Source organism: Lipophrys pholis, assembly GCF_963383615.2.
Source record: "Lipophrys pholis genome assembly, chromosome: 8".
Lineage (NCBI taxonomy): Eukaryota > Metazoa > Chordata > Actinopteri > Blenniiformes > Blenniidae > Lipophrys > Lipophrys pholis.
Window position 1 is genome coordinate 12,070,092 of NC_137630.1, and position 288,358 is coordinate 12,358,449.

The following is a 288,358-nucleotide window of genomic DNA, read 5'->3' on the forward strand; positions in this document are numbered from 1 at the left end:
CCTGCACCATCAAAGGTTTACAAACAAAGATCAATAATCAAATGCAAAACTAAATGACAGTTCAAGTTAGAAATCACGTTTCGGATATTAAGTAAATATCAAATTCACAATTCGCAGCATAACCTTTAATTATTTGACATCTTAACATCCATAACCTCACTCCCAAAACTGACACACATCGATATTTAACATATGTTCTACAGGTTTCAAACATTATCACCCCCCTTAAATTCTAAATTGCCTTTCTTTGAAAAAATGCTATTATTCATCACACGTAAGATAATTTCTAATGTTTTTATATATATATTTATATATAATATATATTTTTTGTCTCTATGGATGCTCCTTCTTTTTTTTACATGATCTACAGTAAGTCATTAAGAATTGTAATGCAGACTTGGTGAGTTTTTACTCTGAACCCTCTTCCTGCCTCACAGGTATTCAACCTATCAAGTCATGCTCAGCGACACTTCAGCAGAACTGTCCTCACCTGAGTCCTTCCTCCCGTGCTCTCCTGGACCAAACTGCGAGACATTGAGCAGCTGATGGCAAAACACTGGAAAAACCCTCCGACAGAGTTACTCAGACCCAGAGCAATTAATTCCTGGATCACGAAAGACATAAACACACACACACTTATAACCATGTGATATAATCATGTAATACAATCATCAGTCCTCTTCCTACCTGGTTGCTGTCCACCTTGTATCCATATTTCAGGGCAAAGATTCGTCCCAGAGATATGGCGATGCCGTAACCAACCACAGACAGAGCAAAGGCGTCCCCGATCACCTGACCAAACAGAGACAAGTCTGGGACCACCGGCGGCTGCAGACTGGCGAACAATGACAGAAGAATGCACAAGATTCATCACAAACTTTACCCCTCATAAGTGTATAATTGCTTCTGTGTGTTTATTTCTCACCCTGAGGGAATCAATCCCACAACATCCACCTGATATTTCCCCTCTAAATCAACTTGCCAGGAAATGACTGTAGCAATGACCACCTGTAGAAACAGACACAGGGAGATGCATTATACTGCACAGAGAGTTTATAACACAGGGTTTGTTGCTGTGTACCCACAGCGAGCAGCTCCACAGGAATAGGAACCGGCAGCTTTTTACTCAAGCACGTATTGAGCTCCTTTGCCAGAATGAGTCCAACAATGGCGACGATGCTGACCACGAGGGTGCCGATGTTTGTCTGTGGGAGGAGATAGCACAACTCCACCACAGTCTGGGAAGATAAATAGTAGAAAAATATCGAGGTGAAACATCAGGATGCTTTTATGTGCACATATCGGAGGATCAGTTGTATTTTGGAACAAAAAGTGAATAAACACGGAAAAAAATAACTAAACTCTTTTCAAGACAAACTGTTTGATCAAATTGGGTGAGTAACAGTTATTACATGTTGTTTATGGATCTAAAGTTGCTAAATGTTTAACTGAGAAAATATTAACGAGGTATTTTCATTCAGTGTAGAACAGACGTATATTTTCTGAAATATAAAGATGTGACATTTTCTATGTTCATTATGACGTGTATTTTGATGAGGTTAATGACAAAATAAGCAGTTTATTTCCATCACCTTCATTCTAAACGGTTAAACTTAGGGTTAGGTTACCCTAACCCTAAGACTGTGTTTTGTCTTACATATATCAAGGACAGCGGTCCACTGTATCTCTCGGGATTGATGCCGAAGGTGTACTTGAGCTGTGACACAATGACGTGGATGGCTGCTCCTGTGGTGTACCCTCGTACCAGCGGGTCTGACAGGTACGTCACCACGAAACCAAACTGGACCAGACCGAGCAGGATCTGCATCAAATAAACACATTGAAGGAAAGCTGCTGATAACATCATTCAAAAGCGATCAAGGACCAGGTCACAAGCTTCTAAAAAACCTCTAAAAAACCAGGTGCTAAAGTGACTCAATACTGCCACCCAATGTACAACACAGGCACACTTAAATGTATACAATGCCGCTTTAAGTAATGTGACACAATCCCAGGTGAAAATTAAAACCCAGTGAGTTGTTTTCTCCTCAGTGTTTTTGAAATGATTTGACGTCCAGTTTTATTTTTACCTGAATGATTCCCGATACAAAGGTGACAGCCGCAGCCACTCGGACTCTCTCTGCATCACGTAGAGCCGTGTCAACAATACTGGCGTTGGTCACATTGTCCCATGTTATGAAGTTTGAGTCAGGGGCCAGTCGTTCTATCACCCCTCCAATCATCACACTCATCACAGCGTATGTTCCTGAGGACGACCAAGAGACAAAGTTAAAATATATTAAAAGATTCTCATTTAAGTACATTTTCCATCAATGACATAGTCTTACATATGTTTTACCAAGGTTGCATGAAATGATTTTATCAGGGAAAAATAGTCCATGAACGCAGTCCATTGTTTTTGTTTGGACCACAGCCTCGATGCAGCTATTCAGAGAAAAGCTTCTAATATATTGTATGCCTTCAACCTAGTTTTCCACAAAAGAAGACACAATTTTATCCATTATTAATGCTCTATTAGTTTAGTACTTAATTTTTTGGATTGATTTTTTGGGGTGTTTTATAATCAGTTTCATCTGTTTTAATGAGAGTCTTATTTGCATTCCCAATTATATTATTAATTATATTTTTACTAAGTCGAAGTTCTTTAAACATTTTTGGTATAACATTTGAGAGCATTTTTTTTAGGGGTTTTTTCTCCAATTGTATTAACTTTAAGTTAAACGTTTTGGTTGGTTGGTTGAAAAAAGAGCAGTTGTATATTTTCATTTCATTTGAGGACTCATATTATATGCACAAAAATAAATAAAAATAAACAGAATTTCTCAGTGGATCATGGCCTTGGCATGAGGACAAGAGGAGAGTTTATCTACTGGTAGCTATTACAGCACAGTGAGCAGTCACGTGGTCATTAACAACATCAGCTGCTCCAAGTCAAACAGAGGCTATTTTATTATTTCCGCCAAGGAGGTTATAAAATCACCCGGGTTTATTTGTTTATTTGTCTGTTAACAAGATATCTCAAAAACTAATGAAAAGATCATTACAATGGGTACACAGGTGCATTTTGATCAAAGGAAGAACCCATTAAACTTTGGTGGTGATCTGGATCAAAATAATTGCGACAATAGAACATTTTCATTTTGCAATATATTGTCGTATCTTGTGTTCTTTGTTTTTACAAATTATCACCAAACTAAATAAATGAATAAAGGCAGTTGAACTGAATGTGGAATATGTATCCATGTTTACCCTCCGATTGCTCTTGTTCCTAATAATTCTTCTCGGAGATGCCACACTAACGGTTGACTTGATATTGAATCCAGAACACACTTAAGAATAATTAACAGACTCATAACAACCACTTTAACTGATATGCAGCTTTTGTCCACCATTAAAGTAACAAAACTAGAGCATGTTCCCTACATTTTAGATAGTCCACAGTACTGAGTTTTATATCTTGAAATCTTGTGGAAAAAATACAGCAAAATTAAAAAAAAAAAAAAAACTAAACATCCCAACACTTCAACTTAAGATGTGAAATAACCTCCCTTTGTTGCCTCAAACTATTTTGACCACTCAGATCTTACTGTACAAGCCAGATGATGAAAACAAATATCCATCTTTCAAAAGTCTGAGCAGATAGAGCACACCATGAAGTACATACCTACTGAGATGTGCCTGGATGTGCCGAAGATGAAGTAGACCAGGACCGGGTAGAAGGAGGAGTACAGACCAAAGACTGGAGGAACCGCTGCCAGCAAGGCATAGGCCATACCTGCAGAGGTGAAAGAACACCAACTGGATGATGCATTGACGGGAGAGAACAGCAATACAACATTCTGTTCAGACCTAAATCTACCAAAAATACAAAACTATGCAAAGCTTTCCAGCAGGTGTATTATTATGCTTTGTATTTGTCTTATAACACCAGCAGGGAGGTGTTTGATTGGCTCCAAATGTATTCTACAATACAGAAAAACCACGCAAAAAGTAAAGGTTGAGTTCATTAAGAACAACTTTTCGTGTAAAGAAGAACAAGCAGTCCTGAAAGTGATGTGTGCTCCCCAAACAGCTGTCGGGTATACATGAACAGACAGAAGGAACCAGACTTCATAAACAGGAGATCTTTGTCTGGTTCTTGAAGGTGTTTTAAAACAACCCCCTGTGTGCTGAGAAGAGCGGACGCCGTTCTGAACGAGCCAAATACTGATTTCTCCCGTCATTCATGCTGTCATTTGCAATAAGTGATAAATACCTTGAGGCAGCTGCATGATCCCCACACTGATTCCAGACACCAGGTCACCCAAAGCATTTTCTCTGATGGAGTATCGAGGCAGCCACGATACGACAGGAAGTGCACCCAGCAGGCAGCTCTTCAGTCTTGGACCCGAGCACCTGAGGTGGCGCCCCAGTGGCAGGAAAACCAACACGAGTGAGAGTCAATTTTTTATGCTTACTTTCTTCCAGTTACAAAATAGTTTAAAAGTTAAATAGCATTTTCTGTGTCAACTGTAAGAGCTTAAAGTCTGAGGGCTCACTGTGCACATTGCAGGAATCAATAAAATAGTTTCCATCAAACTTCAACTAATTTCTTGGTCAAAAAACAATCATGGAATCGTTAAAAACTCAAAGGAGACTTTAAAGAAATGTGATTTCTTCACTAAACAGCTTGTCTTATGTTCGCTCTGTAACAGGTACAGATAATTTAGTATGCAGGATATATATATTTTTATAACTGTCTAAAAATGAGGGCTTATTCATTACTTTATAGGGCCAAATCCACAGGATGTGACCCCAACACTTTTAGAAATACAGAAAAGGAGTCGAGGTGAGCTGCACAGTCACCTCGATGTGAAGAGGTTTACCTCAGCGACTCTTTGACTTTCGCACGCAGAGACGTTTTTGACTCCGACTTCTCTGCCAGTTCATTGACTGCGTCTTCATCCAGGACGTCCCTGTGGACACTGTAGTCCACCAGTCTCCTCTGCGCCATGGCTCAAACAACCTGCAACTCAAACAATATGTGTACCTCATTATGTCTCTGCAAAAGCCTGAATAATATATTTCTCAAGAAATGTGACAACGTATTCAAACATTCTTGTCAAAATACAGCTTTGTTTTTAATGTACTGTTTTTTGTTAATCCAAATTCAACATGTCTCTCCCCCTGGAGCCTGATGGCATCTTTTTAAAGACATGTGGTCAAATACATTCAACAAGATCTGTTGTTCTCCACCAAGGAATGCTAAAAACAGGCCACAGCGATAGTTTGGGAACAAGACAATTATCAGACAAGGACCAAGAGATCAGTAACTCTGGAAAATGTTGAGGATGATTACCTTGGTCTGGTACTGGTTGATTCAGAAAAATGTTTTTGACTCCAAACTGCAGTTCACCAAAAAGAAAATACAACTTAAATCTTGAGGAAAAACTGCATTAAGCTATTTTTTAGTCTTCTTTTCTCATGTCTCGTGTCCACGTGTTTCTTAATTTTTAACTTCCCAAAAAAATCAAATCCTATCTTCCTTTGGTCGACGTAAAACAAGAAAAAGTTTCTTCACTTAAAAGAGTGCAATTCCCGTTTTTGCTGCAAATAAGTCCTGAATGTGTGCGGCTATGTCCGGGTATCAAATCAAAGCTACTGTAGAGTTAATCCATCAGGGCCGAGCAGCCTCGAGTGTCACCAAAACAACCCTCTCCAGATTGCTTTTGGTCTCAGGCAAGAGATAAAAGTCGGGTTTTATGCGAACAATCCCCGTAGAGAGGATCCTCTGACAAAAAGCCACAGGAAAAATATATTCCTCCAAATGTGTTTTGTCCTCTCCTCTCTCAGCGCCGCTCGTCTGTGTTATGGCACACTGAAGCCTCGGGACCTTGAAGAGAAGTCAAGATATCAAAGTGTCTTTCTGGACAGAGAGGACAAAGTTCCTAATGTGGAGTAGATGAGAAAACCCGCTAGAGATGAAAATGTTTTCCACTTGCGTGATCATTTACAGAGCGAGCTAAAGCACTCGTCTCCTTCCGCTTTACCTCAACAAAAACAAGCACAGAAGCTCAAGATAAAAGTCATCAGTGAGACTAAATGGACGTCCACAATTAGAGAACAAAAGAAAAAATATGTTCTTTTTGCTCTGAACAGTCTAAGACGTGTCTTATCCTTTTGTTTTTATCTGGCTGTGATTAGATTAGTCGAGCGTTTCAGCACAGTCAGGGGTGTTGCTTAATGATAACAACGCAGGAAAGTGAATAAGCACAAGAGGAACTGATACTGGTTAACCAGGAGTACCCGTTTATTTTCCTAAAGATTGTGTGTTTCTTAGATTAATCATCGAGCAGTGATTTCATAAAAACTTGTCTACATTTCTGAGTTTTGTTTGTCTTTCTACCCCGAGTTCTGAAAGCACAAATTGGACCAGGCCCACGTTATTCTGGACCCTGTTAGAGGGCACACTGCCATGTTCATAGATGCATCATTTTAAGATGTTTGCTCTCTTAATTCCATTCCTCCGGCTAAACACTATATTTACACTGTGAGTTCTGTCTTCTATGACACATATCTAATTATGAACCGTATATATCAGGTTTCTAAACAACCTTTCTGAAAGCTTTTCTGACATATAGTCACACTAATAGAATTAAACGTGAATTTGCATCAATGTTGATGATCCCCATCCATGAACTTCTCTATTGTCACCAGAGGCATGGTAATAACACTTCAACGTCAAGTTGACCTTTGCAAGTGCTGTGAAACCTAGATTCGGGCTGTGACTTCAATGTCCACATTTCTGACTTGTGGTAAACAACCTAAAGATACCAGAAAAGTACACCAGTTTGTAAAAATACTGTAAAGTAAAACTACATTTGACAATATATAAGTGTTCATAGTTTATCTTCAGTGAGGAGACTGCAAAGTGAAAAGTGACCCACCAGGCCCACACAAATGCACGACTCAGACAGGTTATAATTGAAAAAGGTTTAATTGCAAGTTCAAGACCACAAGGTCCGGCAGCGAAAAGGCAATCAAATGATACTGACGAGAGATTAAACCAGATAAGACCATATCAAAGCTCAAAATCAAAATTAAGTAAACAAATCGAGGTGAAGCGAGTCTGGGTCCCAAAGCACAGGAAAAACTGCTGAGTGATAAATTCACTTCAGTACATCAGCAAGTGGAGAGAATACATGACACGGATGGAAACAATTAAGGAAGACAGCTGTATTCAGCACACAGGAGTGCGTCTCTACGGGACAATTGAAACAAGAGGAGCGATTCAGTAGCGTACAACTATCAGGACTAATGATCTTGTTGTTCATCAAAGCAGAACGTCACTTAATGAAGATGAAGTCAGTTGAGCCTGATACTTTCAGGAACGTCAAGCACCAGTGGCTGACAAGCATTTGATTTTTATCACAACTACAAACATTTTGTAAATTGTTTTAATTTATATTGTGCATTTTACCATTACATCAGTCTCAGCTTGCGTCCTATGATCAGCACCGGCCACTCATTCACTCAGATAATTATTCACAGGCTCACACAACAATGGTGGGTCACAGGCGCAAAGTACTACCGACTAACGACCTTATGTCATGGTTCACGTTTCATTTCTTGTGTTCTTTTTGAGATTCTGACTCTGTCTCTCGTTTTAGTGTCTTTGCCTTCCCCTCCTCGTATCTGACCGCTGTTCCCTGTCATGTATGGGATCGTCTTCACCTGGTGGTGGGGGTACATGTTGGGCGTCTTCTGGTAGTCGTTTCATCTGCATTCCCAGCTCTCCAGTGTCTCAGTTTGTGCGCTGTGCGTTTGGACTTTCCATCATTATCTCCTGTAATCTTGAGGACTGCTCCAGTAAAATAAGCTTGTACTCCACCGGTTGTAGTGTCTGGCGTCGCAAGTCCTCCTCTAAGCAAATCAACTGTGAGTTGGTAAAACTTACTTTACTCAATTTACTGAGTCAAGGTAAATGTTTATCCAGGACAAACTAGTCAAAATATCAAAAACACGTAAAGTGGAGAAGAAGTCACATATTCTCTGTTCCCGTCACAGTATCCAGAACACACTCACACACGCAAGCACAGTGAAAATGATCAACAGGGATAACGACATGATTGTGAAAATAAACTCATTCACAGTTAGTAGCTTAAGAAGTGTAGATTTTGTCGGTTTATTCTTGCTCCTGTGCAGCTGTAGGAATGCTGTTATTCTGGAGAAGGCATCACAGTAAAACCTGTAGCTGTTTGCCAGTATCACTGACACTGACACAGTAGCACTGATGTGTTCAGAGCCTTAGAAACAGTGGCTTAGGTCTAAAATAACTTCCTGCTGCATGTTGGCAGCTCATCTCAGCAGTTTTAAAGCATGGACTCAGGATATCCACTTTATTAAGGACTTTGAATCCCTTCAATGGTCCTCTTATGCAATTTAATAGCTTTTGTTAATGATCCTGTGACGTGATTCATTTTAAGACCCGTGTCACCTCCAATCTAGTCAAACCTATGACAACTACAATTATTTCGTTAAAAGGGATACACACTAGCATCAACTAGCTACACGGGCAAAAAAATAATGCTTGATGTTTTAAATACGTTTCATTCAAAATGTGTCATTGAGCTCTTGTGGGCTGAAATGTGGCACCATGCTCAGATCTTCCCTCCTCTGACTTGTGTTCCATAACCGCTGTGTTGTTACTCACGTTCTTGTTGTATCTCATTGTTCCACCCTCGCTGTGTCCGCAGCGTCCATCTCCATGCTGGCTTGTGTCCAGTAAACTCCAAACACCCTCTCTGTTAATGAGTGATGTGCTCTGCATTTCCCCCCAGCTTTCTTCTATGTTTCTCAGCTGTTTACTCAAGTATAGTCGCACCTGTTTGTCTGGTTTTTCCAAATTAATATTTTTTTTTTTTCCTTCTCAGCTTTAAGCAAACTTTGTCAACTCAAGTCTGACTGGTGTGTGTGACAAAATAGTTCATTAAACTGTTAACATCTTCCTAACACAAACTGATGTAACTTCAGCTTAATTTGATAAATAAATCAGTACAATAATCTAGCATTGTAAATGTATTAAGACCCCCGCTACATAAATGGATACCACTAGATTTACTTACCCATTTCTTTGCAATAATTACCAAAGAAATTTCACAGCTTTTTTAAAAAATCTGTGAAAAAAACTATCTTTAATCATTCAATAATTTACCATAACTTGCACAAGTACTACCCAGAGACTGCTCTCAGAAATGATGATGTGTCGGTATGGCCACACATGTTGTAGTGTACAAAATGCTTTATCAAAATTATTGTGTTCATCATATCGCAAGAATTGTATGACAGAATAGTCAATTAAAGTCGAAACTAAGAACAATTGGATTTATTGTCTAAAAATGTATGCGAAGAACAGGCATATACAGAGTGTGAGCGGTGTTACAGGATGTCTCTTAAAATATGATGAAGCTGTGATTGTTTTGTATGTGCAACAATTGTGGGGAAAATTACATTCAAAGGAAGTTCAGTTGCAGGGTCAACATTCACTGGCGTCCAAGCTGACCTCCTGGCAAAGAAAGAAAAACACATTTTCATAAATGCTACATCCCTGACTGTAATCAAGGTCTCAAAAACATGCGAGCTAAAGAGCAGGTTAAAAATTAGGCAGCCAAAACATCATCTATGTTCATAAACACTCCAAAAACACATATAGTATATTGTATTCAGAGTCTGAAGTGTGTTGATGTAGCTACAATGAAGGGCAGTAAACATCCTGTGAGGAAACACAGAAGTAGTACCGGACAACACGTCTTACTTTATTTATAGGGGGGAATGCAGTAGTTTGTATCTAACATCTGCAATTTGCAGAATAATAACAATACTAATTTATTGTCTCTAAAACATAGGGCACATGAGGGGAAACAAGTACCTCCAGAGATCTGGGCAGGGTATTTATGCAGTGTTGAACGGCATGATGCACTGAAGGGAAGAGGCGCGAGCTGGGCAGGCTGTCTGGTATACAACCCTGAGTCTGGAGCTGGGATAAAACTCTCGCTGTTGACACAAAGAGGAGAGCGTGAGAAGCAAACTTTACATCTCAAATGTTTAAGCATTTAAGGCAGTGTGCTCCGGAAATAAAACGGTACTGCAGTGGCTCATCGGAAAACAGCTGAATGTGTGTGATGTTTAAACTCCACGTACAGTAAGAAGAAAATAAAAAAAAAGCCTCAAGCAGTGTGAGAGGTGGTGGGAAACTGACCTGTGGAAACATGACCAGCAAAAGACTGGGTGGGTGAATGTGTGTGAGAGAGTAATATAAGAGGAGGCCCTCTATGGGAGGTGAGCGAGTATGAAAGATTAAACTGACCTGGGCACGCTGCCAGAAGCACATGAACACCCTGGACGTCCAAGTCTTCCGCAACCTGGTGAAAACACGAGAAGACAACACACCCCATGTGAAGGTACGTCATAAATATTTCTTTCAAACAGTTTTATGGGGGCACGTGTTCACTCAACGAGGATGATAAATGAACGTTCTTCTCCTCCTCGTATCGGTGAGATCAAAGAGGCGACGGAAGAGGAGATAAAGTCATTTCATAATCACTACTAACCGTTGCACAACAGCAATCAGCCAGCATGGAAAGGTGTTTGTGTTATCTCATGTGTAACTACAGGACGTCCAGCTCTGCCTCGTTATATAATCTTTATATAATCAAGGAGCAAACGTGAAGACCAAATATCGACTTACTTTATCAGATTAACACAAGAATTTTTTGAGTGTGTCTCTTTTCCCTTCGTCCGAATTGTTTGAGTTTTGCCTCCATTTTACCAGAAAGCTCGTGAGATTACAATCTCTCTCGAGGAAGAGATCACAAGGTAAAGTAAAACCTACAAAACACGTCTTCAAGTATTCTTGGAGATCATTTGAGTTTGTTTTTACATCACAAACAGGTGACGGGGACGTTACATGAATGTGTTGAAAATAGAAGAGAAAAAAATCAAGAAACTTTAGAATTTTCCTCCGAAGTGTGGAAATAAATGGGTCGTTAGTCTGTGGTCCATTAGGTGGCAGTGTTGAGTCACTGAGGCACTTTTGCCAGAGTGCCTATTTGTGCTGATAGTTCAGAGGGTAAATAGTAAGCACCTACTTCTCATGTAAACTACACCACTGTAAACAAGAGCTGAAGCCATTTTTATGTTCACCGTTCCACCTGCTGCTTCTTCAAGTGACTCAATACTCTGTCTTGTGGCGCCAACTTGTATTGCAAGATGAAACGGGCTGATTTTGGACAGTAGATTTGTCTCATTCTGCTTATTGTTCAACATTATAAAACACAATTATTACATATTGCTCTTGCAAAAGTCTCATTGTTTAAAAACATTTTTTGTGGGTTTTAAATAGTGTATCAGGAACTTTTTCTAACAGTGACAAAGTATCAAAAAACAAAATTTGATTAGTAAATTAACACAATTTATATCGTATTTAGCTACTAAATTGGTTGAAAAGTCCCTTGAACTTCCTGTCCCACAGCATGAGCAAATATCCAAACTGCTACACAGAGAAAAACAGGAGATCAGCTCAAGCAATCTCAAGCAAGAGAGAAGAATATTCAGGGTATGTTGGACAGAAAAGTAAATGGAATTAAAGGCATGATGATGCTTTTGTTTTGGTTTTTGGTACGTTGAACCACAGAGACATGATCTCCTGAAAGGTGTGTGCAAGTATCTGAATTTACAGGCTACATTTAGCCACTCCTCGATGCTCACCTTGCAAAGTGTCGTCGTAGCTGCAGAGTCCATGAAGGCAACCGAGCCAAGATCCAGAACCAAGCAGTGATGGTGAGTCTGCACCGGGTTTGAGCAGGAGGAACGGTCAGAGGTAACGGTGGAGGAGGCGGCGGGAACTCCAGCTGGATTATTCTTCTGATCACAGCTCACTATCTAACGGGAAAAGTTCAATATGGGCAATTACTTTCAGCCGCCATAAAGAAGTTCATTGTAATCTTAGATCTTTGGGAGACTTTGTCTATTTTGAACAGAGGAATCAAAGTGTACACACACACACACACACACACACACACACACACACACACACACACACACACACACACACACACACACACACACACACACACACACACACACACACACACACACACACACACACACACACGGGCATTAATGGAAGTAGTGGGCTCGAGGTTTGAGAAGTGAACTTGGTATGGGAGGTTTGCAGGTTCGAATCCTACTGCTGACAGGTTACCACAGTTGCGACCTGAGCAAGACCCTTGGCGTCCAGCTACTCCTCGGGCGACCCACTCTGACAGCCAATGGCTCCTAACATGTGGGTTATAGTCAAGGAGACGTCTACACACAGCCCTGGTGTTGTAAATGATTTAATCTGAAGCATTTATACAAGATTAGGTATTAGCAAAACTGAGTCAATCCAACACAGGCATGCAGCGTATATCCTACGGCTTGCTGAGGTTAATTTAATTGATAGATAAAAATGTGTGTGTGTGTGTGTGTGTATTTGTGTTTTCAAGCACCTGTCTTATTGTCGTGAAGACCAGTTCAGTGTTGGCAAAGTAAAGTGGACTGGGACATGAGAGCACAGTTACTCCTGGAACTGGTTTTGCCTGTTAAAGATAAGACACATATACGTTACATGAGTTGAACCTTGTAAAGGGTCAAATGCTTCTTTTCTACAGTCTGACTTGCACAGCAGTCACCCTGTACAGGAGGGAACGAGGTGTTGTATTTTAAACAGCATGTTTGTGCTGCATTTACACATCTTTAAACAGTACGACAGATCCAAATAACACAAGAAGACAACACATCTGAGCTCGTCAAAAAATCATTTCATCTCAATTTTTAAAACCATAAATATTTCTCAAATGCAGAAGTGAATTACTTTTAAAATGATAAAAAAAAAAAACTAAATGTTAAACTATGACACCGAAATTGAACCCAACAGGAAAGAAAATGACTTTTTTTCAAATTATTTCACCTTAATAAATAAAAAGAATAAATAATTAAATAATGACTTTGTTAGAAACTCTCACATGCCAGATCTGCTTCGACCACATTTGTTTTGCCTGAATAAAGTTTGTTGTTTAACTAGTGCTTAACCAAAGAGGGTGAGAACTCTGACAAAACAATGTTTAGCTTTCAGCTCCGATATAAACTATATAATTTATTATATACTTCGAATAATCTGGCCCTAAGGTGCAACAATAATTGGATTGAAAAAGAAAGAATAAATACAAAATCATTCGCTGGAGAAAAAACACTATAAATACAATTTACTGCCTTTCAGGCATCAAAACACTGATGGAATGCACAGTGGGGGAAGTTGTGCTGCAGCTTCCAATGTGACAGATTGTGGAGGGAAGTGAGAGCGAGAAGTTGACAGGAATTTACTGATGCTCTGAGCCCAGGCAGACTGCCTTTGGTGACAGTTTGGTGTTTTGATGTGCGACAGATGGTGGTTTTCAGGGACTTATTTTTAGTGGGTTTTTGGCTTCATGACCGTCACACTGTTCAGAGTCCTTAATTAAGTTAATAAAAGACTGACCGTTGCTTAAGAATTTAAGAGATTGCTCAGTGTCAGCTTTCTGAGTCTTTAGATTTAGTCTTGTGAGGTTAAACATGTCAATGTACTGCATGTAAACTTGGTGACACACGAATATTTTAACATATTTGAACCTTCACTTTGTCTGTCTGACAGTGATGCTGCAGTTTGTTACTCTGATAATACGTTGCTGCTGTGTTGATTTGTGCTGCAGAACATGTCATGCAGTGAACATTCTAAAAGTGTTTCATGCGCCGACACAAGACAAACTGTGGAGAATTCATTATTGCCCGTGTTTCACACTGATGGTATTTTACATATGCTCGTCTGCAGCCCGCAGTCAGCCAAGATCAATCAGTAGTCATGTAATGTCCCTGTGATTCATCTCTGCCAATCAGTGTCAGCTCTTGGCAGGGTAAATTTCCCGCAGCCCGATTATGAGCCATTAAATTATTAAAGTCACACTGTGAAATATCATTTTGTTTAGTTTGCCAAACAGACTTCAGTCTTTGGATGTTTCTCCACATGAATTTCCTTCAGTGGCGCAGTTAACAAGAGTGATGAGACAAATGTTCCACTCCAAACACAAACTGGTACAAAGCTGAGGACAACATGAGGATTAAATCTATTGATCATTATCGGGGAACTGAGAGTCGGTGGAGCAGAGAACAGGGGAGAAAGAGTTGAGGATGGAGCCATAGACAGGAAAGACAAATTAAAGATAGGGCTTGATAAAGTGAGAAGTATATAAGATGAATGAATGTTTTAAAGAAAAGGGGAGAAAACAGAACAAATACTGAAAGAAAACACGAAGAGCAAACTAAAGTGGATTACTTTCAGTCTGATTATAAAACTACAGTAATCTCAGGAATGTGAGAATAGGATTCTGGCCTTTGCAGGTTGTTGGAGGATTACCTTTGTAATTACCTTTGTTAAAAGATACATATATATATATAGTTAAAATCGCTATAAATGGACTGACAGCAGCAACGTGCAGGACTGCACGAGAGTCGGTGGAAGTGTGACAGCAATAACAAATCTCATGTAAGTAGGCAGAACTACAACAAGTCACTTAACACAAGAGAGTGTGCAGCACTTTGGTTCTGCTTTTTGAGCGCAACTTTGTTTATTACAATTACCAGAAGTGACTTCTAGAAGGAGCTAAGCCAAAAGGCGAGGCTCTCGATTTACCAGTCGATCTTCGTTCCTACCCTCACCTATGGTCATGAGCTTTGGGTCATGACCGAAAGAATGAGATCCCGGATACAAGCGGCTGAAATGAGTTTCCTCCGTAGGGTGGCTGGTCGCACCCTTAGAGATAGGGTGAGGAGCTCAGTCACCAGGGAGGAGCTCGGAGTAGAGCCGCTGCTCCTCCGCATCGAGAGGAGCCAGCTGAGGTGGCTCGGGCATCTGTTTCGGATGCCCCCCGGACGCCTCCCTCGGGAGGTGTTCCGGGCATGTCCCTCCGGTAGGAGGCCTCGGGGCAGACCTAGGACACGCTGGAGAGACTATGTCTTTCGGCTGGCCTGGGAACGCCTTGGGGTCCCACCGGAAGAGCTGGAGGAAGTGTCTGTGGCAAGGGAAGTCTGGGCTTCCTTGCTTAGACTGCTGCCCCCGCGACCCGGCCCGGGATAAGGGGAAGAAAATGGATGGATGGATGGACTTCTTTCTAAAAAGTGAACTTAATGTGAAAATGAAAATAGTTTGGTTTTCTGTTGTTGGTTGTTTGAGATTTCAACCAACCAACCAACCAACCAACCAATCAACCAACCGGAGCTTTTATTTAAAGGGCACATTTCATACAGTAAAACGCAGCTCTTTACATGTTAAAAACCGAGGCCCTCCCTTCCCCTACAGACGCATCAACCTCGCCACCACCTGACAATGATCTGACTTATTCAGATGTGTCATTGTGTCAGGTGTTTCTCTCTTCACCCTTTTGAGATGCTAAAATTTTAATCTTATCCTAGTTGAACTAAAAAAACGTTGTTTGCCATCCAGGATTATATATCTAGGACACAGTTAGCTTTAGCAGTGACTTCAAGAGACATTACAATATGCAGCTTAAGTATTTCTGAAATAAATATGATAATTTTACTATATTGTATTCCTGTTTGTTCCTGATATTGCTGGATTAGAATTTCACAATGGAATTCTACAATAAACTAAGGACTAGTTGATTTCCGTATAAAACTACATTGATCAAGTTTGAGAATGCCTTCACAGTAATCTATTAGGAGCGGCATGGCTCGGTTGGTAGAGTGGTTGTCTCCCAATCGGAAAGTTGCATGTTCAATTCCTATTTCTGCCTGTCTATATGCCGAAGTGTCCTTGGCCAAGACACTGAACCCCAGACTTCCTGGGTGAATGCAGTGTGAGAGTGAGTGGTTGGTGATGGTCAGAGGGGCAGATGGTGCAGGTTGGCAGCCTCACTTCCATCAGTCTACCCCAGAGTAGCTGTGGCTACATATGGAGTGAATGAATAATGCAATGCAAAGTGCTTTGAGTGTCCTGAAAAGCACTATATAAAACCCATGCATTATCATTAATCCACCAATCCAAAAATTGTTTGTTTTTTACCTTACAGACACTGTAATGATACCCTGCCTTCAGACTGTAGAAAACATAAATATCTTTGAATCAGTTTGGTTGACAAAATGTAGGTCTCAGCTGCAGACACACTTAAGAGGAGAGTGAAAGAAACTTACAATAAGCAGGCAACTAAAAATAGATCCATCATCCTCCTGTCTGCTCCTGCTTTACTGTTGTTTCTGCATTAATGACCGTATGTCCTAGATGGACTAAATCAGAGCTACAATTTTCAAGAATTGTATTAAAGCTACAGTTGCTCCAACTCACCAGAAAACTTCATATTAAGATAGAAACATCACGAATAATGAAGTGGTGTTTACAGAAATAACCCAAATAAGTCCAGTGAAGCTACAATGTTTCCCAGTTTTATGAATAAACCAGATATGATGTAGAAATTACTGTCCTGCTTCATTTGCAACAGGGGTAAAAGACTTCATCATGTAAATCCTGCAGGTATAAAAGTCTCTCCATGAGTTAAGCTTATTGAAGTCTCTAAAATAGAAATCCAGCTGACGTGGGATTGTGTTAAATTTTGTAAATCTCTACTTCACATGTAAAGACAGTTGAATGCTGGTCTTTTCACATGCGAGGCAGAGTTGCAGGGGCAACTCTCTACTATCTCCCAGTTCTGATAAAAAATCTCATATAGCAGCACTGGGTTGCTTGAACACTCTGGAGTTCAGTTTGAGTCTCAGGATAATGGCCCAGGACTTTCAGCTTTCAGGCAAATGAAGAGAGAGGACGTTGAGGCACTCAGACCTTTTGAGTAATGTCATAATAGTCAGATGAATGACGTTAGGAAACTAATACAATGTCTTGAATCAGATGGATCTGAATGTGCACAAACAGGTTGCACCCTTTCTTAAAGACATTAACAGAAACTGAAGATGATACCTTTCATAAATCAACAAAATAACCAAACAATCATAAAGGCAGCAAGCATTCAGTCTCGTCATAAAACAAAGAGAGGTAAAGTCCAAGATTTACAACACTCTTGTCATGAATTGCATTGATTCATCAAAACTCCCGCATACAAGTCAGTTTAACACGGAAATGTTCAGTGTTTAGCTTCTCTTCTGAAATGCCACAGTCATTCTAGAAAGGAACTGAGAAAATCACAATTGTAATGCTGAGGGAAAAAAAAGAGCCTTGTTTGAATAACCTGACAGCTCGATCAGTCCAGTCAGCTCAGCTTCAAACCACTTTTCCCAAATATGTTAGTCTGAAGCTTCATTTCCTAACAATGACAGACAGGCACCTCTTGCATTTAAAACACTGCCCATATGAAATTGACAAAAAAAAAACTACATGCTTGCAATTCTCCTGAATGGAGGTCCACTGAGCAATCTGAGAAAAGTGATCATCTTAAAATACAGCGGAGAGAGACGAGAAATAAAGTTGTGATGTAATCCAAAGGAAGTTGTGCCCACCTTAAACTTTTGTACTGTCAGCCTCCAAAACTTCAATTCAAAGCGTCCTCTATCACCACAAAAGATTTATATTTCAAATATCATCCCTATTTTCTACATTTTCAATCTAAAGACAGCACACATCAATCTCATTCAAAGCGTATTGTTAGGTTGTATTTTCATTTTAAGGTTTCAGAGGTCTTACTCTGTTTGAAGACTTTTTCCAAAACGTAATTGCTGTGACATGATTTGATTTTACCTCGAGGTAGAACCCCACGTCTCTGTAACAGTCTGTGCCGGGAACATGACCCAAAACGATGGTGGAGGAGCTATGAGATGAAGACAGGATGAGAGACGGGAGAGACAGCGACAGGAATATTAATGAGCATGCCGCGCGGGGAGAAAACTGAAACGTAAAACTTAAAAGATGTGCGGAGAAAATAGGAAAGAATGAGTTGATAAAGGAACATAACATCTTACTGAGTGAAGAACACTTTTCAAGCCTGCAAACAATCATTTAACAACAGAAACAATTTTACTCTTGTCTTGACTCAATAAGAATTCTAGTCAAATACTGATTTCCAAAAGGAAAAGATGCTGCAACATGTCACACTCTTATCAAAACGTATCTGTTTTAAGATGAAACATACATATGATCACAGTTTCACAGCTTTTTGTTCTACTGGGCCTCACAATCAGGACAGGTTTTGATTTTGCTCCTTTCTCCCCCTCTGCGGTGATTATTGCTATTTTTACTGAATAGTCTCACGAAACAACACTTTATTTGGCAACTTATTTTGATTGCAGTAACAAACAAGGGCCAAACAGATGCTGCTTGTTGATTTTAAACTATGATTACATTTCTATGTTATTGGCTCCAGTAATAACAGTATCTGGTTTAGCATGCAATGATTCACAATGATGAGCAAAGAGTCCATGGATATTTTAAATAAATAAAAATATTTTAGTTTGAAGGCTGTTGGAATTTAAGATACGTAGATAAGTAAGTAGTACTTGTTGCATCTTTCACTCATAAATTACACGTAACAAGAGAACTTTATCAGATACAGATACAGATTGTTACACACCAGCAACAGACTTCAATACTGAGCAGTAGCTGTCAGTTTCACTACTGCTTGACATGTCAAGCGTGGCAAAGCATTTGTTTAGTCTTAATGGAAGAAACAAAAGTAATTAAAATGTCTTTGAACCAGATGCTGGCATTGGTCACAGATTATCTGCCAATAAAAAAGCAAAATGGATTTTAATATACTACACACGAAAGCAAGAATCATGAAACCATTCAAATATGGCATCAGAACTTTGAATGGGTTGTTTCTGTAAAGTGGTATTTACTGACTGTTGCGTCCTGTAGATGAGCGTGAGCAGAGAGAAGATGACAGCCACAGCCAGACCAAGGTCCAGGTTAAAGATCATGGTGGAAATCAACGACGCTACCCACACCAGCTAAAAGACAGATGGAAGAGAAAAACTGGAGATCAGAGTCAAACAGAAGGTTTATTACTGGTTCCCTGCCTGAATTAGAGAGATGGAGCTTACCAGGTCCAATCTGTCTGACTTCCAGAGCAAGCACACATCTTTGAACTGAGCCAGCAACCCCTGGAGGTTCACCACGATGATCACTGCCAACACTGCCTGGTACACACACATACAAACCATGACTGAACGCCGGCTGAGACACATGAGTCATCCTGACCAATCTCAATGCACAGGGAGTGACTTGGCATTTCTTCTAACATCTACACTGTGAAGTTCTAACTCATTAATGTGGAGGGAATCTCAAAGGTAAATACTTTCTAATGAACAGTGTGGTGGGATGCTCATAATGTGACCTCTTGCCATGTAACCTATATCCACGAACATACAGCCTGTGATCTGTTCTGGCTCAGACACTTTACCTTTGGCAGCTGCTCAAACAAATGACCAATCTCCAACAAGATGGTCAGTATCATCAGGGCTGAAATCAGGCCTGCCATCTAAAACACAAGATTAAACCAGAATAGAAGGATTATCAGAGGTAAATAGGAGTACAAGATCACAGGAAGAGATGTTTGTCGTCTTTTAAAAAGTGTTACGATACCTGCGATTTGACGCCGATGCTTTCCTGGACCATACTGCGAGAGAAGGAGCAGCTGACGGCAAAACACTGAAACATCCCTCCGATGGTGTTACACAGACCCAGAGCCAGAAGGTCCTGAAGCACAGACACACTTCAAAGTCTAAAAGTGTACGCTGAGCTTCCAGCACATCTCAGTGTCCAATCAGAGCACACGTGACCGACCGACTATCAAATGAATTGATATTTGTAGAACGTGGTACAAGTAGACATGGTTCCTTAAACAATACATTCATGTTCATGTTGGTTTCCATATAAGTGGTGTCATATCATGTTCTGCCTCAAAATAATGTATAATGCTACATTTAATCCTTTGGCAGCCGTTTACTTGATAGTTGAAAAAACCAACACCGGACTTACCTTCATTTTCATTATTACACAGAGACAACATGGAGCTCTTACAGTATAGTTACCGCATCAGAATTAAATTGTTAGATTTAGGATAAAATACTTATAATAAGTCATGTTGAATTTGTTGCAGTTAATCAATCGAACCCCTTCAACATCCTCTCAGTGTACATTCATGTCTTATCCCATTACTCTGCTCAAAATATCAATGACCACTCGAGGGAGGGTGTGATTTGTTGTGGGGGGTATAATCGCCCAGATCTATGTATGTATGTATGTATGTATGTATGTATGTATGTATGTATGTATGTATGTATGTATGTATGTATGTATGTATGTATGTCTTAATTATAGTTACTGCAGGAGTGTCTCCCCTGTATAGTGATCAAAGTTACTTGACCTGCAGATGTATTTTAGAATATAAGCTGTCACATTTCTCGTAATGAGACTGAAACTCGCATAATTACCTCTAAACAGGCACAGCACTCTGTTTGTCCCACACTAAGTAGTAAATTAAATGCCAGAATGTATGTATTTTTCGCCTGTAACAATTATTCTGATCTTACAATTTTAAAATTCTCATTAAACATGAAGTTTTGATAAAGTTTGCAAAGCGTTGTGCTTTAATTATATTTAAATATTTTTATACTCTATTTAAGAATCTTTTTACTGATGTGCCTTATATATTTTTACCACACCCCAAACCTTGATCATAGAAAGCATCCCTTCATCTGGTTTTATCACACATCTCACCCAGAATTGAGGCCACTCTGAATTAAAACATTGGCTGTGTGAAACCCTGAATAAGCAAATCAGTTCATTGTTTCTTCCTTAGTGAATTATTACCAATGTGCTCACATGTGTTCCTCAAAAAAGTGAAACAAAAAAGTGAACAAATGTAGAGTTTCACATTTGTCATTATGTATTTCTAAAATACACATCATATTAATCTATTTACTAGTGTTGTAGTACTCAAGGGTGGTCTTGTTCTCGGGTTCGGTGGTCTTGACTACAACACTACTGTTCAGAAGTAATTATGCTGCATACCTTATTGATCAGTCAGAGAATATTTAATAGGTCCTGCAATACTTTTGCTCCATTGCATGTTGTGTATTCTGTCTCCCTTATTATTTATGACAGAGAAAACTCAGAGTGACTCTGAGGGATTTCAGTAGCAGATTTTACAATGAGGCTTCAGACAGAAAGCTTCAACAGCTGGATCAGAGTCAGAGGACCTATGGAGATGATTTTCAGACTTTTTCACAGCTTTGCATCAGTCAAACTGCCCTGCCATTCCTGAACACAGTTTATTACTGACTCTTTTACAATTGAATGCTATAGCTTGTGCACTTGGTGCACTTAGTTACTCACATGTTTTATTGACGTTCATTTTGTATATCCAACACTTTACGTAAAACACTTCCGAACAAACAAAACTGTCGCTGATGTACCTGACTGGAGTCCACCCGGTAGCCGTGCTTGTTGGCGAACATTGAACCCATCGCTGAGAGGAAACTGAAGCCCACCAGAGCTGTGGACAGAGCTGGGATGAAGAGATCTCTAAACTGAGATAGAGAGGGGAGGACGGGGGGAGACAAGCTGCAGAGAAGGGAGAGGAGGAGAGTGAGGAAGGAATGATGAATTTGAATTAATTGTTAAAGAAAAAAAATGAAATGCAAAGTAATACAGCAATAACAAAATTGTGTTAGCCAGATGAGCCACCACATGAATCACTCATCATGGATGGATGGATGGATGGATGGATGGATGGATGGATGGATGGATGGATGGATGGATGGATGGATGGATGGATGGATGGATGGATGGATGGATGGATGGATGGATGGATGGATGGATGGATGGATGGATGGATGGATGGATGGATAGATAGATAGATAGATAGATAGATAGATAGATAGATAGATAGATAGATAGATAGATAGAATAACCTAGTTCTACTGACCCACTGGGTATGTGTCCCACCACCTGGACTCTGTGCTGTCCAACCAGATCCATCTGCACTGACAGGACTGTGGCCACGACGATCTAGCACAGAAACACAGTAGATGTGACATTTTCCCTGCATAATCTTCTGTTTGGCGAAGAATATCAAGTTGCTCTAAATGTCAGATAAATCAGCGTGTTACTACACAAGCAAAGGGACGCATGACACAAACACACACATCGTCATAATCGCGGCACACGGCGTTCAGATCTGTGGCAAACAGAGGTGATGTGAAGCAATTTCGCAGAAAGTACTGTAATTGTGCATATCTGGACAGGTGACAGCGTGAAGACATGCAGATAAAGGTTAAACGAAAATATGCGTCTGACGGCTGTTGGGGCTTCGGTTATGTGGGTTTTGTTTTTCCGTCTTCATTTTACTGCATGACACCTTTTTATTCTGCATCATTCTTTAGCATAGTTTTATTTGATCTCATTTTTAAATTTTTCAACCAACACATGTTTACTTATGCAGATCACAATTAAAAACCAATTTAATGGCAAAGTAACAGAAGAATTGAAAGGGTTAATACAATCTGATAATGATGCTGTAATGAACATTAATTATTCCAAATTGCAGATTAAATCACTGATAATAAGAATACAAATACTTTCAAACTCAGTTTTCACCGGCACCCTCAGAGGACAGAATGATGATTAATCAGTGGCCAGGTGCAGATATTTGTCGTACGTGGGGATTTGTGGATTTGAAGATAAAAACAGATTATTATATAATTGTGAGTCATTCATCAGTTCATCACTGTGGCATCTGTCCATCTGGGAGCATCTTATTGGCATGGGTCTACTGTGTGTGTGTGTGTGTGTGTGTGTGTGTGTGTGTGTGTGTGTGTGTGTGTGTGTGTGTGTGTGTGTGTGTGTGTGTGTGTGTGTGTGTGTGTGTGTGTGTGTGTGTGTGTGTGTGTGTGAAGACGCGTGGCTGGCAGCTCAGTTTGTTTTCACCGGCCACCACTGGTCAGGTCATAAAAAGAAACCATGTAAGAATTCCATGGTCAGACTTGGAGTTTTTTTTCTTTTCTTTTTTCATCATGAATTTATTGCAATGGTGTTTCATCAGCCAATCACAAGTGTTCCATTGGCTCATGAAGGGAACTCCAGTCACAAATCCAAATCCTCGGCTGTGAACAGGAGTTACTCTCTCAGCTCGGCCTGAGCTGCTAATCCAGCAGAGACGATGGAAGAATGAGCTGCACATAGAAACTCTCACCGTCCTATCACTTCACTCACTTTGACTCCCGACTCACCTCTGAAGCAAATACCTTGTGTTCAATAATAAGAACCTGAAGGTGAGCAATCTCTAGCTCTATTGTCTTTAGATAGGTGTCTCTGTTCTCCGCTTTCAGGTAGACAGAGCACCCCCAGTGGACTGACAGTACAACCCACGCTTCAGATTCACTGGGTTATTCACGTCGTTCATGTATTTCTCCACAATCTACCTAGCTATGTCATGCATGATAAAATCTTCTGAACATGCTCTTGATGGACAATAGAAATAATTTATGATCAACATCAGGCAAAGGGAATAAGACTCAGTACACAATCCGAAGCAAAAGTAATTGTCATTTGTCACAGTTAAAAAATACAATTTAGGCAAAACAAATTAAACAAATAGTTTATCAGAAAGCAGTGTCAGTCATTGTAGGCCGAGTGGACTGAGCGCCACCGTGTATGTTCTTGTTTCACCCCCCACTCGAGGGGTCTGAAACTTGAGAGCTTGTGGGGTCCGACCTACTGTGTGGACACCAAAATGCTGGACCCTATGAAGTCGTACATATTCATAAGGATTAAAGGGGTTTTCAGGGCTAAGGTTACAATGAGGTTCAGGCTAGGTTTGGGCACTAAGTAGTGATGGTGAAGGTTAGGTTAGGATGTTAGAGGGTGCATTATGTCAATGAGTAGACTCCACGAGAGATGCTGTGTGGTCTTAAGCTTCTGCACTCGTGGTAACATCAGCCAGAGTGCAGACTGATCGATAAAGACTCATGTCACCGTGGGGAGACAAATGTATTTATCTACAAGGGAAATCAATACAATTTTGATGAAAACGTCTTTCATGGTTGGAAGATCATTGCGAATACTTTACTTAAATAGAACAAGTTATGGCTTGAGCAATCTGAACATGCATTAAAGGATCTGTCACACTTCATCCATGAGAAATTCTTGGTTCAGTGTTTTGCGAAAAGACACTTGTCCAGAATAAAATGGGGGATCGAACCGCCAACACTGGACTTGGAAGATGACGTATTCCAACAACTGAGGTACAACCACCCTGAAGGGTCGGATCAAGGGTGGTGAATATGGCTGAATTTGGACTAAGTCGGCAAGAAAAGGAATGTATGTGAAATGAAAACGTGTTTGTGTGTATGAGTCACCAGTATAAGTTCCCACGGTATGGCAACAGGAAGCTTGTTCTTGAAGCGCTCGTTCAGTATCTTGCCACTGATGAGTGTCACCATTGAAACCAAAGAGACACACAGGGTTCCCGGCACAGCGCTGGTGACTCCACAAAGAACATCTTTTAAAGTCTGAAAAAAACACACACAACCATCATTTTAGAGATCTCAATGACTTTAGTCCAAACACATTTCTGTGCTCCTGCTTGACTCCGGCATTACTTATTGAACGAAAACTTTATCTTTTCCAGACTGAGACTAATGGCCTCAAACCAGGTGGTGGGATTTTCAGATGAAAGAGCTCAGATGATGGTCCAGTAAACCTGGTGGCAGCCCGCCACCTGCAAACAGCTGATAAGCCACTCTGACTCGTTCTCAACACAATCCAGACAGATTAGAGGCGACAGTCCTCAGACAAGTCTAAGGCGAAAATATACTTTGATTTGTGGAGCATCGAGATAAAGAAAAATCTTACAGGGAAATTAAGCTCAAAAACAAAGTATTTATAATGAATGTTATAGCAGGATGTGATCTGAGCTACTTTCCATTCTAATTTTTGGAAAAACTGTGATGATGTGCTTCCTGTCCTGCACTTGTTGGAGCTCGGCGTTCAGCCGCTCCACAGAGACCAGAATGTCTTCAAAGTCCCGCGCAGACACTCAAGCAGCCTTGAAGCTCACTGATATGAGCGTGATGATATGAGTGTGATAGTGCCGCAGTGCGTGCGCGTGAACTGACCCAAGCAGAAGCCAGCAGTCCAGTGTGTCTCTGCGCAGGAATTCCAGTCATCAGCGGCAGCTGCAGGGCGATCACATGCAGAGCCGCTGCTGTGGTGTAGCCTCTGATTACAGGATCAGACATCCACCGACACACTCCGCCTCCCCGCAGCATGTACAACGCAAGCTGACACACACACACAAACACACACGAGAAATACCAAACTTTAGCTTCTGAACTATCTCAGCATCACACACTACCGTCTGTTTCAATCGGGTGTGCAGTTAATATTGAGGGATGCCTGCCCGCTCACGCTCGGCAGCTGACAAACATTTCATCTCAACTTTATGAAGATACGCTGTTTCAACCCGAAAGCCAATAAAATTGAAGTATCGCTGCAGTTTTTTGTTCAGTCTTTATAAAAATCCGCTCACCACATAACTTGTTTTTCGCAAACCGCCCCTGTAACCTCTCCCAGCTGTGTTTGGCCTTCGGTGTGGGTGTTTTTATTTCCTCCGAGAATTCTGCTTACATTTGACATGTAGAGACTTCTCTTGTATTAATAACCGACAACATATTCAATAAATAAGATGTTTTTGAGGAAAAGACCTCACTGGCGTGAAATAAATGACAAGTGGTTTGTATTTGCATATCAAAAAACAACTGAAAGCACTCAAGAAAAATTCCAGTGGTGCTTCTAGTGAATGTTGTATTGCAGTGGTGCCGGAGAGCTTCAAGGGCATAAATGCAGGAAAAGAAACATGTGGAAACATGATTAATTGTTTTGATTTAGATTTTTTCATAAGGATTCATGAAGATAAGAATAAATGGAGGTTAAATTATTTAGTTAAATGACATATCATATCAAATAAGCTACAGCAAATGTAATTGCAAATGCAATAAATACGTTTTAGAAGAAAGCCACACGCATAGCAGTTGCTGACTATATAAACCCTTGAAGACTCTTATTTCGGATTTGAAACATCCAATCTAGCATTCAATCAAAAAAATTTCATAAACCTCTCAGCCATAAAACAAAGCCGAATAGACAATTGTTGTTTCATCATGAACAATTTAAGAAATAAAATATTAACTTATGAATCCAATATAATTAGATAACCAAATATACATTCTTATTTTGTGCTTTGTCTTTCTGAGTTTGTTTTTTTTTTTTGCTTAATTTTGTGCGTGTTTGTGCGTGTTTATGCGTGTGCATGCCATAATTGTTCATTTATCTTTTATTGCCCAAACACCCAATTTACTGTCTGCTCAAAAATAAAATTTTCATACGGGTCATTTCCATAATCAGAGGTCAGGTTTACCTGCTGTCACTGAGTGTGACCATGCATTTGTATACTGTGTGTGTGTGTGTGTGTGTGTGTGTGTGTGTGTGTGTGTGTGTGTGTGTGTGTGTGTGTGTGTGTGTGTGTGTGTGTGTGTGTGTGTACCTGTATGAGGCCACACAAGAAGGTGAGTTGTATTGCCACGTTCACTTTGGCTGCTTCGACAGCGATCTGACTCTCCTCATCACCGTTGCCTAGCAACTCCACGTTAGCTGTCACAGACCCAATCATGATGGCCAAGACGGCGAAAGTACCTGTCACACATGAACACACACATGCACTCATGAATCAAGGTGCAGGATTCATCACTTGCTGTTGCCATTTTCTTGAACTTATATATATATATATATATATACCAATGGAGAGATGTCTGGAAGTGCCAAAGATGAAGTAGATGATGAGGGGATAGAGAGAGGTGTACAGACCAAAAACTGGAGGAACCCCTACCAACATGGCATTGGCCATTCCTGCAAAAGATAAATAGAAGAGAAAAGAAGCAACATTACTATGAATTGTGTATACTCATGATAAACCAATAACTATGAACCTTTAAACTTCACCCATGCAGATGTTTGCTATTATGACGAAAAAAAGTCTACAACCATCTCACTATCCATCCAACCAATCGACCAACGATCATTTCCCCAAACATTAACCTATGTACCATCCAAAACCATCATCCATCCATCCATCCATCCATCCATCGACAGTTCTAGTTGCAACACTTTAACTTATAAAATACTTTTTCCCCCTCTGGACTGACGGTAAAGTCACAAAATTCACAGTCTGGGTTGGACAGATTTCTGTCCCCATGAGCAATAAAGATATTGAATGGTGAAGGACAGCCCTTTTTGTGTTTTGCTGAAGATCTTTTTATGGATCTCATGCTGAGGCTCAGCTGTTTTTAAAGCAGGCCATCTTCTGATGCCATGTTGGCAGTACAATGTGCTGCAGTATTCTTGAGCAAGACACCAGAGTCCATGTTGCTCCCAATAGTGTGCTAGCACCTTTCACGGTAGCGATCCAAAGTTATGCTTTTATGTGAAATGATCCATTTGTAGCAGCAGCTTGCTGTTTAATAACACTTTCACGTGGATGTTATTTGTTGCTGTGTTCTCACCCTGCGGTAGCTGCATGATCCCAACGCTGATTCCTGAAAAAACATCTCCCACAGCGTTTTGTCTGAAAGAGTAGTGAGGCAACCATGACAGGACGGGAAAAAAGTTGAGGAGGAGGTTCTTCACCCTGGGACCAGAACACCTGGGGGAACACACAGACACGCTCAGTGCTCAACTGCAGCGGGGTCAAAAAACCTATCCTTTGACTCACCAACATTGTGCTTTCACTCTCTCCAGAAGTGACAGGGACTTCTTTTCTACTCTCTGCCCGAGGAAGTCGAGCTGTACTTCGTCCAGCGGGACTGTGAGGTCACGTTGTCTGTAGTGAGGAAACCCATTTTGCTCAACGTCGTCCATCTGAAATCACTGTCAAAGATTACCGACAGTCCAACTGACTTTCACTTTGTTCTCATTTTCTCACTGGGTTTTGGTGTGATGCGTCTCCTTGGCTCTTACTTTATGTGTGTAAAAACATGTCAGTTAAGTTACATGACAATGTGATACATAATAACCGCAAAGATAACCAAAACAAAACACAGCAGCGAGATAGGAGGACTGACCTAATCTGTATCAGCAAGAAGCCACGGCAGCACAAAGAGTTCACATGTGCCGCGGGGGGAGCATACGTGTATGAGAGCAACAAACACAGTGCACAAGCTCGCACACGTGAGTCGAGGAAGTTGGAGAACAGCCTTGAACCGTGCACACTGCAGCCAGTTTACAGCCCCTTTCTCCTCCCCTTCACTATCCCATTCAGGAACTCTGAATGCCTCTATTATCCCGGCTCAGCTTTCAGAGACTGCTGTGTGTTTATGAGAGAGAGGGAGGGAGTGAAAGAGGTGGGCAAAAGGAAAGTGAGAGTTAGAAAAAAAAAAAATAGATAGACATCTATTTTAATCGGTTTCACTTTGTTTTCACTTTTTTTTTTTTCCAGCTTCTTTATTGGGAAAATAAATGACTTGTTATTATATAAATTAAGAATTTAATTTAAAAAAACGACAGAAAATTATCAATAGCTCATTTCCTTTACTGTGTCAAAAATAAAAGCCGAAAAAGCAAGAACTTTTTTTCACGTGACTCATGATTATGATAGTTTTTATTGTCCTTTAAATGTTACAAGATATACAACGAAATCCAAATCATTAACAACGGACAAAAGTTATTTAAAGGGAACTTCTTCAATAGGAAACCAGATTTCAAACAATGTTCAACGTGTATTAAAGTGAGATTATTTCATTGACAAAATACCTTACACACACATCTAAAAAGACTCACTACATCACAAAGAACAAAATATTAGATTTTTAGGAAAAATATAATCTCCCGCAGGATCTGTAGGAGTAAAATTCAGTTGTCCATGAGACAGCTTTAAGTTGTCAATAGTGTATCTGTTTCAGAAGTAGCAGGAGGTTTCTGACGCGCTCAGCCCGGAACCGAGGAGACTGGTGCAGCGGAAGCTCGAAGAAGGAGAAGGTGAAGCTCCGGGAGAAGCTCAGGTCGGTGATTGGACGCAGCGGTGGGAGACGGGGAGGGCGAGGAAGACGACGCTGAGGCAATACTCTCTTCCTTGCCCGCAGACCTTTGCCCATGCCAGCTACAGCAATACAGAGGCCATCAAAGTGAGTCAGTGACAATGAAACACATTATCATTAGTCAGACATAGACTGTGCCAGGATCACTAAAATGAACTGATCAAGTGAACTCATCTTTGTATCCTACAACCTGTCCACACTGAAACCCTGACACAAATTAAGCCCTTAGCATCCATATTGATCCATGTATGGTTTTTAAAAACCCGTTTACTCGACAACATCTCAAGTCCAAACCCAATTTTTTGTGTTTTCGTTTCAGAAAAAATTTGCGTTCACACAGCAACGTTTTGAAAATGATGTCCATTTACACAAAAATGGCAGAATTTATGAAAACAATGTAATTTTCATGTTGGGCCACGAGTGGGTGCTTTTATTTGTTTTTGTAGCGAAACCACACACATGCATGCAGAGAACATTTCGCTCTAAACATTAACAATGGCGAGTACACGGACATTAATACGGACATACCATCAAGTTGGATTGTTATTAGAGTGACTGTCATCTATAAAACGACCAGAGGATCAGAACTGGGAGTCATGACACTCTGGATGCTGCCATTGTTGTTATTGTCATTCTGCTCACGCATGTGCAAAATAACTATTTACTACAGCTGTGGTGTTAATGCTCATTAGTGTCGTTTGAGAAAAGTTGTCTTTCTTACGTTTACACAGAGTTGGAGCATTTTCAAAAAGTTCCACCTTCGGAGCCATTTTCAAAAAGTTGTCTTTTCAGTGGCTCTGACCACCATTGTTTTGTGAACAGACACCCAAAACACAACAAACGTTTTTTTTGTTTGTTTTCACATGAAAACAGGTTCATGTCAATGGGGCCCAAGTGTTTCTTTTTCTTATAGACATTGTATGAATAGAAACATGTCTTGGAGATTAATTGCTATGACATTATATATCTGGAACCAAGCTCGTTACTGAAAATTTCATGTATTACAGTTACTAATTGCATCTTAAAGGGGTCATATTATAAAGCTTTTCAACACTTTCACATGCGTCTCGTTGGTCCAAAAACCATTTATTCAAAGTTTATTCCCCCAAATCCATCTTTTCCTTGATTTTCAACCATTTGAATATTGGATCATAGGAGCTGCATTCAGAATCTGCTGTGTCTGACGCCCACATGCCCATCTTGAGAGGAGGAGGAAGTACTTCCTTTGGTGGTGCCATGTGCCAGAGCAGAGCGGCCTAATTGTGGGAGGTTCAAAGGGAGGGGCTACCTTGATTGGGATCGGCTAAAAAACCCCAATGACAATATATATGGTTTGATTTCTGATTGGCTCGTTGGAGCAACACACTTTTAAAAAATTGATACAAGCCAGGGAGAGAGAGGACAGATTTTCTTCACTGCTGGGGCGTCATTCCCAGGTATGGGGACGAATATTACTGTTGGAAAACCTTTAGAAAGTGAATTTTGCATAATATAACCCCTTTATATTAGAAGTGTAGTTACTTTTTTAATTGCAGCAAATATGCTATTTTAGTGTCTCTGTGACATATTAGGTGAGAGGTCAGCATTGTGTGGGTCAGCTGAATTAGAGTGCGATTCTCTGATAATTTGGATTCATCTGTTTTTGAAATAAATTAAATCATGCATTTGTGAAGTTCACAACTCCACCTAATATTAACCTCAGGAAATGTATCATCAATCAATCAATCAATCAATCAATCAATCAATCAAGCAAGCAAGCAAGCAAGCAAGCAAGCCTTTAAACCCCTGTCACCCCTGTCTGCGATCTAAAAGCTCAAAAGTAAACTTTATCTTTGGTTTGAAGCTGCCTGAGAGTCAGAAGGAAAACTGAACCTGTTACTACCTTCATGAAGTCAGAATTTATGGCAGAGCAGTTTGGGGTTGGCTCATACCTGCAGTGTTCTGAGGGCGCACCGATGGCGGAGAAGGAACTTCGGAGTTGAGACTTGAACTTGAACAGTCTTCGTCCTCCAGCTCCCTCCCGGGATAAGGAGTGGACGGCGTGGGCTGGGGAGCCGGAGGAGGTGGAGGTGGTGGCGGAGGTAGAGGGGGTCTTGGAGGAACTGCTGTGGGAATCATGGTGAAGGAGGAATCGGAGAGAGCTAGGCCTCCCCAAGGAGTCATGGTGCTGTCTGAGAGGAGGATGGAGGAAGGCCCAGGATGAGGATGGGAGGAGGACGATTGCTGCTGCTTGGTAAGTTTCCGGCGGGTGGTTTGGTTGGGATGTTGGAGAGCTTGAGAGGAGTGGGGTACCTTGGCTATAGGAAAGAAGGAAATATATATAAAAACACATGAAAACACATTTGCAACCCATCTAGAGTGTATGGTACCTTTTTCCTCCAATGGTAAGTAAGGGAAGATCTCAAGTTCTGTTTTTTTGACATTGTGTTAACAAAATGAAAGAGATCTCACCCTTTCAATGTGTGTTCTTGTTGACGATGCTATGCTGACACTGACTTTGGAACATGTTGTGGGGCAGTCATCACCATTGTCTGAAGTGACTGATCATGTAAAGTGTATTGAACGTCTTCTGTGATCAAATGCACAATATAGAAAAACCCTCCATTTCACAAGGAGAGCAGCTCTTTTTTCTGGGTGTTATTTATTGACTTAAGCTTTGTTCTGGATATAATCCTCCACTGGCTTGGAGCTGTTTGTAAAAATCTTTTGAGGGTCAACAACACTATTGTTATCTTAATTAAGAAATCTGCACATGCAAACAATGAAGTTAAGTGAGAAAATCTGATGCAACACAGTGTAAAACCATTAGCAACAATAACAAAGATCGTGTTGGAATTTTTTCACAAATAAGTTGCAATTAGAATCAGAAATTTTGCAAACAAAAGTAATCAATGGAATGGCAAGAATCCACAGTCATATTATACATTTTACCTGTTAAGAATTGTAGTGGAGGAATAAAGTTACATTTACGAACAATCTTCTGGGTCTTTGTAATTCTACTTTTTACCACATGATGGGGCAATGAACCACTAAAGGATATTACGTAACTATAGCATTATCATATGTTGAATTCCAACATTCACTCAAGTGCTGCCACCCACTGCACAAAAGTGGTATTGCAAAAATGCTCCAGTCTGTACCTTTAACATGCATATTTGTAGAGTTCCAAAAAGTGTATTCTTTGACTGTTTCTTTTAAAACTGGGTTTTACGTATATTACCGGTTGTTTTTCTTCCAGAGGAACCAATGACAGGCAGCCGCTCACGTGACATCACAATCTGCAAACTTGAGAGCAAGATTGAGATTTATTAGATCACAATAGAAAAAAATAGAGAATTGTTGAAAATATGCTGATATTTTGCAGTATTCGTCATAATTCTGCAGATTTATTTAATGGAGTTAGCAAAAACACATGGTATGCATTTTGACAAAGTCGAATCTTTGCATACAACAATTCTTTTTTAATTCTGTCTTTCTTTAGTTCCTGTTTCCAACAGCATTTTATCACCGTGATATAGTGACTTATGCTGAAATATTTTGTTTACAGAGACAGAATCTGACTGCCAACATGGTTCGCATTTTTAGTAGAGTGCAAAATCAAAAAGTCATGAGCCTCAGACTTTTTATGATGTATTACGTGCAAAATAGATTTGTTTTGTTCTCTACTCTGGTTCATGGCCCTGTGCTTATATAACAAATGTTGTCAAGCTCGGACTGGATATAAAACTTTCTATAAATATGAATTGCAGGAATTGAGTTATAAGCTATCGGGAAAAAAGGTTCACGCCGCCATCTTACTCACCAACTGGAAGTCACCCAAACATTCATTAAATCAACATGTTAACATGGAGCTGCAGTTGAACCACTGCCTCTCAGGGCTGTTACCAAACATCCACACTCTCTGCATCTATAATCCACAATTTCATCAGAAAAACATGCTTGTCCTTTACACCATGTGTTCTTGGATCTATTTCATCCCAGATTAAAAATGTTAGCCCACAGGGGCAAAATCACACAGATTCTTTGGTCAAACCTTTGATTCCCTCCTGAATCATTTGGGAAAGCGACCTTTGAGTCACAGATAGTCACTGAAACATTTGTGGAACTTTGAACTGAGATAATCACAGAACTGGAGTACATCATGTGAAAAAACTAAATGAAAACCCAACTGATTATTTCTAAATAAATATAAAATAAAACAAATACTGTTTTATGCCTGCTTGCCCCAAACTAATCTTTCTTTCTTTTCTGAAGAATTACAGAGTCTTGAAACAATTCGTTAGAAAAAATCTTCTGAGTTTGATTCGCCTTCTTCAATGAAATTGTACGGCATTGTTAGTAAGAACAATAAACACTACATTTAACAAAAGCTGTTGTTTAGGACAATGACATGTTTTGTCCATGTGATTACTTGTTAAATCTTAAACCAACATTTGCATTAATGCTCAAACCACATATAGCCTGGCATAAATTCCTACTTCATGGATTTATTGAAAGTAACTATTTGAAGTGAAGCCAATGCTCTGACATCATGTTAACATCCTGGTTAAAAAAAAAAAAAGAAAAAAGAAAAGGGAGGGCATCTTTTCTGTGCCAGGTTTACACAAATCCAAGACTTCAGAACTGCAGTTCAGGGTCAAGGCTGTTTTTCATTGAGGAAATGTGTGTGTGTGTGTGTGTGGGTGTGTGTGTGTGTATACCTCTGAAGGATGTAAAATGTCACTCCCTTTCCACTCTCACAGCAGTTCTCTTATTTCTTGTTCTCCTGGGTAAAGAAAAACATCCTTCACAGACTCAGATACTTTTGCACGCAGGTTGTCAAGAGGATGCAGGTAAAATTTCCCCTCTGGCATTTCATCACTGCAGACAGTGTTGATTTATCAAGATGGATTGCGCGAGTTATTACCTGTCTTTCAACGGGTTGTCCAAAAACAGAAGACAAAAAAAAGAAAAGAAAAGACAGCTTTCCCTTAAAGTTACAGTTTAGATTGAAGACATCACTCTTCGTGTCATCTAACACTCGTCCGTCACTCAGTCCACGTCTGTCTTTTCGTCCTCTTTCTCTTCTGTGGCCCAGCAAAAATCATCAGCAGCAACACTCAGATCAGCCCTCACTGTTTATGCCCTCACCCTCACCCCCTTTTACCTTGTCAGCATTGGTGTTTTCACTCTCCCTCCTCCCATTTCACTCATCATACCGCCACTCCGTGAGTGACAGAGGTGTTTACAATGAGTACTATGGGAAATAAGACGCCCCCTCTACCCCCTCTACCCCCTCTTCTCAGATCCCAGCTCCTCAACATGCATCTTGCCCCATTGCACTTTTCTTCTTTCCATCGCTCACTTTCTCTTCTGTCATTGTAAGTGGCCAGCAGTGAGATAGGTACTTGACAGAAAGCAATGTGAGACGGGTCTAAAATATTAAAATATTCATGGACACCTGCAAGAGGTACCCTCACGTGCTCTGACCTTCATGCAGCCATACGCGTCTAATTTTACTGACAAGCGTCCCTGCATTTCAATCCATCTATAAAAAGCCAAAAATAATCACAAATGTAAACATATATTATTGGTATAATCAGTTAAGAGAAGTTTTCATCTGCTACCTTTAATTTCCTTTTAAGCTAAACTCATCCCTAACTCTCAAATCTAAACCTGACTTTAAACCCTAAACCTGACTTCAAACCACCTTCTTATTTCATGATTTCACTGGTATTGTCATTTAATCAAAGCCCACACAACCTCCATAACTACAAGTTTACTCAAACAAGCATCAGCACGTATACGTAATTTAGCAAATGTAAATCGGTTTTATTGGTTCAGATAATATATATAGTTATCATCAGGAGATTTAGCCTAAAAGCTAATCCAAAGCTGGACTCAAACCCAATCATTCAATCTTAAATTGATCAATTTACATTATGAATCATATTTATCATTGAAAGGAAACAGGTGAGGGAGTTTAGAGAAACTTGAGAGATGCAAACCAGTTTTGATCAATCTTGCTACTGAGTGTTTAAAGGGAAGGTGTTTTCCGTATCGTCTCACAAAGATTGACTGAGTTTTTCCTCAGCAGCGACTAATCAACTCCTCATTGAAAAGGGGTGGGATTCCTGAAAAACCTGGCAGCTTGGAGCAAACAGATGTAGTATCACAGCTCATCAGAGAGGCCCATGAAAACAGACTCAACCGAGCAGTTTTGTGGCAGACCTGTCCATACGGATCAAACTGGCCAAACCTGCACAACACCTTCACCATGTTCCCTGTAAGATCCTCTGATCTTCGATTACGAGAATAATTTCAGGCAGAGGGTCAGCACTGTGGAGGAAACATCAGACCAACACTGTCCTGGGAAAGGATTACTAACAAGCTGTGACATTTTTTGTTACTGTTTTGCCCTCAACATGAACACTCTGTTCAAATCAGTGGACGTGGAATAAAGGCAAGTCAGGCATGCGACAGCGCCCCCATCAGGGCCTTTATGGGTGGCTTCACGGTAACGTCAGTCTCAGGTTGTAAGGTGGATCTTACAACAGATTGTTCTTCCCTCCATCCCACAGCAACCAGTTAAGACCTTGAGATAACGCTGTAATCCAAACCTGATCCTGAGGAGCTCACATTGAGCTTGGAATGTGTCTCACCAATGTTGACAAGCCTGGCCTGCCTGGTAGGTCTAAAGCCTGGTACAACCAGCACGCCATCCGGCTCAGAGTCTTTGCTGCTCTACACAGTCCCAATAACAACAGTTAAGCCCCTTAAAAAAGGCCAGTGGCTTCCTTCAGAAGTGGTGGGCCTTCCACACATCCTCATCCGTGCAACACTGTAAGAAACATCATACAACTACTTGTCAGTACTGAGAAGTTCACACTGTGAGGTGTCATCAGCTGGCATCAGAGTCACGACTGAGGCAAAAGGAACTGGTTGGCAGCATGCAACTGGCAGAGCGGGCTTGGGTAAGAACCCTAAGACATGGGTAGCAAAGTCCAGAGGGAGGAGAGACACCATCTACTCCTGGAGAGGTCTGTGGAGGTGTGGAGGAAGAGCAAGGCAGCGGGGTGGTTGGAATCCGGAAGCAAAAGGCATTGACAACATGGGAGAACACACTGCAGTGCAGGATCATCTAGTCTAACAACATGCAACCGGACTTCCATTTTGTCTGCTTCCTTGTACAATCTCTCTACGAGCTCAACAAGCCCAATGCTGCTGTTGTGCATTGTGCAAGCCCAATGGTGGCAGTCGTGAGTCACATTAGTACCCAACGTGTCTGCAGTCTGGCTCGTTCAAATTTTCCTCCACCTTTTTTTCTCCATCTCATCCTCTTCCAGACTGCCCCATCCAATACAGGGTTGCAGGGTGCTGAAGTCAATCCCAGCTAACACTGGTTGGCGGCAGAGCACACCCTGAACAGCTCATCGGTACAACACACATTAAATACAGAGTCAGACAGCCAAACATGCTCACATTCACACCTATAGGCGATTTACACTCTTTGCAATTTACTTGCTTTTGAACTGTGGGAATAAACCAGTGTATCCAGAGGAAGAAAATAAAATCACCCACAAGGAGAAGAACAAATTCAACTCTGAGATTTATGTCCTCAGAACATTCATAATACAATTAAAGCCGTACACACATACAAACATGTTTGATACAGCTCCATTTAAATTCAACAGAGTTGAACACACGCACGCACGCACGCACACACACACACACACACACACACACAAATGATTGTGCGAACAGTCAACCTCCCCTTTTAACAGTATTGTTATGACAAAACATCTTTCTGCAAAGCCATGCAATTCTAGTGAGCACGGCTACACAAATCCCAACCTTGATCCAAACATGTAGACATTCTTAAGTTATATGTGTATAAAAGGCAGTTTTAACACTTATAAGCTTGTGATCAATGAGTGCATGGTGGGAAGAGCCTGACTGTACATTTTTATGCAGTGTGGTATTACTCACTGAAAGAGACCACAGATGGTTTGAGCAGTTAGGAGATGGTTTTGATGGTCTCTTTGCCATGAAATACTTTTCCTTGATGAGCACTCTGTGTCATTACAACAAGAATATTTTATCAACTAAACTTTCGGTGGCGATCCGTCCCGGTGTAACTTCATATCACTTACCAAGATAAATTAGTTCCCCCCAGAAAAAAGAAAAAAGCATCAAGCATCAGCAAAAACACACTATACTTCACAATGGAGTATGGCATATAAATACACTTTATTTCAAAAAAGTACAAATGCTTACAATAAATTTTTAAGATTCTCCTTAAAAGCGTGTGTTCTTTGGAGGTGATGAAGACCTCTTCATTCTTTAGATTCAATTTGTCCTGACATTTCCTGGAAGGTAACTTTATCCAGCTGGTTCACCATTTCTTCTTCTCTATCCCCCCTCCACCTCTCAGCATCCTTCTTTAGACTTCTGACTCGAAGCAACTGGAAGCCTTGACCACAGACTAGCACCCATCCTGACTGAGTTCTTTCTGAACACATCTTACTCAAGATTTTTCTCTTCTTGTCGAAGATGTCGTTCTCTGTGAGATTCCTTACCTCACCTCTTTTTTCATCATTGGTACTCCAAACTAGGTCACCTGTCTCCCTTCCCGTTTCCGTGGGTTCTCCACCTTTGACCTCATCAGCAGTTTCTTGGCTGATGGTCTCGCCTGCTGTCTCACCCTCTGTTTCCACCCCTCTCCTTGGCATGTGTTCTCCTTCCTCCCCTTCCCACACTGCAAGTCCAGCAGCATCGGCAACGTGGCTGCACAGCACCCCACTGTGGCTCACACTATTACTGCAGACCTTCCACAGGCAGACCCTCTGATCCGAGGAAGTGGAGACCACGAGTCCAGGGCCCAGGACCTTCAGAGCGGTAAGTGGAGCAGCATGCGCCAGCTCGACGCGAGTCTGAGAGTGGAGACGAAGCTGGAGCTGGCTCGTGTGTTGGAACTGTGCTTGGTGCAAAACCTGGCGCTCAGACGTCTGAGAAAACCCTCTGCTGCCCCCAAACTTCTCATCATCTGGGTACTGCACCCTGACTGTTGATACAGTCAGCTGTCCATCATCCCCTCCGCTAGCAACTGTTACCAGGCAACCGCCCTCTTGCTGTCCTGAATTCTCGGCCCAAACAGCCAATGAGTTGACACCGCTCTGGTGGGCAGGAATGCTCAGGCAGGGGCTCGGCCGAGTCGCAGCATCACTTGAATTATCCATGGATGACAATAAGGCTTCAGTCAAATGCCACAGTGCAATTTTTCCATCTGTTGCAGCACTGAACAGCAGCGTATACCTGCAAGAGAGTCACAGAGTGGATGAGGAAAAATCCCCAACATTCTGAACACAGATTTGTTCATACTTGAAAAATGACATCTGACTTTTTTATGATTTGAAAAACAAAACTGCAATTCAAACTTCAACTCCACTGAAGAGTTTCTGCACACAAAAAAGCTGCAATCTTCCAGCAACAAAAAACACAATTTACCTTTTGCCTTTGTCGTCCTCCAAGCTGCAGGTGGCAACACTGAGCACACAACGCTGGTGGTACAACGTCTCCCACAACAAATCAATCTGTCTTTTACCTTCATTGAGTGAGAACAATCTGGAAAAGATTGTACTGAAAGGTGAATAATGCAGAAATAGGAAGTGAAACAAACATATCATGAATTCATGTCTGTACAAGGCATCATGAGGATTATCTTTAATTCTGCTTTAAATCTTTAAGCTCAACTACTCACCTAACAGCTCCGTCGCTGCAGGACAAAGCTAGAAGCACACAGTCAGTCTTAACATCCAGTACTGTTATGGACATGTACCTAAAAAGACACAAATAATCAGAGGGAACGGGAGACCTAACAGATATTAATCTGAAAACTGAACAACCCAGGATACTTTTTGTCAAAACCTCAAGAGAACTGCAAACAGTAATAACGTTTAACAATGTCCAAGCATTATAAAAGCGAAGGGAAGTGCCAGAGTGAAACAAGAAAGGAAGCACTACTTGAGGCAGCTGCAAGGGTCCGTGGTGGCTGAGAAATTATGGCGGAAAGCAGAAAATATCCAGGGGAGTTTGCTGATTTGGATACCAGAGCTGACGGGTAGCCACTCTGCTTGTTTCAGGAAGACCAAATCAAACATGTAGATCACAATCTACTGCCACCCCAGAACGAAGCGGGCAAAAGGCCGGTAGAGGCCAGGTAAAAGTTAAAATCTCTTTTCTTGCACCCGTGTTGGTATGCTGGTATGCTTTCCAGAGTAAACCATATAGAATATACAAGTCAATGAGCCTTTCAACAAAGTGAGATAATATTTCTCAAACAAAATAAAAAATTAAAAATTAAACAGTTAAGACTTCATCCTCCAACCGTTCTCTTCATTGTGCAATACTTTGGTTTGACCAGACCATGACCGGTCAATGAGAAATTGGAAAACAAATTAACATGAGAATAAATGATGTATGCAACATAACCACTTTGGTTTTATCTGAAGGTAGCAGCTCTATTCTTCCACTGCATGTAGTTCATGTTTGTGGCCACACCTTTTTACTGTTTGAATCACCATCATCAGGAAAGACATGCGAAGAAATACAAGATCACTTATGAAAGCCTTGCAAAAAACAGATCTATAATAAGAGATGTATTCAGATTCAGCATATTGAAGTTGAACATACTGAGGTCTTTGCAGTAGTTCTAGTTTTTCATTAAAGGACCTATATAGAATAATAATTTCTCACCACTTTTCTAGACCAACATGGGTCATTTTAAATTTAATTACCAGCTGAGTTAATATTTTTTCGATACAGACTATTTTCAAAGCACATTGTGCTTCATACACTGATTTACATTCTTTATTGAGATGCTTAGCAGAACATGACATTTTGCTTTTCTCAGTCTACATCAGTTCATGAACTCACCTTGTTTCTGGGTCCAATTTCACCGTCTTGTGTCGGTTCCGCCTCTTCTCCCACTCTGCGTCCAATCTGTGACTGGCGACCTGGATCACCTGACAGGACGGAGCCAGTCGCTGCCTGTCCCAGGCGATCAGCAGGCGGTAACACTGTATTTGAGCCCGACCGCCGGCAGACACCAGCAGGGCCGAGAGACTCTGCAACTGTTCTCCTCGACCTGCCTCTGGACTCGTTATCGCTGTCACAGTGCGGACGCTGGAGATGTGGTCGGTAATAATGGAGAGGATTTTGATGGCGCCAGTGATTGGATTCACTGCGAGGACTGATAAACTCGTGTCCTCTCCTCCCGTCACCACGATCTCCCACTGCCTTTCCTCTCCTTCCATCTTGTCCCCATTGTTTTCAGAGCAAACAATCCTCCCTAACCGGCATACACACCCTATTCCCCTCCCGTGGAGGCCTTCTCTCAGGCCCCACCCTCCACCCATTCCCGCCCCCTCTCTGGGGGGCTCTGACGCCAGAACAGAACCCTGCTTAATGAAGACTAAAGCTCCATATCCAGGCCAAACACTCTTATAGGACGGCCAGAGACTCCAGGAGCGGTGACCTCCTCCACAAGGCACAGCGAGCAGCCTCTCCTGCTTCACAGGGTCCCAGACCACAAAGTGGACTGCATGGAATCCAACAATGACAAACCTTGCTTCTCTTCCTATCTCTGCACTAAATCCCAATTCTTGTTTTTCTCCCTCCAGAAAATCGTGCTGCCCTGTCTCACTTCCCTCTCCAGGCTCGCCTTCTCTGGTTTCTGATTCAAGAATTAAAATTCTCTCCAGCCACTCCATACCTTTGCAGGCCCGCTGCACTCGGAGAACTTCCAGCTGCAGCGTTAATTCATTTTCGACACTCTGTCCAGTACTAATGTTTCCAGTCTCTGTATCTTTCCCCGATTGTACTCTGAAGACTCTCACGCAGCCGTCCCTCCCTGTGCTGTAGAGCAGCCCTTTGTACTCACACACTGAAGTGACACCTTGCTTTCCATGAACCCCAAACAAGCAGCTCATGGGCTCCAGGATTCGCACTGGACTTTCTCTCATGTCCATTGTTCGCTGTTTTTTATCTGCACTGATTTCATTTTGCAGAGTTTCACATTCTTCATGAGCAGGTTGCTCTCTGTCTGTAAGCAGGACCTCACTCATCCCTTCATGTACTTCATTTTGCTTTATTTTTCCTCTCTCCTGGAACATCATCAGAGACCCCCTCCTGTCTCCACACACCCAAAGCACTGGCTGTGATCTGGAGCAAAGGCGCACTGCTGTTGTAAGCCAGCGTTTAGCACAAGGTGGAAGGAGGAAACAAGGAAGAGGATTGACACCAAGGACAACAGAACCTTTATCATTCAAATTAACCTCCACAAGCCAACGATAGACAAGTCCTCCAGCACCTGATGCGAGCAAATACACGTCACCTTCTGCCTTTAGCCAAATGAGACTATGGATCTTCCCTGAACCCGCTGGGAGACAAATGCCAGAGTGAGGATGAGAAGTGGGAAACACCTGTAGGGATCCACTGATGTTTCCCACAGCACACAAACAAAGTTTAACGGCTGACTGTTTCACACTGACTGCTACTGTTTCCATCACACAGTAGGACTGAAACTCTGGAGGTCCTTGCCAGATTACTTCCCAAATGCCATGACTGCACTGGTAAACTAATCCTTTGTCAGTACAAACCACAAACTTAATCTGACTCCAGCCTGTTTGTTCATCCTCTTCTCCTGTTGTACAAACTACTTTAGGCAGGCCGTCACCAGGAAACTTCAGGTCAGTCAGCTTCTCTGTCGCTGCTTCCTCCATGTTCTCATCCTTCTCTTCACCTTTCACTCTCCACAGCCTCACTCCTCCATCTGCTCCTCCTGTAGCCACCCATTTTTCCTCATCTCCTGCCCCTTCACTGACTGCCAGTGCACGAACCCCCCCTGCTCGATGTCCTTTCAATGTGCGAACAACCTTCCCGTCTCTAGCCCAGTCCCAGATGATACAGGCCCCGTCTTCACCAGCACTGAACACCTTCCCTGGGGAGAGATGCACTGAAAACACTCTGGCCTGGTGTCCATATAGGACCCTTAAGCAAGCCGAGTTCAAGTTCCCACATTTCCCTCCAGGACCACCTAAAGCACCGACACCCCACACCCGCACACTACGGTCATCGGAGGCTGATGCCAGATGTCCCTCCTCCGGGATGTAAGAGATGCTGAAGATGACACCACTGTGGCCCATCAGACGTCGCTCAACGGGTGCTTTGTGATTAGATTTGCTACTATTGGCTTCCCCAGGCCTCCACACAACCAGCTGGTTGAAAACTGTCCCTCCTACTAAGACCGTATCTGACCAGCATTCATGTGTCAGGAGGAGGGCAGAGTACAGCAAACATCCCTCCTGACAGGAGTGCTGGATCAGTGCCTGTCCTTTACTGACATCTAGCAGCAGAGCACTATTGTGAGCAACAGCCACACAGAGCAGATTTTGATGGTCTCCAGAGAGCCAGCGGACATCCAGGGCCCAGTCCTGGAGCTCCATAAGGGGACCTAGCAGCTCCAAGTGCAGTTGCTTCCCATTCTGGGGGTCCCTGTGGAGCCTCAACAGCCTCACAGCCTTCGCTCCAAATACTGCCAGATCATAACAGATGGGCTCTGTGGTACAACCGATTGCTGGGAAGAGACAATTGAAAATTTATGAGTGGAAAATTACAGAAATCTGAACAAATTAAAACATTGTGGAAAAGTGTACAATTAAAACATTGTGGAATGGTGTGCTAAACATTTCAACACTACAGTACATGTTAATCCTTCAGAATATGGTCTTTTAATACAGAAACATATTTGCAAATATATTGAGGGCTTGTTTGTAAATACTAATCATCAACACCAAATTGATCTGTAGTTCCCCATTACACCCAGAGATAAAACGTTATCATTTAAGTTAAATTGAAATCACACATCTAAACTCATTTTGTAAAGACAAATCCTGGCAGATATTTTCTCACAGGGTCTTTTTTTAACCTCAATACATTTTTTCAAACTGGCTGAAATACAAAAGCTGTGAAATACAAAACAGTGCAAAGCAGCTCCATCTCACCATGTTTCTCTTCTCCGTGGACTGCAGCACAAGAGCTGTTTGCTGGCACAGCTGCCTGACTTCTCGATCTAATTCCATGGATTCTGTGACGCTGGAGGATATTCTCTGATATGAAAGCTTTAGGACGAGGACGAAGGATGTACACCGATAACACTGGACCTTCACCTGCCAAGGACAGAAATATTACAGTTGTGCTTGATAAGGATGATTAAAAAAAACTGTCACTCTTACATATAGATACCATGCAACTTGGTTTGACCTCTTGTCTACACTTTCAGCTCTTTCACCTAGTTCATCACGTGGAAGGCAGTTTGTTCCACTCTGTGACATTGACAAGAATCATACAATCTAAAGACTGTCAACTCACTGAGAGAAACCATTTGCAGACAATCCATACACATTACCTAAATTCCGCCTATTTCATATGCTTTGGATCTCTTTTCATGAAGATGTTCCCTGACGGTTGACTCCTCAGAATTAGGATAGCAAGTCCTCTGTGTATTACTACTCTTTGAATTTAGTTAAGATATAGATTAACTTCAATATTTACCTGTGAGTAGAAATTCATCTCGGAGGAACTCCAAACTCGTGACAGGAGCTAAAAGAGCGGCTGTCTCCATCTCTTACAGAGTCACAGCTTTCACTGAAGATACATTTCTCAAACAGTGCCTGAAAGATGTAAAGTTCAAAAGTCAGCCTCAGTTAGCAAAACAAGCTAAGAGTAAATATATATCATATAATGTAATAAAGCAACGCCTAACAATGAGGTGAATAACCATGACATAGCGTGTTTACTTACACAAGTGCTTAAGCCGGCGCTGAAATGTCTTTGAATTCAGTAATGAATCGTTATTTTGATATTTTGAGGGGACTACACGACCCATGTGTTTATGCTGTCTTCCGGATTAGTTTTCTTTTTTAACCAATCGTGACACAGACCTGGCTTCCTGAACGCTGATTGGCTAGCAGATGACGGCCTTGCGTGATTTCATTGGTGACAATAGAAGTTGGGTGCGTTTAGGTGTCATCGGTTAAATCGACGTTTTAATTTAAAACATGTCACTGCTGTCCGTTTTAAATTTTGACTCCTATTTATCTTGATATAAATAAGCAAATAAGTGATCTACATTAATCATTTACCAAGATGAGTACATGCAACATTGCTTTTTCTGCATCTTCTACTGTATGTTTTAGGGTTATACGTGAAAACAATGGAGATCTCCAGATAAATTGAACGCCACACGCAGCGGTGGCGGTGGAGGCTGGATGAACACAAGGTAGCGGTCCAGCTAACTTTAATGGCTAACTATGCCCGGAAAATGCAAATTTCAAGAGTCTTGGCTCTCAAAGGAGATCTACAAGGACTGGCTGGTTGAGGACACCCAGGACATTCACTTCGCCCGGTGTCGAGCCTGTGGTAAATCCATAAAACTTCAGACCATGGGCGAGGCTGCGCTCACTAGCCACGCAGGGGGAGCCGGCCACAAAGCGGCCGTCCGCAAGCTGCAGGAAGGTGGGTCGGTCTGCTGGGTAGAAGCGGGGAACATAACCACGAACCAGAGCTCAGAGTGCCCCTGGTGAGCAGGCATCATGGCGGGTCGTTTCAGCTCGTTGTTATTATTTATACCGGTGCAGCTGTTGTGTTGATGTTTGGCCACAACATCATATGTCTGCAGTAGTGTTTTTAATGGACTGGTTTTTAAAAGTGTGAGGGAATCCACCTCTAGTGGGCGCAGCAGAAGGGGAGGACATCAGAGGATCTGGGGGATACCTTTACCCACTACGAATATTCCTTATAAATGAGAACATCTTCAAGTTCATGCCAAACCAGATCGATGGGGTTCAGGTCTGAAGACTGCTGGTCACTCCATGTTTCCAAGTTCCACATCTTGTTGTTTCTGTTTTTCCTTCTTAATGTTGTTATGGCTCTTACATTTATGTTTTGGTTCATCTTCTTGCTGTAGGATGAACCTCTGGTCAACCAGGCTCATGCCAGAAGGTATTAAAGAATGCTGTTTGCCGTGTTGTTTCAGGGTTCCTTTCACTGAAGTCACTGAATCTGAATCCAACAAAACAGCCTCAGACCTTCACACTTTCTCCTCCATATAGTTCACTTGAGTTAATTTTTCCTTTAGTTTGTTTATACATACCATCATGCCTTTGACATGTTTGGACTGGATTCTACCGTCTTCATCAGAAATGTCATCCTGTGGTGGTGGATGATGTGTCTTTTTTTCCGCTGGCATTACTGAGGCATGACCAACCTGCCACTTTTGACAACCGATGACATTTCTGATGAAGACGGTGGAATCCAGTCGAAATACGTCAAAGATGTGATGCAAAACCCTACGAGCCCCAAGAGAAGAAAAGAGAAAATACTTGCTCTTCCAAGCTGGACGGTTGATGACACATACTGTTTACCTGGCCTTTCGCCTACTCGACGGCATACAAAGGTCTTGCATGATGAACAGAATACCTTCCTCCAGTCTTCAGCAGGTCAATGACAGTGTTTCCTTGTCTTATTCTGATGTCTTAACAATGACTTTCTCGATACAACTCGTTCACTGTTTACTTGTTTACTGCGACCACTATTCAGCTGAGCTTAAGGCTGCTGTCCTTCCATTCGCCCATCACACAAGTTGTTAACAGTCAGAAACTGGTCTTCTGATTCTGTTGTGGCTTTGGGTCTGCCAGACCTCTTCCTGTCCGAATTTCAGTCTCTGAGTGTCTTTTTATGGTGAAGAAAAAACTCACCAATATTTCATGCAAACAGAGGAGTTTGTTAGTAATCCTGAAAAGTAGAACACCTGCAGGAATTGATAACTTACCAGGCCTATTCCCCTGAAAAAAGCCTTTTTGTGAAACTCTGAAGTGTTTTTCAGCTTTGGATAACCTTACCTTATTTTAACCTCTGGCGGTCCACCACTTACCTTTGTACCATTTCAAGTTATTTCTGAGACTTGAATGACTTGAATTGCAATAAATAACTGAAAAAGTGTTAAAACTTTTGATTGTTTGTTTATACTTTTATCAGAACACACATTTTTAGAACTTAATTTATTGTAATTCCAACATTTTAAATAATGAAAAAGGCTTCAATGTAAACCCACAAGTTATGACAGTCGCAGAATACATATTTTAAATGAAAAGCGTGTAACTGACATTCTAGACCTATAGATTATTTTCCCTGCCTGTGTATCTCAACGTCTGGCACTAATGATACACGAACATGTGAAAAATATTAGGAAAAAATGACTATATGATGTTTCTGGGTAGGTCACAGTGTGGGTCATACTCTGTATGTCAGGGTATGATCCTCTTACATTTTCAAAACCTCTGGTCTACAGTATTGAAAGCCAATATACAGCCAATATGTTTGGCTTGATATGACATAGACACAAACAGTAGAACTTTAACTGTCACATACATGGTCAATGCAATGTTGATAAAGTGTATCTATTGTAATCCTGAATCAGTTCTGTTATCCTAAACTCTGTTTTTTTTTTTTAGGTCAAATAACACCATTCACTAGTTGCCAGTTATCTATCAGGACATAGTGAGTATGTGATGAAAACAATTTATGCATATTTCTCATTGAAGCAACTCAATGGTTGCTCAAACGTGTGATGCGGTGTGTACATTTTAAGTAGAGTAGAATCTTTCAGTGAGAACATCAACTTCTGGCTCGGGGGCCTTTTTATACAGTTTTCACGTTCTTCTATGTGAGTGTCCTGTTTGTTCAGTACTCATCCACAGTTCATAAATGTGTTTGAGGTTAACTGGTGACTTTAGAATTGCCCATGAATGCGTGCGTCTATCAGTTGGGATCGGGTCCAGCTTCCTGTGACTCTAATGGTACATAAAGAGGTAGAGAAGATAGATTGTTTATGCTTTACTATGATTCACTGTACATTCCAGTCAGTCATTAATTTGACAGTGTGTTTTAAAATATTTGTTATGTTGACAGCATGTGTGGTATAAAGATCCTCAATATAATTGTGTGTTGTGATAAAGGTTACAGGCATTTTATGAGGGATTATGTACCAGCTTCCACCAGAGGGAGGCACTCTTTGTCAACTTTCCAGATACGGTTATATATTTACTCCCCAGTCATTCCCTGAGTGTCTTTTTCTTTCTTACTGGCAGGCAGTGGAGTGATGATAAATGCCCTTGGGCAGGTGAATGGCAGCAAGAACCAGGTAAATGTTTCTAAATGATGATTTTGTTTTGTATTTCATTTCAATACATTGTTTTTTTATTAGCATGGCGCCTTAAAGGCAAACTTAAAACACAGCTGAGATTCAGAAAGCAGCCTGGATGGATGGATGGATGGATAGATAGATCAATGTCCCTCCTTTCTCGTAGGCGGAGGACAGCAAGGAGCAAGTGGCCATCTGCCTGCAGCGTGACGCCTTGGACAGAGACTGGTCGGACCTGCATCACAGTCCCGCTGCAAACTTCACCTCCCACAATGCAGAGCTGCAGGATGTGGGCTTTAATGCATCCTTCTTCACAGCGCCAGGTACACACACATAAACACTATCAAGCTGTTCTGACATTTGAAGCACAGGGAACCTTCTGTTGGCCAGAGCTGGTTTGTTTACCCCGACTGGTATTCTACTATAAAAATGGCACTCGAATGAAGGCGCAATTGATTGCAGTAAATGAGAAGTTCACTATATAGTAGATTACTATTCTTTTGAAGCGAAGCTGTGTCTCTGCAAACAGACCGTCTGATGTGTGCACAGGTTAGGAAAGGAAAGCGAGGTGACTCTGAGGTTGAATATTCATTAACAGGACGATGCTCTTTGAATTTTCAATGAGAAGAAGCAGCCTAATTGATATACTGAGGACAAGTGAAGTACATCTGCGAATTCACGCCTCGCCACCTCACGACAAGTCCCCGGCCCCACTGACCTCTCTGACCTCTGACCTTCCAGGCACCTCCAGTCTCCTCAGCCAGCGCCTCCCTCCACCAGGTGCCGACGTGGAGGACGGCGGCCGGCACTCCGCAGACCTGCTGAGGCTAGCGCAGCATCAGAGGGTGGAGGCTCTGGAGCAGCAGCAGCAGATGAAGATCCTGGAGTGGGAGAACAGGATGAAGGTGCTGGCGTGGGAGCAGGAGCTGGTCCGGGAGAAGCGGAGGGCGGCCCTGCAGAAGAGGAAGGCCTTCAGGATGAAGGCGGCCTATTACAAGGCCAAGCTGAGGAGGATGGGAGAGGCTGTGCCCTCTTCCTCCAGCAGCAGCGACGATGAGGAGAAACCAGCCGACCCTACTGGTTGAACAGCACCACATTGTTTTATCGTTATGCCTCAAACTGTTCCTGTTTTTATACGTTTTTACATTACTTCAAAAATGGAAACGATATATTGAATGATTCAGTACGAGAGCATCTAACTCAGATAATAGTTTTTATTATTTAAATGTGGAAGTAGATTACATGCGGTGCACAGATGTACTGAAGGAGCACTTTTTTAAAACAAATTTTATTAGAAGTTACTATTCTCCAAACGCCCCCAGTTCAGATTGACCCTTCTCACAGATGGCCTTTCCAAAAAATCTGTTTAAATGTACTACTAGCGGATAAAAACGTAGATTTGAATGATATGAAACAGAAATACCTTGTACAAATTGAAAATGCCAGAAATCAAAGTGATCCGTTTATCATATCACAGCTTCACTCAGCTTTAATTGCAATCGTTTCTTTAAAGGTGCACTATGTGAAAAATATAAATTGCCACTGTTGGTCATTGGGGGCAGATTGTTTTCTTTCAATGCAGAGTTTTGGCAGTTTGTTGTTTAGTTATGTATTAATTACCCACAGCTCCAATTGTGGAGTTACTGTTTATTTATTGTCATTTTTTATAATTGGGCTGAGGGTAGGTGCCGTGCTGGATTTACAGGACGGTGACAGGCTGAGGGTAGCGGGTCAGCATCCTAACTTCAGTTCCTGTAACAACAGCAACATAACATGGGCGGACTGTTATCTTAATTGCTGTACTTTTAAAGTTTCGTAGTTAAAAAAAAGAAAAATCATACATACCGTACTGAGGTTCGGAGCGTGTTGCAGGCTACGATGAAGAATGTGGTGAGATGACAGATAAAACCCTACACATGCAGAAAATGACATTCCAAAATGGACAATCTGAAGACTGTTTTTGTAGTGCATGCTGATGTAAGAACACATTTTAAATTTGTGGTTTGTAAATAAATGTGCATTTTGGTACAAAGTTGGATGCTGAAAAATAAAAACGTAAATACGAAGAAAGTGGATGTTCGTAAGCACCGGCACTTTGCCAAAAGAGTTTTCAGCGTGCCTATTAGGTTTTTAGCCCATGTTTGATTTCTGGAACCCGCTCCAAAATGTAGTTCAGGCCCCCAGTAGCGTTTAGTGACTTCATGAAACAACCTAAACAGTTTGGGAAATGGATTGAGTAATTAAAGGGATTATTAGGTGTATTGCTGGTTTCCTGCTGCCAAGAAAGCCAACTACCTCTTGGCTCTAGTTGCATGCACAGCAACATGAGGTACTGATCTTCCCATCTAACTTTTGGCAAGAAAACAACTTTAAAAAAAAAAAAAAAAGGAAGAAGAAAAAATATCCTACTTCCAGAGAACGTGCCAGGAGCCAATCTCTGCTGCAGGGGTCCGTGTATTCACTGCCATCCTCCCTTCTCCAATTTCCTGAAAGTGTGCCAGATATGTTCAGTCTCTGGAAGTGCGATCGTGTGTTTGTTGGCATTAAATCAGGCTTGTTCGGTGGGGATGCTGTATTCTATGAATGTTGCGTCTTCACTTCTACTTCTGACCTTCATGGTGAAGTTAAAAACCTGCAGCTGATGTCATGAGGGGGCAGCATGTGTTGTGCCATGACAAGGGAAGAGGACTTTAATATGACACTTCTAGGTTCTTTTCCAGGTTGAGAAGTTCAAGCATATTAGCGTCTTGTTTCTGACTGATTGGAGAAGGGTTTTTTAGATCGGGGATAAATGGCAGCAGTTATTTTAATGGCTGTATTTGATTGTACTGATAAAGAAACTAATCACAGGCTACTGACTTAGTTGTCCTCGGTCTTTAGTCATGTCCAGATTGACTGAAATAATGAGATTGGAGATGTAAGCAGCTGAAGTTTTATTCCACAGCGGTGCTCTTTAGGACACGGTGAACAGTTTGGCCAATCCAGGGAGAACCATTATGGCCAACTTTCCTCTTTCACTAGCAGCTGACATGGTTCAGAGTGACTCCTGGAAACCCTCTGATGAAGCCATGACAAATTTGAACGGGACCCCAAGCTGGCCTTAGATCTGCCCGGAGATTAAATCTCCCAGTTGGGCCGAGAGTGGTTTGTATCCCCGGGATAAAAAGCCTGAGAATGTTGGCCAGAAGAAAGTCAACTGGGCTCCTCTGCCTTCATCACTGATTTTTACAACCAGATCCACGTTGAGCGGTTTCATATTAGTCAGGATGTTGTATCCTCAGTCGAGATGTAGTTCGACAACTCTGCTCACATCTCAACACATTTGTTCCTGTGCATATGTGAAACATCAAAAATCAGTTCTTGCTCCAACACGCTGAATAAATAGAAACACACACAGCCTTGTAGGAATAGGTCTTTTTTTTTTTTTTTTAATGTCCAACAGTTCTCTTGTTTCTGCAGTAACAGGGGAGAGACGTTTTCCATCCCGACGGCAGGACAGAGGGCGTCCCATAATGAACACACAATCTAACAAAGACAATCTCCCATCACCTTTCCTCTTCCTCCTCTTCCACCTCTTCACATCTGTTTACCCCCGATGTTTGAAAAATACTCCAGAGCCCACCGCAGCATTTTAGGTTGACCTCAGTCTTCTGTGTTCATTTATAAAACTCCCATCAGGCAGATGTTATTACCCTAAATGTTTAAGAAATAATAGTCTGATATGGGATGTAACAGAGATATTGAATCAGGATATGTTTAACTTATGCAGGCTCCAAAGAAGGCTGATGTTCACAAACATCTGAAAAACAAGTCTTAGATTTTGACGTTTTCAGGGTTTTCATCTTTAAGATTTGCAGATTTGAAATGGGAGGAAACTTCAGATTGATCTGTAAACATATTTTTATCTTCTAGTATCCATTTTCATGTCCTTCATTTAGGAACTCATTGCCGTTAAGGATTAAGAGCATTGTAAAGATCGCATGTCAACACAAGAAAAATAAAATGGACAAAAAAATCACACTCAATAGCCTCTCATTCAGCATGGAGAAAAAAGTAATACAAAATTAAAACTGCATTAATCAAATCTCAATAAATAGAATAACTCTCACGTCTGTGGAAGGTGACAACATTTAAATAAAAAGTAACAGGGTTTGTGAAAAAAAACAAATGGAGAGAAAAATAGGGTCTATTTGATGTGGAACTGCTCATTGAACAGCTTGGTGGGTTGCTCTCCCCTGCAGGAGCACTTTTTTGGCAAAAACATTGTCACAGATAGGTTTTCCTGCCACATCCCAAGGACATGGGACAGACAGAGTAGTGGTTAAAGTAGGACGATGTGTCCGTTAGCTGTGTGTGTGTGTGTGTGTGTTTTTCTCTCTGTCATGAGTACCGACCACGCCTTCTTTCATGTGGCTCATTTTTTAAGCCATAGCCAATTAGTCCTCCTTCCAACCTCGCTTGGTTTTGCACCTTCTGTTTTCTACTGAGCTGCATCTTCCTGTGGTTCATGTCTCACGCTGACTGTCAGTTTGCTCGAGGACTTGCATATGACGGTTCCAATCTCTGCCTTCAGTTATCAGAATTCACTGCGTTTGGTTAATTATTAGTAAACAAACAAAGAATGATCACTACCCTCTCGTCCTACAGTAGAATTTATGGGATTTGCTGAGCATGTCCACCTCTTGTAAATGTCCATGTGTTGTTGGGTTCACTCCCACAGCTGTGAGAACGGAGCAGCTTCTGATGTAAAGACCTTCATCTCAAAACCACTTAGAGGCTTTTAGCGCTGACACAGCTGACTTCTCCACTCCTCTCCTCTGCGAGCTGCTGCAGAAGCTCTGCCAGATCTTGAAAGACTCCTCATTATTGTACAAAGCTTGCCAGGTCTCAGTTTTGTTTTGTTTTTGTATTAATGGGTTGTATTGGGAAAATTATAAACCAATCACATCTTCAAAGTGATTTTTTTTTTTTTCCATTTAAAAAATTTATATCTGAAGTCATTTTAAATTATCTGTTCATCCAAGTTGAATTGAAAAAAAATGTTTAATGTTCGTTGTATATGTTGCAGATGTGCTTAAGTCTACTGTCTCATGGCTCAAAACACCAAGATGTGACTCATATCTTTCTAATTCTCCACTCTAATCCCATACACCTCGTCAGAATCCGCTCCATTATACCGTCTGCAGCCAAGTAAAACATCAAACACAGTGGGGTACCTTGCAACGAAAATCTAAGGCCTCATTAATGAAAACATATTTCAACTCCGGGCTTCTCTCCATGGCACCATTATGGAGAAAAAACCCTGCACGAATCATCATCACCACAGAAAAACTGGCGAATGTCTATAGAACGAGGATGTTTCCTGATTTGAGGTCCCTTTGGTTGAACTTCCACGAGACAAACTTGAATGAACAAGTTTCCAGGAAGCTTGTTGGAGAGTTTCAGCTGCTCCTGCGGCATCCCTTGAGGCAGGTTTAGTCGTGATGCATCAAAGTGCAAAATGGGGGGAAAAAAGAAAGACCCCGGAGGAGCGTGAGGCGGCCTCATGCTGAGAGGCTGACAGAGATGTCACCCACTAAGTCTCCAGAACACTTGAGATATGGTCTCCTGACATCAGTGGACTGACAGTAGTCTGGTTCAGACAGCACCAGGCACAAAGATACACAGATAGATGACGAGGTCACATTCATATACAACGGATTACCGAGAAAGCACAACCTCCCTCAAAGGAACTGTCACTGGTGACTGAGCTTCTGACGTCCTGTAAGCAATATTCCTCTGCACAATCCACTCCCTCCACCAAATCTCTTCTTCTATAATAATCCCTTCCTCTATTTACAATCACTTCCTGATAACTTCGATATTTTCCCTTCAACCACATCTCATGGTTATCGATAATCTCATCAGATACTATTGCCGGATCCCTGTTGTCAAACAATATGTTGATGGTTGTGGGGAGGGGGTTGAGTTTCTGAGGGAAAAAGGGGTTTTCCACGGATAAATTCTGGGGTTTCTTCCCTTTCTTTCTTTTTTTTTTGCAAAGGACATTTCTCTCCCCGCCTGCCCAGCAACAGACAAGACTTCACCCACACCAACCTCAATCACAGCCGCACACAGACACAAGCATTAAAAAAAAAAAACATCACATGAGATTTTGTCTTCATCTCCAATGAAAAAGATACAAAATGTATAAAAATGTTATTTACAGCTGCTTCTTTTTTTTTCTTCAGTTTTGACTTATCTGCTTCAGGCTATCATTGTGTTTGAGTTCGTAACAGTTTTTAGGTAGTAGAGGTGGTTGACTCGTCGTCCAAAGAACCATGGTAGTGCATTGTGGGCAGGGAGACTCTTAAAAACTCATTTTATCCTGCTCCACCTGCCCGATATTTGTTTTTTTTATTTTTTAACTGATGGATGTTTCTTTTGTCTATATTTTTGATTTGTTTCCTGCCCCTTAGTGTCCCAGGCATGTATCAGTGGTTCTGGACCATAGAGTCAGTCTCTTGTGTCCCCAGCACTGTTGCATTGCATTAAGGGATATGAAGGCTGTCATCAAGACTGTCCTTCACTTCTGTTGGCTCTAGAGTGAAAAGGGGAAAAAAAGCATTAATTAGTTCATATAACTCCTAATTCAAATTCACCCAAAGATAACATGAAAATACTGAAGTTACAAGGACAGAGAGAGAGATGAGAATAGAAACAGATCACAAAAATAAACTCAACAGACCCGAGATGCGAGGATAGAGAAAAGGGATGAAAAACAAAACGCTGAGATAAAAAGACTAAAACAAGTCAAAAGTGCAGGATAATAATTAAGAGACATGCAAAACAGACCAGGAGGAGTGTGCCTGCTACACAATTGTAACCACAGAAAGACTTACTCTGAGTCAGGGGACACCTCGGATATGCTGTGGGAGGTTGCAGACTGGGGTGGGGAGGGGGAGGGTCCGTGCACGGAGCCGTTAGGACCAGGGTTCGAGGCGGCAGGGGGAGGAGTGAGGACGGAGGAATTAAAAGATGCCAGGATGGAGGACAGAATATCCAGATGTTCACTAGAAGGCTGTCTGCCCAGGGCACTTGGATTGGACCCTGCGACTTGAGGGACAGTCTGCCCGGGGTACCTACACGGAGGTGCGGAGTCCAGCCGTCCTCTGGCGTGAGCTGAAGGAAGAAGCTGCTCCTGCTGGGGCTCCTCGGAGATCGGGGGAGGAGGAGAGGATGACGGGGGCTGGTCGGGGTGTGAGGGCTGGCGGGGAGGCAGCGTGCGCAGCCACTCCCGACACGGCTGAGTGGCCTGGGCCCCCCCTCCGTTGGTCTCCAGCTGCTCCCTCGACCTACTGCTCATCAGCGCCCCTCCCAGGTGCTCCCGGGACGACCCCTGACGTCGAGTCAACGAATTCAAGTGCGACCTCGACCCGCTGAGGTATCCCTCCATCCCAGCCGCCCCGCTTCCTCTCAGATCCTCTCTGGAGGCGTGGAAGCTGGTTGCGTGGTGGTTGTCCAGTCTGTCCCTTGATCCTGTCAAGTTTTCCCTGGAGGATGAGACTCGCTGGTGGTCCAGGCCGCCGAGACCCGCTCCCTGTCCCAGCCCCAACTCTCTCCTCCTGGGTAAGAGATCCAGGTTGTCCCTGGAACCCCGAGAGTCCAGCCGGTCCCTCGACCCTCCCACAGTCTGTCTCCCCAGTGGATCCCTGCTGCCGGACAGCTGCCGCCGGGTGAGCGTATCCAGGTGCTCCCTGGAGGAGTATCTCGAGGCCGGCTGGGAAAGAGAGCCAGATCCTCCCCCGGCGCCAGCGGTTGCAGAGTACATGCGACCATACGAGGCTGCAGGGACGCCCCGGTGGCCGAGAGTGGAGGTTCGGTACCAGTTGAGCTCACTTGGCACCCGACCCACGGTGGAAAGACCCTGGAGCGCTGGTGGACAGCCGAGGCGGTTCTTCAGGATACCTGAGCCGTGAGATAAAAGAACATAGGAAGTCAAGAGAAAGGCAGAAAAGGCTGAAAGAAGAGAAGATTCAGGAAAGCAATGAGAGAAGGAGGCAGGAGAGGACAACATACAGTCCTTCAGAGAACTGATGGTGCAAGGTGAGAACAGGAAGGTTCATGAGAAGAGAAGAGGATGAAAAACTAAAATAGGAAGAAATTCAACAATAGCGTAAAACCTTAGTTAGGAAGGTTTACAGGACACTAAAATGCGTCATAAACTTAGTACCTAATATACTCAGCCAGAAATAGCACTTCCTGCCTTTAACCACTTCAAATGTTTTTGTGTGCGTATTCAAGATCATGACTGCTGTTTGTTAATATAGTGACTAGAATGTTTCACGGTTACAAGATTGACTCACATCTTTTTTTCACCTGCCCTCGGTGACCTGCTCTACCTCCGAGTGAACATTTGGCCACACTGATTTAATATGAATGTATTCTGAGCATGGGAACATGAAAGTGTCGCCTGAGCTTTCAAGGCGAGATTCAAGCCATGAGTCAAACGTGTCGGTAAAGTTATCCTTTATAAATAAGAGACACACGGCTTCTTCTGGGGTTGCTCCAGAATAGACTCATACTCCACTTTGCAGATCAGCCAGAGTAACAATCTCGTAATAAACAGAAACACTCCAAAATCTTTGAGAAAGCCTTTCAAGAAGACTGGAAGCTGTGGTAGCTACAAACGAAAGGCCAGGTTGGTAGGATAGTAGATAATCTCAGTAATGCATTTTACAATGATGCTGTGGCATGCTAATTTCGTATCTTATCGTACAACGACAGTACCGCAAGATAAAGTTTCTGAAGAACAACATCAATGTTTGCGTTGATGCCTCAAATTATATAAGACAGAGTACTTCATATCTCCTTGAGGGGGAACGTGAATAATTAACCTCGGTGTACAAACTGCAAGTTCAGCAGATAAACTTTCAGGAGCTGTCTTTTACACGATTCTGTGCTGACTCAGCCGATGAACCCAACATCTCCTCCTCCATCTTCCTCTTGGCAAAATGTCCACTTTAATACTGTCGATCGAGCTACATCACTCAGACGGGACGGCATTCGACAACACGATGAAGGCGATCATAGATTTATAACAGTCAATACAGCGCAACTGAGTTTTTGAATGAAATGCAACAATTTCAGAGACAAACCACTTAAAATAATACCTCTGCATATTTTATCTATTGTTTTGTGTCAGACTTTCAGACCCACATATGTCTAAACCTACATTTCCTCTATGAGTGTCGGTGTTGGTTAAACCCCATCATGTGTTTGATTTGTCCTCGTGTGTTTCTCACCCTTGCGGTGCCTGTGTGTCTGCCCGAGCCCGTTCTCGTCTCCACTGGTGAGAGCTGCATCTTGTTGGTTGTTGTTGGCAGCGTCTTTGCTATAATCTCCCCCCAGGGGGCGCTCTGACCCCCACTTCTGCAGGGTGTGCGTCTCGCACTCCTCCAACGCTGGCCAGTAGGACAGAAGGTCATTGCCGTCCAGATCTACCACACAGAGAAAACAACAAAAGATTATTAGAGATTGCTCATTACTTCAACATCATTGATCTTTTGAACTTTCCCACCCAACAAGTTCTCTCATAGATCTTTAACTATTGACGAGGAAAATACGGCGGAAAGTTTTTGTTTTAAAGAATGGAAACAATTCTACAATTACTGCAGCTGATAAAGTCAGTGAACACAAGTAATGAAAGATATATAGATGTATAAAAGGCCAATCTGAAGTGTCTGTATAACTATGAACAAACCTACTAACCCATGTTGTAACATCTGCACAAGAAATGTTAAGACATGTGGATGGTTTTCATTATCTGTGAGATCAACCTCTGAGATCAGTACAAGTCCTCCAGAAGGAGCTAAACACTCATTGTGTGTGAGAAATTATGATTTTGGGGATTTTGCTTTAAGTTTGAGTATGAGGAGATGAATGATCCAACACAGAAGAGGTGAATGGTTTTTCTCCTGCTGCTCTGACTTCCATTAAGAATCCAAATACACGGCTCAGCGTTTACACAAGATTCGGTACATCTACTTTAGTGAAGTGTGTGAGTACTATTGGGGATTTTTATAACCGCACAACATCTATAAAGGCCTGATAGCTGGGATAGAATTCACGAAACCACCGATTAATGCTTCCTTTTACAACAGCTTCTTTTTCTAACCAATACAATCTGCTAGAAGCTTTTAAAAACAAAGTGGCAAAAGGTTATAGAAAACAATTAATTTCTCTTTTGTGTGTTTTCCAGCCAGCCCCTGAAGTCGTGTTAGGTTACACCGATCACAGCTCAGTCCTGCAGCCCAGCTCCAGTGATGAGGGGTTTAATGCATTGTCACCGCGAGCAGGAAGCCTTTAGTGTTTGACCTTTCGCTAAGATCCCTGCATCTTGCTGCACTCGTGTATCGATCAAACTGAACCGCCCATCTGGATGCTGCCCTCTTCTGTTGAGCTGAAAGCTCCGCCCTGGTTTTACTCTGCCGAGACCTCATGGGATCCAAATATCTTATTAATGAAAATAATTGATTACTTGTATGGATTAACAGACTGGTATTTTCTCAGTGAAACCTTTCACACAAACTCCATACACATGGCATTTACGTCACATATCTTAAAGTGTAAACTCATAGATTTTTCATAACGTCTGTTTTTCTGAGGGAGGAAAAAATTGATTAGACTAAAGGATCTGATATTAACTGTAGGTTTGTGTGAATTGTGAAATATACGTATATATATATATATATATACACACACGCAGACACGCATGCACACACGCACAGACACAGAATGCAAGGGCAGTGCTCGAGACTGGGTCTATAGTGACGATAAAGATCAATACCAGGATGAGGATTAGGCTGCAGGTGCTGTTAGAAAGATTTCAGGAGATGTTGCCATGTGCTTTATTTTGCCTCGAGTCTGCTTTCACATTGAAACTGAACCCTTGTGATGATGTGAAATCAACATGACTAAAGATCCTAAACATGTGCAGGAGGGTTTTATGGCTGATTAATTCTTTTCTCGCAATCAACAAATGTAAGAACGTCTTCTGTACCTTTGGTGTCGTTGTTGGCGGGCTCGGTGAGCAGACGCTCGCTGTGATTGGAGCGTTTGAACCGGCGCTGGATGCGCCCACGGAGACGCACGTTGTCTTCACTCTCAGACGACGGGATGGAGAGGCTGCGCTCCTCCTCCATAGAGAGGTCTGAGTCCGAGTCCGAGTCCTCACCTGACAGAAGACAAGAGAGAATTTGAAACAGGAATAATGTGCTGGTGATCTCCTTCTTCAAGAAAGAGTTGTAAGCAAAAGAAACATAAAGAATGTATAAAACAACAGCTTGTTACCTCCATCTCTGTGGAACATGGCTACATCCAGATCTGTTGCTCCAGTGTGGACAATATTTTGATCTAAAGTCTGACGAGCCAAAAGGTTTTCTCTGCAAAGAGTGGAGCAAAGTATTCACTTGACAGCCACAACATAAGGACCATTGTTCAACGACACATCGATGAAATTATATAACTATAATTATCAGCTGCACCCGTCTGGGTTCACCACAGCAGATCATGTAATCTTTTCACACAAGACGTAATAAATGACAGAAAACATCTCTGGCTCTTGAAATGTTTCGAGCTGTAGGTTTGCTTGAGATCTTTCTTGGCAGTGTTTTGCTCCCTTGGTGTCACTTCAGAATGGCGTAAGTGCCTCAGCTGACCATATGCATCCCTTTATGACCGCTGCACACTCATCTCATGACAACGACTTCTAACAGCGTATGGTGTGATGCTAAAATCACCTCAAACTGGTTTCTTTACCAGGAAAATGAGCTCAAATGGCCTTAACAGTCATGTGATCATGTTCTGGTACACTCACATGCTCCACATGGTGGGCCAGGAAAGTCATGTCATTGATGAGCAGCAACTACAGATGTGTCCAAAAAGAAACAAAATTTTATATAAAATTTTAATATTAAAGACTTGAAAAATATTTCAAGTCTTTTTTGTTCATTTTTGGAACCAGGCCAATAAAATGCTTTATTTTTGAAAAAAGAAATAATTGACAAACAAAATGGTTTTTTTATTGAAGTTTGTATTTTTCGAGATGGACTCATTTGTGATCATATCACAACAATATGTAGGCACTTCTGGATCAAACTGCACCTAATGCTGTGGTTACTGATCCAAGCACATAAATACAAAATACACCATACACAGATTAAAAATAGAGCATCATGCACTCTATGAACACGGATGATCACTGAGCCATAAAGGCATCCGCAGCCCATCTCAGAGTACATTAGCGTTGCTCTACATATACTCCAGTGCATTGTTCCTTCCATCCTTATCCCACTGACCCACAAAGTACACAACAGGGGTTTTATCTGTGAAGGAATTTCCTGCCCGAGGCAATTTCATCCCGAACCACTGAGCCACAGAATGGACAAAACCTGATGGACTGGGATTGGGAAGGAGATTTTCTCTTTTTTCAATAATCTTTTGGGATCACTCTTATTTAATCATTTATGAATTGTTGGTGTTAAAACATTTGCTTTTAAGACCACAGAGGAATCATGTGTTCTTATAATTACCCCCAACCAGATGGTGTGTAAGATTTCCATCCAAACTGTTTTTTTAGTTTGGCGATAAAAGGTTTGGTTTGTGTGTTTGTGTGTGTGTGTGTGTGTTTGTGCGTGCGTGCGTGTGCGTGTGTGTGTGTGCGTGTGTGTGTGTGTGTGTGTGTGTGTGTGCGTGTGTGTGTGTGTGTGTGTGTGTGTGTGTGTGTGTGTGCATGTGTGCGTGTGTGTGTGCATGTCTTCCATACCTGGCAGAGCTGACGGATGAGATGGTGGAGGTACCGAGCGTGATGCGATGCAGCCCGCTCTGCTCCAGCAGGGATGCGTTGTGATAGGGATTTTGAGCCTGTGGACACACAACAGACAAGGTTTTAAAAAATACATAATGATTAATAGTGAGGAGGGATGAATATCCTTAAAACAACTCTTTTTGAAACAATATTACATCCAGAGTCAAGGTAAGTCAAAATCCCAGCATGTGTCACATATTTTATGGTTTTAGAAAGAAACCATTCATAAACGTTTATGATGACTGCTGCAAAAAAAAAAAAAAAAAAGACAGAAAAAGATCATGAAAGAGCAAAATGACTTTCTTCCTCAGCAGAAAAATCCCTAATGATGTCATTTCACCAAAGACATAGCGAACTGTATTGGCATTCAAACATAGCAGCGCTTCATGAATGTCACTTCCAGAGGCTCATGAGAGCTACTATAATCCGAGGATACTGACCAGGGATGAAAAATCAGACAACTGGAGCAGAAGCCAGTGCCTGTAAATGAGACTTGACTACTGGTCTTTATAGGTTACTGTTCACTGTACTCATAAATAACACATCGCACAGCATGAGTCAGACAGGAGAGGAGGCCCTAATCGGTGGTTATCTATACATACTGTATAGTCCATCATGGGTGAACAAAACAGCAGTGTACAGTGTACGCCTAATAACAGTCTGTTGTGTTGCTCCAAATAACTCAGAGATGGACAGGAAGAACTAACGGTGGTTAAAAGGCTGGAATGATTCTCACGTGGAGTATTATAGCCACTCACCTCCAAACATAAAAACACCTCGTGCTGGATATGGAGTGAGAGAAGATTTAAAGCAAGCAAACACACACACACACACACACACACACACACACACACACACACACACACACACACACACACACACACACACACACACACACACACACACACACACACACACACACACACACACACACACGGAAAATACTTTCTTGAAGAAGACAAGTGGCCAAAGAAAACAGTGGACATGTGCAGTGAGCTGTGAACTAATACACACACTACACAGAGGAGAGAGATGTGAAGTACCACACACACACACACACACACACACACACACACACACACACACACACACACACACACACACACACACACACACACACACACACACACACACACACACACACACACACACACACACACACACACACACACACACACACACACACACACACACACACACACAACAAACAGGGCTTCTGTGAAAGTGGACTGGAGAGCAGGCAGGGCTCCATTGGTTGGTAAATTGTTTTATGTGGGTCAGCAACAAGCCCCGAAGGCAGAAGGAGAGGAGCGAGGGAGTGCAGGAGAGATTGATAGATGGATAGAGGGAAGGAGAAATGGAGGGCAGGGGAGGGTTGTGCTGTCTAGAAATGTAGAAAATAAGCCTCAACATCCACAAAAGTATACAGCGGGACTAAAACTCAGAGAAAAGATCCAATTAAAATTGAAAATATAGTCCGTTCAATTTCTTCAGGGTTATCTGAAGCTGTATAATTACAACCGAAAGTGGTTGTGTGTCTATGTAGGACTTACAGTGTTCTGTGGCGGTCTTGGTGGGTCTTCTCCTGGACTTTTCTTTCCCAAACAGGCAACGCTCCAGGCCTCCTGCACCTCCGAGTTGAACACGGTGAAGACGAGCATCACGGACAGACCCTGAGAAAAAAGGCACAGAGTGAGACAAACTGCGTGAAGCAAGCAAACATGTCCCTTAAAATTTTTAGATTGTTGAATAAATTCTGAACATCTCCTGTTATGCATACCTGCACTAGGCAGAGGACATCAAATATGTAGTAGAAAGCCAGGATGCTGTTATTCACAGCCATCAGGCCACATAACCAAGTGGAGGTGGCCAGCAGCAAGAGCAGGAAGGCATTACGGATAGTAGCACTGAAGAAAGAGACAGAGCAGCAGTGTTACTGCAAGTTATTGAATTCCAGTCATCCAAAATAGTCACAAGTAATCAAAAATATGTGTCTTAAAGTTACTGCAAAAAGAATACCCATGCTAGTACATCACAGGTAGTGTGGGTACAGGAAAATGGTGATATGTAGAATTAGACATCAATTAGTTTACTAAAAGTACCACCCATTATTGTGTTAGAAAGTTGTGGCTTTGCAGTAACACGTTGTTTTGGAGCCAGTTATTCACAATACACGTGGATAAACATTGTGAGCTATAATGGACTTTTGTAGAACTCTGTAGGCACAAAACAGCATGTTTTTTGATACAAGAAGCAAATATGTTGAAAATTGTTTCATTTTTGTCTCACAAGCTTGAACTATAACCATCATCACATAAAAAGTAAATTAAAGACACAAGAGAGAACAAAGTGATGGATATTTATGCAGGCAAGCACACAAGCCACCAGTCTTTGAGAAAAAGACTGAACGGCAAACGTGAGAGACACTTACATGACAGGGAGTTTCTTGGTCTCCTTCTGAGACGGGTTACAGGACATCTTGGCTACAATCATGAAAATCCCTCCATTCATCTGGATGGTAGGAGATCGATACAGTCAGTAAGGCAACATTTTAATGCATTTCAGCTTCTCTGATGCTGCCGATAGCAACATCCAAGATGAGGATAAACAGATGACGCTAAATCAATGCGGATAAAATAGTCATCGACGGGGTAAGAGATAAATGCATTAAAGTCTAAGCTGTCCAAGTCTCTCAGGGCTGATTCTGTTTAGGTTGGTACATGAAAATCACAGGCTATAACGTGGAATAAATAAAATCACAGCGGAAGCAGGAGGCACGTGCAAAGGTTAGAGAGTGAATGGACGAGCAGGACTGCAGTGCAGTGTCATTATTGATTCACTGCACAGGTTCTCTGACGCTTAAGTGAGGAGTCAAAGGTGTTATCGTGATGTCGGGAGCAATTAAAATTATGTTGGAGGTGAGTTCGAGTGGGTCGTCTTTAAGAAAACCATGTTGAGAGCTGTCACTTACGATGGAGCCATTCTGCTCATTTGAGCCACGGATTCAAAGGCACTGAAAGTAAATTTGCACTGTGAAAACTTTACCGTGCGTTGAGACCAAGCCAAAGAAGCGGAAGAGTTATATTATCTGCATGACTGGATTAGAGTATTTCTCAAGTGAAAAGCATCAATGTTTTTTGTCTTTTTTTCTTTTTTTCTGAGACATAATTTCCTCCATCTGCCAAAACACTCACCACCTGTTTCTGTTACATCACTGTTTGTGCTGGACTTCACTCAAGTGCGCGTGCAGAATAACTGACGGTATATGAAAGAGAGAGGAAGACAGCTACCAGGATGACGATGGCGATGGGGCCGGCGAAGCTCCAGATGAGTTTGTCATAGATGGAGATCCAGCAGAAGTCAGGGTTCCCGTATCCTTCAGGGTCCAGGCCGACTGCCAGGCCTGCAGCAAAGAGACAGACGGCCAGATCAGACAGCAACATCTACTCTGATGTCCTCTGGCGTCATTCAGAGAGAGACGGCAGCCACAGAGAGACCAGCTCATGGCTGCATGCAATTATGTCAGTGCCATCATAGGAAGCATGTGTTGCCAGATATGATAAAAAGTATTTGAATATTTTTGATTTCATTCAATAAGATGTTTTTTTGTTTTTTTATTATTGCAAGCACGGTGTGGTGTTTGTATTTGCTGGGAGGGATGTACACCACTCTGGTGTACTTATCCCCTGACTTCACCACCAGACAAGGCAAAAGCTCCAACCGCGATTCCAAAATGAAAGTAAATAGTGTCTTGCTTATTTTAAGATATATAAACGCTGACTACAGGAAACTAAAAGATGCTACTGACGTGACAAACACATGATTTGTTTTTTTTTTTGCACAGCTGGATGCTGTTTCAGGGAGATACCGCCATGTGAAAAGCGGGATGTTTTTCTTGCCAGTGTATACTTGTTTGGACAACACTGTCAAGGTTTTGACAGCTTTGGGTTTTCAGAAATTTTTAAATTGAATCGCAAAGACTGGAGAGAGGAAGGAAAAGCAAGAATGAAGAAACACAGACAGATAAACACATTTCAGCTGAACCTGTGGAGAGAAACAGGTGATGATGTGTGTGTGTGGTGCACGTGCGTGTAGAAGACAGATCCTTACTTGAGGCAAAGGGGAGGCAGCTGTCTGTGTGTGACAGAAACAGCAATATATAGAGCTTAGTTGACAGTGTGTTCTGAAACTGTGTGCGTGTGTGTGTGTGTGTGTGTGTGTGTGTGTGTGTGGAGAGAGAACGGAGAGGGAAGAAAGCAGGCAGATATTACTTTCTTACAGTACAGTGTCGAGGCAGAAATTGCTTGCATGTGTATCTCTGCCCAAATATCTCTATATTAAAATGCCACTGAAACCAGTTTAATGCGAGTGTCAATCGAATGCCTTATCTCCCCAGCCAGATTCACGGCCAGAGTGCGTGTGTGTTATGTATATGATTTAAAAGTGCAGCTGAAGCGATGTCTTGACTGTGTGTGCGTCGGCACACGACCAACCGATGGCACAGAAATCGTTTTAACTCCCGCCAAGTGCCTCACCTGTGATAATTGCCGGCACGCCCCAGCCAATGGCGTAGTAGAACCTCATGGCGCCGTAGTTGATGTTGCGCTGCTCCGTCTGCATCCGGTAGATATGGAGGCCCTCCACGAACATCCACGCGAAGGTGGACATGAAAAAGTAATGCAGCAGGATGGCAACGACAGTACACAGGAACTGCGAAGTGAGAAAAAGAGTTGTTGAGGTGCAAATTATTGGATGAAAAAAATTTAAATAAGGAAGGATGCCGTTGTGAAAAGTTAAGGAATTTAAAAAAGAACGTGGTGAGGTGAGGGAGGATAATAAATATTATAGAGTTTCGATGAGACATCTAGGCGGGCGACCAACAGGTCTTTACTACTAAAGACCACTCAGGTTACAGCAGCTCATGATGTCATGAGTTTAGAGCAGTGTGTCACAAGACGTCTCCCTCAGAAAAGCAAAAATCACCAATATGAATGTAAATGAACGCCGTTCAAGTGCGGAATCGGAGTCGTAACACCCCAAGAGTGCATTTTCGCTGCCATTATGGGTGCAACACTGAGCACCATCTGTGCAGGCGGGTTTGCATCGTAAAACATGATCTCGCAGGTAAAGCGGCTTTCACAGCAAACCTTCCATAGTGCATACAAATCTGAAAGGCTCTCGGGTAAAGTTATGCAGTCACAGTTAAAGGGGGCAGTTGATTCCTTTGTTTATTCACAATCTTGTAATTTAATCAATTCACTGGCCTGTAGGGAAAACAAACTGTATGTTGCTATTTGTAAAACATTCAAAACACATATTTTGGAGGTTTATCTCTTTATCTTCTGAAATATCCATGAAAGTGTGGGTTTTGGCATTTAAATATCACAATCAGGACTTTGTCTCAGTTAATTCCTCACACTTTCCCATTTTTTATACTTAGAAAAACGGACTTGTTTTTGCCTCATATATCCAGGTGCCATGATAAAGAGATAATCTATATTTTTCACTCTGCCTGCCACATACAGTATCATCCAAAATAAATCAGTGATTGTGGAAGCAGGAGACAAATTTGAGATTTGTTTTCCCATTTAAGTGCTGCTGTTTGCTTTGGCACCAAGGCCAGACTTACCCAATGAATAATGCAAGGCACAAGCATTTAGGCTTCTGAGAAATTACCCTCAGGCAGCGCTTGAGAACGTCTGAAGTACTTCACCTGAACTCTGACGCCTTCAGTTCGAGTTGTTTGTTTGACCGGATGAGGCCGGTGCCATTCAAACAGAAGTGGCACAGAATTGCAGCGCCGAGAAAAATTGAAAGAGCATGTACAGACGTTTGAACAAATTGAAAACCAGCTTCAGGAAACAACTGGAGGATTCACATGTTTGATAAGTGGTTTAGATGGTTGGGAAAACCACTTTTGAAAGCTGCTGTTGAACATCAACAAAAGGCTGAAAATTCATTGAATCTGGATTATTTTTTCATTTGGGGTTACGTGTGTCTATTACTGCGCAGACAAGCTGACATAAACACAATTAAATGGAGATGTATTGAATTAGGCGTTGGCACTCCAAGCTAAGTCAAAGAAAATTTTTATCTAGTTTATAGTTGCATTAGTAAGCCACTACAGCTGTAGATGACATAGAACGTACAGACTGCGACTGCTCTGACCTTCATAAACTACAAAAAAAGCACCCTATAGTGGAGTGCTTTACATATCTAAGTAAAGGAGGGTAGATTTTAAGGTCAAATGAGGCTATGTGCATATTGAACACAAAGCCAAAGCCGAGGCCATAATGCGACAATGAATCTCAACACACACATTCCCACACACACACCAAAATATACGCAAAAACTGCCACACAGAACTGCTGCGAGCACTAACATGCTCCTCCGAGCATGATGTACATGAATTAGAGAACATACTGTTCAGCTCGAAGTAACCGGTTGCACTGTAAGAGCCGTACAGTCAGCTGCGTGCGGGATACTGCTTAATTAATTGGATCTCATGCTGAGCGAGCACATATTTGCAGAAATCTCCCTCCAACACTCGCTGCTCTTTAAACACACTCAGGCACACACATGTACAGTATGATGTAACCAAACGGAGTACCACAGCGGTCATCAGATCAGGAAGAAATACAGAAAGAGCTGAGTGAGCAGTGAAAGTCAAGCAGGGTCGGAATACGTGAAAACGACAGAGGAATAAAGTGGACGACAGACGTTTAAGGATATAGTTATGATATTCTATAGTAAGATATAATATAATATTAAACAGAGTAGAAGAAAATGTGGGGACATTTTTTTTTTATAACATGGCACTATTTGGCAGTTGCAGAGTTGATGAAAGTGTCCCATTACTTTTGACTTGAATAGGAGTACATGTACTTTGTTATACTAAAGTTAGAGAAAAAAGAAGTACACGTTATGAATTGTACTTTAGTAAAAATTTTAAAAGGTGAGAATGAAATTCTAAATGTATGAAACTGAAATAAATATTACATTTTTACTTTATTGATACACAATGCCTTTTTTTAAGACTTCATGAAAATTTTGGGGGTGAGTGAAACGGATCATGATTTAAGTTGTATGACAGTATTGGCTATGAAACTAAATAAAAAAAAAGTGGCTGGATTTCTCTAAAACACCATAAATTCCCTTGAAACCTTTTATATTAGAGTTTTAGCATTCAATTTGCTCAGTGTTACACTCATAAACCTTTGTAGCTTCAGGTTGGATAACTATACCCTGTTTTTATAAAGGTTTAAAATAAACATGAATATAAGGAGTCGGCGCTGCAGTTATTGTATTAAAATATAAGGAGTCAACGTAAAATGTAGTCAGAATCTATTTAGATACTCTGCCACATGAATACACCTCCCAGTCTGCTAAATGAGGCTAGAATAAAGACGGCATGCCTTCACCAACTCCAATCTCCCGCTGGTTCCTACCTGCTGTTCGGTGTGATTGACTCCAAGCAGAAACACCAGCTCGGACAGAAACATGGCCGCCGCCGTGTTTGAATGGATGCTCCTGGTGTTGGACTTGAGGCCGCGCAGGCAGGAGAGCACCAGCACGGTGAGGACGAGCGCCAGCATGGAGAGGCACAGAGAGGAGTACGTGACCAGGGCCAACGTCTCCAGATCGCCCTCCAACTGCTACTCATCCAGGGAAGAGCGAGGAAGAGAGGAGATAGAGAGAGGAGGTCTTACTGGATTGATATCATCCAAAGGAAATGAAGAGGGAACACGTTCAGAGAGGAAATGTGAGAAAATAGATCCACAAAGTAAACACTGAATCATTTGATCATGGTGAAATGTTTTTACTTCAGTCTCGGTTGCTGTTTGCTTTCATTGAGAACTGACGGTTTGATATAGACGTCAACATGTTTGCAAAGCAAAATGCAAACAAAGCACCACCAGCCTGCATTTTGTTACATAGAAAAAAACATCAATTCCTGCAAGTCATGAAAGACTATGTTTTTATTATAGGCAAATCTCAGGAGTTTTTGAAAGCATCGGGGGAAAAAAAACACAAAAAAAGAGGATTGATGTCAACTCACAGAGCAGATTGATCTGCCAGTGGAAAGTATCAAGAGCATGAAATTGATTCATCGCTGCCTATTCATATAACATCTCCTGGCAGTAAACATGGAAGAATCTCCTCCGGACAAATTGGGAACATGTACCGATAATGAGTAAACATTTAATGAAGTCAAGAATGATTTCGTGTTAAGGCGCGTTTAGTTTTGGAGGGATGTGAAATTTGCCTGTGAGACGTGACTCTTCCGATTCCACAGGTTTCAAGATCTGAAACATCACCGACTTAGTATGCTGCAGAGATCTGCTCAGGGTTTCCATTGAGCCGCGAAAATCTCCTACAGCTGTAACAAGGAATCCTTCAGCCTTGTGCATGTCAGTCAGGATTTCTTTCTGGAGGATTTTTTTGTTTCTTCCCGCAACCAGATCCACCAATTACAGGCCAAGATGTTCAGAGGAGACCAGACAAGAGGACGAGTGTTTCAGTGGCAGGGACGGGTATGCATGATGTCCTCTGATGGATAATCCATTACACACCTCATCACAAGTGAAAGGGGGGATTAAATCCAAATTAAACCGCTGATTGAATTGGATCAGTTGAGTGATTGATCACTCACCTCTCTGTGTGAGCTGTCCATCAAAACGCCGAAGGTGCCCAGTCTCTGGCACTGACAGCGCACATGGGAGGTGTTCCTGTAGACCACCATGCAGTCCCGGACTGTCCAGCAGCCTCCTATCTCATACCTCCAGAGAGCGAGAGACACAGAGAGAGAGAGAGAGAGAGAGAGAGAGAGAGAGAGGAAGGTTAAAACACATGATACAGACTTCTGCTTTTCTAATTATTCGTGTCACCACACCATATGTGATATCTAAATTTCTGAGTAAGATGTAGATCTGCTCTGATTTTAAAAGAATTTTGCTGTTAAAAAGATGACCGGTATAGATTCCTTCTTTATTTGGTGCACAAGCTCACAAATTAAATCTCGTTGGTGCGGCAGGTCTGCAGAAACCCTACAGTGCAGGGAGCTTCTCTACATCAGAAGCCAGAAAGTGAGAAACTAGAACAATATTTCAGGTTGAGGAATAGACATGACCATTAAATAAACATCAGATTCTGATGCTGAAATGTTTAGGAGCATTGGGTTTAGTGAAGTGGGTCTCCCAGGAAGGGCTGTGAGAAAGCTTTGGGGATAGACGCAGTAGCAGAAGACTATCTTGGGTTCAAGAGGATGCCATGTTCCAACTGTCACTGTCAATACTGTGTGTGTTTTTACTGCTTTCATCACTTTCTGCTCACAATGTCCCATTTTCACTGATGTATGATCGGCAAATGCTGGTAGATATTGGATTTTCTGCAATAAATTTTCCATTGAATACATTTTATTTGTCTTTTAATGTCTTATAGTGTTATTTACTTTGTCTATAGCACTTTGGCTTCTTGTAGGTGTATTGAAGTGCTTTATAAAACAATGAATAGAAGAAACATACAAAAGTTGTCCCTTAAAGGATTGAGAAAATCAAGTCAACTGAATGTGAGATGAAGACGTATAATAAAACAGATTTGTGTAAAAAAAGGTTTTTGAATTCAAAGCGTTTCGATTTAAGTCCAGCTATTTTTATTCATTTATTTTTTAATAACTCTATCGATTGATCATGAATCCAGCAGACCAGTGAGTTCATGAGCCACATCCACACAGTGTGTCTGTGTCAGGCTGTGAAACATGCGTCTACTCACTGATTGCTGTGGTTCCACTGGACACACAGAGGCTTGCTGCGATTGGCCGTCTCCAGCAGCTTGAACTCCAGCAGGATGGGCTGATCCAAATGTCCCCCCACAAATGTCTGGTTGTTATAGACGGACACGGTGACCACCGGGGAGTTCATTACCGGGTGTCGGGGAAGCCTGGGGGGAGGAGAGGGAGCACAGAAGTCAGCGTACATTCACCAGATCAGACAAGCAGTATAGTTTGATGTCCTGGTTAGGATTGAAAAAAAGAAGGTAAAAACATAGTAAATATCGTTAATAGAAATTAAGAAATAAAATCTGTGCACTCGATGAGAATTAAATGGCTTGTTTAAAGACACCAGCCGAAGACGGGACAGTCTGTTAACAGATAATTGAGCCCAGAGGAGAAGTGAGAGACAGCAGAGGGAAGACGAGAAAAAAGTAAGATGTAGGTAAAAGATAAAAATAGGAAGCCAGAAAGAAAAATGAGAGCGCAGATGGTCACTCAAGAGTCCTGAAGCAGTTATTCCATTGCACTGGGACAGTTTAAATCATCCATGTTTTATTTTGGTCATTTAGAAAAGTGTGAAGTGTTCTGTTCTGCCATTTTATCTGCTGTGATTTCAGAATAACTGCATCTGAAGAAATCACTTCAGGAGACATGCAGGTTTGCAGCCTTCATGTTTTACTGGAGTGTGTTTTTGTTCTCAGTGTCTGATGCCAACCTCACTCCCCGTCGGTCTGTGTGGTACTTGGGAGGGAGGGCAGCACCCAGACTTCGATAGATCAGCATGATGACGATGGTGATGGACGGCTCGGGCAGGGACACGGTGCGTCTGGCTGCGGTGTATTCTCCCGTCTGATTGGCTGAGATGCTGACTGGGGCGGAGGCCGCGTCCTGAGGGGCCGAGGCTGGAGGTGAGAGGACAGAGTGAGTATGCGCTCATTGTTTCAGCCCCTAACACAACAAACTACTGCAGTTTATTTGTGAATATATTCTTACCTTCTTTCTCTGCCCGCTCCTTCTCCTTCTCCTTCCAGCTGTGCAGCTGCTGCCGCTGGGGCACCAGGGCAGCTGGGGGCAGGATCACATGGGTGTAAGGATCCCACGACGCCTGACCACGAAACAGAGAGGTGTGGTAACGTGGGAAACGCCGTCGCACATGGGTGTGGTTCTCCACTCTGTCCAGGTTCATAACTAAAAGAAAAAAAAACAACACATGTTATGTAAAGTACTGATAATAAAAACAGTCTGGATAATAACTCAAATATAGTTTTGAAGTGCTGCTGATATATCTACCAGAGATCATTAACCTTAATTTTTCTTTACTCGAAACTTACCGTAACTCCACTCCGACTTGAAGCAAACAACTCAGTTTCCCTGTCATTTCCTTCTCAGTCGTATTATTGTCAATGTTGTTATTTGGTGCAAAATACTAACAATACTTTTCACCAATTTGAGAACTGGGGTTTTGCAAACAATTTTAAGTTTTCCAATTTCCCTGAGACCACTCAGTGGATTTATGTTTTATCATGAAGAGCCCACGAAAAATCTATAAAACACACATGAGCACACACACAAAGTGGAAGCAGGGCCGTCGCTACCATTGAGGACATATTTTTCCTATCCATCCATCCATTCATCCATTTTCTTCCGCTTATCTGGGGCCGGGTCGCGGGGGCAGCAGTCTAAGCAAGGAAGCCCAGACTTCCCTTGCCCCAGACACTTCCTCCAGCTCTTCCGGTGGGACCCCAAGGCGTTCCCAGGCCAGCCGAGAGACATAGTCTCTCCAGCGTGTCCTAAGTCTGCCCAAGGCCTCCTACCGGAGGGACATGCCCGAGCCACCTCAGCTGGCTCCTCTCAATGTGGAGGAGCAGCGGCTCTACTGCAAGCTCCTCCCTGGTGACTAACCTGGTGACTTTCTTTCCTATGTGTATGTTATTAAAAATAGTTAAGACAATGTTATGGAACTAGGTAGTTTTATGAGTGGCACGCACGCACGCACGCACGCACGCACGCACGCACGCACGCACCTGCACATGCACACACACAGACAGAAACGAACCAACACTCAGTACAGAGTAAAGTGTGTGTTGACAACACAAGTGGCTGTCAACATTGAGACAAAGAAAAACAAAGGTTTTATGGACAACAAATAATGCTAATAAAGTGATTTAATGACCAAAACTAACAACACCTTGCAGAGGGAGAAACATACAAAAGGAGAACAGATGGGGATGTGTCAAAGCCATTCATATCTTTTTATATGCTATTCAGGCGATCTCATTGGCTGAGAGAATCAGCTGTCTGTGTCTGTGTGTGTATGAGTATGACAATTTTGTGTGTGTCATATTTTTTTTGTGTTCTGTTTTAACTGCTGCTGTGAATTCTCTGCTGACTGGGGATCAGCACAACGCTTCTGTGTTCTAGTCATTCAATCTGCCATCTCAGGACTTGACACAACATTACATTTTGCCTTAATAGGGACAATTATTGATATGCCAACAAAAAAACCCCCAGCAAAAGATCACTCAGATTAACGAGGACTTTCCACAAAGGAAGTCTGAATTAAAGAAAGGCTGAATATTACCAATAACTAACCTGTTTCAGATCTGATCTCTTTGATCAAATTAAGTTCATGAAAGCCAGCGAAGAAGGTTTAGTAGCTTTGCTGCCTTTTGTGATTTGAGGGTGTTTGACTGTGTGTGTGTGTGTGTGTGTGTGTGTGTGTGTGTGTGTGTGTGTGTGTGTGTGTGTGTGTGTGTGTGTGTGTGTGTGTGTGTGAGTGTGTTTTTTATCGTTAAGAGCATTAGCTCAAGCATGAAATTCACTGTCAATATCTTCATCCCTACCAAAGGTGCTGCTGTTGCTATTTTAACACCTCCTCTCACTGTGTGCGGTGCAGATTATTTAGCAGCATTTTTTTAAAAAACTGTAAAATGATACAAAAGAGTGAAAAAAGGGCAAAAAAAAGAGGGAGGATGAGAGAAACTTCATTACATAATGCTTGTGACCATAACTGCAAATGCACATAAGAAATGATGTGTACGAGTTACTATATATGACCCACTTTAATGAGCTGAGATGTTTGGTAATATCAAGCTCAACCTATCAGTGTGTGTGTGTGTGCGTGCGTGTGTGCGTGCGTGCGTGTGTGTGTGTCATCTGTAAATCTAAATGCTATTCGCTGGCGAGGGCTGCTGTGCTCCAGGGTTTGTGTGCATGTGCTAAGAGCATTAGCTGCCATGTATGTGTGGGAGTGTGAAATCCATCGCTCTGTGTCACTGCCAGCTCTCTGGCAGAGCCGTCATCCTTTGCATTACTGCTGCTCATCTCCTGATTTACAATAAATCATTGTGGAGGATTTCACAGAAGTGATTTACAGTGGTGTGAGGGAAATATTTGCAGAAAATCACCTGTAAAGAAGACATTTTAATCACTCTAGTAACTCTAAACTCACCGATGTTTGGGGAAACCAATGCCACAGGGTTGAGGTAGGTAAGCTTCATGTTCTGAGCAAGATTCTGGGTGTACTGATCGAGCAGCTCAGTCAGCTCGGCTGGACCACCACCCGGGATGTGGTTCTGACTCTGGGCGAGAACCCGCCAAAGCCCAGAGGCACTGGGACCTAAAAGCACGCTGCAGCCTCGCAGGATGTTCTGAAAGCAACAGAAAGACCAAGGATCAGGAATGGAAAGGTTAGGAGAGCGTCACATTATTGGATTGGCCTCTCTTTTTTTCATCTCCAAGCATGAAGACCACAAAAGCTAATTGGATGCAAAGAAATGTTGCGTTGTAGAGCTTCATGATCACTGAAATCAGGCTGCAATGTATTTGAGATGGTGGGAAAAAACCCGAAAAATAATTGTCAACATCAGAAAAAAGAATAGAATGACAATCATGAAATACTCAGTCAAAACTTTTACCTGGAACAATTCTTTTCAAGGTTTTCCACGAAATAGTCTTTTATCTCATGGTTTGGGATTATAGCACCGTCTTGCTTGCATATAGGTCACCTGAATAATAACTGTGTCACACCTGGAATACCAGGCGAACAACGCAGAGAGCTGGTGATAAATAGCATGTTCAAAATTATCTCCACTTTCACATTCTTGTCTTTAAACTGTATCTATCTTATCTGTATACATCTCCTGAATCATATTGTCATTGAAATAGCAGAACAGTTTGTGGAACCAAATACAATTATTGTGTACAACAACACTTACACAGCCTGGATAAGAAACCGCACACAGCCAACAAAACTTATGAGTTTTAGGTTTATATCATGGCAAAGAGACGTCTACGAAGATGTCTACATGAGCAAAAGATCTTTCAGGATTTGTCAAAAACAGTTTCTCCACAGGAGGATTTAAAGTTTGTTTTGCTGAGTCTCGAGTTATTTTTTGCTTTCTTGAAGGTTAAAAATATTCACAAACTCAGAATACAGAAACAGGAACACAAAAGCACATTGCTGTCAACCATAGGGCCTCATTCACACAACGTTTTCAAGTGAAAACAAAACTTTTGTTGTGTTTCGGGCGTCTGTGGAACTTTATGAAAAATGCTCAGTCTCCATGGAAAAGAGGGAAAAATGCAACTTTTCGTAAGCGCTGCTACTGGGCAGGTAGTAAATCATTCTTCTGCACATGTGCGAGTAGATGGACAATAACAACAATGGCGGCCTCATTGGTGTCATGATTCCCAGTCCATATTCTCCTGGGACTTGGTAGTGCGAGTCACCTGTAATAGCAATCAGACTTCTTCATCTGTCCTCATGAATATCTGTGAACTCGCCATTGTTAGTGTTGTGTACGTATGCAATTTCAGCTCTTTAATTCGGGAAAAATGTGAAAAACGGCTGTACGGTGGCATATCGCCCAGTGCTTTCACTTCGTGGTGAAGATAATTGTGATTCAAAAACATGTTTGACCTATAGGTGTAAATCTCTGTCTGTCTCTCTGTGTTTACCCTGTGATGGACTGCAGGTGTAGAAGCAGTATGGAAAATGGATGGAAAAGAGAAAAACTTCCTTCTGTTGTTAGGATGTTGCACGGCTCTATAGTTAAGAGTCAGTGTTGAATTGTTGAGACTTAAGTCACCAAACAAATTGTATTTTTGGCATCAACATAATAGTGCTTCGCTGGCTGTGTTCTGGGCACTGAGCGCCTCCAAAATGCAGATTATCTACACTCAGTGCACCTGAATGCCTCATGCATAAAAAGCTCTGCTAATATGCCACTTTTGTTTGTTTTCATCACTGCTGAAGAAAACTTGATTTCATCCACATTTTACGGTTTATTAAAGTTCACAAGTTAGTTTTGTCCGTCACAAAAAATTGAAAGACTGTGCTAATAGAGGGAGATAATATAAAGTCATGACCCGGTACGTGGCTGGACTGTAAATCAATTGCTGGAGGAGTCTTAATTAGAAAGGAGGGTTTTTAATTTGAAATGCATGCAGGAAGTCATGGACTGAGGATGTATCTTTTTCACACTTGCTTAGTCACACCAATCAGGGTCAGGCCTGAAAAAAAGCTGATCTTAATTATGCGACTGATTTACACACAGGAAAGGAAGAGGAGGTCTCATTATGAAGCATCTTAATATTCGACTGTGATCAGGACCATAATAAAATTAGGGAGGTCAATTGTGACTTGAGCAGGTCTCGACTCCCATTAGAGCTACTCCTCTCACTGTCAGTGCTTCCATATCATCGCGCTTCACGGAGAATTTGTGAGTCAGGACGGATCTGTCGTCTCGAATGCACGCCTTTGCAAAACGGTCTGAACAAAGAGTGATGTCGGGGAGAAATGGAGGAAAGGAGCTCAAAAGGATTCTTTGCAGTCAGATCCGATAAAGCGCTGCAGTTTTGTGTAATGCTCAGGAGAGAGGAGAGGAAAAAAAACCACATCTATAACACATTCTTCAGACAAACATATGGAGCAGTATAGAAAGAATGCAGGGAATTGTTGAGAGGTAGCAACTCAAGAAGAAGGATTATAGAGAAGAAAATACTATAGGATGACAGGAAGAGTCAAAGAGCAGCTGCAGACGAGCAAGACGGAGGAAGAGAGGTGCAAAGTTTAGAGACGGAAATGTCAAAGAGGAAAGTCGAGCTAGGAAACTGAGCAGACACTGATTTAGTGATATTATCCAAGAGGCAATGCACGTTTCCATATTTATATGAAACACAGTTAGATGTTGATTCATGTCGTTATCGTAGGTTTTTTTTTCTTCTCTTTGCTGATCCAATATAAACAACTCGCAGCTCGTATGTTGATCCAATTAATGGCCACTGTAGCCGAAAGTGGTGTATTTATAGAGAAATATCCTCATCAATACGGAAATCACAACACGACTGTAATGCACCTGTACACACTGTGCTTCTAAAATGCCTGGCTCATTTAGTCTCCATTCACTCATCTGGTCTTGTTCAGACAAAACTAGGTACTCCATGAATTTATTTAGATTTTGTTTTTAAAAGGCAAGAAACAACAGACACATAAAAAGAGAATGACATAAATACTTAGAGGCAGATGGCAGCAATTAAGTTAAAGGGAAGGCCAGGTCGTGTTGTTATGTGAACTATCTAGAAGAAAAACACGGTGGCAAGAAAAAGTATGTGTATGTGTTTTTGTTTTTGGATTGATTGCATCTACATCACACTTGCAGCAAAAACACAAAGTGGTCAGCCTGACACCAAACAAACAACTAGAATAGCAACCTAGATTGGAAATAATCATTTACAGTGGTGGTAGGAAAAAGAAAGGAAACCAAAAGAGTAATGACTGAAAAAATTTTGAGGTGTAAAGCTGCTCGAACCTTTAAAAACACTTAACCAAACATATCTGAAGACTGAAGGTCAAGAACTGCTGAGCTGCACCAAGCTCAAAGAGATTACAACTCAACGAATTTAGATATTTGCCACTAAGTTACCATGTAGTACTGTGATTACTCTTAGTCGGGTTGACGTGCAAAGCAGGAATAAAAAGCAAATAAGTGCAAAAGACTTGAGAAAAAGAAATCACTGGAAAAATCCAACATCTCTTTGATTGAGTCGACCCTGTGCAACCATTGGACAGGGATGGTGTATAAAGCAGAACACTCTGGAGGAAGCAAGCGCATTAAAGTTAAAAAAATAAATAAAACATCCCCACAGGACTGAAGCTGATGATCCAACATGGACAATCTACGTCAGCGGTGTCAAACACATTTTAGTCCAGCGGCCCCACACAGCCTCATATCATGTTGAGTGGATTAGCAAGGTCAAGTAGTGCCAAAATAGCTTTTAAATTTCACCTTTTAAGTTTTTCTGGTGTAAATTATAGTGAAATGTCCAAAAAAAATAAAACGTTGAGGCTAATTTGCGACCAACAAGGTAACAATGTCTCAGTTCGGGTCTGAGTGTTGTGTCGGGTCCACTACTATTAAGAAAATTGTTAAAAAACCTGTTTGTTTGGTGGTTCAGTGGGTCAAATTGGAGCCTCTCACGAGCCGGTTTTGGCCCGCGGGCCTTATATTTAAAACTCCAGATCTACAATGTTTGTGTAATATATTTTTGGCCAACTATTACATAAAAATCTTAAGATTTTACATACTTTTCCTTTTAGCTGTGTAAAAATAAACATGTATGATCTACATATTTAGTCACTAGAAACATTTGTAGGATGAATATCTGATGTTTTCATTCTTACTGTGGAGTAAATAAAGGTTTAAAGTTGTCATTTTTATTCTGAAACAACTGGAACATTGGACATTGTGTATTGAACCACACGGGGTCCTCTCTGTCACAAGTTGCACGGCTGCAGTGTTCAGATAGATTTTGATCACAGCTTGAACATCAAGCATTTTCTTTCACCCACTGCTACATTATAGAGGCCAACTTCACTCGCTGCCTTCCTTTGTTTTACCCCTGCTGCCACCGGCTTCAACACCGCCACCGTCATACAATCGCCGCTGCCACACCTGCTGGTCCCACCTAATGGCTGCTCTTTAGAGTGAGCTGTCCGGCAATATCGTATATATTACATATTTTCCACCGTTGTGGGGGGAAATAAAACTAGGCTACCTGCAGCTACACTTCAGTGACGGCAGGGCAAACCTGAGCCACATCATTAACTCCAAATGACGAGATATGGGAGGGCATGGTGGAGGTGGAGGTGGAGGTGGAGGTTACATGTCTGCCGAGTCGAGGCTTTTGTTCCAGAAAGTCCAAGATGAGAGTGAAAGTCATTAGTGAGCCACCACAGCAACACGTATCAGCTTTATGACACGAGAAACAAGAGAAGCGAATGTTTGAGCCTCTGATTTGAATGAAATGTCAGGCAGGACGGACTTTTCATTTCAATCACCGGAGGACATTGTAATTCTGCTGCTGGGTTGCCATAGCAACTGTCATTGTCAGGAAATATATGTATTGATCATATGTGTCGTGTTTTGGTGTGAGGCTCAAACTGTGACACCTGATCTACAATGAAATCCTTTGTGGAGGATCTGCACAGAGGTGGAGATCACAGGAGGCGGACACAGGGGTCCGATGGCATGGGGGAGTCACAAAGGACCAGAAACACAGTCTCATTTTATCGACGAGGATATTCAGAAACACAGTCACAAAACTAAGGTGTTACAATCCACAAAAACCCACCCAAGATGAAAAAATATGTGCAGCATTTACCCAATAACATGTAAAAAATATAGCACTGACGTGACCCACCGACCTCACCTTATGTCATAAACGAGGATGTTTTTAAATGTTGTCAGAACCAATAATGTAATAGTATCCAGTAATGTAATAAAAGCAAAAAATATATATATAAATTTTAGTCTTTTTCAATGAAGCCAAGGCCATGGCATAATAACTTTTATTCTTGCAGGCCAGTTTATCCCACAGCCATTATGTTTGACACCTCTGATTTAAAGAATCCTTTTAAACTGTGATAACCGCAGCCAACAATGTAATAAAAGATAAAGCTGGCCGCATTTCTAGGAAACTTAAGCCATCTTTTATGCAGGTTTTGTCCTGTTTGCTTATGAGGTATACCCTGCAACACTCTCACTCAATCACTGTTGTACTATTTTTACTATTTTATTGGATTAAAAGTTATTATGCTCTTGGCTGTCACACATGTTGTGTTAAGTGTGCTAAATTGTGGTAAAACTATAAGTATGTATTAGGGACATTAAACACCGTAACAGGCTCACTTCACATTTCTTTGCCTGGACTGCGATTTTCTGTCATAACTCAGCACTGCGGGACGTGGCTCCTCATCAGCTGGCTAAAATCTTCTCTGTTAACATGAATAATTAACGCGTGTGCCTCTGGTTGCTGTAGATACTGAAAAGAAAGCTATTGCTTTTTTTAATGATTATAACTCTCTGTGGCTCCTAATTAATATGAATATATCACCCCTGGCTGCATAACTGCACCAGAAGTCATTCATCAGGTCAAGATTAAAGAGTGAAAATGTCAGTCTGCTGTGAGACGACAATTCTTGACCATTAGAATCCCAAACATCTGATGGAGACGCCACATTACAGAGCTTCAAATTACACTAACATGTAGCAAGAGCTATTTCTATTACTGTAGACTACAGCAGGTAACTGCTTGACTGGCAGGAAGGAAAAAGTCCAATTTACGATTAAAATTCACATTTCAATGTAAATATATAATATTATGAGCAGATGGGAAGTCAAATGCGTATCAGTGTTGCTATAACAGCAAGGAGAATGTAAATTACAGCTACATGAGCCCATAAATTGAAATAGCAGGAGGGGGTTTGACTTTATTCCCCCACCGCCTTATGTTGTGATGTATGGCCAGCTCGCGTCTCGTCAGCCAAATTTGACTCAATATTGACAGCAAACTGAAACAAAAATGTCTGTTCGCGCCTTTTGTGTCAAAGCGTCAGCTCTCTGCGCCCCCAGGTAAAACGAGATGCTGTCAGTTAATGGACGGAGACGACACGCCGCAATATTTCACGCGTTACTGTCACCGCATCACCATAGCAACATCACTCCTCATCTGAGGGGGAAGACATCTCGTTGTAATATCAAGTTGACGGGGTCTGTAAACCAAGATGGAACGATAAATCAGTCAAATACTACAGTTCTGAATATGAGCCTTTGTTCCGTTGGCAAAGCCTGCAGATTTACAGCTGGCAGAAGCAGTAAAACAAAAAAACTGAAGGTTTGGATTTCTGGGAAAAAAACAAAAAAGATTCAAACATAAAACTTTTTGCAGCATCCTTTTATTTTTTGTGTGTGTGTGTGTGTGTGTGTGTGTGTGGAACTTAAAGAGCTGAACTCAATAAAGTGTGCCAGTAAAATGAGCTGGCACAGCTGCAGAATCACGTTTTATTCTTCACACATTGAATACAACAGTGCAAAGTGATTTTTGGCGTTCACTGCTCTCTAATCTGACGAGATCTTCCAAAAAGATTTACTCTAGATTTGCTCCTCACCAAAATCGGGAATTGGATTTTACATTTAGAACCCCTCTCATATCCTGGCATGTACAGTAATCACAAACAGGCAACTTCTGACCTCTTGTTCACACTATTATTCAATGCGAAGAGTACATCATATCAACTTACAAATATACATGCACGCGTATCTCAATTTGTTCCACCATCTGTCCACACTCATCGCTCCTTTCATGGAGAAAGACAGAATAAGCTCGCCTCACCTCGTTGAAGTGTGCGTCCTGGGTGGCCGTGAGTCCAAAGCCGCTCTGTTGGTTCTCAAATGTGAGAATGCGCGACAGCAGCCGCTCAGCTATCTGCAGGTCGTTGCCATAGAGGCGTGTGGTCGCCTCAGTTATGTCACGGAGCTGGTGGGCAAGCTTCTTCTCCATGATGGTGTTCAGCTCCGTCTCGTTACGCTCCAGGGAATCCAGCTAAACACAGGGAAAACATTCTGACAGCTCAGTGATAAACACAACAATGATAACAGCTACTGTACACGGAATTCATTCAGGGGTTTGTGTGATTTACAGCTACTGATTCACAAAAACTTAACTAGCTGCATGAATCTAAATTCAGTTCTTTAAATCAACATGTCTTTAATGTTTCATGAAAATTCAGTAGGGGAAAGTGATGGACTAGAGCAGGAGTCAGGAACCTTCTTGAGAGAGTCATGATACCCAATTATTTTAAAATGTATTTCCCGGAGAGCCATATGATATTTTTTTTGAAACTAAATGCACGCATTTATGCATTCGAACGATTTTAGAGTATCATAAGTCTAAATGGATTCTTAACTTTTTTTAATGTGTGTGTATTTAATCTTTGACAGTATTTTACTTAAACAAAGAAAGAAAGAGAAGAAAAAACATACATAATCAACTTTTTTTTTTTTTCGTTGTAATATTGCTTGAGCGGCTGTAACACAAGTAATTTCCCCCTGAGATAAATAAAGGACTTCTGATTCTGATATTGAAGCTGTTATAACAACTCGTCCCGGATGAGATGTCAGAAATTTGGAGAGAAAATAAATTCCGTACAATGTAGTTTTCCATATTATTTCTCATTGATAGTTCATATATGTCCACATATATTCAGTATAGTATCATATAGCTTTGTTTCTTGCAAAGAATGGTCTTCTTTGCGCACATGACCCCCACATGCGGTCATTAAAAGAGCCACAACTGGTTCCTGTAGGTTCTCGACATGGCAGACTAGAGGTTAGGTCAGTGGTTCGAATCCCCCTGCCACCACTGTACATGTTGTGCATCCCAAACTGCGAAACCGTGCTTGGCAACACTGTGAAATGTGCAACATATCCAGGTACTGAGTTTATATGAGTGTGAGAGAGAACAGCTGTGATACGATCAACTGTCATAGCTTAAAACCTGTGGTCTCTTCTAATACAGTGAGAGGGGTTTATCAGCGCTTATCACCGCTGTTGCTCAACAACCAATAGCAATGGAGCAAAAATTATCGAAGCCAAACCGGCGCTGCTTCAAAACAAGTGAAGGTACCAAGGAGGTAAAATTTTAGACCATGAACATATTTTTCTATCTACCAAGGTTTCTCCTTACAGATAAAAGCTTCTACAAACAACGGTTCGCTTCATTTGTTGACCTGATTCAATGGAAAGTCACATTACTTTTGTACCAAACTTTATGAAATCCACATTGCAAAATTTGACATGTATTAAACTGACAACATTGCTAGAATTAGAGCACTTAGAGATCCTCAACAAAGTTTCATCTATTTGTTCCAGCTGGGATCTGACAGAAACTTTTCTCCACTTGGAGTATCTTTATCCTAAATAAATCCCAATATATTGATAAAAATCACAAAACACAACTTGAACTTCATGTTGTAGTTTTGAATTTGCAAGAAAATAACAGTTTTAAATATAACAAATCTTTAACAAAGGAAAGAGGTGGTCGACGCTTTTGGGTCAAGTGCTCAAATTCACTTGACTTTATGATACCGTTTTGAACATTCGCGCAGGAATGAACAATTATTAACTCAAGTGTAAAGTTTGTAGTCAATCAAGACCGATTAACTTGTTTTTGCGCTGACCTGGCGACCCAATACTTTGGCGAGAGCAGGAAGAGTGTGAACAGGTTCAATTCCAGGATTGTGATGGAAATTAAGCAAACATGGTGTTAAACTGGTAACACACATGTTGACGTGGCTTTGTCAGGAAGCTTCACTTGACCTTTGTCCAGTTCTCTGATTTCTTTTTTCCCTCAATGATGATGCAACCAAGGTGATCACTTCAAAACTTGAGCACCATATAGACTCCAACCCATTTCAAAAATCAGCTTAATGTGTCAGTTGCAAAGTTGAACGTTAGCCGCGTCAGTATTCATCAACATACAGCAGCATTAAGCTCCACAAACGGAGGGGAGGTGCAGTTGTAAAGGTCTGGCTCCAGCCATCCTCTCTCCACGTCACAGTGTCGGATGGCTGCACCTGGAAGGAGGAGAAACAACAAGGTTCACAAAACATGAGGTGCGCATGCATCGTCAGGAAAATACATTATATTTACGATGGACTGAGCTCCTGCTGATGTGTGTACTGACCGACGGAGCCTTTGGGGCAGGACACCGCCGCCGGCAGGTTGAACTTGGTCCGGGGCCACCAGATCCCCTGAGTGATCGTCTTGGGACAGCCGTCGTAAATGACTACAGACAGACGGTAATTAGAAATCCCGCTTATCGAGTCTGAGAAGTTTTTTCATTCAACGCAAAACAAAACATTGATAAAGGAAAATGTTTTTCTCTCAATTTGAAAAGATGAAAATGATTGCGAGACAACAAAATACCAGCTTCAAATTTAAGGATGTAATTATGAGCGGGAAACTGGAAGGAGGAGAGAAAAGAAAATCAAATTAACTGGAAGATGTTAAAAAGATGATGAATATAATTAACCATTTCTTTTTGTATTGTGGTTCAGGCACACGTTTGACAAATGTGGCTGTTCTTAAAAAGACAAGAGCAGGAAGGAAACTAAAACTTATCATCTCACGTGACGAGTAAGTGCAGTCAAAACTGAGTTAAATGAATTTTTCTGTATGAATAATTCACTCGAAATAGCAGTTTTAATCTATGTTGAAACTTAACAGCTTCTGCTAAAAAAAATTTGGAGTAGGATATTGCTTTTCAACAGACAATTCTGATAATCTTAAAATGATGTAAAATCAGAATACAAACAAAGCTTTGGAAGAAAATCCAAATGCGGTGAATAATAAAGTATGAGTAGACTTTTTAGGAGTAATTATTTTCTTTTATTTGCAACACTTGAGCACAAATGTCAGTACTTTTTTCCTCCTTACCGGTAGTTTCTCAGAACTGTTCTAACCTTTACAGAAAATGATTCAGAATCAGTCATAACAGCAAATCTGTTGACAAGAGTTATTTTACTGTATCTGGGAGAAACATGTCAATTAGAGCTGAACACCAAGACTTCCTGTTTCGGTAAACTTAATATAGAATTTTTACTTTTGCTCTTGAGTAATTTTCAAAACCAGTGCTTTTTTTTTTTACATTTACTTAAGTCAATGAGTCTCCACTTCATTATATGATATATTGCTTCAAAGGATGATTCTCATAAAAGCACGTCTGGGACTTTTTTCTGAAAACAACATTTAATACATACGTTTTATGATATTTTCTAAAAAGAGAATGAAATGTATTATAATTGAATTTTAATGTGGTCATTATTATTTAACAAACTATATGGTAAATTCTCATGACTGAAACATGCCCAGATCCCTTCATCTGCTTTTCTTTTGAAATCCACTTTTCATGTTCATCCATTATTGTGTAAAAATGTCTATAATTATGAATAATAAATATATTTATGGGGTTTAATGAAATAGATATTATCATCAAAAATGTTTTTGTCTGCACTTAACCTTCCTCATTGCTGTAATCTGATTTCTTTGGCCTGTAATATCTGCAATGTGCCTTTAAAGTGACCAGACACTCCCATGATGCATCATTGTAGCAGAAGATTTGAAAAGTTTGCCTCTCTATGCGAGCACATTTTCATTTCGCATGTCTGATTAAATAAATTTTTCTAAACTACTTTAATAATCAAAGATGTCTCTGTTTTTTAACCGTGTGTCTGTTTTATCCGGTTGTATCATCAAATGATTCAGCTCATTTCTTGTGTACAAATGTGTTGCATTTTCACAAATAAATACTAAAAGCTAAAAATAATATTATCGGCTGCCAGAGCTGTGATGATGAGCAAATCGTTGAATGAATAAAGTAACCATTTGTTGTGTGAGATAAAAGATAAAACCAGCTCACGTATGGATAAAAGATAAAACACATATCTTGTAATTTCCTCTCACCTTCACAGCCAGAGTTCGTGACCTCTGCAAAGGGGTTATCACACGTGTTGCACTGGCGGCCGATGACCCCGGGTCTGCACTGACACTGGCCGCTCTCCGGGTCACATGACCTTGAGAAGGAACCCACCGGGTAGCAGTCGCACGGCAGGCAGGCGTCTGAGCCCCGAGGACGGTAATGAAACTCCTGAACACACACACACACACACACACACACACACACACATACACACACACACACACACACACACACACACACACAGACACACACACACACACACACACACACACACACACACACACACACACACACACACACACACACACACACACACACACACACACACACACACACACACACACACACACACACACACACACACACACACACACACACACACACACACACACACACACACAATTTAAGTACAGGGACAGACCACACTCAATCAGATGAATGCAAAATGTCACGGTGCCAAGAATAGCGACAGCAATTATCTCACCACATGCGGGGCGAGATTTATAATGTGACACACGAGGAGGCCGCAGGTAAAACAGAAACACAAAGAGCAGCAGTGTATGGCTGCTAATCATTTAGCTTGCGAGGCACGAGAAGATACAGAACAGGGATGCACGATCATATCAGCACAACATCGGCATCTGCAGATAAACACTAGAAAATTAAACATCGGCATCAAACAGATGGTCATATGCTGATTTTTCTTTTTTCTTGGCACAACCAGCAGGAGCACACCATGAGCACGGTGGGCCGTCAAGGTAAAAGAGGGATGTTGTTACATTGATCAGCATAAAAGAGGGAAAAATCAAACATGTTCTATTGTGTGGAGATTTTTTTTATTTTTTATTTTGTTGAAACTAATAAAGTCGCCATTTGAAATGCTAAACATCGGTCATGGAAAGAGCTAAAACCTGCTACTTTTGAGTTGTTGAAATGTAACCAGGTTAACTTCCCGGTTCTGGTGCACATAGCAAACAAATACCTCAGTGTGTCTTGCACAAGTGTTGACAGCGAACGGCTGTTAGGCGCCGTCTCCCCAGTCATTATCGAGAAGAGAACTCATATTGACAAGAGGTGCCAACAAACACAAGATCCTTGGGCCAAAACCGGCCTGCAAGAGCCTCCAATCCAGCCCGCCAGACCACCAAGCAAAGTGTAAAAATTTAGAAGAGCAATAGCCATAAAGTCATGTTCTCAGGGGGATTTTTCTTTTTAAAAACATGCATAATGCAACAGCTACAGGATCATTTTTGGAGACATTTCTGGACAGAAGGCATCATTAAAATTGGCTTTCTGCTGATATTGTAGAAATTATGTTGGACTTAATGCTTGTAATTAAGTGACAGTAACACCAATGAATCATGTTGACACAACATATTTACATCTAGGTCATGGTACAAATTAGTTTCTTGTTATTACAACTTATCTTAATTTGGTTGAAACACCCAGCAAGTGATTTCTTCCATGGTAGAAGAAAAGCCAGCTCAGGAAGTACACAAGGCCTGATACACAGGGGAGGATGTTAATGTCCCTCTTCTGATAAATGATCTGAATCGTCATTGTTGGCAAAAACTGCATAATGATTAATGCTACTTCCCAAGCAGACCATAGAAAAAAAAAATAAACATAACATAACAATGTTTGAATATGAACCTAATGAATAACAGTCTATTGTTGACCCAGCAAATGTTCACTCTCTACACTGGAGCTCGTGTGGCCTCAACCATGGGCCAATATGTTACTTCAACTGCATTAGATCCCTTCATAGTTACAAAATGCTTTAATTGCAGTTTAAACTGTAATGTTGCAAAAAGTACACTGAACCACAAGAAAATGTGCCCCCAACACATCTGCCAACACCTGAAATGCATTAGAAACAACATGTAAATGATAAATGGTAAACAGATTTAACTGATATCTTACATTTTCAAGTCTTCAGCAGCTTGGAGCACTTTTGCACCGATTGTCACATTCACCCATGGCTGCCATGCTCATCTGCATCTGGTGCAATTTTGGGGATCGAACTGCCGACCTTGAGATCTATCTATGTTCAACATTGATCTGGCTGTGTTATATATTTATCTCAGTCTGGACAGTTTACTACTTCAAAATCACATTAACACATCGAGTAGCGATAGTAGAGACACAGTGCACATTAATCTGACTTATCTCTCCTCAATATCCTCTGAAAGCTGAGATCCAGTGAAAAAGCTCCATATCAAACCCCTCAAAAGAGTAAAAACACATAAATAAGGTCGTATGGAAATGTATACCATACGTGTGTGTGTGTGTGTGTGTGTGTGTGTGTGTGTGTGTGTGTGTGTGTGTGTGTGTGTGTGTGTGTGTGTGTGTGTGTGTGTGTGTGTGTGTGTGTGTGTGTGTGTGTGCCTGCGTCTTCAGAGATCAAGGATTAAGGTCAAAAGATAAGATTAAAGCCAGGATAAAAACAGTTAAACATGCTGGTAATACACTGGGCTGAAATGTGGGTAGAAGGGGATGATCATTAGATCATGGTTGGTGTAGTTGGTGTGTGTGTGGATTAGCCAGTGAGACTATCGACCTGCGAGGTGATTACTGTCCCTCCGAGTGAAGCCACGACCAAAGAGATCGATGGCATGACATCAATGAAGTTCTTCTAATACTATCAATGGCAGTTATAAAGGTTTGATGCACTTTCAATAGTGGATACAGGACAACATAAATTCAATACAAAAGTATTAGGTTTGATCATTGTTATCAGTATTATTTAGGTACTTGACAGCTTTTTTAGAAAGAGTCCAAGTCCATATGGTTACCCATCTGAGTTTTATAGAAAATTGGGGATACATTGGCTCCTCTGTTACTTGACATGTTCAATGAATATAGTCAATATGGCCACTTCGCCCAAACTCTCTCTTAGGCAACCATTTATGTCCTCAAAAAGGCAAAGATCCTTTGAATTGTACCTCATATCAGCCTATAAGCTTAAGATACTCAAAACTAGGGATACACCGGTACCTCTGTTTTTAAAGGATGAGTACCTGTACAAGTACTTTAAATGCCATAAAGCCTAATTCATACTCCATCCCCAATTGATACGCAAAGACCATGCATGGCAATGCAAACCACCTCCACTCAGACTCTGCGTCATCACGATATGCACCTCCAACACCCTTACAGCTTACAGGTCACATACCTTATGCAAACTGGAGCCTCTATCTGTAGCTTTATGCTTCAACCCTTTTGTTACTGGGGTTCAGAGATATGTTATAGAACTGAGGGTTTCTCTTCATGCCGATGATTTGCTATTGTACATTTCTAATCTGACTGTTTCTGTTCATCTTACAACTCTGAGTTCATTTGGTGAAATATCAGGTTTTAAATGTAAATAAATGTGAAATACTCGCCATAAATGCTGCTACATCGAACTACCCATTGCACAATTGGCTCTTAAAGATTGCCCATCATATACAATACATATGCTTTACATATCCAAAGGTCCATCTCACTTGTAAATTATGCAGAACTGTATAAAGTTATTTTGACCCGTGTCCATGAAGACTTTCAACAATAGTCTATGAACAATTTATCTATGGTTGCAAATTATATTTTTGCTTGATTTGATGTTTAGGATGTTTTCACTTCCTAAACATCAGGTTTTTTTTAAGGTATCTACAGGTCTGCAGTACATTTCCAGAGTTCCCCAACCTGCCCAGTTGTATTCCTTTAGATCGTCGCATGTTTGAAAGGTGCAATATCACTTTTCTCCAACCAAATCCACACAATGTGTCCGCATTCACTTATTTCTATAAAATTGCTTCGGACCGAGGATCTGGGGATGGATGTACCGAACAAACTTTAGACAACTAAATAGAACACCTATATCCTCAATTTGTGCAAAACATAGCCTCATTCAATGTCAAACAGTACACCATACCTATTGTATGAAGGGGGGGTGAGCTAAAGTTTATAGAAACCTAACCCTGTTAGTTCATTGATGTAAACAATCCCACTGCATAACCGATTCAGTCTCTCTGGATCTGTCCCACTCTCTACAAATACTGGACAGATATTTTCGGTGCTCAAAAGAATAGTTTAGCCTTCACAACTCTATTGGCGAGACGGCTAATATTGATTACCTGGAAATCAAGTAGACCTCCCGCTCATACTAGAAATGGGATATTGTATGTTTATCACGCGAGAAAAGATTCAGCTCTCACCTATTGGGTGATCCAATAAATGGAAGTGAATGCTATATGCTTTGGCCACTTTCCAGGAAAATGTTGCTTCATCAGTGAAAGACAAACAAAAAAGAGTCATAAGTCTACATTTTGGACAAAGTTCTGCCTTCAGCCACGTCTGTCTGACCTTTTGTTGTAAACCCTTCAACTTCGGTGTATCAAGACTGTTTTATTGTGCCCCAGGAGGCGAATCTTGTGCAGCGGGAAGTCGCATAACAGAAAAACAAAACGTCCGATCACTGGATACCTTGCAGTGACAGTGTCCGCTGGTCTTGTTGCAGTCCGGGTCAAAGCCTTTGTTGATGTCGCAGTGACACGGTCCGCATGTCGGAGTGCCCCACCAGCCCCTGGGACACTGGTGATCAATCCTACATGCACACACATATACAAAAACATCCCGATTCAGCCTCACGGTATGAGCCAATCAAGTAAGGGCAACTGAAGTTGTGACAATGTTTTCATCTCTCTTCAAAGCACATCAACTCTCTCTCTCATTTCAAATCAATGAGTGGGAACAAAGCGATGAAAAGGAAACAAGGGGAAAGACTTGGTAAAAATGAAGAGAGTGAAAAGGGAATCAAACTGGGAGGAAATATTAGTACTGAAAGGTAAAGGGAAGCATACAGAGGTCAGGACAGACATGAATTTAAAGCACGTAAGCAAATACTTCAGAACATGCTACATAAGAGAAAGCAAACTTTAAAGATTGGTGAAATCAAACACATCATTAGTCCATTTCAGGTTCAGGTTAGAAGTATAATCATCACAAAGTAAACAAGAGCGCCTCTTTTGCTGGTTTGAGTTGACGTGAAGGCACTCATCTTAAAATCTGCTTAGTACTTAAACGCAGCTGAATTCATCCTCCTGGGAATTACCTCGGATCTTAATCGTACTTCTCTTTGCTCACATCTCACTTAATGTGCTCCCCGCCTGTTCTCGGTGTCTAATGGATCACGGAGGAGATAAGTGCTCCTCACAGAAAATTCTTGCGAGGATCTTTTTAGTGCTCCTTACGGGAAGTTTTAGTCATGAAAGTCAGATAGAAGTGATTCTGATGGAACGTCATGGCTGCTGTGTATTCGTGCTTACTTAAAGGAAACATGCTTTGTGTGAAGAGAACAGCTGAAAATAAGAAAACAAAGATCTTAAGACAGAAACACAACAGATTTTCTGTGATAAATATATTTGTGGGAGTTACGACATTAAATATAACTTATGTTGGCTTCCGAAGTGACGAAAATGTGTGATCCACACTTCATAGATAGTCGTGAAAATGCGTGATACAGTGTTGTAGTTTACAGTTAGTTGACAGCATAATAATTCATTTAGTTAGTTTATGTGTTAGTGCCGACTGAAAATTTATGAAATGAATTAATCTGCAAATTACAGCAAGAAAAAGCAGCAACAAAAGAATCGAGACAAACTGCGAGCGTGCAGGCAGCGTGTGTTATAAGCTATAATGTTAGCGCAGCACGGCTACAGCAGCGGAGACTTTGTGTTACTTACAGCTGGACTTCTTCCATGTTGCTGTCAGAAGGAACGAGTAAATTCCAACATTAATGAACTCGCCACGGTCACAGCGCAGCTACGCACAACTGTTTATCTTCATGATAAAAAATTATTAGCTCACTGAAATGTTGTCATTATAGCAAACAGAGTGACAACAAAGTAATACAATATTCCCAAATCCGATGTTCTTACAACCTGTAAGCAAAGACAAACACGACTAGATTTTGTGTATGAAGAGGAGAGAAGATGGATCCCACAGTGGCAGAGACGGAGGAGTGAAAGAACAGATACATCAGGGGAAATTAGCAATGAGGCTGAATGTGGACAGACATTTCAATAGCAGACAGAATGTAAAAAAACATACACGCCAACTAGATCAAAGATGAATATTTCTCACACACACACGCACACATACAATGAGCCGATCATGAGATAAATCTAAAGCTGTGCGGATTTCACAGTCAGGAAGGAAGCGTGAGGTCAGGTCGGGGTCACTCCCCCTGCACACACTTTTACTTATAGCCCGTGTGTGTGTGTGTGTGTGTGTGTGTGTGTGTGTGTGTGGGTCTGTGTGTGTGTAGCATTGTTACCCCATATCTCCACCCTTGCATGAAATCCACTGGGATAAATATTGAGACTATAGTTGTGATGCACCACACACACGCACGCACACTTGAAAAGAGCTTAGCTGTAGAGTCGAAAGACATTTAAACCAGACGGCTACGATTCATGTGTGGATTGTGTGTTTTTGTGCACCTGTGTTGGCAGTACTGTCCATAGTGGTTGTCTCCACAGTCACACGTGTATCCATGAGAAGAGCTGGGCTTCCTGTGGCACCGAGCATCGTTTTCACATGGATTCAGGTGGCAAGCATCGGTGCAGCCTTTCCCATAATAGCCTGAGAAACAGAGGGAAAAACAGATAAAGAAAAGAGGCATCGCCACCAAATCATAATATAATGAAGTAACAGGGAGGCGGATAGATTTACAAGAGCAGTAAAACTCAACTTCCTGCATAAAACATGAATGAATTATGTAAACTTCAATCATGTTTTAATGCTCAATGAGAGATTTGATCAATATGACCATTTGCTTGGTGTGCTGGAAATATCAAAATGGGACAAAGTGGTCTAAAGCTGGAGTAAAGTTGAGCAGATAGAGAAAGTGTGTAGTGATGAATTGATGACTAAAGAAAAATAAAGACAAAAAAAAATTCTTTGTAGATTTTCAATAAGGGGATGGGTGTCAAACATAAGGCCCGTGGGCGAAATCTGGCCTGCAGGAGGCTCGAATCCGACCATGAAAATCAAAACTAGCATTAGCCTCAAAGTCAACATGCTAAACACTGCGAAGTGTGTAAAATACAGTAGATTTTCTTTTGGGGGGGGGGGGGGGGGAGGTAATTTCACTGTATATTTTACCAAGAGGGATCATTCAAATTAGCTTTATGTTGACATTTGACTCATTTTCTGTTTTAATTATTTGGTTTTAGGAATAAAATGTTACTATTTTATCAATCCGTCCAACTTGAGATGTAATTGGGCTATATGTGGCGCCTGCCCTGAAATGAGTTTGACACCAGAAAACCAGTATATTTTTACACATTAACATTGAAATGAAGATGGTCAATGGTGGCCTAGAGATCGATGCAGCAAACACATGTCTAGAAGGTCACTGTTCAAATCTCCAATCCAATTGAGGGTTGCATTAAGGAAGGCATCCAATATAAACATAATCTCCCATACATTTTTTACGGACTTATTAGTCAGTGTGGAAACTTTATTTATTCTGCTACCTGATTACCAATATTTAACATAGTAACCTAATACAATCTCAGGAAAGGTAACCTCGAGTACTCTTTATTTTTGAAGGCAAAGAAAGTATCCATAACAAAAATCCCGACTAAACATAAAAGGGAGTGTTTGTAAAACAGTAGTAGGTAATTTCCCCTGTAGCACAGAAACAACAACTATTGACATCTTAATATTCTGAAAAGCGCTCTCTTTCCCGTCCATGCACCCAACATAATAACTCGCCAGCTCACAAGTAAACATCCCCGACATCAAACAGCGATTATCACAAATGTCACTCTCCTGACACACTCCGGCTGGGCGAGTCGCTGGGAAACAAGCCGCCGCAACTGTGAAGCACAATATCGTCATTCACTGAAACACAACGCCTCCTCGTCTGAGAGGAAATTAGCCCTGCGCTGCAGAAAAAGGCTTGAAAGAAAATCATGCCATCAATTATGGTTTTACACAAACAGGTATGAGATAGGTGTGAGGCAAACATTTCCATTCAGCAAAGTGAAACGCACAAAAAATAAATTTTAAGCGCTGAAAACAGGAGAAATTGAAAGTTGACATGTTTATAGGAACTTTTTTTTTTTCAAATGACTCAATAGTTAAGGTCTGCCAACATCTATTTCAAGAACTGCAAAGACAAACTACAACTGTAACTGAGAAACACTTTTCATATGTTACAGAGCTTCACTTTTTTGCTGCATTTTGCCGTTTGTGTTTTATATCAACAGATGGTTGAACCACAAGAGAAAACTCTTACATCACTATGACACACCCGGCTTGTACAACAGCGCATACGTCAGTGTGATCGACATTTCAGTTGAAATTACACCAGCGCTGTTATCCAGCATTTTCTTGTTGCTGATTAAATAGCAAATGTTCCTGTGAACATCTGTGCACACATTTGGCTTTAAGATGAGATGTAGTCATTTACACCATCAGCTCATTTTCTGTTACTGACATGACTCAAAGTGATTGTGCTCCTGATCGATAGAAAAAAACCCTGATCAATCAGTGTTTTTCTTGTTTTGGCACAGAGATGCACATAATCAGAAGCTGAATTTTAAATATTTAGTCACAATTCTTGACTTCCTGCAGTATGATGTCTAAAGCAGGAAACTGCACCATAACAGGAGTGTAAATAACATTGTGACCCTATGAACTTATATACTGTCAGACCAAGTATATTTAAGTTGAATTCCAGTAGATAGTTGGGATCCAAAGGCAATTGAATTTGTAATATTTTGTCTTTATATGTAGCCTGCAACTGTTTTGCATTAAAGCTTGAATTCTCAGTTTGTCCGTCCGCCCCCCCCTCCATACACCTCCAGTAAATTATTATGAAAAAGGTTTGTTAAAACAATAAACAATTCTACACTTTGTATCATGAAATGGTCTCAAATTTTCAGAAATCCAAGCATGCAATCATTCTGGGCCAAGGCATTTCAAGCAGCATACTAATGGTACAAACATTGCAAATTAAAAAAGGAGGAATTACAAAAAAAAAAAACTGACGTCACTGGATATAAAGTTGAGACTCCTCTGCTATTTATGAAACAGCAACAAAGTTTGTTAAAGACAGCATTTGAGGAACACTTAATAAGCCACTTCAGCAGATCTGTATTTACAACACACACACGCTCCAGTGTGCGTCGGTGCGGTGAGACGAACCGAGCCGTTACACACTTCAACCTGATCCCCAGACACTCCACAGAAACACACCAGCCTCTTGTATAGCAATATACAGCCGCACATAAAGCCTCTTTAATCTAATGACAAAAGCCGAGCACTCCACACACACTTTGAGGTGTATTTAGCACAAATAAAGACAGCCTCTCACCTACACATGCTTTGTAATTAAACCACAACGTCATCCTGGTGGCTAAGCCTCTTTGATTAATAGCTGGAATAAAATATAACAGGGTGAAGCCACAACGTAAAAACACACTTTCATGTATGGATGGAAACAAAAGCAATAAAATCATATCCTGCCCAGAAGAAATGAAAAGATGATTTAACTGTAATGACTCAAATACTCTCAATCTGAATGAAGTGTTTGGTTTTGTTGGCATTTCCTGCATTAAAATTGAATTCGGAATGTTTTTCACATGACAGCATGGATTTTCTATTTTTCCTTTTTTTTAATGTTGCACGCAAAAACATTTTTAATGCTTTATTTATTTACCCACTTAGACAATATGGCGACACTTGTTTGGATAATCGGAACATAATAATTAGTTCAATCTCTATTATCCATCCACATCAATTGTATCAAACTTGAAAAGCTTCATTTTTGTTGTTGGAATAAACAATTACATGAGACTCACACTGTATTCTAACCTGGCTCTGTGCTGTGCTGTGCCTGATAACACGTTCACCACGGTGCTCCTCCATACTATGTTGAATCAGATGACCTCAATGGGTTAACATTTTACCCTGATGAGCAACCAAAGGAGTTACAAGCTATACTGAGAGTAAGTGTTGCGGCATAAGTGTTCAAAATGTTGAATTTTAATAATCAATTTAATCATTTGTTTAAGTGTAAGACATGAAACCTGACGTAATAGATGGAAGATAAATGTTTTTGACGTTACTGATCTAACGAATGTGAACTTGTATATGTTGCAAGGATGTGATTTCATTGTGTGGGACGCACCACCAACCTAGGTTATTCATTCATTCATTGACTGTGTCAGAGGAGCATGTGAATTTCAGGTAATCAAAGTTATTGCGAAACGGATCATCATGAGGACAGAATAGAGTTAAGAACCTCAACCCATAGCAAGTGACCAATAAGCTGTCTTGTTTAGGAGTGTTTAGTGTATATTTCTATTGCTGAGAGAGATCTTGTATCGGTCTGATTCTGCGGGTTTCTGTACATTTACTGATACAATTCTGAACGTTGTTCTAAAAATCCTCACAGTGTAAGACGCAAATTGTTGGTCTAAGTAAGAAAGAAGGAGCCGAGCAATGAGCACTCCTTTCTGCGAATCAACGTGTGTCTGTGTTGATGTGGAGAGAGCTGCACTGAGTGTTTGAATAGTTACAGTATGTCCAATAAGAGGAAATAGAGTGGTGGTCCATAGACTGGCAGGTGCAGGTTTATTTTGAATGACCCAAAATAATGCATAAGCTTTAGATTTGTAACTGTCCATCTTTAGATTGTCAACTCCTCCAAAACAATATTTTGGGAATAATTTTTAGATACATGATGCGATTTGACGTGAGGGGTGGAGGGATATACAGATATACCGCTGACATTCAGGTCTACAAAACCTCCTACATGTGATTAATCGGATTATTTGTCCCACAATGGGGAAATCTGCATTGTTACAATAGTAAGTGGACAGAAATAAAAGAGGAGTAAAGGAATCCAAGCAATAATAATATATTTTTTAAAAAAGACAATTGTGACATTACTTTACATTCTTCTATGGTAATGGTGATATGGACTGGAAATATACCAGAAATTTTTATTCCACAGAATGAATAATTGAATAATGGGTATTGCACTCAAGGGAACAGTGATGAAAAGTGCAGTGTGTCAAACTGCCCAGGTTGGGGGTATGTTGGGGGTGAGTGGGATGTGAGGGATGAGTGTGTGTGTGTGTGTGTGTGTGGGGTTGTTTACAGAGAGCACTTATTTTAAATGTATTGCCCCCCCCACAGTGATAGAAAATGCTTCACCAGGGACCTCACAAAACAAATCAAATGTTCAAAGTTTTAAAATCTCTCACACAATTTGTATTGACTGTATTACATCACTACATTTGTTTATGATATTTTTTGCAGTTTTGTGTTTTGATAAAATGTATATTCCTTTTAACATTCTGTTTACAGCTCGCCACTATTGCATTTTTGTTCGAGGGGGGGGAAAAAAACCAATAACAAAAAAATAATTAAATTCCATTTGCACGGCACAGCACCAGAAATATCTCTGCCTTGACCTCCCATTCCAAGCTTTGCCTTTTTAATTCAGCAGCATTGAACAGAAGGACGTGCCCATGCAGTGACTGACTGATGTGTGTGTGTGTGTGTGTGCAGCTCATTGACGTTTGCATTCCTCCGCTGGAAAATATGTGCATGTTCTGCTGGAGAAAATGCAGAAGATGCTCTGCTTTCAAACCCTTTGGCCTTGTCCGCAGGTTCTGATGCAAACCAGCTTTCCAAATGACTCCTTTTCTTTCCTTCAATATTTCACTCTCTCTTGCCGTTTTCACTCTGTGAAATTACTAACCTGCACAGAAACTGCAATTTGCGAAAGAAAAAAAAACAAGAACAAGAAAAAAAGAAAAGAAAACCCGCAGGCACTGGACTTGCTTTTACCCTCACAAACATTATTATTTTTTTTTTTTATTCCATTTCAATTTCTTTGTCGTCCGTACACTTGAAAATATTTGTAGAATTACACACAAGACAGAGTGAGGATGATTGCAGCTATTCTTCAGTCTCCAATTCACTATTATTTTTTCGAAAAACACACACAGGTAGAACCGTAGCAACGTACGCGACAGATTGTGGTGAAGATTTGTCCGCTATTTGCTCTCTCATGATCCTGCACTCTCAGTTTCTAACTCTATTGTTTTCCACTTCTGCCGCTTCCCTTCATACGCACACACACACATTCAATCATTCTGTATCAGCCCTATACATCTTTACACTTTCACCATGGCAACTGACAGAGCGAGGCGACGACGGCCTTGGCTGTTTTCAGACTCTCATAATGACAGTGGCCTTGTCACAACAATACGAGACGGAGGAGACGCGGGGAGAGCGAGGCCCGAGCCTGGAAGAGGAAGGAGTGGCGCATCGCGGGCAACGCACACACATGTTCCTGCCTTTCAGAGTCGGGCTTTGTTTGAAAAGTTACGGCCATCGAGCTGCAAAACACATCCAGAGTGACTCACAGCTTCTCGTCAGCTGGATTTCTCCGCAGCGCTACAATCAGGAGCATCCGGTGAGTCATCTGTGTACTGAACCGTCCATTCATCCAACCGCCTTTATCTGACAGAGGAAATATTGTGTGGGTCAAAACACCCAGCAAACATGTGTTGGTGGAATAATACAAAATGACAGCGTTGAGAATTGAATCGCTCACAATGAACCTGAAGCGAAATGGGATGTATGTGCGGCCAAACATCTGTGTTCACAGGTGTTTCTGTGGCAACATGCATGTGCACATGAGAGATGTTTCACTGGTATTAACATTAGGTTTCATGAGTGTCTCTGTTTTGTGTAAATAAAAGTCAATCAGCATCACAAAAGCAAGAAAACAGAAAAGAGTTGTGTCCCTTTTTGAGGGATTATACAGTTTGTGGTGGTCTCCTGTGTTGCTGTGTTTGGTCCTGGAGATAAGATGAGGAATGGGGGGGGGGGTGTTGTAATATGTGAGATGGCCAGCTCTTCGATATATGGAGCTGCATGTCTACGGATGAAGGGGTGGGTGATGAAGCAGATTTTATTCTGCATCCCAGCAGGAGGAGGGAGCCAGTGGAGGGAACGCAAGACTGGTGTGATGCGGTGATGCTTCATTGTATTTGTCAGCAGTCTGGCGGCACAGTTTTTGTTGGAAATGCCAAAAAGGAGGGAGTTGCAGGCATCAGACCTAGAGGACATGAAAGGATGGACACGGTTCTCAGCATCGGGCGGGGTGATTGATGGACGGAGGCTTGTTTGCCCCGAGAAGGGCCACACGGTGCTGTAGACATTATCGCTCTTGCCTCACAGCAAGAACGTCCCCAGTTTGTCTTTGGGTACCTTTCTGTGTGGAGTTTGCCTGTTGAGGGTGTACCAGGTCTTCACCCACACTCAGCTGGGGCAATTAAGCAGTATAGATGATGGACGGATGCTTCTGTCATTCATCATGTCAAGTTCGAGAAAGCTGCTTGCCTTCATGTCTCTTGTATTTGACACGTTATTTGAGCGCGTGCTGGTGTTTGATTAAACCCCCTTGTTTTGTGAATTCTGTTCAACTGAGACAGACACAAATGCAACACATTTGTTGCAGCCAGGCTGCTGCCAGCTTGACATATTTTATTAAATCTTTCTTTTTAATACTTTATCTATTTTTTGCTTTTGCAGATGGTAATAGAATCATGTTTTTAGCAGCTTCTTATTCTCCTTGACTGTTATTCTTAAGCGCAATAAACATCGAAGCAAATGCCAAATATATCTTGTTATCACGTTGTATCCTGCTACGAGATACACACCCAGGTTGGAACAATTCAACCAGGCTTGTGTAGATGAAAGGCTGTCAAAGTCATTTTACTTCACGGGCCACATACAGCGCAATTTGATTTCATCTATATCTATAACTACAACTCTAACTCTCCGTATTTGTTTCGGTGCAACAAAGTATTTCTATATTCTTAAGAAGTTCACATTTAATGAAGTATCATTTTACAACACATGACAAATTGAAACTTTGAATAAAAGAACTGCAAATTCAACAATATCATGCCTCACCATGTGCTTTACAACTTACAGATCACCGGGGATTTTTAATTCTACAATTTACATCTTCAGAGGCGTAAAACCTTTCTACGTCTGTGTCGCCATCCTGATCACCTGAACTGAATTAACACAATACAAAGTGGAGTGTAAGTAATGATGGTCCAATATATATACTTCAGTCAATGGCAGATTTCATCATGCAGTCCACCCCTGGTGTAGATGCTCCTTCTTGGCGGCATGCCCGTCCACTGTGCACAAACTGCACACGACTCTAAGGCTCTACCAACATGACCGTCACACCCACTCATCGGTACCGTCTACCTGGGACTCCTTTGTCTTTCCCAAGATGAAGTAGAAGTTGAAAGGTTGTCTTTTGGACGCCGTAGGGAGACGTCACAGATCACAGATGGTGCTAAGCCGGCATAAATAACTGAACTTCCACACCGTGTTTCAATCTTTGCGGGGGCATTGAATTTCATTATGCACCACGAGTTACCAGTGCGAAAAGGGCAGCAGCTGAACTCACTCCAATCTGGGCTTTTGCTTTTTGTTTCAAAGGGAGTGACGGAACCTTTTTCATCACACCGAGCTTTCACTTGGGTGTGTACACCTTTGTTGTGGTTTTGTTGCAGTTTTATAGCAAGCTGGGAGGATATTTCCATCTCACATCTCACTGAAACCTGGGTTCCTGCGTTTTTTATGAAATAGCTCAGTGTGTGATTCCTGCTCAGCATGAAACAACAGACAAAGACAGTGCATTTCTGCAGTGGAAAGAATATTTTAGCTGCTAAAATATTTTCTTCACTGGTGGTAAACACCCAAACGGAGCTGACAAAGACAAATAATAAAAGTTAGATTTTTGAGGCACTAGTATGCTAATTCACAAGATTGTAAGTTTAAAACACTACAGTCATCAATGAATGTGACACTGTTATCATATCCTGTGTGATTTACTACACTACAGAGGGGATTCGTGGCAATTAAAAACAAAAAATGAACTGTGAATGCATATTTAAACAGTTTTTTGGTTATCTTGCAAGTTAGTGACTCTGACGACCGCGGGTTCACAGTCCTGAGGGAAACATAAAGCCGTTAAATGGACTCAGACTTACTTGAGTTGGTAAACTTTCTTGAAAAAAATGTTACAGGTTGAAAATGTGCTCACCATGAATGTAGTGTGCCACCGGCTTTTGTTATGAAAACTGTGGTCTACCTGTACGCTTCTAGAATTGATATCAAATCTGTTCAATAAATGACATTCCTGGGTGAGGAGTCATTTGTCATCGAGGACAACTTTACCCTGATTCAGCAGCTTGACTGCCTCAGTAGAAACACAAGGAAGTACAGCTTGAACATCATAAATCTTTCCTTCTTTCCCCCAGAGGGACAGAGCTTATACTACTGCAGCTCCACCCCTCACACTGGACCGTGCACTTCTCCGACAAACCCCATGTGAAGAAATACGAGTCAAAATCAGCTCCCGGAAAACCAAAAACACTAACAGGTGACTACTTTGTGCATGAAAAGCAGCTCTAATAGTTCCTGTTCTGGAGAACTCCAGCGAGAATAAATCAACGAGGCTATAATTCATCAGATTAAATCCAAACTGCAGTGAAGGCGCCTTTAGCATCTGTGGAGCAGCACACACACACATCCTGAGAGCCTGTGAAGCACGCACGCAGCAGGAGGCTGTGCATTGTCATGCTGAGCTTCATCTCTGCGGAGAGTAGGCGTGTTTTCTCTGAGGTTGTGCTGCACAGATCGCACGCACTGTCAATTATACGAGAGACCCACTGAGCTGGTTTCAGGACCGGGCCAAAACACACAAACACACTCATGAAAGGGAATAATTCAGAGAGCACCTTTCTCTTCTCTCGCCGCTTTTTTATTAAACTTTGATTTGTCTCTAAGCGCCGCTCGTTTTAAAACAGTCTCCATATTTAATGGAAGCTCATTGCGCTGATGAAATTTAATTGTAATGAGGCTGAGACTGTGCGAGCGTGCATGTGTTTACAGTAACGCAGTGTGTGTGTGTGTGTGTGTGTGTGTGCATCAGTTTGTAAGGACATCTGCGTGCGTGCCCACTCTTGAGCGCGTGCTTCACGTTAATAAGTCAAGGTGTTAGGATTAGCTTGCAGGCTGGTGCAGGATGCTACGGGGATGGTGGCGCCTCGCTGCTTCCTCTCCCATGCTGTCAGGCCAGAGGCTTTCTTATTTTAGCACACTAGATACTCCACACTCACGCTCACTCGTTCTCTCTTTCAACCCGCCTGCCATTGCCTCACTTTCTTCACTTTTATTTCTTAGAAAACTTTCCTTTTAACATTTTTCTCTATTATCTGAAAGTCGCTGCGAGGCTCGGCGTCGGAGCAGAAGGTGGATTATTTAGTTGAGGAGTTTAGTCACAGAGGTGCGATGGACTTTTACAAGAAGTGTTTCCTCAAAAGTAGGCATTGTCAGCTGAAATGTGCAACTACTGCTAACAACTCTTTGACTCTGGCTTTCTTCAAGAAAACACCTCTGGGTTGATGCTTTGTTTCACAAAGCAAAGGGTCTTTGATATATGCAGCTGAAAAACCACAACTCATTTACCAGTGCGGCCTGGCCGTCTAATCGCTCCCTGTAGGTGTACATAAATTATTTAAAAGTGATGCATAAACATTTATATTTGGCCGTTTTCACATAAAAATGTTCACTGCCTACAAAGTTACATCTTTCTTCAGAAGCCAACGGTGATGCAGTAAATGTGCACCAACACTTTGCAGGTAATGACAGTGGTTACCTGAGCTGTGAGAGTCTCCCAATGACCCAAAGAAGACAAGAGTAGGTTTGGAGACCATAACTAAAATAATCTTCAGATTCATTTCTTAAATTACACAGATTTATAAGCAAAACTATGGTGACTGAGTATCAATGTGAATCTCCTTCCCATACACAGGAAACTTACTTTGACATATTCAAATCTTTGAGTAAATGAGAATTTAACTATATCTCGAAGCTTCTTACTGCTGATGTTTGATATGTCTGATACAAAGTCAGTCACCTGTTCCCTTGCTTGTTCATTCGTGAAACCAAATGACCTTCTTTAATTGGCTCATCTCAACTGTTTTCTCAACCCTGTGTAATGAGTAGATGCTAATAAATCCATAGATAAGTCTCAGATATCACTCGTCAGCCTGCCCCGGTTTCACACGTCTTGTGTGTTGCCTGTCGTGCTATTTCCTCTCACTTTACAATTATTCCCAAAGTGTTTTCAGGCTGTTTGATTTCACTTAGCCATGCCCTCTTTTTCTTAACCCTTCTTTCCTCTTGCCCCAAAACTTAGTGTTTGTTTTACACTATTTCTGTCTCCCTCTTTTTTCTGTTCATTAATCATTAATATTTTTATTCTCTTTGTTCTTCTTTTGCTCCTTTTTTTAATCTTTCTATTGTTTTCTTTCCCATTTCTCTGTATGTACAGTGTATGTTTCCCTCCTCTCTCATCTCTTCCTTCATACATCCCCTCTTTCCTTTAATCATGTTTCTCATATGCACATTTATTCTGGCTCATTATATTCACCTATTAATGAAGAATTTGTGAATCTCTCTCTCTCTCTCTCTCTCTCTCTCTCTCTCTCGCTCTCTCTCTCTCTCTCTCTCTGGTAGAGGACGACTCATTTGCAAACCCAAATATCAGTTTAACCCAGTTAGAGCACGAGCAGACACCCACGTAGACACGGACACACTATAATTATTTCACTTTTTCCTCTGCTTCTTTCTCGACAAGTCAAGCTGGCTCCTTTCACCTCTGCTGCAGAACTCAATTCTTGTACATCTAATGTCCGGAGGGTTACTAATATCGGGACACATGTCCTGACTCTGAGGTCTGAGGTGAGCATACCTGCTCTCTAACTGCATGACTTCAGTGGAAAATAGTTTTTTGGCTGAGTCACTTGGGAGGCTCATTTGACCCAATACGACCTGGAAAGACCAGAGGTTTTCTCTCTCTAGACCCAAAGAACTCTTCATTGCACATGATTTCTAATCAGAAGTGCCATATTACATGGGGAAATAAGACATTAAAAAGCATGAGCCACATTTATATACACAGAGTAACATCAATGTATATAAATCCAGCAACAGTGTTCATATCGATTGAGTATAGCGTTCTCACTGTATATATCTTCTTCTATGCTACTTTGATCACTTTGCACTTCAGTAAATTATTTTAAGTAGTACTTTTACAGAGTATTTGATCTGCTACTTGAACACAAACGTGTGTTTGACTTCCATGTACTGTCCTATAATCCTTGTCAGTCTGCTTTTCAAGAGTTTTGATAATTTAGTTTTGAGCGGTTTAGGCAGCAGAGTAGTTCTCATCGGGTCTGACCCACCGTCAACTTTTAAAGACAAATCCTTCTCCAGTGGAGAATATCACAGTATAACAAGCTAAAACATAAGTTTCATTATAGACCAAAACGAATAACAAATTGAGATGCGAAACAGATAATATTCCTTTTCAAACACTGTTTTTATATGCATACAAAAGATTTCTACTGAAATGTAGTTTTAAAATGTAGTTTCAAAAGCAGCTTCAGTCTTTACGGCTTCAGGCTTTCATGTGTCAAAACCTTGCTGCACAAAGCAAACTCAGGTTTTAATAATGACAATCTATATCTCATATTATGCGTCGTACCTGCATTTTGCCACACTCTATTAGCACGCCTGAACACACTTCACAGGTTTTACTCTGTAGTGAGAAGCATCAGTTGTCATTTCATATTACAAAGCTTTTTTACTGTTAAGGAGTTTGAATAGATAAAGCTAAATTGAAAATAAGCCTGCCATCCATTTTTGGGTTTGCGTTGAGAGAATTTCCATCTGTTCAGGTAAAAAAAAAATGTTCAGGATGTGAAGCGAATGGAGCGATGGAAGAATATTACTTGAAATTTGACCCATAAAACTTCCTACACTAGAAAAGAGTGTGGTCAGAAATTCTACATTACATGGCAACCTCTTTTAGCTGAATGGGAGCTACCGATATTGTCGTCCTGTGATAGTGACTCCGTATTACTGCTTGCTTATTTCGTAGTTTTTCGACAAATCAAATTTATTTGTATGTATATGTGTAATATTTGTAACTGTTGGATCAACAAATGGTATAATAACACTGTTGCAGGGATGGTGCTCTATTGCAGCAAAAGATAGGGGGGGGGGGGTGTTACATTGTATTTATCCAATATGTTTGTAAGCATTGACTTTATTTGTTTATTTTTCCTCGAAACAAACAAAAAACTTTGAGCAAAAAAAAAACCTTGACCCATGAATGAGACTGTAATTGCTGTAATCCAGCTAATGCAGTGACCCTGGGGACCCGGTAGCCCAAAGGGAACTTCTGAGCAGCAAGCAGGGCTTGTTTTACCATCAACATAGCTTGAAAATAAGTGCTACCGAATCCCTTAAAAATGCGACTCAAAAATAATTTGTACAAAATTGTTACGGATTGTGATTTTAAAGAATATTCTACAAATGCGCTCATTCAATTCACAACAATTAAACAATATGCTTATAAAAGATTTGGCACAAATCTTTACTCGGGATGCCCTCACTGATTGTTGAGGGCCTCGCTCTGGGAGCCGCGGCGTTGACAGGTTGGTGGTGGATTACCATCCTTCTTCCCTGAATGCAATATCGAAAAATATTTAGACTGACAGAAATAAATGATGTTGCTTGTTTAAATCTGTTTCCTACTGTGGGGAATCACTGTTTTTAACGGAAAACTGTACTCAGTCAGGAAGTGTGTCACCCTTCATATTAGCCTGATGATCAGAGTTTAAAAAATCTCACCTGCTTTACTGGTTTAACTTTCTTTCAGCCTGATGGTTTATTTTCAAGAATCTGTTCATCATCTTCATTTTTGAACGTTTCACAATCTCAAAATAACAATCTGCAGTTTCATACACACAGCTTTACGACAACGGTACATTCAGTTGCACAGCTTCAAAATTCGAAGCTCGCTGCATTGCTACCAAGGCACAAGTGCAAATGAGCCTCAGTTAATATTCAGCAGCTTCCAAATCATTAACCTCAATCAGTCCACAGATTCTGTCCTTCTCTGCTACTCACTGTGCCGTTACATAAATGGAAATATAACTAATATTCCCTCTAATATTCTCCAACCAGTCCCTATGCACCTTCTCCTAGGCTGATTGGAAAATAGAAAATAAATAAACTTCATTAAGCATTTATCACTGACATCTTCAGCCTTGTTAACTCAAACAATGAGACTCACTCACCAGGTTCACATATACAGCTGTGTCGCTCCCACTGGTCACTGCAGTGGCTGTGAGAGGGACAGGGAGATGAGACGCAGGGGTTTCCAACATTACATCCAGTCTCCACTTTGACGGATCTGGATGGGCGGGGCAGCGCGGGGGCGTCCGGCCGTACGCCCAATCGGATGCCCTGTACAGACCAAGAAAGATTGTTGTGATCTTTGTTCTCAGAGTTACATGAAGAAGACTCCCTTGGCCTGTGGGGTGAACTCATCTTGTTATCATCATGGAACAGATATAATCTGTTGCTTAAAAGGGCCTTTTAATCCTGGCGTTATCTGTGGTTTATAAAACCATCTTAATTTGCTTGATTTATTTATTTCTTTTGACCAAATTCCTGCCGAGTGATAATAAAGTTATCTTGGATAAAGATGAAAATTTCACCGTGCTCATCCTCACCTGTATGCATCCTTTAATCCCGTTCTGAACCTCTCCGGAGCCCAGCACGCCCCCCACATGCAGATGTTTCACCTTCAAACCATGAATCTCATTTCCCACTATCACCGTTCCCTAATGGGAAGAAAAACGAGGGGGGGGGGGAATGGGGGGGGGTAAAGGCAGGACGGACAGAGATTATTATTAATAGCTTCATGCTTGCTAACTCGTAGGCGGCACAAAAACACAAGAGACACATTTACATAAATGTATTAGACTAAGAAGGGTTTCTGTTGTTTTATTGGTTTATGAACTAAAGGAGATGAACATTATTGATTTCCAAATTCCATTTATGACTACATCACCAAGCAGAGTCCATTCATTACGAAGCTGATGTGAGCCGAACGGAGAGAGGAGTGTGTGTGTGAACAGGAGAGCGGTGAATGATTGACTTCATTAAACTGAAGAAAACAATGATTTGCCATCGCTGTGCAGAAGGTCAGCGCTCGGCCGATAACACCGACGGGTCTGCAAAGCGGCTCGACTCACAAGAGCCACGAAAGCTGAATGAACGAGTCCCATTCATCATGTCAGCAGCACTGTGGAAGACACTGGAGCCGAGGGCGGAAGATGTCTGATAATAGCAGAGCGCACGCCAAAACCTCTTCAAGGGAAGTGACGTTAATTGGCAGCTATGGTTTTATTTTTTAATAATTTCGTATCTGGAAATGGTTTTAGAGCTCCACTGATGCACTTTGAAGAGGAACCTCTTGGACTGTAACTCGGTGTCTGAACATTTAACAATATTAATGAATAGCCAAAACTGATAAGAATACTTGTTAGATTCTCCGTGTTTGTGTCAGTATTGTGGAGAAAACTGATGTGCTAAAGTGAAGACTCTGGTGATCAGATGTTAGATGAAGGAAAATAACATTAAGGCACACTCAACGTATGAAGCAACACTGAATCTGAGGGCGGTAGTTATTCATCTCGACAGATATCTTCAAGAAATAACCTTGAGGTGTATGCTGATTAGTTGTGACTATGCCGTACAGTATTTACACTGTAATAAAGCCACAGTGGCACAAACTGAGGGATGAAATCTGTCTGTCTGACAACAGAGAATAATAATCCAGAAGCTCCATTAAAAAAATCCTGAACAGTCAGCATCTGCACTGTGGAGTCGTGGTTTGAGGCAGAAAATCTAAGGTTTGAGTCCAGGGGTGGGCATGATCTCCCTGTGCTTGTGTGGGATTCATCTGGGTGTTCAGGTTTCCTGACATATTACCAAAAGATGCTTTTTGAGGTGAATTCAGGTCTCTTGAATTTCTCGTTGGGATTAAATGTGACTGACTTTCTGTCTCTCTGGAACAGCGACCTGCCTTCACTAATAGTCATCTGGGACTCGAGCGTCTCTCGTTGGGTGAAACCGTATGGAAGTCACCCGACCGCACTCATCAAACAGACATCATCCAGTACGATATGACCAGTTAATCCAGTGGAGATTAGAGACACTGGGATTAGCAGAGCCTCTGATTCATTACTGGGCTCAAAGAAAACCTGTGCGTTTTTTTGCAAGTGCAGCGTCAAGACAAATGTTGACGGGGCAATGTTGTCCATTTGAGACCGCCGTTGATTTGAAAAAGCCAAATTAAATCAAATGAAAGAACTGCATCTGAATTATTTTTACATTGGAGTTAATTCAAGGTAAACTGAGTAATGCAGATATAATGAAAACCTTTTTAATCATTGAAAACTATGCTCACAGGCAAAAACACAGAATGATAATAGCTGCATTTACTGCCTTTTAATATTATTTAAGGTTTTATATGGGCTGCCCTTGACAATTTCCCAGTATAATATGTTCATCGATTTGTTTCCTCACTACTGGAAAGTGAAGGCATATCTGAAGGATTCTTTCCAGTGTTTTTAGCATGAGCGTTACCTGATAGAGTCCAAAGTCGAGCCGCAGTGTGGCCACGTAGCGCGTCTCTCTGCCACTGCGAACATCTCGCAGCTCCAGCTGGAGGTCGTGCCACCGGCCGTCTGCCACATGGACCTGATCCAGGCGCAAACGCACCGGCCTGGTGGAGCCGCGGGTCACTGAGAACACCAGCTGACCGTTTATCACCTGAGGGAGCGAGAGAGAGGAACAGGGCCAAAAAATAAACAGAAGGAAGACACACGATTCAAACTGCATGTTTACTATTGTAAACGTGTGTGTGTGTGTGTGTGTGTGTGTGTGTGTGTGTGTGTGTGTGTGTGTGTGTGTGTAATCCCATGTCTTGGCAACACTCCTGCCAAGATCCAGCAAATTCAAAGCTCTGCATAGTTGTCGTATTTGAATTTGTAATTATACGCCGTATAATTTGAAAAACAATGCATGTGTTTTGAGAGATTCATATTAAACAGAAGCTGATTATTTAGCATAAACACCATAAATGGCTCCGTGGTAAACACAAGACATCAGTATAATTCCCATAACTGGCCTTACACACTCAGCCGACACAGTGTTTACATCCTTTACCGCGTAAAGTGATTGGAGCTAAAATATGCTTCGCTGAGTTAAACCATGAGATTAAATTGTTTATGGTGCAAAATCTGCCTTTTAGCATAAACATGGCTGAAGCTTTCTGAGCAGATGAAATGCAAAGGGGAAAAAAATGGCTTCCCCTCTTCAGCATTGGAAAAAAGTCACAAATTCTTAGAGTCAAGAGGTTTTGGGAAGTGAGGAAACAATTATCTCGAGCACAGTCTCATTTGTTAGTATCTCCTAATTCACCTGTACTAATATGCCTGCGTTGTTTTCTTCAGGATTTGGGGAGACTTTAACCTTAAACGCTATAATCTGCTGAATGCTGGGTGCAGGATGAGGAGGTAAAAACAATGAAGACCAAATTTCAAATTCAATCATGAACACACTGGTTGTGTTGGAACAAACAGCGATGACACGGCAGAAATGTTTGTACAGACACAACATGGCGTCACAGTTGAGGCAAAAGCATTGCAGGAAAACAAAGGCTTTGGTGAGGGATCAATGGTGTGACTTCTAGACAGATTTGTGGTCTTTCAATATCCTTTTCACATAAATATACAACTGTTTCATATCTTTTTACCGCAAGTCTTCTTTGGTTTGTTGTGTGATGCATATTGAGAGAGCAGTTTTAAAATGTACAGGATCAGACTCGCAGTTATTTGTGATAATGACAACTTCTGTGTTGATGTTTGTTTGTTTGCTGTTCGGACTAGTGGACAGTGTAAACTTAACCTTACAGTGTTTCTCTTGATTAAAATAGTGACAATCAGGATGTTGAAACAGGAGTCTGAAACTCGAGGACTGAACTACAAAGCGGGATTAACATATCCAGGATATCTCTCCATTATCTAGATTGACAAAGCCAGACATTCGCAATCCTTGATAAGAGGAAGATGCATGAGCAAGACGAATTAAAACAAACATCAAATTATGAAAGTGCAAAAATAATCACAGTTTATTCTGGAATGAGTAAAATTACACTATAGTAAGCCACCATGGTGTTAGGAATTAAACTGAATCGTTCACTCACTGTAAATGGCGTAAAAATAAACTAACAGACAGGAAATTAGTAAATGCCCGTGTGTCCCAGGGAACACAGGAACTGTGAAGACAGTTTTGGGTTGGACTGAGTTGGATGAAGGTTCGGGTTCAGCAATCATTTTTACTAAGGTTCTGCATAAAGAGTTCCTAATTGCACGCTCACCTAAGGGGGATTGCACTTTCAGTTTGCGTGCTTTTTGCAAATGACCAACTGAGAATAACACCATTACAAGAGTACTCAAAAAAGGATTTGGAGTGATTTGGATCCCTGTTTACACAAAAACAATCACACTTGCGTGCATTCACTATGGAGTGACTGGATGGAAAGCATAGCCCCCCCCCCCCACAAGTAAATTAGAGCGTTAAAACAAATTAATTAACTTGAACTTTGAGGTACAACACAGAAAATATCTGAGAATAAAGCAAATAAACGTTGTGGGGGGCCAGCTGAGGAAATGCTTTTAACCACAATAATAGCAGGTGCGTCTCCCGGATCACAGAAAATACTGGGACAAGTATATATTTATAGCTAAATGTCTTTTTGAAACGATTTGTATTGTTCATTATTGCATCTGAAAAGGTTTGAAAATGAGGCGCAGATCCTTTTAACCTTGTTATTGTGCTGAGAGACATTTTCTCATCTGGCTCGCCACAATGTCATTCTGAATTGGTCCTCTGTGAACTGAGAACACAGTCGATTTGCATGAGTGTGCAATTTAGCAAGTTTTGTGCAGAATGTTAGTAAATCAGGCCCGGTGTGGTATTTTAGGTGCGTGTGCGTTCACCTGGAAGAGCAGGCTGGTGTACTGTCCAGCCTGGGCCTGCAGCAGCGTGCCCTCGCGAGCCCTGGTCCTGAACACCAGGCCCAGGTACCAGGGTGTGGAAATGGTCACGTCGTTCTTCAGGTCCCACCAGAGGGCGCTGTTTCCCAGGAACTTGTGTGCATGTGGCATCACTGTGGCGGGAAGCAAGAGACACAGAATTAATCAAAACAATTTGAAAATACAGCAATATGAAAAACAGCCTCTGCTACTCGTCAAGGAATGGTGTGATATTTGTGTTTTGTTCATTTTGCGATGCCAGAGTTTTCAGTCATCACAAAAACAAATAAATGAACTGTTTCTGGTTGGAATTTGGCTTAGAGGTATAGGAGGTCCCATTTCTCAATTTTCATTTAATATTTCATTCTTGTTTTGCCTGTCAGTCAAATTAAGGTTTATGTCCCCCAAAAATAAATTGATGTTCAAAATCCTTTGGGATAAAAAAAAAAAAAGTCTAAACATTTGTCACTGGTATTAAAAAAAAAGAAACACACACACACACACACACACACACACACACACACACACACACACACACACACACACACACACACACACACACACACACACACACACACACACACACACACACACACACACACACACACACACACACACACACACACACACACACACCAATTTAACTTCATCCCACGACAGCACTTCACTGTGTGATTTCCCCTTAGGGTTGTACATCCGTGCTTTAAATCAAGACATGGAGGTACCTGTGAAGGAGTAAAAGTTACCTTGACTCCACTGGGGCGACACAGTGTCCTCTCAATGTGAGGAATCTTTCAATGTTTATTGAGTTCAATTACATAAAGGAAAACGCCCAGTAACCCCACGTGTACAAATGTGACTTGGTAGGTTTAAATAGCACGTCTTCCAGTGGACTATAGTGTCTCTCTCTGTGTTGAGCTGCAGTCTTCATCGTCACTTTCCCTTTTTTTTCCTCTCGTCAATGCAAGTCAGTCACCAAGGTCGAGCCAGCCACGCCCTGAAGCCCTCCATGTTTATTGTGCTCACTCTTGGACACACAAGGAACTGTGGATCAGCCGCACTCAAAATGGAAAAGAAAATGTGGCAATGATGAAAGGATGGATGAATGCTTTCCGAGTTAAAGAAATGAACTAATTAAGAATGAAAATATTTTTTTATTTGTAGTTCCCGTTGTAAGTTTGAAAGTGTTACCTGCAGCACAATGATAGAGTTACTAAGTAATTATAATCTCATTAGTGTAATCAGAGGCGACTAAAAATCAGAGCTGCATTTTTAAAACAAAAGAAAAAAAGAACAATCCGATCACTGCAAACAGTTGTGTCACATTACGCCAAAGCAGGATGATGAAAGTGCTGCAGTTAGCGGTTGACGCAACTTCACTGCAGAAAGCCTCGGTTTTCTGTACACTGTAAAAAATACAGTGTGATTTCAGGTAGGATATTGCAAGTCTCTGGTGCAAAACACAAATACATTCTACATGAAATGAATTTGAATTCAAATGTGCCCTTCTGATTGAAACCCATCAGTTTGAAGCAGAAGCATCAGAACAGGGTCGAGGTTCTTCATTAGCAGGATTTTTAAAATAGTGGATTAGCACATTCTATTTTTTTCTAATAACCATTTTAACTGAAAAATATCAACAAGTACCAATTACTGCTTTTAATATCTTACTAATACGCACAGTCTTTTATGTGTTTGCTGTATCATCAAAATGTGTTCATTGACATGAATGTTGTTTCCTTGTAATTATGCCAAAGTATTATATCCATGCCTCATGAAAACATTGTAAGATAATGTAGTTTAGTGTCATTTAATATATTCAGTACGGTGATAATGTTATTTTGTGAACATATGAATGTAAATCACTTTTTTATAATTTCATTGGTGCACGGGCATTCTGAGTGCAGTTTTTTTTTGGTGGATTAATTGCTGACAGGTCAAGCAGCATCCTTATATGCTATGGGAATAATGCTCTCCTTGGAAAATTACTAAACTATTGCATTTTACCAGTGAAAGTGTGTGTATGCAGTGTATTATGACAGTCAAAATAAAAATGTTGTTATTTTTATCAAAATAAAGTGAGTTAAAATGTTGCTGATAATATTTATTTGTACAGTTTCTACTGGTACACATGTTTTAGAGTGCAGAAAATAAATGTAGCATCTCACCATGGCTGCAGTCCTTCCCTCCGTACCCCAGGGGACAGTCACAGGAGAAAGTCTCCCAGCTCACCCTGCAGGTTCCTCCGTTCTGACACGGGTTGGATTTGCAGAACGGCAGTTTGGCACTGCAGCCTGAAACGAAAAAAACAAGATTCACTTTCCATGACGTGCGTCCCTGCGAATGCATAATATTAATGACAATGTTGCAATAAATCACAAGGCTGTCACTTTCAGCTTCATTAAATGGCCTCCAGTTTCCAGTGTGCATATTTAGAGATAATCCTGCTTGAAAGCAAGTCATCGTTTTCACCACAATGCAGCCACTAGGCATGAGCGTGTAACCATTTTTGATTTTGCTTTAAAAATCATAATTACAGGATAACAGATGTGTGTGAGGTTTTGGTTGCGAATAATACTATCAAAAAACGTTTTTTATTTAAGTCCATCTGTACTTCCTTTGTCCATACAACTAACAACACTGACCAGGAATTGTTCCATTGTTGGCGATGAATGCAGCCAGATCCAGAGGTTTGTTGTCAATGTGCAGCTCCTTCATGCAGCCAATAAACTCTCTGGTGCCGAAGGGGAAGTTGTCTGGCACATTAGGAACCCCACCCAGAAATAATGGACCAGTCAGATCTAGAGACCTAAGAAACATAAACATATGAATCAGTCAAAACCTTTCATGTATGTTCAAAGTGCTTTTATATCAGTGACAAGGTGATACAATAAATACAAGACAACAATGAAGTAATGAAATGTAAAGTAAAGCTTATATTTCACCAGACTCTGAATGAGTTGGAGGCACAAAAAATGGAGAACATAAACACATTTGTGACAACTTTTTCTTGGAATCAGTCTGAATTGGTAATAATCATTTGATGCAAGAAGCTCGGAGAAACTCCCGGCAAAATCTGGATCAAACTTTACCTGAGTTTGCATGTTATATTTCACCACGCTCGCTCAAAAATCACACATTACTCAATCGACATTGGCACAACATTCATTAAATATAGAACGAGTGATTATCGAACATCAGACTGGCAAACTGAAGGGGAAGAACTCATTTCTTGCCCTTCCTTTGATGAAAATAATAATTTCTTGTTTGAACATTGAAAACAATCACCATAAGAAATATACAAAAGGGAGTGAGCAATTTTACATTTTTATGACTGTGTATACATTCATACACGTGCCACACAACAGTTTCTTACACTTTTTAATTCAGAAGAACTTCAAGGTGATTCTATTTAAAATATTATATTACATTGTTATATTCTTATTTGTATTATACCCATTTCCTTATCTCCATTCTTTTTCCTTATTGGTATTACACAGTAACTACTGTTGTTACGCGTCAGTCCGTCTTTCCATCCATCCTTTTATGGTGCAATAATGGATGAAATAAATCAAATCTGAATGTTTGAACATAAAGAAGACCAAGAACATAAGGAGTAGAGGAGTAAATGGGACTATGCATAGACGTGTGGTGGGAAGGAGGAGGAATTAATAAATAAGGACAGAAAAATAAAAAAAGAGGTGTGAGTGAAGCAAAGGGATTAACACAACAAAAGGATTCAACATGTCATCAGAAAATGTGCAAAGGAAGATGAATCGCACAATGGCAGTAGATGATGAGGTGTAATCAGATGTTTTTTTAATAAGATTCGAGTGGAAAAAGGGAACTGAAAAGACGTGTGTGTGTGTGTGGGGGGGGGGGGGGGGGGGGGCAGACGGAGAGACAGATGAACAAACAGAAGATTAAATAGGAGTTACAGCAAACGTCTTCTATAGACGAGGTAAAGGTGGATGATGAGTCAGAGGGAGAGAAGAAAGTCGACCACGAAAGGAAGAGGATGATCGGGGACGTCAACAAACAGCAGAGTTACTCGAATAAAGAGGAGACAAGCAGTGACAAACAGGACAAACGGATGCTGCTGGGGAGACAGATGAACAAACAGGAGATTAAGTGTGAGCTGTACAAAATGTCGAGAGAGAGAGAGAGAGAGAGAGAGAGAGAGAGAGAGAGAGAGAGAGAGAGAGAGAGAGAGAGAGAGAGAGAGAGAGAGAGAGAGAGAGAGAGAGAGAGAGAGAGGTGGATGACAAGACAAGTTGAGGAAAAGTGAGAAGGAAGATGGTGGGAACAGGAAATGACAGTTATGGGACCACATGAGCAAGAAAAAACAAAAAGACTGAAAATGTGCCTTCACTGTTAGTTTGATCCTGTTTCATTGTGAGCTGAGGTTTCTCCTTCTCTTTCTGCAGACACACGCTGCTACGTGCCAAATCAACAGACGCCAGTGGAATATTGAAGGGCAGCAAAGCGAGACAAAAAGGTGCCAGAGCCAAACAAACAAGAGATTAAACGTGAGGTAGTGCAAATATCAACAGCAAAAGTCATTAGAGGAGGATGTGGAGACGAGCAGAAGGTGGGTGAGCTGTCAATGGAGAGAGGGAAGACGGAGCGGAGGACGAGGGTGCTGAAGTCTTCGTCTCTGGCCTTCTTCTTTGATCCATCCTCTCTTCTCTCAGCCTCACTTAGCTCCGACTGAACACAGCCGACGTGATTACAGCTTACAGAGGCGAGGCCAGACGTCAACACTGTGACAGCCCGCTCTCTGAGCGAGTGTGCGCGTGCATTAAGCACTTATTGGCGCACATGGAGACATTAGAGAGCGGCAGAGCGCGGGGAGAGTGGACTGCACAACTTTGACAAGGTCGCGTAGAGCAGTGGCTGGACTGCAGTGAAAGTGCGGGAGAGACGGACGGAGTGGTGAAAAGAAATGAGCGACGGCAACGAGCTGATGAGAGAGAGACGAGACGAGACATGAAGGAGCATAGAGATGTCAAAGAGCTGCGCCTCATTAAAGCTTCAGGTCCCCTCCGGCTTCCCGCACAGTCACCCCGTCACCCTGAGCCTTCACCCCACCAAATCCTCCCCGACTGATTTCAAAAGTTTCAGCAGGATTTTCGCAGATTAGACTGCTTAAGTCGACACCAAGTCATGTAACACCTAGTTTTTATGTGAAAGCAGTGATCTGCTTACTGGCCTGGATTGTGACATTTTACTCTGTCAAATCTCTTGAGGCATTAACACCGATGATGATGAAGTGCAACAGCAGTTATATGTCATCTTCAGGAAAATGGAGGTAAATGATTAACAAATAATACATGACAGTGTTTCGACCTTTCAGTGTGGACTTTGCATGGCCTTCCTGTGCCTTCTTGGCTTTTCTCCAGGTACATGAGTTTACTTTCACATTATAAAACTATGCATGTGAGGTGAATTCATCCATCCAAATGTTTTATATATTAGAATAATATAGTAACAGTAATATGTAATAAATAATAAAACATCATTGCAGAATAAGCAAGTAGAGAGGACAGCTGCTATCATGACACCATGTCTAGGAAAGAAATGTAGACTTTTTGTTCGCCCCCTCACCATCATGTGACTCAACCTGCAGCCCGACAGAATTAACAAGTGATTTATGCACATTGACACGAGACCTAATAAAATCTGGCAGGGGTCTATAATGATTGAGCAGTTCTCCTATTTGTAAACTTAACTGAAAGAGGCAGGCAGGAAAGATTCAACAGTTAAAGTTGATCAATAAAAGTTGACATCAATTCGAACAAGAATATAGAGGTTGACCTCTCCAGGGTGTAAAGTGAAGGCTGTCATTGTGTTGTCATAGGTGACCTGTCCGGTGTCTAACCTGCCCTTGCCCTTCATATATATTGTATATTGTGACGACGTATGTCTGTGTTGGTGCGTTTTATCTATTTATAATAAAAGGCCTGGGCTCATGCTGCATCTCATGATAAACATTTCATCTCACTTTTCAACAGTTGCCTATTTTTCTTTTTCAAGCAACCTTTCACAGGCACCAGTGTTTTTGCAGACTGGTTGATAGGTTGAACGTCTTGACTGTGGTGTCATCGGTTAATTTTAACCCATTAGCATCAGCCTAATGTAGCCGATTACACAAAGCTACTTGTGAATAAGTGAACGAAACATTGTACAGTGTATGGACACCTTCAGTGAAATAGCTACCCGCTCATTAGGATAAGTGAATAGCCAAGATTGATCAACCTCATTTTTACCTTGAATGCCTAATATACCTTAAGAAATTTCTGAATGAGACGGTAACGGTAATAGAGCTTGCTGTTTGAAGAGAAGCAGAATTCCTGACTCATGTGCAGTCGTTACTCAGAAATGTACAGAGTTTATATGATACTATATATAAAGTTTGCTTGCAGTCATCTCACCTGTTGGAAGGTAGCTTAATTAGTCTTAATGGCAAATATGTTACTTATCCCCTCTAAATATTCCGTTTATATCACTATTTCTTCTTTTTAAAAAAAAAAAATTCTAGACCCCCTCTGTGTGGAGTACTTGAGCCGCCTGCCTCTGTAATTGTAATATTTCCAGTTAATCATGATCCTATTTTTAGGTCTCCTATACCAGTCTGTGGTGCTTTCATCACATCACTTATCACAAACATAAAAAAAAAAATAAAAAAAAAGAATGGCGAGCTGGCAGAGAGAGAGGGGAACTCACTTCTTGTTGCTGGTCTGTTTGCCCTGTGCAGCACAGCTGTAATTTCCGAGCTGCGTACCGAAGCGGAGCGACAAGGACGTATCACAGTCGTCGACGCTCACCACAGCAATCTTCTCATCCGACGGACCCTGAGCTTCACCGCTCATACTGCGCCTCGGCTGAACACACATACAAGCAAACACGCGAGATTGAATATAGGGTAGAAAGAAAGAGAAAACAAGATACATCACAACACCAGTCGACATGCGGGGAAACCCAAAGCATTGACTAAATCTAGGGTTTGTATCAACGCAGCCACCAGATAGTTTCAACACAGTGATTTACAGTTCTACTGTACAGTATGTTAAAAAGGGGAGAAATTTGAGTTAGTAAGACCAAGAATAACAAATATTAGGGGTGAGATTAAAATAAAAAAAACAAACTAAAGCAGACACACATTCACTCTTCACTCGCTGTCTGCTGGTGGAAAAAAGGACAGAACAAAAGAAAGGAAGGAGGACAAAGAGCCACGAAAAGAAGTGTATGTGCACCCTGACACACACTCATACTCACATAGCGTGTAGCTGGCTGAGGGAAATGAAAGAACATGAAAGAAAATTAAAGAAGATGTGCAGCCAATGTGCATGCATATAAAATGGTGACAAGCAAACGCCCACATAATTGCACACATGCACAAACACTTCGGCTCCATTCAGAGTGCTGTCTGCGTCGAGGCTGGAACAACTATTGTGCCGACGCATCAGAAGCACAAACGGAAGTATGCCAACAAAATTTCAAACGGTTTCTCATCAGGCAGATTTCATTTAGGCTGAATGTGAGATCAAACATGAGATCAAAAAGTGAAAGTGGTTCGGGACAAACAAAGACAAAGTGTGTAAGATGTCATACGTAAACCCACCTTGTTGTAGTAGCGGATGTGAACTGTGTGCCAGTTTCCGTCGCTCACCCCGCCTGGCAGGAAGGGACTCACCTGAGTGGAGGATTCACCTGCAGGCAGATGGATGAAGTTTGTGTCAAAATGTAAGCAAGGAATAATTTCTATCTGCACAGGTGGTTTAAACCTTCATCACTGGGATTATCTAGGAGTTTTACTTATAATTCTCTCTGTCCCAGCTTCAGGCATGCATGAATTAAACATACTTGGTAAATAAGTCACTCAAATTAACTATAAAGTTTCTGTATTTTGTGTTGTGGAGTTTGCATGTTTTCCCTGGATTTACTAAAGATACTCTGGTTTCCTACCACCGTCCAGAAACATGCAATTGAATATAATTGGTGACTGATGCCCAGCCAAAGTTAAACCGTGTCACACATTCATAAGAATGTCACCATGGTGGAAATGACACTAATTGTACCCTTCCAGGAAATCTCATGGGCCTGATCGGAAAGGTCCACGTCACTCTAACCCGACACCCTATCGCAGAGATAGACAGTATGCATGTTTCCAGTATCTTATTGATCTTTCCATTCATCTTCTAGACCAATTTACACAACTCAGCGCTGGAGCCGATCCCAGTTAATTATGGTTAAGGGCAGGGTACATCCTGCACAGGTTTTCAGCCCATCACATGGCGAATGCAGGAACAGACAGTCAGACACCCTTCATATTTACAACCACAGGCACAATTTAGAGAAAACTTTGCACTAAAAGGCCTCCGAGCCAAACTAGGACATGAACCCTGAACGTTCCTGCTCCAACAGACCTGGATCAATTATATTTGTTATCATGAAGCTCTCCTGGTAACAAGCCACTTATTCCATTCAAGTGTGTTGAAGCTGGAACAAATCAAATCCTCCAGGACTATGGAACTCCAGGAGCAGGAGAGCCCAGTATTGAACTATCATGTCATAAAAAAACAAACAAACAAATGCTTCAAAGTTATTTTATTTGCTGCTACTTTCATCGAAAATATCAGTCACAGCATTAAAATGTTGTTCCACCTTTGGAGTCTTATTTGCTTAGTGTTTCCTCAATAATTAAATTTAAAGAAAACCTCTGCCCTGATGATTACTGAATAAACTGTTTAATTAATCATTAAAGTCATATATGATGTGCTTAGTCATTGCTATATGAGTGAAATCCACCAAAAACAAGCTTCACTCCATAAGGCCTCTGACAGACAGATAGGTGAACATACTCTGTTGTCCCAGAAGTGAAATTTGTTTTTCTACTGGTCACATGTTGTTGCTTGAAACATAAACATTCAACAGAATAGGGTCTGTCCTCATCTGTATTCACAGAAACTTTACGTACAAAACTGTAGATGGCATTGTATTGAAAAAACTTGAATAAACATGATCACGTTACCTGTGGAGTATTTGAACACCACTTGTCCTTCTTGAATCTCCAAGGCGATGAAGTCGTGTTTCTCATTGAAGCGTCCGTTATAGAACAGAAGGCCACTGTTCTCCAAGGTGGCAAAGCTACAACAAACACACAATAGCTTCATTATGACTATGCCATATGCAGGTTCATTTGTATTACTATTATAATTATCCAGCTGGAATCTTTTTTTTTTTTGCAAGCAGAAAATATACAACAATACAGCTCCTGAGTTTTCTGATGAGATATTTTACTCTTTAGCCTGGCCAACGCAACATCTGACCCTGATACAAGTGAGCAATACAAAAACTAATTCCGCACAGCAAAACAAAGCCGACTCCAGCACACTTGTGCTTAGCATGGAAGAACAAAAGGTATTCAAACCCTTCCACAGTTAATTAACTTCTCTGCCGGAGACGTGTCTCCTCGCCCCCAGCAGATCAGACTCATACTGCAGTGCTTTTCTACAGGAAAGACGGAAAAAGTCCCTCCTGACAATGGGATTCCTTCTGCTATAACACAGACCACAATCCAAACAGATGCTCCTGCCTTCATTCAAAAAGACCTTTTTTTTTTACTAAATATTTTTCTAGTTAAACATTCAGCCCTCATATGAAGCACCTGACATCTTTTGAGCAATCTAGATTTTTCCTTTGGGGTTCTCAGTGAGGTTCACTGGTGTTAAAAAAAATTGGATGCAACCCAACGCCAACAGTCAAAAATACCTTAGATGTCATGGGTCAGATTCAGCTGTGCAGCCCTGAAGCTGCTGTAAATCCTTTAAAAAGAATATTGCTTCTTATTTTCTGTTTTGTTGAGTTAAAAATATCAGCATGGGCTTTAACAGCAGCCAGAGTGGCTAGACCAACAGATATATTATTGCAGTGCTGCGCTGCGGACAAGAGGACGTTATCACACGTTTCAATCACGATAACGTTAAAACCATGCTATTTGAGGCTGCTGCTGTTGTCTTAAATAAATCCAGCCTTATTCAACAGCATAGGAGTGTTGTTTCTTGTTCGTACAGGTCCAACAGGCAGCCTAACCTAGAGTCTGCACATCGGATCTCGACAAGCCACCAGGAATAGCTGAGAAGCAGTGTAACATAAGCTTTGCAAGAGTAAGTGCAGAATATGAGCTGTGGCAATGAGGCGTGGCCGCAAGGAGACTGAAGGGGTAAATGACTGGAAACACATTTTAATGTCTGTTGGCATTAGAGTGATTGTAGTAGGTAAAATTCATTATATGAAACCAGCAACTGTGTAAAAATAATATGAAGCAATTTTCCCTCATAACACCTACAAAGTAAAAGTTGATGATATTTTAATAGAACATGATGATTTTCAGCTCATAGAAAAAAACTCTAAAAGTCGGTTTCTCAGTCAAAATGAAAAAAGCAAAAAAAAAACAACTATCCACTCTTGTTTGTAGCAGTGATCCTGATGTTGAAATCCAGCTCAGTAAAATAATAAGTGTGCTTTAAGCACACTGACCCACACAGTGCTGAGGATCCCAGACCCCCTTAGATCACTGGGGCCGTTTGAGGATTTGCCTGGTCTCACATTGTCCAGATTGTATAGTTACAAGTCAAAGAAAAGCACCATAATAAGAAACCTATGAGAAACTATAACATTTTAGACGCTGGACTGAGTTGGTGTATTCACCAACGTTTGACATCAATCAAAGTTTTTGGGAAAATGGAGGAGCTCTGAGGAAAAGGGGGAAAACTGAGATAATGTGTCCCTACAGCACGTCAGGAATTAGTCGTCCTCTGTCTGATTTGTTGGTTTATATTCTTCTTTATTGTTATTGTTCTGTTTCTGCAATAAACATTATTGATACAGGTTTTCGTAATTGAGATGGGAGATTTCATTCTCAAGAGAGACCTGTTTCAAACATTCAGACGTGTAACTGACTCGTGTTTCCCCCAGTTATTTTCAGAGGGTCTTGTTAACTTCCTGCTCTTTACAGAGTAGAATAGAATAGAATAGAATAGAATAAACATACTTTATTAATCCCAGGGGTAAATGCTTTAAGTGTATCTTGATATGTCCTTATTTTCCAGTTGGGTGTGAGTGCACTGTTCTGTGTACTGTTCATCCTGCCTTTCACCTCGCTCCAGTTCACGGACCTTGTTATTGAATTCTCCTGTGTGTGCTTCTGCACCGCTGATGGCCTTCATATGTACCAAACTCTGCTTTCCTGTTTAGTCTGTGAATAAACTGTCTAAAGTCAATTTGGTGTTTCATAACAATTTGTTGACTTATGTACATGACTTATGTATATGTACATGTTATTAGGAAAGGCCTAACTGAAAGAGAGATTTAAAAGAAAAATAAGACTTAAGAATATTTTTTGTTTTTGTGCAGTCAAAGTGTGTTCCTAGTTTTGTGTCTCGCTCAATTTTCATTTTTCTTGAAGTTTCTTGTGGTCTGGTCTTTTACTCCCTGCCAACATAGTTGTATGTTGTGTCTTATCAAGCCCTGCCTCCCCCGTTTGTAGTTAACCTCTCATATCTCCTCCTGAGTGTTTGCTCCAGCCTTGTCTTATAGTGTTTCTGGCCCTACTCTTTTGTTTTACTTTAGTTTAATGACCTTGGCTATTTGGACTTGTCAATGGACTCAACCTTTCTGATCCTCGAATAAACAGCAAAACCCGTGTCTGTGAATTTGAGAATGAATATGATAACACCACCATATTCCAAGGAAATGCTAATTTGATGTTGCTTGTACATTATTGATCATTAAAAAGAATGACCAAATAAATGTCAAATCAAACCATTGTCACTCACCACTAGTCTCACCATTGTTCAACATAGGAGTACTTTACAAGCAACGGATGTAAATATGAACCCTTTACAGCGATCATAGCGTTACAAAACATCGCTCGACTTATCATCATTGCCCAGACAGCAGAACGAACGGCACGTAGTCTCTTAATGCACCGACGATGCTCATTTGACCAGAAGACCGTGACCATAAAGTGTCATAGCAACCGTGCCATGGTGGCCACATCAGCCTAGCAACAATCGCATGGACCACATCGCCTTAGCAACTATCATTAGACGACATCACCCCTGGCAACCATCCCTACATCCCTCCCTGACCACTCTTAAGGGCCACTTCAGATCTCCCATAGACCGGCACTCTGCATCACGTCAAGAGGGAGCGGCAGAAAAAGTGGAGGAAGACGAGCAAACACGCAGGATTTAGGTCATAAGACGATCGCTTACTTTCACTATTAAAATGTGACAAGAGCCAAAATGAACCGCATAAAGTTTTGAGACCAAGCAGGGGCAATTTTCCCATAAATACCCTTTAAATTGAAATGTGATGCATGTAAAACCTTCCCCCGCATTAGCTAATTGAACAAATTGATCAAACAGCCTCCTTTTTGACTGGTAAGTGGGGTATTACTTTTCAGGATAATGACAGTTTTGACCCCGCCGTGGTAAGACCATGAGGTCACCTCGCTGTGAAACCATCACTGAAATATGTAAGACTAAAAGGGTGATCAGATGTAAGACGAGAACAAAAGTGAAAGCAGAGATGGTGGGGAAACCAGTAAATTGGCAGATGAAAGAGGAGTGAGAGGAGAGATCGCTCTTCTCACTGGAAAGAGGTGGAGACAGCGGAGAGAGAAACCATGAATAATAGGATCGATCTCCGAGATGGAGATGAAATAAATAGATTAAAGCAAAAAGGAGAGAGGGACTCTGTAAGAGGAAGAGAGAGCGGAGAATCAAAGGAGTGCGGTGATGGCTCCGTGTCTGATGAGCGATGGGAGCCGAAATAAAGGACCAGGGAGGGAAGACATAATGAAAAATCTGAGCACAAAAACAGAATCCTCACAGTGGGCGATAAAAAAATTTGAAAACTAAGGCAATATTATGCAAGAAAAAATTAAAAAATAGACGGAAAGTTGTACATACGTTAACGAGATGGAGAGGTGAAATCTTTGTCTGAGTCCACGGAACATGGCGAAAGACTTTGGTGGGAAGGATCGGGCGGTGACGGTACAGTACGGACGCTCAAAGCCTCCTGCAGGGCACTCGCAGCGAAAACCACCTCCTGAGAGCTCCCGGCACGTCCCGCCGTTCCGGCACACACCTGGAACACATCTGCCCTGTCGTCGGTCAAACTCACAGCGGTCACCTGGGAAGAAAGAAGAAAAACCATCAGCCTGTGTTGACCGGAAAAGAAAATCTGCAGAAACATGCTCACCAAGCCACAAAACCACTCACACACACTTCAAAAAACCTGAAATCGAACCCGGGTCTTCTAGATGTGAGACACAAATACTAACCACTGTTTCATATGCATGTAATTCCCTGTTGTACAGATTTGGATAAAGATAAACACACTGAAGCGATCTCCACCCTCATTGTCTGTATCAATAAATTTTCAGTGTTTGGTTTCAGAGAGACTTTGAGGTCATTAAAATTCACTGACCTCACTGGCAAGTCCACTAAAACAAACAGATGCTGCACAGCCAAACATCGTTCAAACCCACAGAGATTTACTCTTAAATTCTAGCAGGCTTTGTACGTGCTTGACTGGAATTACACTAATAGAATATGATGGCCTACTCATTACCTGATTAGACAACCAGCATGGCATACTTTCAGCTGAATGACATAACAAATATCCGACAGAAATGTTTTGTGTGCGTGTTTGAATTGTCCAACGGTAACACCAGGCATGTGCTTAGGTCGACTCAACAACTATGACTAGTTCTTCATGACTGATTATATGTGTAACAGCATATAAGGAATCCACAAACATTTAGGCATGCGGCCAGTCTGTGACTAATGCAAACGTTCTCAAAAAAAATAAAGAAGAAAAACCCTCCAGACTGCATCGATTGTAATTATGTGGGTTCCACAAATTACAATTAACCAATAAATCATTGAAAATATTCCAAAATTGCTGTTTTAGTGATATTTCTAGAAAGACTTAAAAACTAAATACAGCAGAAGTCATAGGCTGCTGACGGCTGTTACTTGCTCTGATACACTAAAATGTGTTTGAACGTCTGGAGAAATGGTGTTGAAATAAAAACGATAAGTTTCCACTCGCAATACGTGTGAGGTTAGTTGGTGACCTTGAGCAGGTGTTAGCTCAGATTGGCTCCAGAAGCCCTTAGCACGGTAAAACGGTACAGAAGATTGAACCACTACATTTAGTTCAATGAGTGCTGTAAAAAAACAATTAATTGACATGTGGGCCTGATTGGTCATGGCTTTACTCAGGGTGCGACTGGTGAAGAAACCAGAGAATGGGGTGTATTTGATTGGAGTTTGAAAAAAAAAAGAAAGAAATGTAGGCACATTTTTTCATGGGAAATTTCCTGGTAACTCCCATGTCAACCAGAGCTACTGGGTGTAAGTGAGTCACAGCTACCGGAGTTGACAGCTCTGCTTTAATTGACCTTTAAAATCCAAATTGTATAATGATTTTCCAGCCTTATGGTCAACGTATATTCACCACGGAGCGAGGGATATGGACTTTATCCCCTATGTGATAAAAAAGAGGGGATGTGTAGCTCCCTCCACCTCCAAGCAAATCATACTTTAGTTTTCACTCCTCAGTTTATCATTTTCCAACCAAATTACCAAACATAGCAGCAGAGAGGCTGACCATGCCTTTACAATCAGCCACCGAAGTGATCTATTCAGCATTGCAATCAGCTATTTACAGTCCTTGCTGCTAATGTGTGAACCTTCAATCCACTCAGTAAAGGTTGTGCTATGTTACCTGAGAGCGTTCTGCACATTTTGAAGGAGGCTACTTAAAGTGAGGGTCTCAAAATGCCACAATCAATAAGCCTGTGCTTTTTTTTTCTGCATGTCAAATGTTAAAGGAGAGTGCTGCAGGTTTCTCCGAGCTGCATTCACCAGATGCTTTAAAATGTAAATTAGCCCTTGATTGGATAGTGGAAGCAGCAGGGTTTTGATTCCTGAAGAGAAGTTGTACAGGACTGACATTTATTATTCCTCAAATCAATGTGGACCCCCCCACCCCACCCCCCACCAAAAAAAAAAAAAAGGCAGTTTTTACCTGACAGTACAGAGAATGAGGCGTGATATAGGAAGAAATAATATGTTTTCCTGCAGAATATGATTCGGTTGCTGGAGAATTGTGAACAAATAAAAACACCATGAACAAATCTGCAGACAAGAATAAACACAGATTTGGCTGCCAGTCAAACAAGCGCCTGTCTGGACTGTCTCGGGGGGCAACAACACCCACACAACACACACATTAACCAAAAAAAAAACCAAAAACAGGTATGCACAGTCTATTCGGTTTTCACCTCCTTGAGCATATTTGGACACACATTGTCTGGCGTTGAGCTGCTGCACACCCACACCCAGTGGCCTCCACGTAACCAGAGCAGACAGGGCTTCAGTGTAGCCTGAAGACAGATGGCTCCTTAAGGACCCACTTTACAACCTGCTAAGGGCTCCTAGTGCGTGCACATGCACACACACACACACACACACACACACACACACACACAGAGAAATGCAAAAACATAAATTCTAAGGCAATACAGAACATTCACTGTGATACCTCCGTTTCTTGCGAACGCACGCACACAAGCACACACACACACACACACACACACACACACACACACACACACACACACACACACACACACACACACACACACACACACACACACACACACACACACACACACACACACACACACACACACACACACACACACACACACACACACACACAGATCATTACCCCTGCCCTCCAGGCTGTCGAGTTTTATCATGTAACTGTTTCTGCTGGCACTTTTTGTTTGTGCTGCTTTTAGATGCCAAAGAACCCACTGACAGAGTCCTCACATCTTCACACACACGCACGCACGCACGCACGCGCACACACACACACACGTTGTAAGTCACTGTTACTCATGATCGCTTGGACGTGTGTATTTATTTGACACACAGCACATGGAGCTGCACGACCAATTTCTCAGACGCACAGGAAAAGCCCTGGCACGCACACACACACACACACACACACACACACACACACACACACACACACACACACACACACACACACACACACACACACACACACACACACACACACACACACACACACACACACACACACACGGGTGGACAAACACACAGGCGCTGGAGGGCGAGTCAAGACCACATGCTGGCACAGGAGCTGTGAAAGCGCAGGTTTCACACACTGATACTGATCGTTTGTGACATGTGACGAAAACATACACTGACAGTATGAAGTATAAAGCCAAACAGTGTTTAGCTTTTTGTACAAGAATTTAAGGTGTAATCTGTTTGAACTACCCTTTGTTCAGTAGTCCTTTAAACACCAATAATTTCTTTGTTGAAAACACAGATTGTGTTACTAAAATTTGGTTAAGTAAGTTCACTGATCTCTTCAACTAAACAAAACTTTACTGCAAAAACACTTTAGGAGGAATTTCTGCACAAGCTGATATAAGTACAATATTATTGTAGCAAATTCTTCTATGTTATATTATCAAATGTAACATAGTATATTCAAAATCATGCATATCGTATGTCACGTAGCATGTGAAGGAGTGCAACACAAGTAATGTGATAATAGTATAACGTGATGTAGTGTAACGTGATATAGTATAACGTGACATAGTATAACGTGATGTAGCGCAGGATAACAATGTAAGGTAACATAACCTAGAAGAGCATAGTGTATGTCACGTAATATAACTCGTATGAGATACAAAATCAATCATATAAAAAGTATTTTGATATACTATGACAAAAATAAGTAAATAAATAGTTTAAGAGTAAAAGTAATAATATAGAACATGATATATTTCTGACAAATGAGTAAAAATTTAATTTATTAAAGAAAATTCTTACACCACAGTCTTATTGAATCATTAATATGAGATAATTGCATAACAGGCGCTGTTGATTACTGAGATTTTTCAATTTTCAAGAATTCATGTGGATCTAAATTACGTTCTCGTTGTATCAGTTAATTTTCTAGTCAGTCCGACTAGACATCACCACTCCTCCGGCCGCAGGGCAGCTGATATCTGCCACTTCTGGCTGACAAACATACTCTTGCACCATCATATCAGCCCGAGGAAACGCGCACACGCACACGCACACACACACGCACACACACACACACACACACACACAGCCGAGTCAGAAGTCCAGCTCAGCTTACAATGGCCTAAAGACATTCAAATGATCACATCTGTCTGTCCTTGAGCTTTGTCTCATCCTCTTGCCCCTCTCACTTTTAAGCATATACCTCTATGTTAAGCGCACACAACAGGGAACCAATTAGGCCTAAAAACCACACACACTCACTCACTGTTTCCCTGCCTTTGTCTGTTGGAGTTACTCATCTGTACAGATCCTCTCATTAATATTAAAAAAAATAAATACACATTAATACTCATGAATTATGCGTATCTGAGACTTGAACACAGACACCTACACACGCTCGTTCATTATGCACACCCACTTGTGCTCAAGTTTGCGTACTGGGAGAAAATAAATTGACAGACAGAAAAAACCACACACGAAAAAAAAAATATGCATGCACACACATTCAGTATGTAAAACACACATGCACGCACTAATTAGAGGTAGCAAAGCAGCACAGACGTGATCTCACACTGACTCAGCGATGGGCTTTTTATTCCCATCCTTTGCCCAGACGGTGTGAAGGCGTCCACTTCAGTGAAGTACTCGCACTGATCAGCAGGGACAGGAGGCAAACACACACACACACTTACACAAATGGAGAAGGACAAAGTGTGTAATTCCTCATTCGGCTACTCCAACTCACATGAACAGAAAGGTCAAACAACCACTGAACAGCGGGTGTCCGGCACCAGGATAGCACTTAGGATTTCACACGGAAACACTTTGTCTGCGCACACAGATGGTTCCCAAAATCAGAAGGAAAACGTACACACCCACGCAGGCGAGACACAACTTAATGCATATATGCAGTGAAACAAAGAAGCACACGTACCGTTACACACCCGAGCATATAATTATAATAATATAAACTTTATTTGTATAGCACTTTTCTAAACTCAGTTACAAAGTGCTTTTACATTAAAACCACAATATAATCTGCCACATACAGCCCAGTCTGATCTCGAGTGGGCCGGACTGATGAATTAGTACCATGGTAACCTTTAAATTTAAAGTTTTTCTTTATTGTGGCTTAGAGAATATGTAATGAAAGTGTCTATACTTTTGCAAAAAAGAAACAATTACTACGTAAAATGACTACAATCTCAACATGAAGCCAATTTTAACGAGACCTTCTGATGAAAGATAAATGGGATTCACTTATATACTGTAGCGCTTTTCAATTGTGTGAGCAGCCTCAAAGTGCTTTACATTGTTAATCATATTAACCCTTTCACACGTCAATGTAGGCTGTGGATATGCAAGGTGCTCAGTGGCTTGCTTAGGCACGCTTTGGCCTGTGGTGAGGTGGCGATGGAAATCAAACCGACAACTTCTCAATTGTGAGATGGCGGCTCTACCAACCGAGCCATGTCGCCCCTGAAATACAGTAAAATACTGTTTTTCTCTTTTCCAATGAGGACAGAGAATGGGACCTTTATCAAAGTCTAAAACTTTAAGGTAAAACGTTATAAGAAGCTATAACTAGTCACATCTTTTTTATTTATTCATTCATATTTTACGAATATGACACTTATATAAATACAATAATTATAAGAGCTGCAAAATACGAATTAAACATGAGGCATGAATTGCAATATGACTTCTGATAAACAAACTGTAGATGATGTTGATGTCTTTCGTCGGTCCAGATAACAATGTTCTTCCTCTTCTTGGACCCAATTTTAAGCAGACTGCACCATGTTTGTTTTTCTATTTTTTGATGAGACATAAATCTCATCAGCAGCATTGTCGAAGTTTTTTGTGTTTCTGACTTCTGGCCTGATGTCATCAAGTATAATGTAATACTGGAATAATCAAGTCCAATAAAAAGACTGCATGGAAACTAATTTATTGCCGTTCATTCAGTCCTTTGTGATACGTTGATAACGTGACGATGAAAAATGTGCACCACATTGCACAGCCATGGCAATTCTATGTGTATGCAATGGGTTTAAACATATCGACAAGGTGGTTTTAAAAGATGGACTAACTTAATGGGTCTCTTAAAGAAACAGTCTTGTAAAATGTTCCTCAATTTCCGGCAAACACGTTGCTGATGATCGATATTTTGTGAGCAGCAGATGACAGCAGAGTGGTGTAGTTTGCATGTTCATCCATGTTTTTTTGGGCTGTTTTTCTTTCACATGCTGGTTGTATTGAAACTCTAAAGTGTTAGTGAGTGTGTGTTAGCTGGATGTGGGTCCAGCCAGTGTGACTCTAACTTGATAAAGTGTTTCTAGACAGGTGGATGAATGGAAGTTCACATGACCCACCCACTGGTGTTTCCTCCTCACAATTCAAAATGCTCCCTCTGCTATCCACACATTCAATCTCAAAACTTTTGAGTCATTTTGTCTTTGTAGTTTGAAAGCAGAGAACTTCTTTCAATAGCCTTTTGGTATTTTATTCTTCCTCTCTCCCTCTTCCAGCTTCTCGATCCTTCCTTCCTTTTGTCTCTCCCCCTCCACTTTACATCTCTATATATAAAAACGCACTTTGCTTTTCCTCTCTCCTTCCTGCCGTCATCTTTCTTTTTTTTCCCCCCCTTTCTTCCTCCATGCCTGACTTAATGCATTCACGCCACCCCTTCATTCACGGCGATGTTTTATTCATCAAAGCTAGTTATTCTTCAACCTCCCCCGGCATCTTAGCTTGCTCCGCCCAATCTCCCACCCCATCATCCACCCCCAGCTTCCCTACCACCACCACCACCACCACCACCCCTACCCCAACCACATGGTGCATCCCCAGAGGCCACCGAGCTCCCACTTCCTTCCCCCCCTTTTCCCTTCCTCTTGTATTACGCCTGTAAAACTCACTCATTTTTTCTGGGTGTGTGCGCTTTCTTTTTTCCTTCCTTGTACACCCCCGCAAGAACAGATGCCTCAGAGGCCCGTGCAGAGGTTGAGTGATGTGTAATGAGTCAGAAAACTGCACATTCAGTAAAATGTGAAATTATGACGTCTTGATATTAATAAATGAGCACTGCATCTGTCTTCAAATTCATTTCACATATTTCAACTCTTATGCAAGTGGAGTTCTCCTCTTCTCTGTGATGGAGTTCAAGAAAAACCCTCTGGTGTGCGTGACATAAAGCTTTTTTTTTTTTTTTGGTCTAATTTCTGGTTAACTCCTGTGGTTTCAGTGGTTTGCACTGTTTAATTCTGGACTCGAGTGTCTTTGTGTGGAGTTTTTTTATTTTCTGCTTATGCATGTGTGGCTGATATGAGAATACTCCTGCATCCTTTAGAAGCTCAAAGACATGTTTGTTCCGTTAGCTAGTGACTTTAATTTGACTTTAGTCATGCAATTGTGGGTCTTTGTGTTAATCCTGTGATCTGTTCAGGTTGTTTGATGGATCTGTCCCCATTAGCTGGGATTGGCTAATTAAAGCAGACAAGACAAGATTCAGCCACTCATTGAAATTTCAGCTTAGTATTCCACAGAGAGATAGAAAATGTTGATATTACTATTTTGAAATAAAGACTAGAATCATACAAGATAAAAGCATGAAAAGGTGAATCAAAACTAGAACAATTATAAAGATGAGACTCAAAGCTTAGAGTAGAACCAATTACAAAGCAATTTTCTTGCACCACACAGCTTACGTTCAATCACGCTGCTCAAAGTGTCTTGAGAGAAAACACTTGGATATTCCACTGATGGTGAAGTCAGTTTCCTTTTAAACGGACACTTGTGACCTTCACTGGACGTCGGAGGTTAGGCATGAGAGCCGGGATGATGTCATCAGGTGACACTGACTCGCTGATCGCTCAGGGGGTCACGTTTTCCGAGACATGTCCTCTAATGGGAAGGTCCCGTCACGCGGTCTTATTAGCTGTTCCATTATTCACTGCCTCCTGAGCAGCAGAAGGACTTAGAACTCGATGATGTCCCTGCTTCATGTCTCTCTGTGGAGTTCAGTGCCTCACCTAGTTAACAGCACAACATTATGACACTGTCCGGCGCTACGTTTTGATTTTGCACAACGAGTTAATGCTAAAATAAAACTGATACATCTGAAGCTGAGAAACTGTTATTTGAAATGCACACTTTGTGCTTACTAATCCAAAGATCGTGCCGACCCACAAACCCACGGTGCAGCTCTATTAACGGCTGGATTTGCAGCTTCAAGCTGAGAGCCTCGAGCAGACCAGAGGAGCGGGCCACACAAGTCAGTTAAGCTCGTTTCCACTTGTAGCACTGCAGAGAGAGATTTAATTAATGTCCCTGTTTGGAGCACGATGACGCAGTGGTAAGCACTGTTCCCTCACAGCAAGAAGTCAAGAGTTTAAATTTTGGACAGCGCCTATACGCGTGGCGTTTTCATGTTGTCACTCTGCTGCCATGGGCTTCCTGTGGGTGCTTCCCTACACTGTCCAAAAACAGGGAAGTTCAGGTAATTGGTGGCCCTAAACCGAGGGTGTCAAACATAAGGCCCATGGGCCAAAACGGGCCCGGAAGAGACTCCAATCTCACAGCGAGAAGAGCGGATTAATACGTTGCAATAAAAAGAATAAAAAATACAGCAAAAACACAGAAACTTAGGTTGATATCTGTCAATACAAAAATCTTTAAATGATCTAAGTGCAGGAGGAGGCAGTTGAGGTGGGCCAAAATCAGCGTTATGTGCTCCTTTTTACGTGCTGAAGTCTAATTATGAGTAACAGCATTCTGAACAAACTGGAAATGTGTCCAGGTCAGGGAGCCTAAAATAGAACCCTGTGGAACCCCATATGACAGAAAGAGAAAGAAAGAAAATTCAAGATCACCAAGGCTGACACAAGGTTTTCTGAAAAAAACAGACCTCACCAATTCCAAAAGATGTCCCGGAGGTGCTGTAAACCAAGACTCTAAAATATTGAATTCCACTGTATCGAACACATTGATAAAGTCCAGCAAGGAAAGAGTCACAACGTCTCTTGAAAAACAAGCAGTGAGGATGTCATTGAAGACATCCTTCCTTCTGACAGTCAGCAGCTGCCAACACTGACTCGGCTGAGCCCTCGTCTGGGAAAGTATAAGCAAGCTTGTACTGTTCCATGTTTTACCAAACTTTGAGATGCAAATATATTTGTGTTGAATGTATTCTTAGATTTCTACTTTAACCTTATATGTTCTCTCTTCTCTTTTCCTACTAACTTTCTGTTTTGTTTTTCACTGTATTATTTGCTTCTCGTTTGCTTTGGATCCAGAATATATTCCAATATTACCTTTATCATTACTCTCCTGTACACTATCTATACAGCTCATGCCATTGTGTTTGTGTACGTCGATACTTCCACTGCTTCATATTCATGGTATTTCTCTTTCCTACAAGTCTCTTTCTGCCTCAGTGCCTTCTCACCTTTCCTTCCTTATAATCTTTTTTTTCTCTTTCCAGTCACCCCAGTTCCACTTTCATCCTCCCTCCACATTCTACCTCTACCCAATCCTCCCTTGCCTGTTTTTCTTTCCTTTTCGGTTTACCTTTTTTAGAAGATCAGATCCTGGACATTGATAACTGTAACCTTCCACACTGATATTTGATTCCCTTCAGCCTTTCGTCCACACTCTGGAGCCCTTCCTTTTTAGTCCACCTCCTCTTTCATTTCCTGGTCCTTCTTTGAGTTCTACCATAATACTCGCAAACACCCTTTAACCTTCTTCCCCCTAAACTTGGAAAAGTAGAAAGAATGCACAAATGCCAACATTGTTTTGAATTTCATATTGAGTGTTTGAGTTACTTGAAGGATGTTTCCATGAAATATTAACCAACACTAGTACTGTTTATGTCTCCACCTATTCCAAAAGATGTTTGGACACCATGTTGGATGTGAATGAAAATGGAAAAGAATGGTATACAAATCTCATTAACCAATAATACACTCCCACAAAACAATATATATATGTAACTACATATATAATTTACAGTCTGTCTTAGTTTTGTCATTGTCATTAATATTAAAGAATCTCCAAACCACTGACGTCTCTGACGGACGATGTCACGTCATACTAAAAAGGTTGTATTTGGGATTTTTTACGAGTACGAGTACCCCATACAGTATTGGACCAGATACTGATATCTGTATCAGTGCATCCCTATTTGATATCTAATTAGTGTAATTGACCACAGGTCAATAACATGACTGGTAAAGAGGCAGAGCCTTGCAGGCGTAAAGACTGGAAATGAACTATTGGTTTATTATGACATTTGCGAATCACTACACTGATGGGATTTTATTTGGAATAAGTCTTATGTTGGAAGTGGAGAGAGTCGTGGATTTAACATTTTTATAAGAACAAATATGACTTCAATAAAACATCGGATGTGAATTTCGCCTCAAAAGAAGAAAACTAGACGGTACATGAACCACTCGAGTGAGAGACCTGAGGTATGTGAATTATTCCTCACCTCCCTTCCTTTTCCTCCCCACACTCTTCACCTTATCTTGCCAAAACTAATTCAGACGCCTCTTTCCTTCCTCCTACACCGCTTAATGCAGTTATCCAACTCCGCTCAGCAGATACCGTCCCCTGCAGTGCATTTTCTCCATACAACATGCACATTTCCAAATCCATTATGCATTTTGACCTATCTATTTCCTTCATTTTTCTGTACTTGTGCTTGTTCCAGAGCCTGGTGGCTCATGCTGTTTGCACCCCACGATGTTTTAGCTCAGCCTCACACAAGGGAAATTATTACACACACACACACACACACACACACACACACACACACACACACACACACACACACACACACACACACACACACACACACACACACACACACACACACACACACACACACACACACACACACACACACACACACACACACACACACACACACACACACACACACACACTATTTTCTGTAATCTCTTGTCTTCCACATGCAATCATTTACTCTATTAATGACCTCTAAAATTAATGTCATCCTCTGACCTCATCCGGTGCCATTATCTCCTTCCCTCACTGGTTTTTCCTCTTCACCACAGACCTCGGCTCTCTTCTCCCTCGTCCATTGCCAGAGGATCACTTTAACTCTCATTTCGAACTCATCCCATCTGTTCTAACGTCGTCTGTCTTTTAACTCCATCGTTTGCATGATTTATCGCCACATGATTTCCTTCCCTGTGACGTAAAGTGATTCTAATTCCACCTTTAATAACCTCCTGTCAGTTTATTTCTTTAAACATTATCACGGTCTTTCCACTAAAGAGCGTCTCGTTCACTTTTCACATTGGGCGTCATCGTTCTGAAACTAATTGGGTTTTCATTTGTCTCCCAGTGAATGTTTCTCTCCACACAGTAAATTCTCACAGTCTTTTAGCCACATTGTGATTCATTTCACCATAATTAGCTGTGTAATTTTTGGTGAACACTGTAGATGATGAGAATACAAAGTAAAACCCATCCACTGCTCGATTTAAGCTTTAATTATTGTGTTACATTCAAGAGTTTTTCTCAAATGTGTTGACTGAAATAAATGCATTTGAAATATTTCCTATTCGAGAATTATTCACTGGATTCAAATTGGAAAAAACTGTTTTCTTTGGTTTCACATAGAACGGGGACTTGTAAGTCTCCAAGCACGTAATTAGCTTACATTAGGTTAAAAACTAGTTCTGATTTCATGGTTCAATTTTTGCCTTCGGGCATACATTCAGTCGGCTTAATGTAATTCTTCTGCTCCGTCACATATAGTCGAGGTGAGCACTGTAAGTGTGCCACACTGAGAATGAGCCACGCTTATACAGAATGAAGGTCAGATTTCAGTTGTGTGGAAAAAATTGTATTTGTGCATTTTGCCGTTAGATTTATTCTTTATGGGGAAACCATTTCTCTGGACCGTTCAGTGTGAACATGCGCGCAACATTATTGCTGTCCACAGTGCCGTTACAGAATCCGTCAGGGTGAAAAACATCTCGGTCAAGCTTAAATATTTAGAATTCTAAATCATTATTTCTTTTACATTGCTTAGGATTGAATCGATGCTACTGAATTTCTTTGGTCAACCTTTCATTAGCATCACAACGTCCACTTTTATGTGTTAACTAAACTAATCCCATTTTGAATGATGAAACACAATTTTAACTAGCGGTGAGAGGTGATTCCCTCTCCTCTTCAAACATGCATGTTTCTGTGGTTCGACTGTTGTGGTCATGTGTTGTCTGCTGTGACCGATCAGGCTCAGTGTGTCATAAAAATCTCATAAATGTTGCATGTAGCAACAAAATGACTTATTTATTTACAGCAAAATACCAACATTTGGCATGTATTCCATGTATTGCATTACAGTAATAACCATTCATCTCATAGACTGTTTCATTCAACTGAGTGGGTCATGTAGGGCTGGATTTGATCCCTCCGGACTCTGGGTGAAGGCAGCTCCCAGTCTGAACAGGTCAGCAGTCCAGCACAGGGCACACACACGCACACGCACACGCAAATAGGCAATTTACACCCACCAAATGAAATGTATGCTACTGAACTGTAGGACCAAACTCACGCTTGCAGACAAAGAAGATGCAAACTCTTCATAGAGAGGCCTTAATCAAGCCCATAATCAACCAGAGATATTCTCAGAGAGTACTAAACACAACACCACCTTGCAGCCTAATAAAATACTATATAAATATCAAACATTACATATAATAAACGGCCACAAAATGGTGTGGTGATTAGCACCGGTTCAATTCGGGTTGGACTTCGATGGTGCATTTGTCTTCGTAAATATGTGACATTAGGCGTGTGTTCCAGATGGTCGAAAATACTCGGTAAATGTATCTGCCAATAGGATATATCATAATGTGCATTGTGATTCATTATCACTAAAAAAAATATTTTCAATTGAATCTGTATTTAAAGCATTTGAGAACAACAGCACTTGTTGACACCTGATTACCACCTGCAAAATCTATTTTGATCCATTGAGAGGAGATGTGAAAGAAAAGAAACAGAACTAAAAAAAAAGCTCCGCCTTTAGTAGAAACGTGATCAAAGGCGTTTCCTCAGCTCGCTCGCCATTGCTTCTATTTGGAGACTTTATTGTAAGAAATTTCTTGTGTTGCACGTAAATTTTTGATTTTGTGCCTGTTTATCTCCCATTAAGCATTTTTCTTATTTTCTGTAATGATCTCATTTGTGTGATAATTTCCTGCACGAATCCAGCCACTCCCTTGCAGAACACAAGCAAACAGAATCGGAAGCAATATTGTTTCCGGATCTTACTCATGTAAACAGGGCTCAATGCACACCAAACCCTCGTTTCAATGTTCCGGTTTGTGGAGTCACTTACTGTGTTACACATACAAACTGAAAGTGGAATTTCCCACACTTTGTTCAGGACCTCAGTGAATGAGGTCCAAAGTTTCTACAAAGTGCAACGCTTTTCAGTAATTCTTCGAGTTTTTTACTTGCAACCGACGATAAGTGAAGTAATGACGAGATGAAATCTGAATTAAAAACCTCTGATGAACTCATTTTGACCGGGAGCAACAAGAACGCAATTCTCCCCTCTGGAGCTGCACATGAAACATCAAATGCATCTCCATGACTCCATCATTTTAAAGATCTGAGACAAATAAGATGCATAAAAAGCTGCAAAAACAAGGAAAAGAGTAAGATTTTTATGTTTTTGTTTATCAAATGTGAAAGAGATTGAGATTTACTTTTCTCTTCATGCACATTGACTTACATCCCTTCATCCAGATCTACCAATCCACCGACCAGAGAGAAAAACACACCAACACACACATCCACACACCCAGGCAATTTGCAGTCATCAATTTACCTAACATCCATGTCATTAAGTGAAACAAGGACGCTGGTGCACCCAGGGAATTGTGTCTCTCCCGTATCAACTAGTTCTAATAACATATCATTTGCAAATATGTCCTGTAGCTAAAGGAGACACTGGATAAACCTTTTGGGTTTCTGAAAAAAGCAAATTTTCATCATAATTTAATTCCAAAAAGTTAATCATTTCAATATTTTAGACTTGTGACACATAAAGTGAAATATTAAAAAAAAAACATTTTTATATCATTTTAACTTTTACATCAGTAAAATTTGAAATACTCACATTTCATATGATCTTTTTCTTTTTGAGCATGAGAACAAACATATTTTAAAATTAACTTACTAATAATAAACTTATTTTCTTAGATGTCCCTTTATATTTCCTACTGTTTCTTTAATCTCCCCCTCTTCTATTCATCGCTGTGTCTTTTATAATAATGCTCTTCCTTTTCAATGAAACTGTGGCTAAATTCAGCCCAGATGACTATGAATGAAGGCAGAAATCACCAGAAGTACTGACGCTGAATCCAATTTTAGAGTGACCAATTCAGCTAAAATGCATGTTTTTGGACTACGTGAGAAAACAAGAGTACCAGGAGAAAAACGTATGCACAAGGGGAATGTGCAAACTCTGCAAGAGTGAGACTTCTAACCATTAAATCGTCCAACTCCTCTAAAAACCCACCCATCACTCTTGCTCTGTATTCATCCCCCTCCTCTCTCATCTCATTCTCCAAACAAATTCACTCACTTTAATCCCTCATCCTCCTCCTCTTTTCCAAACCAAACAAATCTAATCTTGCCGCCTAAACGTATTTCAGCTTTATAACATTTATGTCCCTCCATCCTTCTCTCTCACTCACGACTCTTCTATTCTTCTTAAAGAAACTCGACTTCAGCCTCCACACACAGCTAATTTGCCCTTTGCGCCTGTTTCTCCTCCCTATCTGCCAGATTAAATTTCTCAGTGTAACATGCATATCTGCTTAATCACAGGCAAAGCTAATCCCACCTCTGCCTACCGCACTCCGTCTCTTTCCTTCCTTCTGTTTCTCAGCCTCTCTCTGTGGGATAGAAGACTCTCTTCGCCACAGCCGAGTCATTTCAGTTCTACCTGCGTCCTCTCTCCTCGCCACTTTATCTCCTCGCAAACTAATTTACTCCGTATCCGTGCCTGTCTCTGTCTCTCATCGCCTCTTTGCATCTCTCAGCTCTCGCGGGCGTATACTCCACATTATATCGCAGGACTATCTGCATAATGTGCATCTTTTTTTTCCCTTCACTTTGCGTGAACAATCCTGTCTTTCAGCCTACTTTTATCTGCGCTTTTAAAGTTCACTGTCCACTGGGAACTTCTCCTAATACCTCTGAGGTCTCCTTCTGGTTTTCGGGGTTAATGAGTGTTGCATATTCTCATCAATGCTGCAGGCTCAGCATGTTTTCTTTTTCCCCTATGATGTAAATGCTCTAGGTTAGAAACTGTTATAAATTCAGCACATAAAGTTCCGTTAACAGAAATAGGTGGAACCCTAATTTTGAAGGTACAGTTTATTCACCTCTGTAGTAAGTCACCCTGACAAAAAAAAGGATCCTAAAGCACAAATTACACACAGTTAGTGTAACCTCTTTTTATTCTCTCTCTATCTCTTTTTTTTTTTTAAAACAAGTTTCCCTGTGATTGCTGCCTTGAGCTGACCTGACACCGATCCCAACTCTTGTTGATGGCAGATTACACCCTAAATATGTCACCAGTCCATCATAAAGTAAACACAGAGACAATCACATTCACACTTAGAGGCACATGAGACAGGCCAATTCACTGAACACACATGTCTTTGGTCAGTATTCAAACACCTGGAAGGAAAAGCCCAGAATCAAACCAACAATATTATCTCAGCAATGAGAGACTGTTGACTACAACGCAACCATTCAGCCCGAGTTTTTGTTAATTTATCAAAATACTATATCAAAGTCTATAGGCTGTGTGGAAGGGGTCAAAAATGGCTTCTCTGTGGGTCGCGGTTGCAGATTTCTGGCCTAAAGGAAACTCAGTGTGATAGATTCATGTACAGAGCACAGAATCTCTGAAAGCAAAGTAAACCGATAGCAGTTGATGTTAACCTACACACAGATGGCAAATATGTGGGTACCACTTGACTGAGTGACAGGTTGAAAACATGAAGTCGCTCTCTTGGTGGATGCAGTTTTCTGGTGTAAAATATCGTGACAGCTGTCAGCATTCCCATTCTGAAATAAGTCCCCTGAAGGACACAGATGTCAGGTCACCAGGAATCAAATGAAGTTCTAATCTTGAATTATTTCGCAATGGCCGCAAAGAAAATGCAATCGATAGGAATGGTGACTACTGGGTTCAAATTTCTAGAAAGAAGATGCAACTACAACAATATAACGCAGAGATCTTGTTATTACTTATTCAAGAAAATTCATAAAGCTCATTATTTAAGATGTGAGACACATTAAGGCTTCACTGTTTATTTAAAGGCTGGACTAGTGACTCACTAAAATTTGATAATATTTATTATTTCACGTGTTTCTGTTCATTTAAATTTAAATAGTGTGATTTGGGAGGAATATTGTCCCAATTTTTATATTATCTTTGGCTCCTCATTGCAATTGCTGCTCCTTCATTCCCCATAGCATAATAATACAGCATCTGAATATAGTTTAAAATCGAATATATATATATATATACATATATATATATATATATATATAATTGTTGTGATTACAAGGATTGTACTTTTGCTAGTGAGTCTTTTTGCGTCACCTGTTGCGGATGTGGTTTAGTATTCAACCATTTTTCATTTGCATTAGCTGCAGTATGTACACTGTAAACACTTACTCCTTTTTAGTATGATATCTTCTCAAAGATTAAAAGGAAGAAGGCATGCTGGGAAAAGGAACCCCTCTGCCCCTCTTCAAAAATCACACACTAGGTCGAGCTTCTGATAAGATATAACACTGGCTGTTTTTAACGCTGGATATCATTCTAGACTGATCTGACAAAATATAGCATGTGAAAAAAATAAAAACCAGCATGAGGGGTAACATCTGCTACTGTTCATAAGATTCAATCACTGAAGTCTAAAGGTTTGGAGAAGATTTGCAACACTACTCTTTCTACACTTACATCTCATCGGACTTTCATTAGTAGCAAATGTCCAACTGAGCCTGTGTGAGCAAACATGTTTCAGCTGCTCGTTTTAGGGTTCTCAAAGTAGATCAAGTTAGCTTTTACACAACTTGTACTCCAGATGCCCTTCCTGAGGGAACCTGAGCAGTTGGGGGGGTATCAACGGTCTGACTCCGCGGTGACCTCCCAGCAGTTGATCTTGAACCACTGAACTTTAGTTTTTTTAACTCACATATCAAACATCCCCGATAGACAACATGAAGCCGCAGAAAACTGTAAAAAGCCTCTCGGTTCACGGGTCAGTCTGAAATCTGGTTTACACTATATTCAGAAAGAGTAAAGTTGACTTTAACCCAGGTCTGCGCTGCAGTGGGGTGAACATCGAGTGCATGCCCACTACATTTAACCTCTGGGCTAACACTCAGGATCCAGTCGTGGTTTGAACAGCACATGACCCCTGCTGATGCAGTTTCACACCATATCCATAGCACTATCTCTGAGGTTGGCACCACAAAGAAAGCTTGAGCTTTTCTACACAGCAGGGTTTAACATCTCATGGGTAATAAAAAAAAAAAAAAAGAGAGCTTTAACCCACGTTCATGATCGCAATCCTCATTTAGCCCTGCAAGGTTTGACTATAGAATTTAGAGTAGGGTCATATCGAGGTTGCAGCTATGAAACCACATGCTTATTGTTGTGTTTTTAATCATTTTGAGAGCGGAGAAGGTGAAGATGTTAAGTCATCCTTTAGGAGAGTTTTGCGTGCTGCTCTACAGAAGGACTGACAATCCTTGTGCGAGGCTTTGTTTTTATGTGCCTCAAGAAACAGCAGCAGTTGTTCTCTGATCACACCTGACTGATCTGTCCGACGCGGCGGTTTTCAACCCAGAAATATTCCTCCCTCAGCGAGAAAAAAGAAAGCTTCCAGTCTCGGTTAAAAACCCCGGGCTTAGTTCCTGCTTGTGGGACCAATCCACAGAGTTTCATGGAAAACCAATTCAAAGCCACAGCGAGTGTATGAGGAGATGGATAAACGAAAACCCGAATGAGGGGATGGAGCTAACTTGGTTGGGAGAATGTCTGGAGATTTCTGTGCGTTGCAGAATCAATCCCTCCCTGTTTATTCGTCCTATCCCTTCTCTTCTCTTTCCCAAGGCCCCCGGGGCAACAACCAGATACCGCAACACCCAACGCCTACACAGGGAAAAGCACAACCAAGAGGACCCAGAACCCATGTGATTCCCCTCGCACCTTCTCCAACCCCCCAGTCTCGCTCTCCCTCTCACCGCTCTTTGGAAGCATCTGGCCCTGTTTTCTCCCTGCAGGTCTTTCTCCACGTTCCTCTCACTGAATTCACCCACCTCGCTCATCTTTCATATTCCTGTCATGTCTCTCTCATCTCCTTTCTTCATTTTTTTTTAATGCCATACCATCTTTTCTCGCCACCTCTCCTGGCTGCTCTTTCACTCTTTTTTTCTCATTTCATTCAGTCTCTCCCTTCACCAGCCTTCATTCTATTACTGGCTTCATATCGTTCTTTGCCCTCAGCATTAAGGACCTGTCTTAGCATGTTTGCTGCATCCCACACTATGTGAGAGGCACTCTGAAGTGTGTTCAAAATGTTAATATTTTGTTATTTTGGTAGCCCTGTACTCAAAAACAGCCCAGTCATTGATGTAATTCAGTAGTGCTGGATTATGGGAGGGGCCACACAGTGGATACTAATGAAAACAGTCACCTGAACGACAAGACATGTCAACGCAGAGTCAGTGTGATGCTATGGACAGGAGATTTGTCCATAGAATTCCACAATTTGGTCTCATGACATTTAAAAACCAGTTGATGTTTGGAGGTACGACAGAGTGTTTTGGGTTCCTCGTTGGGTCGGAGTGAATGTCTGATGATAAGAGGAAAAAGTTATGAAATGTGTCTGGACAGTCTTATTCATGGTTAACAAATGTATACACACATCTGCACGATTGTAGAGTTACTAGATGAAATTGGTGAAAGTTTAAACTTTCTAAACAGAGGTGCAGTTGCCTCTTGACTCATGGAACATCAGATTATTCATAAAAAATCTTTTTTGTGTGAGGAGTATTTGATGAAGTCGACCGTATCACACAAAGTTCACCCTTCTGTAGCCAATAATTTATTTATTATCTGTGGCTCCTTTCCTTATCTTTCTCTTCACTTTACATCTATCTTCATGTCTTAAACTTTCCAGAGTCCCTCCATCTCTTTCACGTCTACTTTCTGTCTCATCCTTATCTCTCTCCTCATCTCTCTCTCTCTCTCTTTTTTTTTTGTGCCTCAGTGGGAGTTTGGAAAACACTCCGTCTCTCTCATGAAAGAAAAGAGTTGCTTCACTCCCCCAGCTCTCTTTTGATTTGAAATAAAAGGCGATGTGAAACATCCCCCAGACACACGCACACACACTGACATCCGAAGCGTCTATCCTCTCCTCCATCAACTCAACAGCTGAAGCAACGCGGCAGTACGAGGGGACGGAGGGAAAAGGAGGGAGGCAGCCTGAAATGAGGCTGGTGTATTGGGGAAAGGAGGAGAGAATGAGGCGTTTGTGCGAGTGTCAGGGTGAGTAAGAAGGGTCCAAATTAAAAAAAAAAAAGAGTGAGAAGGTTTATGTGGCAGCCGTGATGTGTGTGTGTGTGTGTGTGTGTGCGTGTGTGTGTGTGTGTGTGTGTGTGTGTGTGTGTGTGTGTGTGTGTGTGTGTGTGTGTGTGTGTGTGTGTGTGTGTGTGTGTGTGTGTGTGTGTGTGTGTGTGTGTATGCGTGAAAGACTGAGTAACAGGTAGAGAGATGAAGAGATGAGGAGGAGGAGGAGGAAGCTCTCCCAGGAGGCCCAGTGTGTGTTTTCAAGTTGTTCGGCTCAACATGACAAAAGAGTGAAAACACAGCAGATCAAAAGGGAAGTCAGTGTGGCACAAGAAGAAAAGAAGCACAGACAGTCAGCTTCAGTTTCCCAGGGCGGAGATAAAGACTACATTAAGACACAAACAAACAGACAAATACACACACTGCACCCCGGGTTGTTTCCTTTCAAGTGTATCGTCATAAACATCATCTATCTCTTCATATTTCAGGTCAAATCAATCACACATACACCAAACATGAGTCAAATTTCTTAAAGATCTCATTCACATTGGAGGCACTGGCTCCCATGTTTGTATAGAGATAAAAGATATACATTCCTTTATGTGATTTTATGGATTTTTATGTTTTGTTGTTTGACAAATATTTACATACACTCTTGAATGCGTCTTAAAAAAAAGACTAAATATATTGAATACATGTGAACCAACATGCGAGTGTCCCTTGAAAATGATGAACAAATGAATGTGAATCATAGCCATCAACTTTAAAAAGCTGTTTCATTTGAAGGCTTCAAAGTACCTAAACACATTTGAATTTGCATATAAAATCATTAATTATCTCAATATTTATGAGAATACTTTCAAACTGCACATATAGACCTGGTGAGAGAATTTATGATATCTTCATAAAAAATGCAAATGAACCAATCCTGTATGCACATTAATGTCCGAGATCATTGTTACTGATCGCTAACATTTAGCTGCAAACCCTCCGGGAGAGACGACAACCTATAAATATCTCTTATTGCTTGCTGGTCATTTCTGACAATATTCCCTTGTGATTCCTTTCAAGTTCATTTAAGTTTTCAGGAATCTTTTCTTCATCAATAGAATCTAGTGGATTCCAGTAACAGTTTTCTTAAACTCAAATGTCTACCTTTTCTCGGCTAATCTTCATCAATCATCTGATACGTTTACATCTCCAATATCAGAGGCAGCAAAGCAGCCCAGTCGTCTGATGGTACCACCATCATGTTTTATTAAAGGACTAATGTACTTTCTCTTAAAGACTTTTCCTAACCTATAAACGTATGTCCTGGAACTCCAAAGAGCTCAAATCTTCATTTTATCTGTTCATAAAACATTCACCTTTATTAAGGTTTTAGAAAAAGAAAACATAAATCTCATCTGTTTTATACTTTCTGAACAATGTCTAATTTGACATCTGAGCCATACTAGACTTTTTGAAGAGAAAATTGATGAGTATTCAAGTATGTTTAATATACTTTTACACTTGTTTTCAGGTAAATGTAGTTCAAGGAGAAGTTCAGTAAACTTCAACTGAGACAACGTGTACAGCAATCCGAATGAATTTTATTTATTTTTCTAATGATAAACCACATTTTTGGGTCACCTAATTAAACTCCTGTATATAATGCAAAGTTAGGGCATTAACATTTTTTGTAGAACTTGCTATTTGTCACATTTACTTGTGATATTACAAATTATGAGAATAGGTTACGTGGTGCTGAAGTTTATATTTGACCTGCACACTAACTGTCGGGTGTCTGGAAGTATTTCACCTGAAGGATTTAACAACTTGTCAATACAAGCTCGCAAATCATAACTTGACTTTTCAGTCAGTTTTACTGAAGTGGATACCGAGAAAAGGTCAGACACTTACAAAAGAATAGCCCATAAAAAGGAAAGACATACCCGGTTAGAGGCGAGTGAATTTGATTAACTTTAAGCAATTTGGCTCAAATTGGACTTCAACAACTATTCAAAAGTTTGATCACTTAACCCAGTTTTATTCACCATTTTGATAAAAGCTGGTACTGTAATTTAATAAAAACCTTTCCACCACCAGAGGTACCAAAACACTCGCACACCACTTCCCCATACGAACACGACTGCCACTCACCAGTGTAGTCTTCACGGCAGATGCAGGTGTACCCCCCCTCCCTGCGGGCACACACCCCTCCGTTCAGGCAGGGGTTGGAGTAGCACAGGTTGATCTCTGTCTCGCAGTAATCGCCCGTGAAGCCCACCGGACAGCGGCAGCGCAGGCCGGCGATGGGGTGGATGGGCCGGAACAAGATGGAGGGCGAGGAGATGAAGGGGGCAGAGCTGTTGAAGCGTAGCACCGAGATGCACTTCATGTAGTTCTGGCAAGGCTCCCGCAAACACACATTGTCGTCGAATGGTAGGACCTGAAGGGACAGCAGAGGGAAAATGAAGGATAATGTCCAATCTGAACGACACTCAGATTACAGGTGTGCTTCTGTGATGATACACTTTGTTGTCCGCTGTACTTTCTTGTGAAGGACACGGATGTAGCTTCTCACATTTATGGTGGATTTTTTTTTATGTTTCTCCAATGATTTATGAATATGAGTATAGTAGAAAATGAGTACATTGATACTAAATGTATCCCGACCAATCCACATGAATATACCAGTATCTTGTGGTTTGTGAAAATAAGCACCAATGCTTAGAGTGGTGCCCCTTTTATGTTCACCATAACGCCTAAATTTCATCACGCCAGGGTGAGCCAAAAAAGGAAGTTAGATTTACACACACATGCATTAAACAGGTAAAGTTTTGGAAGTTGGAGCATGTCAGCAGGCTTGAAGAGGAAATTAGGCAGACAGACAGATGGTAACACAGCTTCTGTGGACCGAAACTGAACTAATGAGTGGCAGTTGATAAAAGATAATTAGATACTTTTAAGAAAGTTGATTAAAGCAAAGTTTCTCGTGCCTGAATTACAACAATGCTGTGTAATACCGTTAAAACCAAAAGTTGATCTGAAAGTAACTAACCCATTAGATATTACGTGAACGAGTTCGACCACCAAGTCTTTTAACCTGTTAAAACTATCAAGTTAAAACCCAGATTTTTAATTGTATTGTAAATCTTGAGACTCGGTTACTGTTAATACGGACAGAATATGAGGAAAAACACAAAAAGAGAGAGTAATATACAGGAAGTGACTGTTACTCCATAACAGCCTTGCTATTTTACCGAAGGGACCAGAATACTGATGAGGCCCATCAGAGGGACACTTGATTATAAACTGTGAATTCCTGGAGCCTCAAACAACCACTATTAATATTAAGATGTCTGTAGATCTTCAGGCTGCGATATTCAAAATGAGGTTTAGGTAATTTTGTGTGGAAGAAAGAAACCAAATTCTCTCTAACGATGTAGCCGAGATTTCTGTTAAAACTTCAAAAATAGTTGCGTAAGAAATCAATGAAGGTGAAGGACATTACTGTGAAAACCCACAGCCTTTCCCCATCTCCTGCACCAGTCTGATCACATTTAACCATTTAAAATAAAAGATTTTGCTAATCAAATTACAAAGAGGATTCTTGGCAGAATATGTATAAACATATACAGTATATATATATACAAAGAGAGAGAGAAAGAGAGAGAGAGAGTATGAGACACAACTTCAACACCAAACAAATTCATTACTTCCATGTAGCCAATTTCAGACACACAGATTGTGAGATATAATATAGAAGCTTTAAAAATAGTCTAGTTTTAAAGGGTTAGGGGAATGAATGGTTGCTTAAGTCACTTTCCAGAAAAGGCCATTTACTGCTTTTGTTTACGTTTAAGGTCATTGGTTCAGATACACTCTTGCGATGGTGTCTTATTTTGACAGTGTGAGACCAAAGTCTCTGTTTGCATGTGTTAATGTGACAGTCCCTGTTAAGAGAAGGTCACACACACTCAGCATTATCTCTTGCCACCTTTGTGCTCTCTCTATCAGCTCCTCATAAATCTTTGCCCGCTTTGGTTTCTTTTGTTTATCTTCTATATAAGCGTCTTCCAGTGTTTGTGTGAAGAGATGCTTCGGATTGTGTGAACATGTGGCCGTCGCTGACGTGCTGGCTGTTTCCAGGTGTGCATGATTTCATGCTCGAGAAGGCGTAGTGGTCATATCTGTGTAACGTAGCATGAAGACATATGGCTGTGCTTCTGGAGCATCTACACAGACTATTATCAGCTGTAATGCAATAGGCTCAGAAGACTGTGTTCACATGCTCACATGGTTGGAAATAAATGCTTTCTGAAAGTTTTAAGGCACCGACACAGCAGCCGCATGTTACATTTAGAAAATTTGTATTGATCTACCAGCATATACATATGTGACTGTGTATTTCATCTATTTTCCATCTTATGTTCATTTATTCTTGCTTATAACTCAGAGATTGGAATTTGTTGGCTGCAGATGGTCAAAAATGATCATTTTCAGAAATCGGCTCATCAAGCTATTTTAGTATTTGAACAACAAACTTGAGCTGAGACAAAGCCTGCCAGGCTGCCATCCCTGGAAAACAGAAAAAACTCTGGGCCTGATTTACATGTATATATTGCATGCAAACAGATTACACTTTATGTAAGGATTGCCGATAAAATGGTCATTACAGTACCTCACTATTGCCACCTAAGTACTAAAGTGGTAGTACTTAAATTCTACACACTTTAAATTTAAGTATAAAACAGAATGCCCCTGATTTCCTAATATTCCATATAAAGCATGCTAAATCACATGCTGATGTAAACAGATTGCACTTTCAGTTTGCCTGAAATTTGCAGGCGATTTATTGAACGTGACCGACGTCATGTGCCAACAGGTGCTTCAAAATGAGGATTTTGCTTGCTTTCGATCCCGTTTATATGAGAACAATCTGATGGAAACTGTACCGTTTCCATTTTGTTTGCTTGAATTGGCGTTGAAGTGACTGGAGGTTGAGGGAAGTTACCAACATATCGGATCATTAGTGCAAATAGATCCGAAGATAAAAAAAATGGAATAAGAGAGATGATCGATGACAAAGTCTGAGGGACAACATAGAAAACATCTTATAATGAAGTTTACAGATAAAAGTTGTGGTGATCCAGCTGTCAGATGCCAGTCAGACATGATCTTCATTACATCCTGTTAATAGATCCCGTTTATGAATGTTTTTATACGTGAAAATATTTTTTTCCCCTTGACACTATGATGTGAAAACTATGAAACCATGGAATTAGATGAAGAGGCTCATTCGAGGCCTGTCATCTTTGTTTTTGACAGGGTTTCTACTTCATGCTGCAATAATGAAAGAACTTTCTGACAGCAACCTAAGTCTTTAAAGATCGTTCAATTTTTTAATAGTGCGAAAAATATTTCTGGATTTCACCAAAGCTCTACGGCAATATTTGAAGTTTAAAATAGTTTGAGGGAACACCAGAAAACCTGGGGATTGTATCTTTGTTCTAGCATATTGGTTAAACTATAACAAAGCTACAGTCCTTACATAAAGATCGAAATTGTAATTGAAACATCATAAATGCAACATAAGACAGTTTACATTCAAATATTAAAACTCTATATGAAACTTTACGATCCATATTAGCCTCATTTTAAAGGTTCAATGTGTTTTTTTGCAGCTCCAATTAAAACTGACTTGGTGGAAAGTCACAAAAATGGCTCTTTTGGTCATAAAGGTTGCGTCCCGCTGGAATAGAGCTTTGTAGATTAGACTAGACTTTACAGTGTTGCTCCACACTGAGTAGTAACTTGCAGTAAAGGGAATAAAATATTAATAGAATATTAAAATGACAAATAAGTAAATGGAAATAAATTATAAATAAGTAAATATCAGTATATACATGTTAAGGATTGACAGTCAATAAATAGAAGATGTACATTGAAAAAAAGATTATTCACAAAGAAAACATATTTATTCATGTTAAAACCTTGGAAGTAGAACATAAAGAGGACGGCACACTTTGTGTGTACATGCGCTCACCTCCATCTGCGTCAGTGACGTCAGAGTCGGCCTGTTCAGGTACAGCTGCTCCTCCAGGGCCTCCGAGGGAAAGAAGTGTCCGCCCGGCAGCGCCGCGGAGAAGCTCACGTTCAGGATCCCTCCCGGCGCTGCGTCCAGGTCCGGCTGGATGTTGAAGATGAAAACGTCCTCGACGGGCACCGAGAGCACGGCCGACACGCCCTCCATGAAGTTGCTGAGCAGGGGCGACAGGAAGTGCTCCTGGGACATGTTCTGGAGGCGGACGGTGACACTGCTGCCCAGCATGTCCTCGGTGATGATGAGGACACGGAGAACGCAGTCAGCTGAAATTCTGTTCGAACCATCTGAAGCGGAAGGAGAAGAAAACACAGGAAACTCGTGAATTCATCGATTTATTTTGCATATAGTGAAGCAGATGCAGAAGAAAGAAGTTAGGCAGAGAGACAGAGTCGAGCCAGACAGTGGCTTATTGTTGTGTACAAGTGATGAGTGTAGAGCAGGGGTGGCAAACAAAGCCCAACAAGAACAGTCCAGGATCGGTTCCAAAATCACTTCATGTTTAACAAAGACATTTAACACTTAATGGTGCCTTTACGTCTAAAATGAACCACAGCATTTTGTCACTGAAGTGAATAAACTTGTGCTGGAGGCTAGAGTAAGTCAAAACACTGCCAAAAGCCGTCTCCAGAGGATTGCAACAAACACAAAAGCTCTCAGTGCTTGTAGTTGGAGCAGTCAGAGGTAATTCTGCTTATTACATAAATGATGTAAGAACAGAGAGAGGAGCTGGCAGCGGTTTGCTTTTCAAGTAATGTCATAAAATCATATTGCTGTGACTGGAATTGGGCTACTACATCATTTAAGTTGGCACGTATAACCACACAGTAGCATTGGTCCATGAGACACTTTAGCAGCTGTTATTTTTACAATTCATTAAAGGTGATGTCTTAATGGCAGACAGGAGTCAAAGGGAGGTCATTTAAATTGTTTGTTTGGTGTGCAGACATTCCCATCCAATCTTGGTGATGAGTTAACTATTAATTATAAAATCACAAAACTGTAGCTCAATAAACAAGCTAAACTAAATCTGAGGCCAAGAAAATAACGACAAAAACAGTTGGCACATAGCAGCTAATCCAGTTCTTTGATACAGTGAAACAATCAAAGGTCACAAGTAACTAACTAAAGTGCTTCCTCTACCTTTTGTTGCTCTCTATTACAAGTGATTTAAGCCTCGCATGCAATGCTCCTGAGAGGATACATCACCTCCCTGAAGCTCTTTAGTGCCAACCAGCAGAAACCATACCCTCACTTTGGAAACACAAAACTAAAATATTACCACGGAATTATACCTGTCAAATACCTGCGGTTAGCATTGCTACAAACAGCATGCAGACATTCAGCATTAATATGAAGCATTGCTGTAGATAGTGTGTATTTTTGTTAAATGTTAAATGTGTTATGTTTCACAAAAGCTGATCAAAGATATTTTTCCTGGAATCCTGCTGGCAGTGGCAGCATAGACAGTGAAACTCTCTGATCATACTTTTTAGAAACAGAAAGCGGAAACTGACCCTCCTGAACCTCCAATTGTAAGCCTGCAAATGAACATGCCAAAGAAAAGACAGAGGGCTCTGCCTGTATCACTGAAACATCAGTCTTCTCTGCACTGATTCAGAACAGCTCTTCTGTTTTCTCCAGTCCACAAAACACACTGATGTAATTCACGCAAACAGATTCACATCACAAACAGCAACACCGGTGTCACACCCATATGTAAACAGCACTGCTTTGGATTGTGAAGCAATTTGGTGGGGCAATGTTGGCTTATAAACCACAAAGGAATACGAATGCATGCAGCCACGTCGGCATGAGGAGGCAGTTTTCAGCGGCTGCACTAAAACCCATCGTTGAGAAAAAAACAGGTGAAGTGTGATAGAAAGATAATGAGGAAAGAAGCCATACATGCGTTGCCTCGGTGTTCAAAAACGCATCACACATCACATGTTAAGAACAAGAGGAAGAAAGAAATGGGAAGATTGTGACTGAATAAAGGGTGAAGAGAAGATGGTGAGACAGAGAGGCAACAGAGGGTGAAGGAGAGCAAAGGAGGTTGATTGAAACTGGAATAGAAAAGAAGGAGAGCTTTTAACAAGGAAAGGAATTATTCTATTATTCCACGGGTGGGAAATCAAAGAGTATTTTCCTTTGTTAATGCATCAATAAAATGTATTGAAATAGTCACTGCAATTTAAAATAATCAATTAATTCCATTTATAATGCAGCAGTTGCTGTTGTGCAATGTATTGCCCCCCCCCCCCCCAAAAAAAAAAATCTGAGGAAAGAGGGAACATTTTAAAATAGGGATATAACAGAAATATAATATAGAAAAAAGACTTAAAGGTTTGAAAAAAAACGGAGGAAAAGACGGAGGGAGGCTGAGAGGGAGGAGACAGAGAGAGGGAGGGAGGCTGGGGGTTGGGTCTGGTGGCAGCTGGTTTGATTACCGGATTATGAGGAGCCTCACTCCCCACTGACCTCTAATACACACACACGCACATACACACACAGCTACACACTAGCACAGACCAACACACACAGAATCCAGAGCCTGTCGTAATAAACGAACAGCTCGAAGGAGGAGTGGTGCTGTGAAGAGCAGAGAGCAACTGAGGAGGCAGGAGAACCACACATAATCACTATGCTCATATATGTATATACACACACATGCGCATGCATGCATTTGGGGGAAATAAACAACCTTCAATATCATACAACACGGAAAAAAGGTAAGTGTCTAGATTTTTCATTGCAGTGTACATCCATGTAATACACGAGGGTGAAATAATCAAATGTCACCTCATCTTCTGGGGCTAAAAGCCAGCTTTATTATCAACCCGGTGGATCACGATGCAAAGACGCTGCACTAATTGACACTGATCCCCCATTGTCATTGAAATGAGACAGGGATCTGTGAAAAGACCAGGGATAAGCTGCTGGAGTAGACCCAGTTTTTGACACACACACACACACAAACACACACACTGACATTGCAATTGAGAATAATGTATGTTGAGGCACCAGACAGATTTCCAGATTCATCCCAGCTGTAATACCAGGTGAAGGTGTAGCTGATAGAATGATATGTGACCATGGCAGAAGAGAGCTGTGGTCCAACAGGTGAACTATATTTTGAAAATTACACTGAAAGTAGACTTTGAAAGACATACTGTGTGTTACGGAAATGAATAACACCTCGTACTTAACTCCAGCTCCTCTCCAAACAAACCAACATAATACTAAAGTAAGTAAAATAAGTGTAGCATCGATAAGATATTTAATCAGACTCTTCTCAATATTTCCTCCATTGCTGCTTTTCCTTCTATTTGGATAAACTTGCCCAAAATATTCTGTTTTCTTTCAGTTTGCTACATATACAGTGGGAAGTATTGTTTGCTACTCTGTGCTCGAATGGCTGAACATTAAAATAAGCAACAATTGGAACATTTACACCAACACACTTTGAAGATTTGGTTTCAAGCCAAAGGTTACACGAAATTACCAATGGTAATGCCAAGTCTGTGAGACAAATATTAAACCTAAGCAAACATGTACTACATGTAGTAAGAGTACTAACATGGTTCTAGAACCACTTTTTCCAATATGAAAGTTTAATAAACCTGAAAACAGTTGTTTGAAGATGAAGGAGTGACTCAGGCCCTGTTTACACGACAAGGTTTCAAGTGAAATTGCATCGCTTTTGTTTTCAGTGTTTCTACAGAAACACTGAAAACTATGTAGTTAGCATGGCAGGCTGTTTATGTATTTAATTATTTATCATACTATAATATCCCCCCGTTGGGGAAATTTCGTTACTGACCGTCAGTAGATAGTCACACATTAACAATGGCGAGTAGACGAGCGTTCGCATGGACAGACGATGAAGTTGGATTGCTGTTACGAGCGACTGTCAGCTATAAGACTACCAAGTTCCAGAAGAAAATGGACTGGGATTCATGATTATTGTCCATCTACTCACACATGTTCAGAGGAACTATTTACTATTGCCGTGGTGCGCATGCACAGTAGCAGCGTTTTTGAAAAGTCGCGTTTTCCCCATTTCTACAAGACGAAGTTGGAGCATTTTAGAAAAGTTCCACCTTGGAAGCCATTTTTAAAAGTTGCAATTTCTGTTGCTCATAGCACTGTTGTCGTGTATTCTCTGGTCTTCCCCAAAACAGTCCTCGAAGATAAACAATAAACAGACTGAAGTGTATGCATGTAGGACCTACATGTAGGTCTAGTCTCCATAGTATTATGTAACAGAGTATTTGACAGTCAGAGTCACCTTTAAAACAACAAATTTGTGTCATTTTCTGACTGGCATGCAGCTCAAAAATGCTGTTTTAAGTATGTACATGCAGACACCCTGCGGTAACCCAGGGGATTATATTATGTAACATTACATTTTGGGATTAAAATACTATTTATTTTCATGACTGTGGCTGTTTGCTCAGCCCCACATGGCAGTTTCATTGATCGGAGGATCTGGATCCCAAAGACTGTGCTGGAGAGGTTGATTGTTGTCTTGTATTTGTTGATGCTCATTTGTTTTGTGTGCAGTAGGCATGATAACCTCCTGCGGTCTGTGTGCTCGTCTGTTTTCTGACAAGAAAAAATAAATAAATAACACAACAAATTCCTGCGCCAGGCACGCTGAAAGCCTTCCCTCTAAATCACAGCCTTGAAGGAACCCTGTTTCGTGGCTCACATGGGACGAGTGTGACACTCGGAGCAGAGTATTTGACAACTCAACAAATCATGCAACACACCAAAGTTTAAAAAAAAAGAAATGGTACTCAGAAGTGTCACAGCCTGTTTGCCCTGATGGTTTGTAACTTTACTGTGATTTTATCAGCCTTCAGAGGTATGTTTGCACAGAGCAGCTATTAAATTCTGACAGTGAACCTTGAACACTCACAAGAAGGTAAAAATACCTCAAATATATATATTTTTAGCTTCTTTTTTGTGGTTGAAGGACATGTCATTTATTCTTCCACATACAGAGTCGTGTGAACGCCAGAAATACGAAACAAATCATTTTACGTTTTAAAGTAAAACCATTTACCGTCAAGTATCGACCTACCACCTCTGAGAGCAGTAACAGATTTCACTCAGGTACTTTGACCTGCTGATTTCTACTTTTGCTACTCCAGAAAGACAGATCCATCTTCTTTTAATTGTGCAAATAAATTGAATACATTTATGACAATGACATTTGTGACAATCACAAACCCCCACAGATATGGGTGATCTACAACATGTTACCATGAGAATGATCTGCTGGATACTGCATATCAGTTTTCTGTTTTAGCTTCAGAAAAGTTTTACGTTCAGCTGGAAAGATATTGGTAATAATCGCCATTAATGTGGAAATGGCCAGTGGTTGATAGTGTCTTTTTGGTAATAAGACCACAAAAATATTAGTGCAGAGAACAGAACAATGTGAACAGTCAAGAGCCTTTAAGCTGTCTTTCTTCATTATGAAAGCCCACTTAGTATCAGATGTGTGGAAGAAATACCTCTCAGCATATGATGAAGATGATGGTGGAGGAAAGAGACACTTGGTTGGAGAAGCGCAGTTACATTAAAAAGAGTGAGCAGAACTAACAGTACTCTGCCATTGTTATAGCTATCAAAGTAATTGTGCATGTTCAGAAAAGCAATATATGCAGCGGTAGTATGCATGTGTAGTACTTTGTGCTTTTCCGAAAACGGTGCATCTTAAACCAAAAAATGACTGCAGCATTCACACCATTACAAATAAACAGCCAAAGCGCATAAAAAGAAGTTCACCTCAACAGAACTTCACAGTCAACAACTATCCCCATGCATGTTTTCGACTGTGGGAAGGAATTATGAAGGACTTAAAATCCAATCCAGACATCATTTTAAAGGTTTTTTTTCCCCATCTAAGGTCTAAAAAGAAACAGTAAAAAGTCACATTTTTGTTCAGGTGATTCGCATCAGGAATTCAACTTATTTCCCTCAGGTATGAGTTTTAAAAGACAAGCTTACGCTGTACATTGAACAGTCAGAAACTCCTAAAATCCTTATTAAACTGCAAAACTGCGCTGAACATCGTTGGAAATCACAGGGAGGGTCAGGACAAATGTTTCAATGGGAAAACAGAAAAGTGATCCTCTGAGTTTCAGTGGTGAGAGTGGAAATCCTCTGAACCCGATATGGGATTCAAACAGATTTAATTAAAAAAATATATAGTAAAGAAAAAAAAAACTTTCCACATTTAAAGTTCTCTCTTTCTGACTATAAACTCCTATCATCTTATATCTGTCACACTGATGTCTTTGCAGGTACTTTTTCCACAGGTATAAGGTCTGCGTGGATGTAAAGCAAGAGCCAGAGAGGATTTATGAATAACTTGTTGGCGAGCTGTGGTCAAAGGAAATCTTGCCGGCATGCCGGGAAGTTATAATTAATGCATCGCCCTATCTTCATACCACTCCACTTTAGCGTGCATGGAAACAATAAAACATTAATAGCATCCAAATTCAGAATGTCACAAATGGAAGGTTATTCTGCCGTCCTTAGCACAGCGGGAAAACAAAGCTTTTTGTAAAGTAACAACTCGGAGAGGTTCCTGTGAGCTTTCCCGGCTCCGTTGGGCTTCGAGCCAACATTTTGCCCTTGGTGTATTCGTACTTCGAAGAGGGATGGGAGAGCTTTGGACTGGCGTGCACAAAAACTAAGAATAAACACGCTGATCTGGAATCATCCGCGAGGTCCCACGGATGCATGAACATGAAGACACCGTGAAAGAGGGGCTGGCCTCTGATCAGTGCTGCAGCACGAAGGTGCTTTGTGGGTATTCGGCCCCCTGCGTTTCAAAGGGTTGAGGGAGTTCAGCGCTATCTCACTGTACCAGGTAGCCTGACTAATAGCATACTCAAAGCTTCTTGAATGTCAGAGGATCCCGAGCTCGCTTCCTGGAAATCCAAACGGAAACATCTTGCAAAGTAGCGTACAATTAAAGCCCACGGCGGGAGCTGAAAACAGCCCCTGAAACATTTTTAAATGCTGCAGTACAGGGCAGAAGGATGGGTCATGTAGCTCAGACCTGGCATTTTCCTTCAAGGGACAAATCGAGAAAGAGTTTGGAGATACAGTTCATGTAGTGTGGAGTGGGAAGGTCTGTGATTTCAAAAGGTTTCATGATTTTCTCTGAAAACTTGACAGAACAGACTCTTGATAAATAGCTGGGTTTTCTGAACTTCATTCACACTTTATAAGTTTAAGGAGAGATAGAGGTGCCACCTCATTTAAATAGATGAATGGATGGATGGATGGATGTATGGATGAGGTTGATGCAACAGACTGAAGAAGACTTTGAGGTTCACTGAAACATTGAGCTTTCACTCAGTTCCAGCTATGTCTACATGTAACGTACTTTGTTTATACAAACACAAAAGCCATATTTCTTGATGACAAATACAAAAAGCAACACCAAAAATGGTCCACTGTGAAAACTGGCACGTGCAATATACTGCATTACAGCAGTGCATATGTTGCATTGACTGTTTTATCTCATGTAATATGTCTTATCTAATTTTTCTAATTTTAATTGTTGCTCTGTGGCTCACATAAATTGCACCTGACTGTAAAAATGAAAGCCTTGACAGCGTTTAGGTACAGCATGAAAATGTGTCCTGTAGCCATTTTTTTTGACGTACGATGTTAAAAAAAAACAACCCTTTGATAACATTCATGCTCTATTTGATTAAACTGGGAGAAATTCATAGACCACAAACAGGAATGTATTAAAAAATGTGAATATTCAATGTCCTTCACAATCCTTGTTTTCTTTATTTTGTTAATATTATTCATTCTGGCTCAAGCTGTGAAGGCTGAGGCTGCCTGGGTTAGTAGTTCAAAATCCCTACAAGGTTCAGCCCTTCACGCATAGCCCTAATGCTGCCATTGTTAGAGGTCTAGCTGGAACTGTTTGCACCCTTGATGCTAAAGGAGTTGGGATTAAAAGTGGGGCAAAAACCTAAAAGGGGAGATACATTACAACAAGCATGCAAAACCCCCAAAACAGTAAAATTGGATTTACACCGAACAAAAGCCGTATGCCACTAGTCAGAAACACACTAAACATGGTCATGGTGCCCTCAGCCTATTACTTCACAGCCCATGTACTCAGAATCACATGGGTTTAAATCCCATTTCACAGTGTGTTGTCAGATCCCTTTGTTTGGCCTTCTCCTGCCTCTCCTCTGTGTTCGCCGTCCTCGAAAAAGCCCTCGGAAAATGCGAGAGCAGGTTGAATATTACAAACTTGGTGGAACAGAAAGCTGGGCCAGGGCTTTCCAGCTGTGTAAGGTGCCCTCGGGTTGAGACAGTAAACAGGCAGAGCATCCTCTAAAACAAACATTGCCCTTATTTGAACACTCATAAAGTGTTCGAGGCTGAAAATAGAGTGCAGAATGGACAGTTGAGGAAAAACAATGGTCTCAACTACCTAACAGAGCGTTACCATATGAACAGCCAATGTGGCACTTACGTAGAAATAAATAAGTGAATGAATGGATTGTTGGGCAGAGACGCTGGCCATACATTAAGGCTGGCGAAGTAACGCAAGCGTTAAGAACAGCAAGCATGCATCATTACAAATCACACACACCCAGGCGCTGGCTTGTCAGCTGATTTCTGCGCTCTGTTTGTTTGTGAAAGCCTTTCTGCCCCTGAGGTCTGGGCACTCATTATAGTCAGTGTAAAGTAGAGCAGTGTATTAAAAAAAAAGAAAAAGTAACAACCTCAACCACACAGACAAGCATGCACGCATACACGCACAAACACACACACACACTCACGCACACAGCGGCCTTGGCAACATAATGGTTTAAACCAGCCTTTTACAACAGAAGCACTAATCCTGTACATTAAAGCAGATACACTTAACTTCCACACTGAGTACAAAAAGCCCCCCCTCACATGTTACGACTCACTGTTGGCCCTTATCACATTTATACACATCATCGTGTCTATTGTACTTCTAAACCAATGCGCGGTGACCCCTCTAACATGCAGACGTGGCATCGGTTCGCAGCTGTTTGCAGCAGCAGCCATCATCCACCATACTGCATCTGTTTGCTCTTAAATGTGCAGCGACAGGGGGAAAGAAAATGTGTGGATGAGAGGGACAAAAAGAAAGAAACAAGTTTTTCTTAGATTTTTCACATTTTGTTGCCAGGTTCTGTAAGTTAAGGTTTCAACTTGTGTGCAGACTGTTATTTAGTGTCTTGAAATTTCACACAAGTACACCACTGGAGCACATGAGGCGGGCCATTTCCATAGAAGCACCCCAAACGGTGTGAGCGTTTTCTGTCAGCCAAAACATCCTGAATTTACATTTTTCCAACAATTGCTTCAGGGGGTTCGTGTAATAGCACAGCACTAATGGACTACTCAGCCCAGTAGGTGCAGAAAAAAGGAATACTTCCAGGAGTCAATTATTCAAACACATGCAGAGAGACTAAATAGCATTTGAACTACAAATAACTGTGTTCCACTTAGAAAAAATAACAAGATAAATAAGAATGTTATATTAGAATGAAATTGGTCACAAATGGAAAATGTGTCAGTAATGTGGCAACGCAGCTTCAAACTACCAGGGGTAGAAATGTAGTTTGGCATGGTAGTTTTTGACTCATTTCAACCAAACAAAATTGCACTATCCTTTAATTTTACATTTTGTAATGACGCAGAGGGTGATTTCAACCAATGGAAACAGAACTGGACGAGTGAAAAGGTAATACAAGGCTAAGACTGTACCTACGCTTGTGTTTTCATCAAAGATGAAAAGATCAGATAATCTAAACAAGTAAGACTGTTGGAGATGGAATAATTTCCAAGAGTGTAGATATGAACTCTAGCCTTTGCTCAGTGTGAAGATATCCATCACTATCAGCCTATCAGGTGTTAAACATGAGGCCTGTGGACCAAAACCGGCCTGCAAGAGGCTCCAATCCGGCTTCCCCAACCTCCCAAACTACCCTAAATTGTAAAAAATTTCAAATAAAGACATTTATAATATTTTCTAAAACAAATTTCTTGAGAGACCATGAGATCATTACAAGCAAACTAGCATTTGCCTCAAAGCCATGCAGCCAGGGTGAGTTTGTAAAGACATGCAAAATGCAATAAACAGTTTTAAGTTTTGGATACTTCACTGGATTTGACCCAGAAAGTGTCACTACAATTGACTTTATGTAGAGATTATGGTATATCTCTGTAATAATTGTTTGCTTTTGTAAAGATATAGACATTTTCAAGTTTGAATTTAAAGGTTATTACGGTGCTATTTTACCAGTCCGGCCCAACTTGGTGTGAAATTAGGCTTTATGTGTTTGACACTCCTGATCTGCAGCTTCACGATGGGATTTTCACCGGCCATTTCAATATGAGTAAATCCAACGTGAAAAAAACTAAACCTTTATCAAATATATCGACTGACAAACAAGCTAACAGGAATTCACTGAGAACACCATTTTGCAGAAGTGACATTTTTATGACAAAAGGAAAAGAAAAATCCAAAAAGTAATTACAGTGTGTGTCTGCACTGCCAGTATTGGTGTTATTTGAAATCCATCAGATGACAGTCAAATTAATTCCAAAAACACCTCAAGAATAATTACACCCAACTCAGACAACCTGAACAAGCCACTGCAGAGCTTTTAACGACCCACCAATTAACAGCAGCAGCGATAATTGACGTTATTTTCTTCATGGTTCTGGCTATTAGGAAAAAGTAAGAACCTCAATATAAAGACTAATGGTCACAATTTCCAGTGATGAGCTGTCAAACATTGTACATGAATAATAAGTGAGTCATGGCAGAGAAATTTCCATCCGGAAGGATCCACCTTCTGACAGATCAAATGAAGCTCAGTCTTCAACAGACGCATGGACTCCAGTGCTGTGAGTCACAGTTCTTCACTCCAGAGGTTGAGTTACTGTCATGCCTCTCTCCCTGCAGCCATCCTGTTTGTTTACAGTAATCACGTTACCGTCGTAAAGCTAATGCGGTCACGATTAATCAATGCTAAACATAGAGCCCAAAGTATCAGTCTGTTGTTGATCTTTCCTTACTTTCTCTCTAATGTACTTCTTACTCTTCTCTGATGGCAAACATTTGCTCATTTAGTCTCGCCCGAGCACAAACAAGTCATTAAAATGCTGATTATAAACACTTCTGTTTCCATTCATCGTTGAGCCTTTGGCTCTTTAAGGTCTTAGAGGTTGAGAGAGCTGATGTTTCACTAATAAACAGAATGACTCGATCCTTTATTATATTCATTTGTATTTCGAATAGATCTTTTAATCCTTTCCTACAACCTCATATAAAAGTTTACTTTGTTTGCAGAACACGTGAGGCATAAGCTCATTAATTATAGGCTACCTTGGAAAATGTGTTCTTGTCCCCATTGTCATTTTTCTTCGATGTTATTTACTTTTAGTGTTTTTCAGCTTGTTTCTAGTCAATTAAGCACTGCATGTTGAAGCATCCTGGCCAGTGACTGAATGAAATTGATAGATCGATCCATCTTTCAAACTACTTATTTGAACATAGGTCACAGGAGCCTGGAATCAATCCCAGCCCACAACGGACACAAACTCAGATCTCAACAGGTGTGATTACTAACCACTTTACCAGCATGTAGCTTGAGAAAAATACTATTCTGTTAAGTTGTGTTTAACCAACAGCTCAATTGGAGTTAATCTAAATTTCAGATTTTGCTATTTGAACGTGGAAAAATACGAAACTACAGATGGAATCTGAGGGTTACAGTTGCAAATCGGTTTGATTAAAGGTTAGAAAAGATGGATGTGCAGCAGCCTGTTGTGTGAAAAATGGCTGCATTTTAAGCTCTTTTCCAGATGGATACACATTAGAAATGAATTGTCCTCAAATAATAGGGTAATATTATTTGGGGGGGGGGGGTTATGTTATTCTGCTGAGGAGGACTGTGGATGACAGGCAGGGTGACGAGAAGCAGATTTGAGGACCGGAGGCTTACCAGCCATCTGCAAAACTCTCAGCAGGGAACATGGATTTGTTATGCTCGCAGCACTCTTAAAACTCCTGTCAGAAAATTCACTCATAGCCACCATGGCCAAATGTTCCCTGCCAAAGCGATCCACCTGTGCATAATAATGCTTTGTTTATCCTGACTTTGCAGCAGTGACACCAGCTCTCAAAAGCACAGTTACACAGGACACAATTATCAAGTGGACCTATTTTGCACTCGCCAGTTCCAAGATGAAAATATGCACAGCTGCATGACTGTGAAGTAACTTGGCATTTGTAGAAGAGACGTGAGAGCAAATCTAAAAGCGTGCACGGATGGAAGGCTGAGAAACACACATGGCATCGGTACAATTAGCTGTCGCTCATTCAACCATGATTCTGCTCCACAAGGAGGAAAACTTCTTCATCTGTTGAGCCCTTTGCATGAAATAACAGAAGTCATTAAGTTAAGCTCGATGGACAGTTGACTGTCTTTGTAACACATCTCTTCAAGTGTCAAACATGTTATTTAAAAAACAAAAAAAACAACAACAGATATAGCTACAGGCCCATCGTCCCCCACTGACTATCACTGGCCGTCAGTGAGTTGAAGCCTCGGGATAACATCACATAAATGGTCCCGTATGAGCAGCAGTGGACACACAGGAGTTATACATCAGAGTGATCTGCCACATTTTTCAAACCATTACGATCTAATACAAAGCACAGATGTTGGCTTGCTGCGAGCTTAAAGGACTGCCTGGGAATATTTGGTTGAGCTGTGACAACATACTTAGCAACAGTCAGCATGCATGTAGAGTGTGGAAATCAGCTTGTCCTGAATAAAGAAGACTTTAGATTTACAACAGTGTTATAGCTTGGACATAGATAGTCTTTTCCAACATGGAACCAGAACTCTACAGTACAGCTTGGACCATTTGTCACCAAAGATACACGGTAACACAAACTGAAATGTTGAAGCAGCAGTAAACTCAAGACTCCCAAATGGCATAAAATAAAATGACCAAAGCTCTGAATAGTGTTCGGCAGCTTTGTTTAAAAATGATAGTGAAGTTAATGTAGTTGTCTGTTAGAAATAACAATCTAATGCCAAGGTAAAGTCAGCATCCATCATACCATCCATCCATTTTCTGGACCGCTTACCCAATTCAATGTTGATGGGGGCTGGAGCCAATATGAGCTGATTATGGGATTCTGGGTGAAGGTAAACACAAAGAAAGCCATAAAATCCCACACACATGCACAGGCAATTTAAAGTGACCAATTCAAACTTTGAATCCATGTGTTGGGCTGTATTATAAAACCCATGCACCCACTATAAACCCCCAGACCCAGATATTCTGTGTGTCTGCCCTGACACGAGATTGCAAACCAATGTCCCATTTAATTATCACTATAAAACATCAATACACTTGGATTCACAGATATTGTCTTCAAGTGGACTCTGTCACAGTTTGTTTGCTCTCCTGTGCCATAATAGCTGCCTGCCACTTTAAACTGAGGGTATACTGATCTCGTTTTACTGACAGCTTGTATTCCAAAATAAAATAGTTATTCATTAATAAGTTTGTGTTACCAACTTGTCAGACTGTGCCTTTGGGGTTTGACATTCAGTATAGAGAGGAGAGATAATTGGACCTTGTCTACTTGAAACATTGCTGTTCAAAAGAGGGACACTGCCTTTGCAATATTTGCACCTTACTGTTGAAACCAACTGATTGGGGTTGATAATACGAAGATAAGGGGCTGATGGCCGTGTAGTTTAACCTTCAACATAGACAGCGTCTATGGATTTAGCACATAATATGAAGTAGTACCTCCCACAACATCCGCACATTAATTTATCGTCTATACCAGAGGTCATCAACCTTTTCAGACATACTTCAAGGGTACAGATAAATACAATGTACAACACTTAATAATTTTTTTGAATAATAATAGTATTAAATCATATTATTTGTACCGACCAGAGCTTATAGCATTCAAGCAGGCTACCAGATGCCCACAAGAACCTCATTGTGTAACACCTGGAGTGTAAACCAGCAAACATTGGTCAGTGTGCACCCTGGACAGGTCACTAGTCCATCACTGCATCAACAGTGCTGAGTCAGCAATTAAGAGACAGCAACGGACCAAACAAGAAAGTCTCCTTCAACCTGCGAGAAAAGAGGAAACTGTGTCAAACCTCCACAGCTCAACATTAGACTTTAGACTTTGCTTTATTAATCCCTTGGGATGACTCCGTCAGGGAAATTAGCCTGAACTATTCATCCTGTTGGATGTTTCAAGTAGATGCAACCAGATCCAAATAGGAATAGGAAAGTGGAGACTCCGTCTAATGGTTCTTAATGGGTCGGTAAACTTTTCCGTTTGGTATGGCGACTACACTGCCATATATATGTAGGTCATTGTGCGTTCACAATGTGATCGGTTTGAGACGGCATTGTGCACGATCACATTTCTCTTTGAAAAGCTTGTGACTTTGAAATGAATATGCATGATTTAGCAAAACCCATCAGAGTATTTTTGCATAATTTGATACCCATAGCACACATTTGCCTTGTCGTGTGCCAGAAAATAACTGCTTCATATGACATGGCGTCCAATTACATTTGAAGCCAAAGGTGTTAATAGTGGTGCCAGAAAGCTTCTCACTCAGGATGAGTCGAAAGCTACTTTACCCTCAGAGAGGACAGCGTGTGTAGATAACTGCATATTTTCATACCTGGTTGTCATTCAGAGCGTTACGCTTGGCTTTCCATGTGAAATGTGACAAAAATGTGTTGTGTAGGGCATAAAAACAGACAAGTTCCAGGAAGAAGATCCAAACCCTACGCTCGCTACAAACCCAAATGTCAGATTGTCAGTTCCAGAAAGTTTAAAAGAAACATGTTTTATTCCATTGCCAGATACTCATTAATCAAGAAACAGATAGATTTTGTTTGTTTGTCAGTAATAATGATCAGAGTTATCACAGCTGTAGAGTGATAAAATAACATAAAGCTACTTGGACTACAAATGTGAAAAAAGTAAAACAATTTAAAATATATTGGCAGTGGATAGACTATTGACCTGTAAAATGCCACACCCACACGCACACACACAAACTGCAACTTCTTCTGCAACAACTAGTAGTAAAGGGATTAATCTGTTAACACCGGCATTGAGAATATGAGTCAAATGAAGAATTTTTTTTTCTTTCCTTGGCTTACTGCTCTGCTTGTAAGCCTGAGTAAAAGTATATGATCATCCATAATGAGGATGACTCAGAGCGTATATGTGTGCTCCTGGGAGCTGACCTTTTTCAGCTGACCCAAATGTAAACGTATTACACAGCCTTACACAGAAAACCTCAACGTATTCACCCAGAAGTTTCCAGTTGACATCAGTGCTGTGACCTAAATGTACTGGAAGTGAAGTTATGACGCACTGACCTGTGTTCTGACTCTTAACAATATTATAGGATGCATCAAATCATTGTTTGGCTTGTTGATCATTAACACATCACGATCCAACATAAAGTCACTTTGTAAAAGATCCAACTAACCAAGAGAGTTAGTGTCTTTTTGAAATGATTATTTGTAATCATTTGACTTCATTAAAGACACGACATGGGCTACACAGTGCTGCAGTGTTTAGCACTCTTGCCTCATAAAAGAAAGACAATCCATGGTTTGGTCCCTTGCTTGGCGGCCTCCTTGCATTGCCTCCTCGCATCCCTGTGTGAACAGGGGTTTTCTCTATGTACTCTGGTTTCCTCACACAGTCACAAGACATGAAGTGAACTGGAGGCTCTAAATTGATGTTTAAAGTGTGCTGTTGTCTGTCTTTATGTGTTTGTCCAATGATCTGTCTGAAGTGTACCCCGCTGATCATCCTGGTTGGGGGTTAAGTGACTTTAAATTAGTGTGATTGTCTGCATGCTAACTTGTCTAGCTCTGCATTTTTGCTTACTGATGGACTTGTGACTTTTTGAAGGTGTACATTGCCAATAGTCAAAGCTCCACTTTGCAACCCTAACCTGGATTAAACAAGTAGAGAAGATGGACAAATGTATGACAATACATTTTTCCCAGGAACAAAACAACAAGAACTCTCAACTTTTGGCCAACATGTCTCTTTTTAACCTCTTTTAGCCAATTGCCTGATTTTTTTCAGGGCATTTGTGCCCCAGGTAAACCCCAATGCTTTGATTAACTTTGTGTCCAGCAACAGTAGCTTATCTGATCAAATAAACTACCTGCCTTGTGACGCAATGGATTGGAAAAATTGGTATAAATCAAAAAGATTTAAAGATGTGCATTCAGGTGAATGCTACTGTCACTCTAGATCCACCATATGAGGTTGCATCGGGTTGTTTGTCCTTCACTTTGCCAAAACAAAAACCCAGCACACAGTCTACCAGGATCCCAGCTATGAAGACAATATTTGCATAACAAGAAAGATTTGTCAAAAGAAGACTAATAACAATAATTACTGGGTTATGCTAAGTATCCCAGTTTCAATATGACAGTAAGCCAACAATGCACAATAAAAAGATCCTGAAAGTTAAGAACTTATCTCCCAGTTTCTGATATAAAAATGCAGTTTCACTGCGTCATATCAAAGTGTCTGTTGAGGAGGAATTCAAATTAAACCAAGTCCATCTGACACGTCAACAATCAGAGTGTCTTTGTTTCAACCTCCAGTCCAGTAAGGCTCACATCTCTCACTCCCAGCAAAACTCCGCCCCACATTCAGACTGCTACACACATCTACACCTGGGAGTTCCACAGTACAACCACAGTCTGCTTCTGGCTACCGCAGCAGTTGGGGGTCGCTTTGCTCAAGGGCACCTTGAACAAATGTTGTTCAGGGTGCCAAACTGTGCAATTCACAGCCTCAGCCAGATGACCCTAAAGCCTGTTTTCTGTGCATGTGGATGTGTGTGCGCGCTGAAACTGGTGCCAACACAGACATGCATGCTGCATTTAATCTCCACGCACCAAAACTGCTCCAATTATCTTGAGATTGAATAGTTTTAAAGAAAATGTCACAACAGGAATAAAAGGGAAAGATGAGATTAAAAAGTGGGAGAGCGCATGGAAAAGGCGAGACAAAGAGAGACTGTGAGGGAAGAACGTGTGAACGGGTGAGGAAGCGAGGCAGCGAAAGATGGGTAGAAGAAAGAGTGGAGAGGAGTCCCAGCACTCTCTGGCATACACAGATATTATTCATTGAGAAGAAGTGAATACACCCTCAAGTGCAATGCTTTCAGCCACCTGAGACACACACACACACACACACACACACACACACACACACACACACACACACACACACACACACACACACACACACACACACACACACACACACACACACACACACACACACAAACACACACACCCTCAAAGAAACAGTATGTACTAACACAAATAATGCATGAGTGCGCGCATGCACACACACACACACACACACACACACAAATGCAAAGAAAATAAGGAAAAGAGAAAGCAGAAGAGAGGAGAGCGAGATGGAGGAGTGCAGTTACAAAGAGTATGCCGTGGAGGAGAAACAGCCCGTGAGAGTTATGTGAGGATTACAGGGAAGCAGTGAGGGAAATTGGAGGGAGTTTGAGAAAAGGATTGTGGAAATGTGGAAGAGGGGAAACAGACAAAAGAGGCAGATTAACAAATATTTATCGGTTAAAAAAAGGAGCCGATGAAAACAGGAATGAAGAAAGAACGTAGAAATAACTTTAAAAGATGTTTTAAGTGAAGAAATATGACAAAAAGACTAAAGAGAAAGGATAAAACATGAAGAATGCTTCTCACATCCATCCAGGGATGGCAAGACTGAAAAATGAAAGGAGGAAAGTGATGAGTAAAGGAGGGACGGGTAGTCACAGATAACACACAGCACACAATGGAAGTGACAGCTTTGCTCCGAGCCCGACTCCGGCTCACTGTTGTTTCATTATAATCTCATAACTGTCAAATCCTGGAGCAATAGGGAGGAGAGAGCGAGCGAAGGGGAAAGAGAGAGAGAGAGAGAGAGAGAGAGAGAGAGAGAGAGAGAGAGAGAGAGAGAGAGAGAGAGAGGGAGTTTCATAAGTGAGAGAGAGGGAGTGCGAAAATTGCGAAATGAATCTGTGAGTCTGGTTTGAAGTGAGCTGAATGCACACAGGGAGAGGCTGATCGAGACGGTGTCGGCACTCGCAAACATGCACACACGCTGCTAAAGACGCGCACTCACAGCAGCTTTGCCTGACTCACGTCTCTAACTCGCTCGTCAATTTTACTCCGCTCTCATTCATTTAAATACCAAGTCTTTAACGCTCCTGCATATTTGTCTACCCCTAAAAACATACTTTTCCCTCACTCACTTCCTCCCCTGAATCGGTTTCTCTGTCATTAATTGACAATAAGTATTACCAACGCATTTACCAATTACGTCTTCAAAAAGAAGTAGAGTTACTTTGCTGGTTATGTAACTAGAAACTGGTGGTACTTTTAATTAGTTCTTATTTAAGATGTCTTAATTGTGTTCACATTGTTATATTACTGGCACATTAGCTGAGCTGTCAGTCGGATTCCTGATTCACTTATTAAGCTCCGCTGAAGTTAATTGGAAGTCAAACAATGGTGCTTGTGGTAATCAGTCTGGTAAATTTCAACTGCACACGTTCCTCCATCCATCTATCATCTATACTGCTTTATCCTGTGCAGGGTCAAGGTGTGCTGGAGCCAATGGGCACTATGAGTACTATGGGCAAGTACGCGTCACTAGTTCAGTTTACAGACAACCACACACACACTCACATCTAGGCGCAATTTAGAGTCACGTGCATATCTTTGGCCTCTGGGTACCCAGAGGAAACCCCCCCACACACAGGGAGAACACGCAAACTCCACATAGAAGGGTCCGGCCAGTGATTGAACCCTTGGCCTTCTGGCTGTGAGGCAAGAGCACTAACCACTGCTCCACCGTACAGCACACACTTCGAATTTTTAGCAGCTGTGCAGAACTTGGCATAACACCCGTGAGGAGAAGACGAAGACGAAGATGAAGAAAAAGAAGAAGAAGAACTTAGTAATCGATCTTGATCACTTACGCTGTCTCACCAATTCATTAATTGGTTCACTCTTTTACTTGCAGCTATTCATCCACATACACTCTTATCAGCTGTATCACTTCTTTCTTTCTTTACTCCTTCACGCAGTCACTTCCACCCACCCACTCTAATTTGTCTCTCCACGTTTAACTTGCTTGCTCCATCAATCAACCGATCAATCATTGCTTCCCGTACTAGCCTGACGTGTCCCACACTCCCTGACACACTTCTTTACTCATTTATTCACTCAGAATGACACCAAAAGGAATATTTACAAGCCAACGTCATCACTGCTGAAGCTCATGAAAACTGTGCAAATAGGGTAGCAGGTCACACGCGCACTCCCAAGCCAGCGTTATTTGACAAAATCCAACAGAGAGAATACAAACACGGCATTAGTTCAAAGTAACAATGCTGCACTCTTTTGCTTATTTGCTTTCTATGGCTTTGATCACTGACAGTAAAGAAACCTCAGAAGGGCTTGTGAAGCTTCCATTTTCAAGCCTAAGTCGGAACGCACACACAGATCAAAGCCAATAAATATGACTAAAATAACGTGGTTTTAACCCTTCTGGCCCGTCTGTTAAGCAAGGTCTCACACAGCCTCGAAGAAAGCCATTTGAACATTGCTTTTTGTCCATGTCACATGTGAGCGGTCAACTCGTGAATTCATTTAGTTGAGATGGCAACATCTGCCGGCCCACACTGAAATGTTAACTACTGAAAAAAACAACACAATAAAAAAGTAATGGCGTCAATATGTGATGTCTAGTCAGAGACAGAACTTGGCCGTCAGTCAGAAGTATGTGCTTTTGTTTGTTTTTTTTGCTTCACTGCTAAGCAGGTTTCCCTAATCAAACTAAATTGCTGTCACAACTTGGACCAGGCTTCTCCCAGATCCTGTCATTCAGAGATTGTTAGCAGTACTGCATATTGATCACTGCTCGGAACTGGACAGCTCTTCCAAGAAGAAAGTGGTCTCAAAGCCCGAAATTAACAACGGCTGTAAAAGCAACTGTCAACTGAAAAACAAACCTCATATGACAAGCTCCTAATAATTGTCAACAATCTGAAATTGAGAGAAATAGCTTCAAAGATTTTTGTTTCTTCTGTCATATTTACTCTGACATGAAATTGTGTGTCAGATTATTTTTTTTTGCCCCTTATTCAAACCGTGCTATATTTATGCTACACGCTTTCAGATAAATCTAATTTGAGAACTAGTCTACGCCTGTCTTTCAAAACATATACAAGACAAATTCCTACTCCAAGCTTTGTCTTGAAAAGACAGCAGATACTTAAAACATACTGTGGAAAACCTCAGTTTTTCTTGCCACGTACACCTTCAACCAGCACAAGATACACACGCATCCAACTGAATGTGTATCACAGAACCCGGGTGACATTTAAAAAAAACAAATTTCTTCATGAGCATGACAAGACAGAAAGAGACGACAGAGAGGAAGAAGAGGAAATGCACAACATTCAACAAACTGTCAATCCGCTTTTATCACCCCCTTCTCTCACACACGCAAAATCCTGTGGTGTCGGAGCGCTTATCTTCACAGTATTTGTTACACTGAATGAAGCTACAGGGGAATCTAAACTGGCCACACACACACACACACACACACACACACACACACACACACACACACACACACACACACACACACACACACACACACACACACACACACACACACACACACACACACACACACACACACACACACACACACACACACACACACACACACACACACACACACACACACATACACACACACACACACGTTCTCCACATTTTTTCACCCCCATGATCTCTTACCCGTGACAGTGATCCGCATGGGGGCCACCAGTGGCCTGTTGTTATCCAGTTTTCGGCTCAGTCGGATCTCTCCACTGGTGTGATTCAGAAGCAGCAGGTGAAGCTCGTTTCCTCTGTCAATGGTGTAGTAGAGCCTGTCTGACACATCGGGGTCGTGGGCAGGTACTCTCCCGATCACCCCACTGGGGAAACTGTTGGACCGATTCGACACAAAGTTGTTGAAAATGATCTGAAAGTCGTGCAGAGTGGGTTTATTGTCGTTCACATCCACGAGTCGAATGCGGACTGTGGCTCGGCTGACTAAGGGAGCAGATGTGGCCTGGACTACGATAACATACTCATTGCGGGTCTCATAGTCCAGATCAATGAGTGAAGTCAGCTCTCCTGAAAAGATGTCCATCTGAAACATCTCAGGGATGTTTCCTTCTACAATTTGGTACATGATTTGAGCATTTGCCCCCTCATCTGGATCAGTGGCTGTGATCTGGGCGACCACAGAGCCGACAGCGCTGTCTTCCTTCACAAGAACCTCAAAGTCATCGGCGGGGAAGACGGGGGCATTGTCATTCACATCTAGAATCGTGACCTGGATGTGGACCGGGGTTCGCTGTGGGGGTATCCCGCGATCCACAGCGTAGGCCGTCAGCTCATAAAATGGCACGCTTTCACGATCCAAACGCCGAACAGTTCGGACAATACCAGATGTGGGCTCGATGGTGAAATCTCCATCCCCATCCTCACCATTTTGGAAGGTGTACTGAACACGTCCATTGGCATGTGCATCACGGTCAGTAGCTGAGATCTGGAGGACACTAGTGAAAGGAGGAGCATCTTCGGTCACTGTTCCCTGATATCTGGGACTGAGGAACTGAGGCGCATTGTCGTTCACATCGTTCACATTCACCTCAACATATGTTGTGTCTGATTTTTGTGGTATGCCATTGTCTTTAGCCGTTATAGCCAAAGTGTAGGTCATCTGATCCTCGTAATCAAGCTCAGCCTGGAGTGTTATAGCCCCTGTGGCAGCATCAATGCGAAATTGTGGTATATTGTCCTCAAGTAAGTATGTGATTCGGGCATTTTCACCAACATCATCATCAGTAGCACTGATCACAACTACAGTGCTCCCAGGTGGACGGTCCTCATTCACACTGATGGAGTAATGAGCACTCTGAAAAACAGGTCTGTGTGTGTTGGCGTCTGTGATGTTGATGTGCACTTGGCAGGTGTCGTGGAGGGTGCGGTCAGAGGCAGTGACAGTCAGGACGTAACGCCGTTCCTGTTTGTAGTCCAGTGGGAGTGCCAAGGAGAGAAGTCCAGCCCCTCCTGCTGTGCTAATTGCAAAGCGATTTCTGGTGTTTCCTCCTGTAATCTGATAGGTCACTGCGCTGTTAACATCCCGGTCCACAGCCGTTACAGTCACTACACTGGTCCCAACTACTGCATCCTCATTCAGACGAGAGTAGTACTCCTTTTGGAGGAACTCGGGACGGTTGTCATTGACGTCCATCACTGTAATAGTCACACTTGCTGTCGCAGAAAGAGGAGGCATGCCATAATCTCTGGCCTCTACACCAAAGAAATAATGCTCAACAGATTCTCTATCAAGGATGGAACTGACAGTCACCCAGCCAGTGGCAGAATTGATAACGAACGGCGTATCAGAGCTGGTGCCAGTTAACCTGTACTCCAGGCGAGCATTATCACCAGAGTCTGTATCAATGGCCTGGATGTGGAGGATAGAGCTGCCAACTGGGGCACTCTCGAGCACAGATGCCTGGAAAGGAGTGGAGACAAAGATAGGTGGATTGTCATTGACATCTGTCACCTGCACGCTGACAATACCAGTGTTGTTGGAAAGAGGTGGCCGTCCATTGTCCTGTGCACGAACACGGAGCGTGTATTCACGTTCCGACTCATAGTCCAGCGGTGCAACCACCTGGATCTCACCAGTGACACTGTCGATGGAAAACTGCCCGCGGCTGTTACCGCTGATGATATTGTAGTGGACAGCTGCATTGCTGTCCTTGTCCAAATCTGTAGCACTCACACGGAGAATCTCAGAGTGTGGCCGCACGTCCTCTTTCACTCCCACCACGTAGCGCTTTTCGCTGAACTGTGGCACATTGTCATTTTCATCCAGCACAGTGATGAAAACTTTCACAGTGGCAGATCGCGGCCCCGGATCTTTCCCCTGGTCACTGGCCTCCACCTGGAGTGTGTAGTGCTCATTAGTTTCGCGGTCCACTGACCCTCGGGTTGTGATGAGGCCAGATCGAGGGTCAATCTCAAAAGCCACCCGCGCTACTGTGGCAGAGTCCCCAACAAACCGATAACGGATATTAGCATTAGCGGGAGAGTCTGTATCTGTTGCTCTCAGCTGCAGGATGGGATAACCCTCCTCTACATTCTCCCTGATGGTTTCCCTGTACTCTGTTTGTTCAAATATCGGAGCATGATCATTTCGATCTGAAACACTTATAGCCACCATTGTTGTGCCAGAGAGGCGAGGGGAGCCATAATCGGTTGATGTGACCCGAAAGTAATGCAGATCCATGTGTTCTCTGTCCAGAATCTGAGTGGTGGTGATGAGACCGGTGTCTGGGTGGATGTGGAAGTAGTCAGAAGATCGACTGTTCATCAACGGGGCCATTGAGTAGGTTGTCCTGCCTGCATCCCCTGCATCTGGGTCTGAGGCAGACATGACAATGACAGAGGTACCAGGGGGCTGGTTCTCAGCAACTTGCACTTGGAAGTTATACTGGGAAAAATGTGGGTGTCTGTTGGCTGCACGTCTGGATCGAGACCAGGGCATCCAAATTTTCCTTTCTCTTTCTTGCTGTGGGGTATCATCATCTGCCATTATTATCAGTCGTTCCAGACTCCTCTCTCCCCTTGAACTGTGCCTTTCCTCCTCCCCCTCCTCCCCCTCCTCCCCCGTTCTTGCTCTTCCTTTATGGCTTTCATCCACTTGGCTTTCTCTTTCCCCTCCTTTGCTATCTGACTCTGTGATAACGGTGCGTCTGCCCCTGTCCTGACCCTTCCCTCCCTCTCTCGCCTCTGCCTGGTTTGCCTTTGTTACTCCTTTTTCCCTTACCCTGTCCTCCTCCCCATCTTCCTCCACAACCCGCGGTTCGCTTCCTCCCACCAGCCGCGCCTCTCTCTCACCCTCCCCCACCTGTAATTTTCCTCCCCAAACAGCGGCAGCAACAGCAGAGGACCCCTGCGAACCCTCTCCCTCCCTCTCTGCGTCCTTCTCCCTCTCTCCCTCAGCCCCCATCTGCCGCTTATCTGCCTGTCTGACACCTTCGGGCTCTAATGGCACTTGCTCACTGGATTTCACTCGGTCCCGACGCGCAGCGGCTGCACAATCGGTGGAAACGCTGTCAGCGCACCTTGTGTGGACCATCTCTCGCAATGCACTCTCCCACATATCCTGCTCTTGGGTCTGATCATGCCACGGCGATTTCTCTTGTTCTACATCACGACTATATCCATTTTCCTCCTTGCTCCCTCTTTCCTCGTTGTTGTTGTTGTTACTGTTGGAGTTAAATTTGCGCCACAGAAAGACGGGCTGGGAGTCTGCGGGAGCTGTCCATTGTGCTGAAAGTGCATCCACCACAGGGGGTGAGAAGAGCGCACGAAGTAAGTCGCCCTCCCATGAGCTCAGGTTACATTCTGAGTTAAAGGAGATGTGATTTACTGCGCTGGGATCCGGCTGCGTGAGGTAACGTTTAGCTGAAGCCGAGGCTGACAGAACAACACCGGGAGATGTAATGGCAAACTTAACAGGCGAGAAAAGGCCTGAGTCACCGGCAGACACTGTCTGTGAGGCTGCTTTCCTTTTTTCAGCAGATAGACGGAGCTGTGCAGAGAGTTTTCCACTTTCTGAATAATCGCCTGTTTGTGTCTGAGTGGGCGTTTTGAGCACCGGGCCAGAATATTGTGACGCGCTATTAGGAACAGCGCTGTTGTTGGACTCAAATCGTCGGCGGGGTGTTTCCGTGATGCCACCGGGGGTAGATTGGATGAGGGGATCCCTCTGAGCTATGCCTCCCCGGGGAACCATAAACTCAGCTAAATATCCATCCCCCGTTTCTTGTGTGTCTAAACAACCACGGCGAGTACTGGGAACCTCCCTGCTCTCTCTCCGGGTTCGCCTGCTCTTCAACCTGGTTGCCGGTACAGGTTTTCCCTGCTGCGGCTCATTATCGGTTCTACACAGGAGCCTCAGAGTCGCAAAAGCCAAATCATTATCCGGGTAATTAGATAAATTAATGTGTTTGTTACCGTGGTTCAACCCTCCTCCTCTGTCACCCCTCTCCCTAACCTCAGCAGTCGCGTCAGGAAGAGGGGGTGACCAACAACCGAGGTGCACCCTGACACCCTGGTTAATTACTGCCCGTGCGCTACAGCTGTCCGCGTCCTTCTCTCCCTCATCATCTCCCCCACTTCCAGCCCCCCTCGTTTTCTTCTTGCTCTCAGTCAACCTGCTATCATCACCACCCTCTCTTCTGCTGCTGGAATCGATAACATTGTGCCTGCCCAAATGAGAACAATTACCAGCCCCCCTGTCCACGCTGCCCGGGCTCCAGTCTCTGCTGCTGCTGCTGCGGCTGTAAACTGACTGCTGCTGGAGCTGATTCCTCCGGGAGGGACCACAAGTTGAAAAATGACAAATGTAATCCAATTTTGATGCATGGATAAAGTTTGAGTTGTCGGTGAACATGCGTTGGGAATTGAATATGTAAATTGAAGCATGGGCGCATGATGCTGACAGGTATCCAGAGAGAGGCTGAGTGCGCAGGGAGGAGCCGTTGGGAGAGGGGCCAGGTGAGGGGGCGCGTTCACCGGAGCTCAGCCTGGATGCCGAGGTGCTCCTCACCTCACGAGCCCTCTCCCACGCCTCTCCCCCTCGCCTTCCTTCACTTCCGGGTGCCCCGCGCAGGCCAGAGGCGTGCACAAAGGCTCCGGAGACACCACGTTTGGCGAGGTGTGGCCGCGACGCCGGCCAGCGCGGCGCGCGCGCTCTCGTCCTTTGTACTGCCCTTTTCTTGCCGCCTTGAGCCGGTGAGGGGGTAAAAGCAGGTGAAGCTGGAAGTGAAGCAACGCCCTTCCTCTCCATCCTTCCACTCTCCACTCCTTCCCCTGCGCCGACGCCATCGGACCCGTTCCTCACGCCGGGGTGGAGGAGAGAAGGAGGAGGAGGGGGGAGTGGTGATGGAGCCGGAGGGCCATCTGCACTCCTCCAAAACGTCCCGGCTCCTCTCAGTCTTACTATCCGTGCCCCTCTAACCCCGTCCCGTTGAAATCCACCCGGAGTCTCAACTAAAAGCTGCACCCCGGAGCATCTTCCAGTCTGTGTCCGCTCTGCGAGCCACCTGCCCGGGGAGAGATTCCTGCTGTCCCCCGGCGACTCCCCTGCTCCCGCACGCCGCCGCTGCTGCTGCTGCTGGATCACTTTACCGGCGTCTCGGTGGCAGAGGCCCGGGGTAAATCCGTGGGAAGCCCCTCCTGTATTCACCGTCCCCGGGGTGAGGGCGAACAAAGGGCCGAGAAGAAGCAGGTGGAGTGCCAAAGAAGAGAGCAGGAGCAGGGTGATGCCCGGTAGCGGTGCAGCCATTTAGTCTCTTCCTTTCGCTGATTTTCCTCTCCTTTCTCCCTCTTCCACCTCTGCCTATTTCTACCTTTCTCCCTCTCGAGTGAAGCCTTCCACTCTCTCCCTCACTCTCTCCTCTCGTTCCGGCTAGGTGACCACTTCCAGGACCGCCGGCACCGCCCGACTCCTTCCCCCAGGCTCCCCCGTCTCTCTGTCGGCCTGGAGAGTTGGCATCTACCCGCTGTGGTCCGTGGAGCCGGAGGTCTGAGCGTTAGGAGTGGCGCGGCAGCAGCATCTCTCCTCCCGTTCATTCACATCCAACATGGCTTACACACGCACACTGACTGACTGGCTCACACACTATCCTTCAGAGTGTGTGTGTGTGTGTGTGTGTGTGTGTGTGTGTGTGTGTGTGTGCGCTCCTCTAGCAGCGGCGGCACAGCCCGGTGGAAGCCTACTATCCATCCATCCACACACACACAACCACACTCTCCTCCTCTCTCCTTTTTCACCCCTCCCCCTATTGCTTGCATCTCTCTCTCTCTCTCTCTCTCTCTCCTTTCCTCTGATAATGGTTGGCTCCGGTGCGCAGGGGCTGTTACACAGTACCCGCGGCAGCCGCCATATCCACAGCTGGATACAGAGGAGGAGGGATCGCTTTTATCTTACACAATCAGTCCGTCATCACCTCAATCCTCTGAACAATTATATTAGCAAATATCCCCCCTGGGTTTAGAACCTCTCACCAACAATGCTCCTGATTCCCTAGAAATACGAGTTTTATTTCTATCATGTGAAAAAAAAATTAAAGGATGCAACAAGGTTTTTGGATACACCTGCAAAAAAAGTTCGATTTTTTTTTTTACTTTACTATATGGTGGGGAACTACAGTTAGATTTCTGTCATTCTAACTGTACTTAAATTAAGAAATGCGTTCTACTATGATACATAATTTATCAAAGAGCGTCATTTCTCGTTATTCCTGCCATGTGCGTAAAGCTGTTCTGTATGTCTCAGCCTGGTGATGTCAGCGTAGGTTACCTCCAGTAAAAGTGACGTCACCTCTTATTCGCTCTCTCTCTCTCACACACACACACACACACGCGCGCACGCACGCACGCACACACACACACACACGCGCGCGCTGTTAAAGTCCCACAGGGATTCATATATTTGCTGTTGTTGCTACAGTATTCCACTAAATGTATTACAAGGTTGTTACTGTGATTAATTCCAGTAAGCACTGCAGGCACACACGACCGCAATCTGACAATCATGCCAATTTAACACTAATTTGGGCATGGCGAAATGGGGCAGATCCATTTCCTGATACTTCCTGGAGAAAAAAAAATCACATTATGCAAATTTGAAGGCTCGATCTGTCTTTTTCCAATATTCACTCCTAATGTCTCAGTTCAAATGTGGCGTAGTGTTTTTTTTTTCCAAATGACATGGCTCAAATTGAATGGGATGGGTTTTTTATTCCTACAGTGAATGAAGGGAGGAGATCCGAGGCGTGTCAGTCTGGGAGCGCACAATGTAAAGAAAGCTGTGCGGCTGCGCGTTCCTGTGCGCACCCACATGCTTGTTTACTTTCTGTCTGTGTGATGTTCTTGACAGAGTTGTGTGGTCTGTAAGAGTACTAAATGTCTTTACAGAAATAAAAATATAAGGGGAAATCGTTGTTTTTACCCTTTAAGGATTGTGTTTGGATTTAGTTTAAGTACATCTCAGCTTTAAAGAGGATAAACTTTAACGTGGAGGTATGCATAATGTAATCGTAAGACTTTACATAAAGCAAAATAAACAATTTTCATAGTTATTGAGTAACAGCATCTTCTGATCCTTTCATGATTTCTACATTTTCAAATTATATGGACTCCTAAGAAACCACACAGAATGGCATGAAGCTGGATCACTTGGATAAGAAGACACTTTTCGCAGTCAGGTCATTACAGAGGAACAAGTTGAATTAATTGAAGATGGTGGACAGATAGGACACTCAAATATGTAATAATAAATCTAAAAGATAACCCACTTCTAAGAGAAAATCCACAGCATTCCTTACATTGATGTGTGCCCAGCAATAAATGCCTGTTTAGCCCTTAAAAGTCACATCAAACATCCCCACCCACCCCCAGTCATTTAGAGCAGGGCGTGAGCTTCAGTCTGATTGGTTCCCCCATTCATACATCCATCCTTTGTACCAACTTAGAGATGAGAAGGGCGAAGGTAGAGTACTGAACAGGTCACCAGTCCATCACAGGGCAAATACAGGCAGAGAAACAGTCACAATGTAACATTCATACCCACAGGCAAAATTAAAGTCATCACTTAACCTCAAACAAACAGTTTTCCACAACAGGAGGAAACCAGAATACCCGGCTTCGAGCCCGGAATCAAAACAGGGATATTCTTGTTGTGACGCAAGAGTGCTGACCACTACCACTATATTATACCAATAAAATTTTTTTTAAAGCATTAAAAAAACAAAACAACGATTACCCATACTGAAACACTAGGAACATTACTTCTTAATTATTATGATTTTGAATAATTATGGCAAGAATTATTGTAATTACTCTTTGTGACACCTTTCAACACCTCAAGACACCAGAACAAACACTTTATAATTAAACATCTACGGTAATTATTAAACAGGATATAAAAAGGAAGTGATTATAGATCAGACATGGACAACTGGCAGCCTGCTGCAGTAAACCGTATTCTTAGCAAATCACCAGCAAATTAAAAAAGAAATCTATAATCAATTTTCCAGGTGATGGGGGAGGAAGGTCAATTTAACTACATCTGATCCTGGTGTCAAATACACTGCATCTACCACCTTCTGCGACCTGAGGGGGAGTCAAGTCTAAATTTTAGAATTTGTGTTTTTTTACTTTGGAGTTTGGCATTATGGCACAGAAAAACTTTTAAAACCCCCCAATGTCTTTTTCAAAATACAACAGGAATAAGTTAGAGTAATTAGTAGCTCCAAGGGGAGATGGCTGTAGACGACATGCCCACTACAGAAAACACAAGTGAATGAGATAATTCCCAGAAGGATCTATAGTATATTCAAACGTCATATAATGTAAATACACACTAAAAGTGAGGATACGTGCATGCTGATTAATTAAATTCAATTACACATACTATTTGTTTAGATAATTTGAAAGTTGCCCTTCCCTTTCAGAGATATATTTTCATGGATTCACAGTTTTATTTTTACCGACAGCTCACAATAGCCTACATATTTCAGTCAAATGAAGACAGGCTAGTAAATATATTGTGAGCAATCTTTGTCAATCAAGCTGAGGAGTAATGAAGGTCATGAATGAAAGTATCAATGAGCATACATATATTTGTGTGTGTGTGTGTGTCAGTGAGTTTGGATCACTGCCGGTTTTGTTTCTTCCCTTCACGCCACTCGCTGGTGAAAGCTTGGCGCTCAGCCACAGCAATGTGCTACTCCAAAATGCATTTTCCCCCTTTTTTCCAAAATCGATTTGGATGCACAAAAGAAAGCTGCCCTCCCTTTTCCTGTGCTCCTTCCCCGGGTGTCGGCAGCCTACCGCCTGCTCTGTCGCCAGGGTTTTCCCTTCATGCCGGGCCTCTGACATCCTCACACGTCTCAGTCAGTGTGAATACTGTGGAATGTAGGTTATTGTGGCGCAGACCGGCGGCGTTAACAGGATTTGGGATGGCTGCGTGTCAAGGGAGCATGAGGACGTCTAGACATGTTGTGATGGGGCGGCATGAGAAACACTGAGACAGGTATTACTCGGTTTAGCCATCACCACGGTTTAGATGGGACGACAGGCTGCCATCCACTGCAGAGACATCAGGGTCAGACCCCAAAGTGACCCACGGCTGGGGAGATTTCATTCAAGCATGTGGCTAAGGGAATGGAAGCTTAAGCCTCCAATTAAATCAAAGTCTTTCTTCGTCCTCCCAAATCCCCCAAAATCACAGAAACCAAAATTGAAAACAGCATATTGTCACAGCACTCCTCACTGGGAAATTAACACACTGAGACCGTTACAGTTTAATTTCAGTCATTGTGGACCAATTATGAGCAATTAGATCTTATTGTTATCATCTTCTCTGCGACAGTGATGTTCAGTCATGCAAACGCTGCAGCTTATTTTCTGTGTTTTCAGTTGAAATATACATTCATTGTCAGAAAATATTCACTGTTAAATACCATTTTCATAGAGGGAAAATCATGTCAGAATCATCAGTGATCTCGCTGAATCAATAAATAAATCCGTCTCTTCTGTTGTCTGCAAATTAAACTGAGCCATTCAGATTTTCTTTTAAAAGCAGAAATGGGAGTTGAAATGTTATAAACCACATCATTACTTTAATAGACTCATGAAAAATTGAGAAGTCTCTTCTAACAGAGAGGGGAAAACATACTAATCATACAGAGGGAAGCGAGGATTACATAGCATATTTCAAAAATATTCCTACTTCACTCTAGAATATGAAAACTAGTCTAATCCATGTTTGCCCTTGAAGGTCTTTCAGGCATTAATAGCCTCTAGTCTATTAGGGTGCATAAAATCCAGACAGCACTCAATCCACCAGGGGAAATTTCTGGTAAGAAGTAATTTTGGGTTCTCGTTCTGGAAAATGGTGAGTTAATTACGACGGAGAGGAAATCTAATAACAGGAGAATAACAGGAGAATTAAAGTTTGAGCCGTCTCCTTATCCATTTAGGAACTTCTTGAGAGGTAAACAGAGCCAGAATGTATACTAATAAATTATTTGCTGTGAAGTACGCATGCTAAATCCTTTCAGCCAACATTGCAGGAGTAAAATACTTCATTTTCAGTGAAGAATATGGCATTGATGCGGCCTAATGAATTGGTGACTGCTTGTAGACTTCAAATAAAAAAATAATATATGGGGTCTCTCTTAAACTGCCATAAATCTACTTTAAATGTATGAAATGTAATGATGATCTGGATAATTTACATACAATGCTTTTGCCTTTATGAAAATAGGCAATCTCCCTGCAGAGAACATCACAGACCTTGGAAAAACTCCTGACGCACCATTAAAAAACTCTTGAATTATATTATAGCTCTGCCTGTCAAAACAAATGAATATCTGACATAAATCAGCTGGGGCTGATCCCTGCTTCTGTGTTGCTCTAATTAAATGATTTAGCATGCTTCATTAAATAAATACGCACATACAAATGGAACTTTTTTCAAATCTATTTAATAATGGCAGGCTAATTTGATTTTTATTTTAGGATGTAGTCGTTTCAAGCCCACCATTATTTTTTTTAATTTATTTTTTTTAATTCTGAGCAACTGGTCAGATTAATTAAGTTTGGAGTCTAATAGATGTGACAGTGAAGCGCCGAGCCACTGAGAGTTGTTTATAATGGACCAGGGAGCCTGGACAGACTATTAACACGGAACAGAAATGACTGGCAGACTGTTACAACGACACCCTGTGGGCGCGCCGCTCCGCTCCGCCCCGCTCTGCCATCGGACAGGGAGGAAGAGGAAAAAGACAGAGGACGAAGAGATGAGGGTGAGAGGTGGAGTGAGGATGGAGCGGAAAGTTCAGCTGCTGTATGATAGACAGACAGACACAGACAGATGATTCCTAATATATGGAGAGTTAAGAGAGGAGAACTCCTCAGTGTGATAATCCCCGCAGTCCAAGCCTACAGTGAGGAAATGGATGGAGTAACCCAGCCTGAACAAGACGTATCAAAAAGCAACGTGTCAGAAAAAGGCAGGGAAAAAAGGATGAAAGAAAGAACAGAAGTGCAAGTGTTCAACACCAAAGCTCTGATCACCAACGTTGCCTTTGCATTTGTCAGTCTCATTTGTCAGTCAGCGACGAGCCACCTTGAGCTGATCCAAGTATTTATGTTAAGACACTTGTTCTGATCAGCTATATACTGTTCTTTCAAGTACAATATATACTGTATGTGGAATAAGAACATCATCTGTGGTATATTACCAAGCAATACCAACATTACTATTGAAAGAATGTAAATGATGTCACAGTTAATGTCTCATATATTTTTCCTGAAATCATTGTGGCTATTGTTTTACATATATATTTATTGTTCGTATTTTTATCATTTGCTCCTCTTCCATTTACAATCCACTCGCTGCTGTAACGACGCACATTTCACCATTGTGGTGACAAATAAAGGAACGTCTCGTCACGTTTTATCACAAGCCCAAATACAGAAGACAGAACTTGAGGTTTTCATCCTGTGTCACATCAATTGTGAGCTTTCATTGACGAAGTAATTATTAAAGAATAATCTGCAAAGCACTTAAACATTCCATAGCTAATCTCTTTGTCTGCTTTTAGATGACTACAGACTTTATAGCTGGGGCTAATAAAAGTAAGTGAAAATGGGATTGTTTTGGGTTTTTCTTTTTTCAAAGGATGCATTCCTTGTTCACTTCATAATGTGAAGTTGGGAGAGGAAAGTCTTCTGCCGTCCCTGCAATTATGAGTATTTAAGATTTTATTCCATCTCACCGCAAAGTGGTGGCGCCGACACTAAAACCTGATGTTCACATTGATCTGTCAAGTAGTTGTAAAAAAAAGAAAAGAAAATCATTCCACCATCAGTGTCTTTTACAGTTTGTGCTGAAAACATCCAAATAACAATAGAACTTGAAGGGTGACTTCATTTTACACCGGCATTTAAAAGAAAACCGGGACTGCAATGAATTCATTTTGATGGGATCATTGTAGAATCTTCTAGAAAAGTGACCCATTTAATCACGTTTACACTCCAACATCGGACGTTTCTCAGTTCACCAGTGAAAAAGTCCGGATCAGTTTGAATTACTTCTTGCGTCACCTAAAGTTGATTAAATGCGATTAATTCATTGCAACACTTTTGATAAAGAAAAACCTCCAGCAACTGAAAGACATGGGAGTGGACTGCATGATGCTCAGATCTGGTTGTGGTCTTTTCTGTGTGGGGGTTTTGCATGTTCTCTCTGTGCATGCGAGAGATTTGTCTGAGTAATCTGTCTGCCTCCCACAATCTGCAACCTTGAGTTGGATAAAGCTGAATGGAAGATGTATGGACAGGAAGTTCTATTATTTCTATAACCAGACAGCCTTGGCTGTTTCTAAAACAGTTTGTGATGTGATACTGGGGTTACCTAAAAAAAAAAAAAAAAAACTCAGATTCTGGACATTCAATATAATGACTCGGTCTGTAAAAGCTTACCACTCGCCATGGAATCAGAAATAAGTAGACCTAATTCAAATGAGAAAATCTTATTCCCAGTTTATCTGAAATAATGCGGGTCGGAAACAGCTGGATCCTACGGGCAGACGCTCTCTGCCGCTCTGCGCTCTACAACCCATTAAAAGCTGCATTTACACACGCAAGCAGAGAAAGTGGAATATCTCTACAAAAACTGGAAAAAGATGGAGCGTCCATGCAGCTTTTTCTCGAGATGTTTGGCTAACGCCTGTGAAATAAAAGGATTCTGATAGAAACTCTTCCGTGGAAAATGAGGCAAACTGAGTATTAAGTAGTGTGAGTGTGCAACACTGTGTGCCTGCTTTCACATTGAATCAGGGAAGGAGGAAAACTGGATTTTAATCTGCATTTTTAAAATTGTTCTGCTTGGGGGAGTGTTATGATATTTGTACGATTTCCAATGTGTCATATACAATAAATGCAATTTCCATGAGTTGGATTTTTACAGACCCTCTGGGTTATTTGTAATTCATCATCCAAATGTGGCATTTACTTTAATTTTGGCACTGTGTTGGTTCCTCATTTGAGTCGGTGGGATAACCAATCTTTCTATTGTATTTGTTCATGTGTCTCCTGGAAAAATATGTCTTCCTCTACAGCATAATTACAGGCTGAAGATAAAGACACGTCTGTTTCTGATGTGATGCGAGTGTTCAGCAGGGACGACGCCTGGTATGTTAGTTGGAGGCCACAGCCTGACTGTGTACAGTTTATATTTACACTCAGACTTCACGTAGCCAAAATGTAGAATTATTTATTTGGATCCTTCTCAGCAGTGTGTGTGGTGGGTGTTTTACCAACATTGGAATCAGAGTTCAATCCGTTTACAGTCTCATATTGTGGGAAAATCAAACTCGTCAGGAACTCCTCAAATGTTAAGTTTTAAGGAGATTAAAACCAAATTATTATTGAAATAAATGCAAATTAAGTAGGAGAATCTTGTTTTCTTTTTTGAAATAAAACTCTGATATAAGCAAGAGTGGCTATGTAGGCCTCTCAGACTTTATTGTCATTTTGTTTGTTTGTTATTTGCTTTTAACTATTAAAAGAAAATAATTATTTGGCATAAAGGAGCAGAGTATATAAATCAATCTTCTTTCTGCTCCCTTTTATTCAGCAATTTGTAAACTTTTGTTCTGAATTGTATTGTATTGAATTTTCTTGTTGTTGTTTTAGTTTTACGATGAATAAAAAAACATCCTAAATAAACTAAATCAGGTCAAACTAAGCTTCAGTTTGAGTGAACAATATACACTTACAAGGTCAAGCTCCTAAATCAGAAGGCGTCCTAAAGGTATACAGCGTTTGTACCACTGATCAACACTGAGGAGACCAATATCTGTTCACACAATCCTATTGTGAGGTTCATCATTGTACTTTCAGTTTGTGTGTTTTTGTTATGGCTGATTTACTTAGACTGACTCCATGGGCGATAAACCATGAGAGGTTTGCGTGTGTTTACACGAGGACGACCTGCTGGACTCACTTCCATGTTTGTTTGCTTGTATTATAACCATGGAGTGATGAGCTGGAGCACCACAAGCAGGAAAATAAAATGTGAAACTATGGAGTTGGACGTCATCACTTTTCAACAAATACATTTTAATTTGATTAAAAAAAACAATGCTATATAGGAGCAGATGGGTCACAAATTCAAGTTTAAGATACAACGTAGAAAATATCTCCTTATTAAACATGATAACGACACTGCACTCATTTTCACATGAAATTGCTCTGTATTGAAAGACGCGCCCAATATTCTATATTTATAAAGGCAGACACACTAAATCGTTAGAAGCACAAAATAACACACTGTCAGACTCTATCTTCAGTGCTTCCCGTTCGCAGATCAGCTCCTATGTGTGTGTGCTCGCAACATCAAGCTTGCCCCCATTTTTATACTCACAGCCCGTCAGTAAATAAACAGACAGATTCTTTATCATTACTGTATCATACATTGGAATTATCAGTGTTTTTTTAATCTGTGCACAGTAAATATGTGATATAAATCAGTAAAAAGTATTTTTAAAAAATGGATAAAGCCTGATAAAGAATAAATAAAATTCAAAGACAGCTAAAATCTAATAAATAGTAAAAACAACCATTATCCTACACATACACATAGATCAGGGCCATTGTTCATGTGTGTACAGACATTTTGCTTTTTCAGGGACAATTTCCATCGGTTTAATCTGAATCTATTTTCACGCTCAGTTTTCAAGAGATTTGTCTTCCTTGCGGAGTTGTGGTGGGAGTGACTTTTCGCGAAGACTTGGCCTCCCAAAGTTTGCTCGTCCGTTCACATTATGTACATTCAAAGCCCTTGTCGGTACAAAAAGCAAATCTTTTAGGTAAAGACTGGTTTTAAGGTTAGATCATGGGAGGAGGTAAGGTTAAGGTAAGGGTAGGGTTCGGAAAACAGTTATTTTGGATGAGTTTAAGGTAAGTCTGCAGGAAATGAATAGTCAATGCAAAGTCCCCGGAAGGCATGATCACACAACATGTGTATGAATGTCTGTGTGTGTGTGTGTGATTTTTTGAGGGTGTGTGTGTGTGTGTGTGCTTGCTCAGTCGGCTTGCCTCCACGTCCTGATGGATCAATAACCGGCTGACTCCTCGTGGGAAGTCTCCTCTCCGCCTCGAGCCTTCAGGCAGAGGCCAACGTGCTTTCTGTCGGTGTGGGTTTCCATGGGAACAGCCGGTAATTCTGTATATTGTGCGTGCATGTGTGCTTTGGGGCAGAGACTGGTGAATTCCTGCTATGTGTGTGTGTGTAGAGAAAGAGAGAAAAAGATGAGGTAGAGGAAGAGGTGAGCACCGAGGTCACGCACAAGTTAAAAAAAAACACACACACACACACACACTCGTATATGACCAAACAAGCACAGACAGATAAACATCAACAAGACAAAGACTGAGACAAAAACAAAAAAGGGGGGAAAGCATTTACAGATAGCATCGCCTGGTGTGCTCATTGCATTTCCTCCCTCACACTGCTCTCCCCTCTAATTGCCCGCCACCCTCTGCCTTTTGCGTTTCTGTTGATCCAGCCCACAGGGGGAATATGGAGGGGGTTGCGGATGTGGTGGACCTAGCCACAGGCTGCCTTTAACCCGGCCTCCCCCTTCTGGCAAAAACCTCCAACCATTAAAAAAAAAAAAAAAAAGCAGAGGGAAGATCCTGATCAGGCCAGCAGGTGGCCACTGGCCTGCCGCTCATCTGTCCGGTTTGGAAGTGATGCATATTTAATGCAGGGCGAGGGTGACAGAGGTGGGACAGGCCATGTTTGTGTGCATGAGAGGGGGGGGGGGAGACGAGGACACAGCCTGCCATTCACAGAAGCAGTCAATGACAGAATAGCCACTTGCTAGAAAAGCCCCCCTCTTTACACACACACACACACACACACACACACACTGAACATGGCATATGGCGGCAGCTGCCCAGCGCGTGCCGTGATTGCGTGAATTAGAAGCAGAGGGGTGCGCGCATGAATAATGAGCCTCGCCTCTCCGCGGGGACGCGCCCCACATGATGAAAAGATGAAAGAATTATGGGAAGGAAAGAGGTGAAAGCCTCCTGTAGAGTCGCTTCTCCTCCTGTGATCCAGAACTGTTGATTTAACAGCCGGCTACTCGCTTCATCATTAAACCCTCGGCTCTCCGCTCCTCTCCTCTCGCTCTCGTTCTTGTTCACATTCAATTTAAATTTTCTCACTTTAAATCATCTCATTTCAGCTCAGTTTGAATACTGCTTCGGCTGTTTACTCTGGCAGAGGAAATTAGACTGGAGGCCTGGCTGTCATTACAAAAGAGAGTGCCTCTTAACCCCTTTAGCTGCGGGGTTACCTTTTCAAACAAATGAAGTGACCGGCGATATCAGAGTTACTGAAAATTACTAATTAATTACAGTCACTACATCATAAATTGACGTTACTCTGAAAAAGTTCTTCACAACCCACAATTTTGGAACGTTAAAGTACATAAGCAAATGTGTAGTAGTACTAAATTAGAATGAAAATGCCGGTTTCAAGCAGCTGCACCAAATCAGACTTCAACCCTATGAGTAATACACACGTTTCGGATATTTACATTATGTGGAAATTAGCTTATTTATTGTTGAAGTCATGTATGAATCCATCTTGCCAGTTGTTTTACTGTAAAAAATAATAACAGAATATCCTCAAAGTGGATTCAAGGATACAATGACTGACATCATTCACTGCAAAATTAGCTCAGGGGCTGGAAATAAGGAAATGAACGGGATGCCTGTGCTCCTCTGCTTTCGTGTGTGTGTGCGTGCATAACACTGTTGATTGAAACATGAATAATTATATTCAGGCCACATTGTTGCATACTTCTTTTGTGATTTTGTGCTCATTACAACCAATATCCAGGTGCGGTTTCTTGTTTTTGTGCATTATTTTTAATTGTGTAGACTAAAAATGTAGTCTAGCTGATATTGCATTAAATCTGTAAATGCTGAAAGGCTTCTATAGCACATTGCAAACCTCAATTTATCTTTTATAGCCATTTCATTACATTGTATTATTCTTTTTGCTTTCTTTGTTTCTGTTTTTTTAATGTGTGTGTCTCTCTCTCTCTCTCTCTCTCTCTCTCTCTTCATTACCTCTGGTGTCCAATTGGCCGGCATTGTCGTAGCTCCAACCAAAAATGATGTCATTAATTATTTGGGTAGAGATTATGTGATTAAGCCTTCATACGGATGTGTGTGTGGGCTCGTGCGTGAGGGTGTGTGTGTGTGTGTGTGTGTGTGTGTGTGTGTGTGTGTGTGTGTGTGTAGGCCTGCCAGCATCTGAATGTCTGAGCGGGTGAGCGTGCGCGTAGCTTTGTGTCGTATCTGGTGGCCACATGATTAGATTCAAATGAGAGTGGAGAGCCGGCATGCATGGGCAATTTGTTTAGTTAAATTGTTGACCTACTGCTATTCTGCTCATGCAAAAAAAAAAAGAAAAAAAAAAGAGGGTGGGGGGGGGGAGAACAAATAAGCAGGCAGCATCCTCCTCTAAATCTCTGCAACAACAGACACTAAGTAAATAAAATGCATGAAGTGAAACTGCACTGACATCAAATGATGAAGCACCTCCATCAGAGAACTTTGAGAAAAGATGTTTAAACACTCAAGATTTTTTTTTATCCTGTATTTTTATTCATAACAAAACTTTTTTCATAAAAGAAAAACTCATGAAGAGCGAGAAATGTGATAATGCACAAGGAAAATTCTGGATACTGCTGTTGGGTAGGATTTAAAGATCAGGAAGAATTTCTTTGTCAGGCTTGTGACTCTTGGGTAATAACATGAAGGCAAATCTTTTTAGCTCCTTTCTTTTATGGCAAAAGCAACATGCGAATAAAAACATGCGAGTAAATCTCGATACAACTCTCTTATATATCACTTCATCCAAAGTACACCCAGGATACAAACACATTCAGATTCGCAAGATAACCCTAAAAGTAGAATTTGGAGAAAACGCATGGTCACACATGCCGAACTCTGCATGACTCAGGCTTGAACCGATGACCTGTGAGCGTGCCAACCACTACACCACTGCAGCAATAAACCCAATAACTGTTACAACTAATAGGAGAGGCACTACAGTGATGCGGTACAATATGGCGCTTCATTTCCAACAGTGATGGGCACAAATGAAAACATTAGCTCAAATACAAGGTGAGTTTATTGAGATAATGAAATGTGCGTTCTGGGACAGTCGGTGGGTGGCAGAGACAGACACTGTGACCGAGAGACAGAGGGGAGGGGACTGACGAGGAGGGTTTATAGGCCAGCTGTGTGGAGTCTTTTAGTCAGTCGCTGACCTAAATCACAGAATGAAAAGGGAAAGACAGAATGGGAGGAGAGTACATGAGAGAGGGAAGAGCGGCGTTTGTGGTTACTGCAAAGTGGAAGGAGGCGGAGGGAGGGTAACTTGAGAAGAAGTGAGCAAAAAGAGAGGAGAGGGGACAAAGGTCGAGAAGGAGGGAAAAAATGGGAGGAAAAATTAAGACGGATGGAAGGGAAGAAGAATTGGGGGGGTGAAATCAGAAAATGAGGGGATATGCAAGGAGGAGAGATGACATTTATGGAACTGAAATTATGCAGCGGAGATATAAATATCCCGGCTTGTTATTCGTTCTTCGCCTCCTTTACATTTCCAGAGCAAAAAAAAACTTCCCAACCACGAGACTTGGCTCCCAACGCAAACACCCGACTGCTCCCTGAAGCCACGGCTTTCTTTCTCTGTCAACACAACATCGCGCCATGCAAGAGGGAGCCATCTGATGCACGCCAAGCTGTAAAGTCGTCACTTACAGGGGAATAATTAGCAGTGCGAGGACAGTAGAATGGCCCCGACACAAAATGCCACATTAACTATTTATCACTATTTTAGGTTTTGACGAATCAAAGGAGAAATCTTGTATTTCCAGTGCTCATTATATACAGATATTTGTCCACACACTTCAAACAGAAACAGAATATGTAATTCTCAAATAATTACATTTGTAATTCAGAGCCGGGAGGCGCTCTAAGAGGGGCAGAATCCATTAGCATCGCTTTCAGGCTTCAAAACCCTCACGTTGCCCCCACCAGCTTTAAAAGCCCCGTCTTGAGCTACAGCACCGTTTGTGTCAGGACGATAATTTAGGCACAGCTTGAAATTTTGGCCCTGATGTTGCAAAAACAGAAGAAATGTCAATTATTTTTGTTTTAGTGCGGCACCCTCGACCTTTCGAAAGGCTGCGTCTCTCCTCAGAGAACTGAGGCTGCGGTCAGCTCGGACTCATGTTGGTTACAGTACAGCCAGATTCTTGGCCCGAATACAACAGTAGTGTGATTACACACAGTAGTGTCAACTACTCGGGAATACATCGGGAAGCGCTTGTAGCTGATTACTAATAGAAAATCAACAATTAAGCCACGAATACTACTCTTGTCCTGAATTAAAACTGCTGTATCTCATGTCATTGCAGCAGCTGTTCGCTGTAGGTCTGTTTACACAACAACGTTTCGCGTGAAAATACAGTGTTTTTGTATTTTCTTTTCAGAAAAGTTTCCCGTTTACACTGCAACGTTTTGAAAAGGATGTTTGTTTACATAGAATTGGTGGAAACTGTGAAAGCAATGCACTTTGCATGTCCGGCCATGAGTTGGGGCTGTTGGTTGTGTTTGTAATGAAACCAGAGTCACGTGCGCACAGTGAACAGTGGCACGTACAGGGGCATTCATATCAACAAGTTCAATTGTTTAGAACTATTTACTTCAGCCGCGGGGCTCATGTGCAGGAGCAGCACTTCAGAAAAGTTCCACTTTAGGAGCCGTTTTCAAAAAGTTGCATTTTCAGTGACGTCAAGCACCAGCGTCGCGCAATCGGACACCCAAAACGCAACAACAGTTTTCTGTTTTCATTTGAAAGTGTTGTTCAAACGTGGCCTTAATCTTGTAACTACACATGGTTAAACTGGTGTGTGTCACTACAATAACTGCCTACGTGTAAAAGAGATTATTAATCTCAATGTGGTTCTCCGGACTACATAAAGGCCAATGGAAAAAATGTGCTACTTGAAGGAATGAAGTAGTTACTTATGAGTTACCATATCTTGCAAAGTAATCCCACTGCTTTTAAACTGTGAACCAGCATCATTTTACAAGAAAAAGCTCCGGTTTTGTATCCGTTTTCTTCAGACGATGTGGATTCCAGTTCCGTCTATATTGATCAGTTGTGGAAAGGTAGTGACACTTGATTGGATACCGGCCACACAAAACAGTCGGAGCCATCGGATAACAGTCACTGGACACTATTTTAAATCAAATTTACTCTTCAAAACAAATGCAAACAGGGTTCTGCTGCTAGGGGGAAATATGATCCTGACAGACAGTGTTATCTTGTACAAGTTTGAAAAAAGGCAATTTAGGAAAGTCATGGGGTTGAGAAATCCGATTCTGGTTTAAATTGATAAGGTTTTAATGCAAATACGCCACTTTCTCAATCTGGAAAGCTGCCAAGTACAAACATATGCAGTGCAGGAGGTAAATGCTTTATCAGCAAAACCTCTTCCTGGATGTACATAAGGCTCACAAAGGTTTCACATCAGGATTTTCTTTATTTAAAAACAAATCTTGCAAGGATAGTTTTTCATTTCACCCTGTGCTGCTTCACAATCATTGAGCTTCATTAGTTTGCTAAATTGTACGTTGTTCACTTCAAAGTATGACTATTTGCACATGAGAAGTGTTACTGTGGGGCTTTTTGCACAGAGATCAGACACAACCACAATCATTATTCACACCAGCTTCTGCTGCTTTTCGCCATATTTCCACTTGAGTGGTCAGTCAGAAGGGGGTCTAAATGTTGGGGTTTAGTTTTTTTTGTGGGGGGGTGATGGTGATCCAGAAATTAGCAGTACTGGGCCGTAACATTTAATTTATTTATTTTTGGATTTCTTTCTAAATCTAATTAAGTCTGAATGAGTTGATATTCAAACACACATTAAGTGCAAATGTGGTATTTTCAACCAGTCGCAAGAAGAAGATGCTCTTTTATTTAAGAAGAAATGATGTCTTCCACACAATGTAATGCAAATTTAAATAATCAGCCAGATTTGAGCAATTATTAAAAATAAATTATTAAATCAAGGAGCCATGCAGGGTCAGTTTGTGTTACAATGCGCTGACTGGAATCAGTCCAAAACAGCCTGTGAACCCAGATGGATTTTTAACAAATACAGCTAAATCCCATTGGAATGAGACTTTCATTATTGGTTTTCATTCATGTAATTGGACAAAGGTTGATGAATTGATATTGTTATAACAGAGTCTCTTTGACACTAATGAAGCCATGGAATTAACGGCTTTTACAAACACACCGTGCTTGTAATTCAGCCTCAGAGGGAATGAATGGCCTGATCCACACTGCTACCTATTCGATAGATACAATATTTGTCCATTTGTAGTGGTTTTGTATGATGACAACAGGATCTTCTTTATGGAGTTTGCATGTTTGAATGTTCCTTCCACAATAACTTGTAAACTGTGCTATACGTGATGTATTTCTGACACAGCAAACAAGCACAGGCCTGATGATTAGAGAGACATCATCTACATTACAATAAGCCGCTGACTTGATTGCACCCTCCGATGACTGTTGCGCAGAAATTTCTTCAAGAAACATTTGATTTTTCTATATTTACCATTGTTTGAGCAGAATAATCAAGCAGCAGCTTGTTGTTTTTGCACTCATTTGCTCTGTCTGTCACTACAAATTATTTATTTTGTTTTTTTATCCAGTTACTCCACAAATAGCCAATGATGATTGGCTAATTATTAAAGTCAATATTTACAGCCTCAAAGCCAAAGACATTCTTTTTAGCTTGATAATGGATGGATGGATGGATGATGGATCAGATAAAACATTAATAATTTGTCGTTTGCAAGTGTATATGTTGTGGGAAATCTATTGTTAGAAACAGATTAGCAAGAAACACTGAAAGAAAAAAGAAAAACTAAACTCAAAACCTCTTAAACAGCTACAGATCTCCTCCGGTTTGTGAAACTGCTACAAAAGCTATTCGTTATACTGAATTCAAAGCCATGAAGCCACAAGCTGGACAGAACACCCATGCAAACCACCAACTCAGAGGCAGGTGGACATTTTAAGAATGATTTATTAGCACACCTCGTCTGAGACAATGCAGGCGGGGAAGCAGATGGTCTGAGCAAAAAAAACACAAAACCAACAATCTGAGAGAGCAGAATGTGGTGAAAACCTGGCAAACTTCTAATAAAACAGGAGCAAAAGCACAACCAAAATGGCTGAAATACAGAAGACAGTGAGGCGATAACGAGCCACAGGCAGACACAACCATGGACTGAAGCTGCGATCAGTGTACTGCTGTACGAGAGGAAACAGGAGCCCTGGAACAAAGGTTAGGAATCCAAACACAAAGTGTGACCATGGCAGGCAGCTGAAGAAAAGATTAACATTTAACTGACTCACACTTGAGCCAGACTTATATGTCGAATACTAGTTCACAGGATATAGTGAAAAAGACAAAAGCGCTTGAAGAAACAAGAAAATGCAAGACAGTTTAAAAGAATTTAAACAGAGCTTTTACGTGTAAAAAGCCAGTCTAATAAATGATTGGGGAGCATAAGAGAGTAGGACCCTGATAACATGACGGTTTCCAGTGAAAACAGAAAACTTTATTTGTGGTTTGGATGGAGCTTGTTAAAAACGTTCCGACTCAGAGTGAAAAGTCATCTTAATAAATGCTTTCTATTCACTAGCTGTTTGAAAGTACAATCCTTTTCATCACTCGGGGGGGCCTCTCTCAATGTGAAATAAAAAGGCAAGATTGTTGTAATGTGGTTCATAAACGCACTGTATTTAAATGAAGTTAATGTTGGCTGAAATTGATTAATAATGAAGAGCCCCACCTAAGAAATTTATCAACAGCCGCCACTGCGCCCATTATTGTAAATAAGTGGGAAGTGTTTTTTGTTTTCTAAAACCACTACTGCTGAGTTAGCCCACAATTTGCAAAATTTCGGAGCCACAGAATGTTATTATATTAGAGAAATCAAGCGATGCCAACACCAATGAGAGAGTGTGTGTGTGTATTTTCTTTGTTTGTTTTTTCATGAAGTCAGTTCCAGTATAACTGTGAGTACATTGCAGGGACGGAATCCCACCAAGCCAGCACAACATTCAGAGACCCAGATTGGTTGTAAATTAAGGACACGTGGTTCCAGGGACAATCCTGGACACAGGAAGAGTTTTCCACGAAGAAATCTTTACTGCAATTGTGCGTCCGACAGTGATGCAGTCTGATCCTGGAAATACAGTGTAAAGAGCTCGCTCAAAGGAACATGATGACAATATCTACATAACAATGCATATGCAAATGCTTCCTTTGGACGTACTGTGCATCAGAATAATGAACACAGGAATGGAATCTCCTGCACAAAAACAAAAGCTGGAAGATTTCTTTGAACAATACTCTGACGGAAATGAGAAGTGAACCACAAATTGAAGTAATTGTGTGCATTGTATACATTCTGAACCATGTTGTGAATGAAAGTTGTGCTATAAATAATCTCAGTTCCCCAGATTATTCATGGTATATCCCTTGCGCCACACTATGTTTACATTTAGAGGGAAAAATCAAACGGACAATGTAAATTATTTTGGAGTTTCTGGCTATTTTTCTGACAATCCACAGAGGTAGACTTATTTATGCAGCTTCAAATTTTTTTTTTGTCTGGCATTCCTGGGCCCATGAATAATCCTCCTCGGCCTTTCTGCTTTAATAATTCCGGATTTCAATCAACATTGCTTAACATCCCTCCTACGGCTGGTAGCGGCAGACCTAGAGCCACTCAACAGATCAGACAAGCAAACTAGTAATCAACCTCTAAACCAAATCTGTAATCTGAGCCTGAGTGCCACTCGTCACTGGATCCTTTTCAGTTTCGATCGGTTTGAGCCTGGACTGCAGTCAAACTGCGTACACACTCAGATGGGCGTAGCTTTGTGCAGCTTTGGCTGCAATTCCTCCAAACACGCAGTCTGTCGGTTTGGCACCAGGCGAGGCGCCGGCCTGCAGCCAGGGCTCCGATGGAAATCACACCAAATTGGATCAATATTGAATCCGGGAGGGGGAGAAGCTGTGTTTTATTACATCACAGGATTGGAAAGTTAGGCACCTGATTACCTGTAACAGGATTACAGTCAAGCACAAGGAAAGGAGGTAACTGCACTTTGACTATATGATTTCCCCCGCATGGTTAGACAAAAAGCAGTAGGTGGTAATCAGACTACATTGGATCAGGCTTTAATCCAACACCACAACGATGTGCTTCCACTGGTCTGAATGAGGTGGTTCCTCATTATGTTTAATTGGATTACAGGATTACTGGGAATCTGGTCATAATGGAAAATAGGATGATAGATTTCATAAAAAAGACTTGAAGTCTGAATCTATGCAAGCGATCCTACAGGGTTATAGGTTTTATTACACAGTAATAAATACTTGTGATATTTTTAATAAAAATCAAATAGTGAAGTAGTGATAGTTACATTTCTTTCTGTGTTCAACAGAGAATTTAGTCACCAGGAATATCCTAAGCTACTTTCACCTCATTGTGCCATTGAATACTATGATTTATAAGAGTTTTGGCAGCTAATCAATAAAAACAACTAAGTGTACGTTTCTCATTTCAATCAACAAGCATATGTGTGACATTAATTCCTCATATAAACATGGTAATACAAGTATATGAAGTCATTTGAATTGGAATCGGGTTCAAATGAAACTGAATGACAATCATCTTAATTTTACCCATGAAAACAATTTATTGATTTTTTTTTTTATTTGGCTCGAAGTCTGAAGTATACAGACTGGGGCCACAAGTGGCCCACGCACTGCCACATGTCCTTGACTGCAATACATTAATGTGATACTTAAATATACTCCTGGGCTATGTAAATTAGATTTTAGATTGTAACAAACTTTGGGTATTAATACCAGAAATAAAAAAATTTAATAATCCGAAGCCATTGTGAGATTGTAGTGAGAATTATATTGTAAGAAAGTCATTGTGAGATGAACTGTAGCTTCAGGCAAGCAGCAGTAGGAATAAAGTGGCTGTGGTGGGCTGCTGTGGTGAAAGGGGAGTTGAGCAGTAAAGCAAAGCTCTCTGTTCAGCAGTCAGTCTACATCCTCACACTCACTGGAGAGGATACATAACTTCGTTGTTCTGAATCGCCCCAGAACAATGGGAAGAAGTTATTAGATCCCAACTAAACAAGAGGCCCTGGACCACTTCTACATTCAAAGGGTCTGATACTCAAAAGCTTGTAGATTATTATATCGCAGAATAAATTAGGAGGACTATTTAAGCTGGTGGGTTGACGTGCATAATTCTTACTGCGTCTGTCAGAGCATCCATCATGTTGCTTTGGTTATACACTAAACCTAGTAACCCAAAAACCAAAAACTAAACCAACCCCAACCCCCAACAGAACAGCAGGTCTCCTCCTTCTGATCAGGGCTCTCAGATTTGACGAGGTTCATTTTAGTGGCTGGAATAGAAGCCCCAAGGGTAACGTTAATTTCAGTGGTTAATGCAACCTATAAAAACCTTTATATGTAAGAAGCACTAAAAGAACTTTTACGGTCTCCGAAGTCTAATAACTGCAGGTTACAGGGATGTCTGTGCGTCTTTGCTTTTCCTCGTGTCAATACCACCAATGTGGTGACTGAGGCAAAGAAGATGAATGTGTAGCTGTACCAAAGCCATAGTATCTTGATCAGACAGGATCAGTACAAAAGCATGATAAAGTCACTTTCACACAGGTTTGCACTGACAAGTGAGAAAATTAAATAGAGACAGCAAAGGCTACGTTCTCACAGAAGGAATCAACACAATCAGTAGGAGTGTAAACAACATGTGGCTCATGAAACTGACACAGATAAGTCTTTTCTTCCAACAGGTATGTTTGTCTAACATATTAAATCATCTCTGAAAATCCAAAAGGAGTTAACTGGCCTCCGAACAGAGTGTTTCTCATGATATGTGCGCTAAGCCTGACAGGATTTTCTATGGATTGTGGAGCCATCTTCAGAGTTGATTGACTTGTCCGTCACCTTTCGATCCATGCATCCCTCTAGTTTTAGATATATAATATTTAGCCCATACCAATACTAACATGTGGTGCATAATTTAAAAAAAAAAGTGTGGATTCTTGAACATCACTTGCAGTATCAAGTACAGTAAAAGTTACTATAGAGACATACCAGATTTCAAATCACACTTTTGATCCTAAAGAGGATCCTAAAGAGATCCTAAACAACTACAGCTCACATCCTCCCATAAAGTATGAATTAGTTTGATATTTACATTTGTATACTTATGAAATTTCCAATAGTTTCTCACCATAATGCCTATATTTTCAAAACAATTTAGAAATGATTGGCCATGGTTTTAATCCTCTTCTTTGAAATCTTTGAGATTGTGTATCTAATCGACCCTTTAATTCTCAGTGTGAGTCTCATTCAAATCTAAGTAACATTAGTAGTATTTTGTGTTGTTGGGTTTTGGTCAAAAGTCAGAAAAGTCAAAGAAACGAGAAACGTCTGGTAGTTTTCCCCAAAACGATGGAAAAGGAACAGCTTGTCATTGTACCTGTCATTTTAATGTCACTTTCTTGAGAGTAGGAACCTTATACTCCAAGTTAGAAACAGACAAAAATAGATGAGCTTTCTCAGACGTTGTGTCGTGGATGTGTCGGGCTTGACAGTTGAGCACAGTACGATTTGTCTGTCACTCAAAAGCCACAGAAAAACCTCCATTTGGCAAAGCACCAATAATTCTCCAACTCTACATGAGCTGCGCCTTTCTTAAAAAGTAAAGGGAGAACAGACAGTCCATTAGAACCATCACACGTGACAATTTACATATATATTTCAAACATTCCGTTGACAGGTTAATTGAGGCCAGTGTTCCTACAAATGGAGGAGACCAACCCAACACGAGTGAGACAAGCAGCACGATCAGCAGAACTGAGGAAACATCTCATCTTGTATTCTTTATCAGTATCTCAGGACTGCAAGGCATCACGCCACATTTACATTCCCACATTTACATTTTAGCCCCATTACAGCACACCAGTCACTTATCATAAGTGCATTCAGTGCCAGTTTGGTGAGAATCCAAAGATTATCATGTTATTCTAAAACCCTTTCGGGCACATGATTGACGCGCCGGTGCAGAGGGAGGAATCATTTATCTGTCGTTTACCGTCTTTTATCACATTCGGTGACAGCGAAAGGTGCTAAACACCTCTGTGGTCATTTCCATAAGAGACGGTTGTCTGGGGAACCATGTCTTTGTCGTTATGTGCTGCAGCTTTATATATAAAAGTCACTTTGACTGCATGTGCACAGTTTTTGATCCTGCGAGGGAAGTTGCACCACTTGTAACACACTAATCTGTCCTCCTGCTGTCAGTGTCACTTGACCATTGTTAAGCTTTATGTAGTTTCTGCAGTTTTCCCAGGTATCCATGTGGCACTCACCTGCCCCCCTGGCAGCAATTCAGACCGTAACAAATCAGCAATCGAGGCAGGCGGTCAGAAATCACAGCCTCACCTACATAGTCACTTTGCAACAGACTTATTTCAAGTAACAGTTCACTTCTGTGTCAGATGAACTCTTCACTCTTGCTGCACGGTTTGGTCTGCAGGTTTTTGACACAAAAGTATCGCAAGAGTTTCCACCAAAGACTAGGATATTCACATTTTTGCAATTTCTGATGGTTATAGCACTTGCAAACTGATAAACGGAAAGGAAGATTGTGTATTAAAAAGGTGTATTCAAAGTAAGATAATGTGTGGTTTGGGTAGTTGGATGATTCATACAATGCAAATCCGATGGGAATGTTCTTACAAACACTATGTGAGAAGAAATAATGGTAGAAATCGAATTAGTGCAGAATACTGATGAACATTTTTGTGAAACACAAATTAGAGGTGGATGTGATTAAAAAAAAAAGCAGTATATACAGACTTATAACTATATCTGAGCAAATGATGGCAGCTCCAATATATTTATTATTCAGTGAATAAAATTCACAATAATGTTTCATTTCACAGCATGCACGAAAGCTACATGGTTCAGAGGCACCACAATCATGATTTTCAACCTGTCAATCATTGTCAAACACGGGTAAAGCTGAAACGTTGTCAGCTGAGCTGTGCGGTGATTGGTCAATGAGTGAAAGAAGCAGGACCTGAGCAACAGAAGCTGACTCCAGTCCAAAGGCATGTTTTAATAGTTTAACATCAACAAACATTATCAGGATTTTCACTCTGAGCATTTAGTCATTTAGTGTAGAAACCATCTCGCCCACATGTTGCTGGATTCACACAGACAGCATCCGAATGCATTTTCACAGTTTATAGCAGGTGTAGTTAGATAACTGCAGTGGAAATACAGATCATGAAAATGACTTCCTAGTAAAATATTCCAAAATTGATCTGACCTGTAATGGAAGCTGATGTGGAAGTTTCTGGAGATTTACTGACTGTGTGCGCGCGTGTGTGCGCGCGTGCGTGTGCGTGCGCGCATGCGTGCGTGCCTGCGTGCGTGCGTGCGTGCGTGCGTGTATAGAGTCCTGTTGTTCATTGATTGACGAGGTGATTATTAAAATGGACGTGAGTTTGAACTTTGTACATGTGCAGTTTTTCCTATTTGATATAGTTTATATAATTTTGAATAACAAATCACTTGAAGCCGTATACTTGTGAGGACTACAGCTGTATGATTCTACATGCATTTGACACTTGAGCTTAGAGTTGAGTTTATGGAAAACATACAGAATGTTAATGTGAAGACGCTGCAGTTGTCAGATTTGCTCCGACCTCGTCTCCTCTCTGCCCTAAGAGGGTTTTTCTGTCCTGCTGTTCCGACTCATGGAGGCACTTCTCAACAAACATGGCTGATATTTTCAAGTGTCACTAAGACCGTCCTTCCCTCACTGACCGAAGCTTTGATGTATCTGCGCCATCATGCACCACTTTAAGAAGACCTACTTTTCATTTAGACTCTGTTGATCAAGCCTTGAAGGTGACTAATTTCTACATGTGCTCTAACTTTTCAACCCGTCTGTCTGCATGAAAGCAGTGTCGGAACACGCTGTGGTACCAAACCCTCGTGAGCGTCAGTTCAACAGTATTGTACTAGCGAAAGTGGTGTTTTGCTATAGAAATGTGAGCAAAGGGCAAATAACAATTTCAAGAAAGACAGACCATCATAACACTTAAAAATCTTTCCTGGAGAGAAATTGTGCAGAAAGTCAAAGTGTCAGTGAGAAGCTTGCTTCACCATCAAAAGGCCCTTAAACTCTGACAGGAATTGGTCTGGCAGACCCGAAGCCACAACAGAATCAGAAGAGAAGTTTCTGAGAGTTAACAGCTTGTGTGATGGGCGACTAACAAGACAACAGCTTCAAGCTCAGTCTCAGTTTCAGTTTCAACTATGAAGAGAAGACTTGGAGCTGCAGGTTTGACATGATGAGTTCAAGCAAGAAAGCCATGGCTCAGAATGTCGGAAAAAGAAAAAGAGGCTTCCCTGGGCCATGATGCGGGATCTCTGTACACCACTGAGTAGTCAAAATGATGCTTTCTAAGTGTGGACATCAACTGTCAAACATGGAGGCGGAAGTATGAAGGTCTGGGGCTGTTTTTTCCGGATCCAGGGTCTGGATACCCTATAGTATAAGCCGAGAGGTTCATCCTACTGCAAGGTTTTGGAGCAAACCATAAGCCCAAGCAATAGAACTGCAGTAAGAAAAAAGTAATATGGTGAGATTTAAAACATGTCTCCAGACTTGAACCCCATCGAGCTGGTTTGAGACGAACTGGACATAAAATTGAAAACAAAGCAAAACTAAGTGCCACACATTTATGGGTTTTCAGACGTTGTGTTGTGTTGTGTCATGTGTTTAAAAAAATCCCCCCAGGGATCAATACAGTGGTTCTGATTATATCTGCCAAAGTTGCTGTTTTGTTTATTCAAAAGTTTAGAATGCATTTGAGTCCATGATTTATTTTTTTTTTAAACTCAAATTCTTTTATTTTTTTATATGCTTTCATTTCAGAGTGCAATGAGACCTTGAACCTTTGAGCAGTATTGTGTCTAATTACGTTTTTGCTGCATGTCTGAAAATGACAGGCTCTTAATAAAAACAAAAAACAGGTAAAGTTGTGGCGTCATCCTTCAGGCAGAACAGGCAAGAGCGCACAGGCAATTGGTCCCCCCCCCCCACGCCTGACTGAATGTCACCAGCTAATTAAGTTGGACAGGAAGACTCCATCGCTGCTGATCCTGCTGCCAGTGGCTGTTAAAGTGGGTGTTGGACTGAATGAGGTCTGTGGGAATGTGTGTGAGAACCCCGATATATCCAGTTTTTCTCTCTCTCTCACACACACACACACACACACACACACACACACACACACACACACACACACACACACACACACACACACACACACACACACACACACACACACACACACACACACACACACACACACACACACACACACACACACACGAAACCAAACTGAAGAGTGCTTTCAGCTCCATGGGGGTTCATTACATACCACCCCCCCCTCGACTACCCGCTGCTGCTTCACAAGCTCTAAAGCTGGATATTCACTTTGATAGTGTGTGTGTGTGTGTGTGTGTGTGTGTGTGTGTGTGTGTGTGTGTGTGTGTGGGTGTGTGTGTGTGAATGTGTGTGCGATGGCAAAACGGTTGGAGAAAGCGAGTGCATTTGCATGCGTGTGTGTGTGTGTGTGTGTTTATGTGTGTGTGGTAATGGCAGGAGGCTTAGACGTGCACTTTTAGAGAAAAACCTAATTAAAGGACCTAGGAAAAGACTCAACGACAGATGATTTGGGACACGAAGGAAAAAACAGGCTAAATGCAGATCCAGAGCTTTGTGACACACGCAGTTCTACTTCCTAAGTCAGGAAAGGAACTTTTATTAATGTGGTCGTGAAAAAAAAAAGGAATATGAGTAGTTCCTCATGTTCTCAGTGGTTAAAAACTAAACCATCGAGCCAAAAGTATTACATTTAGTGACTATTGATGTGTCGTTAATGAAGACGCTCCTTCATTCTGAGCCAGTTACACAGTTTGAGTTTAGTTTACGTGGCTAATTTTCAAAAGGGAAAAGTTGTAGTTTGTATTTCTCAATATAAGGTGTAAACAATTATCTTTTCTTTTATCGCCAGCCAGCAGCTCACCTCTGGCTTGCAGCTCGAGCTCATAGTGTCACGTTTTGGTGTATCAAAGAGATTTTTTGTGCGTTTCTCTCTGCAGACATCAGAAGGGCAAGAGCAATAAATGCACACACAAACCTGAATTGTTTATTGCAGAATGAAACCAAGGATGTCGGGATCAATGTTTTTAAAACTGTCGCTGATATATTATATCCACATTATGCTGACCATTATGTTTTTCTCAGACATATGTCAGGAAGCATTAAAAAGCCGCATAAACATGGATAAAGCACGTTTCTTGAGAGGCTGCATCGGAAGAATCTCTTTGAAAGAAATGCAGGTGAAATCGATTGGAGGGGAGAGATAAACTGGTTCTTTCTAGTTTCTTCTTTGTACTTTTTGAGATGAAATCACACTAAATGCCTTTTAATGCAGGAGTTGAACTTTTTATACAAAAGACGCTCATTGCAGGAAACAGGAGAACATTTCTATCAATGTTGGAGACCTTGCAGGTCTGGTTGTATGCAATTAGATCAATAGAACTTAAAAACAATAGCTCCTATCCGGATCGCAGCAGTATGTTGCAGTAATGGAAGAAATTACCATTTTTGCACCGCGATGCCTAATATAGTGGAAGGTATATACAGACTCCTCCTCTGTTGCAAATATCCAGCAGTAAATACCAAAGAATAATCACTCAAATGTACTTCGATCAGGAAGGTTCATAGCACGTGAATAGATGTGGGTCACACACACAGTTCACGAAAACAACATATAGTCTACCTTAAGAATTGATGCTTGCAATTTTGCAACTCTAAATTAGAATCCCAAAATATCGGGTTGCATGTTTATTCATGCCACATAAAAGGATTTGAAGAGCTGTGACAATATCTGGTTGTAGTTTGTTGTTCGTCTAATGTGACCAATGTACTTATAACAGCTGTCTTAAAACCTCAAGGTTTCCATTGTTGAGTTAAGAGCTTTATTAAACCAAATATGAAAGTCAACAATTGTTTATTAATGTTCTTCTTGTCTGGAATGACAATTAATCTAGTTGGCACTTTGTTGAGACAACCAGTTCAGCTTTAACTTCTGAGTTTGCCGATATCGTGTTTTTATCTAATAGTGTGCGTTTGTAATCTTTCAGCTCTGGCAGAATAGAAATGTGTGATATGTAGATATTTGAAAAGTAAATTTGTATAGAGACAAGAAACTCAGTAGGTCTTTTGCTGATGCTGGAATTCCAGGCTTACTGGCTTTCTGACTTTCAGGCTATTACTGAACAAAACCTCCTCGTGTGTCTTTCAACAACCACAGAACACTTAATGCCATTATAATCCAAGAGCAGAGCGAAAGCTTACCAAGGGAGTCGGTGAGCAAGTCGACCCACTGACATGCCGCCGTAATATAGAGGTCAAAGGTTCACTTCATGTCAATGCAGTGTTGTTCTGCAGCTAAAAGTGTCTTTCAGGGGAAAACTCACCGAGTCGGACGTTATTTCTGATCTGATTATCTGCAAAATGCAAGGAAACAGGGAACAAGGAACATATGAGTATGTTTCATGCGCTTGTTTTGATCTGTTAACAAAGAAAGCTTTATTGAACCAGAATCTCATCTGCTGGATTAGGGACTGAGATGGATAATGTCCTCTGACCTTCTGGTGTGTGTGTGTGTGTAAAACCACATATGCACATTTGGGGGTATGCTTATGCGTGGTCTTCTAAATCCACTCGCACACTGAAATAGTGAAAGAGGGCCAGATACAGAGAGGAGAGTGAGGTATTAGGAAGGAAGAGAGGGAGAGAGAGAGAGAGAGAGAGAGAGAGAGAGAGAGAGGAGGGGGGATTGGGTCATAGAGAGGACGGGTCTGGTCTGACAGCTGTTGCATCGGGAGTTTATCAGATTAAATCTAACCATCTCCGCTGTGGGGTGGGAGAGAGAGAGACCCAGTTAACTGATGCTTCACAAGCACGCACGCACACGCACTTATGCACGCACACACACACACTCTGGGTGACTTTAACTGAAGACATAAAGCAAGTAATGTTGGCGCTATAGCAACACAATACTGGAAAAATTGTGCCATGTCATGGAAAAAAAAAACCTGTTGGCGCATCTGCTCCATGAGTAATTAGGCTAATTGAAAACCGATCAGTGAAATGAGCGGCCATAAAAACTGTTTTCCTGATATAAAAAGATGGAGATATTCAGCACTCGGTGATAGACGTGTGCACAACTGGTCCAACAATTCAAGAAAAACCTTTCTTAGAATGAAAATGCAAATAAGTGTCAGAATCTACAATAAATCTTTTTTTTTTTTTTAAATGCAGAAAACTTTCTGTTTGTGACTCCAGACTTTAACATCCAATCGTGCAAAGAAAGTGACGGTGTGTAGATGTATTGGTGCACACAGCACATAAGTGAAAGCGTCATTAATGCTGAACAATCTTTACACATTCAGGAGCAACACATGCTGCCTTTTTTTTTCCAGGGTTGAACTTTCTTCCTTTATGACTGCAAATGACTTTCAGCTTGCTTTAGAAGTTTTTTTATTTTTTATTTTTTTTAAAGTCTGAGTGCTAATGGACCTGCTAGGTGTCACGTCCTCCTAAATGAGCCTATTCTTCTCAATTAATTTCCCGTTATCTGCTGTGTCCTATTCTCAGCTCACTCAAAGGTATAAATTGTGTTTTCACACATTATTCCAACTTTTATTTAGCTGGAGCTGCACTCTGTGCAGCCAAGCTTGTGTGAAAAGTTCAGATTTGTTTAAAAGTGCAAAGAAAAACACCTGAATGGACACTGTGTGTTTTTCTCATTATGCAAGGTGGGGGAAAAAAGGGTGAGAATGGAAAATGCTGACTCAGCAGCAACGGTTTCCTCATGATGTGGTGTTGGGGGGGGGAAAAAAAAAAAGAAAGGTTGAGCTCAGCAATGTTAAAATGCTCCATCACTGTCACCCTGCATGATGAGCCCGGTGTGCAGCACAGAGGACTGATCAAGATTCATGAAAAAACAAACAGAAAACTCATTTTCATTCAGAAGTTTACTTAAATTCAAATAACTTCACATTTTCAGTGGGAGATTTTACAATGATGACGAGCAGCAGAAAAACAAAGACATCTTAGTCTTTGAGTCATTTGAAAGAACAGATTTTTAGTGACCCTTGATAACCATACATCAATCTTTCATATCCGTAAAGAATTGTCTCAATGATATCTTGTTTTAGTCGCTATCAGGTTGGACTAGTTGTATCACACATCCCTGCGGCTCGAAATGCAACTTGTTACACGTCTTTCAGCTTGTTTTTCTCACTTTCTTTCAATTTCTTCCTTGTTGCTGCACTTACTTTCATTATTGCCGGTCACTTTTTCAAGCTGTGTCATCTCGGAATGTGTTTGTATTGAAGGCTTTCAGATTGTTATGAGAATTGTGGCGAAGGAGTTTTCAAACACTGAACTATTAGTGCCGAGTCTTTGGGTGCTCTGACTCCGATTAAAATGGCCTATTAGAAAGAAACACTTCGATTTTTCAGCAAAGTGGTAGGTCTTTTAAGGTTTGGTCGGCTTGCTGAAGCTCTTAATTCTGCTGGACAGGAGGTTAAGAAATCAGGATGAACGGTGGTGATTTAATGGCTTGGAGGGGTCAGACCGCCCTCGGTTACAGCTGCTCCGCTGCCACAGGTTCCTAATAGCTTCTCAGCCTTTTATTATGACATTAATATCAATATTAAACAGTGTTTTATTCCAGAAAAAGTCTGAGGTCGTTTTAAAATAAGGTCCTAATGTTCAACTCCTGGTGTTTTTCCAAGGTTCTGCATCACAACAGGATAATATTAGGAGATTAATCCTACTAGATTAATAAGATGTTTCTCTTGAACGCTTCCGACGGCAGTGAGGATGAGACTCTGGGAGAAGAAGTGGAGCTCTGAGTGAGAAATAGGTTGAGGACACTGTAGAGTCTACAGTGTAGAATGTACATGAAACTGTAGAAAATGAAGGAACTTCTAAGACGCTCTGTGGCGTCTGTGTCCGATTAGTTGAATTGAACCACAGCTGTTCAATACCACATGTTTTTGACACTTCATGTCTTCATAAAGACAACATTCGGTCCTTTTCAAGACTAAATTCTTTCCCCAGGAGGATTCATGTTTTCTTTTTCTTCTTGTAAAAGAACGGGCATCATAAAATCAGGGTCACCTTATATTTGGACCAATACAGTCATTGAATACTTCGTTTTGTAAAAGAAATAAGTTACACTCACAGTAATATTTAGGAACCCATTGTAGGAATCATGTTAAAACCACACTGTTGAACATTTGCAGTGGTCTGATTGGTTCCAGTTGGTAATAAATGCAATTTGACTTTTTTCTTTTTTAACAAGAACACTGTGATATAAACTCTTTGGGCGGATTTTCATTGAAATACAATCGTCAAACTAAGAGTGCAGTCATACACTTGAGGTGTATTTGCTTGCTGCCTAGACTTTAACACTGTGTGGCGGAGTTAACCTTCAACAATTATGTTAAATATTCTTCCCGCTGCTTCCATCAATGACTAAATACACAATCTCGTGGCACAAACTTGAACTTCCAGACTAAATGGGCTGAACAACGTCTTACATTGGGGAAATAATCCAGCAATACATCATGGAACTTTTGAAATGACAACAGGACTGTTATTTTACATAAAACATGATTCCATATCTGCCTTTTGATTTTACTTTCAGCTCAGCCATTTACTCAAACCGCATCCAGAATTTGGCGCTTCATTCAAGCGGTCTAACTTCTTTACCACAGAGGTAAACTTGTTTTCACGATAAGTTCTCCATGTTGAGATTGTCACCATTGTTGCGCCACATCTACAAAACCCGTTTCTTTCTGTGGCTTTCTGCTTAATCTCCAACTGGCTCCAGGGTGCAAGTTGTATTCAAGTGTATTTTATTTCTTCTTAACCATCTCCCATTACCCAACAAATGGATGACAACATTTTCTTTTTCCCTTTCAGAGGCTATAAAAGAAGAAAATATGGCAGAAAGATTTCTCCCAATGGCAGATCATCAGAGCTGCTGCCTTCACCCAGCACCCCCCCCCCCCCCCCCCACCCCCACCCCCCACCCCACCCCACCCCTACCCCCCACCCCCCACATCACCAGCCTTAGCCTTGGGCAACCAACCACAATTCACAGCAATTAGGTATATCCAGAATCCTAATTTATACGATTTGATTTAATCCACTTCTCAATTTATTCAATTATTGTAAAGCACAGGCCTGGCCCACCCGCCTCCATTCTTGTCATGACCGAAACCCCCCCACCCGCCTGTCACTTACGCAGCGTTTGCCCCTGACAGCTGCATTTGTAACAGTTTTGGAAATGAAACGTGGGGCCACGAGGTACAGATAATACCCCATGTGGTGACTCCGGCAGAACGCTCCGTCTATTCTGGTGGGAGATTTATTTATTTTTTCCATGCTAACAGCCACACTGACATTAAGCAGTCCTCCTTCCGTGGATCTCTCATCCTCACCGTAACTCAGTTTACCGTGCGCCGCCACTTCCGCTCACTCCACGGGGGCTCCTTCACTGAAATCTTTAGAAATGGCCATTCCTTCCTGCTTCAGTTGGGTCAGTTCATCAGTTACCATTTAATTTTATTATTTATTAACCTATTTTAATGAAACGATGACAATTCTTCAGTGTTGCTGTATATTTTTGACAGTATATAAGGGCTCATGTCACAAAGCAGGGCAGACTGGTCAGTTTTGTCAGTGACTCGATGGTCATTCGTCAGAAGTCGGGCCACGGTAAAAACGAGCACATTTCTCAGATTTCTGGTACTTTTAGGATTTTCTCGATATCATAAATAGTTCGTGAGCTATGGTTAATGGGTAATGCCTGATCCTGTCACTTTCAACAAAAGGTATCAGCTCATTAAATGTCCATTATCACTTCTGTAATTATGCTTCAGACTGCAGAGGTGATGATAATAAGCTTGATGGTTCGAAGGCTGTATTTACTGTGTCCATGGGTGGTTGGAATTATGACAGCAGAATAAATGGTTCCATTTCTTTACTGGGGGGGTTTACAAAATGGCCCAAATACATGACTCATACATTTAAATTAAAGAGTACATCATTGACTTATGTAAAGTTACAGTATGTATTTCAGTAAACTTAAAAAAAAACAACAACCTTTAAACTTCTGTAATTTTAAGTTTTTACAGTTTTTCTGAAAAGAAAACTGCAAAGAATTGGTCCGTTTCAGATGAATGGATATTGTAAGCTTTAATACTTATTGATGTGTCTGCTTTAACATTGAAAACAAAAATAAGCAAATGTTGGATGTGCCTGTTAAATCCACTGCAACAAGAAGTGTGATGTAAGCGTTACACAAGGAGAAACAAAAGCTATAAAGGGAGGATTTTATTCAGACCTTCCACTCAAAAAGATCTTCAGTTCAGTGGTGAGTGCTTTCTGTCTTTTCCTGGGTTTTAGCATGTCAAAATCTAAATATTTCAACATAGAAGAGGCGTGTCCCAAAATTGACTGACATCCTCACAAGACTCCTTTAAACACAATCCCCCAAAAATTTACACTCATTTTTTTAACGCAGATCAAGAAGTAACTGAACTAGAAGACACTGGATTTACAAATGGTGAAAAGGTATTTTTCATTTCATCTGGACTGTCGAGGCCAAGCTAAAGCTACAAGCCCCAGAGACGCTACACCGGGATGCTCTGATTGTTGGTGAGTCGAATGAATGAATATCTGAGCCCTAATTCACAAACAAACACCTTTCTCCTTTATTAACATTTAATTTCTGAGGCATTACTTTAATAAACTTTGACCATGTTGAAACATTTTCATAGTTGTAACTCAACCAACTGAAAACTATCTGCTGGGCCAAAAGTTCACAGGGACAGTTTTAGAAGTGTAAAATATTCTATGTGGCCATTTTTTGAAATTATCCAGCAAAGTTTTATAATGTTTTATCCTGAAAAGAATGGACAAATTACACATGTTTTATTTATATGCTAAATTTATTGATGTAGCCTTCTTAAGCCAACAGTTTGGACCAACTAAAGCCACCCTGGACCTTTAGCTGCTTGTAGATCTTTACTTTACTGAGCTTATCTCCTTTCTCACTCTGCATATAGTCACGTCACTATAATATGGAGTAAAAAGGGAACTTTGCTTTTCCACTGTCATCATCCGTGCTGAAATTGTGTTTTTATGCATATTGTGGGATGTAAAGTTGCCATAAGATGTTGTAATTGGTGCTATATAAATAAAACTGGGCTGAATTGTTGAATCGTTATTGATGCTTTTATGTGGATAAAAACCTATTGTGCACAAATCACTATGTTTATATCACACAATGAGGCTGTGGTCAATAATTCCCATGAGATAATCTGACACATGCAGCCCAGCTGCCCTACATAACTCACAAGTGCACCAAATGTGTATTGATTTCTGCTTCAAAATAATCCCCCCTGGCAAATGAAGAGTAAATGCCCACTATAATAAAATAATACGAGTGTACAGCAGAACTGGCTTCTCTGAAGTCATGAACTAATTATGAGACGTGATCACATCAATGATGCTTTGCATTTGTGTCCTGATCTTAAATTGTGTCTCGCTTGTAGGAGAAAAGTGGCAAACATGATTTGGTTTTCAAGAGGTTGAAATGAGATTGAAGCTGGTTCGTGGCGTATGTAATGTGATGCGTGACGCAAACGCAAACCAAACCACTCACAGTTCAACCTGACTCTCTGCTCCTGCCTGCCGGCATCTTCTCTCTCACCGAGCTTCCTGCTGAGTCAATACAGACTCTGCCTTCTGGAGGATGAAAACAGATCAAAACACAATGTCTCAGCCTCCACGCTGCAAAGGACCTGAGCGCCGTGTTTTCTTGAGGACTGTGTTAAATCTGTTGACGTGAGCATGTCAGAGGCCTAAGAGAAGCGGCCGTCACAGCCGGCTGCGTCGCTCCTCTCCTGTGGAGGAGATAAATCTGTTGACTGCTACTGAAGATCGAAGTTTATTCATGTTTTACTGGCCGCCTCGCCGCCGTGTCATTTCTTTTTATCTCGTGCTTCTCTGCTACACTATCAACAGTGTGTTTTGAAAAACGCACACGGGTGGAAACGCAGCAAGGAGAACGTTATCACATGCAGAGAAGACACCCGTTCTCCTTCTGACACGTTCTCTTCGCCGGCATGTGAATCCTGCTAAGAACGGCTGGATGCTGATGCAAACACAGAAAGAAAGCTCCAGCCTGCACAGCAGCATTAATCTGTAAGTAGGTCTGTGAGCTCGGCTTTCGAATGATCTTCCTGGAGTCTCATTAAGGTGGTACTATGCAAGGCCTAAAATTAGACATCAGCTACCAGTTCATACCGAAGCATGAAGGGTTAAACAGACAGCGACTGCGATAGTGTCGTCTAGACACGTGTGCACACATGCATATGAGATTGGTTCTTTCACGCCTTCTGGGAACTTGCATCGACATAATAATTTGCTGAAATCTTCCTATAGATTAACATCAATCTGAAGCCAAACTTTGAAACATGTCATCCAAACTCACCTAAACCTTTATTGACTTAAGCTAGAAGGACGATGTCCCCTCAAGTATAGAACAACAAGGTCTCACACACAGATCCAACCAGGCTTTGGTTTATCAGTCAATATGAGCCCAAATTAAATCATTAAAGATGCAGCTTCGCTGCTCTCACTTACAAAAGGCTGAGGGAAGAAGGGACCACCTTAATCTTCTGGTCTCACTGATCAGTTTGTTTGTGTTTTATGTCTGTATCTGCCACATAAAGTCTTAATTACTTATTCATTCATTCACAGTGACAGTTTCTTTGTACCAACTGAGAAGCTAAATATATTTGCACATATGAATGACATTGCATCCGCTGAACATGAGGCCAGTACATTGCTGTCAAAAACAGCTGAATTGAATAAATTCTTCATCGGCATGATGAAAGTGTAGGTGATGATAAAGGTTAAGCACAGAAACTAAAAGGTTTGGGTCGTTGCTTCAGGAAACACTGTTGTTCGTCTGTCTTTTTTCCGCAGTAACAAGTACCTTTGCCAACAATAGTAACAAGTAACCCTCCGTCTTTTCTCTTTAATATTGTTTCTTTCTCTCTGAACTTCCTCCAACCTCTTCATCTTCCTGAGAAACCCCACCCTCCCTCTTTAGTTATCCACCCGTTTAAACTTCCCTTTTCATCATGTTCACTCCTGCACGTTTCCTTCTCCGTTTCTCATCCAAATTCGCCCCCGTCAGTCCGCTCCCACCTCATCCATTTACTCCGTCCGTACCTTCTGTTATCCCACTTTCCTCTCCCTCCTTCTCGATCAGTCTCCTCTCTCCTTCGCGTCCTCCCTCCCTCACTCTTTATTCTCTGGGGCGTCCCTGACCCCATTCATTCATCTCTCTTCAAGACAGTGGATCCGCTTTCAGCGATTAGTCTACAGGCTCCGCTCACCCTCCAACATCCCATCCCTGTGTTTTCCAGCCGCCACCACCACCACCACCACTCCCTCTAATACTACACACACGCACAAACACACACACACACACGCACACACACACACACACACACTCTCCTCCGTCCCCTTTCACTTGCTCTCACTCTCCTCCCTCTTTTGTCTCGCTCCAACCTATCGCCCAAGGGGAGTGATTGACAAGCAAGCGGGGGTCTTGTAAAGGGGGAGTATCTGATTGGTGGTGAGGGAGATGAAAAGGATGGAGCCTCCTGGACTTGCCCTGACTGCACTGCAAAAAAAATAAAAAAATACGACTGGGGGGAGATTCATCCCCATTTATCTTGAGCTCAGGCGAAGGTGCATTCACAGCAAACATGTTAGAAGTGGCGCCTTTGAACTCTGCTGAGAAAAACCAATGAAAATATAGATTTAGCTAAAAACTGCTTATGCACAAAAACACTGTGCACAAAATCAGTGTCCGAAAAGGACAATTAGCCAAGGACAAACTAAAAATGCACACTATAAACATTACACCCAACTAAAAGTGCACAAGAAGCTTCTAGCCACTCTTCAGTCTGCTCTGCAGAGCTGACATTAGCTCTATTGTTGTCATTATTTTCACCAGATGATCAGATTTACCAAATAAAACTTGACTTCATTTCAGATTTCAGTGAAACACAGGTTGGTTGAAGTCTGGAAACTGGCTAATCCTGATGTCTGAGAGGCAGGAGGATATCGTGCTTGAAAAGACATAAAGAACAATTTATTCAGCTACTTAATTTAGATTTGTTTTAACCACTGACGATATTGCTTTTATAGAGACCAAACAAAGAAGAGCTTCTACAATATAAACCTCTTAAACAAATATCAAAGGCATCACCATAAGAATGAATCTTATAAACATTGACTTCACAGCATCATCCAACCACATTGGAACTGCTTTTAATTCTTGTGTGATTAAAACACCACTATTTATCATCTCTGATTCTTTTGCAGTGTCTGGCCAGGTTCAAGGTTTGACTGTTTAATAAAAAAAGTGTCTGAACATTGCCACCATGTGGTCAACTTGTTGCATTGCAGCCACATCACATCACAAGCCTTCCAGTCAGGGATGGTGCACACAAGGTGTTGGCAATTTGGCAAAACACAGTACTGTACACATATCCTACCAAGTAAAGGCTGCTATTCTCATAATATACACAAAGATATTGAGAGGTTAAGGCGTTTGCTGAATTGTAAGAAACAAAGTGAAAATATCTAGAAACAGCGAGATCAGTATTTGCACTCGCCAAGCACAAAACAGACCCGAGGGGAGTGGAACCTCCATGTGGGACAGTCCAACAATGACCTTTATTATTATCTGACTCATACATCTGCACACACAGACTCAAATCCACCTGCGTCACCTAGAGACCTGTGCGTGTATCATAACAGAGGACCTAAAGAGCTGCATCCAGCCATAATTTAAATCCACCTTCTAAAGTCAGGTGGCAGAAAGTTAGAGGTTAACATGCAAAAGTTCAGACCTACGACTTTTCTGTATTCTTACCACAGGAAACTTTCAGAGTTTTTGTGTATCCGCAGCACTTTGGGAACCAGATTACAGTCGGCAGGTGGTTATATTGCTGTGGATTAGATAAATCTGTCTGTCTGACACAGCGACACACAGGGTAGACGGCAGCTCATTACTGGAGTTTACAGGCAGGTTGTATGAGAGAGGTGGCAGACCATTAAACTCCTCCAAGGGAAAGATGGACATGGTATTTTGTCTGAATGTATGGATGTTTTTGGGATCTGTGCAAGCCTTCGAAGGGTTCGCGCCTCAGATTTATAAACACTCTGTGTGCGATCTGTGTGAAACGCTCAGCCCGTTGCTCCGTATGTCGTCTTGACAGGAGGATACATCATGAGCATGTGGGCTCAGACCATCGCTCACTCTTGCTGACTGTCTTGGGAGAAATGCTGGAAGAAGCTGACAGTCAGAACAGGTGGAGGATATCTTATGCCTGAAAACACCATAAATCAAGTAAATGAGTTTGCCCACTTTGTTAAAGAGACAAAGTTCTGTCTGTAAATGTCCCGAGAACAGATAAAGACAGTACTTTAAGGCAATTTGGCCTGCTTGTTTGAGCTTTAGTTCAATATTATTGGGTATCCAAGATTTTTATTTTTTATTTTTTTTCTTCAGTACTTGGAAAAGTACAGTATGTCCTTTTTTCCATTCAAAACTTTAAAAAAAAAAAAGCTAAGGGAACAAGTCAATATATCCATTGTTGTATCCATGAATCTAGTCTGTTAACAGTTAAACTGGAACAATATTGACCATTAAATAAATGGCTGCATCTTTTTGTAATTGCTAACCAAAATGACAATACAAAAGAGTCGGACTGAAGAAAAACTAACTTAGTGATCCGCTGCAACCACCTAATGCATAAGTTATACTTACTGTACCTTAAACTCATGTAAAATACACACTCTCTTTTTGAACCCTCTACATTTTAACCACATGAAGTAAACACAAGTTTGTATGAGATTAGCACAAGAAGCAAGAAATAATTACAGTCTTTGTAATTGGCCTCACTTCTATTTTGAGTTTCTCTAAATGATCACGCAGTGGAAAATTGAAATTGTTAAGTGATTAATTGTTAAGTCAAGCAAGTTGTATATCTGCTGCAGTGGGATAAGTTCACATTTTCAACAAACATGCTCAATTAACACCTTCTCCTTGTTCAAACTAATTCTGCTGCTTTGTCCTTCATGATAATTACTGCCAATAATCATAAATGTCGCTAAATCCTTCTGAGCACCTTGGTTAATTAAAACATCTAATTTTTCTACAGATTGCCTCTTTATCTAGCTCTTTTGATTTTCCAACTCATCGCAGAGTTTTTCTACCACAACTATGTATATAAATATCAACACCATCAACAGGTTGGTGCAGTCACTCATGTTGTAGATGATTAAATGAATTGGTGCCTTTGAACTGAAGTGATTTAAAGTCTGTGGCTGATTATTTCACGCAACCGTTCACCTATAAAGATACTGGAGGTTACCGGCATGCCATTAAACTGCTCTGTGGGTCCTCTCCTCACACATACCGGCTGTCACTCATTCAGTGCAGTAAAAAGGGTTTATATGCCATCCAGCACGAAGACTGACATCTTATTCTGCCTGCATGCAACGACTTTCTGTGCAGGAATCTATCAGGATCTGTGTGAATTGTCTCCAAACCTAATCTGTCCAGCTCAATCGAGTCCATCCTTCATAACACCATCTTGCATTTATCCTCCAGCATGGCGCACTCATAACTATTTCATGAGAGCCAATTAAATCATCAATCCGCAGGATTCTGAGCAGAAACGCGTCGAGTTTGTAATTAAGCTTCCAACTTTTCAAGATGTAAATATGTGACGTGTGATGATCCCCGCTAATTAATGCTTTTCCTCACAGAAGCGAGGGTTGAAAGACAGAAGCGATGATCAGCGGGAGGGAGGGAAGCAAAACAACATGCTGGGAATCCAAGCGAGGGGAAGAAATGTCGGCGGAAAAAAGGGCAAAGGCAAATAATCGCACATCACATTAGCGAGGTTGCATCTTCACCGACGCATCACAGTTCACAGCACATGGTGAACGCACACATCCAAGGCAGTGTGCGGGCTGTTGTTGGATCGGTGTGCCTCAGGGGCAAAGTGTAGGGCAGGAGCACAAGGGGACATGTTTAGAGAAGAACCAGTGTCCTCCAGGGAGACACGCAGACAGGCTTTGTGGATCTGAATAAAGGCTTTTCAAATATTTCAGTGCGTTCGTCTCTAGGAGAAAAACACCCAGCGAGGGAGGCTGCCGTGGTTATTTTAGTTCTGCAAGGATGAGAAAAAAAAAAAAAAAAAAGACAGGAGCTGAATGCAGACAGATGTGTGTAGGCGATAGTTTGGCAGCGTCGTTTAAATGGATGAAAACAGAAAATGGTCAAAGTTTATTTTTTTCCTTTTTAGAAAGGAAGGAATTTCAGGTGAACAGCTGACAAAAAAAGGTACCAGAACAAGCTAAAAAAAAAAAAGAAGAAGAAGAAGCCACGATGCTTCTCTAATTAAAAACGATGTAACCACGAACACTAGTGTGAGGACTGGATAAGGCTTCAGGACCAATAAAAAGCATGACACAAAGGACGGCCTTCAAACTACGCGACTATGTTCTTTTGACTTCCAGTCAAGAGTCTTGGGAAGGCTGTTATAATCACACACTATTATATATCATAGTAACAGCAAGGTAGAAGTATTTCCATCATCTACTGTAATGTTGCCCTCTGGCATGATGTAAAGCAAAGAAACCTTGATTCATACTTGAACATCTGATTACTTGTTTTAAACGATTGAAGGTTATTCTGGGAAAGAATTTAGCATCTGAGCTGTTTTTCCTATTTATTTTGCCGTCAAGACGAACATCAAAAGCATTTCTGAGACGGGAGAACTTCTGCTGACCCCGATTCGTCAGCACGTTCCCTCGGTTTTTCTTCCATCTGAAGTCAACGATTCTTAGGAAATCATGTTTTTTGCATCACACCAACTGCAGAAGAAATTAATAAATAAAAAAGGGAAGGCTTTAAATTGTTCTTCGCAGGGTTTCTATCAGTCATTCTGGTATCAAACCAAAACTACAAGATCATCTAAAACCCAAGTGGCACCATGTACTTTGGAAATTTCATGCTGAAAGTTGTGCTTAAAAAAAACAAACAAGCATGGTGATCAGTTTAAAAACATGCTACAAACATTAAAATGTTTTTCACACTTAGTGCCACAGTAAGTGTGTTCCTCGTCATCCAGTCTAATGATATTGTAGATTGTTTATCATGCTGCACAACACAAGACTGAATAACCTGCACAGACGCTCAGTGGGAGTTGTTTTCAAATTTTGGTTCACAATTAAACTTTGAATTGACCTGAATTGTATTAAAAGCACCACAAGTTATGTGGGTGTTTGCTGAGCGAAGTCACAATATTGATGGTATGTGGGAAAAAAAAGCTTCCTATCAAAAATCTAGATGTAGAAAACAAAACAATCTCAATGACAGACACAGTCAGCACAAATAAATCTGGGCTCATCGTACTTACTACTAATCCAATTCAACTGAAATCATTGGTCCCATAAGCTCTAACAGATTTCATGCCACTTTGGCCCCTGGTGTTGCTGCTGAAAGTCTTTTCTTCCACTCGATTACATTCAATCCCCTTGCAGCAGTGTCGGTGCCGCATCGCTTTCACATTGTGCAATCCCACCCCCATCAAACTTACCAACTTCCCATTGTCCCATGAAGGCCTGCAGACCAGAGTGTCAGGGGCTTATAAGAAGGCATGTTGATAAACAATAACACAGCTCTCTTCATTTGCAATGGAGTATCTTGACACTTCTGTACTGACACTGCAAAAGAAATGATCCCAGTACTTCCCCCACCCCTGCTGAGGCCTCCACACCAGTGCAAGGGGCTGAAACTATAGGTAGACAGACAGGTCAGAGGAGCATTGCACTTACCTCCTTTGGCTCAATGTGTCCAAACTCCAACCTCTGTCCTTGTCATGTCATTGCAGTTTCTCTTACAAATGTGTGTGAGGGTTGTTCTATCAGCTTCAAACATTGTCATAATGTAAAAACTACACCAGGCACGTGGATCACTGAGCTGACACTACAAATGAGTCTGTCACATTTCCATATTAGGAAGGAGACAGTCAAGATGAATAAACGTTCATACCTGAGCACAGGGGCCTTGCTGCAGGATGCAGCTTCCTGTATTGTTTCAAACAAAAAGCTCTGATTTCAGTTTAAAAGCTGTCAAACGTGTCTAACGTTTCAATCGGATAACACAAACACTTTATTCACATGTAAATATGTCAAGGTTAAAATCCAATCAATTCAAAAATGACAAGAGATTCTTTCTCAACTGACGGGAGCTAAATGTACTCCAACGTTTTGTTTGGGATTTTGTACTCTCAATACAAAGAGTAAAACCGCATGCTCGTTTGTATACAAATATGTGATGTGCATACTTGAAAATGGGAATTTATCAGTGGAGTAATGCAGCCTCGACTCTCATCGAGCACTGGCCTTGGATTTAACCTGAGCAACTCCTTGAAATCTCAGGATCTGTTTCCTTCATCCCATCCCCTTCTCACCTGTACACATCTGTATGCTTGTGAATATATGTGCAAATGTGAATACTGTATACATCTCCACCACCTGTCAATTGGACATATTTCTAATTGTAACATGTCGCGTAGTTGTAGGTTTACTATCGTTACGTGTGGAAATATGTGAACGTGAGTTTATCTTTATGTTGTATGGTCTTTCTGATTCTGATCTTACTAAATGGAAAACAGAATCGTCACTAATGAGGATTTATGCTCAGTTATATTCAGTGCTGTAGTTTCTTCCCCCGCTTCTCCATCCATCTTCCTAAAACCATTTATCCAGTCCAGGGTTACAGGCGAAAGCAGGCTCCATCCCAGACGGGTCCGTCAGAAGACAAACACATACAATGTTTTTTTTATCAGTTTTTAGACAATGGAAGGTGATTGCAGTACCTGGGAGGGGGGAGAGAAAGATACACAAACTCTGCAGAAAGAATTTATAGATAGGAATAAATACGCCACTAGTTCCAACCTATTCCTTTGACTGGTCATTTGGAGTGAAGAGTATTTTGTGTCTTTGGGTTATATATTTGTTGAACTATGAACAAAGTGGTTGCAAGTTTCAGTTCATTATCATCCATGTGTTCTCAGCTCATTGCATTTGAACTACAACCCAACAATGGAAATGGAGTCATCTTTACAATTACAAGTGTAGAAATATTCAATTTGACATGCAGATTTTTGGTTTGATCCGGTCTTGTTACACACAAAAAATTCAACGCCTAAAACTTTAAAGTGAAACACTGAAATTAGTGAACGGACTGAAACTTTTACACAAAGTGTTGCAACAGAGAAAACACACTCCCCGTTTTCTGCATTTCCCCTGCTTTAATACTGTGGTGGTTACAGAGGGCAGTGAACTCGACAGGTACTGCAAATAGTGTAAACATCTCCTTCCCTTTTTTTTCCCAGTCTGGAGCAAACAAAGTAAAAAAAAAAATTATAATAATTCAGACATTTGCAAGAGTTGAACAATATTGCATGCAGTGAAAAGTTAGGCGTTTGTAAGACGTCTTGTGTAAGAAGCAGATTTTGTTCGATCAATATGTAGAAAATAACGTACAACAGAAAGATAAAACAAGCTATGGCACATTATAAAATTACAGGAGGATCAATTTTGGCTTTTTTTTTTAACTCTTGCACCAAATGTATAAATAACATTTCCGGCGTAAATCTCTTATATATTACTTTTCATGCCATTTCATGCATTTCCTATCATTGGGTATGGCACAAAGCCCTAAATGCTGCTAATATACTGTTTTAATCAATAATACCAATATAATTCAAACTAACATCTGATTTGTCAAGCAGGATATCTGTGGGTAGTTAAAGGTCTCTGAATAGTTACATGAACGCAGCCATTAGGACTCAGATGGAGAACATATAATCTGTACAGATTCTCTTTTTTGTACCACACAAATAAATATCATCATGGCATTGATAAATATTAACATACATAAAATGGGATATTCAACAATGGAACAAAGCTCTTCAAAACAGTTTCTTTCTTTAGGCAGTGACATCCACTCACATATACTTTAATAGGAGAGACTGTTTTGGGATTAAGTTGAAGAGATACTGATAAGGCAATACAATTTAAAGGTCCCATATTATGCAAAAATTCACTTTAGAATGGTTTTCTAACAGTGTCCCCATAACCTGTGCATGAGGTGAAGAGTCTGTCATCGTTCTCACTTGCTTGTTCCACCTTTTAGAGAACGTGTGCTCGTACAGGTGAATCCTAGATTTTCCCTTCATGATGTCACATGAGGAAGTAACCATTCCCACTGCTAGAGCAGCTCTTCCCTAATTACGAACAGGCGCCATTCTTTTTCCTCAAAAAAGCTACCGGAAAACAGACATGGAGTAGACATGGACTGACCCAGCTGATCAGCATTTAAAGGTACAGACACAGAAACAGCCTGTTCTCAGTAGAGCTCACTAGAGACTTTTAGTCTGGCTGAAATTCAGGACCAAGGCTGGATTTGGTGCAAAATACTTTGTTGGTGGGCCTCTGGTACCCTTGTGAAATTGTTGAAAAACTGTATAATATGGGACCTTTAAGTGGGAGATCTGGAGTTACGGTAATTTGGCATTCAGTTCAACTAAAATTGGGAGAAATAATTATTCAAGTTGGGCATCACCAGGAAAAGGCATCCCATCTTCATTTTGTACTCCTAAAATCTGTCATCACTTCATGGAACAAAATCCTTACCAGTGTATCATAACAAATTCAGAGAAAAGGCATATTTTATGGCAATTTGGAGGCTCCGCTGACTTGTCGTCATCTAGATCCAGCTGTGGAGCAGTTTTAGGATCCAGCAAGGTGATGAAGTTGGTGTCAAATTACAGAATCCCAAAGCTGCATGAATTTAATAGAATTAAATCTTGTTTGGAAAAAAAACAAAAACAAAGAAGCATCCCCTTATCAAATCAGAGATCTGGGTGGTATTAAAGTTCTTATTTGGCAAATGAAGAGAGAGTGAATCACCCTCTTTCCCAAGAGGTCAAAATCCTCCTTTAACAACAACAAACAGCTCAAATTTTCCAGTAAAATCCCATCCCAGATCAGACAGGACATGTTGCAGCCTCCGTGGGTTACAGTGATCACACAATATGATTGACGGGTGACATTTTACAAATATTCAAACAGTTATAGTTTGTTTAGCCACACTGACGAGGAGACATGGGAGCAACAACGTGAACTGTCATGATTTAGCTGTAACATGGTCAAAAAGGGTGAAAATCAGTTGATTACACATCATTTGGCAAGTGTGTGTGAGTGTGTGTGTGTGTATACGTGTACGTGTGTGTGTGTGTGTGAGGCAGGTGGGGGTAGACTTGTGTGGCGGCTATAGCTGTCTGATGGGGGGAAGGTTGAGGGAGTCCAGAGCGCTGTGATAAAGCTCTCTCAGCGCTCGCAGCAGATACAGACGACAAAACATCTGGTTGAAGAGATGTGGCAGCGGCTCCTGGAAGGAGAGGAAGAGGAGAGTTGCAGGTGAGGAGGAGGAGTGAGAGTTTAAAGAACAGATAAGAAAACAGGGTGTCGATCAAGAGTGTCAAACCTTTTTATTAGTTTAAGGCTGATTTGATCACCAGGTCAGTTAAATTATAAAGCATATTAACTTCACTACAAATCTAAAGGTTTTGTTTTAGAGCAAAGAGGTGAAAGTGTAATATCCAGTCCATTATTTATAAAAAAAAACTTTAAAACAACCACGTGGAGCCAAAGTGCTGTAAACTTTTATCAGTATTTAGATCACCAGATGTCCAAATGTTGGCACTGGTGCATCCCTCTTGTCTTTAGAATGCCTTCTGGTCCAAAATACAGTAAAGAAAAAGTCAATTGTGGTTCATATTTCCTTTAGGAAATTTCATGCATCTAAAAACAAAAGACATACTTTCACTTTGTTCTTAATTTGGTAACTCTACTGAATGAAATGGCATGAAATCACACAAAAAAACCTGATAAACTAAGAATTCTAACACGAAAAAGACAAAATAAACGAGATGTCCTGTTCAATCTGAGGATTAATTCATCAACTGTTCAGCAATGGGGTTAACCTACCTCATTAAAAGAGTATTATTTTAAATGAGGACAGCATTTAAATGAAATCCAATGATTTAATGAATGACTCCTCACCCCCAGCACGTGGACTCTGTTGTAGTACGAGCTGAAGTCTTTACTGAGAGACACCAGGAATTTACAGATCTGAGGAAAAACCATCACAAATGAAGAGTTGCCACGTTGGATCAGTCCACACAAGTTAATGTCCGCGTCACAAACTCTCACCTGTTCAGTCTTAATGTTCACTCTGGCTCCTCCCCCCTCGCAGTCCAGCGCCTGTCCTGATTGGTCCAGCAGCTCGGCGAATGGGATGAGGTAATTAAAGAGCAGGAGCCACTCGCCCTGTCCGTCACAACACAAACACAAGAGTGATGCGTCAGCGGGCAAATACTCCCGAGGACTTAGAAATGAGAAAAATAACCCAAAGGGTAAAAAAGAAGCACCTCTTCTTTCAGGGCAGAGAAGTCGAGCTGGGAGCCTTCGGGGATTTCTGGGTAAAGACCTGTCAAAAACAAAAACTGCATGAACCATCACAATTCATTCCAGCTGTTTTGATCCAATCAGAGTTCATGGAAACAACACAGAGGACTGCTTCCCAACGTCTGCACTTCGCTTGAGTGTTTCTTACGTCGCATCACCAATTCAGACTTAAAACAAAACATTTTGATGACTTGTCAGGTCTGGATGCCCTGATAGAAGAGAAGCTCTGACCGAAATTGGTCAGAGCTTTGGAGACCAGCAGTGATCTTTATAAATCTATTCAATCAGTGCAAAGACCTGAGAACTGAGGCCTGTACTACGAACTGTGATAAACTACCATGCAGGGAGGTTCCGCAGTTCAGACCCCGCCCTCAACACGCCTACTTTCTACCATTAAGGGTCAATGCAAAGTGCCTCCTCAATATTTTTGCATCTCATTCAGCCTGTTCAGCGCTGGCATTTGATGCTAAATCCTGACAGAAAAGACGAAGAAAAGGAATTTTATGGAGAGAGAAATAGTCATGGAGGAGGTGGAGGTCAGGAGAATGATATTATTTGGTGTCACAGCAGTGGAATCACTAATAAAAGAGAATATAAGCGATCGGCAGCACATCATCACTGCTGGAAATAGTGTGAGAGTCACAGAGAAATCAGTGACTGCAGAGGTGGAGAAGAAGAATCTGATGTGAAAGTGGAGGCCAGAGGAGAGTGACATCATAGGGGCAGCACCAGAGCACACTGCTGGACCCCAAAACAGTCCCCATGGTTGTGACGGCCAGTGTGTGTCAGAGTGTCGGAAAGGAAGGAGACGTTTTGGTGGAGACACAGCGGACCAATAAAGATTAGCTGTTTATTTAATGTGTGAAATAAATATTTGAACAGGGACTTGTAAAAAGGCTCAGTGGACTTTGTGTTTTATCCTCAGTCACTCCAGAGGTGGAGGCGGAGGGTGGAGGAGGTCGTCTGTCTGCAGCAGCAGTGCATCCCAAGCACATGATCATACCGCGAGCGGCTTTTATCAGGATTTACAGCCATAACGTAAAAATATACGAAACTGTATCACGTATGTATGATAATAAAATAAGCAATATAAAATCTATAATTTCTTTATTTTACATGTAACCCATTGGTAAATCATCTCAATTGCAGTTTAGTTTTTTTTGGCATGAGACTTTCCTAGAGACTCACTTTAGTTGTTACCGTGTACATACAGTTTAGTATATTTGTACCTTATAGCTGTAAATCCTAATAAAAGCAGCTGGGACAGAGCAGACCCTGGTGACAGCCAGTCAGTGTGCGCTCCAGTGGACGGGAATCAGTTTTTGCACAACACCGGCGCATCCACACTGCAGCTTTATTCACGGCTGTCACCACGCTATTTATGAGTTTGCTCGGAAATTAGACTGATTTTTACACACTTGATAATCAATCAGTTCTGTCCAGCGCTCTGTATCATTTGAAGATGAAAGTATGACATATGAACATCGTGCTGCTGATTCAGTAGTAATGGCACACTTATTTTTATCGAAGTGGCGTACACATCTTTCAGGGCCCGTTTTGTGCGTCAGTAAGCTTTATAAATGAGGCCCCTGGTCCGGAGCAGGTTAGACATTCAGAGCAAGTTACCGGGGTGATTTATCCCGTTGATAAGTGAACGAGCGTCGTAGTACGGAAAACCCAGGGTTAATCCTTGAAGTCATCTCGATAAGAGAAAATCCAGTGTCATAGTACAGGCCCCCTGCACTGATGTGGTTCTGTTTGTTTGTGTTTGTGAGGACTCGAGCAGCCGCCTTTTGAATCAGCTGCAACTGTCTGATTGATTAAATAGAAAAGCTACACACCCACACAAAGATCAATTAATCAATCCATGCAGAGCTCTCACCCTTCTCCACTCCTCTCTGGTAGCTGTCGAACAGAGTGTGCAGCCTTGCACAGTTGTACATCACAAACACGCCCCCTCTGGGCCCTTTGGTAGAAACGCCTCCCTCTCTCTGGACGTCCAGCGTCACCTAAACAGACAGATGCTCTCAAAGTCACAGCGTGGATGGAAAAGTTTCAGGTCATCAAATCTGACTTGGCTCCTAAAATACAGACTTTAATCAATAATGAGAATTAGCTCTTGGGAAAACACCTGACTTGTGTCATCAGATACAAACATAGAGATGGAAAGACTCACAGGACTCGTGTGCACTGTTGACAGCAGCTCAAATCGAACCGTGGCAGAGGTCATGACCTTGATGATGTCATCCCACGTCTGACCTACAACAGAAGACGAGATTTCTCTTCCAATTAATTCATTCAATCAGTTTTTTTATTTTATTCATTTATTTAGGTCATAAGCAAAGAGCACACACACATATCATTCCTTCTAAACACACACACCTTCTACTTGATCTCCATACTTCATCTCTGAGGCTTCCTTCATCTGACCTCTTCTCAGCCTGGATAAAAACACAAAGAACAGATGCCTCATTCACACCGACAGCCGGGAGAAAACACTTAGTAGGGTTCGTCTTTTAGTTTGATTCGCTCTGCGTGTGTAGAGTGCGCCCTGGTTAAAGTGTTGAGAAGAGAATAGTGGTGACAGTGGAGGAGAAGAAGAGAAAGAAAGATGGATAAACCGTGTGGAAAGATGAGAGAGGTCAAGAAGAAGAAGAAGCAAAAGAGTTGTAGTGATGCGACTTACTGCAAGTACTGTGCAGCTGTGAGCTGAGAGCCCGGCGTCTTCACAGGCCCGCACACGAGATGTCTCTGCCGACAGAGAAACAGGAGCAGATTGAAAAAAAAGAAAAAGAAAAAAAGAGATAGGAGCATGACACGCTACAGCGGTGTGTGTGTGTGTGTGTGTGTGTGTGTGTGTGTGTGTGTGTGTGTGTGTGTGTGTGTGTGTGTGTGTGTGTGTGTGTGTGTGTGTGTGTGTGCGTGCTAACCTGTGTATGTGTCGCTCCACTGGCTCTCCACAGCATCGCGATCTGCTGCTGGCGAAACTCATCCTGACAGGAAGTCACATGTAACGCCGTAACCATGGCGACCTGCACGAGAAGTGGCGAGGAAGCAGAAATCAATGATTCGCCTCTCTGTTGTTTCTAATGAGGAAAATTCAAAGTATGTTTGTCCAGTGTGTGTGTGTGTGTGTGTGTGTGTGTGTGTGCGTGTGCGTGTTATGGGGACATTTGAATTTAAACTGTCCCCATTTTTAGAAGACAGGTCCTCAAACAGTTGAGCTCTCCAAGTACCACCACGGTCACCAACCTCAATATATAACACTGGGAACTTACCCAATTAGCTCTGGACAGTTCACAGGGGAGACATGCTCAATCCTAATGTGAAGGTTATTTACTGAAAATGTTTTCCAGCCACACTGCACAAGGCAGCAGCACTATAATAGGCACTTAATCTCATCCTAACAAGGCGCAACACCTCTTTATTTCTAATTAATGCAGCAAATCAGAACATGGAGACAAACAGCTGCTTTCAATATAAGATAAAGGAAAGATAAAAACTATTTTAAAGAAGAATTTCAACTTTTATATAGCCTTATTACTATAACTTTTTGCACCGGGGCATCATCAGAATAACAATAATGATCCAATTTGTCAAATGTATCAAACAATCGCCACCGCTCACGCTCTCCAGCTTTTAAGGCTTGTCATCAATACCAATCCCTTTTATGGAAAATGCTTACATTTGTTTGGTGGAGATGTTTCAATTTGAGACTAAGATTGGGGTCAGATTGTTGGACAGGTATTATGTCGGTTACAGTTGAGGGTACGTTTGCAAGAAACGATGGAAAAACAAAGCAAACTAAATGCATGTGTGTGTATCTTACTGTGCACTCAGCGGTGGATTCGTCCAGTTGTGCCAGATGAGAAACACTGTCTCTGTGAACTTATCAAAAAGAATACAGTGGTGGTCAATGTAGGTCAGATCAACAATTTTTAAAATGTTTTCTCAGTTGAATAACTTTTTTTTTTTTGCTTTGAACCTTAAACAAATAAAGCCAATGAGATGTTTGTTTTTTCATGGATTATTAAACACTATTATAAATGTACAAAAAGAAAGTGTTTCAGTCTTCAGAGTCCTGAATCTCATAGTGAACCTTGTCATAGTGTTGAAACTCGCTCACTTTATTGGTAAATTTTGCATGTCCTGTGAAAAATCAAAAGATCAGACTTAGGAGGCGTCAGTACTTAATCAAATACTTAATCATACTTAAAGGGCATATTGCTGATATAGTTTAGCATCTAGAATAAAAACAATCACTGGAAGGAATACCCTGAAATTACTAAATGCACACAAAATGTTTGTTTGTGGGTCGTCATTCACTGACTGTCACAACACTGCTGGTTCACAAGAATTCACCCCTCCAAAGAAAGCCACTAACGTCAGCTAAAGATTACCGGCGCTGCATTCACAAAGTCAAACATCAAATGACTGCTTGCTCCACTCACCTGTGCAGGTACCCAGGCTGGGGTCGTATCCCAGCAACCCCTCCTCTTGGAAAACTCGTTTCAGGTTGATCCTTAGCGCTCCTTCATCCTCTCCCTCCTCAGCTTTCCTCCCTCCGCCTCCGCTGGCCCTCCGGCCTCTCTCCGTTTCCTTCTCTCTGTACGGTGAGCCCTTGAGCGCCTCCTGTATCTTGTCCTCCAGCTCCTCATTGGTCCGGTCTGCTGGACCTGTCGGCCAATCGATGCCGAGGGCTCGAAGGAAGGCGATGATGTTACTGTCTTCAGGAAGTATGGGGCAGTAGGATACCGCAAATCTGAGCAGCAAAGGAGATTCTCATCATCAACACAGTAATTTCTTCAATTATCTAACCACAACCTCTTTCTGATATGCTGACCTCGACCCACAGACTCACTCACCCCTGTCTTCTCAGCAGTGCCCCCATGTGGTCAGCCAACAGTACAGTCCTCAGCTGCCCCAAACTCAGCATGTCAGGAGTGGGTGTGGTGGGTTTTGGGTGCAGTGCGGGGCAGTTGATCACCACACAGCCCTGCTTCTGACTTGAAGGCTTCAGGTACTCCATGGCTCCACCGGCCAGCACGGTCCTGAACGCTGCGGCCCGGTCCACACGCACCCTCAGGCCCTCACCCATCACCTCCCCACCAGCGACGGGGAGAACCCCACTGCCGCGGAGGGACAGGACTCTGGACATGACTGCTGGAGGGACCTGGGTGGACACGACCATCACAGACTCAACAAATGAGTGCGTGCAGAGCAAAGAAAATGGAGGACTGAAAATTTTGTGTGCCATGAAGTGGGGAGTCACAAAGCACAACATATATTTTACTTAAACTGTTGTCAAGTCTTTTTCACACACTCTCTGTACTTTTCATATCTTTAAAGTAAGTTACATTTTGGATGGCTGTAGATCTATTCGCCATTTAAACTAATTTCAAACAAACTAATGGAACAGTGACATTTAGAAAGCTGGTCTCTTTGTGCATCCATAACTTCATTAATGTGAGAGAAGAAAAACGGGACAGAAGTAAAAGTTGAAGCCAGGTGTCCATCTTTTATAGTCTAATGCCCACGACCCACTGTGATTTTAACAATTTTATAAGTTCTCAGCGAGCCACTCGATATGAAATGCATCTAATAAACTTTGGGCACATCTTAAAGTTTGTTGTGTGCAGATTGCATGATAAAAATGTAAGTTAAATCATAACAATGCATGGGAGTCGACGTGATTGTGTAAGAATAAAACGTGATTGGTCTGCACCTCCCATTCACCAAAAAAGAGGTTTTGTGTAGATCCTAAATACTTATGTGGTTTGTCATTGCAGCTGCGAAGCATCTATTTGGGTGTAGCGCCAGTATCGTGCTGATCAATATGTCATATCGTACTGCGTTTCTATTGGTTGGTTAGGTGACCTCGGTCGCAGAAGCAGTCCTGATCAGCTCGAATTTCTGACGTTGTCAGAAATGTATCGAAGGCTGTCTTCGGTCAAAACCATGACATGTCCTTGAACCTGTCCGACAGCGTAACATAGGACCACCGATTTAGAGCACAGACCAAAGATATCACCTTGCCTCTCTCACGATTGTCATCTTTCATCTGGGAAGGCCAAAAATTGCAGTGTGTATCAGCCTTAACAGGGTCAGGAGTGAAGACCGAGATAGACTGCCAGTCCATCCCAGGGAAAAAACACAGAGACATTCTCACCACCTGCAGGAAGGTTCTTAATCGGTGCATTTTGACCTGGGTGGCTGTTCTCAGACTGTCACCCCCGCGACCCGGAAATGAATGAATGAATGAACCTCGTACAGATGTTATATGAAGCCCATGCATGCACAGGTCTGCTTCAGAAATCCAGATAACACACTCCCACTGTGACAATGTATCTTCATCCTGCATGCAAAGGCATCCTCCCGCACAATGATGCACACAGAACTCTGTGGACTGCAACAGTGTCCCCACAACATTATATTTCTAGGACTGAATCACAGGACACAGGACTGAACTTTGATTGGCGACTTCTTCTTCTTTTGCAGCTGTGCGTGAGAGACTCTGACCCATATTGCATGTACCACTCATGGGTTAATAATTACTGCTGCAGGCTGTTGGTGTCTGGTCGATCACGATAAAGCAAAGTGTGTCCAAATGTGTTCATGCTGAGGGATTAGCTCAGTCCTCTTATTAAACGTTGTGTGACACATGTGAACAGATAACTAAGGATTTATATAGCAGATAGTTGGACGAATCACGATCCAAAACACCTTCACACTTTTATTGCGGTGGTATTACTGCGCTATCAAAATTATAAACATGAGATACACGGGAGGGTCTATGGTGCTTGGCGGAAGAATAAACTTGGTGTAATTAACGGCGTTGTTACCGTCTTATATCCATCGTGCCTCTGATTATTTGGAAAATAAATAATAGTTAGCTTAATGTTAGCGTAAAATATTAGAGAATTAAGCGATTAGAAATGTGTATTTAGATAATAACGCGATGGGAAACCCCGACAGGTGCCGTCCCAGACCCACCTGTCCGTCCGCGTACAGCGTGTTGAGCATCGTGGTGGGCGACAAGAAGTCCCTGTTCCGCAGGTTTTTAGCGCTGCTCTCCTTGAACCAAAGCTTCTCCGGCTCGGGGAAGACTCGCACCCCAGGAACATCCTCACGCTTGCCCCGCAGCGCAGAGCTCAGCGCCCGGACGGTGGGGGTAATGCGGAGCGGCGAGAGCTCCTCGATGTTTTCCATCTCCTCCTCCTCCTCAGCTGACACACCGCGGACAGGTGAGCTCGCTTTACCCGCAGTACCGAGGCCACAGCGCGGTCACTCCCTGCACATATCAGCGGCTGAAGCGCGGCGTTCCGGTGGTTCTGATCCGGGGTTTGGTTCGGTGGCGGCTGTCCAGCCGTGCGGTGGTCGATGTTGGATATGGGCTCTGTGATGGGGAGGCTGCATTGGCTGGTTTTCCAGGGAGGAACTGAAAAAAAATGCTGCCCGTCTTTCTTACCGGATGAATTTTTGTGTTGGACCAATATGGCGCCCCCCAGTGTCCAATGTAATGAACGACAGCCTGATCAATACATGGGAAATACTTTATTTATAAAAGCTCCTCAACATATTTATCTGGTCTCATTAGTGTTGATGAAGGTAAATGTTCATGATACAAAGCATTGTCATATTGAAGAGCTAGTTAGAGAGCTATTATGATCAATTCAAAAGTGACAAAGTTGTTCTGACACCTCATCTCATACTTTTGTTTAAAGGATTACTCCAAAATAAAAATCTATAATCATTATAATTCAATAAATTTTGTATATATAGGACCAATTACAACACAGCCATCTCAAAGCGCTTCTACAGGATAAAACTCTTGAGGTGAAGAACTCGGAGACCCCCGCCTCCTCCTTCAACACACAGCAGCGGCGAGGAGCATCAGGAGGTCGTGGTAGGCCAGTGGGACCATGTGGACTACAGTTTTCAGTGTGAAGACTGGGGGTGAAAAGGAGCAGCAGAGCCCATCAGATCGCCTACAGACCGTGAACTCCACTACGTGCATGCACATGTTGCAGAACTGCCTCCATAAAAAGCATCATGATGCTTTGGAAAGTGTTTCTAGGCATCACGGGGGGATTCCTCCCCACTGACATTCTATTTACCTGTGCAGGTGGAAGTCAACAATCAGTTCCAACATAATGGTACAGTCATTTTTACATACTACACATTTCGGTGGTCAAAAGCTCAAACAATTGGACAGCGTATCTAAATGTGTTAAATTTGTATCTTTAACATTTACAATCAACCAGTGAACCAGCCCACTTACCTTTAGATGATTTGCTACTGACCGTCTGCGCCGTATCTTTGGTTTCCAGTGTACACAATTCCATCGAGAATAAGGAAAGCGACAGTGATCGGCCAGAGAGATGGACGCCGCCACGCAGGCGCAGGAGGACGCCCGTCGGCAGAGGCTGATGGGCCACGAGAAGGAGACGCAGAAGTGTATATTGAGTCAGCACGCAGACAGGCATGACAGGTTCAGCCTGGAAAACCATGAGAGACAAGTCGAGCTCATGGAGACAATTCTGTCCTCTAGCCTCCCTTCATCTTACGGGCCTGCAGGCCGCTGACGGACTCCTCCTGCATGAGTGACGGACAACTCCTGGCAGAATTGTTCAGGTAAAGGGAACACGTTGGCCTCTCTCCTCCACCAGCTGACTAGAGCCTAATTCCTCATTCCTTTGTTTTTACAACGTGAAGTGATCCACTGGCTTTAGCCCTCGGCTCTGCTCGGTGCAGGTCCAGCTTTAAAACCAGGTCTTATTCACTCTACAGGCCTTTTCACTTTTTTTTTACTGAGCAGATACCTACAGCAGTGCTAAATGCATACATCATTTTGTTTCCTGAAACATTAATATTCCACACTGAATCTGCTGTTGATATCTTTGTGTTATTTCAGTATATAATATACCAACAGATCTGTTGAATAAAAGTAACGAATGATAGGGTGTCTGTAGGATTGTCATGATGTTTTTTCTCTTTCTGTGAAGAGCTGCGTTCAGCTGAAGTCTGCCTGTTCTTCCTCCGTCCTCAGTCGCTACATTCCCAACGACGAATAACAAAACAGCTCGGTCATATTTTCTAAATGGTTACCGCTGCGTCGCTTTGTATTATCAGTTTAAATCTCTTTTACAGTGAAGTCAGTTCATCTGGTGCATCACATCTTATCAGAGAAACCAGATTTAGTTTGTCTAAAAAAATGTATGGACATTTTATTTGAAATCTTCAATTCCACAAAACACACAAACTATTTCATTACCGTCTTCATCCTCACATGGAATTGGTCAGGACCCACAATATAAACACTTGATGTTCATAGGAGGAGTGGTGGTACGGTATACAGGCATGTAAGGGGAAATGTTCTCATTTTGATGTTCTTGAAATGCAAATAAAACATGAGTTTTCTAAGAAAGTACTATATTTTCAAGTATGTGTGATATTCTCTTTAACAATAAAACAGATTTTTGCAACTGCATTTCCAGGCCAGTTTTGCTGTGGGTGAAGTGGGCAGCTGCCCAGGGCGGAAAACCAGCCAGGTCCGCCACTGCTTTAGGCTATGCAAAAAGCAAATTCAATCCATGTAGGTTGGAACTCCCAGATCTCACTATAAATGCTTCTCCTCGAGGCAATCTATGATTTTAATTATCACTCGTCAGTGTGCTTCATGAACACCGGGAGTCAGTGTGTCTGAGGAGGTGAAAGGACATGATGATCTATAGCTGTCAGTAATGTTCAGAGAGGAACAATAATGTTAATTTAGACCCACATCCACGGGGAGAAAATCTATCTCTCTTCAGCAAAGTGCTGCAACTTGACAACAATACATGCATGACTAAAACAGTTAAATCAGAAGTTGCTTTTTTTATTCTCTGTAATAGAGCTCATGTTCAGTTGGAGATGAGACCACCACTATGTGCTGATTCTGGTTAATTTTCCTTAATTCACACTGACGGTTTGGTCCTATGGTCTGGAAGGTGGAAAATCCATCAAAGACCACTCAAGTCCAGTTTAAATCGCAGTAATGTGTAGAACATTGAAGTAAAAAAAATATTTTTACCGTCGAAAAATTCAATGAGCGCCTCTAAAATGTATAATAAGAGTTAATATAGGGACTTCATTGAGGTGTTGTGGTTAACGCTCTGTCACAGCTTGAGTTAATTTATTTCTTGTTTTCGTCCCATCATCCATCCGTCCGTCTTCTATACAGGCTGGAGCCAAGAGTGAACACAGTCTCTACTTAATAAGATCTTCTGATGAGAGGCTGGAAGTTTGAGTTCAGTAGATTTTAGAAGGCTGCTGAGTCAGCAGACAGTAAACCAAACCCTCCCACAAAAAGCAGAACCAATCGCACTGGCAACTTTTTTGCTTTGTCTTTTTTTATGAATATGTCGAAACAGATTTTTTCCTAAAATGAAACTTCAGTACGTGAGGATATGGAGGTAAAAAATACACTGAAGCCACGCGTGACCGCTGCCGCTCGGTGGCGTGTGACGAGAAGCTGATTTGTATCACCTCTCCTGAGCAACAGCGAAGGCTTGCACAAGAAGAACATGCAGCAACCGGCGAAGTTTGAAATGTGAGCTTTATTAGAAGGATCCATTTACAGCATTAGAGCAACACACTCACGAAACCGAATGATGCTCAAGTCTGACCGACAGGCACTGGTGGGATTCTTGTCTGACACGAAATTCCCGGTTGCGATTGACGTGTTTAGCAATCCGGGAGAAAACGTGTCATTGAAGAAAAAACACCTTCGGCATCAGACTGTATGGAAACCCAGAGACAGAACCACATTATCAAACCGACTTTTATCGTAGATTCACTTTCTCTTTTGATTTTATAGAAACAAAACTGGATTTCTTTGGAGCTTCACAAGTTTGTGACTCAGGTAGCTGAGTAGTGTATTTAATTTTTTATTGTACTGTCCTCAGAGTTTTTGTTCGTTTTATAGAACAATAAAGTTTTTTTTCTTTAAACTATAGAAGCTATATATGAAAAAAAAAAATTTAATCTGTCATTCTGACATGTAAAAACACCCTCAGCAAAAGTTGTTCTTTGTTCCATATCAGATATTCTAAGAAAACTGTTTATGGGAGCAGCAGAAACCTCCAGAAATAGTAGATTAGCATCAGTATATTTACATTTCTTTTTACTGTGAGAACACACTATAAAAGGTTTTACACCGGCTCAAAAAACCTAAAACTACATCTGGTCATATATCATCATAGTTTACAATTTAGCTATACAATTAGTATATAGGTATCACCTAAAATACTATGAGCTAAATTAGTTCTTGGAAGGCAAATTTATAGAGCACCATTCAAACACAGGGCAATTCACAACTGCAATTGTAATGCAAACAGTTTCATTTTTTCTGACAATGAAACATGCCAGATAATAGTGTATCCTTTACTGACACAATTGTATCCCTCAACATTTACTTTATAGATTATTTTACAACCGTTATTCGAGTGTATGGATAAACGAAAAGATCTGCCTTGAAGCTAATAAAGCATAAACTCGTCAACCCTACAGTTTTTACTTTTTTTGTTATTCAAAAATGGTCAGTGATAGAGAAAATATCAGGCAATTTATAAAGATGATTAGTTTTAATATATGGTACAATATTTTAGCTTAAATTGATCCCCTACAAATAACTGAATTACACGTTAGCCACCTATTTTCCCCTTGCAGTACCAGTTTGCTCCTCTAGATGGTGTATTGAGGCACTGAAAACAGCAGTTGGAGGAAAACGTAACTTATCTCTCAGTTGCTACACTGTGGTGAAGTTTACTCTATTAGAGATTGTCAACATTTACCCATTGGACACAATCTGGACCAGCGAAGAAGAACCAAAGAGTCAAAACTCAGAGAAACCGACACCAAAGTGACTCAACACTGCCACCTGATGTTCATCGAAGTGCCCCTTCTTAAGGTTTCATATAACTTTAGATATCAAAGTCACAAAAATGACTAAAGTATATTGTGAATCTGGCAGTTTTTTGGAGCTTAACGTTTGGATTTTTCTCTTCACAGTTGGTTGTTTTTGTCCCGTGCTCAGACAAACCTGCCGTTGAGAGATGCAGGAATATGATAAGTGATCTGTGGCAGGAAGGAGGCCGGAACCTCTCGCATCACAAACGTTCCTCAATCCGACCACAACCTCAGGAAGTCCTGTGCACTGTGGGATGGAAACGGACCCCATAACCAGCTGGGGCTCACGAATCACAGCTGCATTATGGGTTCCGTTACAATCCCACCCACAAAATGGAGGGCGGGTACTCAGGTAGGTGGGCCGGCCCGGCTGGAAAGACTGAAACGAAAAGGCAAAAAAGGCTGTTTACAGGTGACAGGCTCACAGAGAGAAGGGAAAGTTTACCGTACGTCCCAATATGTTTGAGTCACATGTACAATAAATCGCAGAGACGCAAGAAGAGTTCATTTGATTTGATAGTGAGAAATCAGCCTCGTTTCCGCTGATAAAGTCGGATCTATTCTCTGTTGGTTCAGTAACTTCCCTCATCTTACTCCAGTTTCATTTTCAGTGTGGATTTGTTTCGATGTGGATCACCGACACACAGAGGTGAAGAGAGTCCTGGAAGTTTGTTTTCAAGTACAAATGCTGCTTTGTTTCATAAGAAAAACTACTTCAGGTAAAAAATAAAATAAAATATGACTAAAGTAGTATTAAAAGTATTAGTTGCTTTCCAAAGCGCATGAATTCAGTGAATAAATGTAGAAATACAGCAGGAGTTTCTCTCATAAAAAAATAAACTTACTGATGCAGACCAAAATGTTTAAATAATCATTTTGTGGAGGTACACAGTAAAAACAAGGGGGCGGGGGAAAACAGACCAAAAATGACACGCAATTACAGGAATGTACGTACATGCAATGTCTTACTCCGGTTTATGGTTCACGTGATGAATATAGGCTGTAATCTTTAATTATTCAAAGGAATTTTTATGTGAAATTGTAACTTTATGTAGAGTAACTGACTCTCAGCTGCTCACGCTGCAGATTAAAAAAGGCTGGGAAATGTACAGTTTGCTCACAAATGAAAGCAGTGCTGGAGAGACTTTCTTCCTTTTGTCTTTGAATCATTTGTTTATCGCCGTTCACCTGTTTTCACCAACTCCGACCTTTTTTTTTTTTGATTTGAAGCCTGAGATATCAAAGTTCACCGTTTTATAGTGGAAAATAAAAGGCCAACCCTTCCGCTCATCCAGCTGTAAATCACAGATGTGAACGTCTCCTGGAAGTGAAACAGCGAGGAGGGTTTTGTTTTTTTTTATATACGGCGGAATCACTGAAAACAGGGCAGGGTTAGTTCTTAAATCTGAGCTCTACACAGACATTCAACACGATAAAATCTCCTTTTTTTTATCTGGCTTTATCTCCAGGAGTCGTGTCTGGGACTTGCCTGTCTGAGTTTTGAGAGAGGACGGAAGATTAAGACGCTTTGAATCTTGATGCTTTGCATGATCAGGTGGCGGCGGGGACAGTTTCGACCCGACTGTCCCTCTCGGGTTAAGCATGAAGCTTTCATCATGTTTCGGTCTTTACGTCTTAAAGAAAGGAGTGGAGAGCTCTCACGTGCTGCCTGGCATCTATAAAGCACTTGTGATATCGGTCATCTGTCCTGAAAAACCAGTTGTGAGTTATCTGCAGCAAGGCCGAACGAGAAAGAAAGCGGGCGAAGGGGCACAGGAGGTCATGAGCCCGAAGAGGAAGGGTTAACTGAGCCATTAAAGGAAGGAGTCTGGGGGCGGTGAAGCACTTTTAAGGAAGAGATTTACATCGTAGGACACTTCCTGTTGAGCTTAAATTATAGTTTAGAATAAGATTGCTAGTTTTAACAACCTTAACAGAAAGAAATAGTTGTTGTTCAGGAGCCTGTTGAGGAAATAAATAGATTTTAACAGAACAAGCATCAGCATACTGATGATTTGTTTGAAATGAAAGAATAAACACAAGCAGTGTGAGTCATGTAAGGTCAAACAGGATTCTATGAAAACAAAGTGAGGACAAAGGTAAAGAGGGGTGAGACCAGGCCACTGTGAGGCACAAACAATCCAGAGAGAAGAAAGAGAAAGGAGCCGTGAAGGTAAAAGAGTGAGGGTGAGGGTTGAAATCCAGCATGAAAAGGAGCTCACCAGCGTCTCCGAGGAGCTCATCCTCCTCCCCGGTCCTCTCCAAGTCTTCACCGACACTCTTGACACTCCAAACTTCCTCTTTAAATACTCCTGAGCTTCATTTCACTTTCACTTCTCCCAGCAGGACCAAACTCCTCCTTTTTCATTCCTCTGTCCACTCCCTCCCCGTGACACAGTGACAACAGCGCCTCTTCTTTTGATTTCTCTACTTTCAAATCTGCTCTAACTTTCCTTTTTGTGTGCAGGTACATTTCACCCTTTGTTGTGTTTTAAGATGGGTTTTTTTCCTCTCTTATCTGTTTTTATCTGTTACTATCTGTTTACTGTGAAGCACTTTGTGACTCCATGTCTGTGAAAAGCGCTATACAAATAAAATTTACTTACTCTTGTTCAAGGACGGTGTGTTAAAATCAGTTAAGACTAAAATGTGGCTCTACCTGTTGAATTCCCACACTGGAAAAAAAACTTGAACTTTTACACAATTTGCTATAAAAACATGTGGTCATAATGGCTGCTGCGGTTTCCTGAGTGGAAATTATCTTCAGAAGTAAAATGCCTCATTTTGAAGGCTTTTCTTATGACACTTCTTAAGACACGTTATCGGAAGTGATGAGGAACAAAGAGGTTTGTTTTTATTTTCAAATCCTCAAGCTTCACAAATGAAACTCCTCTGAAGCCCCAAACCCAAAACCCATTTATAGTCACCAATTAAACTCAAATACACGTTTATTTGTACTGCACATATAGATAGATAGATAGATAGATAGATAGATAGATAGATAGATAGATAGATAGATAGATAGATAGATAGATAGATAGATAGATAGATAGATAGATAGATAGATAGATAGATAGATAGATAGATAGATAGATAGATAGATAGATAGATAGATAGATAGATAGATAGATAGATAGATAGATAGATAGACAGACAGACAGACAGACAGACAGACAGATAGATAGATAGATAGACAGGTAGATAGATAGATAGATAGATAGATAGATAGATAGATAGATAGATAGATAGATCGATAGATAGATAGATTGATAGATAGATAGATAGATATTGTAGTTATTGCGGTACTGTTGGCATTTGTGGCTTGATGGTGTGAAGAATGAATTTAACTGAAAAGAGAAGATTAAAAGCCACTATCGGATGTTTGTGTCTTACACAAAATAGTAACGTTAGTTTGAATGTATCCTTTAGAAATAAGTTGTTAGTGATTTGGCTTTTATGAAGGAGCGTTAAACTCCTTTGAGCTCGGGGACCAAATACTGACCTTGAGTGTGCTGGATGAGTATGATCATATCCTCACAGCACAACGACTCTAAAGATGTCCTTATTTAGAGGTATCGGTGCATTAAGTGTGTGTAAACTCAACATTGCAAGAAATATTTTGCGTTCAAAAATGCAAAATAAACCCTTTTTTTGCAGTCACTCCTCACTGCAGTCACTGATTATCATCTGAGGAATATAGAGCGTTACAGAGCTGATGTCCCAGCAGGATTTAGAGACGTTAATGCGTCCACATGTTTGTCTTTATTCGACCTGACTACTGTAAGGCACCAAGAAAGTGGAGCACGTCACACCAGTTTTCAGGTCTTTGCACTGGTTTCCTGCGACAGAGAACAGATTTCATGATATTACTGCTGATCTACAAATTTGTGAATGGTTTACACTCAACTCTAAAACCATCCCGACCTTTCAACCTGCCGCCCGTCCCTGAGTCGGAAGCAAACATGCAGAAGCTGCTTTTAGCTTTTATGCTCCAAATACGATCTGTAAAAACTACTGGAGCTTTTTAAACCAAGCTGGATTTTTACTGATGCCTTCAGCAAGTAACGCAACTGTTTATGTTGCACTGGATTTTTAATTCTTGTATTTCTAAGCTTTTCTTTTAATTGCTTCAATCTTTTAGATTCGACTGCGTTTATGCTTTTGTTTGTCCTTCTCATTGCAAACTGCACATGTTTGTCAATGCAACTTTAGCACTTTAAATTGCATTGTTGCTTAAATGTGCCGTACAAACACATCTGCCTTGGTTTATCTTCCAGGACCAGATTGATCTCTGATCTGGTGGCAACACATCAAAATAAGGTCCAATAAGCTTTAAAATGTGCATTAAAAAAAGCACATTACGGGAAATCTTAAACTGCCCAGCAGTCAAAAAGACTGATCATGTTACAAGTTTTGTCTCACCTGTCGGCTGAGCTCACACTCTTTGCTCTTTGTTAATTAGAACCATCTGCCGGTGGATGGTTTGAGACAGGTGGGATAAACAGAGTGTGACGGAGTCCTCCCATCGGGCCCGCCCGGGTTTCAGCCTGGAAAGTCCGGAGGATTCACAAGGAGTGTCTGATCCAGGGCCGGAGGACACCTGGGCCTCACTCCCACTTTCCGACCTTCAGCCATCGCCATCAGTGCACAGATAAGCACAAAACGAACTGGAGTCACGCTTCCTGGAGGGCGAAACCAGTAAAACTGCGATGAATGAAGATAGTTTGGGGTCATCCTCAGTTTCTCTATGAAATCTAAAAGCCTCACTTTACAGCTGCATCACAGACAAAACTGTGAATCGCTTGAATGTAAGTTTTCATTTACAGGCTGCTTAGTTTCCTTTAATACATAAAAAAAAACTACATTAAATCAGTGTGAATATTGATCTTTTCTTAAATTTTGAAAACATTTCAAAGCATCAGTCAGTAAAAACATTAAAAATGACCTTATCATTTATATACTTAAATAGACTTTCTTGTTTACATTGATGGCAGTTGTTGAAGTTATGGATTAAATCTGCTGGATAGAAGCTTCTCCTCTCAGGTAACAGGAGCATTCAGACACCAACATGCAGCCAATCCATTCATCCAACAAAATATACAATTAATCCTGAATCACTGGTCAGAGGTGTACACCTCTGGTTGCATTTTATCTTCACATTTTAAGAGATTACCTAATCTGTACACCAGGAAACATGATTTTAGCCAGAGTAGATTAGATAACACGGAGACCCGGAACTGAAGCTAAATAGCCTGCAAAGTCCTTGAATGCAAACTCAGTGATGCAGCTGAAATCCTGCTCACCTTATTGATGGTGAAGTGGCAGGATTTTCAACTGTCCCTCTTTATTAAACACGATTTTAGAGGTAAGATCACAAGAGCAGAATTTGGCAAAGAAAACTTAAATTTCTTCTGGGAGCCATGGAGGGAAAAGTCTATGCTTTTCAAGCCTAATGGACAATAACTCTTTCACCCACTAGTTGATAGTTTGTGGTTATTTCTAACGAAGGACCATGAGTCGACACTGAGGTAAAACCAATCCCAGTCTGCAACACCTCCATGTTATGGACGAATCTGGATTGTAAAGTTTTACAATTAGATTTGCACTTTAAGAGATTTTTTTACACTGTAGAAAAATATGTTGGCTGGCCAATGAGATTTCTTATAAAATGGCCTTTTTCATTTATTATAAATGTGTTGTAAGCTAATGCTCTATAACACGCTTGTAACATGTACATTTCTAATATCAAAGTTAACATGTTCTTGTACTTCACAGGGGCTGATTCTGATACGAGGCAAAAATGGTTTTAGGCGTGATAAATTTCAGAAACCATTTTTAATGCAAGTTATTATATTGAGGTCGACTTCGGTTTCTCCAATCTGCACGTTATCCCAGGGTATTTTGACAGCTGCAGTGTTTTCGCCTGGATTAACTGCTTGTAATCAGAGTATATCGTTGAGCTACAAATCTTTGTTAAATTAGCAGCTCTGCCTGATTTTTTCCAGGTCAGAGTAATTTACAAGGATTTTTTTCATGAATCCTGGATTCAGTTCCAGAGACGGCGACTATCGTTGTTGAGCCGATTATCTGTATTGTGGACGTCAGTGACACCACAAAATGAGAGAAAAATGACACGCATGTTCAGGAAAAGTGGGTGCGACAAAAATGTCAAACAATACAACAAGACGCCAAATCCAGACACCAGCAGCTTGTGGAAAAACACATTTATTACTCAACAACAGCAGTACATTGAAGACATTTGAACACAAAATGAAAGGCATTGGATGTGTTGTTTGACTTGATCACTCATGCACTGATGGAGAAATGCTGAATCGCCGCCCTTCCTTCACTCTCACACATGGACACCAAACACAGACGATGCATAGACGCTGGCAGGAAGACTGATGGATCCTCGGACGCTGATCTTCAGAGGCTGAGTTGGAGGAGGATTTATTTGTGCGTGTGGAAGTTACAAGCAGTCTGGCGAGTTTGCATATGTCTGTTGGAAGGATTCTCTTTCTTGAGCGTTCGCTCCTCTTCAAAAGAGTCGTTTCTCGTAACTGTGGGAAGGGGGGGAGGAAAGAGAAGGATCACAACATCATCCAGTGATGCTCGCTGAGGTTTCCTGTGAAGACAGACGCCGGGGCGGCCGGAAGAGGAAGTCTAACTGAGGTCTCCCGTGTGTGTGTGTGTGTGTGTGGTTGGACGTGAAACTAGGAATTTTTAAGAAACTGAAATGTGAAACCAAAGTTAACTTGACTCAGAGGAGCGGATCTCTACTGAGGAGGCAGTAGTTTGTGTGGTTACCTGTGCAGGCTGTGGACGCCACCTTCCATTTGAGCAGATGCTGTTCTCTTCTCAAACTTCAGCTCGCCCCCGTACATCATGGCTCTGAGGAGACCACAGACACTCATTACGTCATGTGAGGACAAACTGACAGGTATGATGAAGACGTGTCACTGTCAAGGCTAATAAAGAAACCTGCAGGGCTGCTCGGTGAGACTGACGTAAAAAAAAAAAAAAAAAGTTTCCCCTGATATCAAGCAGTTTTAAACTCACTTTATTGAAAGTTCTGAAAAAAATGGGAGGAAAGGCTGTACGACGCATCCTGCATCTCAAATGTTACCATGTTTCTCTGTGTTTTCCCTCAAAACTGCATTAATCCACTTTATATTTGTGTCTTTATTTAACTTTTATCTGGTTTTTAGTGTCAGATTTACTTTACCTCATTAATATTGTACATACTTTAAATTATATAAAAAAAATAATCTGTTTCACTTCGATTGTCATTTAATGTTTTATATTTAGTTGATGTTTGATATTTCTAATTTCTGCTTAGTTTTAACATTTCATTTTACTCTTTTTAACTCTTGTACTTTATATTTTTGTGTCCTTTCTTGTTCTATTCATGTAACTTTGTATTAATCTTCCAGCAAAGCACTTTGAAATCATTTATATACCATGTTTAATTCTTCTATTTCAATAAAAGAACGATTGATTGATTGATTGATTAGCCAATCAGCAAAAGTTGCACAACTCAACATGAGCCACAAATCTTTGACTCAATTCTACTTTTAATTTGTTTTAGAAACGGAGCTTAAAACTTAATCCCAGTCAACTGTGTGCCGCAAATTAAATAATTCATGGGAATTCTGCCACAAATGACCGTGTGCTTTCATAGTTATTTTGACAATTACAGGTTAGTGAAGATGCATTTCTTTTATTTTTCCATAATAATCATAATCTAAAATTCTGCGAGCACTTGTGTGCTTAGTTCACAAGCTGAATTCCACCAATTTAGCACAACATGCTCGATTAATCAATTTCCTTGTGTATGCTTCTAAAATAATTCTTAGGAGGTGAAACACGCCACTGATGACGGAGTGCTGCTCTACCGGAGTTGGGTCAGGCTCTTGGCCCCGATGTCCTGACAGGAGTGCTGCGTCCCAGCCAGCAGGTACGGAATAAACTTGTGGATGGAGCCTTTGTCCTGCACCGCTCCGGAAACACCCTGAGCCACTTTGATCTTATCGCTCTCACTGCGGGGAGACGCAAGGAGACAAGGAATCAAAGTCAGGACAGCACAAGGCAGTAACTCCACCTGGAACAGGAAGACGGGATGTTTTCTATACATCAACAACATCATGAAAAGGGCAGAAAAGTGGATGATCCCTGATCTAAACTTCCCTCCAAACACCTCAGTCAGGAGAAGGAAACATCACCAAAGATTCCATCCAGGGATGAGGACCTTGGTCTTCACCAAATATAAGACAGGAGTCAGTCTCCTTATGAGCAGTGAAAGAGACTGAATGTTGAAGAGAAATTATTGTGGTAGGCCGCTCAGAGAAACCATCACTCTCTGGGGGGGGATGACCCACCCTAAACCAACTAGCCTCAAATCCATGATACCACGGTGAGTTGGTAAAAAATATCTGACTACAGTTTTAGTAGAAGTTTTTGGGACATTCCACCGTATTTTGCACCAAACGTCTTCATTAAAATGAGCTTGGTGTTGAGGTCGTAGTCATTTTCTGTGGAATTTTATGCGTTTGGACATTTTCATCACATGTCCTCTGCACCACAACAAATAACTTTAAAGATAATGGAACTATTTTACCGGTCCGGCCAGCTCAAGATGAAATTGGGCTGCATGTGGCTTCTGAACATTGAAATGTGTGACCTGGCCTTCGTTTTTTTTTTCCCCCCCCCCCCACCTTGTGTACCAACAAGACTTGCATTTCTCATGGCATGGTGATGAGATTGCCGAGACTTTTGCATGTTCTGCCCCTGTACCTGAAGTATCTGGTCTGGGAGCCCAGGTTTTTGTCCATGGCGTCCAGGGAGCCCATGCCGCGGTATTTCTTCAGCCTGATGCCGTCGGAGAAGAAATATTCACCGGGAGCTTCACTGGTAGCAGCCAGCAGAGAGCCCATCATCACTGGACACACACACACAGAAAGAGTCAAAGAAATAACACCAGCAACCAACTGCTGAAAATATAACCCTGAGCAACTGCAGCAAGTGAGACGCTTTTCACATTTGTAGTGGTGTTTTCAGATTAAATCCACCTTAAGGCAGGTTCATGTAAGTGAGCCACCTCTGTATACCTGTGGATGCTCCCAGTCCCAGGGCTTTGGAGATGTGGCCCACAGTCTGGATGCCGCCGTCGGCAATAACCGGCACCCCGAAACGTCTGGCATACTCTGATACTTTGTAGACGGCTGTGGCCTGGGGCCTGCCACATGCCAGCACTGACGGGGTGAAGAAGAGGAAGATGAAAGGTTAGACACCGTGAGCACAGCCACATATTTGTAGTCCTGTCACGACTTCTAATATTGTAGTTTTATTGTGTGTAACTAAACTTTGTCAATAAATAAACTCAAGGTTCTCACGGATCCAGAATGCAACTTCCTTTAAGCTTTGAGCGCTTTGCATGATTTAAAGTGTCAGGTGGTGATATTTTAAGAAGAATCATGCAGTGGAGAAGCTTGCAGGCTTGATATGCGTCTCTCTGCGATGGTTAAAAAAGGAGAATGAAGAAGTAAAACTTGTCACATCGGCAAGGAATACCACACAGCTCTGAGCCTGAAGCGAACTCACACAGCACATGGTGCCTCTGCTGGACTGAACACATCACATTTCAGTTAAATCATGAGAATTTGACCATCTAACAGCAGCCAGGAGTGAAGTGCCAGCGCAGAAACAAAAGAAAACTCCCACTTCCTGGTTTTGGATCAAACACTGGACTCGTTGGTTTCTGCCAACTTGAGACTCTCGGTACTTACCACACCGATGATCCTAATTACACCTTCACGTTTTCACACGGCTCGACGGGGGGGGTGGGGGGGATTCTGGGATTGACATTTCAATGGATCATGTTGCCATTCCTAAACTGTCTCAATGCAGGGCAGAAAAACTTGTTTTCTGTACAATCAAAAACTAAAAATATATTTGTGCATATACACTTAGAAAAGGTGAAGTCGCTATAAACCGATAACTTAAATGTCCCCAATTTTTCTCTAAAGTTTCAGTCTTCTCTTGATCTGTAATAAATAATTTTAACAACAAAAAAAACTAAACAAAACTGTAATTTCCCCAAATCAAATTCCCTCTATTTTGTTGTTTCCTGTAAGAAATGTCAAATATTTGTATACCAGGTTTCATCAGTTTTATGTGTCAAAATGCCAGAATTGATCCCAAAACTGACTGATGGATCATCTGACACGGCAAAATGACAATAACATTGAACCCCAAGTTATTTATGTGTATTTCTTCCCAATGTATGTTTTTTTTTTTCTTCCTTCTTCAGTATAAAGACTAGTATTATCTCACTGCAGATACTTTCGGTTACAGAAACCAGAAACCACATTAGCAGAATTATATGAGCCCAACTTCAACAGACCAGGACAACAAGTCTGGTTTGTCTTTGGAGGTCTGGTACTGAACGGACTGCACAGCTGTCCAACGTCTCCCATCAACCAAACACCAGTATTTCAGTCTTGCGTTGTTCTTGGTTTACTCACTATCAGACCAGAGGTGGACCGAAGGCCGCCAGTTGGTCAGTGCCGCAGACTCAAGCAGCACTTTTTGGAATTTACCCAAAATGCACGTGTAGTTTTGTGGCAACAGCAGCACCGGCTTCAACTAACCGCTAGAAATGACAGTCAACCTCAAACAAGAGAAGCAGGATTTTGGAAGTATTTTTGCTGAAAACATGCAAACATATCACTGCATCCAAAACCTTCTAACAATGTGACCAAAGAGGCAAGAAGCGGCGGCAGCAGCAACAAGGAACCGTTTGATTTTTTCTCCCACAGCCTCAAATAGTGTCTGCAGCATTGATCTATGCCACAACATTAACCAAATATGAAAACCACACATTTTCAGAGCAAAAACAAAACAGCTGGTATGTTCAAGACAAAGAAAGCTAAAATGTGTAAATAAGCTAAACAATACTTCAGTCAAAAGCCTGAGTGTATACTGGCCATAAAATATGCCAACCATAATATGTTAGGCTAAACATTTTGGTCCAAGTAATAAAAGCAGCTGAGAAAACTAAACGATGAACCATGACAATGTTGATGCTGCCATTTCATTTCCAGCCATGCCACAAATCAAAGGTCTGTTCCAAATGCAAAAGACAAAAAGTGGCATCATATTGAAACAGCTGTGTTGTAAAAGAGACAAAAATGATTAGTAATCGTTTGAGTCCAGAAACAAACCTCCCAGCTGTGATAAGGTGGCTGGAACAGAGCCACCTTGTGGCTGCCGCTCCGTTAGCAATGAGTTGGGGCTGTCGAGGACACTATGAACAAATGGATTACTGATCAGTGGTTCAAAACAACATCCAAAGACATGATTACAACATCAGTAAACTGGGTGGGGTGGGGAGGGGGCAACAATCACTCTGGATGATTGACAAGATTAGTGCGGGCACATGAACAGGCAAAACCCCCAAAACCCCAGAGGCCAGCTCTCAAACGTTACTACATCTGCTACACCTACAGATGCAAAGCTGTTATACAGTCAGTGCAGCACTCAGTGAGGTGGAGAAGGTGACAGGCACTGTGACTACGGAGCCAATGGGAGCCCAGCACAAGCCAGCGAGGAGGGAACTTACTGCAGTATCCCGTAACAGTGGTTGGGGTTTTGGGGCTGTGGAGCCTTATAGCTGGTGGTACACTGAGGGGAGCTGGACATGGACAAACACACTCACACAAACACACCGGGGAGAGAGGCAGTAGGGAGAATTTCAGAGGGAAAAATAAAGAAAAGAGACAAAAGATGGAGGCGGAGGACAAGGGAAGACAAATGGGTGAACAAGACAGACACAAATAAAGAAAATAAGCAAAATAAATTAAGGAGAGGAATTGCTGATAGTTTAGGGAGAACTGTGGCAATGATGGAGACACCCCTGAAGCCTGGGACAAGAAGCAGAGACAGACAGATGTCTTCGCTATAACACGCACAGCACAAATAAATCACATCCCAGTGACAATCAGTTCCTAAAAGGACTGATTCCTGCAGCCAATACCGCTCTTCACAAGCCAAACAACACGATGACGAAACAACTTCAAGAGGACGACAACATGGTTTGTTCTCAAGGATGGTCACGCTGTCAGATGAGCACTCTTCAGTCCTGATAGAAACAACATTGAGCCTCAAACACACACTAAACTAACCCATAACCAAAAGAAATCAGACAGAACGGTCACGAGCGGACATATTGGATCACAACTGTATAACATCCGTAACCTAAAGAATCCCAACAAGAATGGAAACACCAAAGGAAGCCCTGAATGTGGAATTTGGATCTTTCACTAACAAAGTGCAGAGAGAAAACAAGCACTGAGCTTGTAAACCATGTAAAAACAGCTTTGAGCGCCTCAGACGCTCGCCATCTCCCCCCAAGTGGCTGATGGGAACTAGATCAGAGGCTCCTGATTGGCTCAGAGCAGCTTTCCGGTTGAAGCAGGCAGTGAGGTGGATGGCGTTTGTCGGGTGGTGTTTGTCGAGTTGTGCCGTCAGTCGCTCACCTTCCTGTGTGATGCAGATGGAGCCGCTGCCCATTCCAACTCTCAGTCCATCCACTCCTGCATCTATCAGGTTCTTGGCCTGAGCTGCAGTCACCACTGCCACAGACAGGGGGAGACAAAGAGGCCATGAGAGCCAGTTGAGGCAATGTTGCAGGAAACTGGATCAACAAGTCACAGCAGTGAAGTCAAAGGTTATTTATTCTGATTAGAGTAATGATATATATCGCATCTCTTATGTAGTTCATTATTTTCATGAAGCAAGAAAACCGCAGTTCAAAGATACATAAAGATGACAAATCTTACCATTGCCTCCAATAACCTGCAGGGAAGGGTACTTCTCTTTAATATATTTAATCATGTTGATCTGGTAGATCGAGTTGCCCTGAGAAGAGTCCTGAAAGTACAGAAACAACCCCAGTCGAGAGATTAATTCGTTCCACAAGAAAAAAAGAATCATCAGTCATTAACACACCCAATGGCAGTGAGTTGTATTTATGCAGCCTTGGACAAAACTTGGATTATAAATTCATTACAAGTTCACGGTAGTAAAAAGTGTCCTCACCAGCACGACCACATCCACCCCGCTCTGCACCAGCAGGTCCAGCCGGTACTTGTCGTCGTTGTGTGTGCCAATGGCGGCGCCGCACAGCAGCTGTTTGCGGGAATCTTTGGAGGCCAGAGGGAAGTCTCTGTTCTTCTTCAAATCTGTGCGAGCGATGATGGACACCAGAGAGCCTTCTTCGTTCACTATTGGTAATTTACCTGCAGGGAGAACCAGAGAGAATCAGGACAGAGTCACATAACCCTAACAAACATTTACACATTTAATGCGCTGGAGGAAATCCCTCTCACCTTTCTTACTCCTCTGGAGTATTTCATTTGCTTCTTTTAGTGTGACTCCAGCAGGAGCGACCACCAGATCCTCTCGCTTTGTCATCACCTGTCAAAGAAATGAAACCATTTTTCTAAACACATGCTCAGCGCCAGGGTTTTCCATGAGGAAGACTTAGAAATATAGCAGGCTTTTAGTTCAATGGAATGCTGCAATATATTTCATGCTATTGATGCAATATATATACTGAACAAAAAAATAAATGCAACACTTTTAGTTTTGCTCCCAATTTCATGAGCTGAACTCAAAGATCTAAAACACCAGCAATATTCATGGCGTCTCATCAGCATCTTGATATGCCGCCCCCATGAGGTGGAATGGATTATCTCGGCAAAGGAGAAGTGCTCACTAACACAGAGTGAGACAGATTTGTAAACAATATTTGAGAGAAATAGGTGTTTTGTGTATACAGAAAATGTTTTACATCTTTGAGTTGCAAAAGGTGTTTATATTTTTGTTCAGTGTATCATTCATTTATTCTGTGCAGTAACAATCTCCGGTACATTTCCAATTACTACCAACATTATCACGCCGGAAGAAGATAAAATAGTGTTGGTCATTATCTTGTTTTTAGATTGTTACTGTTTTTATTATTTATGATTATCATTTGTATTATTTTGCTACTCTAAGCAAATTTCTCCATTGTCAAACAAATCAAGGATTCCTATCCTGTAGTTTTTGTCACTTTTAAGTTGCAAGCAAAATTCTTTTTCAGTAAACAGTTGTTTTCTATTATAATATGAACTTATAAAGTATTGAACCATACAGATTTAGATTTTACTTGACCTCAAAGGCAGAAGAAAGACAAAAAATTAATAAAAAATCTAAGATTTTCACCCACCTCGCTCAGTGGTAGATTATGATCCTCCTCCTTGAGGAAATCAATGTCTCTAGAAGCGATGATGCCCACCAGTTTGCCCCCCATTTTTCCGTTGTCTGTGACGGGGATGCCACAGAAACCGTGACGCGCTTTGGCCTGGAAGACGTCCCGCACTCGCTCGTTGGGGCTCATCACCACAGGGTCCGTGATGAAGCCCTGCTCGTAGCGCTGGAGGTGGGAAGGGAAGGGAAGGGAAGGGGGGGGTGGTGAGGATATGTGGCAGAGGAACGACAAGTGATGGGAATAAAAAGACATCACAACTACTCATTACTCAAGGGGCACAAGGGGTGAAGAGAAAGTGCTGTTCTATTGGATCAGATTACAAACACAGACTGAAGAAAAGGGAATAAAAACATGCACAAAAGAAAAGAACTTTAGACAAGTAGGATGAAAACAAAGAAGGAAAAGAGATTATCTTCTTATCCCATCTACTCTCAGTCTCTTACTTTAAAGAAGAAGAAAAAAAAAAAAAAGGTATCATGTGTTTGTAATTTGACACAGCCATATATAAGATTTAAATTTTATTTTGGAAACAAACGCACCAGAGACCAGAAAGAAAATCTGAAAAATGCATTCCTGTCATTCATCACTACCTTGACTTTGCGGACTTCGTTGGCCTGGAACTCCGGCGTACAATTGTGGTGGATGAAGCCGATGCCTCCTGTTAACTGGAAGGACACAAGAGATTTGCGTTGGTGCAGGAGGATCACATGACAAAGGAACAATAACAACAACAACAAAAAAACCTCCAACGAGCCAACACAACTTGTGTTTGAGTGTCATACTCACTGCCATGGCAATGGCCATGTTGGCCTCGGTCACTGTGTCCATAGGAGAGGAGACAAACGGTGTTTTCATGGTGATTTGTTTGGATAGAGCTGACGTCAGATCCTTGGAAAGAAAGAAGCATTGAGAAACTTATTTGGCCATTACACGACATATTTGGATATTAAGCTGCATCAGTCAGGGAACCGAAACAATTTGAAAGCTGCAAAAATGAAGAAAACAATTTTAGGAGCCTTTAAGCTTTTGCTTCAATGTGAATGAGGCACAATGGATTATTACCAACAACAACTAAAACCCAGCTTCTTATCTCCAGATATCAAAGAGACAGCTCAATCATAAACTTAAGAGAATAGGAAAATACAATCTGGATGTGGATCAAGGATTTCTGAAGTGCTGCACAGTGGTGTAGTGGTTAGCACTCTGGTTTCAAACCATTCCCGGTACGAGTCTGTGTGGAGTTTGCATGCTCTCCCTGTGGGTGCATGGGCTTTCTCTGGTCATTCAGTTTCCTCCCATAAACCAAAAACACATATGCGAGGGTAATAGGCTTCTCTAAATTTCCTGTAGGTCTGAATGTACACTGTGTGGTTGTGTCTCTCTCTCTGTTTGCAGTGGGGTTGTGCATTTTCCAGACAAGGAAGAAACTGTTGCTTCGTATTAAGGAATTTAGAACAATAACTCATGAAGCAGGCTGTCTGGTGACCTGTGCCAACCTGTATACTGAAACTAGTAACACTAGTAAAACGCAGTTGGTGGAGACAGTTTTGTAGGACGGGAGCTAAGAAATAAACTGTATTTTTTTTTTTTTTTTCAAAAAGACTTGAGTGTATATCCAGCTTTAGTTTGTCTTTAACTGTGATGCTGAAAACCTAATGCACAGAATGTGTTCAATGTCTCATAACTTGATTTTCAGGATGATAGAGCTGAGAGATGGCTGGACATTTTCATTTGATAATAAATACCGCGAGACGACCACCGACAGTGACAACTCTCTGCAAAAGCAAAACATTTGTAATTTAACATGACAAATCCAGCGATGTCATGGTTTTACGCTGGGCTTCATGTGAGCACTGCGAGTGTAATTCAGATGATATTTGAATGGCTGATAATCCCTCTCACCTCATGTGCTCCCACCCCGGACATCATCGTGCCACAATCAGATTAATCTAATTCCACAACATCAGCTTTAATGCGATTTGATGCATTAGTAAATATTAGTCCATTTTAACTCACCACTTGTTCAGATGTGAAGTCAATGTAGCCTGGGAGAATTAGGAAGTCACTGAAAGAGACAAAGGAAAGCGATTAAACAAACAGGAGGTTTTACACAATGTCTGCATGTACCGTCACAACCTCCATGGCCACAAGGATCCCAACTGTAGACACTGGATTTAATATTTATCTAATGAAACACAAGACTGGCCGTTTGTTCTGTTCAAGTCTGAAGAGTAAGCACATCTGTGTTAATATTTACTGAAAAGTGTTGAAACTCATGTGAAGCGAGACGAACGAAGCTGAATTCTTTCTCTGTACTCCTCAGAGGGCTTCACGTTTCAGAAGAACATGAAGCCTCTGGAGGAGGCAGCGAGGCCTCGTGAGATCAAATAGCGGCAGAGGAAGATGACATGTTTACACGTGTGCTTTAAATTACACTGCAGAGTGTAAGCCATTACTGCCACTCGCAGGCTCATATAGATCTGTGAAATCACAAGTCACGTTCTCCCTTGTTACATGTATTATAAGAATAGTTCAGTGCTACTTGGACCAGGCATGTCATTAGAATACAATTTATTGGCACCATTTTAGAAATGAGTAAATTCTAAGACTCAAAAAAAGTAAAAACTCTTCCACAAAAGTTGTAACTACCTTAGCGTTGCCACTTTGGCTCTTGAGTTACAATTTGATCCAACCAAATGCCACCAGTTCAGCTCTAAACAAGAGCCAACATTTTTACTTTTTAATCTTTTTTTGCTGGATTCCTTCCTCTTTCTTATTGAGGATACACCTAATAATGATGTAACTTTATTTTTTCAAGATTAATATATATGCAAATTCATTACTAAAATCAATGACTTAAGTCACTTTCTTTCAGGGAATGTTTTTTAGGGCGACGAGCACGTGCTAACCAACGACAAAAAAATATGAACCCTAGAGCGGCTCTAAACACATATTGGGGGAAAAAATATAATATAAACTATACAATATCAGGATACGTGTTTATTGATAACTGTTCCGACTGCTGATTAGATGGATGTAAGAGCAGAATGAATCAACTGAACTTTGCCATACAGAAAACAACCCAGCAGATGCTCCTAAATTTAGCTCCCTCACACAGTCCAACAAAGTAGACTAAAGACTAAATTTAGGAACTAAATTTAGGAGGGGGGCTGCATGTGGAGTCTCTGAAGTTTTCACTGAGATTAGATCAGCATTTTATTTTTCTCTTGACATGTATCAATGACCATCTCTGACACACATGAGGCATACAAACGTTTGCCAATCCTGAAAACTTGACAAGATGTGTCATTATTTCCCAAACCAGTCCACGTAAACAAGGGAGCCATTATTTGTCCATTTTTAAATGCTATTATCTTTACCTATCCTGTGTTGATACTGCTGGAAATGTGAATTTTGAGAGAGAAAGAGAGAGGTATCTAACCAATGACAACAGGGATTTAACCATATAGGTTAAGGTTTCTGGCATTTTTAAGTATATTAGAACAGATTAAGAGTGTGTTCAAATTGTGTAAACAATGGGGGAAATAAAAGCAGTTTAGTGTGTGAATGTCACGTGGCTGTAAAGTGGTTATGCGTTTTAACGTTGATAAATGCTGCTCAGTGCATTGTGGGTAATATAGCACGAACTCATGTGCAATAATAAGTGGGGCAATTATGAGTAACAGTATCAGTTTTAATGAGGACATATCCGAATAACTAATCTTTTGGGGGTAGTTTGTTGTCGCTACTAGAAGCTTTATTAGCAACACTGCATCGTTGCAAGTTGTGGTTTTAATAGAGTTAACAAGATAAGAGTTAGCATGCAGAGGCCGCTCAGAGGGGACTGATGGTGACCGTGTATCAGTGTTACGGATGAAAAGGTGTCCGCGTTATTACTTGTACGTCAGTCCGTCTCCTCCGTTGAACAGCTGCTGTCCCGTCAGCCCGTCTTCAGGGACGTAACCGGTCTGCCCGCTGATCAGGTAGTCCGCCATGACTTCTAGTCCTCCGTGAAAACCACCGGGTCGACCGCACCACACTCACACGCACCCCCCCCGCACACACTGGCCCGGGACCAAACACAGAGAACTTTCCGTCCTCGCGCTTAGAGTTGCTCCTCCGTTCAGGTCTCAACGGTCTTACCGCCTCGCGCGCCCCCGAGCTTCGTCCTGTTTACCGGGTGTCCGTTAACTGGCGCAAACCGAGCAGGTCCGGTTCGTGTGTGGGGGTATAATGTGTGTGTGTTTTCAGGCCTCACACACACAGCACGAGCCCACTGCTGATGTTAAGGGTCTCACTCTAACTGCAGCAGACACGTGCATCATTTACCTTTGACAGCGTTTCCGACTACTGCGTCATTTCCGGCCGGGACGACCAGCCCCCTGCGCTTTACACCGCTGTGGTACAGAGGCACAGATTTTTTTTTTTTCTATTTTATTCTAAATTAAAGGTAAATCTGAAGGAGCTCAGTTGATGCGGAATATGAATTTGTATTCACGACGTAAATTCTTGAGAGTGCTGTGACTTCTGTGATAGAATGAGCCGCATTTTACACAACTCTAATCATCTAACACATTACACTTGCTCTATTTTGTCACTTTCACATGGATACCTATTTTTATAGCATATATGTTAAAGCAGGGGACGTATATATATATATATATTTTTTTTTTTTTGTATATATATATATATATATATACAAAAAAGTGTTGTATCTATTACTGTATTCGGGCAATTTACATTTTAATATAAAAGTCAGAACTATAACTATTTTATGGGCTTACTGGTTAATACCAACTTTGACTGATTGGTCTACATGTATATGCAAATAAATCATATTTCAAAATATACAAATTATGCATGAGACTTTAAAGACTAACCTAAAACATAATAAAATGTCATTGACATTTCATTTGTTCGTTTAAGTTGTGTTTCATAGCCATCAGTCGGATTGCTGGCTCTAACAGGGGTGACACTGCAACTCTGAGCTCAACATGATCTCCATTTGATGCTAAAAATACATATCTCCAAAGGTTGTACTGTAGAACAGATGAGAATGGTATATTTGATTCCTTAAAGTAAAAAATATATCTATAAAAGCTCAAAGGAGTTGCCTATCTCCAAACTACCCTGCAGTCCCACTGAGGAGCTTTATTAGTGAGAGTAACCAGAAGATCATGCCTGACTGTCCTGCTGTGGAGTAAACACATGAGGGTGCTATGCCCCTCAACACGCTGCACTTCCCATGAACATGAAACTTTATCACACACAAGGTCAAAAGGAGCACTGGAGCAGTTAATACTCTCTTGGCACACTTTCACACTTCACTATATAAGGCCGCAGCAGACTCACCACCAGGCCTGTCATGGCGCAGCGTGCTGATCTGAGAATGTCACAGGGCGGCCTGAGTTTCCCCAACATGTGTCGACACTGCAGTGACTGTGATGTGGAACGTGTTTCATATTTGAACATTTACAGCATCACACTTAGTGGGAAAGGATTAGATTGATCATCCACTCTGTAAAGCTACACTAATCTGAAGCTACATAGGCGACGAGGAGATCTGAAGCAGATAAATGAAGCTCATGAGGCATATCTGTCTTTTTGAGAGCAGGTTGAGGCTCAGTTAGAGGAGAGGGTCACGCTCCGGTCACCAGGGTGGAAAACCAGCCAGGGCCGCCACTGATATTAATAATAGTTTATCGACATTACCTTCAGACAGAAGCCACCACAGACCTGGATCAGCTTCCTGTTCCTGATCCCCAGAGTATTTTTCTTAGGAAAGCCGAAATATTCAAGGTTTCCCTGTTTGAAATTTTGCGGTTGTATGATTTTAAAGTGACGTTTAAGACCAACGCCCCCACACTTCAACGGTGAGGACAAGAATTGCATACAGATCGGCAACTTTATTAAAGTGAAGGAGTGAAGATTCACCCTCATGCACAAATAAAAATAAATAAAAATAGCCTAATTTTACACATGATCATGACAAAACTGAAAATCAAAAAACAAAAAGGAAAATAGCATTTTACCAATATTTTAGAGACTCTCCAAACTTTCACAAATCATGTTTTAAGGGGGGGGGGGGGTCCTGTCTCATTAAGGGGGGCTGAGCCCCCCCTGGACCCTGTATTTCGCACCCTGGACTTATGCAACTGTTAATTGTGCCAGACAAGTGGAAAGTGTTTACAGATTTCAGCTACAATTTTCTCTTCAAGAATGAAGTTTTTGCAGCGAAAAAACAAGACACTGGGTGGTAAAACACAAAGCAGGTTTTTTTTTTCTGCTGTAATCAAATGAGTCAAGTTACTTCTGCTTTTGTATTTTCCTTAGTGGAGTGCAGGAAGTGCTTGTGTATGTGTTCATATGCGCGTAATCAACACACAAGAGACAGGGTCCGGTTTTAAAAACTCTCTCAGTAACTATTTCTGTATTAATGTACAACCGTTGAAAATTACAGCAATTTTTTGGGGGTATTTTTTTTTCTTTTTCATTTTTTTTTTTCCTCTTTTTTTCTTTTTAAATGATCCATCTACCTATCAACAGCCATTTTCCAGAGGAAACATGAACAATGTGAGCAGGAAGAAAAGAGAAAACAAAAGAGCAAAATAAAGCCCAGGTGGTTTGAGGGGAAAGACAAAGAGAGCAAGCACAATGTGGGGACGAGGGATACATGAACGGATAGAATTTATCTTCTGCAGCCGTGTGTGTGCGCGTGTGTGGTCCATGTCAGCAGGGGTTACTGTAGTGTGTATGTCTGAGGTTACACTTGTTTCTTCAGTCGAACTTTATCATCTCATTTACCAAATTTAGGTGCAAATACTCAAATTCTGATGAAAGTAGGGAGTTTACATCAGTGTCCGAACGTGAGGAGACAGGAACGAGTCCGATTCAGTAATTTTACTTCAACCTTAATGACTTTTACTGGCAGTGGTAAGTGGAGCCCGTCCAGATATGGAAAACACGCAAAAGATCAGAGGATTTCATGTGGAGCACCGAGGACTACGACAAAGAGCACAATATGCAATCTAATATATGAACATGCATCATATGCAGAAAAATATTGCATATGCTTTTCGTTTTCAACTGATCCTAAGGTTATGTGGGGTATGAGAGGAGACCTTTCTCACACCATCTTTATATCCACCAGATTCTGTGTCAGAGTAAAATAAAGTCTTCATAATCCGCTACTGATATTTCTGCTTTGTTCATGTCACAGTGAAACACATCTGCGGAAAGTTGGTTGAAAAGCCAGATCAGGTTGCACTCTTGATACGGTTTGCAACAGCTGACAAACGAAAAAAATAAAAAATTCTAGATCAGCCTAAGATTTATAGCTTCCAGCATGTGCCTACAAATCAATAGAATTGATGTAAAAATACCAAAATAGAACTTTTTTCTTTTTTTGAATCTGTCCGTATCAAATCCATCAGCCCTGATAAGTGGAAGCAAGTGTAATCAAAGTGAAGGTGTTGCTCTAAAGCCAATATGTGTGAATGAGCTCAGCGTAACGAGAAAGAAGGGGTGATCCCATTCTGTGAACCTGCATCATGACGAGTGAAAAAGAAGGGGGGGGGGGGGGGGGACGGGACAAAAATGAAGCATATGAGCGAGTGTCCAGATGCAAAAAAGGGTTTATATGACTGCACTGAGGGAAGGATGCAAAGGCTGGTAGGTAGGTAGGAAGAAAGGAAGGAAGGAAGAAAGGAGGGAGGGAGATGCTGGTGCTTTGCAGTCGCGATGGAGCTTCAGGTGTCGTGGAAATCCTTCAGCAGCGTACGTCGCCTCTGCTCAGCAATGTGCATCTGATTTTCCAAATCCTGCAAAAACCAAACAAACATCACTATCATATAGTCAATTGAAGTGCGCTACCGTCAATGAGTATACAAGTATGTGTGTGTTTGTAAGTATATACGTATATTTCTTCTTTTCTATTTGTTTGGCTGCAGATAATATGAACAATGTTACAATGACAAATTGAAGGACAATTAAAAAAGGAGGTAAAAAAAGTTTGCTGGTTTGATGTTCTACTTGTGGTTGGTGTGCTTTTATCATTAAACCTTTAATTTAACCAACGCAGCAAATTCCCATTGATTCCCATTATGCATTCTCTAAGTAGTCTGTCCTTCGCAGATATGATGTGCTTTTATTCCCTGCCATTGTTTAGCTCAAGCCCTCACCCCTCTGTCGCTGGCGCTGAGCTCCCCCTCGCCTCCCACCACGCCTCTCTCATAGCTGTCGGCTCGCTCCACCTTCCACGACAGGTTCTCGATCTCCGCTTCCAGCTGGGCCTGCTGGTACTCAAACTACAGAGGAAAGATTGTTCAGTAGTGGAGTGAACGTGACCGTTGTTCATCCAGGAAACAGGTCAGTTTCTCACCAGCTTCTTGCGTGGGCCAGACTCCATGTAATAGGCGTAAGGGTAGGTATACTGCAGTGTGTAGCGACACTGGGGGTAAAGAGCAGGATCCAGATCAGGCAAAGACAAAGAATAGAGGCAGCTTTGTACAACTTGAGCTTCGTGGGTAAATGTCATTGCTTATGATCAGAACACTGCGAGTCAGCTGACTAGTTCATTGTTGCAGCTTCAAAGAGCGATGATAAATTCTTCATGTGTAACATTCTTATTACGTATAAAAGCGTCGGACTGAATTAAACTTTCAAATCTGTTCTTGGGTCTAACTGACAAGTTTAAAACTGAATTTAGTCATTAGCTTATTTACACTATGAGGCGAATCTTAAGGCCGCTTTGAAGGAAAAAAAAAAAAAAAAGTTTAAAAGTCCTCCAGTTTCCACGGTACCTTGGCCAGTAGCTTTGCAGCGTTATGGAGGTACTGCCAGTCGATCCAGGTCCCCAGATTGTTCATTACTCTCTCCTGGATCTTCTCTTGGATCCTCTGGTATGTCTGAGCCTCCAGCTGCAGAGACTTGTTGTGATTCTCCCACTGGTAGAAAAAAGGATCAGGAAATACACTGTCAAAAGGCTGAAAGCATCATCCTTTTCATGTCGGGGCCTATAAAAAGTACTGCACAAAAGAAGTGCTGAAGACAAACTTCGACAAACAAACAGTCAAATCTACCTGGTAAAGAAAACTGAGCTAATGCATTTTCAGTATCCACTAAAAATGATTCTCTGCATTCTATTACACATACAAGGTTCCTTCACCCATTCAAAGAAGATTTAAAAACAAAAGCTTCTGTGACCGTTTGTTTTGTTTTTAACCTGTAAGCAAAAGCAACACTCACCCTCTCAAAGTAGAAGAGGTATTTCTTGAGGGCCTCTCTGGCCTGAGCCTGCTGGCTCTGGTTGACTATGTCAGGGTTTTCTTTGTAGCGACTGCACTCATAGTATTCACTGCCGTGAGTCTTCCAGTCTCCGAGACACATCCAGCAGAAATCTATCAGAGGACAAACAATGTACATTTAAGGATTTGCACTATTAGTAACGCTCCGATTCAGTCTTAGGTTTGATTTGGGTTTAGAATCCTGACAATCAAGTAACAGCATCAAATTGGTTTATCACTTTATCCAGCAATCGTTGCTTTTGAGTATTTCTTGTTTGATGTTTAAGCCGCGAGGTGGAGCCTCGTGGATGATGCAGAATTATACCGACAAAACAACTTACCGTGTTTACACTTGGAACATTGCTGGAACAGAGAAACAAAGGGACAAAGAACGAGTGAATGAGAAACTAGAATTTCTGAGTCATTCATCAACCATCAGTGTTGTTAAAATAACTCAATTGAGATTCACATGCAGCTCATGGAAACGGACAAATATAAACAATTCTAACAGTAATGAGACATGTCTTCTTGGGTGACATCAAACCATCAGTCTGCTGGAGTGGAGGATCTCAGCTCTCCAAATCGGGACTATATTTTTAGCATTTCCTGTGTTCTGAGAAAGTGTGATTTGTCAGCTCTGACTCACCATGTGATTGCACCCTCCGTTCTTCTCAATGCAGATATTGCACTTAGGACACTAGAAGAGAGAAAAACAAACTTGTCACGTCCGGTTTCCCTCCATTTTACAAATCATCAATTATCACTTTGTTCCTGAAAACAGCACAGATGTTCACAATTAAATTTCCATTAGGTCATATATATATATATATATATATATATATATATATACAAAGGATGCGTCTTACATCTTTAGTGTGTGCACTGATGTAGTTCGCAGTCTCCGAGTCGTCAGCACATTTGGTCAGCCATTTCCGAATTGTTGCACAGTCTGTGGGAGCGTGGTACATCTGTCTGCACTTAAAACTGAGGACGAAATAACAAACATCAACGTTAACATGTGGACTCTTCAAGAAGCTACGACAAAGAGCCCAGTTGGAAATGGCCGTGATATTTCGACACATATCCGTGTTCGTGCATCCTACCAGAAGACTTCACTGCAGCGGCTACACTGAACCCTGCGTGCCCGAGGCTCCTGCACCTTGATGACGATGGGACAGTCTGCACCCGGACACAACTGTAACTGGTAGTGACTCTGGAAAACAGACACGAAATGGTAAAGATGTGAACACATGAAAGAAGAAAAGAGAAAAGCCTTCACCAGACAGTCCGTTTCACAATGTTCTGACATTAACGTGATCCAGTGTGAGGACACACACTTCCACAAAACGGTGATTAAAGGGGCGTTCAACCTGTAGTCGTGCTACTTGCAGAGTTTCATGATAATTATGACCATTCACCTCCATATAGACTTTGAAGTCTGGTAATTCCATTAAAATGAAAGTACAGTAATCATTTAACGCTTCAGACAGATAGGGAAGGGGTGACAATGAGAACGTGGAGGATGAAAAACTGTGTGTACAAGAGGCACAGATTCTCAAACCACAGAAGTAAAGTTCTCTTTCAAAATGCTTTTATATACGTTTCATAATATTCAATTCAACTTATATAGACAAGCAAAAAGATTTGAGTGAGTTTGACTAGATAACTGGGGTTCCTGGTCTGTCAAGTGATTCAAGGAAAAAACCCTGGTCGTGAAGGTTCATTGATGCAGGCAAGAAGCAAAGACTCGTCTGTCTGGTCCAAACCAATAGATGCACTACCGAGGCTTAACTGCAGCAGAATTTATGTGGAAGACGTCAGAATGTACATTGCAGCTTGTGCTGTATGGGACAGCAGGGGCAAACACTACAGGCAGGCAGTTGGTAATGGTTTTAGTGTTGATCAGTGGAAAGAATAAGAAAGTGACGGACCTCGACATAGTCTCTGAAGAGGTAGCGTCTGTATTTGTCCTTAAGCTCCTCTCCTGGCAGCAGAGGCAGGACGAAGTCTTCTGGCATCTGCAGGGAACAGTCCTGAGCCATGCATGAGACACCTGGACACAAATCCATCAGAAAGAGTTACAAATATTTGACCATGACAGAAGCAACATTACAAAAACAAAAACAAACCCCAACCTAATTGAAATTCACATCGCAAGATATGCGGTTAGGTTGTGTGTACAAAGCCTGGTTTCTAGTGTCACGGTGACCCAGAAACGGCTCTGGGGGATCGTCTTTCATCAGGTGTCCTTCGTGCAGCTGATAAAGACTTTCCCGTCAGACTCAGAAGGACACTTGCGTTATCACAAAGTCTGGTAAATGTAGCACAGGGACATACAGCTGCAGGCGAGCATCTTCACACGTCTGAATAGGGAAAGCACTTAGGAGCCCACACAATGACAACTATAGAATGCAGCCAGTCTGGTAAAACTGTGCACACTCCAATATCACTAAAATCTCAAACTCTCCACATAATCACCCGCACGCCCATCTGCTGTCCTGCTGACATAAGCACACTCTTTAACAGAGACACACACTGATCATTATGGACAATGCCAGCCTGGTAAACTTTACACCAGATGGGAATCATCAAAACCTCATATTACACCCTCTTCATCTTCACAACTCCAACACATTCTTGGATTTTACACACACCCGCTGAAACACAAACAAATGGAGACCCGAGAACAAACAAAAGATCTGCAGCCTTCTGCCAGTTAAATGGTTTCATTGAGTGGCTTAAATCAAACATCACTCAGCAAACCCCGTCCATCTGGCATTGGGATGAGATTCATTTTCAACGAGGATCAGAGGCTGAGATTGTGATGAAGCCCTGATCAGAGTTGCGGGAGAGCAAAACAAACACTGAGGCTGGCATGCCGGCATTAGCTTTGATGACCGCAGACACGGACACCGGCACATTGCACTCACCTACTCCCAAACCGTCTTTGACCAGTACGACGCAGTGCTGCTCCCAGCATGCTTTACAGAAGGAGTGCTGGCAGGGCAGAGCCAGCAGGGCGTCTCTCCGTACAATCTGTAGACAAACGCCACACTGGAGGGACTGAGGGGCCTGAAACACACAAGCACTGAAATCAGGAACCCTCAAAAAAAGCCTTTATGGTCTAGTGACTGATAAAAGATTGAAAGCTACTGATTTTAATGGATTGAAAAATAGACGACCGTGTCCAAATCATTTTTGCAATAATCATTTAAAAAAATCTTAAATTATTTTCTTAAATTATGACTTTTCTCTGTTGGTAAACATATTTGAACACCACATTAAACTGGCATCTTACTCTACTATTGTTAAGAGTATAGGGTTAAATAAAGCTTAACCAAAACAATATTGAATCAGTAAGTGAAGTTTATGTGGTCTTTCTTCGATCCTCTGCATTTAAACATATGTGCCTGTCCCCTATGGAGATTTGAGAGGCTGAGGTCACTTAGCATGATCACATTGTATCATACAGTTCCATTACAGGGTTCAAATGTTAAGGTAAGTACTGGCACAGGTGGCTAATACAAGACTCTTCCCAAACTCACAGTGACTGATCTGCAGGCGCTGCTGGGCTGGACCAGGGCGTCCGACAAAAGCAGAGAGGAGTTGGACTTATATCTGCAGCAGACATGGACAGGAACACAGACCAAAGTGAGGAACACACAACAGACGAACTAATAAGTCAGTTTGTGTTCGCTCCCAGTCGATGCGTCAAATCAGTTTGTCATTGATGTCTTAACATGGTTGTCTCATTATAGCACACCAATGCTACATAGTGGCTGACAGTGGGCCAGTCATAAGAAAGTTAGCCATTAAAGAGGCTGGCCAAAAAGGATTTGTTTATTAGGCAAGTGAAGGCCAGTAAACATTATGACTTTTCTTGTCTGTGGGTTATAAAAAGAGATTCCCACGGATTCCAAGAACACCAAAACTTTCCTCAAAAAACACAAGAACAAACAAACAAAAAAAACCAAAACATTGTAAGTTTTCTTTTAATTGTTATTACAAAATAACTCGGGCTATTTTATTGTGCAAATGACACGAGAAAAAAAACATTGTGGTTGAAGAGGAAATTGTGCAAAAGTAACCAATGAAAGACAATGACGGTAAAAAGGGCAGAACATAAACTGCTAAAGGAGAGGGGAAAACTAAACAAAAAAATAACAAAAGACAGTAAAAAAAGTGACGGCTGGTATGACCCAGAATGTTTAAAGAGGCAGGAGAGACGTACCTGTCCAGTATTTGTGAAACGTGCCAGTGTAAATGCACCAGGATCAATTTTGCTACCGCTGGTGAAACCTGTGAGGGTAAAAGGAAAGAAAGAGAGGAGCGATGAAGGACTGAGATGCAGCGTCCGTAATATTCCAGGACGATTGAAAGCTAGTGTGAGGTGCATGTCTTGAAATGAATAAACACAACCTTCCACGATGGCTGATGTATATCATGTATATAAATATCTACAGAGAGATTCGTACCAGGAACTGGATCAGTTCCTGGTACGAATCTCCTGCTTCACTGGTGTTGTTCCACTTATGATCTCTCTCATACTCAGGTGCTGCCTCATCCTTCTATAAAACGTCAGCCCACTGGCTGCAAGTATTGAGATGCAGCATTTTTACATTTTTGACCAGTTTCCTAACAATGGTCACCACCAGCAGCTGGTATGATCACCAAGCCACGGGTTTGTAGATCATATAGAGCAATGATTCCCAGCCCTCTTGATTTGAAAGGGTGCAACATTTTTTTACGTGTTAAAAACAGGCGAGTCAGCATTCAATTCAGTTATGTTACAAAACTACCAACTTTAAGAATTTACATTAAAGGTGTAAGTAGTGGGATAAAAAAAAAAATGGCGGCATGTCAAGCTAAAGGGCAAGATGAATCAGTCATAAGGGAAAAGAATGCGCCAAGAGAGTTGCATAGAAAATGTACAGAATTAGAGCTGAATGCACTTATTGTGGTGAAAAGCTGGCGAGAGAAAGTTTGAAACTGCGAGCAGAGGCCGCACCAGTTCGGTTATTGTAATATAGATTTGGGCCCCCTCAAGAAAAAGGTTGGGAATCACTGTACATAGCATTTTGTAAGAATAAAGTCGCGCCGATAGACCGGATTCCTCTCACCTTCAACGCAGCAGCCACAGTGTTAACCTCCTCCGTCAGCACCCGCTGACTCTCTTTGTAGGTCAGACAGGTGAACAGGTACTCCTCCGGGTCAAAGGAGTCGGCGCCCTGCTGCTCCACATCGCTGGCCACTCCCTCGTAGTAGGCCTCGATGTCCACCTGATCCTCCTCCTCCCCCCCGTCGTCCTCATCCTCCTCTTCTTCAGAGTTCACGCCGAAGTCTTCCTCGTTGCTGTCCGACGCCTGGCTGTTCATGTCCACAGACATCCACTCGACTGACTCAATCACCCGCACAGGTAGACGGCTCGCCTACCTGTCGGATCCCACTGGTCCGATTAGCTGTAATGGTTTGGCTGAAGCTCCGCCACCCACGGCCCTCCCCTCCACCTTTCCACCTGCGGGAGTCACTGTTTGGAGACACACTGCCTTCCTGTCTGAGGCGCTTGGAGAGCGCTCTCAGCAGCAGCGGAAGAAACAGAAGAAGTCGCACTCCCCGTCACTCATTTGGAAAGCTGGTTACGGAAACAATCTGCGGAGAAGAGAATGAAAAAGACTGGAGTGAAAGAATAGCAGAGGGGGAGGAGAAAATTGAAAGGGACAGAGATAAAAGAAGAAAAATAGAATGAGAAAGAGGGGGAGAAACATCAGTACAGATTGTTTTATAATAACTTCCATGATAATCGGATCAGACTGACATGGGGAAATGGTTGCCACATATTTTCTGTTGCACACATGCAAATTTAATTATCAATTCATGTGGGAGCTTGGTATTACACATTTCAGGTTCAGCAAAGTGCGACAGAAAGACCACAACAAAGTTTTCATTTCATGATCAACTACTGCAGCCACTGCTTTCAACTACTGTTTGGTCAAAACACCAAAAAAAGATTTAGATTGTTCCTCACTCATTGACGTGTTGTTTGGTACATTCACTATTACCAAAGCTTTTGAGGTCATTATCATATGAAGCAAAAAAAAACAGCAAACGTGCATATTAAAAAAAAAAAAAAAAAGTAAAAATCTTTGGCAGTCCTGCTGATATATTCGATTTGAACTGCAGTTGATTCTTGTTACAGCGAAGCCATTTCACAAGAAGTACTTCACAATGACAACAGCAGATCTGGAGATAATAGTGAATGAGTCAAGATAAGGAGAGGTGCGCCGCCTACATCAATCGAACGTCTGCATTGTCGGTTAACTCTCAACAGATCGGGGGGGGGGGGATAATCTGGACTCATGTCCTTTTAATGGCATATCATTTACGCCGTTTCATTTTAAGAAGAAATCCTGATGAAAAGAAATCGGTGGAGAGTAAAATTATTGTTTATCTTATTAAAAGACACATTTTGAAGTGCAAAACCTTAAGATTCAAGTTAAAAATGTTGCAACCTACAGACAAAGACAAATTAAACGCATATGACTTGCAGAGAAAGAGATTTTCTTTTTATTCCCCATCCGTTAATGTCTAATAAAGTGAAACACACCAGGAAGTGCGAATCAAAAATTATAACTTGGCACGAAACAAAACATGCGCTCTAAGAGTTAAAGAGGGGCCAATATCAGGGGGGGGGGCTCATCTTCTCACACTAAAAACATTGAACTAATCACAGAGTCACAAAGTGATCCTGAGTGGAAAATCTAATCTTTAAAACACAAACACGGGCCCTTGAAACAGCATTTGACACTGCCAGGGCGGTTAATGAGATCTTCCAGTACTTTCTGAAGTCAAAGAGGCTGAATACAATCAGTCAGGGCAACAAAAAGACCTAAAAAATAACTAATCTTAAGCTCGAGCCTGTAAACTGTCACTTAATTGAATAAAATATTCAATGATTGGAGAGAATTCACGTCAATATTTGGTTGGTTATAAAGTATTCACCTTTTTTCAAAAGTTACATTTGAATTTGATTATAGTAATTAGATAAAACTGTAGCAAATCTCAATCCATTGGACACATGATAAAGTGAATAAAAACCCTTTGACTGCGGTTCAGTTCAGTTGCTGGCGAATTTTATTTGTAATTTGCCCCCACAACATGTGGATGAAACGTTAAAATGGATTTATTAAAACTACTCACAAGGTACGCAATGGCAGTTCCAAAGTTTTATAGAAAAAAAAAAAAAAAAAGCCGGATTAGTCATCCTGATTATTGTACTTAACAGGAGGTCACTGTGGGTCATAACGTCTACTTACAAACCTGATCCCTCCCTATGAAGATCCAACTATGGTTCAAAGTAAACTATGGTTTTGAACCGATGCAGGACCGGAAGAAAGTATGAAGAGTTCAATCTAAAGAACTAAACGCTTGTGAAGGATCTGTGTGGAATAAATGGAAGCACACCCACAGAAACATTCCAATAGCTTATTCACATCACCATCAGGGCAATAAAATCCACTATCAAGCGTCCTCTCAGGACGAATGTGGAGCATTCCAACACCAGGTGTGAATTGACGTACTTGGAGCTGTCTGCTTGTGATCCTATCACCCATGCCCCATGCTGATGCCAAGTGTGTGCAGGGCCTGTGCTTCTGAGTGTGCTTTATTTGCACAGTATAGCTTGATGACCACTAACTCATTTTTCTCTGTAGTTCCGGACACAAGCAGGCCGTGATCAAGAAGAATTTCCTCAATGCAGAGGTCAAACATGCTCGTCCCACTCACATGTTGACTTTGTCATAATGCTACGTATGAATAAAATCCTTCACTCATGCCAACCCAAATACCACAGCATTTCTAAAATACATCTAAAGACTGAAAAAGTTTAAATAAATTTTTTTTTATCAGATCAACATCTTTTGCTGGATTGAAAGCCAGTGAGTACAAGTAGGTTTTAAAGGTATACCTCTTATGTTCGCAATACAGACACAACTTGAAATTGGCTCTTGGTTAAGATGATTGAAAACCAGACAGTTGGATTCATAACAGAACTGATCTGCATGTTTGGCTTTCGTTTACACGTGTAAACCATTTAGCTGTCTCCTCAAATCCAAAAGGATATCATTATTAATAATAATAATAATAAATGTAAACAACATTAAACTTGTGTGTTACAGCAAAGCATACTATTTCCAGAAAAGTTACATCAAATGTCTCCTATTACACCCGATAACATCTCTTTACAAATTAGAAATGCAATATTTTGCGTCATCAGCTTGGTGCCAATTTAAAAGAGCATTTGCCAGTGAATATCTTCTAAATGTGGAAGAGTAGTTAAAGCTAAAACATGACTACGTCGTCTGGTTAAGTAATTTGTTGACTTTATAATGTGAGATAAAGATGAGAGCAGTCACACCACAGAGGCCCCGGGTAGCCTCTTTTGGCATGTGACTGGGATCCACTGTTGCCAAACAAACACTGGATCAAAGTCTTTGGGATCAGATGTGACTTCGCAAATATTCACCTGGATATGAAACAAGGTTAGTCGGGAAAGGCGTGCCTGCCGGCCCCGGTGCCAGCCCGGAGACATTCCGCCCGGTCCGAGTTAAAAATAGGCAGCAAACTGGGTGACACACATCCCGCTCGGCTAATGTATTACAGCGACTCAGCACGGGTTTGATAACAGCTCACAGGGAGAATGGGGTGTGGGGTGTTGGGGGCGAGATTAAGCGACCTACATAAAACATTGCCTCACTCGGTGGTAGCTGGACATCGGTGTTCAGATTAGGGGTTAAATACTCCGAAAATCCACAAAGCGGCTGGCTAACGCTGTTAGCCGGATTAGCTCCCTGGCTAGCGTGCTGGCTGCTACGTTCAACAGTGAAGTAATGGCATGTCAGACTCACATGGGATTAGTTGCTGGGTAGTCTAACAATACACTTTCAAGTGTTTCCAGGACCCGCTTACATTCGGGTCTTCTAACATAAAATCCCACCACGGGAGCTTGCCCGGTAGCCTCCTCCCCTCCTTCCCCCACACCCTCCCGCTGTGACTGCGCCTCTCACTCACTCGAGTCCGGGGATTGAGATGTAAACAAGGCCGCTCCGGAGCTCCCGGGATACAGACACATTCAGACCACCGCAGTTTAAAGCCCGGGTTGTTTACCTCTCGAAGCAGAGTCGACTTGGTCCGCGGTGACAAACAGAGGAGGGTTCGGTGCGGAGAAATTCAAAGAGCGTTTTACACTCTTTAGCCTCGCTGGTAGGCGGAAGGTGGTCGGCTCCAGAGGTACTTATCAATGACATCACGTCCGAGAGCCTGCCTCCTCTCACAGCTCACAGGCTGCAGCCTCACCGCCTGCAGACTTACCTCCTTCAGCCTCAACCCCAACACTACTCTCTAAACACGATCACATTCTGATGGACACTTTCTCATATACTGAACACTGCACTGGATTTGGATGCATGCATATTTGCTTCACTCAAATTCCAGAGAGATTTAACCCTGTTAAATGAGGTTACATGTGCCACATTGTATCATAAAATATAAGTTTAATCAGCGTCAGATACCCCATTGACTTTGGAAAGAGGACATTCGATTTAATCGTCACGGATTTAAGTAACTGATCCATCAGAAAAAAAAGTTAGTGACTGACACAACTTGCCTGAAGCTGTGAGTTAAATGAGTTTAGTCATGGGCTAAATTAAGGCTTCTTGATATGTCAGTGGGATGGACTAATGTAACCCTAATCAAAAAGGTTTATGAAATAGTTCAACTTTAAACACAACTAGTTCTTATTTATATTTTTCTGAATGGTGCTTCCAGTTAAGACCATCCGTCCATTCATCTTCTGCGATTCCCAACTCCATAGTTGGATAGATGTTTCCCTCATGACTTAGTATGCATATCTTTGGCTGCAAGAGGAGGCTGAAGTACCCAGAGAAAGCCAACATTTTCCCCAAGTAGATTGAGCAATATCAATGAAGAAACTCTCCGCAAACCTGGAATCTAATTGAAGATAGTCTCACAAGAGTGCTAACGACTACACCACTGTGGCACCTCAGCTCAAACATATTTCCATGTAATGACTGCGTTGTATTTATCTAGTCATCTTGAAGTTATATAATAGCAGATCTTGGTTTGTTAATCAGTTTAGTATTTTACGCCGTCATCATGTTGCCGTGAAGAATTTATTTTGGTTCGTGTGAGGAAGCCAGAGATGTCAAATTGAAGTTGCACAAGGTAAATATGCAAATTCCACACAGAGAGACCATGAAATTGAAACCAGATTGTTTTGTTTGTTAGGAATGGTGCTGAACAGTGTACACCTCATTTATAATATTTCAAAATACTTACAGCACAATCATGCCCCAAAGGATTAAAAGTCAACTGATGCCACTTCATGATGTGAGAACCATCTTGTCTATAAATGTTTGTCTTCGCCATTACTATCCAACAGATTACTTTCATAAACTCCATGGGTCTGAGGTGCTTCCGCTGTGGCTTTTCTTGCCTGTGAATGGTACAGGACAGAAAGTAACTGCAAGTATTGCAGCTCTGTATGGAAACGTTATACTTGATGTACTTCAGCTATGAAGGTATCGGCCTGATGGCCTAATAAACAATGCATTACCCTCCGCTGTACTTCTTAGCAGTGCCTGGGAGGAGCACAGGGTAGATCCCCTGGGGTAGATGCACTGGTAATTGGTGGGTGAATTGCTGAGGAAAGATGGATCAGCATGTAATAGAGCTGACGTAGAGCCGGTCCTACTGCAGAATGATACACCAACACTTCTAAAACCTTCACTTGAGAGCTGCTTTTCTACATTTTCACTTGAAGGTTTGGGAATACCTTTAAACCTTGTAAAAAGAATCAATTCCAATTCACTAGCATTAAGTTTTAACATGTGATGTTTACTCCTTTTGGTGATATAAACCCCCCTAAATCTGGACTTGTTAGAACAAGGATGTCCACCAAGCTTTTTACAGGCCTAAACCTAATATAGTTTCAAAATTCCTATTTATTTCTACTTCTGAGTAAAAGTTTAGCTGACATGTTTGTAGCCAGATGCTGCAGTGAAAGCCAACTCCAGTTTAAGAGTACATTAGTGTAAGTTACTTTGTGAAAACTTGCACACTGAAGAAATCTCAAAGCCTGGGAAGCAACACGCTTTTGCCCACTTTAATCTACAATGAAACACTGTGACGAAGAGGATTTCAGAAGGCAGTTGTTTTGTTTTAAAGACATTTTAGGTTGCCATATTTGAAAAGGTGTATTAAATTGTAAAAACTTTTAAAGAGTGATTGTATTTCTTCACATTAAAACTAAAGAAAGAATTTAGCATCCATGCAGGTCCAGCCAGACTGATATCCACTCGCTAAAACATTGTTTAAAAAAACAAAAAAAAAAAACTGCTGGAGGAAACAGTTTGATTGTGACCTCAAGATGTGATTTTCTATTAAAGCAGAGGATGAAAAAAATTGTGTTGGCCTTGAATATTGTTCTGAATGTTCAACCAGGTTATCTCTTTGCAGCGTGACGCCCAGATCTGCACATGATCTAAAGCCTGTAGACGACAACAGAACTGCCCTTGTGCTTGGGGAAAGTTTGGATTATTTGATATCAACCAAAATAAATCACAAACCACTACAATGGCCGTTTGTTTTTAATTTACATTTGAACATTTCTTAGAAAAAATACTTTTCATACAAAAACAGTAATAAATTCAGTCCCACCATTTGTGTTAGGAAATATACAGACATACTCAGAAATGATGACAAAAAGCCACATAAAGATGGAGGACTGTGACAAACGATACAAAAAACAGCAGGAACCTCATGAAATCATTTAGTCCAACAACAAATCCGAGAGAAAAAGAGGAAGTGAAACTTCCGTGGGAAATATAAAGTGAAAGTGTAAGCCTGGACTGCAGTTTCGATACGGGTGGTGCCCTAACGAGAAGTGTGATGGGATCCACCTGCGTTGTCACTGCAGGATGAAAACCACACAAGTCAAATCCACAGTCACAGTGGACGAATCAGAATCATTTGCGACAGATCACGTGACTGGACAAACAGTGACTCGGGTCACAGGAAGCACTGTGCAGCCTGTTGTCGACGTGTTGCGAGTTAAGTAAAAGAAGCGCAAGCCTGTTCTTGTTTCTGCTGACTTTCATGTGCAGAACTGAAGAGATCCTCTGCTTCTAACTCACACTGTACTGGCTGAGGTCAGGACCACATCCACTTCTCTAAAATCGCTACACACTTACATGGACACGTTCTTAATCTCACCATCACGTTGAGGTACTAAGGCAACATAATCCTGCTTGATTTCTGCGTTCATCCAGTGGCAGTTTCATACGAAGTACATTCTCATGTTCCTTTGATAAAAAAAAGCTTACAATTAAGTATATGAGCTGCTCGGATCATGTAGTGATGGTTCATACAGTGATATAATAATATCCTGCTCGTGGTGTTGATGCCGAAGCTTCCAGCTCCAATAGTCTTGCTGAAATGATTTCAGATCTGTTGCATTTGCAGCCGAGGATGGTTCATCCAGCTGTGGAGGCATGTGAGCACCTTCCAAGGTAAAGCGTGTTCTCTGTTTTCACCGACTGTCACACCTTCTCGAACGGGAATAAGTGTTGCTGTTGGCCCTTTTTCTCTCGCTTTGTGGGCCTCTTCTTCTTCAGTCCGCTGGCGTTTCCTCCATCCTCCTCTGCCTGCATGTTTTGGGGCCACGACATCGCCAGAGTTTCAGAAGCCGTCTTCGGTTCAGGATCCCCGCCCTCCGACTTCTCCTCATCAGAGGAAAATCCGCCTGCGTCGTCCCCATGAGCGAGACCCCGCAGTGCCTGGCTCTTCTGGCTGTAGCGCTGTTTGAGTCTCTCTCTGATCAGGAGTCCCTTTACCAGCAGAGTCCAGTTGGAGACGACTCTCTTTTCTCTTTTCTATAAAATCAAAGAAAAAAAAAAAAAGCACAGATGTAGTGCCGAGGAGATTTTAAGATTCACTGGTAAGGATACACCCCCTTATACTCACGTAGCACACTTTATTGCTTCAGCTGGCTCAATGTGCTTTTAAATGATCATTTTCATTCACTCCTTCACACACTTGCGAAAAAAGGATTAAACTGTCAACCTTGAGATTGGAAATCAATTCAGTTTGTGCTCCGCAAGCATGTAAAACAAATTTAAAAAAAAGCTGCCTTCCTGGCAAAAATCAGACATGCTTGACGACTAGCCCAAGGTGGTTGGCTTCAAACCAGCACATTCAGTTCAGAATTAAACCTCCATATTGAAACAACCACCACACACCTCTTTCTCCTTCTGTTTCTGAAGCTCCTGGTCCTCCACCCAGGCCGCTCTGAGAATCTCCTCATGCTCCTCACACGCAATGTACCCATCAGTCCTGGAAGAGACGACCACAATACGTTCCTATTTAACATTTAAATCACTTCTGCAACAACTCAGTTGATTCTCCAACATTTTAGTAGAAGAATTATTGTCATTGTGAGGTTTTACAGCTTATTCAATGTTTACAAATCATACCAAATGCTGAGGGATACAGGGTGATGTAGAAGTTAGCACTCTTTCCCTACTGGTACTCATGCGTTGGGTCCAAAAACATGCCTTTGAGCTCACTGGTGGCTCTAAATTACAGTTATTCATGACTGTGAGTGTATAACTGTCTGTATCTCCACGTTTGCTCTGTGAGAGACTTGTATCTGCTCATGGTGTACCCTGCCTTCACCCTCAGTCAGCTGGCGTTAGATGAAGTCAAACAAAAGATTTGTGGACCAAAATGGTAGGACCAATTTGTGTCTATATTTACTTCAAAAACACCAAAATGTAAATCTTAGCTTTTCACTGCAGATGCTCAACCTCGGATTGGACTAAATTTGACATTTTTGAGACATTTTTGGGTCTTATTCATCAACTTGACCTTGTAGAAGAGATTGCATCCTAGATGGAGCTTCCTCAGTGTTATCTTACACAGCGTGCGAGTATCCTCCATGAAAGTCAAAGCCTGTGACTGCGGGCGCAGCGTCAATATCCAGTTTCCTGGCCACACGGTGCAGGTTGGGCAGCCTGACATGAACGCAGCCCACCGGCAACATGCAGGGCTTGAACAGGTAGACGTTGCCGTAGTCGTTGCGAGGGACCTGAAGGGGGAAAGGGAATAACGTGTTTGTGTTACAGTGACTTTTCCTCCTTCATGGCTGTCAACATTACGTCACGCAGACGGATACCTTCCCGTCCACAGCTATCGGTGGCTGGTAATCCTCGGTCTGCCACTCCCCAAACAGAGGCAGGTCGTTCTCCTCCTTCGCCTCCGACATCATCCGGGCTTTACGGGACCGATTGGAGAAGCCTCTCACCATCTAACAGGGACAGACACCATGGCATGCTCACACAGACCTGTAATTCAATAACGAATGCTGCTGGCGGTTGCTTTTCTCCTCACAAGGTTCATGATTGTAGGGGCCACATTACCTGCAGGTCAGACATGGGCGTTGCCTTCAGTTCATTGACCCAGTTAAGTCAAAGTTTAACAGCATCATAACTCCCTCAAGTGCACAATACATCTCCTCTCAGCAAAATGTAGCCGTCATAGAAACAGTTTTTCAAATTAATCAGAGGGAAATGATGTTACACCTGACATCAACACACAAACTAAACTAATTAATGAACTGCTGAGCACAACATCGCACTGTCTTTAAGGCGCAAGTGTACGATGCAGAAGTAATGCAGTCAGAAGAGATGATCTCTCCTTGTTCTGGAGGCTGGAGCTGATCCTTGCTGACGATGGCTGAAGGCAGCGTACCAGTCCATCACAGGATAAACACACAGAGAGAGACGGACAGTCGCACACACTCAAATTCACACCTACAGCCATTTTAGAGAGACCAGTTAAAGTCAAACACTTTTTTTAGATCGTAGGAGAAAACTAGAGAAAATCGTAAAAAAAAAAGAAAAAAAAAAGCACGCAAACTGCACACAGACAGCCTCTGACCACATTCGAACCAGAGATTTTCTTGCTGTGAGAAGAAAGAGCACTAACCACAGCAGCAACATGCGGTCCTTCAGCACTGGATGTCTGAGAGGTCCATTTAGAGTCTCCACGAGAGGAAAATATTGCTGTAATTGACCATTAGGCAGCAAAACTGTAAGAACAAGCATGTTTCTTCCTGAGAACTAATAACACAGTGAGTAGTTCCTCTTGTCTGACCTCCAATTTAAAACTTGTTGAACTTTCCATTTTTCGTGGAAGAACGATGGTGAATTGTGCTCCCTCACTGGTTCTTACTGACTGATTGCACAAGAAGACCTCGGCCAGGTTTCCATTTTTTTAGGGAAGCTATACCTGAAGTGACTCTCTTTCTGGAAACAACAGTCCTGGGTCAACAAAAACTGACTGAGGTTTATTTCAAGTATAGAAAAACGCAAAAGCCACATAACAGCGCAGATTTATGAGAGAGGAAGAAACTAAAGAAAAATCAGAAAGGTACTACTCTCACCTTGTAAGGTTCCTCTCCCAGTCGCACAGTTCGAGCTTCCTTCAGCCATGTGTCTCTGGAGTGAAGTGTGTGCACACAATCCCTACGGGAGGAAAATAAAAACAGGATCAAATAGGGCAGTAAATGTATTTGCAAATGTACACAACACTTAAAATTATTTTTATTTCTCAACTATGAGATTCAACTTCTTACAGCCACAATGCGAATGACAGCACCGCCAGGTGGAGACTGACTCTCACGACAACAGACTCAGACTGCCACTGCAGCTTCACCTGACAAACCGACGCCTCTAAACAATAACACATGACACCACCTGATTCATGGCTTCACAAATGGCGGGACCAGGCTTCATATTCATTTATGAGAGGACACTGATGTTTAAATAGTATGATGAGGTTGTGAAGGCAAATATCCTGCTGTTAAATTAAATCTTGGGTACTCTCACATCTAAACCTGTACAAAAAAACCCCAACAACTCTCTTATTTTTAGATACTAAAGAGACGGGAAAACCCCCAAAACACAGAAAATGTCATCTGAAATCTCCGTGTTTCCACATGCCCAAATACAATAAGGTTCATACTCATCTAGTTTGACCCCAGTTAAGTCAAAACATTTACTAATAAACAATTAGATATTATTAAATATAATATATTCTTAATTGTTAATCAATTGTACTGTTTTCCACGAACATAGGCAATATCTAAGCCTGACTACCGGGATTCATTGATCAAGTTGTTATTGCATTATTGAATACAAGATAAAAAAAAAGACCATCTCAGTGACATGCATCTCTGCACAAACAGCAACTTTGACAATACGTCACCTTGCTGTTGGGACTTCTTGAAGTATTTTGTTGTCATTATCAGTGATTAACTCAAGAGATTTAAAGTTTTTTTTCAGGCATTATGGGATTTGTGTGAAGTTTGTCTCGTTGTTTCGTGATGGATTGAAAATTCTCTTTTCATGGTCAAACCAGTTCCCTGCTTTGCCTCTCTGCCTTGTTTGGTAAAAAAAAGAAAAGAAAAAAAAGCTTGATCATATTGGAAAACGTTGGTTTCATCAGTTCCAAGCTGGTTTAACGTTTTCCTCCCTTCAGTCTGACAAGCAACTTTAAAAACTGGAGGGTAATATTGCAAAACACAGTCAAGGCGTTGCAGAGACTTTGTACCTGGAGTACACAGGCTCCCCTCTGCAGTATCCCAGCACAGTGGCAGACGCAGGATAGATGGCTTCATACTTCAGCAGGTGTCTCTTTAAGGCATACAGCGGGTGGTTCTTGTACTCGGTTATTGATATCGGCATGGGTTTGTTCATAAGCCGACGCTGAAGCTGGGGTGGGGGTGGGAACACAGAGGTTTAGAAGATAATTGAATTCTGAAAACAGGAATACCAACCACATGTCTTGATGTGGTCTGCTCAGCACCACCAGTAAATACTCGCACAACCAAACTAAACTTACAGGTGTCCCATCGACTCACCTCCTTGTCCTCCTTTTTGTCTTTCTCATCTTCGGGTCCCAAAAACGGCTGCAGCGTCTCATCCCACCACTCTTCATCCACCCGTCTCTTCCTGGACAACGTCATCCAGGTGGGGTCGTACTTCTTTCCCAGGTCCTTCACGAACCCGTCGTCGTCCACCGACACCACGTAGGTCACCGGTGCCGTCGCATTCTTGGAGCACAGGTGAGGCATCCCGACACCGCGCTCCACGTCGACACACACCCAGCAGGACGTTTTCTCCAGATACACCTCCAACCACTCGTCTGCTCCAGGGCCTTTCTTTCTGTTTCCGCTCTTCCTCTTTAACATTCCTCCATTTCCTGTCGTTTCTTCTTCTTCCTCCTCCTCCTCTTCCTCCTCCCAGTCTTTTTCCTTTTCCTGTTTTTTCCCTCCGCTGCTCCCTCTCTTTGATGCTACACCGCTGTCTTTGGACTTGCCCTTTCCTTTCCCCTTCTTCCCCTTTGTAGCTTTGGACCTGCTCTCTGAATCCTCGCTGTCCTCCTCACTGGCTGCCTGAAACTCTTCATCAGTCAGCCCCCCCTCCTCTTCGTTTCCCCCCTCGCTGTTGCTCTCCTCCCTGTAGCTGACCTTTGAAGCCACACTGCGGCGTTTTGTGTTCTTTGGTCTCTGCCCTCCCGACGGTGCAGCCGGCTCCTCTTCCTCTTCATCACCACCGTTTTTTTCCTTCTTCTTGGCTTTCTTTCCTCCTCGCTCTCCTTTGATCTTCCCTCCTGCAGCTGGTCTTTTGGTGCCCGGAGAGACTTTTGGCTCGGGAGAGTTGGTCTTGGAGGTGTCTGGGCTTGTGGCACCGGTGGATGTTCTGCCCCCTTTGCCCTTGAAAAAAAAAAAAAAAAAGGAGAAGATTGAGCGACTTCATCTGCCAACTTTACACTGTTGCTGAGAAAGTGCAAAATGAATTGTGCAAATCATGCTCCTTTCTTTTCTGCTTGTATTCACCAGCAGATAAAGTTGTTGATCTGATATTCACTTTAATATGATGTGGTGTCATGTAAAAATGTTTTCAAATAACGTCACATATTTCCAAAGTCAACTTTGGATCAACCATTGCAACCACAAGACCACAAGTTCCAAAAAAAAAAGGGCCAATAAAACATTTTCTTTGTGGTTGTGTTTCCCTGTATCATAGACCCAATCGAGTAATGTTTTTTTTTCTTCTCCCCCGCAATGAGTTAACTTCCTGTTCACGCAGAATAAACTCTTGTAATCCCTATTAAATGAGAAACAATATTCAAACAAAGAAAAAGTACAGATTGTTTGATTATAGTGCAGTAATTACACATTGTACTACGAAGTGCTTACTATCAAGCATGATTTCTGGCAACATTTAAATGCTACATTGGAATAAAGTTGAGCTGTTGCAGTCATGCACCATGCAGAAACGATGTTTCCCGTGCTCGCCGGGTAAATAAGGCTCAGATATTAAACAGTATTCAAAGACTACTGATTGAGCAGGAAACTTTGGAGAAGTTCAGAAAAGTGTGCCAGCGTGTTTGTGTGTGTGTGAGGTGAGGTGGCCTTATAATCAGAGTCCTCTTATATTGACACTAAAACAGAACCCATTATGACTTGTGTCGATTCCATCTGTATTAAAACGCAGTAATCAACCAAACAGTGTTGTTGTAATTCCAACAGCGTCTTCAAAAGGAACAAATATCGGTTTCTTTCATTACCTTGGCTGACGGCGCTTTAAGGGGAATCGGCTGCAATGACAGAACTAATCGAGAGAAGAGCTGCAGAGACCTCAAGACCAAGAGGAAAAGCTGCAAGGAACAAGAAAGACACATTATTGTCATCATTTTAACTCCTTAAAACATATAGATGGAGGCTGTGCTGCAGCACATGGACTCGGTCATGCACTAAACTACCAACCTGAGTCATTTCTTGGTGATTTCTGGCTGAGACACTGGCCAGCCGCCTCTCCAGGAGAGCCCGGGGGTCCTGACGCTCCTCACAGGGAAGACAGGGATTGAGGCTGAACGTAGCTCTGAACCTTAAAGAATGAAGAGAGGACAGACACAAATATAGAAGAAAAAAAATGTGCAGGTCAGATCAGTTGTGGGCCAAATTAACTTCCCTAAATCTGCAGACACATCATTGCCCAATTGTCAGCTCAACGTCGAGCACGCTCTCGCACTAAATAAACTCTGGGCATCACTACAGTGATGTCATTTTACCAGCACACACCACTTAAGGAGTCCAGAAATGAAGTTCTGGTCGATGCGCTCCTTGACGACGTTACCAAAGTGAGCAGGCAGCAGAGAAAGAGTGATGGCCAACAGGTCTGGTTCACAGCACACCCTGTTGCGGTACATCCCGCTGGCTATCAGGCACATGAGGTGGACCTGAGGGACCATCAGAGGTCAGAAACACTCAAATCGGCCTTTTGTGAATTACATCGTGTCGAGAAGCAATTACACACAGAAAAACGGTCTTTTCACCTTGTGTGTGTCCATCAGCAGATCCTTTTTCAATCGGTTCATCATGCGCTTTAAATAGTTCTCGAACTCTGCCTGCCTCTTCTTCCTGGACAATCAGAAAGAACAAGGAGTTGCAACCAAAGACACAAACAGCTGTTTTCAGCCGTCAAGCAGCTTGCATCAAAAACCTGACATTTTCTAAACGGGCTTTGTGACATAAAACCTCCAACCAGAAAACTACTGCACTGAAGGACAGTTGAGGATTTGGAAGACATCCAAACACAACTTCACTTACTTCTTTCTGACTTCCGGGGTTTCGATCTCGATCTGCACAGGCTCAGAGGGCAGGACCGGCTCCGGAGGTTCGACTGGACCCAGCGGCTCCTCCAGCTCTGATCAGCACACAAAGATTTCCTTTTTGTTTTCCACTGTTCTGTGCTCCGGGAGTCTCAATGCACGTCGCACAACCAGTCCAATCACTAAAGTTAACAGCTGTCATGCAAGGTGCTTCCACCCCACTGGGAGAGAGTTTTTTGCTAAAGGACACTTTAACACAAGGGGGATCGAACCACCAACTTTGGAAAAGAACAATGACCACCGACACCAACTGATCCACAAGAAACAAAAACATTACAGGGGTGACACTGCAACATGACAGGTTTCTCCAAGTCTTCACTTGCCTTCCACTTCCTCCCAATCGTCCTCATCATCCTCACTGTCCTCCTCTTCCTCCTCCTCGTGCTTCTTGACCTTCACTTTAACCATAGGCGGCGGAGGCGAGGTCTCCATGTCGAAGTCTTCCTCGCTGTCCCTCTCTTCTTTGACTGGTGACTGGAAGTATTTGCTGGCTTTGCCTGCAGAGCCGCTGTTGGACTTGGAGGCGGCCGAGTTCTTCGAGGACAGACGTGGTTTGGGTTTGACCTTTCGCACAAGCTTTTCCTCTTTCTCCGTGATTTCATCACCTGGAAAGACAAACACAAACAACTTCCGTTAAAGACGCGGCGTGTGCCGGCAGTTACAAATACACAGCTTCGAAACACCTCCTAGGTTGTATGATAGGCCAGCTGCGTACGATCGTCAACGAGTCTCAACTCGTGTTGATCCCAACGCTGTCTTGAATTCAAAAACGATTTTTTTAAAGAAAGTTCATGAAGAAAAAAATATAACTTCAAATAAAAGTGATCCACAATCTACAAGACTTTGAGAAAAAAAAAAAATTAGAGATTACAAGCCTGACATGAATACAGATTAATTCAATCTTGGTCTTTTGAGTGCTGCCTGGAAGACGTGTCCACAGCAGAGCAGAGCATCTCCACGCTCTCCTTCACGCTTCTCCCCTTCCTATCAACTGCAACAATGACAAAGATTGTTTCTCCCACATCAGAAGTTCAAATCGCTTATTCATTTTCTATGAGGCATCAGAAATAGACTGCCAATCATTTAAACTATTCATCCAGTCCTCTTTTCCGCTATGTCCACACGCAGTGGTAATATGGACAGGAAACTTTCTCCAGCTCACCCGAGGGGACCCTGAGTCACAACCGAGAGAAGTAATCCCTGCAGCGGATCCCGGGGTGACCCCGGTACACCTCAATAAGGGAGCTGACCAGAGGGCATTATAATCAAAGGTCTGAACTGCCTCCTGGCTCGTCTCACAGTGGAGGAGTCGCTGTTCTATTTGGAGCTTCTCCGGGATGATTGAGCTCCTCACTAAGGTCTTGAACGTTCAGAAAAACTGGTCTCATTCCGACAAAATAAATGTGAGTTACTAAAGACAAAAGGACAAAATGAGGGACATAAGCGACCAGCACACATATCTGACAAGTAAATGACAAGTGACAACGATGCAAATCCAACAAGAGCCACAGCAACTCAAGTTATTCACAAAAATAGGACACTTGTTTTGATGAAGTGGAGCGCAGATGTGCATCTGGGCCAGCGGATCCACTCCAGCAACCATGTACAACATCCATTCCTGCACCTGCAATCAAGACGCTCATAAAGCAAAACAGAGAAATAACAAATACAGACGTGTGAACACTAGTGAAACTACAGTGACAATTTCTGGGTGTTTTTTTTTTTTTTTCCAGTTAAATTTAACTGTGAATGGTAGCCTTATGATAAGAAAATGAATGATGAATTATTAGTTTATATGTGAAACACTGATATTGTGGAGTAAAATGTTATATTATCAATACAATACATGTGTTTCTGGAGGAGTTTTAAATGTAAATTAGGAAATATGAGCCATTCAACTTGACCCGGTAAAGCTCAACTTTGATTATAGAGTTCCATAGAAATTCTACCAGAGATACAGAATGTAACAGATCTTTCAACAATAGATATGACTTAATGATAAATAAAGTAAAGGGGAAATTGAATGGCTCTAAATTAAGAGATTAGTGAACCAAAATGCATTACGATTTATTACTTTGCTCCTTGAAATGCATTTTAACTATAATGCAGAGTGGATAATTGCATATTCAGATCAAATGTGGTAAAAACAGACATTTCTCTCTTGGATCACTATTTTTGGAATTTATCGCTGCAGGTTGTTTTTAGAATTGTTACACATAAATTTAAATATTTTACCCTTAATTACGTGTAATTTCAGTACATTTTAAGTCTGTATGTTATAAGTGACCCATAGAGTGGCATTTTGTTAAGCACTCATCTCACAGCAAGAAGGTGAGGGTTCAAATACCGACTGGGGCCTTTTTGGGTGGAGTTTGCATGTCCTCCAGTTTCCTCCCTCAGGTTGATCCTAAATTGCCTCTCGGTGTGAATGTGACTGTGTGTGTTTGTCTGCCTCTCTGTTGTTGCTTCGTGATGGACCAAGTGACCTGTCCAGGGTGTTTCCTGCCCATAGTAAGCTGGGATTGGCTCTGGAGACGCTGAATAGAATAAAGTACAACCTCTTCTAGGTGGGTGTGCTCTACCTTCCAGCCCAGGCTCAGAAAGTGGTACATTAGATGAATGGATAGATGTTTATAACTACAGAAAATGTATATTTGCATGCACTCAATGACCCAAAACTGAGCAGGTTGAAACATCATGTGCTGGGACTCCAGCAGAAACAGGTCGGATGACAGTTATTATAGTCAGAAACTCTCTCCCCACCTGCATGTTTCTTCTTGGACCGTGCAGAGCTGCTGGTCGCCTTTATGACCTGCTTCAGCTTCTTTGTATGGGCCTCCGTCTCTGCACGGTCTCTGCGCTTCGCCATTCCGCCTCCTGTCGTCTCCCTTCACTCAAAATCTGCTTTCGTTTTTTCACACAGAGTTAGCAGGAGGCTAACGCCGCTCGGCAGTGCACATGGTGTTGTGTAAGGACCAGCAGACTGCAGTTACCCAACGATCTGAATGAGTTTTCATAACAAGAGGAACCATCGCCGCACTGCTTGTTTTGGAGGCCGGGCTCTGACGTCACATCCGGTCTTTGCGGGGTCTATCATTCATGTGAACGTGTAAATATCGATGTTTTTTAACCTAAACATAACCCCCTTGAAATCATTAGAATGAACAAATCTATTCTCTCAAATTGATTTTGTTATTTCATATAAAGGACGTTAACTTGTTCGGCTTACATTGTGGTTTTCACAGCTGCAATATCACTATTAGACGCGTGAGGGCGGTGTTGTGTTATGATTCATACAGAGAGGAGACGCGAAGCCAGTGTTAAAATTTAACGATTCGTATAAATATATAAAACCACGAAAACACACCAAAATGATCAAAACTAGTTTCACAATTTAGGGAAAAAAATCGAAAATTATTGTGGGGTTCAAGATTGAAAAATATTAATGATTTAAAATGAACAGGAACAAAGGGGAAAAAAATACTTGCAGATTTACCTCTGCAAAGAATCGGTCAAATTCTCACAGTGAAGGGATGCCATGACAGGTGGAAGTAAGTCATGAAGGACGAAGACAACCTGCTTGACAAACAAAGCTATAGCCATCATGGGATAATTGCAGTTTTCTAAGATTTTGTGCCAGAGGTGCCTAATATTTAAAAAAAAAAAAAGATTATAATGATAGGAAGCAGACCTGTAGGAGCTGTCCTGGGAGGTCAGGAAGAATCATACTGCAGCAGGCAATCAGAATTGTTCTTTTGCTTCCTTCACACCATTGAACCTTTTATATCCTATTTTTGTGACATGCAACCAATAATAAGATGGCAGTCTAACGCTATACCTCAGGATTTGTTGTGTTAACACTGAAGCAATCGCTCTCTAAACATTTTCGAGATAGACATGTTAAAAAAAACTATTGCTAGCTAAGGAATAAAGAATCCAACAAATAAGCAGTTTTACTTTCCAGCTTGTCAGGATGCTGACAGTAAACATCATCTTGACAGCTGACATATGAAGAACAACATGAGAAGATGTGTGCAGCCATCTGGCCACAACAACACTGTTTCTTTTTTACATTCGATTTGTTTAGCTAGAGGCAGCTCTAATTAAGGGTAGAATTTCAGTTTCATGTCAGTTTGAAGACAGCAGGTTATGAAGACCCTGCCGGTTTTTAAAGCATGTTTCGTGTGACTTACTAGTAATTAAATATGCCACTGCTATCAACCAATTCAAGAACGTAGTCTCCCACCAGCAGGCATCCCTCTTGCTGCTTTGACTATTTACAGATGTAGTACAAACCTTCTTAGTCGTAAGGGAAAGGCTTTTCATTCAAGTACATCAGGGATGTTTGTTCAGCAGAAGCAAACATGCAGTTAGAAGGTAAATCCAGAGCAATTTTCTGGAGTTTGCTTAAAACGATTTAGGTGCTAATAAATAGAATAAAATGACTGGACTCAATCGGTGAATTCATGTTCATTGATACACAATAATAATAACAATAACAATGTTAGGATTCATTATATTATTGTGAATGGAACCAGGGTAAATATTAAAGAATGCAATCTCTGAAATACATAATGATTTGGTTGTTTGGATGTTTCATTTAAGGTTTATTGTGAATATTGCATGTGAATCCCAGCCGTTAAGCAGACAGGTTTACCAAACAAATCCGTTTTTTGTGATATGAATATTTATTTATTTTCAAATACAGAGTCAAATAGTACAAAGTCTTGACATGAAACTACAAACAGAAAATAGAGAAGAATTTCACTCAAGATTTCAGGTGAGTTTTACTTTGATCATGGTGAACCGAAGTAACACTGTCTACAAGGACAAGAAGACTAAGCAACCCTGATCACTTGTCTGTGAGAATCATCTGGTCTGTGGGGCAGGGAGCAGAAGACAAATAATAACAAGCAAAATGTTGATTTGAAGTCATGTAAGGCAGGCATGATGGGTGTATATCTGTCTTTCTATGTTACCTGAGGACGGATACTCCAAACCCATGCCTTGCAAAATATACAGAATTGTTATTCCTCACATTGGATAAAATTATATTTGTGTTCACATTTTCTCTCCCTTAATGTCCCATTATAAAAAAAGTGTGCACATCAATTGTTAACATTCTCAACTTATTTAAAAAGAAAGATGGGTTACCTCTCGTCACTCCACTGCTCTGAATGAGTCTTAAATGGGTGAAATACGATGACTGAATGGATTCTTCATCTTGTTATTTTGCCAGGGGTCTGTCTGACTCCCCTGAAACGAGCTCCTCTTCTCCACTCTGAATCAATTCAGTTCATTTTTAGTTCAATTTAATTTTCATTCAGCGCTGTGGCAATCAGTATTGATCTTGTTGGGATGCTGTGGCAGTCGCATGTGTTTCCCTTCAGAGAGCCGTCTGTCAGCCGATACAGTGAGACAGCTTCAGACTGACTCACTGCAGTATTTTGGGCCTGATGACACCGGTGGTGGTGGTGGTGGTGGTGGTGGTGGGGGGGGGGCTTTTCATCCTGAGTGGGGTTCTGATGCATGCACCATACATATGTATTACTCCTCCATGCAAACGCATAAATGAATGTATGCCTCTTACGTGTGGAGTGCATGTGCATACATATATCCAGGAGGGTTTGTGACAGGCTTTTCGCCTTACGGACGTGTGTGTGCATTTGTTGGCTCCTGTGAATATGTGGGCTCTGGATAGTGTGCTGATACGTATAGTACAGTGTGTGTGTGTGTGTGTGTGTGTGTGTGTGTGTGTGTGTGCGTGTGTGAGGTGACTGGGCATCAGTCCACGGTCCAGTGTGTGGCGCTCCCAACGCAGTGCATGGCTTCCATCCCTATATGAACCATCAGTCCAGTCAGATAGGAATAAAAAGCCATACAGTGCAGTGGGCATTGAGGAGACTGGATTTTGAGAGCAAGGTCGGACACACTCTCACACTCTTACACAAACACACACACCCGGAAAGAAAATCACACGTAAGACTCATATGATAGCAAAAAAAAACCCTTGAGGCTGGCAAAACTGGAAAACAGGAAAACAGTAGGTGAAGGACACACACACCCAGAGAGGAGGGTGACATTTCACCCTGCATGTGGATAAACTGGAGATACAGCATCATGCTGGGTCAAGAAGTGAGGACACAGAAAATATGCAGGTAAGATGGGGACCTCATCAAGGACAAGTGATGTTTGTTGGTGTTGAGGTGTGGTAACAAGTTTACCAAACCACAATGCACAAAAAGGGATGCTTTCGATCCTCACGGCGGTGTCTGAAAGGCAAATGGATCTCCTGCTGTGCAGCTCTTTGTTCACAATGATTAGACTGCTCTACCCTGTTGGACATGATGTACTCCAAACACTCTGCAAAGACACTTGACCTTTACACTTTTACACACTGTCATGTCTTAGATGGCACAGTTACAAGAAGGAGTCCCTTTCTGATAAAGTGTTCACAGACATGGATACATGTTTTTTTTTTTTATCATCTATCTTCACTCCATTTATCATACATTTCCAACCATAAACTCCTCACCTAATCCCCTAATAACCTATGAGCTAAAAGTTTGTGAACAATCACAGACATGGTCATTTATGTCACATATTTACTCCCATCATGTCGAACCCTTATGAAAAAAAAATCTATTGATATAAGGCACAGATAAGAAAAAAAAAATCTTGTAAGAAGGCATTGTCTTTGAAATACACTGAAACAGACATCACATATTGTCTGCTTTGTATTGGTTTTGAAACTTTAAGTACCCACCTAAACTTTTTGCGTATTCTCATCTGCTTGTTGAAAAGTATTAATTCAAAACGAGATGCAGTATATTAAAAAAAATACACAAACGACAATTAGATGAGGCGATTTGTGTCAGGAAGACTCACAACTATTGGGATATTGTTTTTTGTTTTTTTTACCCTTTGCGTTTGAAAATAAGGAAGTGGGGATTATTTCCCTCCAAAGGCACCTGTCATCCTCTTGGATAGGAAACCCAGGCTGCAACACATGCCCAAGCTCGAGCTGAAACCAGTGGAGCACAAATTTGCCTTCAGGAGTTACAATTTTCACCTTTTCCCCCCACGGTGATATTAGTAAAAGTCACTGATTTAATGGCAGTGTAAAGGTACATGGTGATCATCCTCCTACATAGGACATTTCATGGTAATCAAGACTAATTACAGACTGTATGACAGACACATCTTGGCAGAACGAGTTATATTTGGATTCTGTGTGGATTTTGCATAAAAAGTCTTGGATTCTTGGGCCTCACAAACGTCAGAAAGGACTTATAAGAGGATTGAGAATTAAATATTAAAATTAGAATCCCCTTCCACCACTGTTTCCTCCCCCAAATAGATACTCACAAGTGTATAGTAGGTGTGTTATGATTGTTTTCTAAAGAAATGACGCTTGGGAAAGCTTTCTCCGTCGCGCCTTAAGAGGCTTCACAACTTCAAGGAGCGGATATGAAATAAATCCAATTACTGAGCTGTCAATCAGGCCGCTAATTAGTGCGACTCCGGCAGACTGAGAGGCATCAAAGCCTGGAAACTGAAAATAGAGGCAACGACAGAAAGAAAGAGAAACATGAAAAAAAAGAACAATCACACAATTTCGTCGCTGGAAACAGAAGAACTACCCGCAAATAGGTTAAATGTGGTCTCAGACGCTTCCTGCCTCCAGACGAGCTGCTGCTGCTATTTCTGGAAGCCACAAGCAACAGTAGGTGATGGAAGAAGAAAAAGAAGAAGAAGAAGAAGAAGATTAAGAAGAAGAAGAAGAAGAAGAAGAAGAAGAAGAAGAAGAAGAAGAAGAATAAAAAACAAAGAGAAAAGGTTTGCGTCCATGCATCAGAGAGCCGGGTCCACCTCCAGCCACGCGCCCGTGTTCCCGTGCGTCCTCCGCGACTGTTGCGCACACCGGGTGATGCCAGCAAACAAGCTCCGGCTTCAAACAGGTGGGCTCCACACTCGCTCCTGGGCTTCCACACCACGCAAGAGGAAATGTCCCAAAAGCAGAATCGTGTGTTCCCTCCTGTTCGGTCCTCCAGTCCAGAAATATTCGGGGGGTCCGCTATGCGGCCGCCGCCACCGGTGGATATGTGGAGTTTGACCGCCCCTTTACGCATCTGTGCGTATTTCCATTCAGCGGCAGAGGAGAGCAGACGGAGAGGGAGAGGGAGAGAAAGTGAGGGGAGGGAGGGAGGGAGGGAGGTGGAAAAGGACAAGGGGGAGAGGAGGAGGGGGGAGGTACAAAAGCCCCTGAGTGAGGAGGAGCCAACAGGGGGAGGAAAAAGAGGGATAAGAGGAGGAAAGGGAGCAAAGAGGGGGCATCATCATACCTGAACAGGAGACCTCCCTCTGTTGTGTGTGTGTGTGTGTGTGTGTGTGTGTGTGTGTGTGTGTGTGTGTGTGTGTGTGTGTGTGTGTGTGTGTGTGTGTGTGTGTGGGGAAGACAGAGAAAGGGTGTGGGGGGGGGGGGGGCTTATGTCGCCTCAGTGACACACAGTGTTAATAAAAGCTGGGCAGAGGGGCTGAATAGGGCTCTTTTCTGTCTCATTCAAATACCGCCAGAAAGCACTTTCATTCTGCTGATAAAGTAAAGAGAGCGAGTGTGTACGGTGGCACGTTGGAGCAAGGGCATGTGTGTGTGTGTGTGTGTGTGTGTGTGTGTGTGTGTGTGTGTGTGTGTGTGTGTGTGTGTGTGTGTGTGTGTGTGTGTGTGTGTGTGTGTGTGTGTTTCCATCTGCATCTCCATGTGCTTGCCCTCTCTCGCTCTCTCTCTCCACCCCCCAGTCCCCCCACCTCCCCCTGTGGCATTTACACTGCGTACACCCAGACCCAGACAAACACACAAATGGGTGTGCAGCCCGACGGATGCCTGATAAACAAAATGCCCAAAGTCGGAAAAGAAGAAAAGACACTGGAGAAAAGGAAACACGAGAGAAAAAATACATCTAATGAAGTCTTGACTAAGAAGTATGTGAAAGATAAGGTGGGGAGACAGGTGAGCAAGGAGGAGCAATGGAGGAGAGGGACAGAATAACAGTCTGATACACTCGGGGACGAGAAATGAAAAGGAGACCACAGACGAGATGAAGGCATAAACAAAAAGAGTGCAAAAAGGACAAGAAAAAGAGCTGTAGGGAACCGCTGAACAGGGATAAAGTGGAAATACTTGCTCTCGACCTCCCCTTCCTCCACCTCCTCCTTTTCCTCCTCCTCTTTCTGTTCTCAGGAGCTCGGTTGGAGTTGCATTCCAACGCGTCGCTCTCAATCCCTGTTACTCCCGGCAACACAGTTCCTTGATCTGGTCCCACGTCATGCCGGGCAGAGGAGGAGGAGGAGGAGGGAGAAGAGGAGGAGGAGGAGGAGAGGAGGAAGTGAAGGTAGAACCCTCCGGGGGCAGTGGAAGACAAGATGGATGAGAAAATGGGTAAGACGGTGGCAGGGGGTGGCAGAGGTGAGGAAAGATGAGACTGAAAAAATGTGGGAGAAATGATGTAACGGAGGAGTGAAGAGGCGAGAGGAAAGGAGCACACGGAGGAAATAAGGAGAGGTAATGAAGAGAGGGTTTAAGGGTAGCAGGGGGAAGAGAGGCAAAGTCCGAGTAGGTAAAGGAGGCGCCAGAAGACATGAAGGGTGGAAGAAAGGAAGAGGATGGGAAATGAGGCCGAGATATGAAAGAAAAGAGAAGAAAGGGGGAGAGAGAGAGAGAGGTGAATAAAGAGGAGTGGGCTTGTGTGGGAAGAAAACATCATCGGGAGAGGTGGAACAGAGAGGAGACGTGGGAAAGGGTGAAGGTCTGGCTCCTTCTCCCCGTTCTCCCTGGGTCCTCCTTCCAGATTATGAAATTAGCAGGAAATCGCTGTTAAGGGTCATTTGCTTCTCCTGAGGCCGTTAATGTCAGATGGGTTTGTTCTGACCTGCTCGCTTTAATGAACTGAAAAAAGATGAGAGGACAGGACAGACGCATAAAGGAGACTGAGAGGTGACAGCGGCTGAAGTAAGAGGGTGGGAAAGTTTATTTTGAAAGGCTTGCACTATCAAATGTGGGCATCTCGCCAGTAAAAACAACCTTCAACCAAAGATCGAAGGGAGAACCAATCTATTTTTGACATTTTACTAAAAAAAAGTTAACTTGAGGCATTACTGCGCTTTCAGGTAAGTACTCCAATGGATCGAAACTCCTAACTATTAATGGCAATTAATAAATGTTCATAATTTCTTATGTTTCAATACATTTCTAGCCCAAATGGGCTCCAGGCAACAGAAGAAAGCCAAGTACTGTATGTCATCGTCGAAAGCAGCTGATCTCAACCTTGGGGAAGTGTCGCAGGTTTGTTCTAATCTACACTCTATAAAGGCTTTTAAGGTTTTCGTAGACATTTGCAAATCTAAATTTGATAACCTTGAGAGTAGAAAAAAGTTTCTAAGCACCGTAGTCCCCGGGATCATTGAACCCCAAGAACCACTGACTTGAACCTTCAAGAACCCCATCAACAACGTTGATATTTCACATGTTTTAAAGTCAATATGGCGGCAGCCAACATGTTCGCTCCTTGCAGATAAGGAGCGTCATTATCATTCATTTGGAGTGTTTCTGGCTGCTCAGTGAATTTGAATATTCTATCCACTCTTCAATATTGCTGAGGCTGGACTAAATAATAGAAACATTTCTTTGTATAATGCAATGCTGTTCAAAAGCACCACGTTGACTCCAAAGTGATCACGTCACTTTGAAAACACGTCCAAATAGTTCCATTGAAGCATTGAAGGTTTCATGGAGGAAGGACTGACTGAGTAGGGCCACGTAATACACTTAGATATTAAACCTCAAGAAATGCACTTAAATAGCTCACACATACATACACACACACACACACACACACACACACACACACACACACACACACACACACACACACACACACACACACACACACACACACACACACACACACACACACACACACACACACACACACACACATCAGTATTAAGAGCATTAAAACAGGAATCGTTGTTGATCGTCTCCTGTCTGCTCTCACCAGGGGTCCTTGCTGTAGATTGCCAAAAGTTTCAGACTAACTCAACTCCTCACTGGGATTAAAGAGAAGAAACTGAAGCAAAGTGAAATGAACAAGATCAGCACAGGTTTGCAATTCTTCAAAAGTCATGCAAAATGTCACATGGAATTTGAGCCCAACGTTCCAAACTATATAGATCGTGCAAGATGGCATGTATGCCAATACATTTTATCAGTACAGCGCCTTTCACAGATGTCGAGGGGTGTGAAAACTGGACTGATGAGTCGTCTTTCATCGGTATCAGTTAAAAGTTGTGTCGCTGCGTCTTGTTCAGATAAGTACCAAAGTTGTTACGATACTCTAAATGAGTAGAAATAACAGCATGCATGGCCAGTCCTGATTGAGACTTTGACACCAGAGCTGTGAGTTTTGCAATGTTCTCCAGGTGAAAGAAGCAATTTGTAATCAATTACCAGAAGAGCATTTCTCCAGACGTTGCTGAATCAAGAGTGGCACCCACATTACCGAGGCTCGTCTGAACAGGCGAGCGTGGAGCTGTCTGATCTGAGGGATTCTGTCATCACAAACAAATTCCGTTTCATCTGACTGGAGCTGCAGTAGTTGTCACCTGAACACTGTGTATCTGTGGTGAAGCGTTCAATTGAAGACAGCAGCTCACAGAGATCAATAGGTTCGATAGGTTATCAAGATGTGCAGATGACCATCACCAACAGGAAGAA

The 288,358-nt window shown here is 41.6% G+C and overlaps 9 protein-coding genes across 15 annotated transcripts in view; 1 reads left to right on the forward strand and 8 right to left on the reverse strand.

Annotated features, from left to right (window-relative positions):
• slc26a6.2 (solute carrier family 26 member 6, tandem duplicate 2) overlaps positions 1–3,796 on the reverse strand; it is a 15,623-nt gene extending 11,827 nt beyond the window's left edge. The window contains 7 exon segments of the mRNA XM_088649193.1: positions 491–604; positions 688–835; positions 926–1,008; positions 1,086–1,238; positions 1,658–1,822; positions 2,091–2,266; positions 3,686–3,796. Of these exon segments, the coding sequence (XP_088505319.1) occupies positions 491–604; positions 688–835; positions 926–1,008; positions 1,086–1,238; positions 1,658–1,822; positions 2,091–2,266; positions 3,686–3,794 (948 nt within the window). The 5' untranslated portion in view covers positions 3,795–3,796.
• A 5,566-nt stretch (positions 3,797–9,362) lies between these two features.
• On the reverse strand, positions 9,363–28,290 carry slc26a6.1 (solute carrier family 26 member 6, tandem duplicate 1). Its single transcript, XM_080470433.1, has 19 exons — positions 28,213–28,290; positions 27,864–28,009; positions 27,655–27,794; positions 26,891–27,001; positions 26,640–26,788; positions 25,213–25,377; positions 24,454–24,606; positions 22,023–22,105; positions 21,511–21,658; positions 19,676–19,789; positions 19,494–19,571; positions 19,135–19,230; positions 18,935–19,041; positions 17,834–17,903; positions 12,549–12,638; positions 11,767–11,940; positions 10,367–10,421; positions 9,929–10,053; positions 9,363–9,565 (listed from the first exon to the last, which is right to left on the reverse strand). The coding sequence occupies exons 2-19, from the start codon at positions 28,007–28,009 to the stop codon at positions 9,536–9,538; spliced, it is 2,034 nt and encodes a 677-aa protein (XP_080326559.1). The 5' UTR covers positions 28,213–28,290; the 3' UTR covers positions 9,363–9,535.
• A 9,100-nt stretch (positions 28,291–37,390) lies between these two features.
• Positions 37,391–44,150, reverse strand: wdr6 (WD repeat domain 6). The gene is made up of 7 exons (XM_080470429.1): positions 44,026–44,150; positions 43,777–43,895; positions 43,227–43,391; positions 40,099–42,799; positions 38,924–39,001; positions 38,671–38,787; positions 37,391–38,478 (listed from the first exon to the last, which is right to left on the reverse strand). The coding sequence occupies exons 2-7, from the start codon at positions 43,844–43,846 to the stop codon at positions 37,500–37,502; spliced, it is 4,110 nt and encodes a 1,369-aa protein (XP_080326555.1). The 5' UTR covers positions 43,847–43,895; positions 44,026–44,150; the 3' UTR covers positions 37,391–37,499.
• A 308-nt stretch (positions 44,151–44,458) lies between these two features.
• fsbp (fibrinogen silencer binding protein) lies at positions 44,459–49,999 on the forward strand. Of its 2 annotated transcripts, none has more exons than XM_080468483.1 (4): positions 44,459–44,739; positions 47,373–47,425; positions 47,592–47,748; positions 48,167–49,999. In XM_080468483.1, exons 1-4 carry the CDS (start codon positions 44,535–44,537, stop codon positions 48,508–48,510), a joined length of 759 nt encoding a protein of 252 aa, XP_080324609.1. In that variant the 5' UTR covers positions 44,459–44,534; the 3' UTR covers positions 48,511–49,999. The 2 variants fall into 2 exon arrangements, with proteins under 2 accessions (XP_080324609.1, XP_080324610.1); XM_080468484.1 differs by having other exon boundaries at positions 44,466–44,643; positions 48,167–49,468.
• Positions 50,000–50,861: 862 nt separating this feature from the next.
• Positions 50,862–174,981, reverse strand: celsr3 (cadherin, EGF LAG seven-pass G-type receptor 3; the record flags this gene model as incomplete). The annotated part of the gene is made up of 38 exons (XM_080470030.1): positions 50,862–54,005; positions 54,307–55,372; positions 56,710–56,904; positions 58,467–58,640; positions 58,757–58,848; positions 60,231–60,328; positions 61,826–61,945; positions 62,053–62,179; positions 62,704–62,783; positions 63,563–63,675; positions 64,808–64,982; positions 67,721–67,927; positions 68,926–69,052; positions 70,044–70,211; positions 70,760–70,946; positions 71,038–71,232; positions 73,496–73,694; positions 80,719–80,928; positions 82,866–82,960; positions 83,071–83,172; positions 84,849–85,032; positions 89,332–89,452; positions 91,350–91,491; positions 105,123–105,291; positions 105,561–105,671; positions 107,482–107,667; positions 109,899–110,068; positions 112,103–112,228; positions 112,580–112,743; positions 116,661–116,818; positions 117,213–117,227; positions 117,559–117,647; positions 118,969–119,084; positions 122,915–123,137; positions 144,891–145,179; positions 148,780–149,123; positions 169,819–174,464; positions 174,704–174,981. 38 exons carry the CDS (start codon positions 174,979–174,981, stop codon positions 53,978–53,980), a joined length of 11,289 nt encoding a protein of 3,762 aa, XP_080326156.1. The 3' UTR covers positions 50,862–53,977.
• A 43,009-nt stretch (positions 174,982–217,990) lies between these two features.
• dalrd3 (DALR anticodon binding domain containing 3) lies at positions 217,991–228,669 on the reverse strand. The gene is made up of 13 exons (XM_080470228.1): positions 228,223–228,669; positions 226,095–226,402; positions 225,681–225,991; positions 225,059–225,117; positions 224,160–224,261; positions 223,916–223,980; positions 223,612–223,670; positions 223,406–223,488; positions 223,112–223,238; positions 221,193–221,251; positions 220,975–221,091; positions 220,825–220,893; positions 217,991–220,150 (listed from the first exon to the last, which is right to left on the reverse strand). Exons 1-13 carry the CDS (start codon positions 228,436–228,438, stop codon positions 220,031–220,033), a joined length of 1,695 nt encoding a protein of 564 aa, XP_080326354.1. The 5' UTR covers positions 228,439–228,669; the 3' UTR covers positions 217,991–220,030.
• A 10,703-nt stretch (positions 228,670–239,372) lies between these two features.
• Positions 239,373–251,853, reverse strand: impdh2 (IMP (inosine 5'-monophosphate) dehydrogenase 2). 3 transcript variants are annotated; one of them, XM_080468696.1, is made up of 15 exons: positions 251,387–251,843; positions 249,506–249,554; positions 248,276–248,377; positions 248,080–248,154; positions 247,448–247,654; positions 246,567–246,654; positions 246,277–246,476; positions 246,018–246,108; positions 245,715–245,810; positions 244,799–244,870; positions 242,286–242,429; positions 241,972–242,116; positions 241,074–241,217; positions 239,986–240,069; positions 239,386–239,738 (listed from the first exon to the last, which is right to left on the reverse strand). In XM_080468696.1, the coding sequence occupies exons 1-15, from the start codon at positions 251,482–251,484 to the stop codon at positions 239,717–239,719; spliced, it is 1,617 nt and encodes a 538-aa protein (XP_080324822.1). In that variant the 5' UTR covers positions 251,485–251,843; the 3' UTR covers positions 239,386–239,716. The 3 variants fall into 3 exon arrangements, with proteins under 3 accessions (XP_080324823.1, XP_080324824.1, XP_080324822.1); XM_080468697.1 differs by lacking the exon at positions 244,799–244,870 and having other exon boundaries at positions 239,373–239,738; positions 251,387–251,853; XM_080468698.1 differs by lacking the exon at positions 244,799–244,870 and having other exon boundaries at positions 239,373–239,738; positions 251,633–251,840.
• Positions 251,854–253,886: 2,033 nt separating this feature from the next.
• Positions 253,887–266,181, reverse strand: arih2 (ariadne homolog 2). Of its 4 annotated transcripts, none has more exons than XM_080469575.1 (15): positions 265,936–266,181; positions 261,894–262,422; positions 261,005–261,072; positions 260,319–260,391; positions 259,704–259,845; positions 258,705–258,826; positions 257,877–257,986; positions 257,640–257,757; positions 257,420–257,470; positions 257,115–257,136; positions 256,736–256,887; positions 256,291–256,434; positions 255,870–255,938; positions 255,670–255,795; positions 253,887–255,309 (listed from the first exon to the last, which is right to left on the reverse strand). In XM_080469575.1, the coding sequence occupies exons 2-15, from the start codon at positions 262,158–262,160 to the stop codon at positions 255,238–255,240; spliced, it is 1,536 nt and encodes a 511-aa protein (XP_080325701.1). In that variant the 5' UTR covers positions 262,161–262,422; positions 265,936–266,181; the 3' UTR covers positions 253,887–255,237. The 4 variants fall into 4 exon arrangements, with proteins under 4 accessions (XP_080325701.1, XP_080325700.1, XP_080325703.1 ...); XM_080469574.1 differs by having other exon boundaries at positions 261,894–262,446; positions 265,936–266,097; XM_080469577.1 differs by having other exon boundaries at positions 265,840–266,037.
• Positions 266,182–267,938: 1,757 nt separating this feature from the next.
• xpc (xeroderma pigmentosum, complementation group C) lies at positions 267,939–279,649 on the reverse strand. Its single transcript, XM_080468522.1, has 14 exons — positions 279,349–279,649; positions 276,909–277,190; positions 276,524–276,620; positions 276,250–276,334; positions 275,996–276,153; positions 275,681–275,801; positions 275,482–275,571; positions 273,770–274,624; positions 273,460–273,620; positions 272,291–272,372; positions 271,022–271,153; positions 270,765–270,934; positions 270,087–270,180; positions 267,939–269,720 (listed from the first exon to the last, which is right to left on the reverse strand). Exons 1-14 carry the CDS (start codon positions 279,452–279,454, stop codon positions 269,388–269,390), a joined length of 2,766 nt encoding a protein of 921 aa, XP_080324648.1. The 5' UTR covers positions 279,455–279,649; the 3' UTR covers positions 267,939–269,387.
• Positions 279,650–288,358: the final 8,709 nt, after the last annotated feature.

Coding starts and splice junctions, on each gene's coding strand:
- dalrd3 (XM_080470228.1), bottom strand. CDS start 228,438: ATGGAAAACATCGAGGAGCTCTCGCCGCTCCGCATTACCCCCACCGTC. Junction 225,992..226,094: donor GCACTGCTGAGAAGACAGGG/GTGAGTGAGTCT, acceptor TTTGCTGCTCAG/ATTTGCGGTATCCTACTGCC. Junction 223,239..223,405: donor CAACAGTGCACACGAGTCCT/GTGAGTCTTTCC, acceptor CTGTCTGTTTAG/GTGACGCTGGACGTCCAGAG.
- arih2 (XM_080469575.1), bottom strand. CDS start 262,160: ATGTCTGTGGACATGAACAGCCAGGCGTCGGACAGCAACGAGGAAGAC. Junction 258,827..259,703: donor CAAAGACGGTTTGGGAGTAG/GTGAGTGCAATG, acceptor ATTTGTGTCCAG/GTGTCTCATGCATGGCTCAG. Junction 257,987..258,704: donor TCTTCAGAGACTATGTCGAG/GTCCGTCACTTT, acceptor TCTGTTTTCCAG/AGTCACTACCAGTTACAGTT.
- impdh2 (XM_080468696.1), bottom strand. CDS start 251,484: ATGGCGGACTACCTGATCAGCGGGCAGACCGGTTACGTCCCTGAAGAC. Junction 249,555..251,386: donor GGAGACGGACTGACGTACAA/GTAATAACGCGG, acceptor TGTCTCTTTCAG/TGACTTCCTAATTCTCCCAG. Junction 248,155..248,275: donor ACATGGCCATTGCCATGGCA/GTGAGTATGACA, acceptor GTGTCCTTCCAG/TTAACAGGAGGCATCGGCTT.
- xpc (XM_080468522.1), bottom strand. CDS start 279,454: ATGGCGAAGCGCAGAGACCGTGCAGAGACGGAGGCCCATACAAAGAAG. Junction 275,572..275,680: donor ATCACCAAGAAATGACTCAG/GTTGGTAGTTTA, acceptor TGTTCCTTGCAG/CTTTTCCTCTTGGTCTTGAG. Junction 273,621..273,769: donor ACAAAAAGGAGGACAAGGAG/GTGAGTCGATGG, acceptor CCCCCACCCCAG/CTTCAGCGTCGGCTTATGAA.
- slc26a6.1 (XM_080470433.1), bottom strand. CDS start 28,009: ATGGACGACGTTGAGCAAAATGGGTTTCCTCACTACAGACAACGTGAC. Junction 27,795..27,863: donor AGAGTGAAAGCACAATGTTG/GTGAGTCAAAGG, acceptor GTGTTCCCCCAG/GTGTTCTGGTCCCAGGGTGA. Junction 9,566..9,928: donor CCCTGCCCAGATCTCTGGAG/GTACTTGTTTCC, acceptor TTTCTTTGCCAG/GAGGTCAGCTTGGACGCCAG.
- fsbp (XM_080468483.1), top strand. CDS start 44,535: ATGCCCGGAAAATGCAAATTTCAAGAGTCTTGGCTCTCAAAGGAGATC. Junction 47,426..47,591: donor TGAATGGCAGCAAGAACCAG/GTAAATGTTTCT, acceptor CCTTTCTCGTAG/GCGGAGGACAGCAAGGAGCA. Junction 47,749..48,166: donor ATCCTTCTTCACAGCGCCAG/GTACACACACAT, acceptor CTGACCTTCCAG/GCACCTCCAGTCTCCTCAGC.
- wdr6 (XM_080470429.1), bottom strand. CDS start 43,846: ATGGAGACAGCCGCTCTTTTAGCTCCTGTCACGAGTTTGGAGTTCCTC. Junction 43,392..43,776: donor AGATGAATTTCTACTCACAG/GTAAATATTGAA, acceptor TGTCCTTGGCAG/GTGAAGGTCCAGTGTTATCG. Junction 38,788..38,923: donor TGCAGCGACGGAGCTGTTAG/GTGAGTAGTTGA, acceptor AATCTTTTCCAG/ATTGTTCTCACTCAATGAAG.